The sequence below is a fragment of the Astatotilapia calliptera genome, chromosome 13 (assembly GCF_900246225.1).
Source record: "Astatotilapia calliptera chromosome 13, fAstCal1.2, whole genome shotgun sequence".
Classification (NCBI taxonomy): Eukaryota; Metazoa; Chordata; class Actinopteri; order Cichliformes; family Cichlidae; genus Astatotilapia; species Astatotilapia calliptera.
In genome coordinates, this window is record NC_039314.1 from 15589328 (window position 1) to 15832623 (window position 243296).

General features: G+C 40.5%; 14 protein-coding genes across 36 annotated transcripts; 6 read left to right on the forward strand and 8 right to left on the reverse strand.

The window, feature by feature from the left end:
• Positions 1 to 2336: 2336 nt before the first annotated feature.
• On the forward strand, positions 2337 to 31167 carry pax2a (paired box 2a). Of its 13 annotated transcripts, XM_026190357.1 has the most exons (13): positions 2337 to 2444; positions 3862 to 4027; positions 4682 to 4702; positions 5161 to 5358; positions 8833 to 8918; positions 9093 to 9212; positions 10171 to 10215; positions 16966 to 17141; positions 19057 to 19177; positions 25318 to 25533; positions 26699 to 26800; positions 28103 to 28189; positions 28372 to 31167. In XM_026190357.1, exons 1-13 carry the CDS (start codon positions 2402 to 2404, stop codon positions 28446 to 28448), a joined length of 1458 nt encoding a protein of 485 aa, XP_026046142.1. In that variant the 5' UTR covers positions 2337 to 2401; the 3' UTR covers positions 28449 to 31167. The 13 variants fall into 13 exon arrangements, with proteins under 13 accessions (XP_026046142.1, XP_026046148.1, XP_026046145.1 ...); XM_026190363.1 differs by lacking the exon at positions 25318 to 25533 and having other exon boundaries at positions 3850 to 4027; XM_026190360.1 differs by lacking the exon at positions 10171 to 10215 and having other exon boundaries at positions 3850 to 4027.
• Positions 31168 to 72529: 41362 nt separating this feature from the next.
• On the forward strand, positions 72530 to 77146 carry cuedc2 (CUE domain containing 2). 3 transcript variants are annotated; one of them, XM_026190988.1, is made up of 9 exons: positions 72530 to 72663; positions 73398 to 73483; positions 73570 to 73713; positions 73843 to 73904; positions 74003 to 74133; positions 74248 to 74415; positions 74501 to 74565; positions 74650 to 74710; positions 74793 to 77146. In XM_026190988.1, exons 2-9 carry the CDS (start codon positions 73410 to 73412, stop codon positions 74937 to 74939), a joined length of 852 nt encoding a protein of 283 aa, XP_026046773.1. In that variant the 5' UTR covers positions 72530 to 72663; positions 73398 to 73409; the 3' UTR covers positions 74940 to 77146. The 3 variants fall into 3 exon arrangements, with proteins under 3 accessions (XP_026046773.1, XP_026046774.1, XP_026046772.1); XM_026190989.1 differs by lacking the exon at positions 72530 to 72663 and adding an exon at positions 72715 to 72962; XM_026190987.1 differs by lacking the exon at positions 72530 to 72663 and adding an exon at positions 73001 to 73111.
• A 216-nt stretch (positions 77147 to 77362) lies between these two features.
• On the reverse strand, positions 77363 to 91424 carry hif1an (hypoxia inducible factor 1 subunit alpha inhibitor). The gene is made up of 8 exons (XM_026190094.1): positions 91007 to 91424; positions 86763 to 87013; positions 85661 to 85809; positions 85429 to 85574; positions 82773 to 82879; positions 79857 to 79920; positions 79663 to 79773; positions 77363 to 79350 (listed from the first exon to the last, which is right to left on the reverse strand). Exons 1-8 carry the CDS (start codon positions 91184 to 91186, stop codon positions 79294 to 79296), a joined length of 1065 nt encoding a protein of 354 aa, XP_026045879.1. The 5' UTR covers positions 91187 to 91424; the 3' UTR covers positions 77363 to 79293.
• Positions 91425 to 98674: 7250 nt separating this feature from the next.
• wnt8b (wingless-type MMTV integration site family, member 8b) lies at positions 98675 to 103620 on the reverse strand. The gene is made up of 6 exons (XM_026190038.1): positions 103253 to 103620; positions 102694 to 102727; positions 101706 to 101844; positions 100979 to 101104; positions 100742 to 100884; positions 98675 to 99587 (listed from the first exon to the last, which is right to left on the reverse strand). The coding sequence occupies exons 1-6, from the start codon at positions 103321 to 103323 to the stop codon at positions 99018 to 99020; spliced, it is 1083 nt and encodes a 360-aa protein (XP_026045823.1). The 5' UTR covers positions 103324 to 103620; the 3' UTR covers positions 98675 to 99017.
• Positions 103621 to 106929: 3309 nt separating this feature from the next.
• Positions 106930 to 109000, reverse strand: LOC113035398 (acyl-CoA desaturase). Its single transcript, XM_075410389.1, is given in 3 exon segments — positions 106930 to 107185; positions 107927 to 108164; positions 108599 to 109000. Coding segments are annotated over 3 exon segments (780 nt in total). The 5' UTR covers positions 108885 to 109000.
• A 1170-nt stretch (positions 109001 to 110170) lies between these two features.
• On the reverse strand, positions 110171 to 113148 carry trmt2b (tRNA methyltransferase 2B). The gene is made up of 2 exons (XM_026190035.1): positions 112303 to 113148; positions 110171 to 110898 (listed from the first exon to the last, which is right to left on the reverse strand). Exons 1-2 carry the CDS (start codon positions 113131 to 113133, stop codon positions 110278 to 110280), a joined length of 1452 nt encoding a protein of 483 aa, XP_026045820.1. The 5' UTR covers positions 113134 to 113148; the 3' UTR covers positions 110171 to 110277.
• A 133-nt stretch (positions 113149 to 113281) lies between these two features.
• dnajb12a (DnaJ heat shock protein family (Hsp40) member B12a) lies at positions 113282 to 120254 on the forward strand. The gene is made up of 9 exons (XM_026190036.1): positions 113282 to 113489; positions 113836 to 114013; positions 115701 to 115846; positions 115933 to 116103; positions 117432 to 117511; positions 117634 to 117743; positions 117827 to 117999; positions 118748 to 118890; positions 119650 to 120254. Exons 1-8 carry the CDS (start codon positions 113357 to 113359, stop codon positions 118867 to 118869), a joined length of 1113 nt encoding a protein of 370 aa, XP_026045821.1. The 5' UTR covers positions 113282 to 113356; the 3' UTR covers positions 118870 to 118890; positions 119650 to 120254.
• A 2657-nt stretch (positions 120255 to 122911) lies between these two features.
• LOC113035061 (DNA damage-inducible transcript 4 protein-like) lies at positions 122912 to 124589 on the reverse strand. Its single transcript, XM_026190322.1, has 2 exons — positions 124005 to 124589; positions 122912 to 123760 (listed from the first exon to the last, which is right to left on the reverse strand). Exons 1-2 carry the CDS (start codon positions 124162 to 124164, stop codon positions 123252 to 123254), a joined length of 669 nt encoding a protein of 222 aa, XP_026046107.1. The 5' UTR covers positions 124165 to 124589; the 3' UTR covers positions 122912 to 123251.
• Positions 124590 to 133764: 9175 nt separating this feature from the next.
• spock2 (SPARC (osteonectin), cwcv and kazal like domains proteoglycan 2) lies at positions 133765 to 172855 on the forward strand. Of its 2 annotated transcripts, XM_026190253.1 has the most exons (11): positions 133765 to 134136; positions 151060 to 151068; positions 151601 to 151646; positions 167043 to 167157; positions 167530 to 167635; positions 168634 to 168742; positions 168875 to 169009; positions 169718 to 169936; positions 170382 to 170444; positions 171139 to 171270; positions 171853 to 172855. In XM_026190253.1, the coding sequence occupies exons 1-11, from the start codon at positions 133948 to 133950 to the stop codon at positions 171990 to 171992; spliced, it is 1263 nt and encodes a 420-aa protein (XP_026046038.1). In that variant the 5' UTR covers positions 133765 to 133947; the 3' UTR covers positions 171993 to 172855. The 2 variants fall into 2 exon arrangements, with proteins under 2 accessions (XP_026046038.1, XP_026046039.1); XM_026190254.1 differs by lacking the exon at positions 151060 to 151068.
• A 5242-nt stretch (positions 172856 to 178097) lies between these two features.
• Positions 178098 to 180989, reverse strand: tysnd1 (trypsin like peroxisomal matrix peptidase 1). Of its 4 annotated transcripts, none has more exons than XM_026190070.1 (5): positions 180853 to 180989; positions 179664 to 180736; positions 179011 to 179141; positions 178703 to 178888; positions 178098 to 178527 (listed from the first exon to the last, which is right to left on the reverse strand). In XM_026190070.1, the coding sequence occupies exons 2-5, from the start codon at positions 180731 to 180733 to the stop codon at positions 178325 to 178327; spliced, it is 1590 nt and encodes a 529-aa protein (XP_026045855.1). In that variant the 5' UTR covers positions 180734 to 180736; positions 180853 to 180989; the 3' UTR covers positions 178098 to 178324. The 4 variants fall into 4 exon arrangements, with proteins under 4 accessions (XP_026045855.1, XP_026045854.1, XP_026045852.1 ...); XM_026190069.1 differs by having other exon boundaries at positions 180832 to 180989; XM_026190067.1 differs by having other exon boundaries at positions 180815 to 180989.
• A 1967-nt stretch (positions 180990 to 182956) lies between these two features.
• Positions 182957 to 188205, reverse strand: sar1ab (secretion associated, Ras related GTPase 1Ab). 2 transcript variants are annotated; one of them, XM_026190071.1, is made up of 7 exons: positions 188143 to 188205; positions 187155 to 187225; positions 186053 to 186172; positions 185903 to 185968; positions 185686 to 185789; positions 185453 to 185584; positions 182957 to 183163 (listed from the first exon to the last, which is right to left on the reverse strand). In XM_026190071.1, the coding sequence occupies exons 2-7, from the start codon at positions 187210 to 187212 to the stop codon at positions 183047 to 183049; spliced, it is 597 nt and encodes a 198-aa protein (XP_026045856.1). In that variant the 5' UTR covers positions 187213 to 187225; positions 188143 to 188205; the 3' UTR covers positions 182957 to 183046. The 2 variants fall into 2 exon arrangements, with proteins under 2 accessions (XP_026045856.1, XP_026045857.1); XM_026190072.1 differs by lacking the exons at positions 187155 to 187225; positions 188143 to 188205 and adding an exon at positions 186893 to 187148.
• Positions 188206 to 191731: 3526 nt separating this feature from the next.
• On the reverse strand, positions 191732 to 197304 carry ppa1b (inorganic pyrophosphatase 1b). Its single transcript, XM_026190958.1, has 11 exons — positions 197124 to 197304; positions 196292 to 196356; positions 195867 to 195920; positions 193458 to 193577; positions 193282 to 193368; positions 193035 to 193161; positions 192827 to 192954; positions 192532 to 192617; positions 192341 to 192416; positions 192186 to 192225; positions 191732 to 192107 (listed from the first exon to the last, which is right to left on the reverse strand). Exons 1-11 carry the CDS (start codon positions 197182 to 197184, stop codon positions 192076 to 192078), a joined length of 876 nt encoding a protein of 291 aa, XP_026046743.1. The 5' UTR covers positions 197185 to 197304; the 3' UTR covers positions 191732 to 192075.
• Positions 197305 to 199664: 2360 nt separating this feature from the next.
• On the forward strand, positions 199665 to 203244 carry eif4ebp2 (eukaryotic translation initiation factor 4E binding protein 2). Its single transcript, XM_026190008.1, has 3 exons — positions 199665 to 200006; positions 202179 to 202358; positions 202459 to 203244. Exons 1-3 carry the CDS (start codon positions 199874 to 199876, stop codon positions 202488 to 202490), a joined length of 345 nt encoding a protein of 114 aa, XP_026045793.1. The 5' UTR covers positions 199665 to 199873; the 3' UTR covers positions 202491 to 203244.
• A 1954-nt stretch (positions 203245 to 205198) lies between these two features.
• Positions 205199 to 210352, forward strand: rps24 (ribosomal protein S24). Of its 4 annotated transcripts, XM_026190007.1 has the most exons (8): positions 205199 to 205233; positions 205951 to 206055; positions 206697 to 206762; positions 206855 to 207064; positions 208719 to 208832; positions 209051 to 209053; positions 209684 to 209704; positions 210267 to 210352. In XM_026190007.1, the coding sequence occupies exons 1-7, from the start codon at positions 205210 to 205212 to the stop codon at positions 209687 to 209689; spliced, it is 528 nt and encodes a 175-aa protein (XP_026045792.1). In that variant the 5' UTR covers positions 205199 to 205209; the 3' UTR covers positions 209690 to 209704; positions 210267 to 210352. The 4 variants fall into 4 exon arrangements, with proteins under 4 accessions (XP_026045792.1, XP_026045788.1, XP_026045790.1 ...); XM_026190003.1 differs by lacking the exon at positions 205199 to 205233 and having other exon boundaries at positions 205840 to 206055; XM_026190005.1 differs by lacking the exons at positions 205199 to 205233; positions 209051 to 209053 and having other exon boundaries at positions 205840 to 206055.
• The last annotated feature ends 32944 nt before the right edge of the window (positions 210353 to 243296 follow it).

A 243296-nucleotide genomic window follows, 5' to 3' on the forward strand; every position in this document is an offset into this window, starting at 1 on the left:
TGTAATTTCCGTTGTATAACACAAGCTTGATATTTACATTCCCAATAGCGTGTATTTGTTGATAACGAACCTAAAGGATGTGTAAACAGTTTAACCTCTACCAGCATCATTCAAAAACACTGACAAAAATTATCTGAAATATATTCAAATCAAATGTTCTTATGTTGTTTTCCACGAGCTCAGAGATTCTTTACTGTGTAAATCAGGCAAGGGGAAAAAAGGAAAATCGAAAACAATAATCGTATTAGGTCCTTGGTGGCTGTGGCTTTAAAGGGGGTGAAGTCAGGACTAACAGTTTCTTAATTATCACGCCGTTTGTTTTGCTGTAGTGCTGTGACACGGGGACGTCATCGTGGCACTACAGAGAAGTATGGGGGCAAATAGGGGTGTTGTGGGCGAAATAGCAGCAGCTTTAGGGCAAAAGTGCATCGATGTGTGAAATTACAGCCCATGGTGCTACATATTGTACCAGAAGCTCTCTTCCCAAAAAATGCAGAAACAAAAAAAAAAACGTGGAGGGAAAAAGGTGGAAAAAAGAGGAATAGTTCTCAAACGTGTCCAGAGGGCAGCTGGACTCGCAACTCAAACTGCCGCCATGAAGTCCACAAAACTTCTAAATAACAGCCAAAGATTGCGGTTGTTGTGCTTGCTGTGCCAGTCAAAAACAAACGTACAAAAATTCAGCTGAATGCAAGGTGACTGCTCAGGCACACCATTCACTGGAAAACACAGCTTACAGTTCACTATCATCCAGCCTATTTATAGAAAACAAAGTGACACCATTCTGATGGATAACCTGAAAAATGCATTAACACGTAGAAGTTAATGTTAACCTCACGCTTTCATGTTTTTTCTTCTCCTTTTCTGACGGATTGAGTTCCTCCAAAGAAAAGATTACGAGTGCGTAATTGGCAGTACTCTTACCACACCAACCTTTGACCCGACCAGCCTCAGCAGCGTCAGCCCTCCTTCCTATACCTGTCTGCCTCCATGAGCGTGGTGGGCTGTGTAACCTACTGTATGAGCGCCATCTACAGAGCGGTGCTGCACACAGGCCCAGGAGTAGATGATGATGATGGTGATGATGATGGTGGCCTGCTGACTGACGCTCCCCTGCACACCTCACACACCACTTCTCTGACCACACACACGCACACACACATATATGGGTAAATAAGGTTTGGCAGTTTCTGAATGTGAAAACTTTATTTGTATTTAACCAGCGCCAACATATTTTCAACGTGTATTTAGGAGCAGAAAAAATTAAAGCAAGGAAATGCTTTCATATAGATTTTGGTGCAAAAGTTCACGAAATTCCTTTTTAGCCATTCTCCCAAGCTTACAAAGTTGGTTAAATAAAACGCGGAGGGTTTCGTCTTATCTTTGTTTAATTTACAAGAAAATTGTACCATCTGTAATTATGTAATAATGATTCTTTGAGGTGTCTGCGTGTTTTTTAGGCTCTGCTATAACAAAAATCTTCACTGTGTTTGTGTTGGTAGTCCTCTCACTGAAAGCGTCCGAGCAGCATGGCTTTAAAGTAGCCTGACAGTGCTTTACCTCTTTTCTACCTCCTGCCTTTAATTTCCTTGATTCTTTACCCCAAAGTCTCATCATTTCCCATTTCGTCTCCCTCCCCTTCCTGGCTGTCGGATGCAGGGACCTCCTCATTTGAGCTGCAGGTTTTTACGTGGGCGAATCACAAAGTGTTGGAATCTATTGCCTTTGTCTGACAAGTCATCCATCTCTATGCAAGGGGATCTGTGGGATGGAGGTAGGAGGGGGGGGGGGGGGGGGGAACTGTGGGACTGCAGCTTTTAGAAACAGACACACAAGGAGAGGGGTTTCATTTTCTGCCCAAAGCTTCGTTCAGGCACAGCCCATTCTGGAGGAGAGGGGGACTCGCTGCTCTGTACTTCGCCGTGTCCATGTTGTTGTCATCTCCGCCCCTATCTGATTAAACCACAGAGCCTGCCGGTCCACCACGCCGTCAGAGGAGAGGGATTTTTTTTTCCGGTCGCAGATTCCTGAGCGGAGCAGTGGAGACTCGGTTTTACGCTTCTGTTTTCCTCATGATGTCCCTTAAAAACAAACAGTGACCCGCTTCGAGCCAATGTTTCCGCGACTGGTGCGCTCTGCACACGCGTGGGTCATGCACTGCACCTGACAGCCCCTTCTGCAGACTTTTGAGTTTAGACTTTTTTTTTTTTATTCCAGGAGGAAAACTTAGCATCGCGCCCAAGAAGTTGTTCACTGCTTGTTCACCGCGGACTCTTCCCACACGGACTGTGTTACACCAACATCTAAATCCTTGATTGTTTTTTTCTTTTTGTCATTTAAGCTGCATCACCGAGGCGAAACGGCGACCTCAGTCGATTACCTTTCTTTCCTTTGCTATCCCATGGATATTCACTGCAAAGCAGACCCCTTCTCAGCGATGCACCGTGAGTATGCTGAATTAGTTTAGAAACCAAAAACATGTCTGTCATCCTACTTTACTTTTTAGCGCACAAAAAAAAAAAAAAACGATCCTGTGCACTTGCAATGATTGCGCTCTAATTTAAATAGAAATGAAACAGTTACGATAGCGAAATGTAAGGTGATTGATATTTTTTATTGGGCCTCGCTGTTTTCCCCCCTATTGTCCAATGAAATGTACACGATTCTCACATCTAAAATCTTGCTACCTTTACTTTTTTTTTTTTCCAAATTGATTTTTTTCCCCCACTGGTTGACTTAAAAGGCTAATTGTAAAAATATAGTTTTAGCAGTTTTTGACGTTAATTTTATGATAATATAATGCAGAGTAAATAATAACAGATGGCTGATGAATTAAAATAAAATAATAAAAAACGGAAGATTTCTGACTTATTTTTAAACCCACGTGGGTGAAATCCGCTTTTATTTGTGTGTTTTTACTTTATTATCTTTAAACTTTATTAACCCTGAGGTTGGTTGTGGGAAATATGTAGGTCTGTATTTAAGACACAAGTGGAGAGGGGGGGAGGATTTAAAAAGAAAAGAGTTAATTTAAATACAAAGCTTTTATTACCTGGGAAATCACCTGCCACATTCAGGCTACTTTTAGGGAGGCAGGGAGCACGCTGTGTGCAAATGGATGTAGCCTTAACGTTTCACTTTATTAACAATCTCTCACTTTGATTCGGATGGTAAAGAATTAAAGTGACGACAGAATTTAGAAAGCGTCTGCTTTTTTCTGCTTGTTTTTTCCTCGCGTATTCCCTCCATATGATATGCGTAAAAGAAGACCCGGACTCTGTGTGAATTATTTATCCCCACCTCCTTCGCACAATCCGCGTTTGTAATATGAGTTATCAAAGCTTGTTTTAATTATTTACAATAATTGTGCAAGGAAAATTAAACAGGTTGAAACGTAATATCTGCGACATGTGTTAGGCTGCAGGAGGGGGGGAGATCCTTTTGGAAAATATTGCCTAACCAAGCCAGTGAGCAGGGACAGATGAGATCCTGGAAATGAAAAAGAAAAAGCAGATAGATTTTATTTTTAAATTGTGATATTTTTTTTCTTTTATATTTCACTGTTACATTTGCTGGGCAAAAATCCTCTAAAAATTGAATGTTTTAAAATTAGTTTAAAATTGTGGCAGCTTTAATTCATTTATTATTATTATTATTATTATTATTATTATTGAACAGCATCAGAGTTCGCTAATATTCAGATTTGCGTCACATTGTGTGTGTTTGTGCTACTTTGATTTCATTTACTCTGAAAATTCAACACACACACACAGTAGAGGGCTGATGAGCACACACAGCAGTGTGTTCTGCAGGTATGTAATGTTATGTCCCCTCCTCGTGTTGCTGTTGTATCCCACGCAGGGCACGGCGGTGTGAACCAGCTCGGCGGGGTGTTTGTGAACGGCAGACCCCTTCCCGACGTGGTGAGGCAGCGGATCGTGGAGCTGGCCCACCAGGGCGTCCGGCCCTGCGACATCTCCAGACAGCTACGGGTCAGTCACGGCTGTGTCAGCAAAATCCTCGGCAGGTAAAAGGGGGGATACACTACCAAACAGAGCCCTGTGTGTGTCAAACATCAATCTTCTATAGCTGCTATATGCGCACCCAGCTCTATTTCAGCCTCAGTCATCGGTTATATAGGCAGGTCATTTTTTTCTCTCCCTTTCTTTCTTTCTTTCTTTCTCTCCCTCTCTCTTTTTTCTTGAACGCAGCAGTTCTGTGTCCCAGATTTTCAATCCATCACCTGCAGCCCCACAAGAGAAAAGCATCATAATCATGAAATAAATGTTAAGAGGGGAGTTTACAGCTAAATATTAATGAGAAAAAATATCCCAGAGAAATATGAGGCTGGCTGTCGGTGACGAAGAAATGGTGCTATCACTTCTCTACAAAAAAAAGGAAACAAAGAAAGAAAGAAAGAAAGAAAGAAAGAAAGAAAGAAAGAAAGAAAGAAAGAAACTCGAGTTGGAATAAAAGCGGCAAAATCCAGAAAACTACCACAATCTACCCAAACTTGCCTTTGAGCATCAGATGTTACTGTGAGAAATAAACGCCAAATATATACTTTCCGTTCCTATATTTGTCCATCGGTGTAAAAAAATAAATAAATATGAGCAATTAGGTAATTTTACTTGAGAGCAGAAATGCTGTGAGATAATATTCTGACATATATTTTTTTCAGCTATCAGAAGGCATTTCAGAGGTATTTCATTTCACACACACTGTATGTTTGTCACCAACATTTACCAGTAGGTCATGGTGGCATGTAGTGCATGCTACTGTAAGCTTATGCAGACTGGAAATGAGGTCCAGACTGCGCTCTTACATCTAAACTATCCTTTGTTCTGTCCTTCTCACTGCTCATATTGTTTAATTTTAATTATACTGCTTTTTTTCGTTGAAAATCCGCTTTGTGCGCCTTCCAGCTGACACTTAATTAGGCCCATATAACAGCACACTTGCAGGCCAATTAATAGATTAATGCCGCCATAATGTTCGTAGGTATTTTTTTTTTTCTTTAGCCTATATGTAACTGCAGAAGATCGATGGAGATTGTTTCCACACAAACGATTTTGTTAAAGCCACCTTTCTCACTGATCACACGACTGATTTAAATAAAGGAGGGATCCATTCAGGAACACTCGCTCTGTCCCCATGCAGGTACTATGAAACCGGCAGTATTAAACCCGGGGTTATTGGTGGCTCCAAACCAAAGGTTGCAACTCCAAAAGTGGTGGACAAAATTGCAGAATATAAACGGCAGAATCCAACCATGTTCGCTTGGGAAATAAGGGACCGACTACTGGCTGAGGGCGTCTGCGACAATGACACGGTTCCCAGCGTTTCATCCATCAACAGGTAGGTGGCACGGCTTTATTTTATTTCTTAGAAGGCGCGCTAAACTGCGCCAAAGCGCGCAAACTCTTCCAGGAATAAAGCTGTGAACTTATTTCTTTTTAAACGTCTGCGTGCAAGTGATGGAAAAAAACAGGGGGGAACAGATAAAAAAAAAAACAAAAAAAACAAGAAAGGAACTTTTTGTCGTTTACCAAACTTAAAAAAAATAAAAGTGTAGCTTTTTTATCCCCACATACAAGGCTAAAACGAGCCTGTTAGGGGTGGTCTCATAAGTGCAATTCAATCCCCTGTGCGGCCCTGCGCAACACAGCCAGCACTGCCGCTGAGGCTGGAGCCGCGAAGAATCACATCTGTCTCGATAAAAACCGATCAATACAGCGTAACCAGATCCAGAGGCAGAAGGAAATACCCAACAAAGTCGTTCAATACGCGGACCACAGAGGCGGCAGCACCATCTTTATTGCCAGCCAAATGGAGGAAGAGAGTGACAACAGACCACATAGGCTTTTACAGGACAGTTTGTAAAATTATTATTATTATTATTATTATTGTTATTGTTATTATTATTATTAGTAGTAGTAGTATTCGTATTATTCGTATTATTCGTATTATTCGTATTATTCGTATTATTATGTTGTGGCTGTAGGAGCTGATTTAACTACAGAATTAAATCAACTAATGTAGAAACTGCAAGAAAAAAAAACATTCGTCCAGAAACAGAGGTGATCTGCGGGTATTTGTGGGATAAGGGAGTTTCTGTTCCACGAAAACAGCGAAAGCAGTAGACACCCTACACCTTCACCTTTCCACATGAAGCAGGACAGCAGCAGACAAAGTGTCTTTAGACAGAGGACTCTGGTGAAAAAAACCCCTCTGCATGTGTGCAAAGTGAAAAAGCCCGCAGTGCCTGCCAGTGATGAACTTTGGTTAGGAGGCACTGTTCCAGAGAGCTGGTCATCAGCATTACATTTTAATGAGCTGAAGAGAGTCTCATAACACAAGCAGCTAAATGCAGGAGATGGATGAATCTTTGCTAAATTTAAATTTAAAAAAACAACAACAACAACAGAAAGATAGGGAGAGGGAAATAGCAGAAAATCACATGGCTTTGGAAATTATATCTTCAATAGGTTCTTAGCACTATTGTGTGTTTGCACCTGTTGTTTCTAAAACCACAGCAGTTTGTAATCCATTTTATGTCTAGTTTTTTTTTTTTTTTTTACAAAAATAAAAAAACAATTTTTGATAATCTGCTCAGTTTGAACTTTGTGGAACAGCAGGACAGGGAGGAACATGTCCTTTGAAACCGCATTAATAATTAACTCTTAGACTTTGTTGCACTGCACAAATCTGCATTTTTTTTCTTCATTCCTTAAACATGGCATCACAAATCAAAACATAGCAATCAGTGAGCCTTACTCCACTTTTATTCCCTAAAGTCTTTCTTGGCATTGAAAAGAAGTTAACTGGCACTTTTAGCAAAATCTTCTCTTTGCTCTGTATAATTGTGAAAGTACTGGCTTTTTAAAATATTAGCTTAATTTCTTGCTTGCTGATGTTAAAGGGAGGAATGGGAATGGTGTGGAGGAGGAAGAAAAGAACGAATAGAAGTATTAGAGCCAGTCAAGAGGACTGAAAGGGAGAGCGGACCCCTGGTGGTCTTTGTGGTTAAGGATCTGACCTCTGCTCTGTTGACTAAAGAGGATGTCCTGGCTTTAAACACATTTTTCCTGCATTAATTATTAAAGATTACACAGAGACTGGGTTGCACTTTGTTTTGTTGTCGCAGAGAGAGGAGTTTCCATCCGCTGCACCATGCCCAGTGAACAAAGGCATAGCCGTGAGCGAATTTCAATCATATTGATCCACATTTTAATACTTCTTTGGGGATTACATTTTTTTTTACAACTGTGAAACACCAAAGTCGTTAATTCATCCATCCAAATTGCTTATTCAATATCAACAACATAGACTTGAAACAAAGTCCTTGAATTTATGAGACTCCCTCGAGTCATGAGGTCAGATAACTGTTGTGGTGAGATGTTAGAAATTCAAATATGATATTGATGTGTGTTTTCTGGAGGAGACTACCTGCCTTTGTTGCCCCGCCTGAAGGAGAGAGCACGGAGGACACATGAGATAGTGAGGGGAATGAAAAGAGTCTGATGTACATTTTTGCCCCTGAGGACGTTAACCCCATAGATGCCTGATTCAGAACTGATAGCTTATTGCCGGATGCCACATGTGAGCGCCATTCGCCTCATTTGCAGTCTGTAGAAGTCCGTTTCTGTCACATACCTCTAAAGTGAGAGGGCACACAATACTGCCTGTTATTCAATGATCTCAAGTTGAGCTGTCAATCAGAACATTACCATAGTCACAGTTTAATGTAATGCGATCATGCCCCATAAGAGCTGAGCTTGTGCAAATCCCATTGTGCTCGTCTTCCTAAAAGAAATACAGCAATCATCAGATTTACTGTAAAATAAAATTTGCCTTCATTTGTTTTAATTACAGCCTGCTTTAGTTTTTTATTTATTTATTTACTTATTAAGTGTACAACAGATTAATCGGCACCGGAGGTGACAGCAGTCTCAGCTTCAGCAAATAAGATGCTATTGGTTTCCTTTCACAAATAATGTATGGTTCACAATTTGCATTTGCTGTTCCTCTCTGCCATTCGTTGTCAGTTTTTCTATCTGGGAGTTCCAATCAATAGGGTCTGATCCTCGGTCAGCCCGGGGGATTCCTGCGTGCTACACTCGTCGAGTGAAAAAGGGCAAAAAAAAAGTGAGAAATACAGAAATAAATCGGCTACCAGTAAAGAAAGAAAGAAAGAAAAGTAAGAGATGGAGGTTTGAAAGGCAGCTATTGCAAAGTACAGTAAAGCTGATAGGACACTGGACAGTAAAGAGAGTTGAAATGAGAAAAGAGGATGAGAGTGGGAGTGAAAGATCAGCTTTGAGAGATGGAGAGAGAGAGAGAGAGGAGAGCAAGGAGAAAAGAGGGAGTGGGGAGCAGGAGAGGCAGATTATTAGAGTTGGCCAGGTAGAGCCAGTGAAGCTGATCATTGAGGTGAATTGATGTGATTTCATGCTTTGTTTGCAAGATCATTCAGACCAAAGTGCAATGAAGACTTTCCCGCCACATCACATCTTACTGCTATAGGGACTTTATCATATTTCTAACCTCAGAATCCAGCTAGATTGAATCCAGAGTCTCAGGGGGCAGCCCCCATTCAGTCTTGCACAGGAGACGAGAGATTGCTCCTAAAGCCCCGAGATTGGCTATTGGTGACAGGGGCCTGAATATGAGGATACAAGTGCCCCAAACGATGGAGCACTTGTACATGCACAGATGTAAGTGGACGTGATGTGTCATGTTTAAGTGTCCTGTGGCGGACCGGTACGGTGTAAAATCTCAATTCTCTGAAAGCACTATTGATTGATCCGTGTGTGTTGTTCCCCTTACCAGGATTATCCGCACCAAAGTCCAGCAGCAATTCCACCCATCCCCTGACGGATCTGTTACACCACTCTCCACGCCCGGCCATACCATAGGTGAGCATCAATACGGCTACACAGGCCAATCAAACGAACAAATCGGGGCTGCAGAAAGAATAAGAAACGGAAAAAAAAACTACACATGAACACATATTAACCCACGTTAACCTGAAGAGACACACAAACACACACAGTACTGCATGCGCACTCTAACTCTGCTTTCTCCGTCAGTGCCCAGCACAGCCTCCCCTCCTGTGACCAGTGCCTCCAACAATCCCGTAGGATCCTACTCCATCAACGGCATTCTGGGTATCCCCCGCTCCAATGGTGAGAAGAGGAAACGAGACGATGGTAAGGGAGACATAAGATCCCTTTGTTTGCCATCCTTTTAATTATTTTCATCACTCATCTCCTACTTTTTTCCTGTGTGTGAAGAAGATGGCATTTATGACAGCGCTGCAGCCAAGTGTGTTTTTGTGTGCTGTCTCCAGTGACTTGTTATGCTGTATATAAGGCGGGATGAGAGTTGCGAGAGTGCTGTGATTCAATCAGCTTTTCGATGCCCTACGTTCTACCATACGCCTACAGAGCTGTATCTCAATTTTATACCACGCTCAGATGTATTGTAGATATCCCATACAGCTGTCATACAACTCTAAAGCCCTTCGGAAAAGGCATCAACGCTGCTGCTCCGTGCTTTTATTCCAGTAAAGTAACAAACAGCAGAAAAAGTAGCTCTTTTGAAATTTCCTGCTTTGATCCTGTCAGATAAGTCATGATTTATCATTATGGACTATATTTTTTTTTAAAGATAAGGATTGATTGATTTGATTATGATTTTAATTATATTTTTCCACGATGATTCAAATAATTTTAAGTATATTAAAACATCCCAAAATATTTTTTTACTAGCAGGGGGCAGGCAGCGAATAGATCTATATACACCCAAAGATTAAGTGAAAGCCTATCCAGTCCAAGCCAGAATTTCTCATTCCGAGGTAAAGCTAGAGAGTGGACACACACACACACTGCCTGAGGGCTAATAGATTATCGGTTGTGCAAACAATTGGCTTTTTTAATGCCTATGAATTAACATGTCCCTGGTGGAGGCTTGAACAGGTGTAGGAACAGACCGGTGGAGGCAGGGAAGGGGCTGTGTGTGTTTGTGAGTGTGTGTGTGTTTGTGCATGTGTGTATGTGTACAAGTGTGATTCTGTGCTTTGAGGTGGCTGATGGGATGTTGAAAATGATCTCAAAGAGCACTTATCAAAACAGGCCACTTCCTTCTTTTATGTTTCTGTCTCTTTAGTTCTCTGGAGTGGCAACCACTTGGATGGGAGGAAAATAGGACATTGTAAGTTTAAGTTAGACAACCTTCTCTTTTGCTTTGGTCAAACAGATCACAATACTGTCACGCACTCTATTTGCTCTTCCAGGGTAATGAGCTTATGAGGTGTGGTGTGGCGGGGAAGACTTTTTCACACAGATTATCTCCCTAGTAATGAAAACGAATAAAGCTAAATAGACTAGAAAATCACGTTTTCCATAGATTGTCATAAACACAATGCAGTTTATTGCAAAAAACAAATGCATATTTACTAACGACTCTATTTTTCTCATTTCTATTCAAACTGACTTGTGATATAAAAGTTCCAGTGCAGGTTTTTTTTTTGTATTTGGATATTTAATTAAGTAACTTCATTTAATTATTAACCCCTCATATTTTAGAATTATAGCGTCTTTTTTTATTACCAAAAATAAATAGGCACACCTATACAGCAGAAAATATCCATTTTTTAAAGCTAAAATGTTAACATGCTTCTTTGTCTGTTGTAAAAATATAATTAATTTGGGGGGAAAAGTTAAGCAAGATTAGAAACAAAAGGAGATCAGTGCAGGAAAGTGTTTGATTTTTAAATCTACAAATAACTGACTGGACTTTGCACGTCTGTATACTAGTAATTCCTTTAATGCTTGTGCCTGCGTTGTGATAATCTGACCGTGCTAAATGAAAAACCATTTCACACTTTTTGTGCTGATGGTGGTTGCTGGTGATCCTGCTGTGGTTGAAGTCAGTGGTTGCCCTTTTAGGAAGAAAAAGGTCCCCATTACTGCAGGGCTGTAGAGATAATGTAGTGTGACACGCGTTATGTACACCAGGTCCCCGTAAGACGAGCTTCAGGGACATAGGTGCCATAAGAGCTATTAATCTGTCCTTGTCATGTGTTATTGCAAATTAAAAGTAGCATGTTACACTGGACGGCTTTGAGTGAAGATGGGAGGAGGAGCGACAAGAGGAGCAGGGGAATTTGTCGAAAAAAAGTGGGTTTATGAGGGAAGGAGGGAACAAGGAGGTCCAGGCAGCCTCAATGAGAATTGAGCAAGGATTAATTTTAGGATCTGTGCATGCCTGCGAACACACCTATGCACGGAAATGTGTCTTTTATGTGTTTGTGCGTAACTTCGTGGCTTCCGATGCTCTTCACATAGTGAACATAGTGACATTTAAAAAGAATTTGCAATTCTGCAGAGAAAAGCTATTAATTCACAAATTAACATCTCTCCCTCCCTCCCTTCCTCCCTCCCTCTATCTTGGATGTGCATGCTATCGAAAAGACAAAAGAAATAGCCTTAAGGGGGGAAAAGAGAGAGTCTCAGTCCTATCTGTGGAGAGATTGGTTTGCATGTCTGCAAGCAGCGATACCAATTATGCCAGTGCTGGGAGAATGCGTCTCAATGCGCCCCTCTCCTTTGCCCCACCGCTCCCCCCACTCCCTCCTCCCACCACCACTACTACCACCACCCCACCCCGAATCTATCCATAGCCAGATTTATTTGTGTATCTCATTACAGGAAATGGAATGTTGTTCCTGCCAAATGCATTAATAGTGAAGTGGGGAAATTAGCTTGTTGTACAGCCTGCTCTCACCAAGTCATTTAAACCTATGGTGGAGTTGGAAGCCAAGAAAAGACAGAGAGGATTGGGTGACAACTTCTGTGTGATTGTAAAATGTGTATTACAGCGCTATAAGTCCATGCAGTCGTTTGCAAGGTTTGAGGCCTGCGGTAATTTCTCGCAGACTATTTTGAGCTAATTAATATGTCACATACTTGCATGCTATAACTTGTTCTCTTTGTACATCGAAACATGTTTTTATTAGAGCTGCAGCTTAGTGTTTTCTTAGTCTTAGTATATACTGACAGGTTACTGCTGACCTTGTTGCTTGTTTGCAGTCAGGTTGATGTGACCTAACTATATGTTTTTCTCATCGCTGGCTCTCCAAGTCCTGTGCAGAGTCCGGTGGAGCTCTGGGGAGGACAGGCAGTAGGGAGCCACGGTGATAAATTAGATAGAGAAAGCAAAGGTCATAACTTGTGATTGTAGCGTGGGTGTGGGATAAGTGTAGAAGGAGCTGATGAGTGTGTGAGTGGGGAGGGAAAAAAATACGGCCTAGCAGGTTGCTCATTCATGACATAAAACCATGATCATCGGCAGCAGCCAGAATCATATCAACCTTACTCAATAGCTTGAGCGAAAAAAAATGAATACAGTCACTGTTTTGATTTGTTCACATTTGATATTTGGCCCTTTTGGAGATTGTCCACAATGTATCTTTTAACACACGTGACCCATTTGTGGAGTTTATATCAGTTACTGTATGGATTTAAACCTGGGCCTACACTGGTTGACTAGTCAAGCCACTCCATGACAATGAGTCAATAGAGGATCACTTTAGAAAATAAATGCATCCAGAGCAAGACAGAAAAATGGAATCATGAGCACCATGATGGCCCTGATGGGGTGTGTGTGCGAGAGAGAAAAGCCCAGGTTTGAGAGGGGCCACAGAGCGTAACATAGAGACAAGAGGCTGTTAGGGCCCTGACAGTAGAAGAGGCACAAAAGGGTCCACACTGCATTCCTCCCCCTCCTCCTTCTGTGATCTATCGCTGTCTTTCTCTTCAAGATTTCTTTCCTTCTCTCGTCGTCCCCTTGTTCTTCTTCTTCCTGAGTCTTGTGGTTTAGTAACGTGGCTATGCGAGCTCCAGCTTACAGTTGTAAACAACATACAATGAGAGCCGTCACAAAAAAAAATTTAAAGAGAGGAAATTTACTCAGTGGAGAGGAATCATGTCAGAGAAAAGTCAATTATGGGCAGCAATGCAGAGAATTAATGGAGCGATGCATTACTCAGCTTGAGGAGGGAGAAACGGCACGAGAAAAGTAGGGATACGTTAATTGCATTTCTACAAATACTCACCACACAGGGCGGCTGTGTTAAACGGCAGACTGAAAGCAGAGGAGGACAAAGAAAAATACAAGATGGGCATAAAACAGTGAGAGAGACTCTGTGGCAAATAGCAAAAAGAATTTCACATATTTAGACGTATGAATATTCCTTTGAATTTCTTTTGCAGTTTTTGACAGATTTGTCCAAGTCAAATATTTTCCCCTCAAATCTGACCGATACAGTGTCTTGCTCAAAGAACCACTAACCCTGCATTCAAAGGCTAAATAACTGCCACCAGATCTTATTAATATTCCAGAATATACATTTAAGTGGTTTTATTTATTTATTATAAACTTTCTGTCAAATATAGTAAATAAAACAAATAAAATAAAGTGGAGATCTGCGAAATCCTGTCAATGCAGCCGCGGTGGAAGCAGTGAGAGCAAATATCAAACAAGCATCACTGTGCCTGCTGACAGTCAGTACACTGGTTGGGGTGCTAAATCGAATTAATAAAGCTCTTAAACATGCCACAACATAACAGGATCTTAACAGCCATGGCAGTGTTGCTGCTTCTCTCCCTCTTTCTCCCCCACCCCACCCACCTCTCTCCTTTCCGCTTCAGAGCTTTCATAAATATAGCTAGCTTACAGGGAAGGAGTGTTCACCCTCTGGGTATACCAGTTTGTTTGCGCTCTCTCTCTCTCTCTCTCTCTCTCTCTCTCTCTCTCTCTCTCTCTCTCTCTCTCTCTCTCTCTCTCCCTTCCCAAGCTCAACAGCATTTTTTTTCTCAAAAAAACCCCCCATCAATAAATGATCCACAATTTGCGATAGCATCATTCCACCTATCAACAGAGGCCGAGTAAGTAAAGCAGCCTCTGATCTGAGGGACTGCATGTCATTGATTTACGGAGAGAGCCAGCCAGTGTGTAGGGATTCATTTGCCTTTCAAACAAGCCTCCACCTCTACTTTTCTCTGAGTTATCTTATCATATAAACAGGAGAGATGAAAGAGGGACATTAGTGCCACCACACCATCACAGGACCTTAACATCCCCCAAAACACGACAGATACAGCTGAGGTCTTTTTCACAATAGCTACTGTTACTGGGAAAGTGTGTGTGTGTGTGTGTGTGTGTGTGTGTGTGTGTGTGTGTGTGTGTGTGTGCGTGTGTGTGTGTGTGTGTGTGTGCGTGTGTGTGTGTGTGCGTGTGTGTGCGTGTGTGTGCGTGTGTGTGTGGTACAAAAGGCTGAAAGTGCAAACATATGAGTGGTCTGATGAAAGCCTACAATAACTTTTAGGTTTAAAATCTCTGAATACATAATGATAAAAAAAAGCACATTTTTCAACACAACAAGGTCGAACAGCACCTGTTTAAGCTGATCAAAACAAAACAAAAATTTAATGTGGGAATGTCACCTTAGCAGATTCTTGTTTTTATCTCTGTTTGTCTCCTCACACTTTTGTGTTAAAACAAAGAGACGCAGTCAGACGCTGCTGTGGGAGTGATAAGAGAATACCTGCTGAGACACCCAAAGGGGTTGAAGAAACACTAAGAAAAAGAAACAAACCAGTCAATGAGACAAACACACACACACACACACACACACACATGCGTGCAGTCTGACAGTCGTGCTTCACACTCCACTTGACACACTGACTGTCAAAAGGATGAATCTGATTTAATGCAGCTATCTTATGATATATAGCAGACGTGAATCTCTAATGCCGAATACTGAAAATAAATGATTTGCTGCTTTTAAAAGGCCAAATCAGTCAATTTTTTAACACATAAATTTGAAAGATACTCGCATATTTTCACAATTACAAAACTGACAAAGTCTCTATCATTAGAAATTTTACAAGGTTACTTGTATAAGAAAAGCTTTAACTCTTTCCCCCATAAAGATGACCTCACCTGTACCCTTAATGATGAGTTTCGACAGCTCAGTATTAGAATAGGTACATGCAGATATCACCCTCACTGACCTTAAAAATGACAGAAACTGCTCAGTTCAGAAAAGAGGAATAATCGTTACTCATAGCAAGCATCCATGGAGGAAAGTGTTGACATCCTGCATTTTAGTTGCAAATTATCAGTCTTGTGTTAAGTAAGTTTCCAGAGAACACAAAAAAGTATCTTAAGAGGGGAATTTATGTCCTTTCGCTGCCCGTTCAGAGGGCCTGATTAAGTGTATAAGGTGATGCTGAGTATAAACAGGCTCCACATAGTGAATGACAAGCACTTGCTATTGATCAAGCCTCTTTTCTCAGACCAGCTGATGTGAGGTAATTAATGACTCCATTTTCTTCTGTACCACACACAGCAATTGGGTTTCATACAGCAAAACTACTGTTCCTTCAACGCAACACCCAAGGGAGCTGTTTGAAAAAAAAGAAAAGAAAGAAAAAGCCAGGGCTAAAATATTCTGTTAACTCATGGTAAGAAAACACATGTGGCAGGAGAAAAATCAGATTCCTTCATAAATGTTACACAAAGCAAAAGTCAATATATTTTAGCAGTGAAACACACACACACACACACGCTCTCTCCCATCTACACATAACACACACTCATACCCAATTGCAGTCCTCTATTCCATTCTCTCCATGGATCTATTTCTTGATGCGAATCGGGTTCATCCTCTGGCCTCAGCCATTGAGAAAAGGTCAAGCAGCCGAGCAGAATGGCAATAACGCCCCTGAAATGGTACCATCAGTGGAACATGATTGATCAATTGAATTCCATAGCACAGAAAAATGTGGGATTAAGTAGAGTATTATACGCACAATGAGTTGAGGCATGATGTTCATTCCAAGTTCATTTCGCCTCCCTCCTCTGCTAGCGGATCAGGCAATCAATAGCGGCCTTGCATATCATATATCACCGCTGGCTCGCCCAGGAGAGAACATAATCTGCTGCAAATTTAGAATGACAGATTTGTACGGGAGCTAAAGCCCTCATCCGCTGTTGGTGGCGCAGTATAGGGAGGAAGGGGAGGGTGGTGGGAGGCAGCCAGGAGAGTGGAGGGGAATGCTGGCTGGAGGTTTTAGCTTTAGATCTTTTTTTTTTTTTCATTCAGTGCTCAGGACATGATGAGTGAGCAGAGGGAGAGCTGCAGCCGCGGCAGTGGACTCCCTGGCCGAGTTGATAGGGTCAGAGATCAGAAGAACGAGGGAAGCACAGGCTCATTTGTTTATATAGAGTGTGACCAAGTGAGGAAATGCATATGATTGCCCCCAGACACCCCGTCCTCATTCGGCCCTGAGTCCCATCCCCACTCCATTCTGTTTTCCACAGGACAGGTAATATGTGGGGGATGGAAAGAGAAGGAAGAGAGACAGAGAGAGGGAAGGGTAATATGTTCAGGAAGAAATAGTACAGTTAAATAATGGCTCTCCATTTCCCGCCGGCAGAATGAGAGGCTCTGGATGTAATCGCCAGCCCTACTTTCTCTTCCTGAAGCACACGGTCTGCCTTACAAGTATATATTTGCACTGACGGTAATCCATCAATTACCATGGACCTATCACATGATGACCATGCTGATGGTGGCTGCAAGGAGTGGCAGGGGGGAGGTAGAGGATTGTTTGAGTGAGTGTATGTGTGAGAGAAGGAAAGAGCGAGAGAGTAAGAGAGAGACAGGAAAAAACAGGGGGAGATAAAAGCCAAGCATGATGGTGGGTTTCCCTGAATTGCCTCATGCCATCACTATCACACCCGCTGAGCTCTAATATTTTTTTGTTTGTTTTATTCCTCGTAATGCTAGCCTGCTAGAAGTAAAGTATGAAGTAAAAAGACTGGATCCACATCCTCATACCAGTGTTGCCCCCCTCGTCCCTTCCCTTTTTTTTCACCTCTTCCTTTCTTTAGATGGCTCTGATGGTTCGGGCCCCGGCAGCGACTCTCAGGGCAGTGTGGAAAGTTTAAGAAAGCACCTGCGGGCGGATGCCTTCACCCAGCAGCAGCTGGAGGCCCTCGACCGTGTGTTTGAAAGGCCTTCTTATCCTGATGTCTTCCCCACCTCAGAACACATTAAACCCGAGCAGGTTCGACATACACACACACATTTCTCCCTACACAATAAGATTTACAGCATTTACACTGATTTCTAACAAGCTGTAGTGAACCCGCGAACGCTCTGACACAGGTGACAAAAAGCTCAGTGCAAATTCTTGCTTGAAGCAACCTGCAAACCCACAGCATATAACAGCGGATAACCTTTATTTACATTCATTAGACTGTTAAACAACAAGAGACTATTAATTTTTCCATTGGAGCTTTATGTGGGTGCCCATGCAGCCTTAGCAGTGCCCTAATTGAGTTCATTTTCATCTCTCCGCGATCGTGGGGAATTACAGCGGCGATAAATCAGAGGGACAGCCCCTCAGCTGGCTATACAGCCCCTAATGCAGCTAATTACCAAAGTGATTTCTACGGCAAGATCAATACCAAAACGAATTGGAAATGACTTGCAATCACAAAGAGTGGAGGAGAAGGTATTAAAAAGGCGAGAGGGGGGTAGCGGAGGGGGGAGAAAAACGGCGTCAGAATGGTCCAGAAAAATCAGTTTTAATTTAATGTAATATTAATCAGATGGCTTTCCACTCTTTCTTTTTTCTCCCTGTTTCCAGAACCCCCTCCTTTTCTTAAACTGGTGAAAAGGTGGGATATTAGGCTATTAGGGGCTTGTCTGGTGTCTGCGTCAGGGCATTAAAAAGCCATTTTGAAGAGGCCAGGCTGAATAGGCCTCATCCCTCCCACACTTCTGGCAGCCATGTGGTCAGGTCATTCAGGCCCCTCTGCGCTTGCCACTCGCCCTCCGCCCAGCCCTACCCGGCCCTACCCGCATCCCATCTGCATGACAAAATGACTCTTGTGCTGCTGAGGCCCAGTGGAATAGAGAGGAACATCCAGCCTAGTGCCAGGGAACAGTTGTAAGCACACAATTAGAGTTTATCTGGGATAGAGGCAGACAAGACTGGGGTCACCAGCTTGCCCCTGTGGGACCCCAACCCATTGAGAGAAACAGATGCACACACACACACACACTCTTTCAAATAAACACTCACAGACACTCTCACACACACACTTATCCTTTCAAAGAAAAGTTGTGTCAGGAAGTGTCATCTCATTAACAAACAGGATTCATCACAACTGCTAGCAGAGTCTTAACACGAGATTAAGGTGAATAAATATTTAAGACACTGGATGGTGGTTGAAGTTTTCTTCTGCAGTAAACTGTGAATGTGAATCTGTTAAAATAAAATAAATAAATAAAAAAGAAAGACGGCCAGAGTGGCACAGAGTATTTTATAAGAGTGGAACAGGAATGCAACGAAAGCCTCCAATGTGACGTTTTAAAAAATACAAGTAAAAGTAGAAAAACTCATAAAGTGAAAATTCACAATTTTAACATTTTATTAACCCAGTTTTATGTGTTCATCCTGGAGGCAAAGCACAAAGGGCTGTTTTTGAGGTTGTACTCGCCTTTAAAAAAACACACCACATGTCTCTCCTGTAACAAAGCCCTGAATGTCTCCTCCCTTGACTGGTCACAGGGATGACTGCAGTGGAGCACAAAGAGCCAGCTGACACCCCGTCCTTTCACTCCTCTCCCAATCCCTCTCTCATCCCTCTCTCCCTTTCTGCCTTGCCCTCAGACAAGCTCTAATGCATGCATACATCATCATAGGTCTTGGTAAAGCACAAGGAGCAGGGGCAGGGGTGATGTTCGCAGAATTCACAGGAAATGTACAGCAGCAAACACGAGAGGGGCGTTCATCGTGACATTGTTTTTTATATGTCGTCACCTAAACTAGGAAATCTGATCTAAATCCAAGAGCGATTTTAACCAGATCATGACCTGATCTGGTGGAATGTAAAATTTAATTAAAGCAGTGTGAATTGCTGTCTTCGATTCCCACCTGCTCACACATGGGTTTTTTTTTTTTTCGTCTACAGGCGAATGAGTACACTCTCCCGTCCCTGAACACTGGCCTGGAAGATGTGAAGCCGAGCCTCTCCACCAGTGCCAGCTCTGACCTCGCCTCTAGCGTCTCCCAGAGCTACTCTGTTGTGACAGGTACAATCTGACTCGTGCTACACTGACGCCTAACAGAATACACACAGTGCTGCAACAAAATACACCGGCACCAAGATGGTCGAACTGTGCGTTCTTTATGATGCCAAACTCTTGAAAAAGTTTCCCAGGTTAACCAGTTCTAATTGTTTTTTTTAAATACCACCAAACTGTCATTTTACCATCAGTTTACTGATCACTTTTTTAGGGTTCCTACTTTAAAAAGACATCTCGCTCTTATCTAAACTTCTACATTATCACTGAATCATTAAGATTTTGATTGCCGTTCCCTGATGGCGTGCACATTTTTCCAGCCATATAAAGTTATCACCAATGTCTTTTTTTTTTTTACATAAAGCTCTTTCAAGGCACTTTTTGGGGTGCTCTGTGTATTTCTAAGGGACGGGCTGAGGTAACATATCATCTGAGTCCATTAAATCCCACAGGTCTTTCACGCAACGCTCCTAACTGGCCATTGTGTTAGCCTGGATTGGCCCGCTAACAGATTGACTGGGAGCACTTCTCATAAGAGACAGCTGCTGTTCTCGCCACGACATGACGTTGTCATCAAACGCTATCATAGCCTGTTGATTGACAGCGGCTGGAATAGCACTGTGACTGGCTGGCTGCCTTATGCTGTGGAGAGAGAGAAAGAGAGAGAGAAATATATAGAGAGAAAGGGGCATTTTTTTGCCAAATCGTTTGCACTGAGAGTCAACAGGTAATTGGAGGTGCAATGTGTTAACTATCTTGCAGTGTCTGTATCAAACATCCCCTGTGTTGGACCGAGTCTGTGGTTGCTTTGCTGTCCAGGTTGATGGACATCTGGTTAATTGAAATATTGTGTCATTGTTGCTGTTGAGGGTGTTTCCCAAGGGAGGTTAGGTTTACTGATGGCCACACTGGCTCGAGAATAATTATGAGCCTTTTAATAAAAGGCTCATAATTATGCAGTGGGAATCAGAGTCAAGGAGTGTACTTTGTGTGTCTGTGCATGTGTGCGTGTGTGTGTGTGTGTGAGAGAGAGAGTCTAAGTAAAGAAGAGGAAGTTTGAAAACTACAGCGGCCTTTTCATATGATCCCAATAGTTCAGCCACACACTCAGGCACAGAGCTATGGGAAAAGAAAGAACCCCTTTTTATTCCTGAACATGTGGGAGGTAGCTTTGCCCCAGAAAGTCGGGCCTCAGGAGAAGAAAGGTGTGTTTTTCCCTTTTATGGCGGGCTCCTCCTATGAAAGTGGTCTCGCTCTGGTGAGCACACTCATAGCAGGTGGCCTCCAAGCCACCTGGGGGCCTGGGGGGCCTCCTAAAGCGATACATGCAAGGGTTTCGCCCAGAGTAAAGAGGGAATGAACTAGCAAAACTTTTCTGAAAGTAATATATGACAACATGTTTTGGTACAGCCATTTTAAAGATGTGTTTTGAATATATTGAGCACCAAATTAAACTCAGAAGTAATATCCTGTAAACTTTTATTACCCAATTTTCACAACTATGCAAAGTAATGCATGAGGCATTTGATTGTGTGTAGGTTGTTAGTGCATAATATTATTTTTCCTTCCATTAGCAAACCCTGTAAATAGGAATGTATGCCAAGGCTGAAAAAATGCTAAATTACCTTCCTCACTTAGGCTGGGATCCAATTATCAATAAATTATGCTCTCATACTGGATGGAGCTATGAGATTATATTCATTCTTTAAATGTTTTCTGCTCCCAATTAAAATTCATACAGTTATTGATCTTGTTGATTTTTATGTCCTGAAATTTGCATAATCTATTAAAGATGAATGATTAATGAAGTGCTCAGCTTTGCATTACAGGAGCGCTATAACGAAAGCACGGTCGGCCATCTTTTGCGTCCCGAATGTGTGAAAGAGAAGGTTACCTTGGAGGCAACAAAAATAGGGAGAGATTGATCGCACTTTTTTGCACCACTTACTAAGATGCAACAAATATTACTTTAAAAAAAAATTATTTTACATATATCTATATATCATTTTATATATGTAGATAAAAAATCATAAGAAATTATTCTTAAAAGTCTTTTGGATTGCTTTAAAAATGCATTGAATGTAGCTACTGCTAAAATTACAAAAGATATCACATTTAAATGAATGATTTTATACACACTATATAGAAAAAAGTACTGAGCCACCTAGACGTTGCATCTGTAGGAGCTGCTTGGCCATGAAACTCCTGGAGCACAGTTTTTGTACTGATGTTAATGCCACAGGAGGCTCGGAGATCTGCAGTCACTGAGTCAGCAGATCTTTGGCAGACTTTCACACACTAGTCAGCTCATAACTCATGGACCCCGACCTGTAAGTTCACGTGGTCTATTCTAGCAGTTTGTAGCTAAGTTTCTGTGTTTCTCAATGCTTCCAATTTGCAATAATACCACTTACAGCTAATAATCGGATCCCATTACAGTACCATGCTCAAATTGAGCGAGCTATTTAGGACCCAGTCAACTCTGCATAGCTAGGTGCTTAGTTTTATACAGCTGTAGCTACATTGCATATTCACTATTTTTGAACATGTACTGTATTTCCTTATCACCTTATCCTTATCATGATTCAGCTCTAGTGTTTGGCTCCAATTGTGTACCTGCAGTTTTCTATTGATGCTCAAAGAAAGTCAGAAACTTACATTCAGACACGTGCAGCGGTCTCTGTGCAGGCTGGGCCAACAGAGCCTGTGGGATTGGCAGGTGTAAAGTGGCTCCACTCTGGCTACAACAAATCTAGCAGGTGTGAAACGCTGTTGCTTTTTCAATTTCGTTTTTACTTATTTATCTATATATTTCTCACTTTATGCACAAAAACATATAAAGTGCCGAGTGCCTTCTTTCAGGTTAATTTCTGCTGAAATACAAATCAGAATCTGAAGCTGTTTTTATGAGTTGGCAGTACGAGCTTTTCTCTGCTGGGTGGCAAACAACAAGCAGCCACCTAACTTGCAATGCCTGCTGTGTGGCCTGGTGACAAATGACTCTTCTCAGCTCAGTTAACGCCTGCAGCCCCAAGACTGGAAATTAATGTTTATATCACCCCGTCGCTAGCACGCTAACCTTTGAGCACACATTTGATAATGAATCACTTTAAACCTCTAAATGGGGAATTGAAGCTATTTTTGCCTGCATTTGTTTTTCCACAGTTTCCACCTTTTACAAATGTTCTTCTGTTTTGTTTTTTTTTTTTTTTGGGGGGGGGGGGGGGGGGGGGGGTTGGTGTAAGTAGTTGTAAATTACCAAAGCTTGAATGGAAGAAAGCAAATCCAGAGGCTGAAATGCTGCGATACAAACATGAATGTGTCCCTGTCTGGGTAAAATTTGAATTTTATTGTCTGTCAGCACAGAAAGGAAGTTTTGCGTGCATGAAAAGTTCTCTGTAGATTGAATGTCAGCCTTTCTAAACAAGAGTTCTCCCAGTAAATGGTTTGTGCAGCAAAGTTCCTCGGTGCACGTTTAAAAATGAAATGCTCACTTGAGAGAAGCCTTTTGTAGCTATATCTGGAAGCATCACTCGGAGGATTGCTGTAGGTTCTTAACAGTCCATTTCTATGGTTGATGGGGTCTCGATGTAGTATCAGTGGTGGAGCAGAGACAGCTATTGGAGAACTCTATACCATCTCCGCTCATTCAAAGATGTGTTTGCTGAGGAGAAAAGTCCCCAAGGACCCTGAGTTTATCTTCCATCTCCATCATCAGGGCCTTCGATTTGACAGGCTCCCTTTACCAGGCGCTGCCTTGTCTCCAGGACAATAAGCAACACCATGTCTGATTAGTTTCAGAGTTCAGTGGTCTTGAACGCAGCATTTGTATCGGTTGTTGTTGCGTTGTAACCCCTGTCTGTTTGACAACGGTTGCTCGGGCGCTGAGAACACGGAAGCCTACAGTAGTGTGGAGGAAGTCTCAGATTCAGTGTAAACAGGCTTGACCTTGACTTCATGTTAGACATCCTCATTCGCAAAATTAAAGTCCCAGCATGCATAGAGTAAGAGCGCAAACCATACTTAACTAATGTTAGTCCCTTGATGATTTCACGCTTGAATTAATACAGGATATATCATGAATTCACAGTTAGACTTTTCAGAAATATTGTTTGGCACAACATCACTTTCAGATTCCAAAAGCTGGCAGACAGGACAGGGTTTAGTCTCGGTTTTTGATGCCTTGTGGCACTTAAGTCCTAAATGAAGGTAAATAAAGCCAAATGTACCTGAAATCGATACAGTTTGGTGGATAATTTTGAGTAACCACCCCTTGATTGGTGATCTATTAAAAATTAACTGAAGCCCTAGTCGGTGAGTAGCAGAAATTTACGGTACATCCAGATGTATTAACTCGTCATTAGTGTTGCTTTAGCGTAACGTACTTTGTACCCCAATTATAAACTGTTACCAGTGAAGAAAATAACCTGGCAACGGGGTGTTTCTAATAATAGCGCGCATGAGCAAGGTGCACATAAAAAAGCCCTCTGAATCCACTGCTGCACAGTTGGTTCATTTTTTTAAACCGCAACAGACAATAAAGACAAAGAGAATCAAATTATTTTCTTTTTTAAAAATCTGACTGTCATAAAGCTGTTTTACACTACGGGCTCTCTCTAGTAGAGATTTGCGTTTGGTTCATGGGTTTACACTTGATGTCATTGTGATTTGGAATATGATGCTTTGCTGTGTTTCTGAAACAAGCTAGCTGCTAGCATTGTCCTCTGCAGTATTTTTTTCTTGTAACTGGACTTTTGAGAGCTGTTTGAACTTCAAAGGCTTTAACAGACTACATGTTGGCTATAATTAACTGAAGAGCAGAACTAAGCACAAGGGATTTGCCGTCATTCCTAAATGTAGACCCAGTTTTCCAATATAACTTATGACATACTTGGGCAGTACATGTGACAACATTTTGGTCCATCCAATTAAATGGAAAGCCTACTCATTAGAATACTTCTGTTCATGCCAAAGATTCGGGGCAAACGTTCCTTTTAATGATCTGATCATATGTTAGAAAAGATTGTACATTGTTCACACTGTGTCTTTTCCCCATTGTGTTGTCATTTTTCTAAGAAAAGATTCACTCTAATTGCAGTACTTCTGTCTAAATCCACATTTTTAGCTATCACCAAGACAAAGAAGGAGAATAACGTTAGGAGAGCCTACAATTTTATTTTTCTGCTCCTAGAGAAAAGTAGTGAGCAACATTGCCTGTTTCTCTGGAATTAGGTTCTTATGGTTGACATTGTTGCACTCCCCTTCCATTGAGCAGCCCTTATCTTAATGAGGAATCGCAACACACAGTCCTGTTGTAAAACAACAATGATGGGAGAAGCAGCTAATGAGGCTATCATGGTGTCGGGAAAGAGCCATCTCTCCCTGCAGGCCCCCGAAAAAACACAACAGGCTTGCAGTGGGTACGGGGAGGCCAGAAACAGAGCTCACATTGATTGCACAGGTTCGAGAGGCAGAGACGCTGAAATGAAAGATGCCAAGACTCATCAGCCAAATTAGATCAAAGTGCAGAGTTTTGAACTGTCTACAAGCCGGCTGCTTGGTTATTTGTGGGAGTGATTTTGTTGTGAGAAAGCAGCCGTGAGATTATGTTGTTTGTTTTCCCAAAACCTTGGGGAAATTTTTTACGCATTTGAGCTTGATTGATCAGGCGCGATGTGTTGTTGCAACATTTCACTGGTGTACGTTTCCACTTAGTTGAATGAATTACCGCTAGGTGCATATGAGATTATTATTATAAGCCATGTAAATGAACAAATCAAGTGGTAAAGACTGCTTATCTATTCAGTATTCATATAAAATGTCTGCTTGTGAGTTCTTAAAAGATAGCAAGTTAATGTATTGCTCCTAATTCTTTGGGCTCCCTTTAATTAATACGTTAAATCGGAGAGGGATTTGTAGTCCGCTCTTTCTTTAATTACGAGCGTCTATGTCAGCGACAGATCTAATTTTTTGGCTTTTTGCTGTTACCCGTCTACGCTTGAGTTTGGACATCTACACAGCTATAAATCCATCTCACCATACTTGTGAGTGACTGACATAAACGTATGTACAGATTGTGTGGAGTTGTATGTCTGCATTGTATCAATTTTTTTTCTTTTTCTTTTTCTTTTTTTCCCCCCACCTGCCAGACTCTCACCCGTCATATCCACCTTCCATGTGTGTAAAGCGAGAGCCCCATGAGGCATCCTTTGCCCCCTTCACCCCCTCCTCTGTTGGGGATTCTGCTCTAGCTGACATCTTGCCCCACCAGTCCAGCCTCTCAGTAGATGCATCTACTCCCAGCTACCTTGCCCATGCTCACAGCTCCTGCTACAGCCAGTATGCCAGCCAGCCCTTTATAGCAGGTACAACTTTTCCCACAAGGCCCCGTAGCCGGATAATAATTAAAATGATTTCTTTATTCACTCTGTGCTCACTTTTAGTCTCAGTTCTCAGTTATGTACAAATTAAAGTGGATGCCTCCCCTGTTGCTCTTTTTGGGCCTTGCAGTTGTGTACACAGGAGCAAAGTTGAACATTTGGCTCTCATTAAAAGCAGACGATCTCTACCCTTTCCCTCCGTGCTTTGCTCTGCATTTGACCCCCTGCTCGTCTCTCACTGTCAAAGTAGACTTTCTGGTCCTTACAGACTCATGACAGGGCCAAAGTGTAGGGGGCCACAGGAGGCCAAAACAGGGGGTTTCAAAGGCGCAGATATAGGCTGATACTGAGGCCCGCCTTAAACCCATAGCTGCCAGTCATGTGTGCCCCTTCATCTAGCTGGGTTGCTGTCAGGGTTAATTAAAGGGCTGAATATAAAGCAGAGGCCAGCGTGATGCTGTCATTGGCCTGATGCTCCTAACACTGCTTTTGACACTAGTATGCTATGTTTTGTTGTAGTGTCATGATATTGATATGTGACCCCAGGAGAGATATACATACCGGTATATATAATTGGACAGCAGACATTTTACATATTATTTCTGAACATTTTTGGAAAATCTCTAGTTTTGCTTTTACAAAGTGAGCGTGCCTAAGAAACAGGATGAGTCGATGCATTGTGACAGACAGGGGCATTGCTTGTTATTCTCAGTGGCTATATGCATCACTTCACTTTGGTGATTTTTGTGTTTATGTACAAGACGTTTCCAAAAGCAATATGCTTCGAAGGAAGGTTTTCGTTTCCATCTTTTATCATCAATTTAATGACAAAACTCTTTCATGTTGCTCAATGCAGAAACTTATCTGTAATGTTTACTGGTAGCACTTTTTTTTTTCTTCTTCCAGAACAATTTTAGTTTGCATCAGCTCGGTTATGACATAGCACATGCCTTTTTTTTTTGTGGCTTTTTATTCTTGTGATTAGGCACTCACTACAGGAAAAAACCTCAAATCCAGGAAAGAGCAAGCTGAGTGCTACACACCCTGGACTGGTTTCAGCTTAAACCCACTCTCTCAAGTAGAATATACTTTTAACTCTTCTCCTCGTGACCATCCTTGTGATACAGATCCTCCTTCTGTGTGTCTGCAGGTCGAGATATGGCTAGTACCACCTTACCTGGCTACCCACCTCATGTCCCCCCCACAGGACAAGGCAGCTACCCCACATCCACACTTGCTGGAATGGTTCCCGGTAGGTGATATAGTTAATTCTAACATATTTGCAACACATAGTACCTGTCAGGTTGATACTGTAAAATTTACGGTCACTTAACCCTACAAAAAAAACCCCCAAAAACATCAAACATAAATTCACTGTTGAGACAGCAAGGACACTTTAAATCATTGCTTTTGACTCAAAGGATTGAAGCAAGCTTGTTATAGCTTTGTTAGACTGCGGTTAGCGTGTGGTTAGCGTCTGTGGATGAGGACATTAGATGAACTCGATAGGCGATCACCACAATCAGTGGCCGTGAGATAGGACAGTTCCTCTCAGTTACACTCCAGCTCCCAGCGCTCATTACCCTCGCCGTGTCCACACAGCGCACTCTCACCAGCCCCATCGATAAACACTGCTTTTGCTCCTCTCCTCGCCTCCCCGGACACCCAGGGCTGCAGAGCGTATCTCTTTCCCCTCTACTTAACCTGCAGTTCAGGTTCACAGCAAACAGTTAAGGGTCAAAACACAGAGGCGTGGAGGGCCTGTAAATATTTAAATCACTATCTCTCTCAGGGATGAGCTTAAGTTACACAACCAGCGGTGAAGATGCTGCCAGCATGTGTAGATCTGTGCTCCAAACAACTCAAAACACAATTCCCTTTATTGCGGCGTGACATGTGCCTAACACTGACAAACAATCAAAGCAGCCGTGTAGGATTAGCACGTGATTTTAGCCTATAGATAGAGGTCAAAACACATATCTCAAATCAAATAAAAAAATATGTGTGTTTTATACAACTGGAAAGTGTGTATGGACACAAAAAGTAGAAAAACACAGCAAAACCTTCTTAATCCAGGGGTTGTGGGTTTTTTGTGTTTTTTTTCACCCAGTGGCGAATAACTAAGATTTAGTGACCGGCCCCAAACACCGTTAAAGCAAAGGCCATTCTTCAGCAGCTTCATATAAAACCCAGCCTTTATAGTGCCATAAAAGAAAGAAACCTGTGGGCCTGCAGCATCGCTCTGTGATATCCCCTCACCCTCCCATGCTTCTCACTACAACCTGCAGGGAGAGGACAATGAGAGAGGGTCTGAAGCAAAGTGTGACTGCCTACAAGCAGGACAAAAGTCCAAACTTACATACAGAACAGAGCAGGCAATAAAACAATTAACTCACCTGAAGGGACTCTGGAGAAGCTGTACAGACGTCCAGAGAACTGATGTGTCAGTAATATTGTTGTGGGAAAAAATCTAATGTAACTGTAGTGTAGGCTTTTGAATTTTTCTATTTATTAGCTTCTTATAAATATGTATTTTTACCATTTTGTTCCCTAGGAGGGGATTTTTCTGGAAACCCCTACTCTCATCCACAATACACAACTTACAATGAAGCCTGGCGGTTCAGCAATCCAGCGTTATTAAGTAAGTGTCTGACATCATTAAAAAAACTGTCATGCTGAACATGCTCTAAAATTTAAATCCTATTTAAAACCTAAAAAGTCAGTCTCTGAATATTCAGCGCATCCTCAGAACTTTTACACACGTGTCTTACATCATGTTTGACCTCGTGGTTTCCAACGGTTCGTTCTTCTGTTAACTTTCAGGTTCCCCTTATTATTATAGTGCCGCATCCCGTGGCTCCGCACCTCCCACTGCTGCCACTGCCTACGACCGCCACTAGTTACACCAGAGACCAGCTCAAACTGCAGGGCCAGAGCTTCGGCCTCCATATTGTCCCTGTCTGAGAAACACTGAGGTCAAAGGGAAGCGAGGTGGAATCCTAAATGAAACCCCCGTCAGCAAGTGCGTTGTGAAGGAAGGATGGCCGAGGTCGACGCAGATGCACCCAGCTTCAGCGTCTCACACACACTTTGGGTCAAAAGGGCCCGGGGGCATTCAGAACTCACCTGTCATGCCCTTATTCTCTCACAGGCCTGAGCGTTTCCAGAATGACTTTAAGAGATTATATAAATATATATATTATAACATATAAATTGAAGAAAAACAGTGTGAAGAAAACCATGTGGAAAAAATGTCGTGGGTTTTTAATTTTTGTTTCTTTGCTGTTGTTGTTGTTGTTGTTGTTATTTTATTCATGGATCGTCACATTCCTTTATGTAATGAACTGCAGTATTTTTCTGCTCTGAAGACAGACGTCCAGGGGGAGATGACAGTGGTCCTATAGCGTAACAATGTAGCGAATTAAACCAGTGTTGTGGGCCCCTCTGACCATTAACAAGATCCTGGCTCCATAATGTAGAGCGGGCTTTACTCTGGTGCTTTGATGAACTTTTCTGCTCCCATTTCTCTGATAACACTTAAATTATAAGACGAACACAGCATGCCCTGCAGCGTTTACTGACCCTGGCGACATCGCGCTCCCCGTGGCAAACAATCAGATGTAAAAATGTAAATCATTTTGCAAAGTATTAAAAATGTGGTGACCGTGAACTTAAAATGGTCTTGCCAGAATTTGAAATACTTTAAATTATATTTTCTGTTACATTTTTTTTAATATAAACAACGATTTTTCAGAACGGCTGTCACATTTCCCTCATGTCCATGTACGTGCGCAGTGTCATCCTTTGCTCTCTTTTTTTTGCACTATAACCTCAGCTTTTTTCTCTTTTTTTTGTGGTACATTCACCTACAATTAACCATTTTATAAGCATAAGTTGAAAATATATATGTTGCATTCTTAGAAAACCACAAAGCTAACAAGCTAACAGACCCGTTTGCGTATGAACATCTTTTTTCCAAGTAAAAATGAAGCCATAACTCTTTGGCTACATGAGCAAATCCTTTCAGTTCAACTGTATCTCATTCAGCTACTTAGTCATGCCAATAGATGCCTACACAGTTTAGAAAGCTGCGTGCAGTTGTGCAAACCGACTGCAAATTAGCTTCAACAATTGCCTTACAGACCAGTTTTTTTAAAACATAAATTCATGCCTGTTAATTGAAATTAATTGCCTTTAAAAACACAGACTCACCACCCTCCACGAAGTTAGGTTCCACTCTCCGTAGGGGCTGAAAGGAAATACTGACTCATTTTAAGTTTTGGAAAATATTTTGTGAATGTACTCTTAACTACATTTGCCAAAGACTTAGTTTGATATTTAATATTTTATTTACAGTATATGTATGCATAAATAAAGCAGTATTATCTTTTAAATAAGTCAACACTGAACATGTATGTCATGGCATTTCAGCTGGTGAACATCATGCTGCATTTGTAGTGCGAAAGGAGAACTTCAGTGATCTAATATTCCACTAACTGCAATGAAATGCTGCTTTATAGAAGGATTTGTGAATAATGTGAAGACAATTCTCTGTAAATATATTGTCACTCACACACACACGCGCACACACACACACACACACACACACACACAAACACACCATCGCAGTATCATACTAATGTACTGGTTCCCTTTGTAGATATACAGACTGAAAAAAAACATGCATTACATTTGTGTCTAAATGTAATGTTGTGCTCTGAGGAATGGCACAACAGCTGTTTAACCTATGGCTACATCAATAGCAGGTTCCAGATGCTAACATCACATAGGTTGTCTTTGTCATTTTATTTTATTTTCATGATATTGTCATGATGATGTTTTATGTCACTATGCAATGAGTTCAATGGCTTTCTGTATCATCTTTTGTTGTATAGAATAAGTTATCCCCATTGAGAACAGCATAAAAGCTGCAAAAGTACAACAGACCTCCAGTGTGACATAATTATTCTCTAGTTTTTACGTTTGCTCCGCAAATTCCCTGAAATTAAGATACGATCAAACTGATGTCCTTGGCAACAATCAAAGATATTGTCCTGTTTGCTATTTGTAGATGTCGTGCTCATTATGTTACTCCAAATTACAGTGATCTGTGCCTCGATGTAAAGAAACACGCCCATACTTCTTCCCCTCCACTCTCTCAACTCTGCTGCTGACAGTTTAGCAGAAGGCATCAAAAAAATAACTTTTATTTTATTTAATTCCATACAAGCTAATGCATCTTCTGGTACCAGGGTTAAGTGTCATTGCTGAGGGCACCAGATAACAGAGAAATAGACTGCAGTTCTGCTCTTCAAGAGAAGCTATCCTCTACAAATTGCACTTGGGATTTTAACTATTTCTGTCTACTTGCATCTGAGAGTGAAACACTGGTGCAGAGTGCATGCCACCATCATTCAAGCAAAATCTTTGCTTTATGAAGTGGAGCACCATTGCAGGAATGGGCCCTGTGCCGTTGTAAAGATGATACAGGAGATGTGGCATGGACATAAAAAGGATTTCTGATGAAAATCTATATGGAAAGCCTTGTGGCCTCAATCATTGTTTCAGTTCTGTTCCAATTCTTTTTGTGCACATGAGAAATAAATTCTTTTATATGTCTGTCGTTGACTCGGTGTCCCCTCATTATTAACCCCATAAGAAAATGATTCAGAGTTCAAGGTTCCCGGCGAGCGTTCCTGCTGCTGGTGTATTGACATTTGACTTTATGAACAGTCAGTAATCCACGAGGCGCTCTCTAAGAGGAAATAGACAAAGGTTGCACAACGTAGCACAGTTTGTGCGTGTTGGTGTTTAGATCTCTGAAGAAATCCTTTAAATCGTGACTGCTGTTTAAAATTTGCTATTCCCGTGTTTAAGGGAAGAATTGCCTTTGCTGGAGGAAAGAGAAGTGTTAAACAAAGAAGCAGGACAGTTGGGAAGGCAGGCGAGCAATGACTCCAGTATATTTAATGATGCATTGGTTTCATTCTGCTATACCACACTGGTGCTGCCTCACTTCCACTTTCTACTCTGAAACACACAAGCCCAGCCAGTTGTAATTCAATTTCTTTGCCTCCTCTGCCTATTGTTTATTTCATGGATCCCCTGTGAAGCATCAAAAGCTTCTGTTTCTGTCAGCCCATAACTGTCCTATGTGTTTGTCATTCAGGCCTTGTTAAAAGATAAAATACACACCCACATACACACACGCGCGCGCTAACACTCCCTCTTCTCCCAGCTGAGTATTCCCAGTGGTAAAATTATTCCATTTAGATGGGAACTTTTTTGTCACTACCCTGTCTAAATTGGCATATCTGGCTCTCTCGTAGAAACCAATAAACTGTGAACCCGGATGCATCTGTCAGTCAAGCTCATCTTTACTTTAGAGGGCCAGATGACAACAACAGGAGAAGAGACACACACCAGCAGAATGGAGCCCACTGATTGGCTCTCATCAGTTAGGCATTACGAAAAGCACCTGTCATCCTCAGGGCTTCTCAAACCCACACAGAGAGGCCCTGCCACGGGGGCCAGCGGGCCTCGTGCAAGATTTACTCAAACACTTCACCCTTATTGTCAGCTTGGCTTGGTGATGCCCTATAGCTAGGCCTATTTGGCATGATTCATGCCTGTCACTGATAATATGAACAGCAAAATAAGACACTGGTAGGTGGACACAGTCTGAAGCAACTGCATTACATTTCACATATCGTTAGCTTCATAGCATAAGTGCCTAAGTCATTTGACTAAGTCAAATGACTTAGGCAATTATGCTATGAAGCTAACGATATGTGAAAGTTTATATATTGTCAGATGCAAAATGTGAAAAAGTACCATTCGGACCCACAATATAACAGTGAGATTTTAACATTACAGATTATTCATCGCATCAGATCTAAAAATGGAAATCATACATAAGCTTATAACATGCAAAGTGTGCCCTTATTTGAAAAAATAAGGTCCCATACTCAAAAGTTTCAAACATTCTCATTTAAATAACTGCTCAAATTTCATGTGCTGCAAAAAATTACAATTTTTGAATGTAAAACTGTACATGATCATTTAAAAGCATTTTTACAAAGTATATTTATCTGAAGTATTTTGAAATGTTTGTATTAGCACTAAGATTTTTCCACCAGAGCTAACAAGGTGTTTCCTTTGAAAGCAACAAGCAAACAACTAAGTACAGCACAAAGCCAGGGAAAACTATGTTTAATGTTTTTATCCCTTGGATAAACATCTACAATCTGAGACTCGATGAATTTCGCGGTGTCAAACGAGTGCAGCATTGTTCGGGGAAGAGGAGCGGTGGTGGTCTAGCAGTGACGTCCTGTCATCTGCCTGCATGGGAGCCTGTCATCAGCCTCATCATGTGGCTGTCATAGTTGATGCTAGTGAGGGGAGAGGCCAACCCTGCTGTGTCAATCAACGGGCCCTCATTAGAAGCAACTTTAATTAGTGGCTGCACGGGTGCAGTATTGTTCACAATGCTGCCTTCGTTAACTCTGTTAATCCCAAATGGATTTGTGTTGGGAAGAGGAAGCGCCACAGTGGTCCAGTGTTTTATCGCTGAGTTGCTATGCGGTGGGGGTTAAAAAGATTTCTATGCTGTATTGAATATGCGTACAATAAGTAGATGTAAAAGTGTTTAAGTGTCCCCGAGCAAGTAGATGTGTGATGTGTAGTAATTTGAAAAGTATTAAGAGTTTCATCTCAAGTTACTGTTATATCCACATTTAAACAATTTCTGTACAGTTTCTTAAATAACCTTTGTCTATACTAATAACTGTATACCAATATATCATACACATTCATTGAGTGTGAACGTGCAAATGAGAAACAAATGCTGCTTGAAGAAAATAGTTTGGAGAATGGGCAGAAATGGCAAAAAATAACACCTGAAATTTCTGCCACTGACAGTTTTTGAGGCTAGCTGTTGTGGCTTAATTTTTGTAGTTGAACAGACCCACTCAGGAAGCTTACTTGGTGTCTGTTTTGCTGTTTCAAAACCCTTCTCTTCTGCTCATCCAAACTAAAAGACAATCCCAAAACAGAATCATCAGTGTTTCCAATTTTCTCTTTTTTATGTGCCTTAAAATGCTCTGGGAGCTTGGACACTGGGCTTAAATTTAGCAAAAGTTACACAAAAACATGTAATTGTTCATGTACTTTAGTGTGTCACGGGAGCCAAAGAGTTCAAGCCTGTTCGCTGATGATCGCGATCCTGACAGAACAGTGATTATGAGGTTATTTTCACTGTCAGCGGGTGAGACCATCCAGGCGACAAGAACATGACTTTGTGATGTTTGTAATGAGTGAGCATTGATTGACTCAACGCAGCCTAAAGAGGTCTCCTCCATGTTCAAGCTCAAAGGATGCTGAGGCTCTTTGTGCATCCTCGCACTGTCGCATAGTTCTCAATTAGAATAATGAGGAGCCAAAGAGCTGTCTGGAGAAATGCAATTGCTGCCTTTCTCAACCCAGGCCTCATCTGCCAACTATATGCTATTATACCATTCCCATCCCTGTTAGATCAGTCAGCAGTGCACAGCAATTTCCCTTCAGGAGCTAAATTATCGCTTTGAATGGCCATTGTGCGACACATTGTGTAATTAAGCACTAAATATGCCTTGCTACCTGATTATGTCACTCTCCAAAAGAGCCGAGGAGCTGTGGGGCGAGAGATGGTGGTCTTGTGTTTGTGCGTGCATATCAAGCAATGGGGAGGGATTTGTAGTTGGAGAGGAAGTGTGTAGGGGCGTAACAAAAGGCCGAAATGTATAAAATAGGGTAGCACTGACCTGCGTGCCCCCTTCAAGCTGAGAGAGCGTCTTCTGTCTGACAGAAGCCCAGCCGGATGGGGAGGGGCTGCTGATTTGTTTGAGTCCCAACTGTTTTGGTAAAACAGTTCAACAAGAGCACCAAAGCTTCTGCAGCGCAAGAAGAAGAAGAAGAAGAGACGAGGGGGAGAAAGAGGAGTAGGAGGCCACAAACACCAACCCCCACCACCTCTGACTGGCTCCCCACACCACTTCACAACGCCCCACATGAACTCACTCACACACACACACAGACACACACTCCCCAGCACCTCCACCCACCCCCCAGCCCCCCTCCCCTACCCAACACCCAGTCACTGTCAGGCCAAACACATGATGAATTGCCCTGTCAACAGAATTCATTCAGGGACCAATTAATTCAGCAGAAATGAACTAGAGCCATCAGTCGCTGAAAAACTCAGCGCAAAGAGAGCAAAGTAGCCCCACTTCAGAAAACGAGGAAGCGAGGGAGGGAACGGCGGAGAGAGGGGTGAGGGTGTAGTGGAGACGAGAGGGCACGCAAAAAGAGAGAGGGAGAGAGAAAGGGAGAGAGAGAGCATGGTGGAAGTTAGTCTGACAGAAATTGGTCATTTAATGCTTTAGCGCACTGGAGACAGCCCCTGTCATAGACGAAGGCATGGCAGGGGCTCCCCTGGTATTTTATTTATTAATTATCCTATGCAGCAAGGGGCCTTTAACTGTCTCAGTCCAGCCCCGTCAGCCCGACTCCCTGTCATTTTCTCTCCACAAACAGATCCTTTAACACCGTGCTCCAGGTTAATGGAGACAAAGCCAATATCCAACCAACCTTGCCTTCTCTCCCAAATACAGTATTCATCTGTACCTTATCCAGGTAATTATGTCTCAGGCGAACTCCTGAATATGTCGTTGGGATGCTAATAAACCACTTTAGAGCTGGCGTGCTGAACACGTCTGACCTTTTCAACTCACTGCTTCATGGTGGCTACACCTCCTGAGGAGGGCAGCAATTATTTACACCTTATTGGGAACTGCATGTCATTAGAAGTAAACACAGTCCCAAATAGTTTAATGATGGCGGCATATATTAGTCAGGATATAACTGAGACAAACTTATGCTTATGTCCTCATAATTGACTGCTGATATGTTTTATCCTTTTAACTATGCTCTCGTCTTCTTTTCTCTTCTCGAGGAGGGGGTGTGGATGGCTCCCCCTCCCCGAGCCTGGTTCTACCAGAGCTTTCTTCCTATTAAAAGGGAGTTTTTCCTTCCCACTGTCGCAAAGTGCTTGCTCAGGGTCTTTCAGTTGTTGGGCTTTTACCCAGTAGTGTAGGGTCTTTACCTTACGTTGCAAAGCACCTTGAATCAATTGTTGTTGTAAATTGGATCTTTATAAATAAAACTGGCTTGAATATGTAACATGATTCAGTGTAAAATGTCGTTTTGCCATGTAGAGCTACCTGTAAGGGGAGATTTCCTCACAGATTTCAAATGCTTGTGGTCGTATATGTGTTGTTGTAGTTCAGGAGGTAGAGCAGGCCATTCATTTGTTTGTGTTTGTGAACTCCAAACTTTACCCAGTGCTACACATGCATGCAATGTGTGGCTGCATATGTGAATATAGCACTTCAAGAGGTCATAAAGCATTATCAGCACTATATATAAAAGCTGGTTCATCATTTAAATGCTCCCTCTGTTTTTTCCTTAACACTTTTGACAAATTTCAAAAGAAAGGTACTTGCCAGAAGCTATTTTGCTGCTGGTGACAAATTAGTGCTGTGAAGGGCGATATCAGCACCAGCTAATTAAGGTGTCGTGTGATTTTGGGCTTCAGATCAAGAATCTGCTGATTCATCCCATGGGTGATTATCATGTCCATATGGTCAACGTACAACGAGCTACACTCGGAAACACTATCAGCCCGCTGAAGCAGTAGCTCTGCCAAAAGTTTGATCTTGTCTTTTGTGGCTGTGTTACGTGGTGTTCATCACGGCTCTGAATTATTAAAGGCATCTTTTCTTTAAGCCCAGGATCCTCTAGTGGAAAACGTGGGATGAGGGGCAGCTGGGAGGCTGCCTGCGACTGGCTGCCGCTCTTCTCTGACATCAGGAAGTGAAATTCAACGCTGTTTCCACTGTCGTTCATTGATGGGCTTGTGCACCTTGGATGCCCCCGCGTTAAAGTCACTCTGTTTATCATATAGAAGCATTTGTACACAAACAACAGCAACGTACAACAAACTCATGACCAAAGCAAACCATAAATATTGATAACCGTAATTTAAATTAATATGACAAAAGGATTCAGTTTCTCATAAGACACTGTGGAACAGTAAACTCTTTCTTTCCCTCTCTTTTCCAGTCCTCTCCATTAAGTATTGTACTGTAGTGCTAAGCACAGTGAAAATACACCTAATAGACAACAGTGGCATACAAGCCAAGTGAACCTGACAAATGGAACAGAAAAGCTAACAGAGAAGAAAGAGGTGCTTAGACCAACTGTCACAGGTAAAGTGCTTTCCTGATTTCTGTTTACTCACCATGCGAGTGAGACTTGACCTGTTTTTCCTGCAGCTTGCTGAAGAGATTCTGCTTGTGAGTCAGCTGGTTGTCAGCTCGACTCACAAGAAAAAGAAGAAAACAGTAATTTAAAGTCAAAGTTGAGTGAGGAAAAAGTTGTGAAGTGCAGCTTTTTTGAGAGTATGATAACATGAATCATTAATGTGCGTATTTCTCTGTATTTCAAAACATATTTACGCCCAGAAAACACGTCTGACTTCCATATGTTACCAATACACAACATGTAAAGACTCCCTGTTCTCTGCATATGACGTGTAAGGAAGTAGAAGAGCGGGATGGGAGTAAAACCTACGGAAAGAAATCGCCTATGAACAGAGAGGAGATGTGCTGTAGAATATAATTAATTAAATGAGACTAATTAGGAACATGAGAGCAGGTGCCAAGCTATGAGCTGACAGGGAAGACAGCAAGACAACATGCCAGCACGAAAAAAGCACAGTCACAAACACACAAGTGCAAGTGCACAACCACACACACACACACCCGCACACACACAGACATACGCACAAACACACAGCTGCGGTTATGAGGGTGGATCGTGACAGGCACGGGGACAAAACAACTTTCTGCATTTTGTCATGTGAAACCCCACAGGAATACTCATGACAGGAAGCAGAGACCCAGGCACCATGGGGGTCTCTTGCCTTTGTCTCACACACATTCTCTTTATTATTTTGTTCTGCAGTGGTGGAAGGAAGTTTGCACAAGCCAAAGATTTCTCTCTCCTAATTATTTCAGCACTTACTCAAGACTGCAAGCTGTGTAATTCATGGACTGCTTTTCCTCTCAGACCTCTTCAAATGCTCCTGATTGTGGAGCTGCTTCAGCAGAGGAGATCTGAAGAGAAATTTGATCTGCAAAAAAAGAAATTGAATTTGTTGATGTTTGTTTTCTCTTCTGTATTTAAACCCAGCACTAAGCCAGAGGCAAATACATGCATATCATTTCATTCATCTATTTTCTTAACTGATAATCCACTTAAGGCCCGTGGATGTGCGGCAGGATCACAAACAGGTCACACAAAAACATGTGATTTTTATTATTGTGAATTCAGTTGCAAAAAGAATTGTGATCAAATCAATCAGCTGATTGATGTAATACTTCTGCATCTATTTAGAAGATGTAAAACTATATATATATATATATAGAGAGAGAGAGAGAGAGAGAGAGAGAGAGAGAGAGAGAGAGATAGACAGATAGATAGATAGATAGATAGATAGATAGATAGATAGATAGAGAGAGAGAGAGAGAGAGAGAGAGAGAGAGAGAGAGAGAGAGAGAGAGATAGATTTTACACAAAACACCAAAATTGGGGTTTTTTTCTTTAAAACGCAAAAAGAAGACACTGAAGACTTTCACTGTTATTTGAGATTTCAAAGACTAAACAGTGAAATATAAAACAAAATATCTCCAATATATTGTAACATCACAAAAGAAATAGTATTTGTAGGATTAAAGACCCTCACATTAGTACAAACAAAATAGTACTAATGGCATTATTTTTTAAAGGATATCAACAAGCACCACAAATGTAACCGTTACTTCTTCACACTGCCAAAATCCACCTCAGTGTCTTTCTAATGTCAGGTTCAGGTTCAGGTTTCTTTATTTGTTCCTCTAGGGGGACTTGGTCTGCAGTAGGTGGATAATAAAGAAATAAATAAAATAATCATCATCATTATTTATACTAATATTATATTTTTGTATGAGTGACAGCTATTAGAACAAAGCTGGGTATTTATACCTTGTCGCTCTGTTCTTTGGGGCTAGAAGGAAGAAAATGAAACGGTTCCAAAGGGTGTGAGTCATCGAGTAAAAATGAATCAGCCAACCACTGTAACTGTCTGGAATACAAGGTGGCTGGGTTCAGCTGTGGCTCACCAATCAGCCTCTTAGAGCACTTAATGATTTGATTGAGCGAATTTTTCTTCTTTGCACATAAATATCTAAACCAGGACAAAACAGGCTCAATAAAAACATGTTAAATAAACATCAACGGCATTGGTGCCCTTTATGTACACTGCAAAACACTCCACAGTTACATATTTGACCCAGTAATGCAGGCATATCTGATTTCTTCAAATTGTACTCGGGTACAGCCTGTCTGAGATGCACTGGCTGTACAGAACATTCTCACTACATTAAGACGATTTCATAAGAAACATAAAGAGTGAGTCCTGAAAGTTAACAAGGATACGGTTGTTTTCTTTTCCTTTTGACGTTAGTGTTAATAATAGCACAAAGTCAGTTGCTTTTGCTTGAGTGAGACAAAGTGGGCAACCATTTTAAGGCAAAGAACTTGATGAAACCACTCTGCTGTCAATCGCAGTCAGATACCAAAGATCTATACCTAGCTTTCTTTCTAGAAAACACACAATATAACAGCATTTAGAGGGCTACGTGGTCCTGCAGCGAAGACTCTGCGAAGCAGACAGCTCAATATCTGGCCTTAGTGCAGCTTGTCAATGCAACACCAAACTCAAGACAGAGAGAGATGGGGGTGGGTGCAGGGAAGGCTTTTTTAATTATCTGTGGTTGGGTCCGACTGTGCATCATCATTAGAGAAACTAAATAGCAGTGGTCACTGACTCAGGTAGTGGTAAACGGCACAATTAACAAGCTGAGGAGGGAGAACTGTATTCAATTTGAAAGCCTTCTCTCCTAATCCATCTCCAGTGATCAGCAGTGCTGCTGAGCTACGCCCTTTTACATTCAATTACATTAATCAGGTTATTACCCAGCAAAAAGTCAACATTTTAATCAAGATCTGGCAAAGTAGGGCAGGGCATTATTCCTAAACAGGAAAGTGGCAAAACATAGAAACCGTTTTAAGCACTGGGTGCATGTTTTTGCTATTCGGATTTCAAAAAGGCTCAAATTCTGCTGCAGTTAAAACATTAGACTGAATGAACCTCATCTTTAGGTGGGAATGTTAGCAACAATTAAGATGCTTGTTTTTCTACTCCTCTGGGCAGAAAATACCCTTGGAAATAGCCCCCTGATGGGGTGTGAAATACAGGTGCTGGCTTCACAGGCCAATAAATATCCTGATAATCCCAAATTCCTTTTATCCTTTTTATGGAAGCGCTAGAAAAACATACTGTAACACACTGTGTGGTTGCAAGCATGTTGTCTAATGTATGTAGAATACCAAGGTCAGTAAAAGTGTTATTTCATTCATAGCAGAGGGGAAAAAAACAATTATTATGAATATGTGCTTAGTTCACAACCAGTTTCAAGTTGACTTTGCTGACTGATTGCTGACTGAACACACAAAGTGAATCTAATTTACTAGAACCTCTGGCTAAGCAGTAGTTTCTCACCCATTTTCTCCCACTAACAGGGAAGAAATCAATTCTCTGGCATCTATGACATTCAGGAGATGCTTGTTTTGTTTTTGTGCTTTTTTTCCCCCACACTTCTTTATGCATTTTGGCTTGTTAGGGGTTCTGTGATGGCTGACCCATGGATTGGGTTCTGATTAATGGAGGGAAATTCTTGTTGTCCATCCCATAATGAGAGAAGACAGAGGTGAGAACAGCTCAATAGGAGAGATAACCACTCTTTGATCCAAACGGTCATGCAGAACCTATACTCGCTGCATCGTCAGAAAGTGTGCTGTCAGGCTTCTCGCCTTTAAATCCCTCCTCAAAAACTTTGTAAGTGAAGAAACTGATTGCAGTTAGATTTGTTTCTGTTAAAAATAATCATGTAAATCTAGACCAATTTGCATTTGTCTGTTGTCGCTGATACAGCTTGCAAAGTGATAGCAAACTGTCTGGCCTTTGATCGCATTGTTTCCAGATCACAGCCTGCAGACTATTGCAATATAATAATTGACTTCTTACACTCAGTTACACACAAACAGCAGCCCGGCGATACGGCATCTTCACACATTTTCAAAATATTAAACTGTCTAAGTGCCATTTCTGAATACACACTAACAAGACCCATCTCAACTTAAGATGTCTTGTTAAATTGAGACCTCGTTCCCCAGTGGACTTAAATGTAAAACATATCTCTACCCTTGACAAGCAATGTTAATCCATTTAGTGTAACGAACTAACATGTCCCTAATTAAAATATGCCTTTTAATGATACATACTGACATCCTAGAAAACACTGTCACGCTTCCCTCCTTTAATACAGGAATATGCTAATTGATTCAGTAACACTGGTGTTCAAATCCCAAGGCTACTGCAGCCATCCTGAGGGAGTTCATGTGCTGGGGTTTTGGAACCTCTGTTCACAAAAGAGGCCCTTCAATATGACCATTTTGGCCAGAGTAAAAATATTAGATAGCTTCAGAGGGTGTATTCATTTACACATATTCAGTTTATCATTTGTAAGGCTTCCACCGTCACTCTTCACCTTTTTAGCCCACTGTTTCACCTGTAGTCACCGGAGGGCAGAGAGAAAGAGAGCACCGAGCCTCTACCCCATCCCGCGGCAGCTCATTTAAAACAAATCAGGTTGATTGCAGCACTCACAAGCCCAGGTGATAAAGCAATTAAAACTCTCTAATTCTGCAGTTCCAAAGAGGCCAGTAGGTAATTAACTATATAATGTAATCCTTCAGTTACCTCTTTGTTTTCTCCGCGTTTGATTTTTTTTTTTTCTCTTGTGATGTGTGAGGAGGTTTGATGGGCAGTGACAGACAGGTCCGCGTGGGTGGGGTTTGCAAACCTCTGTGGCAAGGACCTTGGATGCGAGCAGGGTGTTAGATAATAGGCTCTTTCTGGACAGATGAGGTCCATTTAGAGGTTAATTTAAAAATGAGTAGAAGATATACAGAGAAAAAGTGATGGGAAAAATAGAGCAGGCAGTTCTTTAAAACAGCGAAACATAGCACCAAGTCATCTATTTGCTATGTGTTTAATTAAACATGTGATTGTTAGGTAGTCACAGAGCCAGAGGAACCATTTAGCCACATTCTCACAAATGAAAACAAGGAAGCCTGCTCCAGACCAACCACAAGTGAACCCTATCACTTCCCATCCGTGAGGCCACTTCTTAAACATTGAGGCATTGTTCAGATGCATGAACTGCAGCTCCTGCCTCTGAATTTCCATTTCTTTCCCCCCTGTAGAAAGGCTGAATCTGATCTGGACCCATTGGTGTGTGGATAATGAAGGGGTTACCAGGAGCTGGGAGAGGCCCAGTAATTCCCTGCACCAGGGGACTGGGTTTTTGGGTGGGGTTTGGATGAGTACCCCTGCTCTGTGATGCATGCACTTATGTGAGCTTGTGACAGCCTTTACCCAAATCCAAGGCCAGACGTAGGCGCTGCATGTATTATATAGAGATACAGTAGAGAACCCAGTTTCAAAGATTTTACTGCTGCAGACATGCTCTCATTCCATACAAACAGAGGTCATGCTGTGTGAGAAAACATCACAGTTTTTATTATATTTATAGTCTCTACATATAAATGACATCGTGGCAAAATTATTGCATGCATTTAGTCGTAGTGGAGCATTTGGAAATATGAGACAACCACAATAGCTGTAAATAACTGAGTGTCAACATAAACATGAAATTCCAAGTGTGCAAATGCGTTTTTATGTGGCGCTGAGTTCATTATCCTTTTTCAGTCGGTGTGGGAGTAACCCAGCTCAGTCTAAGGTCACAAAAATTAGCATATCATCTGGCAAAATGGTTAGCCAATATGTGGGCGTCTCCCTGAGGGGGGTCACCTTAAACATCAGTGTTAAGGCACCAAGAGACCCCAGCGTACTCCAGGGTTAAGTGTCTCCACTTCATTATGATAAAGATGTGAACAACTAGCCAACCTGCCAATGCTTTCAATAGACGTTGAAAGCCTGACTCATCCTCTCCCAGGACCCGGCATGAGCCTCCATCCATCATCTGAATACTCCAGGGCCGAATCATTGCCGATCATTATAGTAACAGAGATAGTCCTGATGATTGGCCGTGATTATAAGATCACAGGGATCTAAGGGGTGATCCATCATGCCTGGTGGCACACTAACACCTCTGTGTGATGGGGTTCACCTCAGGGGTCACGGCCAGGTCAATCAGAAGAGAGCCCATCCACAGAGAGCCATTCAGATAACGCTCTCAGTTATCTCACAAAGACGGCCAGAGTCCAAGGAAAAAATCATTAGAATTTCCAATCTGATTAATTAATGCTGTTGATTTAGGAATCATTAACACAGAGAGAGAGAGAGAGAGAGAGAGAGAGAGAGAGAGAGAGAGAGAGAGGACACTCTCAAAGGAGGAGAGCAACCGAGGAGTCATTGACCCCTTCCGACTTGTTTCTCAAAACTGGTGCAACACAACACGGTAACCTGAGGCTATGTGTTGTCATCCAAATGAGATAAGTTTATTTTCCCTAGACCAGCATTTGTTCCATCAGCCTGTAGGGTCGGACACCACACCAGGAATCAGTGGGGAGTCTTTCTCAGCACCTGCAGCTCTAGCGAGGTGGCCCGCTAGCAAGGAAAGGCTTTGGCCGCAACCCAAATATCTGCCTACACCTTCTGTGCAAACGCACCAGCCTTAGGAAACCAGGAGGCAGCAATATTGTGGAACAAATGTCCTCTAATCTCAGCCTGCTGGTCTGGGATCCTCAGTGGGGCCTTCTTGTTGTCCCATCATTTGACTTTTTTACTTTAAAAGGTTATATTGGATGGTGGTTATACAGTAAATTACAGTGTAAAAGAGGGCACACCTACACGAGTGTGACAACACTATCTAGTCCAGCGGCTTCAACTGATCAAGCAGTAAGGGTGTGCCAGTGATCCAGCAAACCAGGAGTCTTAATATCCTATAAGGCATGTAGATAAAATTGTATCCATGCAGGATATTTATTTTATTTTATGTAAATAATTCTTTGTGTGAATCTGGAGTTTATGTATTTTCCGATTATCACAATAGTTCAGGAAAGTCACAAACTGTGAGCTTGATTTCCATTCCGTTTTTCTCTGCTTACGGTACGCTCACTGTTCTTGCTAATGTAAAGCAAAACAGGTCAAACCATACACAACAATTTCTGTTCTCCAGAGTTAGTTACTGTACATTTAATACATTCATAAAAACAGACATACAGTCTTCTGGTGGGTTTTGAACGGAGAAGCAGCCTGGCGACGTGTTATAATGACATCTCTGGAGATTGATGTTCTGCTAATTATTGATATCTTTAACATGCTGAGTTCATTCTCTTCTATTGAATAGGCTATGTGATCACTTTAAGCTGTTTTTGTAAATTAGAAAATGAAAATTCTGCCTAAGCTCTGCAGCAAATTCTCAGTAAGTCTTTCTTATTAAGCCTCTGTGTCTGGTGGGGTAGTGCAGCCTGACATATGATGCAATAATAACCCATAGTTTGCACATCCAAAACCCTGCCACTCATCAGTACAAAGGCTAATATATACAGAGGTCTACTGGGCTACATCTATTTATTAATACCTTGGCAAATGTTGTTATTACTCTGTTTATAACACATGGTCAGTTTTTATCACATAAAAGCAACTTTTTTTTAAAGAAGATATTGTGTGATCACATCAAAATGAAGTTGGATTTCTCAATAAATTTAACAGATATTCAGTGCATGCCTGTTTATGAGAAGTGGTCATTTATGGCAGTGATGCCCACTCTAAAAGCAGAGGGTTGTAACAGTGTGCATGTGTTCAGTCAAAAAGTTTTTATATGTAACTTCAGCTGAAATAAGCCACGGTGAGCAATGCTAATTACTTTATCAGCATTGTTTCTGGCAAAGAACTTATTGAGCCATTTGTTGTTTTTTAAGAGCAAACGGAATGAAGGTGAAAGTGCATCTACAAGAGGCATGTAGGCATTTACTAAATGAGTACAATGCAAGGTATTTGTCCGTGTTAATGTACTATCAACACTGATAACACCTTCTCTCCACACCCACAAATTCAGGCTGGTGAATGAAAATGTAAGGCAAGGCAAAACAATAAAGTAACGTTGTAAAAGAAAAACGACACTATTTGCTACAATATATTAAACAATGCTTGAAGTGTCTCCATGGCTGCAGTCTGCTACATTAAAAAACATTAATAAACATATTGCATGCTTTAAAATGCTAACAAAAAGACTAAGATTGCAGACCCTACAGGATCATTTCTCTCTTTACTATTTATTTTGTATTAAAGCAAGAAAAAAAGCTATTTGATTATGCTGGCTTTGGAAATAAATTATCCCGTCGTATTTGTACATTTTCAAACTTAGATTTTGTCAGTCAAAGCTCGTGCGCACAAAGCAAATTCCAGCTCATCCAATCGGGGAACAAGACCTGTATCTTCTTTAGCCTGGCACACGAGAAGTTGCCCTGTGGAGTGTGTTATTGGAAAATAATATTTGAAATTATTTTTCCTGATCACTGGCTTATCTCTTGGAATTTTTCCACCTCCAGTCAAAAGTTCTGCAATTTGAGCAAAACAAACAGAAATGCACTCATCTTCAGTGACTGAAATTTATTTTTACTGTTCCAAAAAATGACTTTCCATTTTTTTGTAATCAGCTCTAATAGATAGCAATTAAACCTTAGAGTGCATGAAAGAAAATAGTATTTTCTTTTCTCTCAGTGTTCACATTGTTCAGTGTTCACTTTCTGTTGCTTTGGGTGAAGAATAAAATGACAAGAGCACATAAAAATACTCAAAGGGCCAAGCAGATCAATCGTTTTTAGCTGATACATAGTACATATACAATGTGTGCGTGTGAGTGCGCGTTTACTTCAAATGAGCAGTTGACTGGGGGTAGAGAGTGTATCTATGGCAACAGTCTGGTCCCCAGCTGTCACGGTGAAGAAGAAGATGGGTGCCATGAACGAGGAGACCACTTAACCTCAGCTGCTCCTCAGCTTAGGGGAGTCAAGATGCTGCTGAAACCCTTACAGAACCTCACTTAATATGTAGACAATAACCCCACCACCATTGGCAGCAGACAAAGGATGACTTCAAACCAGCTAGCGGAAACAAAAAAGAAGCTCTTTTTCATAGTGGAGTTCACTAACACAAGCTCATATACAGCAGATGGAATGTTTAGGGGTACGAGAGAAGGGGGGCAATTGGCAAAAGCTAATTCGATCTGGTTTAACTGGAGAAGTGCTTTAATTGTTAACTGCTAACTTCTGATAGAGGGGTGCCAATTTGCAGCAGATTTTTAACTCTGCTGTAACCATCTGCCAGAGTTACATCAAACTACGCAGACTGAATACAAAACTAAATGAGGAAATAAGCAAGCAGTGTAATGTGCACCGCTGAGGGGGGTCCTTTAATAATGGGAAACACTTTATCAGGTTGCACCCCAGAAATTGTGTTTACATGTTGCTAACTTATTACAGCAAATATATTATGATTGATACATAATTGAGTCCAAACTGGATTCTTGGTCAAGATAACGAGAAACGAATTTGAAACGAACCACAAAACGTTCACACAGAAAACATCTGAGAAGTGTTCGCTGACATCACTGAATGCGCAGATGATTTAGGAAGCCGAGCCTTTTCTAGCATCCACCTCAAACTGCTGCGAATTGTTTGCAGTGCAAAACAAAAGTGCTTCATTCACTCAAAAAAGTGCACATGAGTTAGGTGGCAGGAGATTTCTAGATGGCAAGTAAGTTCCTCTCCACATTCCCATAAACAGTTTACCTCTGTATTGATTTCAACACTGCAGTATCACTAAGGACATACACGCTAAAAGTCATGCATTGTTAAAAAAACAAAACAAAAAAACACTATAACAGTACACACAGTCACAGCATTGGCTTGGTTTGGATATAATACCAATGCAAATACAACCATTTCAGTCTGGCTTATAAATCACTTTATCAAAAAGAAGGGGAAATGTACAATATAGCAAATATGCTGATGATGTTCTTAACAATTATTATTAACAGTTTTTGTTTTGTTTTGTTTTTCCCTGAATAGTGTTTTTTTTTTATTATTTTTCAGTCAGTAACATAACATAAATTAGTGACCCATATTTTTTGTGCTCTATAAACAACACTTCATAAGTGAGAAATGTTAAATTTACCGGGATTTTACTCAGATAAAAGCATTTACCAACAATAAGATATTTGCTCATGTTTTACCCTTAATCAGTAATGGATCAACTCATTTCCTGTAATTTGATACTCTTACCAAAAAAAGCAGTATTAATCATGACAGTAATTAAGGCATGAAACTTTAAAGGGTGTTTTAAGGGCTGTTTTACAAACACTGAATTATACTTCAGGTAAATTTATAAAAACTCAGTAAACAGGAGGAAGCTGTTGCATAAATTATCTCAGACTCCCTTTGTGATACCTGCTGGTGAAAAAGCAAATGATTTCAGGGTCGTCAGCTGACAACGTTGGAGTGACTGAGCTGAGGTTGGAGGGAGGGAGGTGGCAGGGAAGGGTGAGTTTGACAGGGTGTCGACGCGGCTGTGACACGTATTGCCAGTGACAGAGGTGAGGAGTCAGACAGGAAGGTCTGTTGTTATGAAGGGGAAGCGGGGTACATTGTTCAGCCTTCGTTCCCTCCCTGACTGAGCAGCGATGCCCTAAGCAGGCTCTGCTGTCTGACATAAACAACACAAGCTTTTCCCCTTTATCTACCATTGTCTCTTTGTCTGTTCTTTGTCTCTTTGATTAATACCTGTCTTCTTTCTCGTCCTATTCCTGCAGAAATTCTTTCTTCCTCTTCTTTCTCTTTCTCCTTTATGCATTTTCCTCCCTCCGCACCCTTCTAAGCCTATCCCTCTGGCACAGGCATCACTTACTTTGGCTTTCTGTATGTGCATGCATTTGTGTATGTGTGCGTCTTTGCCTCTGGCCTTCCCATGGGAGGTTTCACAGGCTTTAGAGGCCAAATGAGGTGTAAGTCTATTAAAAAGGCAGAGCCGATGTGAAGATACCCAGCACGGCACGTCACTGGAGTGCAGTTAATTTCCACTTGATCAACAGTAGATGTCTTGCTGAGGTGAGTCCACAAGGACTGACAGGTCAGCATCAGTGCGTCTGCGATTTCCCTGTTTCTCGGCGTATCCTCGGGTGACCCTTTAGGCTTACAGCTGTTGCTGAGTTTTATGTTCCAAAAACATCCTGGTCATGTAGCGAGATCTGAGCTCATTCCAAACTCTGTCAAAGTTTCCACATAAATTCAGAGGATGACAGATTGGTACCGCATCCCACTGCAGTTCATTTGCAATGGAGATTCTGTTGATAACTATTCAAAAGAAACAGGACAAAACAAGCATGTTTATAGGCATCACAGACTGTGTTGTTAGCAAGCATGCCTATGTGTGTACATATATATATATATTTATATGTATATAATGCCAGAGAGATTAAATAGGCCTATTTATTCATATGAAGATGACAAATGTACCAAGGCGGAGGAAAACAAAATGCTTGGAGGACACACTATTCATTATAGGAGCGCCTGTGGGTCATTGAGTTTTTATCTGAATCAGGTCCCAGCCCGTATTCCAACTCACACCACCAGGCCAGTTTCATGAAGGTCCACTTAACCCATTTCAAGCATTTAGATGTTGTTTTAAATCTGTTTGCATGTAACAGTAACATATAGGGAGCGCCGACAGCCAGTGAATTTTCTGGAAAACAGCAATAGCGAATACAGTTTTTCAATAAGTATGAATTATAATCAGGAACTGCTGTGAGGTCTAAACAGTGTGTGCACTGGGAGCAGAGTGACACGAGCAGTGCAACTAGAATCTGTCAGGGCTAATTACAGGTGATTCTGAGTGTAGCTTGCACTGCTAAAAAATTTAATTTGCTATTGATTTGATACTTAAATGGTCTACGTCTATTCCTATCATTATAACATAGAAGCAGCACTGCCAATACAAAAAGAAAAGACCACTGACTCTTCTCAGGGTGACTCCAAATGGCTGCGAGTAGGTTTTTGTGCACTCAGCACCAAATTAATTTGTAGCATCTCAGTTTACCAAGTCACACATGCTGAACCTGTGTGAACTGACGGTACAGTTTGAAATTTATTCTCCACATTATGGAAACTGACCTTATTTTTCGGCAAAACAAACACACAACATAGAAATTATTGAAATATGTAGAAAGAGTAGAACTACATGTGTGAAATGCAAGCCCACCATATATACCTGGACTGCAATGCAGATTCCAGTGTAACTGATTAATTAACCATGGAGTGCAAACACACTCGATGTCTGTCATCTCAAATATAAGCTCACAGTGAACTAAAAGCCAAATCTATACTATCATAAAGTGGGAAAATTTCACTTGATTTTAACTGATTGACAAAACAACAAAGGTGCTTGGCCAAGTTGCATCATGGAGCAATGAAAGTATAAGTGTCAAGGAGGAAAATGACATGAAAGCCTTCACGCTGGTATTGATAAAAGTCAGCAGACGCCAATGATCGAGCTGAGCATTACGCTGTAGTCAGCCTGCATCAGGGTGTAGTGGCTGAGGGGGAGTTGAGGTCAGTAGCCCAGCTCTGACCTCTCTGGGCCCATTTCTCTGACAGACATTTGTCACTCTGCAGAGAGCTGTGTGTGGTAATAGATTATTGACCACCTCAGCGGTCCCATCACTCTCAGATCCTTAATACAGCCACCGATTTTGCCAAGCAGAAGTCAGAAGTGAAGACACAAAGCAACAGCATGAGGAGCACGTGTAACCACAAATGAAATGCTTGGTCACATTAAATAGTTTGTTTGAAATTTGCACGGTAAGTACACAGATATCATTCTTTGGATTGCTGGACACAAGCAACGAAGCCGGTGAGATATTTAAAAGTGAATGGCAACACTTTTTGTGCAGAAGTGCATTAACAGATGCATGAGTGTCATGTGCACGAGTCTAAATGGTCTAGAAAGTCGAAACTTGCTCCTTTAAAAGAGGATGCGACATTGGCCTGGCTCTGATGAATGAGGGTAAAAGTAGGTCTTTCCTCCATATTGTGTGTTTTGTGTTTTTGGCACATTCTGCAGTCCTTAATTGTATGATAATTCATCTCGGAGCACTAATTTACCCCCTGCCAGTCGTTTTAAATGTTGGACCATTTTGTGAACCAGCACTCAGAATTAGAAATGAGCCCATGGCTCAAAGAAGTGTGTCTTCCAGCTAAGGAGCATATTTCATCCCATATTTTTCAGAGTTTTTTCAACCTTAGAGCTTTGGGCAGATTCGTGGCCATATGTGGCATTTCTGATTTAGAGACATTGTTTTAATGTTTGATGTTTCATTATTTGCCTCTCTCACACTTCTCTGAAAAGTTTCATGTTAACCACTTTTGTAAAAACGCAGACACAATCTTGTGACTTTTCAGAGTAAGGCTAGCAAGCGTGGGCATAAGTTGTGGCATTTGTAAACAATGGTATATGAAAAGCTGATTTAGCAGGAAGCATTGTGCAGCAAATTAGCACGCACACATAATGATTCAAAGCCAGTGCAGTGTGATGGTTTTGATGTGGCATGTTAGGTCTGCAATATGTCCCTCTCCAGCAATTCATATAATAACTACCTGCTGTTCGGATTCTTGGGCCCTGTCTGTCATGCGATTGGGGGACATTTAGGCTTATTTTGCCATTGCTTATTTAGCCACGGGAGGCCTATTAATTTCAGCAGGCCCTGTCCTCTCCAGGGGCGATCGCTACCCGCAGCACGCACATCCCATTGTTTAGTTCCATTTACATCTGTGGTCAATGAATAATGACAGCTCCAACACAACAAAACACATACTTGCACACAATGTGCAGGGACACAAGTAGACACACAAGCTGAACACAGAGTTCCCAAATGTAGGGTTAATAAAAAGGGAAAATGGAATTTATGGGATTTCTGTGCTTTATCTGCAGAAAATTATGATTAAGGCTGCAGAATGCCAAGCGGTGCTGTAACTTTCCTTTGTGATTCTCCGCCCTGTTAGAAATGCTGCTGGTACGGCTGTTAGTTTGGCAGCCTCCCAACCGTATTTGACCCATTAAATTAGCCACATTGGTTGATATGGTGCCATGCTAATGTTGAGGTTTTCTCTCCATCGGGTGCACAGACTCCTGGCACCCGGTATTTCACACTGGCTGTGCAAAAGAGGCTGTGCCACTGCTACCACACATCATAGAATATTAACCCTTTTCTGTTCCATGGCAAATGCACCAGATGGCACACCACAATAACAGCTGTCAATTTCAAGGCAGTGCCTCTTTGGTGGATTTTTCCCCCCCCCCCTTGCTCTTTGGGATTCTGGGAGAATTTTTTAAGACATAATAAGCGAACTGATGTGCTGTTTCAGATCGTAATGAATCAAATGTTAGAGAGGAGCAAGAAGCGTGTTGCCTCCCTGGGAAACCAAAGAGGTGTTACCAAGTGAGTGCGGCAGCCAGCTGCAGCACACCAAACACTACATATAAACGCACACACACACACAACTTGGGATGGAGCTGAGGAAGAGATTTTGCACATTGAAATGTAAGGCACCAGGTTGAGGTTTCCCCTCTTTGCACCCGAGTGATTGTAACAGTCATGAGATGAGGTCCCTGGTGCCCCCTCAGCTGCCACTCTAGTTAAATTAAAACTGAGGCCACCAAATACATTCCTCATTGTGGGCCTAAAATGCAGGAAAGTTGTATTTGGCCCAAGTGGCGGCTGGGGAATTGTCCCGCTCACCCAGTCCCATTCCCCTTATTTACATGATAAAAGCTGGAGTCAAGAAGAGATGCAAGCCCTGGGCGAAGGCGTTTTTTCCCCATTCGCTTCTTTACCAACATGGCTTCTCCATCAGAGTCCAGTGATGAAATCATAGTGTGGCAATTTGGATTTACCTTAACATACTCCCTGGAAAACAGGGCTGGGAATTGCCTCTGAGCTGGTCACGTATCTCCACCAACATCTTGCCAGCTGAATTTGAAGGAGGGAAAGTGTTTTACATATCTCTTATTGTCCCATCATTTTGTGATTTCCCAAGCAGGGCTTTCCCTGATTCCTCCGATACTCTTACTCTCAAGAGGAGTTAACCTGCTTCAAGATTACAAGAGTATGAAAAAAGGTAATATGGATTTTTAGCTCAGTCTCCTTTTCAGGTCAATCAACTGACTTTCGTCGGCTGGAGTTATGAAAGGCAGACACACACTGTATAACTGTCACAGAGGTCATCTATCTCTCTCACACTGTGCTTTGTAACTCAATTTCCCACCTGGCTTGAGCTGAGGGTGACACACAGAAGTCAATTCCAATAGCAGCTCCCCCGAAGTGTACGTCCAAATCGAGAGCTCTGCAGTTTAACCTAAACGGACTTCATCAATCGCAGAGTTGAGATAAATCAATTTTGAATTGACCGAAGTCCCAGCTCTCATTCAGGGGACACTGCGTTGTCTATACGTGATGGTTGTCTGCACCTGACTCTGCTAAATGAATCTGACTTAATGACATCACGCTGGAGCATATAACCACCGCCGATGCCAGCAGTCCAAGCTTGCATTTCTTCCGCGAGTCTTTTTACGCCACAGGTTTGCAGCCTAAGGGTAAGCAGAGAAAAGTGCAGTCAGCAGGAGGTTAAATCCATACATGTCTCCTGAGATCTCATCACACTGATCAGTATAAGAAGTCATATAATCCTGGTAATGTGTGAGTGCTTGTCGATAGCAACTCTCACCAAGACAAAACTGTTCTAATTAGAAATGAGAGTGTGAGCACACTTTATCTCTGTGTCTGTGACAGGGGGAGAATCAGTGAAAAAAAAGATGATGAAAAGCTTGTTAGGTGAATACAGCAGTGGAACAAACACAGTACTGTGCAAAGGTTTTGAGCCTCCACTTACTTCTTTACATTTTGCTTCAAAGGAGCCAGACGTGTTTGTCATTTTTAAAGTGGTCTTTGGGAATGGTTCTCCAGGCTTTCTGGAGGTCTGTCAGTGTTTTTCTTTAGAAAACTTTGGCTGCTTTTTCACTCATTTTCAGAGGAAGGTTTTTGTGTTTGTTTGTTAAGCCATTTAACACTGACCTATGAATCATTCGAGCTTAAAAGAGGCACATAACTCAAGGAATGAACCAGTGTTGCGTCGACACATAACAGACAACTTAGCAACGAACCAATTTTCAATTATAGCTTTAGGCACTTAGGGAGACACCATCCTTGAGAAAAATGAGGAAAGCTGGACAAGTGGGGGATAGAAGAAGTCAAATGCAGATCAGCAGTATCCGAAAGTCATGTCTTTAAGAAACAGGAAAAAAATCCAGAAAGACCTGACACAGGACCTGAAAGATGATCCATCTACTGTTCACTCAAGTCTCATCAGAATTGGTGTTAGTGGAAGGATGGCTGTCAAGAAACAATTCTTAAGGAAGGAAAACTGGAAGAAAATGCTGAGGTATGCCAAATTACACAGGAACTGGACTGAAAATCAGTGGCAGCAGGGATTAATCCAAATTTGAAATTATTGGTTCAAATCATCTTCAATATGTACAGAAAAGGTCAGGAGAGAGACACAACAGTGAGCATCTACAGCCATCTGTAAAATACGTTGGAGGGGCTGTCGTAGTTTGTGTCCACATCTCAACCAATGGTGTTGGTGATCTTATCAAAACTGATACCTGGATAGTAAAACACACAGCAGAACACTCCCAGAGGGTGGACCTCAACATCACTGAAGCAGTGTGGGATCAACTTAACAGAGAACAGAACAAAAGGGGGCCAACATTTAAAGAAGAAGAGCTTTGAATGTCCTTCAAGAAGCCTGGAGAAGTATTTGACAAGAAAGCTTCCCTAAGAGAGTTCAGGCTATGTTGAAGAATAAAGGTGGTCACACCAAATTTTTAATCTTATTAGAATTGCACAAACTCTGTTTTTGCCTTAAAAATGTATTTACATGCATTTTTCCACATATTTCAATAAATCACTGCACCCAAGTATAAAGAAATGAGGAGTGGCTAAAGACTTTTGCACAGCACTGTACATCAGTGAATTTGCATGAGCGGTTCACCTCTTTGTAATTTTCATAATTAGCTGTATACCTTTCGCATCTACAAACGACTTCTTCATACCCCCCTGCCATTTCTCCCAAATGGTATCCTCCCCCTTAAAGATTCATTGAAGCTGGGATAAAACAAAATGGTTCCCAGGGGGTGGCCCACTGTTTGTTATTCATGTGGGTCTGAAAACAGCAACAGTAAATCCTCTAAGTTGTTGTTAAGCTGGGGATATTACCATATGTGTGCCATTTCCATAGACTGACAGCTCCCTCTGGATCAACTGGGGACTATTGATCTTGCAGCACTCCATTTCAAGTTAATTGTGCTTGAAATGAGGTCCACACTCCCAGGCATACCTTTGTTTGAAAGGTGGATATTCATTTTTATTCAGCAGGATGTTGATATCAAAGACACAGGATATATTCCATATTTTGTTTATGGTTATCCTGCACACGCAGTTTCTCTTGCAGTGATTGGTCAAACAGTCCAATAATAGACTAAGAACACTACGGAAGCTCAGTTTTAGTCCTGTTTTCTCTCCATTGTGATTGGACAGAAATAATGCTCTTCCTGCTCCACTGGGGGGAAAGGGAGGCGATAGAAAAAACAGAACATGATTTTCATTGTGCCGTGGAAGATATGAGGTATAAATGCTCTGTATGTGAAACAGGGGGCACTGTAGGTAAAATTATGCTTTCATATTGACCACTGTTGAGGAAAAAATTGGTTCTTTTGAGCCTTGAGACAGATCCCTGGGTTATTAAGGAGTATTCTCATTGTTTATTTATTTTTGGCTCTATTATATACAATAAGGAAATATTTATCTACCTATATGTGTTGTTTTTTGTGAAAGATTGCAGTTTATATATTTAACTTCCTCTAATAGAGAGCTTTATTGCTCTTATTTATTCCACGTCAGTGGTAAGGTGAACTTGATCACCTCATCTTAAAAATCGCAAATGCACATGAAAAGAAAACAGACCTCCCCATCGACAAGCCAGCGCACAAATAAATGCTTCAGTCGGTATTTCAGCTACTCATTGTGGTAATTACTGAAAGAAAAACCCAAAACCGGGAACTCTGAAAGCTACTTATGCAAGACCTCTCAGGATTTACTTCTCCTGGTTTTGTTTAGTTTTAATTCCTAATCAGAGAGAAATTGTCTACCTTGAAAACGTGTGCAAGACTCACAAGAAGGTGAACTTCCCTGCTGGAAAACACAGACAAGAGCACTGAAAAGTTTCATAGCTTTGTGACCTACTGTACATACAGTCTAATCCCTGTCATGATTAAGTGCAAATCGGATTAGTACATGTGACATATGTGTGTTTTTACAGCTACCTCTGACAGCCCAGCAGAAAGTGAGTGTGAGACGTAGGAATGAAGCAAAGTACAACCTCATTAAGACGAGAGAAAAACCAGCGAGGTAAGCTCTACTGCAGGAAATACTGCCACTCTCAGTGATTTAATCTCTCAGTCTCAACTGCATCATAATCCTGCCTGGAACTCATGAAAGTGCAGGCGGAAAAAAAAGACATCCAGCGAAGACCGCAAACAAGTGTCAGTCTCAATCTGAAAACCATTTTGGAATGTTTTCTATTGCCTGCTCCTGCAAGGCAAAGTGCACTTGGGGATGAGAATGGATGCAAATTCCATCTTCCCCAGTAATCACTCCCATCCCACTCTGATGTCCCTGACTGTTGCCGGAACCATATCTGTTTGCAATATCACAAAACAACAAATAAAAGGTGCATAATGGAGGACATTAGAGGGACCAGTGCATAGAGGCAGGGTTTAATTTGCATGGCAGATTAGCCTTCTAGTCCCTCTGGTGGGGCTTCAGCCTCATGGGCTAACTCCCCCCCTTTCTCCTTTTCTCTGTCTCTTTTATTCCTTTATTAATAGGATCTAGTCTCTTCAAATCCATTAAGTCAGTTATGCAGGACCATATATAATCTGATTTCAAATCCAGCATGGAAATGCTTAACCACTTCCTCCATGCTGGTTTCCTGAATGGAAGGTCTAGTGTGAGGAGCCTGGATACACACATTTCTTTCCACTGAGAAGATGCTTGAAATCAAAAATTAGCATTTAGGACACTGGAAATTTGACCATGTGACTTGTTCAGCCACACAGTGAAGTCACTGCATCTGCTTTCACAAAAGTAAAAAAAAAAAATCCCTGACTCTTGTGTACAACATAAATACATGTTACATCTTCCGTGCTACCTATTTCCAAATCCCAGTGGAAGAGAGAAAGATTGAAAGAGAAAGCAGGAGAGAGAAGGAGAGAAAGCACGGCTGGAGGCTTTTTGGTCTCTGCCCTCTGCGCACTGGCCTGACTGGGGCCAAGTTACGCCTCAGTGCCCCAGCGAGACTCAGCTTTACACAGGCAGACAAATACACACACACACTCACAGCTGGGGTTACCAGTTATTAGACAGCAAGAGGAAAGAGCCAAGTATACACTTTCACCAAATCATGCATTCATAAATACATTTACACACCCTAAACTCTTCTCGCAACAACATGTAACTGAGTGACATGGAGACGAGCGGCTTGACAGCTTGAAAACGGCATGAAAAAGAAAGGCGCAGCGGTTACAAATACAGGCTTGTAATGAGCTGCATGGGCTTTTTCTGTCAAAATATTACTGAATATGTATATTTTTCTCAAGTAAAATTGATTTTCAAAACATCCTATTTGATACTAAACTAAACACCAAATGTTAAATCATTTTCTCATTATCAATCATCATCTGCGAGTGACTGCAGGGGCATCCTCTCTATTGACTTTGAACTTTTGCCTAAGCGCTGCCAAACGCGTGATATCCGTCACTAAAGGTGCATTATGAATCTTGAGACGTCAACCTTGAATTACATCTGTGCACCCACGGCACCCCCACCCCCAGTCCACGTCTTATTAACATAGACAGAAACAGCAGCAGCAACAATGTTTTGCTAACAGTTCATGCATTACTACTCAGGGGAGGGTTAGCACCATGCATCCCTGCATCTCAAACACACACATGTTCCCCTGTGTGATTCAGTGGGGGGAAAAAAATAAATAAATAACACAGCACTGCTGATCAGAGCTGCTCAGCCCACTTGCTCTGTACTCGGGGCCCCTGACAGAAGCAGTGATGTTTGAGATGCAGGGAGCCCTGAGTTTGTCCATCACTGATTAGTAAAAACTCCAGCCCTTCCTGCCCGTCTGCAGCTGATATGCTCGTCCACAGATCCCGACACAAATTCCAAAGAAGCTTTTTTGTTTGCTTGTTTTCACAATAAGACATACGTGGGCACCCGCATGTAAACAAAGAGACACGAACACACGAGCACGACGAGTGTGCGCACACAGACAAATGCTCTGCATGTGCAAGGACTGTTGTTTAATTTGTAAAACACCGCTTAGCAAAGCAGGCAATTAGGGACTCTTCTTCCTGAGCACTTGGCTGTATTCCTTTAACCTTTACACAATGATTTATGTCAAAGGATTTGTCACCTTCGCAGTAGGGCCTTGCGCACAGCTTTTTTAAAAACACACAATGGGGGAAAAGGAAGGGGAAAAAACTTAAAATCCTCCTGTGAGGATTTAGGAACTTATATAACTCCCAATTATCAAAACTTCTTCTTGCAGCCTTTGCAGGCCTCCCCCTCTGTTTGGAAGACACACAAAATATCTACAGTGCCACTGAAGAGTGTATAATGCCTGTGTGCCCACATGACTGGCGAAAACACTCCTGCTCTTTCTGCCCCGCTGAGTCCTGCTGCATAATGGGGGTCTTGAAGGCTCTGGGCTCAGAGCAGGCCTGCCTAACAAAGCCTTGGTGGCTTGCAGCAGACAGGAGAGTGTGTTTGCACACTGGTTGCCAAAAACTAATTTTCAGGAGGTTTTCTGTGGGATGCAGTGGCAGCAGCATGACAGTGTGAGGTTTAGATATCTTGGCGAGCGGGGAGGGCTGGGGTTGAGATATGTAGGTCTTTTGTGGAGGTCCAGAGAGTCGGTTCAAGAAGAGGAAGTTCACAAATTGGTAGTTCAGAATACATTTCTAAAGTAAGCAATTTTTATTTATTTACTTTTTTTTTTTACTTACTTTTTATGTCATTTTAAATTTTTACCCCGCTTTATCAAAAGGCTTTTTTGGAATTAATTTCAGATTAACCACTAAGAAATCCCCTTTCACCAGTCTGTCAGCTAGAGTAGTATTTATTTCAATCGCTCACTCTGTATCCGTCTCTCAGGAGCATTTTTATCCTCTATCCCCACGCCATTCACTTTCCCTTTTCCTCCACAGAAATGTACCTGTTTACCTGTTGGGTGGTCTTGAGCTGGGCTAAACGAAAGCCCCAGTCCCTGCAATCTAAGTGTAGAGTAGCTGCTAATCCGATTTCAGGAAACAGCCAAGCCCCCACCGCCCTACTCTCCTACCCACCTACCCCCACCCCACCCTTCGCCTTTCACCATCCCAGCTTACTACGCCTCCTCAGAGAGGGAAGGAAATAAAAAAGAAACTTGGACAAAAAGTAAAGAAATTGGAGAGAGGAATATTTAAACAGCAGGGGTTTGGTTGTCGGTAAAGTACAAATTCTGTGCTTTAATAATTCAAGACTACACAACCAGCCTTCTTATATCTATCGGGCCCTTTAATAAGGTGTGACACAGAGGACATGTTACCTGCTCACTGGCTGGTCTTTCCTCTGAGTCCACTCTGCCCTCTCTGGGACGCTGGCGAGGCCAAACATAAAGCAGTGTTTCATGGTGCTGGGGCTTATCGGGCCTCTGAAAGTATGTGAGACATGCCAGGAAACAAAAGAGCGTCTCTGTGTCCACTAGCAGGATGAGTATATCCCTTTCACAGGCACACATCTCCCTGGCTTTACTTATTTGACAAGCTTATGGTGGTTTTCAGTGGAAAGGATGGAAAGAGACTGACCAACATGGGATACGGACCACTGCAGCTGGATCAGAGTCGGAGCCAAACTCAGTAGTAGCCTCCCCTTTATTTATACTCATATGTTTTATGTCATGTTTGTGGTGTAAATTTATGTATAAATTCCCTTTTCGCTCATTTTAGTTTTACTTAAATTGCCATATCCTTAAGATTGATGCTAACAAAAAATTACTCAAAGACCCTAAAATGTAAATTTTAGCAGTGTTTCCTATGTAGGTAACTTCCTCACGTCATTAACAATATATGCATTAAAATATAACTAAAAAATGTGAAACACAAGTAAAGTACACATTCTGAAGAAATGAATCAAATTGTCTGTTAAGTTATTAAAGCTTTTCTTTCTGTTAGGTATTTTAAGGTGCAAAGCATTCCTATTGTCCTAAGAACATATTTTACAAGCTAACAACTACACATTCCAGAAATGAAAACCATGTAAAATGCATTGAGCTGTATTGAAATTAAACACAGAGCAAAAATATATCATTTGAACCCTTTTTGTCACTGCTGCCTAAAAATGATAGATTATGTAAATGTTTCTTTTAGCGTGACCCATATATAGTCGACAGCATCGGTGTGAGGAAAGAAGTGGGCCAGAGTGACAGGCTGAAAACAGGCTCTACTCACCCTAAAGGAAAGCATGGCCTCAACTGGCCAAACATGAGCAGTACAACTTACAGCACCTCCCAGCGCTTTCCAGTGTTTTTTACACAAAGTGTACTGGAGCTGTATGAATTAGTAAATGATAGATTGATTTCCAAAAAGATGGACAATAAATGAGGAAAGTAAACACACACACACTTTTAAATACAGTGGTGTTAGGGTAGCATTGTCTATGACACGTGGGGATCGGTGTCACTGTGTCACAGATGATCCCTGGTGTACAATCTGACAGCAGGCACCCTCAGGGCCCTGCTTTACTGCTGAAAATACATCCGTCCATACGGTATCTATCGCAACAAACACATTTGGCGTTCATGTGAGTGGGGTGTTTGCACTTTAGCTGTATGGCTGTGAGTACACTGATGTAGCTGCCTGTGTGTGCATGTTGTATATTTCTGATTCTGCCATTTTATTATATTTGTGCAAAGCTAAAACATTCAAACATTAGCCCTTCAGTCTCATCCTACCCAGCTGCACCTGTCTTGCTCAAATTGTTTTTTCCCCACTCTGTCTCGCCTGCCAGCTACCTGCCATTGTGGCTGGCAGATTATCCCTATTTTACCAAGTTCCTCCTGTGTTTATTTGTCCCATCTTTAATGACGGGTCACTGTGGTCGCAGCCACTAATGACCTTGGTCTAGCACTCCTGCCACAGTAGGATTGCTCCATAAATGGTCAGTAAAGACCGAGTGCCTGAGAGCTAACAGGCCCCACTGTTACAAACAAAGGTAAGTAACAGTGACTGGGCTTTGATTGTAGAGCTTCTGTTCTTCCCAGAACAACTCGATCTTCTGGTTCCTTATGAAGAGAGTGAGGCTTTATTACTAGATTGCAAACATGTGGTATTAAAAATCAACATTTTGGTTTGAATGGGGTGCTATAATGAGAATTTAGCATCAGGTAAAATTAATTCTTATTTTCCAGTATTTGGTATTTCTTTTAGATGTTTCAGATAATTAAATTAATTGTCAGTGGTAGTTGTATTATTGGTATTATTTTTTAACCTAGCAAGGTGGGTCTAGGGTAAGGATGCTAATACTGGTAGGTCCAGACTGAATTTCTCAGAAACTACTGCATGAACTAACATATTTTTATAAGTTCAACAGATGATGGACTTAACGCTTTGATCTGCTGGTTTTCCAAATTGCTACCAGCAGGTTTACAATTGGCCAACAGCAAAATGTCCTCCTTGTAGCTGGATGGATTTTGATGATGGTTACATACGTTGTTCCCTTCAGGATAATTTAACTCTGGGGATCATTGAACACTTTTACCAGCGTTATTACCAGGTCAAACCCCAGTATGTGTACTTGAGTGCAAGAAAATTACTTCTCCTACTTTAAAGTCCTACTTTATATCTTTTGCTAATTAGCAAATGTTAGCTGGTCATTATGCTAAAATAAGGCGAAGATTAGCATGCTAGCTTCTAATGACTTGCATTGGATTTTTAGTCTTCTTAAAACACATCAGGTCATTACTTTGCTTTTCCAGAATTATTGAACATGGGAATGCTGTTGCACATAAGTACATGAAATATTCCAATAAACACAGGCATAAATAATAATAAATCATTCATTTTTAAGCATTCAGGGGACCAAAAAATGGCTATCACTTTTTTTGTTTAACCCCTGTCTTTATCGGGGTAACTGAAAAGTGCTGACACTTTTATAGCAGCTGTGAAGAGAAGCCTCTTGAAGAGGCACCACAGAGCTCGCTCTGCTCCCTAGGTAGACACAGATAGACTGCTGCAGATTAGCTGGTTTTCTTAATGTCTCCTCTCTGGCAAAGTTTCTTTCAGAGTGTTGAGAGGCAAACAGGCCCTGGTGAAAGACTCACTCCCCATTAGTGGAGGTAAATGGCTCTTCTGTGAGCAACCAGTTAAAACAGGGTGGGATAAAGGACCTCTCCACAGAGTCTTCAGTCAGATTAGAGAGGTGACTCTTGTCTCGAGGATGTAAAATGTTTACATGGGCACAAGAGCCACTCTACCGTAGGACTTCAGCAGTTTTTCCTAACACATACAACACCAGGACTTCAGAAAGCGCTTCTTTTTAGTACTGACACAGCTCCCAAATAGGATATTAAAACTCTCCACATATGGCGAAACAGTTATAGTTAGCTGTCATTTATGTGTTTCCTATAGTGATAGCTTTAGCATTAATCAGTTTAATGCCACACAGCTCCCTGACGTCAAAACTAAATCAACTTTTCCTTCACCGTGTTTTAAAATTTACATGCAGTTTGGTGTGAGAGACCAAACTACTGCAATATATTTTCTGTGCTACTTCTTCAGCTCAAACTCTGCCTTACTCCTTGAAAGGCGTGGGGCGGGGAGGGACTGCACCTAATCACAGGCTCATTGCTTCTTTGCCAGCTACCAGCCACTGATTGCATTTCAGCTGAGAAGTAAATACTACATGCTCAGTTACCAGGTGAAATCAAGCAGGCAGATGTGTCTGCAGCCTCAGTAGATACTCGCTGGACCCTGCTTCTGTCTACCTGTGCCACAGAGTTTCTAGCCAAGTCAGCTGCTGCTGATCCATGTTGCTGAGTAGGTGTGTGTTTGTGTTGTGTGTGTGTGTGTGTGTGTGTGTGTGTGTGTGTGTGTGTGTGTGTGTGTGTGTGTGTGTGTGAGTGAGTGAGGGGGGAAATGTACTTAAGCTAACTTAAAGGCTTTTTAAGAGACAAACATGAAGCAAATCCATGAGCCTCAGTGGGTAGAGTGGGTTGTCTACTAAACAGAAGGTCTGTAGTTCAATCCCCATCTTCTCCATATTTATAATATTTCATATTATCCTCAGGCATGATACTCCACCTGAAATTCCCCCCAATGATGCATTTAAAGGCATTTAAGAAAGCATTGTTTGAATATGTGCGTAAATGAGTAGATGTGACAGTCTGAAAACTGCTTTGAGTGCTCATTAAAAAACATTATATAAATACCAGACTACATACTTCTACTGATTAAAATATAGCTCAAAATTCAAAACATACTCAAAGTAATGCATACTAGCTTCAGATTTCTAAGAGCTTACAAAGGAAGAGTGCAGCAGAGCTAGGTTTGCCAGAGAAGGGGTGAGAATACAATAGCCTTCCTTCCAAGGGTCTGTAACCATAGACTCTAATAAAGTCACTGCCTGCAAATAAAGAGCCGCTGCTCTGCTCGTGTTACAACAACAAGGACGGCATTATACACCACGGCTCTGTTTTGAAGTTCGCTACCATATATTAAAGATCAACAAAGGGGCACAATCCACATGGTTTGATACTGACGATCAGTAATTTGCTCGTCTCCTTTCACAACAGATATATCAATATATAACTGCACAGTTTGAAGTAACACGGCTGAGTTTTTTGTCTGATCTGTGTCCTGAAGACTGGTTGTTTGGCTGAGAATAATACTTAATGTATTACATTTTATAGACATAACATGCTGTCAGCTCAATCAAGAACAGACGTTGTATTGATGTTGAGTTTGAGAAAGATGTAAATCAATACCGATACATACTGATCGGCTTCCTAAAAAAAAGACGAACCAATCACTGGCTAGATGGAGATAAAGTTAATAAAAAAAAGTAAGACAGAACAACACACCTGTGTAAATGATCAAAAACATGGCAATGGCAACAAGGTAATGCCGGTGTTTATTATCACTTTTAATATGAAATTACATCCAATAAAACTGAATTAACCTCAAATTATTTGGTAAAAAGTTACAATGAAACAGTGACTGAAACTTGTCTGTACTCTGTCAGCAGTTACATGTAGTAAAAGTTTGACGGGGCTGCTCTTTGCAAATTTCAGGCCTCCCTGTTGCTAAAGGTTGTGACCCGGCTTTTTATTTTTCCCGGGGCTGTTGGGTTAATGAAGTAACAACAAACTGGGCCTGCAGCTAATTTGGAGTGGCACTTCCTGGCCCCTCCTGTCTCCACGAAGACGTATTTCATTTTCTCTTATCTCTGCTTCGGTCATGTGGCTTTCCGCATGGACGCCCTTGTCTCCCCCAGTTGCGCGAATAATGGAAACTTCGTTAATGTCATTAATCTGCAGACCAGGACATGAACCAAACATGGTTAACCTTTCTGGGTTTGCCTCTTCCACGAAGCTGTTGTGACTCGGTGCTCAGTGTGTGGACGGTTACTGCTTAGTGTTAGGTGTAACAACACGAGTTTCTCTTGTCCACATCAATTTCATCCACTACAAAGCCACGTTGGACCAACGTGGGAGTGCTATGCAGCATTGCAAAACATCATGTAAAACACGTAAGGTCTACAGATACTCAGGTTTCACCAGCACTAGGAGGATGGCTGTATCTTTAAGTTTACACTAAATACCTTTTCCAATCATCCTCACTTGACTGGATTGGTGTTTATTGATGACAGCGCTCCCACTTCCAGCATGCCCATTTAAACACTGCTAATGTCAAAAGCTTGTTTAATGACTAATCAGGTGTCTGTGTTTCATGCTTCATTCAAAGCCCTTATTCCCACATTCCACCAGCTCCATGAATGGACACTCAGCCCCGCATGTCATATACTTTCATTCATAAGAAGAAGACAGGAGAAGAGGGGGTGGTTAGAAAAAAAAAAGGACTCTCTCTCTCTGGTAGGATGGGTAACCCAGGGGACATTTTCTTTTGTGTGGCACTCAGCTTATGGGGCCAAATGCCAGCAGGCTTACCTCCACACTGTCTGTCTGTGTGTGTCCCTTTTTCCTTTGCACACAGTAATTAGGAGGATCTTAATGGAGAGGGGGTTTATTAGTGTCTAAGGAAGGCTTTAAACGTCACTTTAATTAAGGGGGATTCGACAGACAGCTTGTGTGGCTATGTCACCCGTTTTATAAAATCCTTGTTTGGGCACAACAGGAAAATAGAAGTGGGTCTTTAAAAAGAAGGGGAAAAGGCTTTCCAGAGGAAGACTGTCTAGACCTGCGGTCAGACAGAGAATAGATAGTCTGACCCTGGCTGAGCATTAAGATGACGATCATTATCTGCTCAGAAATTTCACATCTGTGCATGCAGCGGGGGGACACCCTCCCTCAAGAAAATCAGACAAACAAACTCACCTGCCTCTCTGAAAGTGTTTCATTGAAAAGATAATCTCTCTGCTAAAATTTGGACAGGGTGGGGGGGGGATTAATTTATTCTCAGCATATCCTATGGCCATTCATGCAGGATATAAAATCCTAGATTATTTCCTGCTTGGTTAACCCGCATCCGGCCAGTCCCTCTCACAAAGCCATTCTAATGTTGCCATTAGTTATGCTCCTCTGGTGGCCAAAAGATTGATCCCAGAGACTTGGAAACCAATAAATGTGTACATGAATGGCAGAGAGAGATAACATATTTCCCACAGATAGTAGAGGGGCCGATCAGTGCTGAAACATAATTGGAAAAAATTACTGATGATATAGCTTGGGGAAAATAGCACAACAATGATATGTTAAATTAAATATTTAATATTTAATCCTTCTTCTTTTTATGATATGTTTGATATATCTTTTACAGTTGTCATGTTTTCAGAATATTTTTTAATACAAAACGGCATTATTATATTTTTCTAGTATTGTGTTAACATGCATTAAAAAAGAAGGAAACTACTATCCAAACAAGTTAAATAGAGCATATATTTCCTCATAAAAAATAAAAAATAAAAATCCTGTCACAGACATCATGGTGCTATAAAAGTAGAGTCTTCCACAATGACTGCAGCTGCTGGGAGCCCACAGAGGGGATCTGATAATGGGCCTGAGGGGAAATGACAACGTGCTCAGGGAGCAGGGATTGTCTGGAAGACAGATAAGAAGACGCAGGAACAGGTTATCAGCTAGTTTATGGGGTGTCACTCTACTCAAACATTCACCTGTTCCTCAGGAAAAATCACACAGTCACAAGCACTGCATTAATTCCCACAAGGATCTTATAGCTATGATCCATTTAAATGTAGATATCTTTAAACTGTGTCTCGCGTATAACATTTAGACTGTTCAGACAGAAATGACACAAGATAATATTATTATATACACTGTAAACCAACTGTACATTGCAGTCAGGATTTAGTCAGTGTGTACACCAACACTTTGGAGTATTAATGCCGTACTTCGAAACAAGAAAGAAAAAAAAAACAATGTAACAACGTAGAAGAGGTTCTTAAGGAAACATCCAACCAAAACTGTTTTGTGGAAATCATACAAAGACAGGTTAAATGTGAAAATGTAATGTTTTTTATCATTTCAAAGTGGGTCACAGCTGTCATGATGCACTTTTCCACAAATCCCAAATCAAATTTGGCTCAAGTCTGAGTAAAATCGCTAAAAGACTACAAAAGAGAATATCAGTCGGCGTACATTTGTACAAACAGGGCATTGCTGTAGAATAAAAGTCTTAGGAGTTACCAAGTCATTTCAGTCACATTTGACTTTTGTGGCACCTGCAGTCCCTACAGAAGGCAAACTTCTTGTTGACAATAAACTAAAACAGCATCTTTTTTATTCATCGTCTATGAGCTGTAGTGTACTTGTTTACTAGACTAGCTACTACTCATGACATCAAAATGACTTCTTCATTCACTCATACAAATCTGACAAAGTAAATAAATTGTGTTTTGCACAATGAAATCGTTCGAAACAATATAGCACAATGCCAATTTCTCTTCTCCACTGACTTCTTCCCTATTGTGATAACAATCATCGTGTCATGAATAATTTTTGTTATCATTTTTAAGCCGCTGTCGATAACGCTAAATGCATGGGGGGATGTATGCTTACTGAATTGGTAAATTGCAAAATGTTTCTAAAAACTTTACTTTGCCATATTGCTCCCAGAGAATTATAGTTTAGATTTACATTAAATAACATAGTTACATGACATGCCTCGATGTGCCAGCTGCACTGTGCCACTAAAACATGGAAATGTTGCCTTCCATTAAAAAAGGCACAACCTCCTGTAGATAGCTTAACTACATGGGAATATTCTCCAGATTTTTTATTATTATTCTTTCACCCACATAAATGATCAAAACAAATGACAATCTCTGCGCAAGGAGGAGACGAAGCCCACAAAAGGGAGTCTGACAGCCATTTCCACAACAGATGTTTTTACAGAGGGGTGTCTTCTCTCCGCTGAGCAGTCTCACACATGAGAGACCCCCAAAAGCTTCAGAGAAACGTCCAGAAAACCAACATGTAAATTTGTAACTGCCACGTCTCAGACAAGCAGGCCCACGCCAATTATATTTCTTTAGGAAAAAAACACTGAGAGAGAAAGAAAGAGATGCCGTAAAAGCAAATACAAATGTACATATCAGCAAGGATGGTTTAAGAAAAAAAAAAGAGTGGCGGACAAAATTAAAACTTCAATATCAGAAGAAGACAACAGGCATCGTTATGTGTTATCGTGAAAAGATAAAAGTCCCTATTGATCCAGGTTGTGGGCAAAGGCTGCACTATTGACAGGAAGACTGAATATGTCGGAGGGGCAATATTTCATACATTTGGCCTGTTCACTCCATCACTGTGAGAGGGTGTTTTTCTGGGCTGTATATAATAACACGTGTGCTCTTTATTTCCCTCAGATCAATGGTAATGTGAGGCGGGCCACACAAGATGGATGCCACAGGCAGGTTAACCTATCGACTGCTGAACAGAGACACGCAGACTAAGACAAGAGAGACCAATCCATTTACTGAGATAAACCTAAGCTAGTTGGGATTTGAATCTCTCTGCTTGTTGCTGTAGCTCGACAAAAAAATATATATTCATATCATAATTAAATGTATATTTTTTTATGTTATTTCCAGATACAAATTAAGATTTTTCTAAACATCCTGTTAACCTAGCTCTGATTTCTGTGTTGAAGGTGATGGGGGAAGTAGAAGAGGATGGAAAGAGCCAGTGGGAAGCCTAGTGACCATTTCCTGGAGCCAGGACAGGAGGCAGATGAGAGGGCAGGCTAGGCCACACAGGTGGCCCGGATCTGGACCAGGTCAGCCTCACCCTCGAACAACAAGCCAGCGTATCTTGTGCTTATGCTCCAAGTTCTCTCAAGTCACTAACTGGCAGCTTTTGTTAAGGGGGGGAAAAAGTGTAAAAGGTAACATTTAATTAAATTCATATGCCCGCTTTGATTTCATGAGTGTTGTTAATATGGTGCTTTTGTAAAAAATCTACACGGTCTGGCTTTGAAATCTATGACCTTCAAAACCAAGCAGAGAGAGGAGAAATGGATTTCAAGCATCTGATTTGATTAAACATACCTTAGGTTATGATTGTGAAGAAAGCCTTATATTATAAAAGTTTCAACTAATTAAACCACACTGTGCTTGAATTCACTTCGTAAATGCTCCTTTTGTAATGCTTAGGAACAGATCTGTTAACTGTTTAACAAATTCTGCCTCCGCTGAGTGTGCTGATCCCATCTGCGCTGCACAGGTGACTCAACAGAAAATGTGAAATAATTCTGCACCGTTCTATTGTGGATGCAATGCCACGCACTCACTGAGAAAATACAATAAAATCTAAATATGAAATCACTCTGGCTGAACTGCAAAGCGACTGTTAATAGAAGAATACCGTTCCGACAGACGGCTCCGAGCATTATTGTCTAAAGTTGGGTAAGGGGTAATTAATTTGGCATTAAATCATTCAGTGTTTTGGTGAGTCTGATGAGAACTGTAAAATACCTTCTTTTCTTTTTTTTCTCAGACACTGCCTCAGCCAACCCCCAGCCCCCATTGTCTGTGTGAAAATGGAAATCTGTGCCACCAGTACAATATCCACATTATGTGCCCTGCCTCGACATTGTTGCATGACATGCTTGATTGTACCCTGGCATATAAGAACAGAAATGTATAAACATACCATTAGCACATATTAAATTTATCTCCCACTCACATTATTGTGTAAAAGGTAAGTTTTTAAGTTCATTTTTTAATTTTTTGTATTTTCTGAATAAAATTCACCACTTTAGACATTTTGTACAACGCTTTTGATTGGATTTAAATGCAGAAGAAATGCATTTATTTCCTATTTGTTATGTCTTTGGACATGCTTAAGCGGTCAATTTTAAACTTTTACAATTAAATTTCGAAAAAAGAAAACTACGCAATTATGTTGAATTATCATTCCGCCACACGCATGCACAAAACAATCAAAAGGATACAGTTTTGCCACACCACTTTAACTTAATCAACCTGCTCTTCCATGTCTTTAGGTTAAAACTAAAAGTCTAAAACAATCTTTGTAATTATTTACAGTGTTAGCCATCTGTAAGCATTAATATGACTTGTTTTAAATGCTCCACATGTTTTATAGAAGTAAATGTTTTCTTCTGAACCTTAAAAAGGCCTGCAGCAATAGCAGGAAAAAAAACCTCACTAACCCTCAGCTGTACATTCACATTACTAGTATATTCTATTCCATTTTCGTTCACTCAAGTCCAAATTTAACAATTCTGCTCACAGCACAGGCTGAGGTCAACCCAGTACAAGCAGTCCAAACATGTCTCCCACTCACACTGAATGCACTGTAGCCACTGTATGCACAGAGAAAGTCTTCACTCATAAAACCAAATCAAAGAAACCTAAATTTGTACATCAGCATGGGTTAATGCTTTCAGATAGGACAAAATTATAGGTGACTTTTAACAACTTCCAACCCCAACATCATCCACACAACTGTTATTAATCCAAATTTGCACTCTTAAATTGAACTTTTCTGTCTGTTTTTTTGTTTTTTACATAATTCATTTTTGCATTTAAAAACGTAACATTGGGAGCATCTCGCCATCCCAGGAGGTTGTGGAAAATACACAAAGATATTCTAAAATTCTTTTCTTGCTTTCATTTATTTTTATTTTATTTTTCTCCAACTGAAAGGTCTCATGAGAATGCTATCTTTTCAAAAAATAGAAGAGGTCCTCTTGTCACTAATAACTCAATGCTGCCACCCAGTGTCAGCACATCTGTTGATTTAAAACAGCGGGTCTCAGACTTTCTCTGGCATTTCCCCCTTTTTGGAAGCTAAAAAAAATATCAACAGTAAAAAAAAGGAATCCTTTCTGGGTTTGCAGAAAAATCATAGTCATTTAACTTAGTTCCCAAATTTTTCCACCTGGCCTTTCAAAGGCAAAAGTTAATTTTGTCTTTATCATGGTCTGTGAGGTTGATTTAACTACTGAACTTTGACTAGAAGAAGCTATAAACAGGACCTCCAGATGGCTTTTGAGACTATTATTTTCTGTTTGGACATGTGCAAATGCAGTTAAAACCTTGTTTCGTGCATTAAGGTATAAGCAATGGCTGTTCTAAGTATGAGCATGCGCAATATAATATTACAATATGTTCTTCAAATGTGTGTATTACTACTTGCAGGCTGTTCTCGGTGTTGGGAAAACACAAAGAGGGGAAAAACACCATGCTGTCCTTTAATACAGATACTACATGCTCTCCTCTGATACCTCAGCCCCACCTGTCTAGCCATGAGCTCAGAGTTGAAACAGAGTTCAGCCAAGTCGAGAATTGTTCTTGCTTGTTTTATCAGTGGTGTGTACCATATTTCCCGATGAAATACTACAGCCGGCAAGAGATACTGCCAAGGGAGCAAGGAGACAATTGAATGAGCATTAATGATTTACAGGTACATATCTGCTATAATACCAACACAGGCGGAGGTAACTGAGAGCAGGCTCTAATGACATCATTGATGTTGCCTCAGATAACACCTTGATCATCAACTATGTATGGATCTGGCAAAAGATATAAGATAATGTCAAAGTGAGAGTAGACTGTTTACCACCCTACCATAGGCTGGTAAATAGACCAATATTCAGACACTGAGTCAGGAATTTAAAAAAAGAAATCTACACATGTATCAATAAGACAAATGAACTGTAAATCTTGGGTTCACAGTGGAAGATAAAATGTATTTTCTAAGAGAAAAATATTTGATGACAGCTGGAAAATACTTTGGGGGAAATAATTATTTGATCTCATGCTGAATTTGTAAGTTTTCTTGCTCGCAAGAAAATGAACGGTCTCTAATTTTTATGGTTGCATTTTAATGGAGATGGACAGAATATCAGCCAAAAATCATGAAGAAAACATGTTACACAAACGTTATAAATTGATTTGCATGTCACTGAGTGAAATATACATTTGATCCCCAAGCAAAACATGACTGGAAATCATAATGATATGACATTTCTTCTAGTTGGTCACCAGGTTTACATTCATGTCAGGAGGGATTTGGGGCCACTCCTGTTTACAGAAACTCTCTAAATCCTTTAGTCTTCTTTTACTGCATCTTGGCAGAACCTCTTGGACTGAAGGCTGTTAATCCATGACCCTATTATGCTTCCTTTTTACCCACACCTTTGTTGCCTTGAAAATATTTTTGGGGCCACTGTCATGCTGGAAGATCCATCCACAGCTTAGAGAAGGAGGCTCTCCGCTATGATTTTATGGTACGTGGCTCTGTCTATAGGCCCCTCTGTGCAGTGAAGTAGCATAAGATAAGATAAGATAAGATAACCTTTATTAGTCCCACACGTGGGAAATTTGTTTTGTCACAGCAGGAAGTGGACAGTGCAAAAGTTATGAGGCAAAAATTAGAATACAATAAGAATAAATACAGTACACAACTGTACAGAATAAAATAAAATAAAATACTATATACAGTAGAATAAAATAAAACAAATATACAATAAGATAAAAATAGAATACAAATACAAATACTATATACAACTGAGTAAAAATACAACGATGACAGAAAGGATTATTGCATGTACGCTTAGTAGAAGAAACAGTCCAAATCATAATGTTTCCACCTCTGTGCTTGACTGTGGGGATGATGTTCTTTGGGTCATACTTAGCACTTCTCTTTCTCCAAACAGGGTGGGTAGAATTGATGCCAAAGAGCTCATTTTTGTTTTCTACAGTCATTGTGTGTTACCAATGGTGTTCTCACTGACTGTGGTCCTGACTGTCTGCAGATCATTTACCGACTCATACATATAGTTTTGGACTGATCCACCAACTTTCTCATGATCATCCTCACCTCATAAACCAAAGATCTTGTATGGAGCTTCAGACTGAGGGTCACCAACAGTTGTCACTAGTTCTTGCTGATGGTCTTGTAACTCATTCCAGCTTCTTTTGACAGCTTTTTGGTTTTGCCCATGGTGGCATAGAGGTTGGTGTCTAAGAAGTATCTGTGACTGATTGATTGATTGATTGATTGATTGATTGATTGATTGATTGATTCATTCATTCATTCATTCATTCATTCATTCATTCATTGACTGATTGAATACTTATTTTACCCACTAAGGAAAAAAATGTGACATTTTAAAAAAGGTAACAATGACCTTGAACTGGTAGGTATTAGCACTAATAGCTCTGAGAAAGTCTTACACTGATGTTTTTGCATTTCCGCCATTAGTTATCTACTTACTATCTACCGTCCATCATAAAATGGGTACACTGGATAACCAGGATAACCCACCATGTCACAAAGCTGAAATCATCTCAAACTGGATTTTGCTGTGTTTTATTCGTCAAACTACATTCTTGAACATAGCAATGAGTTCAGTATACTCAAATGGCCTCCAGTGACCAGATTTCAGTGTAACGTAGCAACTTAGGGATGTAGTGGAATAAAAGATTCCCATTATGAATATGTAGCTGACGAATCTGCAAGAATGATGTGATGATATTATTTTAATATAGACCAAAATTTCTTGGGAATATTTTCAGCATCTTGTTGCTGCAGTGAGTGTAGTTCTTTGTTATTTGTAGCAATATTTTGTCACAGTAACTGTGTATTTTAAGAGGGAGCAGGATAGTCCCTTGAATATATATGAATATTTAAAAAACATATGTTAAATAAAATATTATTCTACCATTGGTCTCTTGGTTGTTTTGTTTTTTGTGTGTGTGTTTAAGCTTGACAGTGCAGATTCAAAAGAAACAGTCTGAATTGCATTAGATTTCCTTTTTATTTCAATTAAATATAACCAACATTATTAAGGATTAAACATTTTTAGAGGAAGTGACGTGCTAATGTTTTGAATCGTGCCGTGCAAGTTTGCGGTTGTCACGAATAGAAATCCCTGTACTGACCTGTCTTCCCCGTATATATCTGGGGAAAACCTTTTAGCTTCATGTCTCCATAATTTCTCTCACAGTAAGTTTTCTTCAATACAAACCCGCTCTTATGTAACAGCATTCGTTTAGGCATTCAGCGTTGAGTGTTAGCTTGCTTGTAGTTGTTGTCAGCTAACGAGAAGCCACTTTGCTAGCGCTAGTTCTCCAAGAGCCTGCAGCTATTTCTCTAACGAGATGCCCAGATGAAGGTTAGCCTTGTGGATCAACAGACACTTGTGATGTTGAGAAAATACGAGTGATATGTGTGTGAATAACAACACACAATATCGTATAGCTTATGATAGCTAAGCCGTGATGCTAGTAATTAACCATTAGCGGGTAAGTAACAGCTGCAGTGCTAATGCTGTGCTGCAAAGCACGAGAGAGGTCATTGTATAGTTGTGTGTGTGTGTGTTGTGCTAAAGCGTTGTTAGCTGCATAGATAGGCTGTTGCTTAACTATCTGAATTAATCTGCCTAATTGCAATGGTAAGTCTTTCCTCAAAGTTTGTAATATTATGGTTGCATCGCAGCTAACCACATTTGAGATCTGTCCCGCATAAAAGTCATCGCTGCCTGCTAGAGATGCTGGATCTCAAGCTTTTGTAACAACTGGTTTTGTAACGTGTTTATTTCAGCATGAGCTGACTGTGTACCAAATCTGGTAAATGGTGACAGCTGTTAGGTTATTTAAGGGTCTGCATTTGCCACTGCTCAGTACATAACTGACGTGATCATCCAGCACTTTGACTTTTGTGCGTATTCTACCTCACAGCAGGAGAAAGTAATGGACCTCCACAAAATTATCCACAGTGCACTGCAGGAATTTATTCAGACTTACATTACTGATGCAGATCTCAGGTAAGCAGCCCCCAGCCTCATTTAAGCCTGAAAACTCATTTTCTATGGCTTTTGGAAGTAACTTCCTTTCTTACCGTGCCATGCAGCACACTGGATGATGTCCTGTTGTCTTACATCACTGGGGTCCTGGAGGATCTTGGTTCCCAGCAGAGTGTTGAGGAGAACTTTGATGTGGAGGACTTTGCAGAGATGCTAGAAGCTTACATACCTGGCTTTGCAGAAATTGACAGGTAAACAGACTTTCTCCTTTCTCTGGATGGGTTAAGAAAACCACATAACAACTGTACTATGTGTTTTAATGTTATTTCTATTTTTATTTATTTTTTTAATAACAGTTTTTTTTTCTTTTTATTCTGCAGTGTCAAAGTCTGTGAAATGATGTTCAGTCTGGCTTCAAAACTAGCTACTGCTCGGACCTCAGGTGGCAAACATGTTCATTTTCTCAGCGTTTCTAAAAGTGTGATTCTGATACCTCTACTATTCTACTAAATGTTAATTTATTTGTTCCTTTTTATTTAGCTCGTGAAGAAAATGGTATCCCCAAGGCAAGGACAGAAGAGATCTCATTGAAGCTCACCAGCCTGCCCAGTGAGCCACCAAGAAGAGAAACGCAGTGCCTTAAATCACAGACAGAGGGAGCCACTGCCAAGGTTATCGATTCACCTGACATCAGCACATTGTTTTTTTACATATTTGCATTTGTCTTTTTGTCCTACTGTAGATATTGTTACATCCATTAACAAATATTCACGTGTCTGTGTTAGCCACCAGTGTCTGAGTGGGAGGCCCAGGAGCAGCACTTACTAGAGATGTTTCCCAAGTGTAGTCTGACTGAGGCTCGCAGCGCCCTGTCTATTGCCAAAGGAGACATGGAGGAAGCTGTTCGTCTTATCATAGAAGGGGATGTTCAACTCAGTCCCACACCTCTTAACGTGAGTCTCTGATACACACAGAAACGTTGGTTTTGTGTTCCTCCTACCTTCCTTAGCAGTCTTTGATGGGATCCTCTTGTCTCAGGTAAACCATGGGAAGAGTATTTCCTCACTGGCAGACCAGAAACTTAAAGAGAGCATCCTTGAGAAGTGAGTAAGAGTGCTAGTGTGACTCAGCAGAACTTTCCTCATTTGTTTGTTTCTTGAGTTTATGACTGTGCTTAATCATACCAGGTACATGCTGGTGGACAGGGAGGAAGATAAGAAAACACACCGTCCCGTCGTTCCCAAAGATGTAAGCTTCCCCTTATACTTCTATTTTCTTCACATCAAATCTGTTTCATGCCTCTAAATCCAGGTGCACTCTGTTGTGACAGGCTCCAAAGAAGCTAGTTCGGTACCACGGTAACCAGGTGGTAACCACGAAAGGAGAACGGTATCAGCTCGTGAAGAAGGACGAGACCGAGGACATGAAGAAGACATATGTCAACCTCAAGCCAGCGCGAAAGTACAGATTCCATTGATGACGAGCACAGTTCTGAAAGAGCAGCTAATGACAGTATTGTTTACACTATTTTTAATTTATTAATTTCATTTAGCCTACATTTTGTTTGTTTTTTCCCAATTAAAAGCTGACATCTGCAGTGTTGTCAGAAGCTTCTTTTGGAAAAGGGAAAAAAAAAACGTTACCTTTTCATGCCTTGGTTAAAACGTTGGATTACAGTGTTTCAGTTTTTCAATAAAAAACTGAAACAGATATTTCAGTCAGGATGTTGTGACTTGCGTTCTTGTGTGTGTTTGTAACAGCCTAACCTATCTACGTTTGGCCATCTCAGCAGGTCTGATGTTGCTCTGACAGTATTGAGGTTGTTTGTGTTTAAAAAAAATTAATTTTATTTTTTTTTATGCATTTTTCTTTTTAAGCCGTACTGACATTGTGAATGAACCTATATTGATTTCTGTAACTAAGTTTTAGTGGTGCTGTAAAGTTTCTTCTGGACATTAGAATTATCAGCTGTTTTATGTACATATTGATTCAAAGAGGCCAATTTCATTTAGTTTAAAGTTAGGTCCAGAGTTTGTTGGACAAGGACACTGTTGTTGGAGTTTTGCCTCTGCACTCCACCACGGTGGATTTTAAATAAGATAATCGTGATGATTTAAAACATTAGTCTTAGATGTTTATTGGTAAAGTCAAGTCCTTCCTCCTTGTTCTTGTGTAATCAGTGGTTTACAACTTGTTTTAAACTTGCTGTATTTAAATTGATGAATTAATTGCAGTTTGTGAAAATGGAGGATATGCTGATGAAATTGCTTTTCTTACCCATGTAAATAATTGCCATTGTGACCTTTAGTTTTTTTTTTTTTTTTTCTATGGTCTTTCAGTTGTGGTGTACACACTCAAAACTACAAAAATTGTCTTTGTCCAACAAATTATGCACCTAACTGTGTATTGTAGCCAGTAGGAGTGCTGCAGATATGTTTGTTCAGGCCTTGAATTTTAAATCAGTTTGTTCAGTCCATAAGAGGAAGTCCTGATTGTTTACTTTAACCACTTTCTCACACACGTATTAGGGCAAAAGGATGTTTTAATATGCAAAGTTTTACGGTATTTTGGTTGTTTTGCCACAGAACACTATCGTCCCCTGCATCTCCCTACATTGTTGAATCGCCTCAGGTCTTACTCTCTTTCTCCTGTCTGGCAGCTCCATCTTCATCACCTCCTCTGCACATGTTCAAACCAGCTCAGCTTTGCCTCTTTGTTTCCAGACAGCTAAACCTGAGCTGTCCCTCTGATGTACTCATTTCTAATTCTGTCCATCTTGGTTACTCCCAGTAAAAATCTTGGCGTCTTTAACTCTGCAACCTAGCTGTTTAAGTACTGAATTTAAAACCAGAGGGGAAGAAAACGCATTACAATAACTTGATCTGAAGTCTGACAGAAGTGAGATTTGACAACCTACGGATTCACAGCTCATCCCTAATAAAGGAGGACGTACACTTCACAGGCCTTACCCAGCTGAAAACATGTCCGTATGCTATATAAATTCATTTTTCAAGACATGTTCAAACAACTGCAGCACTCTACTTTCTAACATTACGAAGTTGTGTGTGTGCTTTCTTTCACACCCCTAATGCAGAGTAAAAAATGCTGCTGGATGACTTCATTTTAAAGTTCATTCCAACAGGATTACCTTTATTTTTGATAGAGATGTTTAGATTTTCAAATTCTCCAATCATGTATTTGTGATAATAGATCATGTGCTTTCAGGGTCCGTTTACATATTACCGAAGTGGTTCTCTTGTCACAGCGCCTCTCATCTCGTTTGTGTTCTGTGAGGTTTGCTTCGCATGTGATTGTGGATGTTTTTTTTCCTCTGATTGGATTCTGATTTCTTGTTAGTTGTAGATTAGGATAAATGGGGTTTTCTTTTAGATATATGCTTTGTGTTTCTTTCTGCGTCCATTTGGACCAGCTATAAGCATTTGTTCTAAATGGATGGTATATAGTTTTCCCCTCGGTGTAGTGTAACAGCTGGGTGTTGGAAAGATGTCTTGTTTCTGGTGCTTATCGGCAGCAATGTTATCTTTAAATACTGTATGATGGTGTTACTCTAGAGCATGGAATGGATCCCCTGAAGCTGTTATAGTGACAACCGAAACAGCTTTCCTCGCTCTGAGAAACTGCTGACGCACAATTTATAGTAAATACTAATTTTGTAGACTACCATATGAGTTGTGTCTATTTATTCATGTACATACATAAGGTGCTAAATTTGAATATTTAAGTTTATTATTTAATTTCACAGCTTTCAGTAATCAGTCAACTCTGAAGAAGAAGAAGAAGAAGAACAAACAAACTTTAATCAGAAGAACAAGGAGATGACATTTAAAAAAAAAAAAAAAAAAAAGAAACCACACAGGCATCCATCAATAAAAAAGGGAAAAAAAAAAAAAAAAAACATAACTATCTCTGCAAATAAAATCATTCTCATCTTTAAAGCAGCTTAATGCCAGAGTGACAACAAGCATTTTTACTATAAAATTGGAAAATTAAAAAAAAATAATAATAATCTTGTGACATTTAATACCCTGCCCATTTAAGACAAGGCACGCACAGTAATTAATTACCCTAGCAAAACAGTCTTATTTTTACAGAGTAATTAGTACTCAACATTTGATCACTGCACAATTTGTGAGAAGAACAAATGATGATTACTATCAGGAGTTTAAAGGCTGAACCTTGAGCAGAAAGAAATGAAAAAATATTGACAATATATGTATATTTCCATTTCAAGGGTTCATCTCACTGATTTATTCAGTTACATTATGAAGATACCATCTACTGGTTGGTTTGGCACATACTGCACAGGACACCAGTCAGCCACAACATTAAAGCCACTGATATTTAAGTTAATCAAACTGTTCTGCGAAACCATGCTCCTACTGTAGCATTCGTGTGGATGCTACTTTGACGTGCGCAAGCCACCGTACCCCACTGTGCTCGCTTTTAATACCGTGGCCACACAGCGTGTACCAAATGGTGTCCCTTTTATTTAATGTACATATTAATAACAACTCGAGAGAGCAGCTTAAACTTCTATGACAGCCATCTTTCAAGTCGCTCTCGCGTCAAGATCTTACAAACCTGTTTGTGTGAAAGTAAAAATACATTTTTCTCATCTACAGATTCAAATACAGCATTTTCACCAGGAATTAAATGTTTGTATACATTACAGAATCATTTAATTTCAAAATAGACGTATGTAATATAACATTCTGATTAAGTGTACTGTAGTCCACATCAAGCTTGAAAAGCAAATGCAAACCTAACCACTAGGTGGTGCTTCTTTGTTGCACTGCAATGGTTGATACTGAGCTACATTCCACACATTTTCCTGCTAGTTCACTAAACTAATAGCATTTTAACATGTGAGTTGTTTTAAACCGGTTTTACACCCTTTAACCCAAGACAACATGATGTGTAATTGTTCTAAGAGGTTTCCACAAATTTCATATTTTCTTTCTTAAAAGTTGCAACTAAATCTGCACTGATCAGCTCATTTCAAGTACCCACTTCTCCTGATACTGGTGTGCAGAGTAGCCCATCCCAAAGAAAGGCCTTGAAGTAAAAACTCAAAGAGCAGTTTATAACACACACAAAGGAAAAGAAATCACTGCTAAAAAGAATGTGACATATTCCTTCAGCTGAATATATGACCCCCCCACAAAAAAAAAACAAAAAAACACTTTTTGAATATTACTGTACTGCATTAACATCTGTGCCTATGTCTTTTTTTTTCTTTTCTTTTTTTAAACGAGAAGTCTTGCTGATCGTATCCGAAGCAAGTCTTAGGTAGGCATAGAGGAAACGCAGATAAATATTCCCAAAAACCTCAGCTGTAAAGCTGTCTTTGAATTGCAATAAAGATTATGATTATTACAACATAATGAAATGAAATTTACTAGTCAAGCCAAAACTGTATTACTCCATGTATATGACAAATATCCTGATGTGCACTGTACATATAATACCCCTCTGACTCTTTCATTAGTGGTTAAAATAACAATGCTTCTCTACCAATTTCAGACAATCAACAGCTTGAATTGTAAAACTGAGACAGCTCTGACAGATCGGTATGAATAGACAAAAGAAAACGAGAACATGAATGTTTGATCGATGTTTCTTCTGTTGCTTTTGTATTTTTCCAATGACAATGGCACTCGAAGACTGAAGCACAACGTTTTCATGATGGCCGCTTATTGCCATGCAGTGATGCGTAGCTCCAAAGACAGTGCTTACACACACAGCAGTGTCAGCATCACATGCACACAGTTTCCAAAGCAGTCTAGTCAGCAGTTTTTAAGGGTAGGGGTCTAACTAAGATCCTGCTCGTATCGCCCTTTGATCATTGTTTTCAGCAAAGGTCCGACCTACAGTAAAAGAAAAAGGTTTTTTTGTTTAGGATAAGCTACATCACGTACTCTTACTACACGGTTATGCTCACTGCATTGTCCTGAACTGCATATATATCTTTCCTCTGTACTAAATCAGGTAAGCCATAAATATTCACAGTAACTGGGTTGCTGGAAGGGTCAGCATGCCCCAGTGATTTCATGTAACAGGTGACCTAAATGTGGATCTTATTTGATGTTCTAGAATCAGGCAATGTGACATTCATGTGCAACTTTGTGCAGTCATGTACACTGCCAGTACTTTAGAAACCGCTCTTTTCTTTTTTTTACCTCATGTGGATCTCCGAGTGCTTCTCCCAGCATCTTTTCAATATTCCTCATGATGGCTACTTTCTGATGAGCCCGCAGAGGGTATTCTATCCTCTTAGGTGTGGGGGCACCCTGGAAGTACATGTAATAGCTGAGCAATCATGAACAGACATGTGGTGGCAATATACCACATGTTTTAAAGTAACTGTACATACTTTGTACCAGAAGTTTACAGTGATTGTCACTCCACCATTCAGCAGCGATTCAATGTGATGCCACCTGAAGACAGAAGAAAAATACAATCAACTAAATCCAGTGAACTGAATGTGTTAGAGCAAAATTAACCATCACTTAATCCCAGCATTACAAATGCAAGTAAGAAACTACAAGCAGTCTAAGTGAAAATAAAACAGAATGTCAATGGTGTAGTACCCCAGTATCCCAATTTCTTGTAATGTGTGAAGTACACAAAGTAAGTGATATGTTTTCTTGTCATTGGTTGTCTGTGCATTACTGGTGTTAGCATCAATCAATCAATTTATTTATAAGCACATTTAAAAACAACACAGGTTGACCAAAGTGCTGTACATAGTAAAAAAGTAGATCAAACACACACAAAGAACAGAACAAAACTCCAAAGTTTGGTTGCAGCAATCGCAAAGGCCCGATCTCCTCTGTTTTTTGGCCTGCTTCTAGGGACAACTAGAAGTAATTTATCAGCTGACCTGAGAGTTCTACTAGGAGTATTTTTAGTTAACAGATCAGAGAGGTATGATGGAGCTAATCCATTTAGAGATTTAAAAACAAGCAATAAAATCTTAAAATCAATTCTACAACGTACTGGAAGCCAATGTAAATGAGCCAAGACTGGGGAAATATGGTCATGTTTACGTGTGCCGGTCAGGAGTCGAGCTGCAGCATTTTGAACTAGCTGAAGACGAGAGAGCAGAGCCTGGCTGATACCAAAATAAAGACTGTTACAGTAGCCAAGTAGTCAAGCCTGGATGAAATAAATGCATGTAGTCAGCAAATGACAAAATGTTCTTAGTTTTTGCAAGTGCCCTGAGCTAGAAGAAGCTGGCTTTTACAACAGAATTTATTTGTTTCTCAAATGAAAAGCTGCTATCAAAGAACACTCCGAGATTCTTTGCAAGCACTGCAAATAGTACAATCTCAGTTTTTTGGTCGTTTACATTCAAAAAATTTAATGCAAACCATGATTTAATGTCATCGAGGCAGTCTAGCAACACTTTTAGAGAGTCCGTAGAATTATTTTTAAGAGGAAAGTCAATTTGAAAATCATCTGCATAACAGTGAAATGAGATTCCGTGTTTCCTGAAAATAGAGCCTAATGGGAGCAAGTAAAGGGAAAAAAAAAAAAAAAAAAAAAAAAAAGAGTACTGGGCCCAGGATAGATCCCTCAGGAACCCCACATGTAAGGTAAGTGGATGTGGATGAAGAGCCACCAAACCTGACAGAAAAACTTCTATCAATTAAATAGGATCTGAAGCATTCAAGTGCAGTTCCTTTAATACCCACACAGCTCTCCAGTCTTGATAAGAGAATCCCACGATCTACTGTATCAAATGCCACACTTATATCTAAAAGCACAAAAATGGCAGAGTTACTAGAGTCAGTAATTAATAAAAGATCATTAAGAACTTTTAAAAGCGCAGTTTCAGTGCTATGTAGCGCTTAATGCATAATGGTGGCAAGAAGACCTCTACACTGCCTTCTTAATGACCACGTCCTCCATGATCAAGACCAGTAAGATCATAATTCATGTACAGGAGGGGTTTCAAGCGTACGACACGTGGGCCAGAGGTAACCCACCAAAGGATCCAATCCAGCCCACAGGATGCTTTTGGAAAAGGTGGTATTTTAAAGGAGGAGGCCAAAACTTTTGAGCCTTTAACTGCATTTTCATTAGTTTTAGTCTATACCAAGACATAACCTGTAATAACCTATAATCTGCCATACACCAAGTAGCTCAACAGATAAACACCAACTGCAAGAAAATTTTACTTTTTTTATTGTTAGTATTCATTTTAAAACCATTTACAATAGGATTTGGGGGGTTTTTTTCCAATGATTTTACAAAGTAAATAATGGAACCGTCTTTCATTTCTTTACAGTACAAGCCCTGCTGACCGGTTCATTTGATTTACCACAGCATTATGTTGACAAACAGATATATTGATGAAATTGTACTTTTCTTAAGACACATTTGGCATTAAATACGCAGGTAACCTTCTTCACACTCAAAGTAACAATTTTGAGGTGTATTTCTTTATACGAGATATTGGGCAACATCTTTACTGGTCCACCCCATTTAAGATGAAACTGAGCTTTATGTGACACATGATGTAAAATGATTTTTGACACCCCTGATCTGAAGGAAATCAAGTGCTATGCAACACATACAGCAAGTCATGACATCACTCGTCAACACAGAGACTCATGTCAACAACCTTGCTAAATGGTTTAAACTGAAAAATGTACATCAGGAGCAAGAATTTGGTTAAACTAAGGAGTGCACATGAAGTTTATGATGGAGAAAATGGAAAAATGCTCATTAAAAAAAAGGGACCAAAGGGTTTGTTCACTGTGCACAAATTTCACCAAAATCTGACTAATGCTCAAAGCGGAGTAGTGGATTGTGAATCGTGGACAGATGGACAGACAACTGACTCCTCCCCATGGCACAAGCTCATTTGTCCTTTGGCTACATTAGCTAAAATAGCAAGGCATAATACGATGAGCAGACATGTACTGAGTGACAAAGTGACACAAGACACTACTTTTACACTAAAAAAGGAAAAGATCATGTTTTAAAACCTCTTAAATGACAGAGGCGGAATACAACGCACACTTCCTCCTCACATGGATGTGAAAGTGCGACTCAGAGAACTCCATCACATGACACATTAATGTCACGCTTGCTTTTTCTGGGCTAATTAATGAGGCCAACCTAAACCAAACGACTGATGGATAATCCTGCAACAGCCTGCTAAGTGCTTAAATAAAACAAAGCCATGCCGAGAGCATGAAAACACAACAGCTGACAGGGCTTCCAAGAAATGTTTGCACACATAAGATTGATAGAAAGATCACAGAGATATTATTCTTACCAGTACATTGGGATGTAGAGCACGTCTCCGGGGCCCACGACAGCCTCATAGCCAACAACATTTTTAAAATTTGGAAACTTCTCATAGTCTGGATTATCAAAATCAACCTATAAATGAATAAATAAATTATATAAGAAACAGGAACATATTACTCATCTGTCTTCATGAAATATAAAACACATTTAAAAAGGTGCAGATTAAAGTTATTAAGGTAAATTAATAAAACAAATCTAATGTTATCACATTAATGACGTCATTGGAATCAAACTTGGGTGTATTGCTACATACAGCACACAAAAGTTTGGTTTCACTCATCAAAATGTGAAAAATAATTATATTAGAAAGTTAAAGATGAAATATTCTTTTCAATATATTATGCAATGTTGTATTATTTTTGTATTTCACAGTTTTTACAGTATAAAAAAAGGAAAGGAGCAAAGTGCAAATGAAATAGAACCCTAACCCTTAATGCAATGGAGCTAAGGCTTCTTTATAATCATAACTAATTAAAAAATAAAAATATTACTAAAACCTTATCCAGTTTTCATGTGCCGTCTATGCAACTGCCTGGTGTGACACATTTGAATAATTATGTTACTAAATTCCACTAAATGTGTTGTTAATGTGTTTCAGCTAGCAAGAGATTATTTAAGCCTAGCTGACGCAGTGAGCAGCTTCTCATCTCTAAAACAACTCTGCAGCTAGACACATCCTGTGGTTGTGGCGAAGATAATATTCTGTTACTGAAGGGTCAAGTTACTCTCCTGAATCAAGCACAGAAAATCACTTAACAACTCAACAATCATCTTTGAGTTAGAAATGTGGTTTTAAAAAAAGTTTTATAGAGAAAGCATTATGATCTGGGGTTGCTTCGGTTGGTCAGGTTGAGGTTTAAGAGAATTACAATTTAAAAAGTGAGGTGTATAAACTGAACGACCAGGTTTTTTTAATCAAAGGCTTTTTTTCCTGAGCTTCCAAGATTAATTGGGCTCAAATTGCGAAAGAGTGGTTCAGGGAGCATGAGACATTTTCACACATGGACTGGCCACCCGAGTCGAGACCTTAACCCCACTGAGAATCTCTAGGATGTGCTGGAGAAGACATTAGGCAGTGGGCCAACTCCCCCACTGTCAACACAAGAGCTTGGCAAAACATGAATGCAACTCTGGAAATAAATGCTGTGACATTGCACAGGTTTATAAAAATGATGCCACAATGAACGCATGCTGTCATCAAAGCTAAAATTGGTCCAATGAACTATTAGACTGTGTGCCTTTTTTCTTTTCCAGGCAGCGTATATGGACACAGTGCAGGCATCTGCACGTGAGCATGGCCGAAAGCCTTTTCGCAGGATGGAGCTGGCTTTGGACCGGAGATCAAACATATGAAGCTTTCTGTGTGTTGTGCGTGTCAAACAGGTAAGTATACAATGTTGGGCAAGCGTCACCTTTCAACCCATCATTTCATCTCTAACAGAAAACGCAGAGTGGCACAAACACATACTGGCACTGTGAAAATAAAAATCTGATAGCCTACAGAAGAGAAGGCTATCACAGGATAAGCAAAGGTAACAGTTTCTTCAAATTTGTAATGCAAATAAGGAGTTCAAACAAATGCCGCAGGGCAAGTCTGGAAGAGCAAGAAAACTGCATGTCGGATTGCCACTGATGACCTGCAAAAGACTGAGAACATTTTAACAGTCTCTGGAGTGGTGGTCCACGGTCTTACTGTGCAGCAACACCTCTGCAAGTTTGCAAAGTAACATCTAAGCAAGCCTGACACAATTTGTAAATCCAAACTGATATTGTTGAAATAAAACTGACACCAATAAGCAGCCTGGCTTAATAACATGAACCCCTCCTGAATGGAGCAGCTCAAACACACTTTGGGTTTGTGCTGCAGCTAGTAGTATGGGAACATTTAACCGGGAAGAACGCATTTATGTAAATGCCAACTCCTGGAAGCACATAATGATAGTTTAAAATCCATAACAGCAAGGAACACAAAATACAGGTTGCACCACAGCCCTCAGGCCCTTAAAGTGAACATCAACAATATATTTAAAAACCTCAAAGGAGAAGAGCATATAAGACCCATACAAGAGAATAACACAACTACACATCTTGCAGGATAAATTGGTGAAAACTTGCCAAACAAGAATTGAGACTGAGTAGAAAGAGGAAAGAAAAAAAACATCTGTATGGCTTTGGCAAAGAGGGTGTCATTAAGCAGAGAGTGATCCTTTCCTTTTTTTGTTATTTTAAAACTGCAAAAAATTTAAAAATGTAAAAAATGGAAATAACAGTGTCATCTTGCTGAAAGTTTAAAGAAATTTAGCAACTTTCGGGGTGGCTGTAGCTCAGGAGGTAGAGCATGTCAACTGCTGATTGGAAGGCTGGTGCTTCGATCCCTGGCTCCCCCAGTTTGCATGCCAAATATCCTTGGGCAAGATACTAACCCCGACTTGCTCTCCGATGCATCCATCGGAGTATGAATGTGTATGAATGACAGTTAGAAAGTATAGATAACTGTGTATGGGTGAACCCAGCATGTTGTATAGACTCCAGTAGAGTAGAAAAGCGCTATACAAGAATCAATCTATTCATCTTATTCTTTAATCATTTGACCAAATTTCTGCACCTACAGTACAACTTACTTGGCTCTGTCTGTCACAGGGGTGATGAACAGGGTATGGATAGAGACATTCAAACTGGTCTGGCGGGAAGAGGATGCATCTCTTATGGCCTTTAATCTGTGCAAAGAAATTCTGCTGCTCGTCATAATGCGCTGGCGTCACATTGCCTGCGGTGACAGATTAACAGAAAATGTAACGCAGGGGTGACAAAAATAACTTTGAACTTATTTTCTTTCTGCTGCCAGAGCCTCACCCTCCATGCCAATGAGCAGGAGGTTGGATGTCAGCTGTCCCCAGCTTCTCTTGGCTTGCTGCTTGTTGATCCAGTTCCAGTTGAAACCAAGAAAGTCAACAACGATCTTCTTTCCTACTGTGTCGTTCAGCGTCTGCTGCAGATATACCCTTGAAATGCACGAGAAAAGGGCACATGCAAAATGTATGAGCCTGAGACAAAAGTGGTATAAAATACACTGGCATTATAGTGTACAATGACAACTTGTTTACCAGCTCCTGTTTCAGCTGACTACATCTCCTTTACACCACAAAGAGAAATTTAGCATTTAAGGAAGTGGCTAGTTTAAATCCAAATAGGTAAAAGCCGCTTTGCGTGTCGGCAAGTCAACAGTCAGCTCTCTTTAGTAAATGATCTGTCTGTGTGTGTGCTGCCAGGCCAAGTCAGGTCACAGGAATAAGCTTCTCCCATGGTTCTCTGGTGGAAATGCTTAGTCATGGCCACCGCTTTCCTCTGCTGCATTACGCTGTGAGTGTAAAAACCCTTCCCTGTTAAGTACACCTGCAGCACAAACACATCTTGTCCCTGACATTCAATGAGGCCCTCGTGCACCATATTTCTATACTTAGGGGTGCACTTAAGTGGTCCGCAGGTGCGCATGCGCTGTCAAAATAAAAGACGCGCACCAGATAAGAAGTTGTAACGCGCGTTTGCGTACATAAGATTTTGTGGAGGAGGACAGACATTTGTTTAGAACTCTTAAAGATGTCGAAGAAGCAAGCTCCTTTAAGCAATTACTTTGGTGTTCCTCCACCTCCAAAGAAATATCAGGAGTCCGAACCGCAAAAGAAGCACGTATTCTCGGAAAAGTGGTTGCAGGAGGCGAGCTGGTTTCAAACAAATGATGAAAACACAGAGATGGGGTGCAGAATATGCCATGAAAATCCCACTGTAGTGGACAAAAACAGTACCTTTGTACGCAAACGCGCGTAGCAACTTCTTAGCTGGTGCGTGTCTTTTATTTTGACAGCACATGCGCACCTGCAGACCACTTATGTGTACCCCTGTCGATACGCCTATATAACAAACACACCGCTTCGACTAAAATATCATTTCATCCTACCTTTCATCTCCTCCCCTTTCCTCCGTTTCGTGCATTTGATCCACAAATTCGTTAAACTTCATTTCCATTCGCTGAGACTTCGGGACAAAGTTCTCAAAGTTGCACATTTTTTTCTCATCGTAGTAAAGGAATTTGTGGTTTCCTGAAATGTAAACAGAGAAGTCTCCGTTTCCAATGTTGTCCTTGAGGTATGTGATATCCCATTTGAGAGCTGGGTACACGAGGTTTGTGTCTGTCAAAACCACCGGTTCCTGAAAAAAAATAATAATAAAAAGCATTTCAACACAACAGAAAAATCTAACTTTATTTCACGCAATTGAAAGGTGACATAAGTGACTTTGAACATGGCATTGTTTATGGAGACCGGTCAGAATACTTCAGTCTGATAGGAGGAAAAAGTAACTCATCACCACTCATCACGCCCAATGCATAAGAGCATCTCTGAATACAAAACACATCAAACCTTGAAGATGGGATACAGCAAGAGAAGACCAGACTGGAACATGGACCATGTCCATTTCGCCTTGTATCAACCATTCACGCTCCTGGTGGTGGTGAAACGATGTGGAGGATATTTTCTTGGCACACTTTGGACCCCCTGAGACTAACTGAGCATTATTTAAACACCACAGCCTACCTGAGCATTGTTGCTGACCATGTCCACCCGTTTATGACCTCAGTATAACCTTCTTCTGATGGCTGCTTCCAGCAGGTTAACATGCTATGTCACAAAGCGCAAATTATCTTAAACAGGTTTCTTGAACATAACAATGTTTACTGCATTCAAATGCCCCCCCTATTCACCAGCTCTCGATGCAATAGATGACCATCACCATTATAGTGAAATGGGAGATTTGTATCATGGGCGGGACTCCAAAAATTCTGCACCAACTGCGTGATAAAAGCATGTCAATATGGACAAAAATCTGCCAAATGGTTCCAGCAACTTGCTGAATCTACTACTACTTTTAATTCTTTATGGCAGCGTGGAAAAATCTCACAACTAGACTTCAGTAGATTGCAGATTACAGTCAAGTGATTTCTGTTTTTCTACTCCACCCAATTCAAGCGCCTAATCCTAGCTGCAATGGCCATCATAGGTCAAAAAAACCCAAAACAAAAACAGCTGGCCACTGTTCGTCTGCAATTAGCGCAGGCTGTCAGTCCACTGTTTACCTTATCTGTCAATATGCCAATTTTCCACATCTATTTACTCTGAATGACAACGTCAAATTTTGTGAAAGGAGTCCAATATGAGTTGATGGATCAGTGAAGTTCACAAGCATGTTTTGCATTTTTTCATATTTCAAAGGTCTGACTTCAGTTCAGGAGATGAAACGTGGGGTGAGAAGGAAGAGGATGAGTGGAAAAGAGGGAAAACAGAGACATAATGAAAATATACATGTAAAACTGTTAAATAGTCAAACAACTACTGTATTGAAGACAGACAACTTGGTGGCTTTTGCGAATCTGTGCCCTGTCTGTTTTTTTATGGACTAATTCTAGGCTGTTAAAATGCATCAATCTGTTAGAATATGTAATTATACACTAATAAGTGTAAATCTTTGATTACAGTGTTCTTTTTGCCATTAGAAATCCAACCCAGTACTACCAGGCATACCTAATATAGTGGACAGCGAGTGTACAATGGTAGGATAAAAATGTAAAGTTTTACTTTACATTTCTCACCTTTATGACCAGCACATAACTATGCTGCATAAATTAAGAGGAATGCAAAAAGACTGCTGAAGTGTCTTTCAAGGGCGACTTTTCAAGCTTTTAAGTAAAAATAATAATAATAATAATTAATTAAATTATTAATTACACATAAAAAATAAACATTAACTGTTGCTGCGTGTATCACCATGTTGATTTTGTCGCATTATTGTTCATAAAATCTCCCAAAATATTTGTTTAATAACTGCTCTGAATGCCATTAAAATAAATATATCCCAGCAGCTTGCAGCGGGCTGCACGGGGAGTATATGGCAGCACACTCTGAGCTACGAGGCCTACGTGACTAACTGAACGTACACCGCTGCGCGCGCCCCCGCCGCCCGCGTGTCTCGTACGTTGTGCACTGTACTGGTTCTCGGTTTCACTTTCACCGGACAACTGGGAGAATTTTCGGTGGCAAAGGCTTGAAATGATGCTGTAAATCCTCGACGCCGTCAACTAACTGTAACGTTTTGAAATATAGACACTTTAGTTATGGTCTGTGTTTAAATTAAGATGGCAGGTGGAAGCAAATAAGGGGGGAAACTGCCATTTACTTCAAATACATCTTTTTTTTTTCTTTAGTTTTTACGCCCGCGCTTTATGTGCGTCGTTTTAAAATAGTTAAATATATCTCATTATTTTCCACTCTGCCTTAATACTGCTGGGAAAGAGAGTCGGTAGTTTTAATATGGATGTTTTTGTTAACATTAAACAGCTAATAAGGCGACACAATTGACATGTCACATTTGAAGCCGTGTTTGGTAGCTACAGGGGTCACTCCTAGCACAACCTGTGATCTACATTACACATACCCCTCAATGTGTCTTTTTTTTCACTCATGTATTAATGGTTGAATCAGAATGGCTGCAGCTGTTAAAAGCAGTCTCTCCAATATGACAACACCAAATAAACAAATTCCAGTGTAAAAGATGCCTATGATAATGAATAAACGGGGGCAATTATACTCATTTGATTATCTCTGAGTGCATTTCCCCACCCTAACCTGCCTTTGCTAAATATTCTACACCATCATACATATTACTATTTTTTAACTGTTGCACAATTTGCAAAGTAGAGATCTTGAAGCCCAAATACAGATAACTGCACCAGTTTTGAGGAAGTTGGAAGAGCACAATGTGTAAGAAAAGGTGTGAAAATGTGTAAGAAATTTTCACTTCCCTTGTTCCATATATGGTAATAAAAATGAAGTGTGAAACGTGAGTAAGCTTGACAATATTACTATCCGTGTTCTGTTACTATTCTTAGATAAACATGTCTCAAGAGCTGAAAACTGTCATGGATTAGTGTGCAGAAGAATAATAAAAAGCAGAGCAGGAAGCTGGTTTATTTGGAGAAGTATTAGTAAGATGACACATCTACTTCTGTGCAAACCAATTCTGATTACAAACAGAGAAAGTGTCAGCTCTATTAATGTGCCATTTTGCAATATGCTTTTGTTGGGCACATACACCTACTCCATAAAGTTTTATAACGCATACCATATCTTAAATGAGGAAAGTTAATATGGTTAACAGTACCTTTATAGCTCTATATTCCACATTAAATTCTTGTGAGACAACACTGAAGTGATTAGAGTTTTCTATGGGGAGTGACTTAGGTGTCACTTCTTTTTAAATGCAATGGCCTGCATAGAAGCCATTCACTTCTTTGCAGGCCATGCACCTATACATGATTGGTCAGTGGCCCATCAGTAAACTCCTGTAACGGGTAACTATTGTCTAGAGAGGTCTCTTGGTAAAAGGCTCCAGCTAAATTAAACAAAGAATAAGAGCAATAAAAGACAGTGGACGTATTATGATATTGTTTGCCTGCTCAAGATAGAAATTATTACAGCCTCAACCTTAAGCAGACGAGGCATGCATTTCACTTCCATTTGTTATGGTTGGAATTAACCTACAGCTGTTTCATCAAGAAGTTGGGGAGAGGTGAAAAACCTATATCAGATAAGACACCACAGAAACGCTGATTCTTATAAACACTTCTGTGTGTAGACCACAATGATGATCACCCCAAACAGCTCTGCAAAGTCACAAAGCACAGATACCGGATCTGCTTATATTAATACGTTTGCGTCCAAATGTGGAAGAAAAAGAAAGCATCTTGCTTTGGGTGTAATGTGCTGTCACGAAAACCCATTTACAGTGCCAAATTCTTACATGGCAAGCTGGAACTCTGAGGATTTGAGCTTGAAAATCAAAGTCTCTGTACTAAATTTAAATGCATCATACAGATTTATGTTGACCACACTGAGCTGATGTAGTGTTGTGATAAAACAAGGCTAAATCTGTCCAGGATGTGTCCTTGGACACTAAACAAAACTCTAAGATTGTTCGCGATCTTTCACTGTCACCGCGTTGGTAGATAACCTGAAGACTGATATTTCTTAGATGAAGCTGTTACTAAAATGTTTGTGCTGCAGCGGTACTTTTTTGGTTTCTGTAAAAACACGGGGTGCAATTTTAGCGAATCTTAGAAGTTCCCATAAGCTAACTTAGCAATTTTACCTCATTGTTTATTAGCATTTCTGCTCTCGGGTCCGTGTGAGACAGCCTGGGAATGGGCTTGGTGGGGAAAGAATACTTTCGGAGCTGGGATTCATCCCAACCCCGGCTCTGGACGCCAGAGAAAGCGGCACCACCTTCGCTCGTCGCCGGGTCAGCTTCCACCACGGTCGCCGCTGCCATGGTCGTCGACAAGCGCTGATTAGCCGCCTCAGTCTTCCCCTGAATAAAACAACCATACACCGGTTTTCGCTGCTAACGATATCCCGCTAGGCTACACAGTCAGCAACGGCACTCTCTTACAAGCTTTTCCATTCACAATTATTAATCGGTACAAGAAAATGTGCGCAGTCCCACAGAGAGCACACAGCTCCGCTCCGTGCAACTGTTTGTTGACAGCTAGAAAACAAACGAAACCAACTCATATATACTCTGGTCTGATAATGTGATGCTCAGAATATCGGACAGCGACTCCTAGCGTTGTGGCTGACTAAATGCTACTATTGCATCTATTTCCTTTCACCACAAGGGGGAGCAGTCGCACTTACTTTTTTCACAGTTGTGCAGAAAGTCGATAGCAAAGAGGCAACGAGCCCATCAGTGATAGGTTAAAAGTCACACTTATATCATCTAGTGTGCAGATACAAGCTGGAAGACTTTGTTAACATAATGTTGTTACTTCTGAAAAAATATGTCCTAATTAGAGCTCAGCCTACATGTAATATGAATATTTTATTTAAGTGCTTCACTTTATTCCTCTGTTATGCAAAATTTTATTGCATAAATCCGATATTGCATGGTTTTCAATACAGGAAACGCTAGTGTAATTTTAACAGGACTTTTAATTCACAGTGACAATTAGAATAGTTTAATATAATGGACATCAATTATATTGTTCTATACAATGGCAGGGCAAACGATGGGGCTGAGTTGGCATTGACCCCCATAGTTAAAGTACCATAACCCTCAATCAGTGTAAATATACCTCCACCATCCACTTTATTAAATACACCCTATTAGTACTAGATTGGACCCTTTTTTGCCTTCAGAACTCCCTTAATTTTTCATGCCATGCATTCAGTCAGTTGCTATCATGTCCAATATAGAGACAGAGTTGCTGCAGATCTATAGACTGCACATCCATGGTGCACTCCACTCCACTCCACTGCATCCCAGAGGTGCTCTATTGGATTGAGATCTAATGACTATGGAGGCCTTTTGAGTACAATGAACTCCTTGTTGTGTTTAAGAAACCAGTTTGAGATAATTTGAGATTTAAGGCATAGCACATGATCCTGCTGGTAGCAGCCATCATAAGATGGGTACACACTGCTCATAAGGTGGTGTGGTGTTTGGTCTTTAAATGATGCGCAGAGGAACTACTAAGGAGGAGCCCAAAGTGTACCAAAAAATGTCCCTCACCCCGTTACACCACGGCTGAAAGCCTGAACTGTTCAATGTTGTTTGTGCCAAAGGTTGGCCCTATCTTCCAAATATCGTCATGTTCAAAGTCACTTAAATTGTCTTTCTTTCCCATTTTGATGCATAGTTTGAGTTAGGCAGGTTAGCTAGACCATATCCTACATGTCTAAATGCACTGAGTTGTTGCCAGGTGATTGACTGAGTAGACATTTGCATTAATAAGCAGTTAAAAAGGGTACCTAACAAAATGTCCAGTGAATGTGTAACTATGTAATGTTAAATAATAATATCTGCAAGTTTTAAAAGACAGACTCCCCCCTCACCTACCTCACAGTGGTTTGGTATAGTGGACTGAAACCTGTCTTAATATGACAAGACATCCTGAAAATAATGTAGAGAAACACAAACTCTTACTTTAGGGACAGAATGACATTTATTGGCGTGTTATTTAATGCCACCATAATCATAAAATGATATAAAATAAGATCAATCACACACACATTAAATACATGAAATACAATAAATTAGGACCAGAAAGAAAGGATGGCAGCGGCTTTATTGTGTAGTAGTATGTACATTTGTTTGTGAAATCAAAGATCCCTGGTTCAACTGTGGGAGGAGGCACAGATCCTGCAAAAGCAAATATGTGGCCCTATCTACTGTGGTGACCCCTGTGTGAATAAGGGAGCAACTGACAGTAGCTTCTATATAAAATATGTAAGAAAAAATAACAAAACTGATGAAGTTAGAAGCTCCGTGAAGGGAATTTTACATTAAACAAACGTGTTAAAAAGCTCCACGTGAGGATGAAACTGTAAACCAAAAAGCATGTATTGTACCAAAATACTCTTTTAAATACTTTTGTTGAGTAGTTCCATGTTAAAGTACTTCTACTCCATAAGATGTCAGGGGGAAATATTGCATTTCCCCTTCAGTGCTTTAATTTCTCAGCCATAGTGGTGGGGATACTCTTCAGATTATAATAATAATTAATATTTTTCCTGTAATATTCTGAATTCAAGACTCATACTTTGAATACTAATTTAATTTGATTATGTGTCCCAGTAACACCACACAGTACCCCAGATGAGCCACCTATATAAGTCAAACTTTCTGCTTCAGATAAAGGAAGATGTAGTATTTTGATAGTGTGGCTCTTATTTCAGGAAAAAGACCAACTGCTTACAACAGTACTGGTCTTAACAAAGCACTGCATATTAAAAGTTTCATGAAAGTTAATCAGTGATGATCTGAAACATGAGTCTTTTTTTACTCTAATATTTAGGTACTCACACACTATGCCATGCTCAGCAGGCTGATTAGCCGATGCTGCCTTGTTCTGTTATTTAAATAACAACTGCTTTTAATGCTACACATAATTTTAGTTCAATAATGCAAATGCACTTCCTTTATGTGTTTTCTCCTGATTCAGTATTTATGTTCCCATGCTTAGTGTTGTTTGTTGTGGAGATCAGTGAGCTGAGCGGATCCCTCTGATGCTTTATTTTTCCCGTAGTTACTCACAGCCAGGAGATCAAACAGCCTGGTGAGTCACAAGAAACTTGTTGCTCCATCCTGCTGACCAATACCAGCAAATCTACCACTGCTGTCTTTTCCCCAAACAGCTGACAAAGCAATCACTCTGTGTTACAGTGGATCTCTACTGACGAATAGAAGCTGTTCATATCTATAGCACTTCCAAAAGTTGCAACAAATTTTGGCATTCATTGAGTTTTATAAAGCAGAGTAGAGCGCATAGTGGAAGTAAAACTCATCTGTACTCATCTGTGTTGGCTTTCATGCTGACCCTCTCCCCTCTAGGTGTTGCAGGTCTAAAACCCCTAAGCCATAAATCCTATAAGCTGAGGATTCTCTGAGGCATTATAAGTCATTTTCCCAACTTTAATTGTTTGCAAACAAAAATACTCCACATCAAAAGCTCAAAGTCTTAAAATTAGGTTTTAATACCGACGCTACTGTACAGATTAAAAGAAAAAAAATCTTTTATACATTATGCATCTCGCTGTTTTGGTTCAGAAGTTCAGATTAATTATTTAAACTGTGAAAGTAAGCAGCTGCTTTAAAACAGATCCCACAGTTCCCGTGTGGTGGTGTAACCTGCTTCCCTGTCACCTCAGGCTCATGTGTTACCGCAGATCGAAAATGGCAGGGCCGGCCCGAGAGACGGAAGTTAAGACCGCTCGGTCAGAGGTCGTGTCACCTCTGCGTGGTGGGAAACTGTGTGCCCGGCTCAGCGACGAACACTTTGCGCTGTTTCACACATCCGTGATAATATTTGGTTAATTCAGGTCAGCTCTCTTCAGTTCATCAGGGTGTGTGGTAGCGCATTTGAGGAAAATGCTGGTGTTTGCATCAAACTTTATGTCTGTCTGCCAGCTTTTTTCTTTATTGTAGTCCAAATATATTGAAGGTATTTAATAGTAATAAAAAAATTATAGTAAAGCAACGATTTAGAGTTAGAGTGAGCATTAATGTTCTCTGTCCTTGTGAATCTTCTCAGCTGATCTTATAGTCCAGCCCCTGATTTTAGATCTCATTCAGTGAACAGGAGAATAATTTCACAGATGTGTCAAACTGCTCAACTTTAACCTCCTAAGACCCGAACTCTTTCATGGCACGCACTTTTAGTTTCTCTTTGCTATTTGGGTTGATTGGGACCTGATGAATGTAAAAACAAAGAATTACAGTGGGGCAAAAAAGTATTTAGTCAGCCACCGATTGTGCAAGTTCCCCCACCTAAAATGATGACAGAGGTCAGTAATTTGCACCAGAGGTACACTTCAACTGTGAGAGACAGAATGTGAAAAAAAAATCCATGAATCCACATGGTAGGATTTGTAAAGAATTTATTCGTAAATCAGGGTGGAAAATAAGTATTTGGTCAATAACAAAAATACAACTCAATACTTTGTAACATAACCTTTGTTGGCAATAACAGAGGTCAAACGTTTACTATAGGTCTTTACCAGGTTTGCACACACAGTAGCTGGTATTTTGGCCCATTCCTCCATGCAGATCTTCTCGAGAGCAGTGATGTTTTGGGGCTGTCGCCGAGCAACACGGACTTTCAACTCCCGCCACAGATTTTCTATGGGGTTGAGGTCTGGAGACTGGCTAGGCCACTCCAGGACTTTCAAATGCTTCTTACGGAGCCACTCCTTTGTTGCCCGGGCGGTGTGTTGTGGATCATTGTCATGTTGGAAGACCCAGCCTCGTTTCATCTTCAAAGTTCTCACTGATGGAAGGAGGTTTTGGCTCAAAATCTCACGATACATGGCCCCATTCATTCTGTCCTTAACACGGATCAGTCGTCCTGTCCCCTTGGCAGAAAAACAGCCCCATAGCATGATGTTTCCACCCCCATGCTTCACAGTAGGTATGGTGTTCTTGGGATGCAACTCAGTATTCGTCTTCCTCCAAACACGACGAGTTGAGTTTATACCAAAAAGTTCTACTTTGGTTTCATCTGACCACATGACATTCTCCCAATCCTCTGCTGTATCATCCATGTGCTCTCTGGCAAACTTCAGACGGGCCTGGACATGCACTGGCTTCAGCAGCGGAACACGTCTGGCACTGCGGGATTTGATTCCCTGCCGTTGTAGTGTGTTACTGATGGTGACCTTTGTTACTTTGGTCCCAGCTCTCTGCAGGTCATTCACCAGGTCCCCCCGTGTGGTTCTGGGATCTTTGCTCACCGTTCTCATGATCATTTTGCATTTTGACCCCACGGGATGAGATCTTGCGTGGAGCCTCAGATCGAGGGAGATTATCAGTGGTCTTGTATGTCTTCCATTTTCTGATGATTGCTCCCACAGTTGATTTTTTCACACCAAGCTGCTTGCCTATTGTAGATTCACTCTTCCCAGTCTGGTGCAGGTCTACAATACTTTTCCTGGTGTCCTTCGAAAGCTCTTTGGTCTTGGCCATGGCGGAGTTTGGAGTCTGACTGTTTGAGGCTGTGGACAGGTGTCTTTTATACAGATGATGAGTTCAAACAGGTGCCATTCATACAGGTAACGAGTGAGGGACAGAAAAGCTTCTTACAGAAGACGTTACAGATCTGTGAGAGCCAGAGATTTTCCTTGTTTGAGGTGACCAAATACTTATTTTCCACCCTAATTTACGAATAAATTCTTTACAAATCCTACCATGTGGATTCATGGATTTTTTTTTCACATTCTGTCTCTCACAGTTGAAGTGTACCTCTGGTGCAAATTACTGACCTCTGTCATCATTTTAAGTGGGGGAACTTGCACAATCGGTGGCTGACTAAATACTTTTTTGCCCCACTGTATGTGATTTCTTTTAACCAATTTTTACTTATTTTTGTTTCTGAGAAAAATGAGATCCACATATGAGGACATTTGCTTTAAATTCTGATATAACAGTATAATGTCCTTGTAAGTGGATATCAGGCCCTTGTAGAGCAAAATTTAGTATTTTGGTCTAGACAACCCAAAATGTGATGTCCACATATGTGGACGCCAGGTCCTAGGAGGTTAAAATGTGTTTTTCATGTTCAGCTTTCCCACACGTTAACCAATTGTTGTGCCAGCATGCTTTCCTCACTCTCTGGGGTGCTTTTTCACACGCGGGTGTAAGTGGGCAGCAAACGACTGCTGATGGCGAATTACTGGATGGCAGCATGGAGAGGAAAGCACAAATGAGAATCACTGCATTGTGCACACTGAGTCTAAAGTGGCTTTGTTAGGTTTAATCCAAAACGCTTGTCCTAATTATATTTCTGCATTACCTTTGAATGCAGTGAATGAACATTTTGTGCCTCTGTTGTACTCCCTAACACAACAAATTTGCAGGACTGCAGAGCCGCGGGGCTTTTGTTCATGCGAGGGTTTTGCTGCATGCCAGTCGGAGCGATCTGACCAGCCCACGGGGGTCATCAGAGGAGAGAGGAGTTTTGATTATAATCATTATTTGGTAAATAAGATGTCAACAAGGTGTTTCCTTGACACTTCATTGAGTAAAAGGAGGAAGGTGCAGAAATGAATGCCCCCGTCTCAATAGGGACTCTAATCTCCCCTTTCATGTCTCTTCTTGTCTGAAGGGTTTCAGCTTCGGCTGCCATGTGCTAGTTTGCCTGAACCTGGCACTTCTTACTCGCAGGTGGGGTGAGTATCCTGGCAAGCATGTGTTTATAAAACCCACTTGTTTGGGCACAATACTTGAACTAACTTCTTTTGAGCGAACAGTGTGAATCTGTGCAAAGCCTTTTCCCAAAGTCCTTTAGAAGGCGACAGCCCATTGAGAGTGGAGAAGAAGGGATTACCTTCCTCGACAGTGGTGCATTTCCGAGAGAGCTGATTAGCTCTGCATTCATTGTTAAATCGAGCAAAGGCAGGCCCTAGAGGAGTGAAAGGATCCAAATAGGTGGGCCCAGAAATAAAACAGCCACAGGAAGCCTTGCACAGCTAGCCCAAAGTTTTCCCAACACTTCTTTCCCCCACTCCTAAGGAGGTGCGGCGTGAAAAAGGAGATTAGCATACAAAATTAGAGGCGGGATGATTTTTAAGGGCAACTTGCCTCATGCCCTCCACCCCCATGGTCCTACTCTGTCTGGACAAAGTTAATTAAACTAGTATTAAACAGTGAAGAAACTTCCAAGCGCTCAGGAGTTAGGGGGCTCTTTGAGGATTACCATGATGAGGGAGAGAATGGGAGGTATTTGTTGAGGCGAAATTGAGAAAGGCGTGATGGAAGGAAGAGTATGCTGGAAAATTTTCTATTCTTGTTGGTATCCGAACCCCAGTGGGAGGAATGTGAAGCGTAATGCTGTGTTTACTCCAAACGGCAGGGTATTACTGTCACAAAGAGTGTGTTAAAGAAGGATGAGTACTTTCTCCAGGCTGAATGATAGACAGGGTTGACGGATTTATTATTCTTTTATGGCATTTTAATAGTAAACAAACCACAAAGAAAACTAACAATAAAGCAAAACTAGAAAATGCTTCGCAATAAATTAACAATGTACAGTACAAAGTGCTTCATTTTATGTACAATTAAATACATGAAGAGGTGGAGCAAAGGTCACAACAAGCCAAATGATGGGAGAGAAAATTCAAAACTTGACACTGATGGGTGTTTTATATACAAAGATTACTGACGGGTTCATATATATATATATATATATATATATATATATATATATATATATATATATATATATATATATATATATATATATATATATATATATATATACACACACATAAGTTATTTATACCACAATAGCCACGTCCACCAAGATTGTGTATCTGCATGACAATAAATACATGAAGTTGTGGAGAATTTTGAAAGCAGATAAAAACTCTTCAAATGCCCAGTGACTTTTCAAGATGTTGTAAAAAATATAAAAAATATATCTTAAATACATTTATTCCTAACCATCTATAAATTTGTTAAAACCCTTCTCATCTCCTCTATCTTGTGGCCGTTGTGTTTACTTTTAAAACGCTGTGGACACTGACGACGGTCTGAGATCATCCTTTTATCCAAAACAAACTATCTAAAAAAGAATCTGCCGGGGAGCTGCAAGAAATCATTAAGATCTTCAGTGCTTCTTCCTCAGTCTGAGGTTCTTCCTGCGGCTCCCGGCGCTCTCGCTTCTTCCCCTCTGACCTCCTTTTTTCACACAAAAGTACTTGGTCACTGTCTTTCTGCACTGCTCGCACTTTACCGCACAGCACCAGTGAAATTTACAATTACAGCTCGACACCATCTCAGCCTTACGCTCCTCCACAGCCAGGCCGCACTCCCCACATAGTCTCTTGCAGCTTCGCTTCTCCCATTTGCTCAAGTTCTTGCCTTTCTTTAGGCACTCGCGGCCCTCAGTGCCAGGCAAACCCAGAGTGCGATTTTCCAGGCAGTAATCAGGAGAGTCCTCGAGGTGGACCAGCTCCTTACGGGAGATGGAACTAAAGGTCTCGGCGATGGCCCCCTTGCTGGCCGCGCTGTTCCCCGCTCCTCTCAGAAGGTCTACTTTCAGCGCCCTGTGGTACTTCTCCTTCAAGTAGTTCCCCACCTCTCTGAACTCTGGCAGCTGCAGCCAACAGGTCTGAGTTGTGCAGCTTCCTGACACGCCATGGCACTTGCATGTCCTCTGCATGGTTCCCTTCACAGCCTGGGCACACAGACACAGTTCATGTTATCAAAATAAATAGGAATAGTTCACTGCATTAAAGAAAACTGTGTTTTGCTCTGAGTTTAGTGGAAAAACTGTCAAAACATAAAAACCGTAATTGTGTGTTGGTGCATACATTTCCTGCAAATTCTTGATTGACGTGTGGTCAAATTAACTGATTGTATTCTCAAAGTTTTTCAGATAAAGGCATGAAAGCGGTGAAAAGGAAGAAATGATAGCTTCGAGGTCCATCGCGGAGTTCCTTGTCATCCATTGTGTTTCCTGACTTCAACCAACACAAAACAGCTGTCAATTGAAAAGCGGTGTTTTCTTTCCGTGAAGAGGGGATGAACTTTCTGTTGAAGTGAGGCTGAATCAAAGTTTCACATCGGGTCGCATTGTTCCTCGTAGAATAAATAGAAGTATTTATTTAGCATGTTCATTATCAACATGTTTTCTAGTGTGAGACGACCCAATGGAGAGTCCCATTGAGTGGATAAATGAAAAAGGAGGGGTTTTTCCCTCTCTCTTTCTATCCCCATTTTTTTCTGTTACAATGATGCTCCAGGTGCCATGGGGATCCCAGGGCCCAACAGGGGGGAGCAAAGGCACCGTAAACAAAGACCACTTCAGCTGCACGCCTGTGGTCCCCTCAGACTCCCTCGGGGCCAAACAAAGACCAACATAAATGTGGGATCCTTATTGCAAGAATAAAACTAAACACTTATTTTAAAAAAAGCAGAATAATACAGAATGCTGTGCAATGTCTGGCTCCCCAGGATCTCTAATTAAGCGTGCACCAGTGATCCTGAGATTCTTGAGTTGAGGTTTTGTCATAAGGAGCATTCAGCACTGGTAAATAGGCCCTTCTGGTACACCGAACACGCTGTTATTATTGGAGACGAGTGGCACCTCACTTATAGCGACGTGAAAGGGATGCTTGGGTGGCACACTCAGCGTAATTCTGCGCAGGGAAAAATGATTCAAAAGGTGCTTTACAATCTGCAATCAGTCGGAGGGCCGTGTAAGATTCTTACATTTTAAGCCAGGATGCCACCCAGTTTAAATAATGAGTGGTTAATTAAAGCCATAATATTGCATGATTGTACTGCATCTCATGCAAGATGCTCGTAAATTAAGAGGGCATACTGTACCTTGCGCCCAGCCTCATTGTTATGGAGATTCATGGCTGCCCGTGCATCCTGTCCAGTCTCTAAAGCATCAACAAACTGTTTGGAGATGGCCTCACCAAAGCCAACATTGTCACTGCAGCCACCCCAGAGCCACCCGTGACCACCTATAAAACAAAAAGAATGAAATTACTGGAATCGCTTTAGGAAGCGAAAACTGTCCTTTCACATGTCATGTACGCGTTCGTGTATCTCTCTGACCTCGTTGTCCATTTCTGCTGTCATCACAGCCGCAGTTATCAAAGTCTCCAAGGCTGCAGTTCCGGGTTAGGGTGTACATAACGCCAGCTGAGCTGATGGCGTGGACAAACGCCGTCTCTCGATTTGCTATTATCATCGGAGAAACTTGTTAGCTATGTTGTCTAATACATTCACACAATTATACTCCAGTTGCTTCCTTCCACTAAGTTAAATCAACTACAGAGAGAGTTTAACTTTATGTATTTTGTGTTGTTGCTGTTGTTTTTTTAATGAAAATTATTTTGAAAAAAAATCCCGCCTTCGTGCCAGGAGAGTAAAACCCTCACTGACAGTTATTATAAATATTCTCTAAATTAAACTAATTTTATTTTATATTACCTAACAAATCTGTCTCTTTGTGTTTGTGGATCTCTGTATGTAGAGGCTGTGATTCGGTGGGACATGAGTGCCTTTTTGTTTTGGCTCTTGTCTTACTTGCCTCTGTAACAATCCCAACTCTTTGGACTAAGCAAATATTTGTAAGACACAAAGAAGACAAAAAAACTCAAGCATCAGAAATAAACCTAAAAAAAAAAAAAAAAAAAGCACACAGTTGCATACCACTTTTTAAACATCTTTGAAAATCTGCCATGTTTGCCATGAGTTGGAATCTCAGCCTCGTAGGCGTGTGGGAATATTTGGGATGGCGTTGAGTTGTTCTGTGAGGGGTGGGGGGGTCAGGACTTACCACTGCGCAGGCTGCTGTGCGTGGATAGCTGCAGAGCTCGCTCGGGGCAGTTCCAGCGGTCCCATGCAAACTGGTATTTGCACTCCTCTATGCCACTCTGAGCTCCTGCTGCCACGCTGCTTGAGTAGATCAGGTATGCCTGCGTTATAATACAATGCACATTTTACAGCAACAGCAGTGTGATTTCACAACATGGCATCTGCTGTGATTTCAGTACCAGGATGCATCCTACCTAACAAGCATCATATTATACTTTTAGGAAACATGGTTGAACGAGCTTGATCAAGTACAGGGAAAGTCAGTCGCTGCTATCTGCGGGACTAAAAGATCATGCGGGACTGGATCAAGGATGTGCGACTTTCACATTTGTTAGTGTTAAATCCACTGCTTTCATGTCACTTTCTTATCAGTGCAAAATTTAAGTTACTATGTGGAGTTTAAAATGTGGAAGAAGCTGGTATAAAGTGGTTACTCTTTAACAGACAGATTAAATAGATGATATCTGTCAGTTATGTGACAAAAACACTATGAAGCGGCTCAGTTTGCATGTGGAGGTCTCATCGGCTGCAGTAAAGTCTCAAAGCGCCGTCTGTGCGGGTTTCGCCTGCCGCTCTGCTGCTTGTTCGGACTGTGTGAATGATAATATAACTAATATGTCTCAAGTGGCCTTCAGGGAGATGGAGTACCACCTCTTTCACAGGGGTCTGGATCACTAATGATGACCACCCACTACAGCAGTGCCTGCTCTTGCCTCTTAACACATTCAACCCTCGGCTACACAGAGCCTTTGAATAAGGTCAAGTGTACGGATGGGGGGGTAAAGAAAAAAAATCACAAAAGTCCAAGAATATCACAGATGTAGCACCATTGTTCAACGCAGACAGGTACCAGAATTTGTCCCTAAACTTGAGTTAAGATCTCATAAGAAGTGTCTTTCTCTTTTGTGGAAAAACAGAGAGGAGAGAAGATCAAAAGAAAGTTGGCTTACCTTGGGTCCAGTCATCAAGAAATTATTCACTGACCTGGAAAAGGAGACAGCTTATTCACCCTGGGAAGCTCAGTGTCCTCCACAAATTCCTCTGCTAATTCATCTCTCATTAGTGCACTTTGTAACATGTTAAACTATGACATGTGGGTATTCAAACTTTAGTGAGCCACACTACTGAAAGATTTTTTAAAAGTGGGAACTGATGTGGGAATGTTATTTTATTGACTTAGTCAAGAAAAAAAAATTTCGCTGGTTGATGGATTTTAGTTTGTAAGAAATCTCAGGGAATTTTCAAAACCTGGCTACCCGCAAATCGACCTCATAAACGGCTTATATTTAGCCAACACTAAGTGCTTATTAACCGCCTTCAAACCCAATAAGCCCTTTATAAAAGGTTCCTTATTGAATAATTCTATTAAATAAATTGGGCTTTTATTTTTCGAATGAATAAATGAATAAAAGTTCCCCGCGTGTGTTCAGTTAATCCTTTTCAGTAGGCTATTTGGAGCGGACGTTATAGCCAAGAAAGTGGCTAATATTTCATAATAAACCAACTTACCAGCAGCAGGTGGACCTCATGTGAGTCAGGAGAATGAAAATGTAATAAAAAACCTCCCAGTGCATGAACATCCTGACAGGTGAGGGGAGGGAAGAGACGGCAACTCGTCCAAAGCTGCAGACGGCGTGAAGATGGAGAGGACACTGAACTACCAGCACATGAAACTTCACAAGGGCTTCCAGGATTCAAGGCGGGGGCTCTGAAATGGAGCTGCTCTCGTCCCAACAAGAGATTATCTGCTTAATTAAAGATTTTCCCCCTTCTTACTCTCTTGGCCAATCAGAAGTAATGCACCAAGGAGAGACTGAAATGATCAAAAGGGCACCCTGGGCCTTCAGGGCCGAGCAACGGTAGGTTCCCTGCCTTCCTTTAAAAGCAAAGGCAGATCTGTTTAATCCTTTAGGAAAAGTGTAACAGTGATCCCTTGAATTTCTGCGCAGAGAAAATGTTTATTTAAGCTATCGAAAAGCAGTTGATTTGTCGGGGATTAGCTGGAGGATAGCCGTTTGTCAGTTTGATGGGACAACAGAAAACTTTGGTTCAGTTTAACAAAGGTGTGATTGAATCAGTGTATCTGTCATGGAAACTGTTACTCAACGAAATTTAACAGCACCGAGCGAATGTGTAGTTTCATACAGGTCAAATACTCCCGATTAGTGATTGATTTTTAAAATTGATTTATTTATTTTAATTAATATTTGTTTATTTATAGGAGAGTTAAAGCAAAATTCTGCAAATGAATGATGTTTGGGTGGGGGTTCTTGATAGATGCATTCTCAGAATAATGTGCGATGACGTGCTGCAGGGAGCGGCGATGTTTATTTTGAGTGTTTAGCAGGTTTTCCCTTAAAATTTTCTATTTATTTATTTTACTGATCTTAGTAGGAGTACATTTTTGTTTACTTGCCTGCTATATTTTAACAGCCACATAAAAGGTGGATTGTGACAGAGTGAAGGCCAAGCCACTGATCAGAAATAGGACATTTGCATCGCTAATCCAGACGGCCCTTTCCTGACACTGGATAAAGGGTTATTCCCCAATAACCTCGTCTGACCTTTAGGTCCCTTCCTTTATCTGAGGCAGGACTTTTGCGATCTTCTTGTGTGCAAATTGGGATTTGGGGCGGGGGGGGGGGGGTCATCATGAGGGACTTCTGAGGGATGTTTTTGGATTAAGATTTAAAAAGAACTGACAAGTAAGATGAGATGAAATCAGGAACCACGTTGTTGCCTTAGCTTCTTTTTTTTGTTTTTGTTTCTCCAAAAAAACACTACATTTATTTTTTTTTCTTATAAATGAATTGGTCCTTATTTGGCATTCCCCCCCCCCCTTTTTTTTTTTTTACTCCAAGTCATATTCACCCAATAATAATAATAATAATAATAATAATAATAATAATAATAATAATAATAATAAAAATTTTTATTTATGAGTGCCTTTCAAGTCACCCAAGGACACTTTACAATAGGATAAAACAATCACATTCACACAAGCATTTTTTCTAACGTTTGTATACACCCCACTGGATTGGGGGCAGCTCTGGGTTTAGTATATTTCCCAAAGAAAATTTCTCATGCAGCCTCGAGTATCCAAGGATTGAATCACCAACCATTTGATGGACAAGCCACTCACCCTCCTGAGCCACAGCCACCTCAAACATAGAGTTCCTCATTTTTACATGTGGTCTCCCAACTAACCGGGCCCAATCCTGCTTAGTTTCCCAGATCAGATGAGAATGCTTAGGGTGCTATGACCATGAGCTACGACAAGAAGTTTGTTATTCCTTACCTGAAACAAACACCAAAAATTTAGCACTGCAGATTTCAGTAAACATGATGGAAACTGAGTACATTTTTAGCTTCACACAGCATAAAAGTATAGCGTGAAGAGGCATTGTTTATGTATGTGTCATAATTGTTCAAATGTGTGACAGTGTATGAATATTTAATCCCAGGCACAGAAGAATACTAATCTTGCCACACTTGCAGTGCACAGTTTATTTTTATTTGTAAATTAGATTAAATTCAGAGGTGTCCCACACAAATGCTGCCTTTGTCTCACAGCAAGTTTATCTGCATTTGGTCACCCTGCCACAGTAAAAAAGGACAATGTCAAAGTTTAATGGAGCAGAAACGTAATGCTGCAAGTAATGTTCAGACCATATCTGAATAGCATGTCAAATGTGTAACCTGCAGATGGATATGATCCAAACTCACACAGCTATCAGCAAAGATAAGTGATTTCTATAAGGGTCATTTTCACAGAATCCAATATGTGGCGCTGAAATGTAATACTTAATGTTTTTGAGGGTTTTTAGATTCATTCACACAGTTCATGTTTTTGTCAAGTCATTTTTTATTTTTTTTTATTCTTTAAATAATGTCAAAGTGCATAATCTTCTTGTCTAAAGTAGCATTTTGATTAGTAACATATACTTAGCTGCTTTTGAGTGATTCTTAGTATAGATAGTATAAAAAAAACAAACAGCACTGGTTGTGATTCTTGCTTTTATTTCATTTTTTTTTAATTTACATTATTTATTTATTTTTATTCGGAATGTGAATAGTTTTACAGTGCTCCAAATTTTAAAAAAAAAAAACAAGAAGTCCGTTCTGGTGTGCAAAGAATTTGGTGCCTGCTTAAGGTTCATACATACAAAAAACAACAATAAAAAAAAGTCTGAAAATCAAGAACAAAGTGCCTTTATCAGTGTAGCAAGTCATTCTTAAAAAGAGACAAACTACTGATTTGGTGATGGTGATGATAACTCATCACAGAAAAGCAGTAGGGAGACAGACACTGGTTGAAGCATGTGAAGGATAATTTGATGCTGAGTACACTCGTTTTTCCATTTAAAAATCTTGAAAAATAAATAAATAAAAAGATAATCACACACATTTGTATGTTAAGCTAAGCACCTGTGATTAACATCCTTCCAAATCCCTTACTTGTGAAAACATTTTCTCATTATATATGTACTTTTACAATTACAATAAGTTTGGCACCTTCTAGGTCATTATGATCTTGACTTCGATGTTGTAAAGTCATTCTTTGATCATCTCTCTCTTCTGTAGTCTTTCAGGCCTGTCGCTGTTGCCGAGCTGGTTAGTACATTAGTTCTTACTAACATGCTAGATTTTGATTTGGCCTCTCCTAATTTTTTTTTTTTTCCTCTCAGGTTTAGTTTTGGCTTTTCAGCCTATATCTCTTTGAACCTTAAATTGAGGGTTCAGCTAGTAGATATTAAACTGAAGTTAAACACTTGGAATCAGACTCCATAGCTTTTATCTGCTTAACCTTTAATGAAATAAGAGCAGGCCTTAGCAGGCCTCACCTGACCTTATCAGTCAATTCTCAAATGAATTTAGATTCTCTGAAAATGGGATCCTGTGGACAAAAATGACTGCAATTCCCAAACAGTTAATGCAAAAATAATCTGTTTAACCCATTGAATTCAAGCTGAACGTCTGCACTTCAGTTTTTTTTAAATCTGCTGTTGTGGTATATCAGAATCAGAATCAGAATCAGAATGGGTTTATTGCCAGATGTTGAGGTTTACAACATTAGGAAATTGCTGCGGTGCTTCAGTGCAAACAATAATATAATAATATAGAGGTTAAATTAAGAAATTGTGACACTGTCCATACAGTTAAGGACCTGACTGCAAATAGTAACTTTAATGAGTTGTAAAAGAAAATCTTACGGCACTGAAAGAAACAAACTTGTTTTCCCTTGGGTTGATGTTCTTGTCATAAGGTCTGTTGCCCCACATTTGTGCAACACTATTTACAAGCCAGGTGGCATTTAGGACTGCAACATGTCTGAGGAGCCCAGGGACAAAGCACCCCACAACTAAGGATTCACCCCAGAAGTACCAGGGAACCAGCGTGGGCACGAGGAACCAGAGGACCAGCATAGACACCACGTAATGTCTGAAATAAATCAACAGATAGCATCTCATACATCCATTCTTAGTTGGCTACAATTTGGTTTGCAATGAACATTTTTTTGGACTAGTTTCAAAGACGCACAAACTCTGAATGGTAATTGGACAAATTCTTACATAGCGCTTTTCTACTCTCCCGGAGAACTCAGAGCACTTATACAACATGTCTCATCCATTCATTCAGCACATTCAGCAAGTGCTTTCTATGTAACATCCACATACATACTTGGGTTAGTATCTTTTCCAAGGCAGGCAGACTAGAGCAGATAGGACCTGCTCTACCTCCTGAACTACCAGTGACTCCAAATGGAACAGAAATCAAACATAGCATGAAGAGCACCAACATCATCGTTATTAGGGCAACAACTTCCTCAGTACCTCTGACCAGGTCACTGACCATCATTAGCAGAGGAGGATTTGCCCAGAACAGTGTAAATGTTTAGTAGTGACCAAAAAGTTAACATTACTAAATCAATTCAAGGCCAAACTCACTTTTCAACATTGTTTTGCAGAAATCAAGCTCAGAAACAGTAATAAAGTATGTCTGTGTAGGTTCTCAGTCATCCAAGTCTTGCTACTCTAAGGAGCTTGGAAAGAAATCAACTGGACTACCAATAAAGTATGAGGTGCATTATTGCACTCTGTGGCTTGTTGTTGATTGAATGAGTCTTGCATAACTGTACTTTTTTTATGATCCAAATCAGTGTCTGCATTAAGGTTTGCTCACCGTTTCTGGAACATAACCACTTTATCTGTCGTCAGGTCAGACAGGCTGAGTTTCTGTTTCTTTTCAGCGCAGTCAGGATGTTCTTGGACCAGGAGCCAACCAATGTGGGAGAAGAAAAATCCCCGTGAGGCATTGTGAGGGTCTGCGTCTGTGCATACATATTTGTGGTGGAGGCAATGGTCCCTCACCCATTCATATATGTTCTTCTGCATACACATAGACAGGGAGAAGGCATGAAGTATATCACATCTCAGACTTTGCATTTTATTTTATGTACAAGTGTTCAAAAGAAGCATCACATCCGCAATTATGTTTTGTAACTTAATATTAAGTATTTAGGTACATCAATGTTTTATGACAAAAAAAACAATATTTTCTTACTACATTACAGTATTTAATTTAATATACAGTAAAAACAAAAAGTGCAAATACTTAAAATTTAAAAAGCACTTGATTAACAGATCAGCAAGTGTGAACACCTCTGTAAAAGCAGTAGCCAAATACTTTTCCCGTGTGGAATTACATTGCATGTTTTTAAATGGCCATTCAGTTATTTAAAACGTGTCAGGTTGGCTTCCTTTTTTATGATATTTAGTTTGAAGATATGCAGATAGTGTCTTTTTATCATGTGCCAGAGGTTACTTTTTCATAGCACTTTACCCTGAAATTTATAAAGCTAGAGAGGATCAGCCTCCATTTTTCCCATATGTAATCGTACAACCAAGCATGCCCCTGGATTTCCTGAATACTCACTCCATGCAAGGGTTGAAGGCGATGTGGAGGAAATGAGAATCAGTCCGTAAAGTGCTCCCAGATGTAAGAGGATAAACACTATGATATTTCTCCATCTTAAGACTGTCGGCAGTTTCCATGGTTTCTCTTTATAGGTAAAGTAAATAGCATCATCTACCGTACTTGAGTCTGTCCTCGCATCTCCGCTTTGCTTCTTGTTAGTCATTTTTTATTTTTCGCAAAGAGGACCCTGTAATAGCACCTCGAAAACTAGACAGACAGATGTGATCAGTAAAACGCGCACACAGTCTCCGATCGTGTCTGCAGACACTCTTATTCTTTTGTTTGTCGTTCACCGCTTAGGTTACGCTAGACATTTTAATTAGTAACTTATTATGATGATGAGAGGGGACAGTCCACGTTAGACTAAGGTGATCGAGGTCCCCTTGACTGGATTGTTGCCATCTGCGTGGGGTGGGATAGTGATAGGGGAGGCTGGATGCCTGTTAGCTGTATTTGAAGCCTGCCTGTGAGACTGTGCAATCTCTGCAGGGCAGGTGTGGGTGTACTCCGGGCCTCAAGGGCCGGTCTCCTCCAGGTTTTAGATGTGTCCTTGATCCAACACAGCTGATTTAAATGGCTAAATTACCTCCTCAAAATGTTTTGAGGTTCTCCAGAGGCCTGGTAATGAACTAATTCAGGTGTGTTAACCCAGGGTGATATCTAAAACCTGCAGGACACCGGCCCTTGAGGCCTGGAGCTTTTCACCCCTAATGCAAGGTCTAAGTATCGCCTCATGTTACCACACTGATCATAGTCAAAATGCAATACTAGTAAAAAAAAATGCCAGCGCATATAATTCCCACCTGTAAAACCATACCTGTTTTGGGGGTTATCTCATTGTTGACGTTCTACTGTTATAACAACCCCTTCTGCTACTTATCTGACCAGATCAGACTCCCAGATGTTGAACTGTCTTGATGCTGCTCATGAAATTAAAGGATTGAAAGGTATTACTTTATTTATTTGAGTAAATACCAAAGTCCATGGATTTGTGTGTGTTACTGTTTGTGTGTTACTTTCCATTAGTTAATTAATGGAATTAATTTATAAATTGGGGGGGGGGGGGGGGGGGGGGGGGAGAGAGCTGCAAGACCTCCTCCTATAAGGACTTTGGTAAAGCACAATCTGTCAGAGCAGAGTAATAAACCCCCCAGTGCTGTATTTAGAGGTGTTTTATGTCACTCTAGGTCTGCTTAGTCTGATAATGTGAAATCAACAATGTCGATCACCATTAAAATTAGGATTTTTCCATTTTTTAGTTTTCAGTATTTAACGTGAATATATCTGGGGACTGACTGTTGGATATTCATCTTTCTAATATTTTATAAACCAATAATTACTCCAAAACAATGGCACGTTAGCTGATTAATAATCTAAACAGTAACTTGTTGCACTGGTAGCACAGAGTCCTGAAAGCAAACAATTGAGAACACGTGGGTCAAACATGAGTATAGGATGCGCAACGATTTATTTTATCATCTAAAATACAGTACATCATTATTCCTCTACTTACAAGCTTTCAGGGTTAAGGCCAACCTTTGAACAAAAACTATTTGCTACCTCTCGAAAAGTATCACCACTTCACAATGAGGGGTATGTGGGAACAAGTCAATGGGCACAGCCAGAGTTGGTGAAAATGCTTCTCCTGTGAGTTTCTTCTGTGAGTTAGGATCACAGCAAAGTTCCTTGAAGTTCCTCATAGCTTCTCCGTCTGGTTTACAAGAAACGTAGACCAGCCTGCGGATAGCCGGTTGGTTTCGCAAAGCCCGGACAACCCTGTGGTGGAGGCCGGCTCGAGCAGGATTTACCACGACTGTAAGGCATCTGCCTGCGAAGCTCAGCTGAGATATAAGGCCAGGAAGCACAGCTTCTGCCTTCCCAGAGATAAACTCACAGTTTAACACATTATTGAGAGCTGCGTTGTGTTTAGCGTCTTCCACTGCCTGTTCTATGAGCTCTATACCAATAATTTTGTCCACTCTGGGAGAAATAGTGATTCCCATGGCACCCGTCCCACAGCACACATCTAGAAGAGTGCTGCCGGCTTTTGTTTGCCCTCCATCCTCCTCAGTGTTTGGGACACAAAGGTCTCTCACTGTGGCATAGAGGACTTCAGCAGCTGCCTGGTTCACCTGGAAAAAGGCGTCGGCCGAGATGCGGAACTTGAAGTCCAGTATCTGAGAATCACAAGATGACAGAGGAGCAATGAAAAAAAACAATCATAAGGTAAAAACATATTAAACAGTAGCTACCCACTCTTCTCTATTGCCTACATAAATTCAATGTTTATAAGGATGGTTTTATAAGTAAAGCTAATGTTATTGTTTTATGGCAACTGACAACCAACATGAAGGTGTATTACTGCCACCTGCTTGGCTAGAGTAGTGGTACAAGACTTCAAAATGCAAGCCTGCAAGGGATGCAATGAAAGGGAGCAATGGCTGTACACACAAAAACACACAGTTTTATATTTCATTGCTAAGTTTGAATAATGACTCCTGTCTTTTTTAAAGAGACAGTTCCCCCTGGTGGGCCACGAAGATACTGCAGGTGGGCCACAGTAATAACAGAAACTCAGTTTTAATATACTAAGTTCATTACAAATGTATGAAAATATACTTATTTATATAAAAAGTGAAACAAAACTGGTAATATTAGGTGGTTAAGTTGTGATATTAGTCATTACTCTGACCTAAAGTTACAGCTCTTGAATTGACATTTCTGTCTTCCAGGAGCAGTCGGGTCACACACTGGCCTTAGCACCTTGTGTCTGACTGCGTAACATTAGGAATTTATAGACAACAGTCTGTGTTGTTTATGTTATTTAATAAAGTTTTCAAGGAAATACATCTCTTTCTCTTGTATTAATTTGGGCGAAGATTCAGGGCTTGATGGGCTCCGCTGGATTTTCTGGTGTTTAATGAGACACAGTACTCTTGGCTTTGGGAATGGCCGACTTACATTTTAGTCATACATGTTCCACTGCTTCCGTGATGTATCTTGTGGGGGGTTTTCCCAGTACTTCCACAGCTGTAAATAAGCTGAATTTCCTACATGGCCTATTCTTAACCTCAAAAATATTACTTCTTCCCTTCTGCTTCTCCCTATTGCCTTGCTATGATAACTTTGCTATTACAAATAATGCTCTTACATGCCTCATTTACATGTCCTTAGATACATTACTGTGCAAAAGTCTCGAGCCAACCCTAATTTCTTCATATTTTGCTAGGAAAATATGTGCAGCGACTTACTGAAACATGCACAAACAAGTACTGAATGATGTGCAGCTCTGCATGAGGCAACTGACACCAGCTTTCAGTAATGTTTTTCCAATATTCTCCGATTCTTTTGTGCGGGAATGGATCGTGTTAAGACATTATATAGCCAAGAGAATAAAAGAATAACAGATTTCAAACACTTTATTTAAATTTAAGTGTTTAAATGTGCACATTTACCTATTTTTGTTTCCTATTTTGGCAGTGAATCTGAATTAAAATATACATGAAATTATTCATGAGAGCAAGCACTTGAACAGTGTCTGTGCAGCTGGACAAGGGATTATGAAATCTCTGTGAGGTTACCTCCTCATATATGTGTGGCTGACCATACAGAAGCTGGTAGGGAGATTGCTCATGGGTGCACCGAGTCATGCTGCTCTCCTGGAAGTACAGCGAGTCCAGCTGACAGACCGATCCAGGACCCTGCGTGAAGTAATCCACCAATTCCGCCTTATGGACGGCCACTTCTGCTGGGGTGAGGCTCTGTGGGTGAAAGTACACGATGGCCATGGTGCAGCCCTCTTTATTGGTCCTCACTGTGATCTCTCTCCAGTGACCCCCGGTGTGGAACAGCAGGCAGGGCTCCAGTGAGGACAGGCGGATGAAGTCTTGGTAGCACCTGGCCACCAGTTTGTGCTTCTGTGGCATGTTGAGCAGGTGGTCTCCGCTGACACAGACGATGTTCCCCTTCCTGCCCGTGCCCATGTAAAATCCAACCGTCTTCGGATTGCCATCCACTCCTCTGTTGACTGAAAATGTGGACTTGTTGCGGTAGCCATCTCTCACTGGTGAGGGCAGAACAGGCAGCACAGGAAAGCTGAGTTTATCCCTGACAGGTGAGTCGCCAGAAAGATGCCCAGAGAGCTGGGACAGGATCTTCTCCTGATTCTGTTGCTTGAGCTCAAGCTGCTTATCATAACTCAGCCTCCACAGAGGGGTGACCACATCTGCCAGCCTCTCCTCCCACGACACATCATCAGTACATGAGGGTGGTTTCTTCTCCTTACCTTTCCTCCATCGCTTCTTTGATGGTGGGTTCCCCTGTTCGGTTACAATAGTGCCATTCGCTAGAAACCGCAAAAGGTCACGTTTGACAAATATAACTGACTTGCTGCGTGCAGCTACCAAGGCCATTTTCTACTTTTGAAAAACTTGCTACTATGGCTGAGGGTCCTGCAGGAGGATTAGCGCATTGTAATCTATAAGGTGTACACGGCAAAAGACTTTACCGGGTGTTCATGAAGCACATGCTGGAGGTTCAAAGAAACTCCTCTGACGTCTTATTTACCGGACAGATAAGCTTGCTGTCGACATCCCCCTGCGTCCCAGGGCAAGTAAACATTTCCGCTGTGTCGCGATGGACTCAAACAAGGACGAAGCGGAGCGGTGCATTAAAATAGCCCTAAATGCAGTCAGTAACAACCAGCCGGATAAAGCCAGAAAGTTCCTGGAGAAGGCACAACGCCTGTTTCCGACAGAGCAAGCCAAAAGTACGTCGAATAAATGCCTGTTTGGGAAGTGATTGGGGTTTTTTTAAATCATGGGTGCTAGGCCGTCGCTGTGAAACCGAAGCAGCTAATGCTAGCATTAACGTTACACCAGCTGCTAGCCGACACTGGTATTTGTAGTTTTTCAGCCTAGAGTCGCGTTTCTCTAATACGTTTGGTTTCTTCAACATAGTGGACGATTAGTCGGTATTCGCAGTTTTATCCCTTATAGAGTGGTCTTCGTAGCAGCTGGGATGCTAACAAGTAGCTAACCGTGGTAGGATTAACGACATAGGAAACGTGAACTCAGGTGGCAACCGTCGATAATGTCTCCTCTGTCTTTTCACAGACTTACTGGAGTCTTTAGCGCAGAATGGAAAGCCTCCGGAGGAGAACGGCAGTCATGTGAACGGAGAAGGACCCGCTATGAGACACCGCGGCGGCAGAGAGGAGCCCGAAGTGTCCGCACAAGCGACGGCGGACTCGGGAAAGTCCTACACAGCCGAGCAGCTGGAGGCCGTTAAAAAGTCAGTTCGCGTCTATGTGCTCCCTTTGTTGCAGTGAAAATGCTGGTAGAGCTGGCTGACGTCGATATCACTTGACGTTTATCAAAAAGTCAGTGTGATTATAGTGAATATACGCTACCTGACCAGTTTATTAGGTACACTTGCTGGCAAATGCAAGGATTTCAACAGCCAATGACATGGCAGCAACCTAGTGCATTTAGTTATGTAGACATGTCCAAGACGACCCCTTTAAGTGTAACCTGAGCAGGAGAATAGGGAAGACGTGTGGTTCAAGGGACTTTGAATGTGGAGTGGTTTTAGGTGCCAGGCAGGCTGGTCTCAGTATTTCAGAAACTGCCGATCCACTGAGCTTGAGTGTGATTGAGATTGGCTAGACTTCTTCCAGCAATAACTCAAATAACCTCTCATTAAAATCAAGGTATGCTGAAGAGCATTTCTATAGGCAGAACGCATCGAACCGACACCATTGAGGTGTCACTCCTGTCAGCTAAGAACAGCAAACTGAGGCCAAGATTCACACAGTCTCACCAAAATTGGCCAGAAGAAAATTGGTAAAAATGCAGTTTGGTGTGATGAATCTCAGCATTTGGATGCTAGGGTCAAAATTTGGCATAAACTGCATGGATTTAACCTGCCTTGTATCAACAGTTCAGGCTCTTCATTGTGGGGGATATTTTCATGGGATGCTCTGGCCTCCTTCGAACCAATTGAGCATCCTTTAAATGCCACACCCTGCCTGAGTGTTGTTGCTAACCATGCCCATGCTTTTATGACCTCAGACCACAAAGCTCACATCATCTCAAAGTAGTCTCACAGTGAGTTCACTGTACTCAAATGATCGCCAGCTCTCTATCCGATAGAGCACTTTTGGGATGCGGAGAAATGGGAGAGTCACATCATGGATGTACAGCCAGCAGATCTGCAGCAACTTTGATATTGTCATGTAAATATGGAACAAAATCATGAGGAATGTTTTCCAATACCCATGCCGTAAAAGAATTAAGGCACCTCTGAAGGCAAAAAGACATCCCATTCAGCAAGGTGGCCCTCATAAAGTGTGCAGTGACTGTATTTCACACATCACTCAGTCCAGCAGATTTAGTTGACCAATAGGTCAACAGGTTTAGGTTTAGGATGACAAGATATCATTACTACTGGGATGTGATGACCACATTATCTAATCCATCTATATCACATTGCTCCAGACTTATTATTATTATTTTATCAATGCTGACATGTTTTTTTGCAAAACAGTGACGTCAAACAGACGTCTTCTACACACCCAAGTGATGTGCAAATCTGTTTCCCCCCTCTACAGAAAATTGATCTAGAATCAATAAGAGAAGTGATAAAAGTATCGGACCCATAAGCAATGTCAGTAGTTGCACCGGTGTCAATATCAGTCCCTAAAGATGGCAAAGCAGGTAGAAATGATGGTTCATGTAAAGTTAAAGTAGTTAGATCTGAAGAGAGAGAGAGCTCAAACTGGGGATGTGAATGTTGTAAATATATATATTTTTTTATTATTATTTGCGGAAATTAAAAAAATAAGCATCATAAAATCCACATAGTGTAAGACTCAGTCACATCTCTGTAGCTCTAACTACATATTGTGTTTATAGTGTTTTATTTTATTTATCGTGTGTAGTCTCCTAACAATCTCTGCTGTATCATTTTTTTCCTGCAGGATTAAGAGCTGTAAAGATTACTATCAAATCCTAGGAGTGGAAAAGACTGCCTCTGAGGAGGACCTTAAAAAGGCTTACAGAAAGCTCGCTCTGAAATTTCACCCAGATAAAAATCACGCACCAGGAGCCACAGAAGCATTTAAAGGTAAATTAAAAGTTATTTACGGGAAAGACATGGACACAAAGATTCAGAAAGTGCATAACGGTGGTGATCTTCTGTGTGTCTTGCAGCTATTGGTAATGCATATGCTGTTCTGAGTAACGCTGAGAAACGAAGGCAGTACGACCAGTATGGCGAGGAGAGAACGCACCCGAGCAGACACAGACACCATCATGAGTTTGAAGCAGATATCTCACCCGAGGACCTCTTTAACATGTTCTTTGGTGGAGGCTTTCCAACAAGTAAGTAGAGCTCAAAGGAATAATAACATCCCAGTAAAGATGTTTGGCGTGTTTTGATACACTCTTATCAAAGCAAGCAAGGGATCTTAGAAATTCTGCACAACACGAGAGTCAGCTAGTGGTTATTACATAACCATAATATGTAATCTTCCCTCATATCTGGCAGTTTTACAAAGCAGCTTCCCAGATTACCTTTCTAAATGCAGAAAGATAATCACTCCAGACTGAAAGCCAGCATATTCAGCTGGTTTTAGATGCTTACATGTGTTAGAAATGAGTTGAGTTGAAAGGTTTGAAAAACTCTTGGTAATCATCGAGGATCGTTTCACCTTCACCATTGTCTGTCCTTACCACCAAAGTGTCTGTATGGAGGCAGTGAAGGAGGAACCTGCAAACCAGCTTATTGTGTGAATCTACGCATTTGTTGACCATGCATCATTTTCATCCTCCACAACAAGAAAATGCAGGCTGACACCGGCACAAACGGACCTGGGTACATCTTTATAGCACTGCTGCTTTATCATTTAGCATATGAAGAGTTTGGAGTTTGGGGAGGTTTTTGCCTTCAGAGACCCTCCTGGGAGGTTTTTTTTTTTTTTTTAAACCAGGACAAACGTGTTCATGTTTAGTTCTCCAAAATCCCAACTGCACTGTGCTTGATGTCGATGACGCTGTGTTGAGTGGGCTGTAACAAGGAAGGGGGAGACAGCAGCATTCATGAGGAATGGGAATTGCAAAAAAGCCATCAAAGGCCACAAAGCACAGCATGAAATGCACAAACAGCAGCTCCAGTGGACACTCGGATTCACATCAGCTCTTTGTGTGTTATTACTTCAGCTTGCTTACAGACCAAGAAGAGCACAAGCAAGAGTAGCCCCCAGACCGGTTGTACCACATATTTTTCACACTGCCCTCATCTGTCAACAGACACTTTCTGCAGGTAGCGGGCTTCCGTAACTGCCCGCACACTGCCAACAAGCTACCGCTACTGATTCATCACTTCTCCATAAATGTGGTCGGCTCCTCTGTAATGTTTAGTTATGTGCTAGTTGATTGCTGAAGAGATGCTTTCTCTGACTTTCTCTGTAATTGTTGCTCAAGTTGTGTTGCAGTATAATTAGGAGAGATGATGTCATGAACACCAGACCGGTTTCACCAAATAACATGATTCCTTGGACCAGTTGTTAAAAATAACAGAACATCCTTCTCTGTGGTTGAGCATGAGAATGCCATAAGTGATTAGGCAGAAAGTTTGAGTATGCTTTGGACTGCATTTTACATATCCAAGAGGCGCAGTTTCATAATCATGATGTGTTCAAATTTTGCAGGTAACGTACATGTTTACAGAAATGGAAGAATGCACTTTGCACACCATAATAGGCAAGAAAGACGAGAACAACAGAGAGATGTGAGTACAAGCTTAAACCTTGTAAGACCTTCAATACACTTGATATTTATACCACCTGATTTAGTGTCTGATCTGTGGTTAAAAACTAATCAGTCCATTTTTGTTTTTTCCTCTCTTCACAGGGAGGTCTGGCTCTGTTTGTCCAGCTGATGCCCATCTTAATCCTCATCATTGTTTCAGCTCTCAGTCAGATGATGGTCACCCAGCCTCCATACAGCCTTAGCTACCGCCCGTAAGTGGTGCATTGGTTAATGAGGTTGTGCAAAAGTGTCTGAACATCTGTCACACCCTCAGTTATACATGTTTCTATACCAGGTCAGCAGGACATATCCACAAAAGGCATACATCAAGCCTGAAGGTGCCTTTTTATGTGGGAGAACGTTTCAATGAGGAATATTCTGGAAATATGCTGAAGACTGTGGAGAGAAGTGTAGAAGAAGACTACATCTCCAATCTAAGAAACAACTGTTGGAAGGAGAAGCAGCAGAGTGAGTTTACAGCATTAGCTATGATTATTATTGAGTTTTACATTGCCGGAGTTTAAATATTTGAAGTAATTATTTGATTCAAGATCTGATGCGAAACAAGAAGAAAACTGGAAGATTTTCACATTTTTAGGGTGGAATTATTCTTTTTTTCTTCAAATTTGGCTTTAAAGATTAACTCTTATTGTTTACATTTCATTTTCTTTTCTTCATTGAATATTTTATGTCACCTTGTAGTGCTTGAGCTTGTTTGGTTAACATCCCAAGTTCTTTAAAACAACGTCCAACTGAGCAATTTAACACCAGTATAAAAAATAGATGTAGCCACCATGACGTCACCTGGAGGTCGGAGGATTCCTGTTTTGCAGCCTTGGGTTTGAGCTGTTATTGCTGCCTTGGTGTTTGGAAACCGAGTGCGTCCCGTGTGAAACCAAGGACACTATACGACCCTGTATTATCTTTTTTAACTCCGAATGGGATCATAGTTTACAAAATGAACTTCAGGATTTATTCAGTTAGATTTTAGCCTAGCAATTGAGGTAATCAAGTCGTCAGAAAAGTATTTACTGGGATGACAGAGCAGAACCAGACCAGGAGGAAAGCTCCCCCTGCTGGCTGTTGGGAGTTGGCTTCGCACTTCAAACCAGGAGCCTAAATCCATATTTTATTCTATGTTTAACACTTAAGTTCTGCCTGATTTTGAACCAGTTAATGTGAATTGTACTGACAAATTCTCTTCTTGTACTTTCAGAGGAAGGCTTACTGTATCGTGCTCGTTACTTCGGGGATTCTGAGTTGTACCAGAGAGCACAGAGGATGGGGACTCCCAGCTGTTCCAGACTATCTGAGATTCAAGTCATATTGGATGGCTAGAAAACACTTCTGCACATATGGGTACGTTGCTGTCTGTGGCATACAGTATGAGTACTACAGGATGCCGTATATGGACTGGAAAGAATTCAGAGTTTTTGCATGTTTTATCTGACACATCCCCCATTACTCCAGCCACTCAGAATGCTGTTTTAAATTTATTTTTAATATCTTACAAGAATCAGTCAGTACACCTTGTTTTTGCGTGGCTTGATAATCGAGCTGTGTCAGGGACTGATACCAGATATTCAAGAGCAGGGATTTACATCAATTTACATCGCAGGCCACATACAGCCCACTTTGATTTTAAGTGGGCCGGATGAGTGACACTCTTCTTCCTGTCAGTGTAAAGAAGTTTAACTACCCCTTTATTCCCTAAGATGTCTTAATATAAGGAAAACAAGTGCAATTTAAACAATGTGTCACAGTTTTTCTGCATGGTTTAAAAAAAAGCTCCTGCAGTAAATGAAAGAAATCTGTCTTTGACTGTGATTGTTTAGCCATATTGAGCTAAGGAAACATCCCTATAAATTAACGTTCCACCTTTTAAAGTAGGAACTACAATTCAAAAAGAGTGACCAGGTGTAAAGTAACAGTAGCTGGTTTGGTGAAAACATGCAAAATTATCTGTATAATTTAACCTTTCCACTCATGGTGAATGTTACTGAGTAATAGTGATAATGAATGATATTTTTAAGAAACTTAAATATATATAACATTGAAGTGATTATCCTGTGATATGAATGGCTGTATAACTGTGATTTATTCTCTTGGTTTTCTCAGGTTCGTCAGTACTTGAATCTAATTAGAAGAAATCGGTCGGAGCCCACTCAAATTTGACCACATTTCTGCAGCAAACCAAGAGAATCAAAAAATGCCTTACGTGTAGTGGGCAGCAGACCTCATCAGGGAACCTCTCTGCGCCTCGGTGTAGATTGACTTCCTGTAGAACTGTGAGAAGCTTTGAGTTCACTGCTGACATTGTCTTGCTAGAATCTTTACAGTGGTGAGAGGCGGCCGGGTAGTCGTGCTGAAAAGTAAGAGCATTGTTGTCGGTACGCAAAGCTACTAAGATTAGCTTCCTCTGTCCCAATCGTTTTCTTTTTCTTAAATATTTTGAGAAACCCGATGGCCTTGTCATAGACAGATGTCTGAGCCACTCACAAGGAAAGCGTGTAATTTTTGTAGTTTTACCAATGTAAATATTCATTTTACTTTTAACAGTGCAGGGGTTATTGAAGTCATTTACATTGTTAAGTGGATTTGCTTGTAGCCTGTTGGATCATAATTACTGTAAACTGTTGCACAAATGAAAGTAAACCATATTTATTAAATTAACATGCTAAAATTGTATAAAAGTTTCTTTGAATTAAAATTGTCCAATGATTGACTGGTGCATGCCTTTTGTTTTACATCATACATACACGTACACACACTCGCTTATGTGCTTCAATAGTAAGTCAGTTTTTGTGTCCCAAATTCAAACTTTACACTATGTAAGTCAGGGTATAAAAGCGGGTTTCTGAGTGTGCCTAAATGTAGCGTTCACAGGAAACTGGAATCGCAGTTCAAAACCTTTACATTTTTAATTTTCAGTTATTTCTCCACGTTTACAGTTTTGACGTCCTCGTTGGATTTTCTGTAAACTGCTTAAACTGTGTGCTGCAGTGTATGTAGTAGATATGGGGGTGAGAATGATGACCTATAGCATCACAATATCCCCCGTTTTGGTATTTGCTGTTTCTCTGATGGCATAATGTTATTCTAGGACCATCACTGCAACTGATCAGTCATGCTGTTTGTGTCATATGTTTGTGACTTTGGTGGGAAATCTGGAAAAAATACCACAGAAACACTTAAAAGCTGGATGTAAAAGGCCTTCGGGAGTCAGCAACCGGCCTTCAGCTGGTTGTGGTGGGTGAACAGACGAGTTTCGCTCTGGGAAAGTAGAGATTTGTGTCCTCTGTGTTTTGTGGTTTTGTTTTTGTTTAAAAAAAAAAAAAAAGGAAAAAAAATCAGTGTTAAATTTTATTTTAGACGTCTTGCTTCACTATACTTTAAGGTTTCAGTTGCACTTCGGCTAGCATTTGGAAACAACTGTGGGTTGTTTTTTTTCCATGTTTGCTATTCCTAGGAAAGCTTTTTTGGGAGTTGGATGGCCTGAAGGCAAACTTCTCACATGTGTAGGAAAAGGTGACACATCTGCTTCGTGACGCATTCACTTCATGTGAATCATCACTCTTTGAACCGCCGGTTTACACCTTGTCTAATGTTGGCTTTAGGTTCAGACACACACAAGATAAGTTGGTTCCAATGAGAGTTTTATTATGATGTACAGTGCTGCGTAAAAGTATTGAGCCTCTCATTTCTTCATATTTTTCCAGGGAAACTGATGCAAACACACATGGAAATATGATTTGTGTGTATATATATATATATGTATATATATATGTATATATATATATATAAGCAAAAGCAGTTTGTACATTTCTAACAAGCTTCAAAGTCAATTTTTGGTGTGGCCACTTTTAAACTTAAACACAGCCTGAGCTCTTACCAAACTTTCTTGTCATTTCTTTAAGTAGTTCAAAGCTCTTTGATTGTTGACTGCTTTTTTATTATGTTCTCTGTCAAAATGATCCCAAACTGCTTCAGCAAAGTTGAAGTCCAGTATCTGGGGAGGCCAATCCATGAATGATTGATGGAGTGCTCCATTGTGTGGAATAGTATGCTTTTTCTGTATTGGCGATGTGTTTGGGATCATTGTCATGCTGAAAAATGAAGTGGCTGACTGATTAATAACTAATTGAAGGTCTCTCAGGTCTTTCAGATGCTGTTCATCTGCTGCAGCTTTTTCAGGCCTGTTACTTTTCCAGATTTTTAATTTTTTTAAGGCCACACTTCACACCACGCTGTGCTACGCCAGGAATTTGGCTAATAGCTCTTTGGGAATCATCTTGTTGTTGCAAAAATACAGTTTTATGCCCTTCGAACTATGGTAACTTTTTTTTTGTAGGTTCAACTAAAGGTTTGTCATTCTGTTAAGTGCCTTTCTTATGCTTGAACGATGTCAAAGATTTTTAGTAAACCTGGCGAACTAATGCTTAAAACCTTTTTAAAATGTATAAAGTTGTTGGAAACAACATTTTTAAAACTGATGCGTTCCTCAAGACTTTTGAATATTACTGTTGAACATTCACACATTTCCTATGATAACCGTTATCAGACAGTACTATCTCACTTTTACTGGTGTCTGCCAGTTTCCCCTGTTATCTTTAAGGTTTCTTCTTCAAGATAAGTTGGTTAACTTCATTAACTACACCTGTTGACTACTCCACTCCATGTAGAGCAGGGATGTCAAACAAATTTTACATTATGGGCCACGTACAGCCCACTTTGATCTTAAGTGGGCTGAACCAGTGAAACACCTCTTTCTGTCGGTGTAAAGTTTAACTACACATGTAAGCCATAAGATATTTTAATATAAGGAAACAAGTGACGTTTCAACATTATAGCTCAGTTTTACTACATGATAAAAAAAATTCAATTGCAAGAAATAAATGTGTAAAATTATAGAAAAAGTTCTGTTAGCTCATTGTGCAGACTGTCCTGTGACTACAAATTAAAAAACTGACAGAATACTTCTCCTTTTTTTTGTCTTTTTTAAAAAACTAAACCCACTTTCTGTGATTTATGTACTTAATTATTTTGGTGTATAATGGCCAAGGGGGAGGTAGAGTCTAAAATTGATATCTTCCTTCACATTTCCCATGCCATCCAAAGGGCAGAGTAGAGTCTTTGGTGGGCAGTTCTGGACTCCGGGCCTCATGTTTAACACCCCTGATGTCAAGTCATTAAGTACTGACTACTCTAAGAAAACTGCTGGAAGTATCTGTTTACAGCAGTAACATAACTGAATGGTTGGTGCAAGAGAAATAAAATACAACATACTGCTGCTTTACTGTTTTGTCTCAGCACTGCAGTACATAGCATGTATGAATTTGTGTGGATATGGGACACAGACAGATAAAACTCACACAAAAAGTTAATAAAAAAATAATTTATTCTCTCATGTTAAAAAACAAAACAAAACGAGTGTCCGTTGGTATATTTAAATGTCACATACATAAGGCATTCCCTTATAGGTGTGGCTTCACATTCACAGGAATGAAACTGACCCATGTGCAAACACTAATCTTCACTGCACCCACATGAGTAGCTGCTATGAGACAAAGGTAGTTCAGTATTAACCCCGTCATACATCATCACAGACAGGTCATCATTGTTATGTCTCGAGAGTGCTTTTGTTAAGATTTTGCATTAATTAGCAGCTTCTTTACAGTTTCTTTAGAGTTCAGCTTATCAGAGACAGGAGTGCTCAGCGATCAGCACTCCTCAACCAGCAGTGCGGCTGAACTGTACAGTTTCCTCTTGATAGCCCTGAAACTCGTGCTCAGCTTCAGGGTGTCGTGGTGCTTCGGAGACGATGAGGATGTCTGTGCTGGTTTGCTACTTTTGAAGAGCTTCTGAACTTTTGGCCACAGTCCACTGGACTCCACCCTCAGCACCAGTGTCACATGGAAAGTTGGGACAAGGGATGGATCTACTGCTATTTGATCCACAGTACATGGGGAGTCCTGTTTCCCCATGTCAACGCACAGGTCGATGAGCGCTCCCCTGAGACCACAAGGCTCTATCGCGGCCAAGTGGAGCAGCTCTTGGCTGATATTGTGTAGCAGGCAGTCAGGGAGGATGAGTTTGGAGCAATCCAAGCTGGTGTGCGATGCATCACTGAGACTATGTGCAATGGCAGTCACAACATCTGCAGCCAAGGTCTCCTCCAGAGGATAGAAGAAGGAGCTGATGTCTAACTCTGACAGATCTGTCATAGATCCTGAAACAAAGGAGTAGCTACAAGTTAGTAAGGAATATATAGCAGTGTGGGATTCACCTTTCTTTTTTTTTAAGTTTTCTAATCATTAAACAAAGTGGAAGAAAGACTGACAAGCATATTTTCTTGGTACTTTAAGACTTCGTTCTCTCTTGTTCTCTGTTTCTCTTTCCAAAATGCATTTAAACAATCAGAAATTATACATATATATTCTTGAACAGTGTTAGTTCGATCAAATGACACTCACCAGATTCACTCCTGCAGTACTGATCTTCTGTCACCCTCTGATTGTGTCCCTTCAGCTCTGTCAGCTTGTGAAGCAAACTGCTCCAGGACAGCCGCTGTGAGCCCCTGTCCTCCGATGGAGATGGAGGAAAACTACCGTACAGAGACTGATTGCAAGACATCCTTAAAAACAAAAAAATTAAAGTGCTATTGTATCCTCGAATGGTGGCCCCGTCCCTTGAACCAGACCAGCTGGAAGACCTCTGCAACAATGGAACAAAGCCTTAAATACCCACGAAAAGAACACCCCGCCCATCGTATTTTTCAGCCAATGACGATTCAGCTCACGTCCTCAGCATTCTGCCTTGCCTGGTAACACTGCTGATCCCATTGATGATTAGGCAAAGCCCCTCTGCCGGTATTGCAGCAACAGCCCGACCCCCATCCTGCATACGCGCAGAAGTTCCTGATCTTTCTACTCTTTATTTTTTTACTCCTCTATTTGTTAGTCATTTTAAAGGTAAAGTAAAGATTGCCACACAAATCCCACTAAACGATAAAGAAAGATCCGCCCAACAGAAATTTCACACGAAAGCCCAGAGGAAAAGACGATGACTGTACAGCTGTTGAAAGATCGATTCCTGTGAATGACATGGGGGACACGTCTCGCACGTAGACCTCATTTGTCGTTTCCGTCAAATGGTCAGAAAGAGTGCTGACCATTAACTTTACAGCTTTTGTTTTAAACAGCGCCCCTGGGAATAATTTATAAACGTCTAAAAGTCTCTTCAGCAGGGGCCAAACCTAAACTCAAACTGCCAACTCAAACTAAACTTCAACAGGCAGTTTCTCAGGCATGAAGTAAGCCCAGTCGACATTGCTGGCACAAAAAACAGATTTTTTTAAAGGGGGCGTTGTAGTGATCATAGCCTAGATCTTATTATTTTAATGAGTTTTATTTTCCCCTCTGCACATCCTCATAGTTTCATTCTTCTTTTTCTTTTATGATAATTTTGTTTTAAAGTTAAAGTTGGTTTAAAGTCTTACCATTACCAAAAAAAGCACTGTGTAAAACAGAATGCAATCAAAGTCAAAACTCTTAAAACCATATATTATTCACAATAAAACATAGAAATCTTTTAATAATTTACTATTTTATTAAAATGTTATCTCATTCTGAATTTGATGGCAGCAACAATTGTTTAAAAAAGTTGTGAAAGAAACAGGTGGTGAAATATTTTTAACTAATTAAGTTAATTGGCAAAAAGTCAACAATAGATTGGATATTTAAAAGAGTTTGTCTGAAGTAAAGATGGGCAGAGGTTCACTAATCTGTAAATAAAACATCTGCATTTACAAATTGTGGAACAATTTCAGAACAATATTCCCGAAGGTAAAATTGTAAAGATTTTAAAAATCATCTAAATAAAAAAAACATTATCATCAAAAGATTTTTAAAATCTGGAGGAATCTCTGTGTGCAATCAGTATTGGATGCTATATAGTCTTTGGGCACTCGGGCAGTATTGCATTCAAAACAGACATGATTCTGTCATGGAAGTCATTGCATCAGCTCAGAGACACTTCCAGAAATCAGGTTTTAGCAACATTTGCTCCATCCAGCTGATGTCCTTTCCAGGACCCACACATCCTAGATCTATTACAACAGCATGGCTTTGAAGTAGAAGAGTCCGGGTGCTGAACTGCCTTCAGTTCAATACAACAAAAATACAAGAAGATCCAGGACTGTTGAGCACATGGAATTTATATCAGGCAAGATTGGAAGAACAGTCCTTTCCCAGAAGTTCCTCTCCCCAGTTCCTAGACATTTATGGAGTGCTGTTAAAAGGGGAGGGGGTGATACACAGCCTAAAACATGGCCCTGTCCCACCTGTTTTCACATTTGTTGCTGCCATTTTCTCAGTTTAAGCAGCTGATACGTCCCTGTGCTCTTCTGTGAATAAAATATGGGTGTATGAGATCTGAAAATCATTCTGTTTTTATCTACATTTTACACAGCTTACACATGCTAGTTTTTCCTTTTTAAATGTTAATTTTTTTTCAGTCAGTCAATAAGCTTTAGTGACAGATTGGTGTCACAACTTTATGACCATGTTGTTCACTTAAATGCTTTAATAAATGACTAGAAAGTGTGCTATTCTCAGAGACCCAAAGTTTAAGAAAAATCTTGCACAATTCTGGCTCATGATTTCTAACAGGGAGGCTTTACCATCCCCCACTGCTGCAAATGCCTCCAGACCTGTTTACAATAGCAGGTAATTGCTCTCCAACTTAAAGTCTTAAGCCTCTGTGTCCATTCATGCCTCTTATTTTTATGGGGATTGTAGGTTACTTACATCCCATTCTGGGGACTGACCTTCTCTTTGACTAGGTTTGTTGGAATAAAAACCCAAAGAAACACAGAAAAGTACTAGTATAATTTTGAAAACTACCACTTGCTTTACACTGAAGTTGAAGCTTAGTTGATTAAAACTATGTAAAACCAAAAGTATATCAGATGTAAAATATACACTCAAATTGACTATATGAATGAACATTTCAGGAAATTCTAACAATGCAACACAAAAAAAGTTGATATCTGACTCAGTTTACCTGACTGGTCCTTGTTTAACGGTCTTAAAAACTAAAATAGCTTTACAGCACTCATATGATAAATTGCTATGATTTTACATTTGCAATATCAGAAAGCCCAGATAGCCTAAGTGTTGCAACAAGCAGGAAATAATCCTGTTTGACATTTGTTGATGATGTCATCATTACTACAGCTGCTAATGTGTGAGCCCCCAAGAAACGGTTGCTGTGAGTTAGTTTGTATATATACAGTATATGTGTGTGTGTGTGTATATATATATATATATATATATATATATATATATATATATATATATATATACATACATGTTTATTAACTTTTGTTGTTCATTGTTTAAACGTGGTCCATTGACTTATTTTTCACTCTTCAGTTTTCGGTTCGTGTCTTTTTATGATTATTATTATTATTATTACTACTACTATTATTATAGCCTAATAAGATTCCTATTTGTGCTGAGCAAGATTTGAAAAGTCCATTATTGCAAGTCATATCAAAAACTGACTCACAGTCAGTCACGTAGTCATCCCAGTCTCATAATATGCACGCACCAGAACCACCTGATACTGGTTGTGATGACACATTTGACCTCACTGACTAAGACTAAAACTCTCTTTTTTTTCTCTGCAGCTTTACGTAAGTATAGTTTTGTGAGCGCTAAACTTTTTTTTTTTTAAGTTTACCTTTTATTTAGCACATAAACAGTGCTGTGATAAGACTAAGAACGCTGCAGAGATGGGGCAGAATGTGTTGGCAGAAAGCCTCATTTGGTTAAAAAGAAAACACCACATTTGTGATAACTGAAATGGCACATGCAAGGATACCGATGGTTAGACCCTCGTGCAGTTAAAGTATGATGTATCGCGAGACACAATAAGATCGCTGATCACGTTCCTTTACTAATTCACCTGCACAAGGCAGCTGTAGCAGTTGTTTGAATTTAAACGACAACTTTATTCTCCACATTTCAACTTTATTCTGAAAATGAACAACAACATATATATATATGGTGTTACCCTAATAGTCGTAGTAAAGAAGTAGTAAACAAGGAAAGGTAAAACAGAAAAAATTTCAGTAGCTGACTACACAAAAAAAATAAAAAAGCTGAACTACCTAACAATAAACTAATGCCAAAACTATTTAAGCTACGTTCATTTCATAGTGCAGTTTGTGTGCTTAATCGCACTTAACCTAGTGGTGAAATTCCACAGTCGGCCCCCGATTGATGTAATGCACTGCATAACCAGATAGTGGCGTCACTATACAAGCTTTAAGTTTCACACAACGAAGAAGCTGCAGCCAGTGTGGTGAAAGTGCTTATGTTTGCATGGGAAATGTTTATGCCCGGTTGCATCTATTGTTTGTGCCCGTGAACACACAGCAGGCTGTCTGACGTGTCGTTTTCACGGGCGTTTCAACTGTAGCAAGTGCGTTTTATTCTGCTCCATTAATGTTTCTCCGCACACAGCGCCGGTGCCGTTTTCCTGAGCTTAAGCCTGCAGACTACACTGTTTGGGGGGAAAACATTATTTGTACATTGTCATGGAAGAAAAGTAAAAAGGGAAACAAAGCGTGACAGGCAGTGTGTTTTACAATTCAAACAGGCCTGAGAGGGCTGTTAAGCTGGCCAGCCTCGGGCTAATTCATGTATAATAAATCTATTACCAAGTGGCTTGTTGAGAGTGCTTTTTTTTGTTGTTGTTGTTTTCTGGAAGTACTTCCTTTAATCAGAGGATCATTGGAGCGAACCACAAAGAAAATCCTACCTGTATTTTTTTTCATCCCAGCATACTTGTTTCAGTAACTGGTGCGAAAATAACCCGAGCAATTACGATGCACTTAACCAGAATGTGCTCAGATACCACCTTCTTCTTCACGCTCTTTTGCATACGCTTATGTTAATGAATTCAGTAAGAGGTGAAAGGGTCTCTGGATTGTGTTTGGGAGGCTGTGACTATAGCAACGGCATGCCGTTGTGAGCAGAAGTACTTTATTGCTGTTTATCACTCCTCGTGGCATGAAAAATGAGGTGGTGTCTGTCACTCTGAGGAGACACTTCCAACTGAAGAAGAATAACCTTTCCATCTCAGCCTTCCTCGTGTTTATCTGAAAAGGCTTTTGCAGTGAATGCAGGATCGGCTGTTTGGCTCGGCGAGGCTGCATCACCTGACGCTGGACCTGGGACAGGTTTTGATTTATTGCTGGAAGAAGCAGAAACAGACCCACACTCTCAGGGGAGTGGAAAATGTGATGTTTAGCTTTTTCTCTCTCTCTCTCTTTGTTTGTGAAGATACACTCTTCTTTATTAAAGCATTAAAACTTTACACAACACTCCAGAGGGTGGATCTGCTGGGCCTTTCTGTTCAAAGATGATAGATCTGAAAAAAAAAGAGGAAAAAAAAGAGGCCTAGATAAAATCTAGTAAGGAACATTTTACCACTATCTGCTTTAAATACATTTCCAGAGGTGTAATAAGCCCTGTGTCATTCATTTATTATTGTTGTTGGTCACGGAACATGAGCAACAAAACAAAAAGGTGTTATCGTTTCCTTTCACTGACTGCCAACTTGACATAAAGCACCCAAAGGAGGTGGATTATTTGCATTTTCCAGCTTTGGTTGCTGAGTTTGTGAACGAGTTTCATTATTGATATTGATCGAGTGTAATTTGGCACAGAGGCTGCATTGCTAAGTGATAGGTAGCAGAGCAAAAAAGTCACTGCATGCATGATGACTTAAGACAGAGAAAAGGATCCCGATCATTATTTATAAGTACTCTTAGTGTGACTTGTCCCAGAGTGAAGCTCTCTCTCTCTGTCTCTCATTTTAGAAGCATGTGCATTATTTAGCAATCCTGCCAAACACAGCTTTCCTCGGCTGTTGTGACTGCTCTTTGAATCTTAAAGTATCCTGGATATCGTCCGTATTTACTGGACTAATACCACCTATTAGTCTTGAATGGACGTTACAGTTTAAGGGAAAAGTTCTGCAGTTTGCTTTTTTCCAGCCCAAAGTTAAGTAACATCATTAATATAATGATATCTGTAGGGAGACCTGAACCAATTGACTGACCCCTTAAACAGACTGCTAGAAAGTCATTAGTAATGGCACACATTCATTAAAAAAGTATTAATTAATAAGCTGACAATTAACTTAGGCTCCAAGACTGGCTCATGGATACACACATCTGTTCTGGATGACAGAATCCAAAATGTTTCGTTAATGAACTTCACTTTATCTGTGCGGTCGTCACAATTACATCTCTTCCTCTGAGTCACAAAGCATCAGACCCAGGGAAAACACTCACATGACACAGGAGTGTATTCACAGTGCTTTTATAAGATTGCATTACAGCCTATAGTACTATGACTCAAGGATTTCTCAGCCATTTATTTCCTTTTCTGTCTTCAAAGAACGAGATGAAAATTGTCAGTTCCCGTGTTCCTTCCTTTCACTTTCTGCTTCACTGCTCCGTGACTGTCATATCACATCTGTCTGGGTTCACGGCCAGGCCTTTGCTCGATTCCTGCTGCAGTAGCTTCAGGTTTTCCTCCTAATATGTGACTTACAAGAGAGAAGTTAATCACACTGTAATTTTTCTTCATGCTCTTCATTGCTTTCAGTTTGATTAATGTTGCTGAGATTAAAGCAGGGAGATTGCATGTATTCGTGTCTGGCTACAGTTAGCTTTAGTTGAACGCAGGAAGTACAAACTAAGCAGAGTCCAACCAGCTAGAAAATTTGTTGTTTGCACACATGAATATTTTATTCAGCTTGAGTGTGTAGCATTAAAAATACGCATTTGCATGCTTGCTGTATGCTTCACTATATGTGGATTAAGCTCAGCTGCTTTCACACACTTGCTTGTATCACATCACATAATTTCCATGCACGAGTCCATGTTCAGTTCGAACAACTTCCTGTCTTTACGCCTGCCTTTATTAAGGTCTCAAATACACTTCTTTCAGGATAAAATAAAGATGGCATCAGTTAATCCAGCATTTCATTTACAAGCTGTCATTCACTGCTCCTCTCTAGGGCTGAGACTGCAGCAGGCTATGCAGATATAGTCAAACGCTATAGCCTGGCAAAGTGCAAATGCTGTACTTCCCCAAAAAATGCATCAAAACATTTTATACAACGCAACCGAGACGTATCATAGAACTACAGTCAACATAACCACATCGCATACCTCTTTTTGTGTTGTCATTAATCCAGATAACAATCAACATTGACTCTTTTCTGTGGTTTTTTTTTTCTATTTTAGCCAACTGTGTTTCATTGTTATAATGTAGATACAAGGGAAAAATGCAAGGTTGTCAGTTTGTCAATCAAGATATAACAATGTAATTAACTATTGCTTTAACTTTATTCCATATGAAAATCACATGAAATCAGACAGCACTGTGGTAATTTGTTTCATTTTTATTAAGACTGAGAGGTTTTGATTAAGTTCACATACAATAATGAGTTTTGACAGCATGAACAGTACAGTTTGAATAATTCATAACATTTGTTGTAGGTGTGTTGCACTTAGGTATCCCATTTCTAGGGCCTGGTGTCATGTATGCTGCCCCTTACCGGGACACTTAGCAGAGTCGTGTGAGATTACACCTTAGTTAACACCTTTTTGGATGCCACAGGAGAAAAATTGTTGTCCACTGCATCTTTAAAAGTTACATGAGAACAAAATCTTTTCAAAATTTCAGTCCAGTTTTAAACAGCATCACAGAACTGAGACGGTGCCTATTAGCGTCACAAATGATATTTTAAAAACTGCTGACACTGATGAATGTTCTGTCCTTGTTCTGCTTGACTTAAGTGCAACATTTGATGCAACAGTCCATAAAACGTTTTTGACTGAGAGGCTGCAGCATCAGGTTGGTATATCTGGAACAGCTCTACAGTTTTATTTTTGTTTTGTTTTTTTACTGGTGACCACAGCTCTCCCTATTCTAAAATCTGGAGTCCCCCAGGGGTCTATACTAGGTCCTATCTTGTTTTTAAAAAAATTATATATACATGCTGTCTCTTGGTACCATTATACAGAGAAATGATATTTTGTTCCACTACTATGCTAACAGCTTAGTATTAAATGAATGGTAAAATACACAGACTTATATTTTCTAAAAAATTAAACTCAGAAAAAAAACAGAAAATCCTATCATTGGTCCAGAAACGCTCCATTTACTCATCAAGTCCTTCCTTGGTTATCAGTTCATGTACAATCAGTTGTCAGAAACCTGGGTGTGCTTGAGAAACACATAAGCAAGGTTAACGAGTCCTGCTGCTACAGTGTAGCAAGTGGCGCTGTTACACTGTTTACACTGGCTGCCCTTTACTTTAAGAACTGGTTTTAATATTCAACTTATTATTTTAAAAAACATTCAAAAAAAAAAAAAAAAAAAAAAAACATTCATGGCCTGGCTGCAGTTGCACAGCCTGAGATCCTCCCAGAAACCTGTTTACTTTTCCCATCACGCTCACACTTAAAGAGAAAAGGTGATTGAGCATTTGCTGTTAGGGCTCTTCAGCTGTGAAATGACCTGCCCGAGGAAGTCCAACTCGCTTCCTCAGTGTCTTCATCAGTGTTAATTTATAGCACTTGGTAGCGCTTTTATTATAGATTTTATATCTTTGACATTCTTAGCTTATCTCCATTTCATTCTTTAAACTTTTACATTTTATGTTAAATGTATTATTTCCTATGGAGTCACATTATATTTTATTGTCTCTTGCACTTGAGTCTCGTGTGGTTTTTTATAATTGATATGGAAAATTGTTTTTATAATTTATTCCTAGGGGGCTTTTAAAAAAAATTACGTTTATTGTTTGTTTATTGCGTGTTTTTGAGAAGCACTTTGTAAATGCTGGTTTTATTAAGTGCTGTACAAATAAATTTTATTTTATTATCTTTATGGTTCATTGATTTTTAAGGCTCTGTTTGGGCAGCAGCTGTAATCTATCACTCCTAAATTGTTTTAAATTTTCATACAAGCTGCTGGACCATGAAACCAAATGATAATTTCTAAATACTTGTGTTATTCTTCTGAAAATACTTACATTTACTATTTTATATTAAATAGATGATTAGGTTTTGTCTATATGCAATTGGATTCGAATTTTATATTATATGTCATATTGTACTGTATTTATTATAAAGTCTCAACTTTGTAAACAAATGTACTCTTGAACTGAGTAAGTGCAGGCACTTACTAGATAATTAAATGAATTATGCGGAGCAGATTCATAGCCTTACTTTCAACAACTACAACAAATGCCACAGCCACAGTAATTGATTATGTATTATAAATAATAACGCCATGGTCTCTCTTGGAATAGATATCTTAATCTCAAGCACACTATTTTGGATTAATATATCTGGATGAATAAAGGATAACTAACAAGATAAGCATAAATAAAAAGAAAAATCCAGTCACTTTAGAAAAAAGGGGGGGTGAAGTGAATCGCCTAATAGCTGCTGTTGATACCTGAAAAGTTTGATTCATTTGAAATTAATAAATTGTAAATAAAACAAAAACATCCCTGCCAAGTGATTAATCTCCATGACAACCAAGAGAGAGCCGCATTCATTGATGAAAGTCGTGTGATATGATTGAAGCCTCTGGAAAAGCTCTAAGTGGACCCAGTTGGTATTTTTTTTCCAAACTAACATCGCTAAGTACATTTGCATAGCTCTTTTGTAGATAAAGGGTCGCAAAGGGTTTCCCTGTTGCGGTGAAATTTTAATGAAAAAGACATCTTACCGTGCTGCAGCAGAACTGCTGGCTGAGTGTGTGTCAGAGTGGGCTTTTTACTGACTGAAGGCTTTTTTTTTTTAACATAGACATGAGCTGGAATGATCAGGAAATCCAATCTACGACTATCCCGATGCCAAAATTTCTCAAATAAAAACTAAAACCTGTCTAATCCCAGCCTTTCAGGTGGAAGGTTTTACTTATCTCATCAGAAATAAAGGTGATCTAAATATGTTTCCCCTCACAATCCTAAAAGAATTAACTGAGGAGTCAATAATACATTATTATAGCCTTTATTTACCTGCCCCACAAACCAAAGTGTCCCACCTGAAAAAGCCCAGAGCGGAGAGGAGTCACGTGACATTTGAATTCGTTGCTTGTAAACACCAACAGCACCCAGGAACATGCAAATAAATGTGTGGCGTGTTCACGGAAACACACCCTGAAAATCTCTCTCTCCCTCCCTCTCCCTCTCTCTCTCCTCGAGCAGAAGGCGCATCCTATAGGCTAATCAGGTGGTACTTTCAGTCCAGCCTCGGTATCCTCCTCCTGCTGCCGACAGTCGGTGTGCGCGAGGTGTTTTTGTTTGTCCGCTACCATGGTGGGAAATACGGATATCGTGTGCCTTCTCGTCCCGCTGGTGATGCTGGCGGGGTCAACCCTCCAAACCGAAGTGAAGAGCGTCAAAGAGGCGGAAAAGACGGGGAATTTCATGGAAGACGAGCAGTGGCTGTCCACCATTTCACAGTACAGCCGCAAGATCAAGCACTGGAATCGCTTCAGAGATGTAAGTGTTGATTGGGAGATCCGCTGTAATGCGGTATGAGATGCGCTGATGGGGAAACACGCACTCCACATTTCGGAAGTGTAGCCTAATAGTTATTATCACACACTTTCGAAGCGGGTTAAAGCACAGAAACTTGGTGCTGGCAGTTTTAACACATATAAATGTTTCAAAATGTGAAAAAACATAGAAAATTAAGCACTATAAGATCTATTTTACACAGAAAGGCTTTTATAGTAGAATTAAATGGGAAATACATGTAAGTGACAAAACATGGTATTGTGTATTATATTGAATTCGGGTGATTTTATAAATATTGATTCAGTAAACTTCCACAATAGAGCCCAAGAAAAAAATGCCACATTTGCAAGCACAGTCCATAGTGTATCGACTGCTGTTCTTCCTACTTTTCGCTTATGAGCCCTTTGCTCATTCTAAGCAATTAAGTTTCAGCCCCACTTGCACAGAGGCATAAACCTATTCCATCACACTGACCTGACTACTGGTTGCCCCAGATGTGCTACCAGACGTGTTCCAAGAGATTTCACAAACAAGGGAATTTAGCAATTAGAGCAGAGCCAGTGATTGATTGATGAGCATTTTCACCTACTAAACACACTAAACTGGGCTGCAGGGATTGATTAAAGCTTTCAGAGCACTGTGATATATTGCCGTGTCTGGGGCTGCATAGCCATAGTTTTGCTTTCCTTTGCTTCTCTGTGAAATGATTAGTAATGATCCCAACACGATTTGGGCAATAGTGCAGTTGGATTAGGTTCCATATGACTCCTGTTAATTGGGTTTTAATTGATCCTATGTGGTAACTGCACTGAATGATAGGTATCATTATTGGATCTGAAATGTGAGCGGTTTGCTTCAGCTTGAGCATCTGTTGTGAGAACAATGGCTTATCTGTTCTGGAAGAAAAGATGAGCCTTTCGAAGTAATAACCTTTCCCGAAGAGATTGCGGTGTCATTTCTGATCCTCCTCCTTAAAACACGGGTCGTGGTCCCCGGAGAGGACGTGAACGTGTGTGAAAACTGTCAGCATCCCCTCTCGGGGACGGATTAGTTTGACTGTGATTACTTAAAGAGTGTGTCCTCTGGAACTGTAGTTAGGGAAGTAATGAAATTGTGGGCACGGAAAGATTAAGTCAGAATTATGGTGGGATTATAACTCACTGGTCGTGGCTCCATATTTGATGCAGAATGTTTGTTACAGCAGCGATGTCATTATGAATTCGGCACTTCGTGATTAGCTATGCAGAAACATCACTTTTCACAAACATGACAGGAATTTGACGAGTATCCCAAGATATAAACAGTTTGCTTAACGATAGAGCTTCTAATATAAAGATGTCACTTTCTCTGTGCCCCCTTTTCCCTTAATTTAACATCAAAGCTGCTGTGCAACACAAACGGCCCCTACTTTTACACACTGAATCTCTTTCATGATCATTATTCTCAAAGGTGATTGTCTCAGTGTGTTAGTGCATATGCGTGCATGCATACAGGCATACAGATGTGCTCTTGATTTTGGGAAGTCTTAACGCCCGTGTGCATGGCGGTATCTTTGTTAATGATGATGATGACAGGAGAAAACATCAGAGGAAGTAACCAGTGAACATCCAGAGGGAATCGCCAGTAGAAACTGCTTTGATTTCAGCTTGCTGCTGTAGCAACTGCAGTCTCTGGATGAAGCATGTATCACTGGGAATTTGATGACTCTATCCACTCACAAGTCTTGCTTCAGGGTGTGGGAATAAATGGAAAATTCTTTTATTAGGGTTTCTCAGTAATTAAAACTGTAAACGTCCACAGCTGAAATACAGATTTCGCAACCAAATAGCGCTGGGGGGTTTTTCTTAATAGTTGCCCCATGATGGTCTTTCAGTTAAAAAAAGACAAAAACTGGAGCAGTTCAGTCCCTGGGAATATTTTGGTTAGTGTATAAATGACTGCCAATGACACAGTTATAGGTATTGAGATTACGCAAATTCACTTGCACAGTCCTCTGAGAGCCAAATGCTAAATATTAATCCAACACTGGAAAGCAATAATCAAAGCAGCACGACATGAAAGAGGAGCTCTTCCACTCTTGCTTTGGCATGTACGGAAATGCACACAGATGCACACCAAACCTCCCCCCACAAAAACACACTGAATACATAGGGTGCAGAAAATGCACCGTAAATATTTTATATTTATTCTTTTGCAGGTTTTTAAAAGCAGGATCAGGATAAGAGGCTCTTTCACTTCCAATACAAAAAGGGCTCCCACACTTCAATCTATTTGGCATCCGAGGCAGATAGATTTAACAGATACAGTCAACAAATAATAGAATGGGATACCTTCAATCCTTTAATCTGACAGGTGCACTCAACATTTCATTCCACTAATGCACCAAATCCTGGAAAAAACTATAAGACAAACATGGGAACTGGGAAGACAATCATGGTAACTGGGTGCAGATTTGTTACATTACCTCAAACATGAACAACTTTTGTCATTTTTCAAATTTTTATGAAGAATTGGTCACTTTTTAGCTTAAATGACAATCAATTAAGGGTTACATTGACATTTTTTTACATTTTTATATCAGACAAAGACAACTCGAGTAAATATTAAAGGAAATTTTTAAGGGAAAAAAGCTATCCAAACATAATCCTACCAAAGTAATTGCCCCATCTTGTTACACTATTAATTAACTGGGATTAACCACATATTGAAAGCCGAGTTAAAGTTCACTCACCACACCCAGGCTTGATTACTGTCAGACCTGTTGAATTAAGAAATACCCTAAATAGAACTTGTCGGACAAAGTGAAGCAGACTAAAATCAACATGTACATGCTACAATCTAAAGAATCTCCAGAACAGGTGAGAAACAAGTCACTGACATCAGTCAATGTGGAAATGGTTGCATAGACATTTCTAAGGCTTTGGGACTCCACCGAACACGGTCACAGCCATTATACACAAATGGAGAGAACTTGGAACGGCGGTGAACCTTGCCAGGAGTCGCCGTCCAACCTAAATCACTCCAAGAGTACATCAACCACTTATCCAGAAGGTCACAAAAGAACATCTAAAGAAATGCAGGACTCACTTATCTCAGTTAAGGTCAGAGTTCATGATTCAACAATAAGATAGAGACTGGAGGAGAAAACCACTGCTGATGAAAAAGACTGCAAAGACTCATCTCGCATTTTACAAAAAGCATCTTGATGATACCCAAGACTTTGGGGGAAATATTCTATGAACTGACATGACGAAAGCTGGAACTTTTTTGGAAGGGTTGAGTCCCGTTACATCTGGCATAAAACTAAAACAGCATCTTATAAAAAGAGCATCATACCAACAGTCAAACATGATAGTGGTAATGTGATGGTCTGGGGCTGCTTTGCTGTTTCAGGATGACTGATGGAACAAAGAAATTTGCTTTCTTACACAAAAATCCTGAAGAAGAATGTCGGACCATCAATCTGTCCCCTGAATCTCAAACACATTCGGGTTATGTAACAGGAAAATGATCTAGAACACACCAGTAAGCCCACCTCTGAATGGCTTAAAAAAACAAAAACAAATGAAGGTTATGGAGTGACCGAGTCAAAGTCTGATCTGATCTTTGGCGTGACCTTGAACAAGCCATTTATATTTGAAAATCCTCCAGTATGGCTGAATTAAAACAACACTGCAAAGACGAGTGGGCCAAAATTCCTCCACAGTGATGTGAAAGACTCATTGGCAGCTATCACAAACACATGATTGCAGTTCTTGTTGCCAAGGATGGCACAATCAGTTACTAGGTTTAGCGCACAATTACTTTTTTCACACAGAGCCAAGCAGGTTTGAATAGCTTTTCTCTCTTAATGAATGAAATAATCATCTAAAAAAATCATTTTAACTCAGGTTATCTTTTTCAAAGGCTAAAATTTGTTTGATGATCTAAAACATTTAAATCTGATAAATATCCCCCAAGGAAAGATCAGGAAAGGGCCAAATACTTTTTCACAGCACTATGTATAGACAGTGTACTAAATGATGGGAGTCTGCTGTAATTTTGTGCATTGCAGATCCACTTTTATGTTATTAAAGCAGATCAACAGTAGATTCCATTTTGTTCTCAACTTACCTTGTAAAAAATAATAGTGTCCATGAAATCACACGGGCATGAAATTGTTCTGGTCCTTTATTTCTGTTGAAGTAATATGAACATATATATGTGTCTAGAAATTGATGATAACAAAGAGTCAGCAATTCAACTTCATACCGAAGGATGCTCTACATTGTTAGCCTCAGTCAAACATGGCAGCATGTACTTGTCAGAAATAGCTCAGTGTTTAAAACTGGATTTTTCTGTGTACTGTATATATTTTTGTGCTTTCCCCCTTCCTATCCTGCACTGTCTGTGCCCTAAATCCTTATCTTAAAAACATGCACGTCTCCAGTCAGGCATTTCAGGACCACCCAGTAGCAATCTTGCCTGCACCTGTTATCCATTCACTTCATTTTTAATGAACAGAAACTCGTCGGCCTGCACAAAAACATCAGATCCCTCGTCGATGTCAGTGAATTAAATATGCAGAACGGTGGAAGCACTTGGAGTAGACTCTGACAGTTCTTATTGAGATGTGATGTTGTATTCTTTTGCTCCAAAACACTAGCAGGTTTACCTTTACTACCTGTTCTCACCTGTCTGTTTTTAGTCTCTCATGCCATTTATCTGGCTACAGTGCAGCAGAACTGCGGGCGCACTCTCAGTTGCTTCTTTTATTATTTCACCATGGCATACAGAAATGATTGTGGATAAATCGTCTGTAACGCTGGAGCCAAACTCTCCATTAAAGGCTATCCAGACGAACAGTAAATTATCATCGCTAGCCCGACGCTCAGTCTGTTATTCCCACTGCACATGCTGTCTGATGTTAAAATAGACTGCTACTGATGCATTAATGCTATGAATGATGATAGCGGCTTATCAGAAAACCATTAATCTATCTAGTCATGCTTTGTTCTGGCATGAGTCGGTGCTTATCGCTCACCAGATTCTCCTCGAGGCTGTAAGCATCCAAAGCTCTGAGGCAACGCACACGGAGTGCATCTTGATCGCCTCCAACTGTTTTGGGAGAGAGGGTCTGCTTGTTCAGAGTTTAGATAGAGTACTGGTGCACTGTGGGGTGTCTTGGCTGGTTACCAGAGGCCTAGGTGGGCTGTAATTGAGTAGAAGAAGAAAAAAAAAAGAAATAGCCTTTCATCGTGCCAGGCTACAGCTGCTTCCTACAGTGGTACAATAGCCACAGCTGAAGGGAACAGGTGTCACAAAGACAAATTTGCTAAAGAGTTAAGAGGGTGATTAATTTCAATTTTCTTGGAAGATTCAGTTGTTTACAAAATGGAATAAGTGCATCACAATTCAGAAGTCTTCATACAGGTGTGACTAATGCCTGCTTAACAACACTTGGGTATTTAAAACAGCCATTTTCCTTCCAGTTGCCAGCAATCCCTGCCTGCCTCGATTTCTAAGTGACCTTCTACTGCATTTCCCACACCTAGTTTGGGAGTCTGTTTGCCAAACTTGCTGCAGGAAACACCTAATATCCCAAAAACTACCAATAAAGAGCTCTTTATGGGATACTGCCAGTGTCCTGAAGGTAAACGACAAAGTTAGTAAAGATCCCATTTACTGTTTTTTGGAGTTGTTTGGTTTTTCTCTGAGGTGATTTAAGTTGTGATTTGGTTAGACTTAAAATATCAAGCACGCATGATTATGCATGGTCAGAGGTGATATGTTTTTAGGGGCAGCGTAGGGTGTTCCAAGCCAAATTGTTCCTGGGGGTGAGAAGACAGACAAGAGTGATGATATCATAGAAAATAGAGGTACATGGCTACTCTGCCAGGAAATAGTTACTTGGGGCCAACCCTGCAGCCATGCCTGGCCACAAGGAGGTCTGGGCATCTCTTTTTATACTGTTGCCCCCTTGACCCACACCTGGAGAGAGCAAGATGGATTATCAACTGAAAAACACTCTAAATTAATTCTAATTGCATATCAGTATGACATGTTTATATCAATTCTGGTGCAAAACAACGTTCTATATATAAATTTGTTTCATGAATCTCATTCGAAAAACAACAGTGCAGCAATCTAAGACCCAGTGAGCCTTTTGAGGTTCTTTACAGCAGGTTCAGTAAATCTAACTTTGCCCCCTTTAAAGCTAACAATAACTTTAAGTGCCAGTAGCTGTCTCCACAGTAAATGCAGTTGGTCTTGAGCCAGGCTGATTCACAGCCAGTGTGAGATCAGGCCCTGTGGGTACAGGAGTGTATACCAAGGATTTTGATTAGCGCTGTGGAGAAATTGTTAAAAATGGTTAGAAATAACTGTACGTATCCAGATGTTTTAGCACCTGGGAAATCCTGAGAGGAAAAACTGTTTGTTGTAATCAAACTGAGAAAAACATAAACACACACGCAAATATGTCATGTGCACATATAAATCCAGTGTATGGAGCTATGATTCTTGTTTTGAAAGGAGGTTGGCGAGTCTGGTCCTTCAGATTTAAGTTTTAATTGATAAAGCAGCATTCATAACACTGCTGTCTTTAAAACTAAAAACACATGAGCAAAAGAGCTTTGATGAGTCAAATATACACTCATAAGATTAGTTAATTTCCCACCTTATGACAACTGTATGGGCTGGGTATGTTTTTTTTATATAAGCTGTTTAATTGTATTTAAGCACTAATTTTTTGAATACTGAGAAAGTACTGTGGTTATTTAAGTCACTGAACAGGACCTTTTTTTATATGGATACAAATAATGTGGCTTGCTGTGAGGTTAATTGTATTAAGAGACTGATCGAAAAGTCTGAGGCCAGGTTTTGTTTTTTTACTGAGGGAAAGACAATATAATTTTGGCTAGGAATAATGAGCAGGTATTTGTATCAATATGACAAACCAAGCTGACTAGCTTTAACTGAAAAATTAGCTTTCCACCCTCTTGAGCCCAGTATAGTAATGGAGTTCTGTCAGGACAAGCAAGGCAAGCTGTGCTTGCCCAGTGCAATCTAAAGACTGACAATAATTCAAACATAACAAAGTGAAACAATCCCTCTGCTTTTATCTGAAACTGTGTTTTATCATAAAGCTTACCTCTTTGCATTTATCCTTTACATTACCGTGATCATGTTGCCACAACCGTCTATTGTCACAAGAAGCAGGTTTGACATTGATTCCAATGAAATCGTAGGGTGTCTTTCATGGGCATTTCAGTTTCTCCTTAACAGATGCATGAGCTTGCCAAGTTGAGAGGCCAATAGCTTCTTTCTTGTTGTTTGTGCATGGTCTGTGAAGTCAGAATAAAGCTGCCACTGTCTATGCTTTCACTGCACTGAGATCAGTTACTATATGTACGTTTGTGGAAACAGAGGTAACATTAGTAAGTAAACTACCTTCTGTGGTTATATTGCCAACTATCTTGGCCAACATATGTGATGTAGAGGAGACGGAGTGTAATAATTCTTTTAGCGCATTAGCAAAGAAAGCTTCAATGATGGAGAAAAGAAATCTAATCTAATTTAATAAAACATGCAAGTTAAAGTCAACCATCACTTTTAAATTAGCAACTCTTAGAAGTAACTTGGTAGAATGAGCGTACAAACTAACCAGCTGTTTCGCCAACACACCGCCTTCATTTTTCTGAATATTCTTAATCCCCCTGAAGATATAAACACTTAACCATGTCCCACAGCCCCGAAGCCTTGTATTTCAGCTGTCCTTTTATTTATTATGAATATATTTATTACACTTTTCAAAGTCAAGGCCTGTTTTTCTGACCTGTTTTTCAGAGATATGTAATCCTTGCATGGTAGCTAATAAAGAAATGTGATTTTATAGAATAGGGTGCATTACTAGAAATTAAACAGAAAAGTTTTTAAAAGTAGTTCAATAAAAAAGATTAGTCATCTTCAGCATTAATATTGGCAAATATAACATAATTTGGGAAGGTACTTTTATTTGTTATCATTGTTTTGATCATTTATGTGCAGTTTGACAAGAATAGAGTTTAGATGTGATTTTTATAGTGTTTATTGTTGTTATTATTATAATTATTATTATTATTGGAAAAAGGAATAGTTTAAAAAAATCTCCACCACTTTTCAGCTAATAGTAAATATTTAGTAATATATTAAATATTTATTTAACTAGAAAAGTAATAACATTTTACAGTTTTTGTGCAGAAAGGTGAAGACATCCAGGAAGAGTGCAGCAAATTGCAGGAGACTGTCAGCATAGATTAAACAATAAAAGTCAAGCAGGGCAAACTGGTATGTTTTAATTAGGCCCAGTTTTTTCTTGATAAACAATGAACAAAGCAGTATGGTCATTTCTGGCTCCAAAAAACAATGACAGTGGTTGTGTTGCCAGACATGATGCCTTCAAACTGTAGTCGACAAACTACTGGCTGATGGTGGGCTACGTCCACCTTTAATATAGAGACTATGAGTACTTGACATTTCATAATTTATTCTTTTTGTTCAGATTAAGTTTCCAAGCAGTATTCTTCTTACGTAAGATGACATCAGCTTAACTGAGCAGTGAGTCACCAAGTGGACATTATTTATGTGAGAAATTAAGGACCTATCGCGTCACAACCAAATAAAAATGAACTTGATTTTGACTGATTGGGTCTGTGTTAATTCTGTGCTTTAGGTAGGTCATAACCCTACGTCGCAACATGATGTGTACCTCCCGAGAAATGCAGCAACATATCGCTGTTGAAACAGTCCACATGGGCGTAACTGTTGACAGCGGTTAGATCACAGAGTCCACGTAGATTCACCCCAAAATTCAGGTTAGTCTCTGGTGGAAATTAAGAATTTTGGGGGGGCTTCTGAATATCTTGATCTGTCTGCCTGTCAGTATTTGAAACACCAAAAAGAAGAGCTTGTTTGTCACAAGACCCATTTGTTTCAAGATAACATTTCAGCAAAGGGAACTTCAAGCAGACTTCAAGCTGAACCAAGGAAGCTTTGGTGCTAAAATTCTTATCTCTTACCTACTGATTATGAATATTTATATACTGACATTTCTTAACAGTATCCCAAACAAGGAAAAAGGAATATATGTATGAATTTAAAAAACAAAAAAAGTATTTTAGTCAAAATAGGAATTTGTGAATTTTAGCAGGGTCTAAGACTGAAATTAATAGACCCCCATATCTGCTTTTCACATGAGATGAGCCAGGTTTCAGTCCTGTTGTGTTAACGTGGGTGTGACTCTTGTCCGATTACACTGTTTTAGACTCCCCTGTCTCAGAACATCGGCCAATTCTTATCCCTTTTGAAACCCTTACCTAGGCAGCTTCATTGATTTTCCATTGTCGTATGAGCCTGTTTTTCAGTTGAGATGTGTTTTCTGCAAAGTGTGAAGCTTCTTGCTGTGCGCACCAGATTCTCCTGTGAATTGCACACTGTTTTCTTATTCCCCACAGGGCCCTGAAAGGCACAAGGGCTGATTTTATTTATAGATAGTGAGGACAGGGCTGGCATGAGTGCACAGAGGTTTCGTGGACTAAGTGTGATTTTCATTTTGTTTGTTTTTTCATAACCGGATCTGTGCATGTCTGCATGCCTGTTGTGTCTATGCTTCATGTATTGCCAAACAACATGGATGATTAAAACTGCATGAAAATGTCTTTTTTAATTCAGTGTAGCCTGTCCTTTTAGTTTTGTTGGGGTTTTTTGTACATTTTAATGTGTATTCACTCAAATGGAAAAAACAATTTACCGTTTGTCTAATTAGATGCAGTTTTCAGTCAGGCTTTATATTTGACCTTTTATCCATTCTTTGCTCTCACAGTATTTCTGACGTCATTTGTCCGTGAAGCGTGAAGAGTGACATTAGAGCCTTTCTTGAATGAGAATTATGTATAATGCACAATGACCATATTAGCGAAGTACCTCACTGTTTAGTGCAGATGTGAGTGAATGCTTTTTATCCACCACTTGCAGAGTGAAGGTGATTACTCATTCTGGAAAAAGTAAGGAAGGGGGTCATGTCTGTTTATTCGAGGTAGAATCTGTCCACATCTGCCTATATTTTTTGTGCTTTTCTTCGATATTAGTTGTATATAGACACAAATCTGTGCACCTTTGCGCTACTCAAATGCTCGCACAAGAAAACCCTCAATGTTCTCAAGACGGAAACGACTTGACTCAAACCTCTCCAATCATTCTTTGTCTAGTGTTTTCTATTTGTGTCTTTTGGTTTGATGCCTCCCTCTTGTAAAATACATTTTTAAAATAGCACTAGTTCTGTTGGTGCTTCTCTAAACATCCAGAGACTTGCTCTACAAATGCAGGTTTCAATTTTGCATCTTCAAAACCTTAAAAGCTTAAAAAAAACCCACAGAAAATAATTAGAAAATAAATAAATTAAAATAATAAACCATTTTGATTCACCGCTCTAATCTTTTGTCCTCAACGTGTCCAGTTTCCTTAAATCTTTTAAGGACACGCTGCACACCATGCTGAGATATGCCAGGTTTTCAGCTAACAGGTCAGTGTTAAGCAGCTTAACAAACAAAAAACAACATTCATCTGAAAATGAGCAAGTGCAAGGTCTCAACTGAAAATGAATAAAAAAGCAGCCAATGTCCAAAGATAAACTATGAAAGGCCTTCAAAAAGGCTGGAGAACTATTGCTCCAGACCACTTTTAAAAAAATACAAGAAAGTTTGGCTCATCAGAAGCAAAATGAGAGGTGGATCAATACATTTGCACAGTGCTGTAGATTATTACTTTGCCCTCTTGCCCTCACCCACATTTTGACCATTGATTGAATTCTCAAAAAGTACTAAACTCTGTTTCTTCTTTTACTTACCCGGTCTTTGGAGCACTCTTACATAAGCCTCTCTCTGTCCTGTAAGCGCACAAGCCTCTCAGTATTTGATGCCGTGCCTCTGCTCTGCCTCTGCTTTGCAGTCCTGGCTTGGTGCATGCAGAGATAGGAATCTGCAGGCTTGCTTCTCATGCCCTGTAACCAAACACGCATAAGATCAGGAGAAAGGATATAGAATATGAATAATGTTGAGGGGGTTTTGTTTCATCTCTGGTATGTGATCCGTAAACTAAAGCCGAGAAGCATGTGAACAACAAGCAAGTTTTTATGAGGTAGGAGGGAGTGGTACAGTTCTGTATGTAGCATAATATATTAAATTTATATTGCCTTGAGGTTTTCTTCAGCAACCTCAAGGCAATATAATTGCATTTAGCAGATCTGGAGGGGGTTGTACAGCTGTTACCCGACCAAGTTTATATCAGTGTGCTTCCACAAAAATTTCATTGATAATAAATAAAACATCAGTGCATAAGTCTTATAAAGATTGCACTAGACGCTGCAAGCCTCATTTTCCAGCATTTTAAGGTGAAACTGGGTTGATTTTTTTTGCTTGTCACTTAGCTAATTACTATTTCCACCAGACAGAAATTCTTATTGTACATTATGAGCTTCTTTGTGCCCTCATCCTTCAGTCCCTCTGACTTTGGGCATGAAGCCCATCTGTCTATGAACTCTGAAGGAAGATTATGTTACATTAGTATGACCTTGGTGTAAAGTAAGCTTAAGAGTGAAGATCCTGCAGGTCCAGGTAGCAGTCTGTTCACATCCTCACTAGCCTTGAAGAAAAAGCATCAGCATCGATTTTTTTTTTTCAGCAAGTGCAAAAAATTATTATACTAGTTAGTGCTTACATCTGGCTCTGCATTTAGATTATGTAATTATTTTATATTTTATATCCGTAATTTATATTTTATATTGTGATTTTTATCTGTATCTTGGTTTACTGGAAAGCACTTTGATGTACTTCGGTCTTTAAATGTGCTATATAAATAAATTTGATTTGATTTGATTTGATTTGATACTTAGGCATTACAGATGTATATATATTCATGCACTGGTGGGTCTCTATTGGTCTACCATCGCAAGTGAAGCTGATTTGTTCATCCTGCACTTGGAGCTACCTGCAAAACAACAGTTACTCTTACTGAAACGAAGTAGGGAGGGACTTTGATTCTTGAGTTTAATACATGTGTTGTCAAGGCTAGGGGAATGATAAATGGCTTGTGTCTTTATGGGCAGAATACAATCTGTTTTATTAACACAATAAGCAACAATTACCGCCTATTACATTTGGTTTCACTGAGGTATTATCCTCGTGATAATCAATATACTGCACTCAAACCACGTATTAGTACCAAACCGAGCTATCACAGCAATGTAGTTACATTTCTGGGATGGACCACATCTGGCTACAGCACGCCGTAGATTGAACACGATGCTGTAAATGAAGCATCACCAGTGCAAGGCCAAATATTAAATCAGTCTTATTTTAAAATTGCATGGACAAAGATTATATTTTGTATTTTAAAGTTGACAATTTGTATTTTTTTTCATGAGCTACATTCAGAAGTTTTTTTTTTCCTTAATTAGACATTGTAGAATTAGACATGTACTTACTTGCTACGATTAAACCAGAAACAGTCATCTGCTGTTTTTCAGGAAACAGGGACACAGAAATGAATATTTTGCATCAGCATAAATTATATGTTTGCGAGTGGCTCACATTTACACGTTTGTGTTTAGTATGCAACAGCTCTGAGGCACTTCACCTCCCTCACAAAAGGGTTTTGGCTGCTGTCATGCTTAAATAATTTTGTTATTGTGTGAATTGTGTGGCCCCTGGTCTCTTTTGATGTTGTGGATATGCCAGAGCTCTGTGAGGTTTAGCACGAATGTGATGAATCCACTGAAGGCCGATATTAACAGAAATTGCAGCAAAGGGTCAATAAAGTTCCATCCAGGCTTGTACGCATCTCCTCCAGAGAGTGTTATTACTGTATCCTTTGTTACTGATGAGCCCGTGATGCACTCTGCAGTTACCATGAACATACCCCTCAGGATAACCGTGGCGAGCAGAGTGCATCTGACAGCTGACATTTACCCCAAAACACTTGTCAGTCACACGTGTGGGGGACATACACCCCCACATTCATTTCAAACGCTTTCTTGTTTGTTCTTTTCAATCCAGCAAACAAGCACGACCTCAGTCTGTCAAGAGATCTTTGTGACTCTGTGCAGTTCCTCCCGAGTTGAACCCAATCTTTCGGTGGACAGGCTCACAGGGTTGTGATCCTCCCCCGACAGATATGAGGGATTGTGATCTGTCAATCAGTATTGTAGCCCGGCAGCAGGACGAACACTCTGCCGTGTTTGATGTGGAGGGTAAGCTTTCCCGCTCTGTTTAACAAGAGGAGATCTTTCTGATGTTATCAGTTAGATCACAGAGCTCCTGGATGCACCTGAGTGTTTTCATCTCTCGCTGCCTGCTACCTCTAATCACTTCTGTGTAAAAGCCAGCAGTGTTTTCATCAGAGTACTGGTCTGTGAATCATATTCGAGGTGATGTAATTTCTCCGCTGCGTGCCAAACTTGTCGTCTTGTTCCACGTTTCATGCTCACTTTCAGTTTGCACTCAGGAGAATTTATTTTCCCCGAATACATTTTCTGCTGTCTCTCTTCTATGAAATCATTGATTTCCAGTCCTGTGAGCGCAGCAGGACAGTTTCCTCATCAGTCCTGGCAGAATCACAAATACAGAAAGGCTGCTAAATAATGCAGGAGCTGTAGCATCAATAAGAGAGGCATGGGAGGCATCGGATTAATGCCCAGGTTGTAAACTCTTTGATGTCTACACTCTAAATGTGTGACTCCATCAGACCAGACAAGGTTAAACTGCATAACCAGCAATCGTCCATAAAGCTCATCTGTAGTGTTGAGTTAAGATTTAGACACGAGCCAGGTTACCAAAGGAGGGGGAATAAGCTTGGCACTGCAGCGAGCAGAGGATGAGCAGAGCATCTGAGCTGCACTGGGGTAGATTTTAAATCACAAGTGGAGCCTTTGCTAGTGATGAAAATACTTACCTCTCTGTGTTGCAGTGGTGAGGGTCAAAAAAGACGATCTTGGCTTTCACGACGGCTGCTTTTCTCGCATGTTGTGTTGGGATATATCACCTTCAGGGGAGCGGTTTGGCACGTTCTCCCAGTACAGTAAATGTTTACAGTTATGAGTCAGTCATCACTAAGGAGGGATGGTGGCTGATTGTAAATATCCTAAAATGACTCATATTTATTATTTCAGACATGGCAATATGCTCCAAACACTTGTTTTGCTAACATTAAACTCTTTAACCCTTTAAACCCTAACCCGTCACTGGTGACGGTTAGCATTTTTAGCAAGAGTGGGCAACTCCAGGCCTCGAGGGCCGGTGTCCTGCAGGTTTTGGATCTCACCCTGGGTCAACACACCTGAATCAAATAATTAGTTCATTACCAGGCCTCTGGAGAACTTCAAGACATGTTGAGGAGGTCATATAGCAATTTAAATCAGCTGTGTTAGATCAAGGACACATCTAAAACCTGCTGGAAACCGGCCCTTGAGCCCTGGAGTTTCCTTCCCCTGGTTTAAAGGGTAAATTAGGTCAGGGTTTAAAGGGTTAACCGTGTGCCTGAACTAATCTACAATAACAACAACTTATCATACTGTGTGTGTACACAAAAGTAGAAGCTTTGCAGAATTTTACTGTTATTTTGGCAGTCCTATTGTAATCTGTATAATCTTTTTGCCATAAAGTATTATTCCGTTGTCACACAGGACTAAAGATCCACTGGCGAATGAGCGGCATCCCCTGATCACTGGGGAAAAATATGTATTCCTTGGCTGATTGGCAAGTGGTGGCTGGAGGTTGCTGGCTGTCTCCAGATGAACACAAACAGTGTCCTCCACATACCAACTTCCTCGTGATAACCTGCCAAGTTAAATCCTCTAGGTATCTTGGTATTCATCTAAATTACCCTTTGAGTTGGAATGACCACACTGGTAATTTGAGTTTTCCTTTGCAGCAAAGGCTGTATTTTTTTAATTTTTTACGCAGGCTGAAAGTCTCGGAGTACACACGACAACTCATGAAGTATGAGACGTTGTGGTTATGGCAGCTTATGTGTACGGGCAAAATCTAAGCCGTTGCATCTGGTTCAGTCCATTTCTGAGCAGTCTGTACTCAGACAGACACAGAGGTTTCTGTCAGACATGTTGGATATCCTCCATCCTAAGTAGGAGCTCCTGCAGGCAGATGATGAAGAGCCCCAAAATACAAGCTGAAGTGTTTTAAAAATTAATTTTTCCCCATGTCAATCAAGATGTTAAATAACAATTTTTAAAGGTACAGTTAGTAATTTCTTCAGGTTATTTAGAAAATTGATGCATTCTCATAAACTTAGTATTAATCCATTAAAAATGCATAGGAGCAGGTAGATGCTGGCATGGTGGCCCGCCTAATAGTTCCCCCTTATCACATCTATATGGCTAGAGACTGGCCTCATATGTAGCACACCTTATAAGTTACTTTTAATTTAAGCATCACAAATAGCTCCTTCAAACTATATATGACCATTTAACACCTGCACATCTATATTTTCATCATCTCTTTGTCATTATGTCTCTCTCCTCCCTTATTTCCACCTCTTCCTCATTACCTGAAGCGTCATCTCCTGAACTGAAGTAAGGGCTCTAACATGACTATTCACCTCCAATATTGTCACAGTTACTTATTGTTAACAGGTTAAACATGCAATCTTCCCGTCTCCAGACAACTGGCTTAAAAACAGCAACAGTAGCTGGATATAAGCTAATGTTAGTCTAGCTAATGTTAGGCTTAAGCATCCAAAAAAATCAAACATTCCCTTTGATAAACATTTGTTTTGTTTTGTTTGACATTCGTACATTGTATTAGAGTTTATTCACTCAGCAGCAGAGTCTAACAATATTAGATCCACTTAGAAGAAAGTTTCACTAACACTGGCTAACAGAGGCTAACAGCAGCTAACAGCGTTAAAAACAGCAGACCAGCAGAAAAGCTGTTTCACTGCTGCTGCTAGGTGAGGAGTTGGCAAGTGTTTGCAAACCAGTCAGCATCTTCCGTGCAAACTATGAGGGGCTAAAGCAATGACAGGGGGTTTTCAGTGCAGCTGTCACCCAGAGACACCCAGGGACCACTTCATATTCTTGCATCTTTATCTGTCATTCAATTTCTTTGAGCTATTAGCTTTGCACTACACCACAAAGGGAATGCTGCTGTATGTAGCTAAACCGTGACACGTCAGTCAGTCATGCAATTATTGTAAATCACAAATAAACATGTATATTCTGATGAGTCATGCCAGAAAAGAAATGCAGTTTAATACCATAAAAATGTAGAGGCATTCTGTTTCAGCGATTCAGTGTATAAAATTTACTGTATTTTTAATGCAGTTTGCCACTGTGTATTTATATCAGGACATAAATTGCATCAGGAAAGTACTGACAGGTGTCCCAAACCTGAAGATGAAACAGGTAGAAAACTGAAATGTCATATGTGCCACCAACTACAGGTTGAGACATCTGTCACCTTGTATTCTTACGATACTCATTACCCTTCTTTTCCACCTTTTTCACCTTGTTTAGGTTTGTGGTGAAGCAGTGTTGGGAAAATTTAATATTGTGTGTTTTTATGCACCAGCCATCATTCAGTTACATTTAGTGATAAGGTGAAACCACTTTCCTAATGTTGGTGGGTCTCTCTCCGTCAAATCTAATCTGATCTGATCTTCTAAATTTGTGGTAAATAAACCAAATTAAGCAACAAAAGACTTTGTTACATATATTATTATAAAATCAGGCTCTAAGAGATTTAAAAATGAACTTACAAAGTCTTTTTTGTGTCCTCATGATGTCTTGAATACAGCTTAATACGCTCTGTCCAAAATTGCACTTTTCTTCTTGACTAATATCGACTCTTTTCTCTCCTTTTGCTGTCATTTCACCAGGAGGTAGAGGTCAGTTCTCTTCACTTTTTGTACAGCTCTCTTATAGCCGCCTTTTGTCCAGTGTCTTTTGCATTCATGAGTAATTTCCTTGTCTCTTTGTGTGTCTTTATCTTTGCCTCACCATCCATCTTTTCTCCCTTTTTTGCAAAATCTCTTTCAATTTGCCCATTTTAATTAGAGCGATTAATGTTCTAATTAAACAGGGGTAAAAAGGCAGAGCATTTAAAAGGCAGCTCACCCCTGATACCATATGTCTCGAATATAGGCAGAGTGTGCAGATTTGTTGAGCTCATTTCCATAAAGAATGTACAGCCACAGTCTCTGGTGTGACTCACTTAGCTAATTATCATGCCAGTGTACACATTATAATCAGTGTCCAGTGATAATGTAAACTACATCACTTCTCCACTGTGATGTGGAGTGTAGCAGTGTTCATGCTGTATTTTATAATATCAGCAACACTGTGCGCTCACTGTGAATTACCTGACTCTGTTGTCTTGGCAGCAGATGGTAAAGTAGTGTTTTCTTCCTCTTTCTGCAGGATGACTACGTGCGTACCTGGGATGAAAATCAAGGTTCTAATGACAGTAAGTTTCACAACATCTTGTTCCTTCCTGTGTGTGCTGCTGAGAGATGCTGAACATAAAAGCGTCTTGTTGAATTTTGATAGCTTACAAATGGCTCATAGAAGTTTTAGGACCAAGTTTTGCTTTCATAGATGCCTTAATTCTTGGCAGCATAGATTCACCAAGGTGCTGGAAACCCTCCTCAGAGACCAAGGTTGCCCCATGCTTTAATGTTGTTTATACTAAATTCAGGGCCTATCATCAAAATGTTGCAGCACATGTCAAGACTCATCAGACCAGGCAATGTTTTTGTCCAATTTTGATTAGGCTGCGCGAATCTTAGCCTCAGTTTCCTGTTCGTAGCTGACAGGAGGTGCACCCAGTGTTGTCTTCTGCTGCTTGTAGCCCACCACCTTCAAGGTTTGATGTGTGTTCTACATATACTGGTTGTAATTAGTGGTTATTTAAGTTAGTGTTGCTTTTCTGACAGCTTTTAGCAGTCTAGCCATTCTCCTCTGACCTCTGGGATCAACAAGGCATTTTCACCCAGAGAACCCAGAGAGTTTTCTGTGTGGGGAAATCCCAATGAGCAATTTCTGAAATACTCAGACCAGCCTATCTTGTGCCATGCTACGTTCAAAGTCACCAAAATTGTCTTTCTTTGCTATTCCAATGCTAAGTCTGAACTTTATATGCCTAAATGTCATCTGGTTTATTAGTTATATTAAAGAGCAGTTGAAGAGGTTTACCTAACAAGGTGGCCTGTGAGTGTGCTTGCTTAATTAGAGAAAACAATAAATAACTTATACTCAGTGATCACTTTCTGTGTGATAGTAATATATAAAATGGACCAACATGTATGACTATGCTGTTTTTAAGATTATGAGGAACATAAATATTATAAAAATGCTTATTTGGAGGGAAAGCCCTTTTGATGGTCTTATTGAGAGTTTCCTATAAATGTATTTAGGCTCAAATAAGGTTCTTAAGGCTTTTACAGTTCAAGTAAAAGATGAACTACTTTCATTAAAGCTAAATGTAAAACCACAGATTTGTAACTTGCTACACAATATTACTAAATATATACCGAGTGCTTCCTTGTTGCGTTTGTATCAGTTGTACGGTCTCATGTTTATCTTTAGCAATTAGTCATTTTTTGGCTTTCCATTGTGGAACTCCATTATGTCTGTGTTTCTCTGAAACATGATTCCATGCTCAGGCCTTTTCTGCAGTAAAGCTGCTTTCAGCTCAGTTTACAAAAGCCTCAGCAAGTATTGTGAAGCTCTGAAATACCTAGTTAGACGTAATAGTTCTATAGAAAGAGAAGCTAAAAGTTTCAATTTGATTACTGGCTTATCCGATCATAATTTAACCATGACTGCAAGAAATGCTGCAGTTACTCATACAAATGATTTTACAAATGCATCACCATATATCTTAAGGCAAACTGAATGAACTGAAGGAATGGCAGAACAATATATACACTAATGCACACACCGAGGGCTAATCAGGGGAATCAGACACAGCTGGGGAAACAAGGCACAGAACAAATAAAAACCAAAAACTGGAACAAGGAGACACGGAGACAAGAACTTTAGTGAATGGATAAAAGTGAAGAACCGTGGAAAGGGAACAGTGAGAAAACAAACTGTGCTAACAGAGGATATACCCGGAACATAAGAGCAACCGAACACTAATGAAAAAGTGTGAAACCAGAATGGCCCGAAAACAACATGAAGAACCAGAAGCTCTGAAGAAAGAATGGAAATCAAAACCAAGACAATAACTCCCAACTCCTAAATTTCAAATACTAGTAAAACCCCAGGTAGAAAGCCCTGGTTCATGGCATCTTTGAACAACTTAATATCAGCATTTCGGGTTTGCATCACGTATGCTTTGGCTCTGTAACAGGGAAATTCAATTAAAATTGTCTTCAAATGAAGTGCTTACTTTAAAAACAAACTATGGAAAGGTGTAGTTTGAGTTTCCCAGTATTTTAATTTTCTTTAACGACATTTTACATGTAAACCATCTCAGCTTCAAACCGTCTTTTCACACTGTCTATTTCGCTGACTTACTTCTTTAGACTTATGCATCTTGAGCATAGTAGGTGTTCCTCAATGATCAGTGCTAGGCCCCCTTACTAATATGTCTGTATATGTATAATCTTTAAGGTTTAGTTGAGAAACGTTTTGGCCGTCGAAGCCTAAATTTGCGTACTGACATTCTAAAAAAGTGCAGAGAGGCAGGGTAGATATTGAAAGATCAAAAATTGTAGTTGTCACAATCTGCTGAGTGGCAGGCAGGATGTGGACCCAAATGCAGGACTCATCACACACTCAAAGAGGCAGCTTTAATTGTGCTGTAGCAAAAAATACACTAGAAACAAAAATCAAAAACCAGAGAACTAAAAACTAAGGACAAGGAACTAAGGCAAGGCAAGGCAAATTTATTTGTATAGCACAATTCAACAACAAGGTGATTCAAAGTGCTTTACAGAGACATTAGAAACAAAAACAAATAAAAAGCATGATTTAAAATTAATTAAAACAAGCAAACAAACAAACTAACTAAACACACACATTTCACACCTGTTCGCGCGATCTGAACCCTTATCGTAAGGGGAGCTACCAGTCCTTCTGTGGACGAGCTACTTTCTATTTTAAATTCCCTGAATTTAAAATACTCTCTAGACCCAGTCTAGACCCAGCTGGGGAGCTACCCAGAGCTCTAAACCCACTTAACAAACAAACAAACAAACAAAACAGTATATAAAATCAAAACAGATAAAATCAGAACAGTAGATAAAATCAGTAGTTAATGTAAGTTTTGAAATTTAAGCTTAACAAACAAACAAAACAGTATATAAAACCAAAACAGATAAAATCAGAAATAGATAAGATCAGTAGTTAGTGTAAGTTTTGAAATTTAAGCTTAAAAGTGTGGATTTGGTGCTTTATTCAAATGCAGCTGAGAACAGGTGAGTCTTCAACCTGGATTTAAATAAACTGAGTGTTTCAGCTGATCTGAGGCTTTCTGGGAGTTTGTTCCAGATATAAGGAGCATAAAAGCTGAATGCAGCTTCTCCGTGTCTGGTTCTGACTCTGGGAACTGATAAAAGACCGGATCCAGATGACCTGAGGGATCTGGAAGGTTCATACTGGGTCAGGAGGTCACTGATGTATTTTGGTCCTAAACCATTCAGAGCTTTATAGGCCAGCATCAGAACTTTAAAGTCTATCCTCTGACGGACAGGTAGCCAGTGTAAAGACCTCAGAGCTGGACTGATGTGGTCCACTTTTTTGGTCTTAGTGAGGACTCGAGCAGCAGAGTTCTGAATGAGCTGTAGTTGTCTGACTGATTTTTTAGGTAGACCTGTAAAGATGCTGTTACAGTAATCAAGCCTACTAAAAATGAATGCATGGACTAGTTTTTCCAGGTCCTGTTGAGACATCAGATCTTTTATCCTTGAAATATTCTTGAGGTGATAGTAAGCTGACTTTGTTATTGTCTTAATGTGTTTTTCTAAGTTTTGGTCTGCATCCATCACTACACCCAAATTTCTCGCCTGGTTTGTGGTTTTTAGATGTATAGATTGAAGTTCTCTGGTGACCTGTAATCAGTCTAAGACACTGGGAAACTAGAAACTTTAAACTAGAAGCGAGGATGACGAGGAACATGGAGGAAACACACACACACCACAGAGCACATGGGAGTGGTACGACGCAACAACGGACAGAGGGACAGGAATAGCAAGGGAACAAGACACGGGAGGAGAGAACAGCACAGGACAGGACTATCAAAATAAAACAGGAAGCATGAGACAGGCACGGAGACGTGGACTTGTCAAGGAGACACGACTGACTGGGGAGACACAGGAGATGAACAAACACAGAGATTAAACACAGGCTGGGATAAACACTAAGAGAGGAAGAACTGAGAACTAAAGAAAACCAACAACAATAATCAAAGATTATAATAACAGAACAGAAACACAAATCCTGGATCGCAGACCTAGTACCGTGACAGTAATAAGCACAGAGCTAATCTGCGCTTGTAAATCAAAACTCAACATTTTTTGTAATAAAATAGTCTGCTGGACAAGTAGTCAGCCAACTGGCCTCCTTATGAAAACTCTGCCTTCCGTTATAGTGTCATGGAGTAGATTTAATAATGTGTGCTGAGCTAAAGAAGTTAACTAATGCTATCAAAAGGACAGTAAAGTTGCTTTTAATTAAGGGTGAGAAGATTGATGTGGTTTCTAAATTGACATATCTCTGGCTCAAATGCAAATTTTAAGAAACATGTCAAATTAAAATAGCCACTAAATGTAACTTGGCTCTTTCTCAACAAAATAAAAGCCAAAGCAAACCACTAGAATCTTTGCTCAAGAAAAATGGAAAGAAGCCAATTTAACATCATCACTATAAAATCTTCCCACTCTTGGCTCTTTATTGACCTGTGTTATATTTGTTTGGACTGGTATTCAAATATTCTTGCTTATAATTTGTCTGATACATTTAAGATGCCGACAAAGTGCGTATGTGTGAGTGTGTTTTGTCTGGTTAGTTTCGTCTCACTTGCTGTTGTTGTATCGCTCTGTGGACATTTTAATTGTTGGCCTGCCTGGTCACAGTGGAAGAAAACAAGCCTTAGGCTAACTATTCTGCAATGAATCAGATAGTAACATTGGTAAATAATGTTGTAACAAATAAAATGAAGAAAAAGAAACCGACTAGACAGGATTGCATTTTTTCTGTATGTGTTAAAGGAAAGACGGGCAACTCTGGACTAGTATCATTAAGGTTACAAATGAGGCAGTCCAAAGCAAAACACCCCTTTAATGCTTCTTCTGTAACCCTGACACAACCCGATACTTTATTTGCTCAAAGAGAACATATTCTGTTAATACGTAAATGTCCAGGCCCCAGTGAAACAGGCTATTACCCTGTAAGATTTATTTATGGGATCTTAATGATAACACAAAACGCACACATATTACCCACCAGAATCCAAAGTATATCCAATTATCTCAAAATAAAACTATATTCATGAAACCTCCCAGGCTTTGTATAATACAGTAATGTATGTGCATGTAAAAAACCTTTTCCTGTACTCAAAATGTGTCATAATGCATTCATTATTCAGGCATGAATATAAATCCATGCAAAACGAAGAAATCCCTGCGATGGATGCTTTTGCAGTGAAAGCAAAGCTGCAAGATTGATTGAAACGGAATGTCATTATATGGCTGTGCTGCTGCACGATCCGTGGCCTGTATTTGAACTGTAGCGCTTTCCAGATGGTCACCGGTTCACCATATTAGACAGTGTTGCCTGTGTTTTTGTGGTTTTATTTTTATTCCGGGGTCAGACATGCACTGTCCACAGCTGCACTGATTCCTTGGCGAAGATGCTGAAAGATGTTTGCACTCCGCTTGAGCGGATCTGATGTGACTCCCACAGGAAATGCTAAACATTGGCTCGACTTCCACCCATCATCACTTCGCTCTGCTTCCTCCTTTTTCCTCCATCTACACTCCAGCAGGAGCCGCGAGTGGAGGCAGAACAATTGAGGTCTCCTCCTTAACTCCTGCTGCAACTCCAGCCTTAATTGAGCCGGTGCCAGATGAAGTCATGACATGGAGTTTTGTCCTTAACCACTGTCACTAGATTTGCAGCCTAAATGAAGTCAGCTGAATAGCTGAGTCCATTAGCGGAATTTCCAAGGACTTAATGAAGGACTAATTATTGTTCCCAATGGCTGAGAGGTATAAAAGCATGAGAAGACAGTGAGGCAGAGGTGTGAAGCTAATATGCCTTGATTTAGTGTAAAATGACTGACATCAGCTTTATTCCTGCCAGCTCTAAGGCACTCTGATGATCAGGAAATTGTGGACTGTGGGTGAAGGCAAGTTGGTGTATGAGAGTGTGATAGGATGCTAATAGAAATATCTTATACCCTGTTCATCTGTAAAAAGGAAATATTTTATTCAGAAGGAAGAATGCAAGGACGAGAACATTTACTGAAAATGCACAAAACATTACACACTCACTTTGTTAGTTACAACTTGCACATACTAGGTTGGGACCCCCCCCCCCCCCCCCCCCCTTTGTCTTTAGAACTGTCTTAATGCTTTATGGCATCGATTCAACAAGGTGCTGGAACCATTCCCAGGTTATTGTTCCCCATTGACATGACAGTCTCACACACTTGCTGCAGATTTGTTGGTTGCACATTCGTGATGTGAAAGTGCTCTGTTGGAATAAGACAGGGGTGTCCAACTCCAGTCCTCGAGAGCTACCGTCCTGCAGCTTTTAGATGCATCCCTACTCCAACAGAGTAGCTTCAGAGTAACTTCAACATGTTGTGTGTTCAGAGATGGTCTTCTGCATATCTTAATGCAGTGGTTGCCAAAAATTATACAACTGTGAGATACTGTTTGTCCGTGATTTGAACCGGGGGAACAAATTGTGGCAGGATCAGCCTGATATTATTTGTATCCCACTGTAACTTTACTGTATAAAGAGCTAACATTGCCAACATTTCAGTATAAGAAGTGTTTGTGAACTAAAAATCAAGAATTGTGGGATACTGTTTGTCCATTACTTGGACAGCCCAGAGCATGCTCCCGACGCAGGGGAAACAAATACTTTCGGGGATCCCGACCTGGTACCGCTGTTGTTCAGTTGAAGCCAAAGGCAAGATATGCTTCATCATATTTTATAGTCTTTGGTTTGGAAGAAAGGTGGTTTGGAAGCATATGATCCTTGATCCTGTGCTTTGCGTTTGTGTGGGAGCCCCATCAGAAACCTGCCCATTATGCTAGCAGTGTCCAAGAATTCTGTTTTTTTTTAATCCCCCCCCCCCCCCCCCCCCACACACACACACACACAATGGCTCTCCCCCACTTCGGGAACCACTGCCTTAATGTAGCAAGTGGTTATTCAGCAGTCTGTACTCAGACCAGCCCTTATGGCACCAACAACCATGGCACGTTCAAAGTCGTCAAAATCATCTTTTTTATTCCCATTCTTATGCTTGGTTTGAACTTCAGTGAGCTGGCTTTACCATGTCTCCATGCCTAAATGAATTCAGTTACTGCCATGTGATTGGTTGATTAGAGCAGTTGAGTAGGAATGCCAATCACAGTGGCTGATGAGTGTACATCCAAACTCTAAGGCAGACCTTCCCAAAGTGTGGGGCCTGCCCACTAGGGGGGGCGCAGAGCCATTGCAGGGGGGGGGGGATGAAAAGGGGGGAAGAAAAACAAAACGCTTGGACACTCCTAGCACGGGGCGCCCACAGAAACGCAAAGCAGGAGATGAAGCATTACAGCGAAGAAAAACCCTAAACAAGTACCGAGTGCGCAACAACGTAATGTGAAATTCACAGAGAAACTCGCGGATTCTTCCACTGACCGCTGCGGCACACCTGCACCAGGGCACACCTCCGCCTACCCCACTCCTGCTTTACAGGTGAAAATAGAGCAACAGGACCGCTAGTCTTTGATATTATTTATTTTCTGCTGTGTTTTACTTGCATCTGTTTGAAAGACTGAGTGTAAACAAAAAAATATTAAATATGTTTCCAAACCAACTTCTTTCTAAGCCAAAGACTAGAAAATTTGGAACCACCAGTTCTTCAGTCACTACCTTGCACGACAAGCAAAGATTTCCAGTAGTACACAAGTGTCTACATAAAGCCACGGTAACAGTTGGGTTTTAATTCTCATTTAACTTGTTGCCATGGCAAACATTAAAAAATGAAATGTCATCTTTGAACTTAATCCTGAGTTTTTGAGGCTCTCGTCTTACCTATTTTGCAGTCAAACATACCAGCATACTGTGGATCAACTTCACAAGTGGCATTTGCGTCTTCAGCTTTTATGAAACTTTAAAATGCTTGCCTTAGGTTGTCAGATGAGTAGTATTCCACATCTTTCATTTCACACAGCATAAAACCCTTCATCTATTTCCCTTTCTCTCATTCTGACGCAAGTGTGTTATCTCCCTCCATTGATCTGCCTTCCTTTATGACTGGCCTAATGAAGCAAAAGAGTGAAAAGAGGAGATTTGTCCCTCTGAGACATCACTAAATCAGTGTGATGTCTTTACTCCGAAGCTCTGAGCCTACAGGCCTCATTTCTCAGCCAGGCTGCCCAGACTGCTACACTGCTTTGCAGAGGAAGACAGAGCTTTAGAAATGTCAACAGACAAGAGAGCCAAAGCCGTCAGACTGAGGTGGAAATTTGCATTCAGGAATCGTAGTAGCTGACTCCACTTTAGTCGATGCTGTCCCGAATGAGGGTGGCCAAGAGAGCTCACCGCAGCTTATTAAAGGACAGATAGATAAGACACAAGCCAATTAAGGAATTGTCTTCATTTATTTGACATTACATGCAAAGCACAACTAAGTACGCTGTGAATATCTCTGATGGGAAAGTTTTCATTTGCATTGTCTTTGTTTGACTTGCGGTGTGTTTTTTTGTCCTGGTACTTTAGGAGATAATTGTGTGAAATTTAGTGATGGAAAAGGACCCCAAATTCAGACTCATGAGCAGGTGTCAAGTGAAAAGAACATTTTATTTAAGGCAAACCAAAATCCATCAGTAAACACAGGAACATGGGGACACTCTACAGGAACACTACAGACTGGGATGAATAGTAGCATGAACATGAAACAGGGTGAGACAACAAAGATCTATGGGGAGATAAGGGCTATATAAACACACAAGATAATTAATGAGATGTGGAATAGCAGGGAACACAATAGAAATTTATCTGAGAAACAAGGGAAAGTACTACAAAATGCAGCGTACACAAGGCAGGAGATCCCATAAATTCTGTTCCTCTGGACGTAGCATTTTCAGTTTTCCATCAGTGAAGGATTGGTAGGAGACTTCCAAAATACAATAGGAAGAACTGATGGAGACTATACATGGGGAACACAAGAGAGGCAGGGAAAACTGGAAGAACTCAACAGTAAGTGGAACAAAAACACAAAGCTAAAAGCACAATAACAAACTAAGAAACAAGCTGACTATAACCAGGAATCAACAGAACTCTGAAGTCCAAAACACAAAAGGCTGGGTGAAAGACTCGGAACCGAAACAAATAGTTAATCCCAATCTTAATATCATCAGATGGCTCAGTTGATACCTTTTCTCCACTTTGCTGTTGGCCCTACAAGCCACTTTGCAACCTGACGCAACCGCTGCATCTGCTCTGCCCGCTCTGTCATGTGCTGTGGGTCTTGCAGCTGCTCTAGCAAAACTAATCTATACATTTGTTTGACTAATGTTGGCCTCAGTGAAGTGTATATATTTGTGAGTAGGATCTGCAGTACATGTGTTGCAAAATGAATGAGTATTTGTCATTAATTTCCTTATGTTTTGCTGTTTCCATTGTCTAAAGCTGCACTGCAGTGATCTCTCTTTGTTGCTGTAAAAACAGGTCCAGGAAATCTACAGTTGATTTGTGCAACCCCACAAATGACTAAATTGGCATACTTAAAGACATTAAATTGTGGTGGGCAAACTGTTGTAATGTAAGGTTGCAAGAGTAATCAAGCACACACACCCTAACAATTAAGTGCATGTGTATAGCACTGATGTTTTTATGTATACCTTTAAGTGTACACTGGATTTACATATGCTGATCTAAGATAGAGAGGCCAATAAATGGTAAATGGACATTTTCTGGATATATTAAAGGCAAAGAGCATGGTGAATTTTGCTGAACCCACACTTTACAAGGACTGTTCCTCTAGAGCAGGGATTCAAATATAAGGCACGGGGGCTTAAATCGGCCCAGCAAAGTCTCCACTGGATGGCTTTGAAAAATAAAGGCCGAGATATACCCGCTATAATGGCCGATTAGGAAGCCAATGCAGTATTGTCCTGAAGGATCGGTGCCGCCATTCAGATAACATCGCTGCTAAAGTATGGCTATAGGAGGAGAAGAAGTCACAACTTGTCACGGCGAGTGAGGTGAGCCGTGTGGAGATGATCAGAGATGGGCAGTAACGCGTTACTTGATTACTTTTTTCAAGTAACGAGTAAAGTAAGGGATTACTATTGCAAAAACGGTAATTAGATTACTGTTACTTTCCCATAGGAACGCTGCGTTACTAAAACCGTGATTTTTTTTTTTTGCGTGAACGTCTCATGACAGTGACGTAAGCGAGTGCGACGTTCGTGACAACAGCTGTGTGCAGATCAACAATGGATAATATATCAGTGCGGGAGAGAGTATGAGCGTGCAGCGTTTAAAGCGTGGAAGTACTGACCTTACTTTGAGTTTGATTCCATAAAAAGTGACAAAAACATTAGTGTCTGTTGTGCGTGGGAAGAAAACTTCTTTTTATAGCGAAAAAAAGACCCTAAACAAGCACCGAGTGCGCTACCACGTAATGGGAAATTCACAGAGAAACTCGCGGATTCTTCCACTGACCGCTGCGGCACACCTGCACCAGGGCAAACCTCCGCCTACTGCACTCCTGCTTTACAGGTGAAAATAGAGCAACAGGACCGCTAGTCTTTGATTTTATTTATTTTCTGCTGTGTTTTACTTGCATCTATTTGAAAGACTGAGTGTAAACACAAAAAATATTTTATTTAATATGCTGGAATGTGCAGAAAATAGGTTTAACTAATGTTTAACTAATTTCTTCAAGTCAGAGAATGGTGCATATAATTAAATTTTTGCTTGATGCATAAAGTTAAAAGATTAAAACTGAAAAAACAAGTTTAAAAAAAAAGAGACTTTTCCATTTGATTACATTTTGTATGATGGATTATGCAGAAAAAGTAGAATTGGGCTGAAAGATCTATCGCTTTATCACCTAATTACAGTAATTAGTTACTGATTACTTTTTTCAAGTAACTTGAACAACACTGGAGATGATAAAGGAGGATCCTATCGCAGGCAGTCGAGAAGGTGGTTTATTGAACACAGAGCAAATAGCCTTCTGTCCCGTTTCTCTATCTAAACTGGGAACAACTAAACTACTGAACACAAACCAGGACCTGAACATGAGGGAGGATGGACAGAGGTAAATGACGGTGAAAGCAGGTAGAACACACAGATGAAGCACGGTGAATACACAGACGGACCAGCGACTACAATGGCTGTATCCCAATTCAGGGTCTGCAGCTTTAAAGTACGCAGCCTCAACGATCCTCAAGGGCCGCGTACTTAAAGACCGCTAAGGCCAGAAGTGCGAGGCTTGTGAAATGGGACGGTCTAGCCTCCATTGCGCTGCCCAGGTTGCCTAGCAACCATGATTCTAACAGCTGGAAACGTGTCATACAGCTTTGTTTGACAGAAATGAAGGAGAAAATCTTTTGTTCATTTGTTTGTTTCTACATGAGCTTTGATCATTCTCTGTAAGATTAAGCTCAGCTATTGAACGGCGTATATTTTAAAGTAAAGGCTGTAAAACCAAGTTAGTACAAACGTCACTAATGTCACATAACGTTGCCGACATGTGGCCAACAGTAATGTTTTAATGTTCTTCGTTATTAAACATTTGCACATAAATAAGTGACATAATATTCAGTACTTACTTAAAGTTTACTCTTCGGGCACCCCTCATCTGCCGTTTTTTTCGGCAAAATTATCCACACCCACCGCCGCGCTATGCATTCTGGGATATATTGGGCCACGAAGTCTACACCGCCACGTCCTTAAAATTCAGGGAAATTAAGGACGCATTTGAGGCCGCATTTCGAGCAGCCTTCGAATTGGGACAGCCTTTGTCGCGTCGCGGTGACGTAATCGGCCTTGAAAGGCGGCCTTTAAGGCTGCAGATCCAGAATTGGGATACAGCCAATGACAGGAGACACGACTGAAATACACTCAGAGAAACACAGGGAGATTACACACAGGTGGGGGACACAGCTGGAAGTAATTAACGAGACGAGGAAGGTAAAGGTAAAACTTCCTTGTCTCGTCTCGTTTGTCAAAATCGGCGCACGACACAAGCAATGCATCAAGCATCAAAAAAGCATAAGAAGGGCACATATTTAGGGTTTTTCAATTATAATACGTTTTGTAGCTTTTCCTGCTAATAAAACCTCATCCATGGCCGTTCATGCAGCACCAAAGTAAACAAGTCTTTCCGGCCCACTTATGATCAAAGTGAGCTGTATGTGGCCCACCATATATATGACATCGCTGCTCTAGAAGGTATTAATAAATGTAAGGGATAATGTGTTTAAAACAAGATAAAGACAATGGATAGACCGTTTTGTTTTTGTTGGGAAAATCTTGCCCTTTGCAAAATATCTCCACTGCTATTACCTTGTTTTTACTTTACAACAACCAGCGCTTCTGGCGCTCCCCCTACCAGGGACTCTGCCCAGCTCTTTGCACACAGTGCACACATCATGTACTGTATGCACACTACTCCAACTCTAAACCTCAGAAAACAGAAAAACACCCAATTAAGTTCCCTGGGGAATTTCCCTTTGTCCTTCTCACCATCACCTCTTCCTGAGCATCCTTTTTAGGCCCGCCTGGGGTTCCTTCTATCCAGTAATTTCAAACTATATAAGGCTGCAAAGGAAACAGCCTGTTATTCCAACTCTGGAGGGGGGTCAACCTTGTCTCGTACTTGTAACAAATTATGTTTTTGCTCCTGAGTCTCTTCTGTTTAACATTTTCTAAGGACATTCAGTAAATCTCCACTGTAATCTGAATTGTAGTCCTTTCACTGCTCTTTCTTCCTTATACAGTTTGTGAGTATGTAATGGTTTTTACACATTACACCCTGGATTTGCATATATCATTCCCAGGTAGACAGGACAATAAATTGTAAATGGACACTTCCTGGTGTTATGTCAAAGGCAGACCGCATGAAAATGGGTGAATGTGCTGAGTCCACTCTCTATGAGGACTATTGATAGATGTTGTGAGATCCAACCTGTTTAAAACAAGGTAGAGGCAAAAGAGAGACCCTTTTGTCCTGTTTGCCTTGCACGTGAAACAAATTATGTTTTTGCTCCCGAGGCTCTTCTATTTAACATTTTCTGAGGAAATGTAATAATTTAATTTAATAAATTGTGTTAAATCTCTGTCATTTCACTGCTACTTCTTCCATATAGGTCTGGTGAATGTGTAAAGGGTTTTAGATGGTATAAAGCTGCCACTAATCAGCATTTTTAAATGGAACAGAAATATGATCATCTATTAAATGTATAATTAAAGCCAGTAGCTTATCTTAGCACAAAAGCTGGAATTAACACAGTAGATCTTAACTGTTTATTTTATAAAAAATAAAAATATATGTAATGTAATGTTGCCAAGTTGCCTGCAGTTATAGCATCATATTTAGCAGCAGTAATTTACTCATCTTGATCCAGGCAGGACTATTTTTGCACAAAGTGCAGGCACACCTGAGAACACTCCTACCTAGAAAACAACATAGCACCAATGACATTAGAGACTGGGTGTGTAAATACTAGATAAAAGAGCTGATGATGAGGATGTGGCCTGAGCACTGCTTCCGTTATCCCCAATCTGCAGGGATAAACCTCATGCAAATCTCGATTGGATTAGACTGAAGCACGGGGAGCCTAATTAGGAGAGGTTTACTGTTACAGGCATTAGTTTAAAACCATAGAAGAGGCTTTTTAAAAGTAAAAAGAATTAAAGTAGGTGCACTGGGGAATAGATGGAAAAATAGTGGAATGCGAGGTGGAAAATAATAAGCAAAACAGGTAGGCCAAGAGTGAGGGCGCACAGCAAGGATGTCTGATGTGAGGAGAAGACAAAGGAATGTGAAAAGATGGAAGAAAGGTGGCTTGATAAACATGATTGCACAACAGGGGGTTTGAGACACGGAGAGGGAGAGAGTTCTTAGAAACACCAGATTGAGCTGCAAATCACAGTCAACCCAGAAATGATTCCCAGACCACGGAGAGCCTGTTGCTATGGAAACGTCATCATCGCAGGCACTGCTTTAATCCGTGGAAGCCTGTTAAGTTAACATGAGGCTCAGGCAGCCACCTTATGCTTCTGTACTCACAACACAACGCCGTGCCAGCATTGTAGCCACTCGCTACAGACGAGATTTATTTACAAATGTTTTTGCTATTAGAAAAATCAGGATCATCTTATTTGTATTTATGGTTTTCCTTCTCTCTTTCCTTTGCTTTCTTTGGTTCAATGGATTGCAAAACATATAGCCTTTTGCGTGCGTGGCCCTTTACCTACTACACTTAATCGCCTTCTCCTTCATGTCAGAGAGAGGGTCCCCAAAGGGTGGAATTGGCTGATGCACCGTGATTCTGCTGATGCGCTGGTGTGAATTGGACAGGGCGGGTGGTGAAACATCAAACCTGCGAGGAAAAGAAAGGCGGGTGGCAGCAAAAGAGGACAGAGTCGAGTAAGAAAAGCTGGGAGACGTCTGTGATATTGTGTACTGAGATAGTGTACACAATCAATGCCAACTGGGATAAGGAGCAACCAGAGAATAAGGCTGCACTGCTGACAGTTTAAATGGATGAGGAGTCTGCATCTGGGCATTAATGCCTCCAAGCCTTCTCCCCAGCAGCAGAGCAGTCAGTCAATCAGTTATACAACCAGCTCAGCCGTAGCAGGATTGGGGGGGGGGGGTTGTATTGTTTTGGATTTGCTACTCAAATCAGATCTCTGTCAGTTCGCTTCAATAATCCTGTGATGTAGGCAGAATTAATGTATTCTGCAACCAGAAAGGACAAGAGAGGAGATCCTAAGCCTGCCTGCTAACTGCCATAAAACCGGATACAGTAAGGATTCAAGGCGAACCTCAGTCCTACATATGAAGTCTGTGATAGCAGTGTGAAAATAAACTCTATTCCTGTGTAGCTGTGCTCATGGATAGTGCAGGTGAATATAGGCTGAAGTAGTTAAAGAGAATAGAGGGTGACATCCAGGTCAGGCTCCAGGAGGCCTGCTAGGAAGAGACAGATATGACATATGAGCATGTGTGAGGTGCTGCTAGCAGAGAGTTTGATGGATGTGGCAACCTGAGTTAGACATCCTGGCTTTAGCCCAGATTGCAGGAATTATTTAAGTGTAGTAGAGAATGTAAATATGTAAGTAGATGAAGTCTGCAAGTTATTCAACGCTTTTTAAAAAAATATATATATATATATCAGCTGAGGAGCTAAATTGGATCAAAAGCCAACTAAAGAAGCTCTTGTAATTTTATGTTCAAGAATAAGATTTTTCCTCCCAATAAATAAAAGTGCCTCAGAGTCCATATTTAAAATAGTGCAACACCAGCACAGCTCGAGTCATTTAGACTGACTCTTGGGTTATGCTGAGCAAGTAGGGAGCAGAAAAAAGACAGAAAAGGGGGAACGGAGGGAGGAAAAGTGAAGCAGTGTGAAAGCTAAAGTACATGTCTCATTTTCTTTTTTCTCCCCAGATGTAGACACCACCAAGGACCCTTGTCAAAAGGTTAAGTGCAGCCGACACAAGGTGTGTATCGCCCAGGGCTACCAGAGAGCTGTGTGCGTCAACCGCAAGAAACTTGAACACAGGTGAGTGTGTGTAGCCCATGGGCAAGAATTGACTAATTCCCAAAACAGAAAAATAGTCAAAAAAAAATCTTCTTTACGCACACTAACATGAGTTCAACTCAACCAAGCACGCACTCCATAGTCTGCTGCAAACTGGAGTGTTTATCCCTGTCGGCCACACTCGTAGTATTAAAGCTTGTTTGTGCACCAGTGTAAGTACGACTGCCTGCTGTTTAATGATAAGCTAATGCATTTGGACAACACAGAGGAGGCCTGTTAGCTCGCGCTTGTGTTTTGGTGCTGCTGTGTGTGTACTCTGAATTAACGCAGCAGTTGCTGTCTAAGCTGGACTTATCCAGGCTGACATGGTTGTGTTGTCCCCTTGTCCTGCAGGCTGAAGCAGCCCGCTCTCAGGTCTCCTGATGGAAACTGTCACCCCTGTCCCATCTCCTCCACTGGGCCTGTGTGTGGATCTGATGGACACAACTATGCCTCAAAGGTACACCTCCACCCCCCACTTTAATTAACCTGTTAATGTCTAAACAATTAAATAATTGCCAGAAATTTAACATTTTTTGAAAATGGACTGTTTACTAAACTGCCTGACAAATTAAAAACATTAAATAATAATTAAAAATAGTTTTCATTTGCATCATATTTGCTGTGTCTGGCTTTTATTCGGTTTTTTTGGGAGGGGAAAAATCACACCGATGATGTGGAATACTCCAAAACTGACAAAACCTAACCATATTGTACATATCGAATATGATTAATGAGTGGTTAAATGGTTACAAAGTGAGATTTATGGTTGAATTTTATACATATAGCAAAGCAACAGTACAAAGTTGACTGCACTGAGCACCACTTTAATTTTTCCATGTGGTTTTACGTATATTAGTAGTGCTGTGACTGTGATGTGCACTTGAGCTCCCCTAATGTGGCTCGTTCCCCTCGGTGAACATTATTACATGCTGATTCAACACATAAATTCTGCTACTATATGCTACGTTGCTAAATAGCCTTGACAACTCTTGCAAATTTAGGTCATACGGATGTACACATACTTTTACACACATCTTGAAATCCGTGGTACATGCTGTACGTGCTCTGCGTCGTTTGGTAAGAACCGACACACACCTTTGCACATTCAGAGCTAAGCAGTGTGAGGAGAATCTCAAGGGACACAAAGCTGAGACAAAGAGCCGTGATGTATGGCCTCAGAGGAACCAATTGGTGGCTTGCGGTGACAGAATCCCATGTGTTTATTGATTAATGCTTTGTCTTTTGAATCACTATTTCTGACCTTGTGTGCAAGTAAAGGTTGGGAAGCGCATTCAAGAGCAGGACTCTGATTTTGAATTAAGGCTTACAGTCGGTCACCTCATGAATATTTGATCTGCGTTGCGGCAATAACTCATTTCACTTCACCTTTGTGTCCCCTTGTCGATGTCATCGGTGTGTGTGCGTGTGTGTTTAATGACTGTATGTGTGTTGCAGTGCAAGCTGGAGCAGCAGGCGTGTCTTACGGGGAAGGATCTTACCCTGAAGTGTTCTGGTCTGTGTCCTTGTCCAACTACTGCTCCTACAACCAAGGAGAGTAAACATGGTGAGAGCAACATACATGACATACAACTCGTGTTTTGTTTTGTTTTATTCTCACACATCTACTCAAGCATAACAGCCATCATAACTGCATAAATAGGTGCAACAAATATTTTTCTCTCCTGTACTTACACAGAGGGCTGCACCGGGCAGGATCTGGCTGATCTCGGGGAGCGTCTGAGGGACTGGTTCCAGCTACTGCAGAGTAATGCCAACCAGAACAACAACAGCAAGCCCGGGGCCAAAGCCACTGCAGTCAGCACCACATCAGGTTAGCGCTACTACTTAATAAACTCATTGCATGAAGAGGGCATTTCAATGCTTTAGATGCAGGGTAGCGTACTATAAAATATCTAAGAAAGCCATTAAATCTATTTTTCATGTCTCATTTAAGACAAAGTTTGTTTCTGCTGCTGACAGTCGACACTGTAGCTCTTGGCTGTTTAACACTGGATCTCTAGATTCACAAAAAATAATTGATGCCTCATAAAGAAATAAACTGGATGCCTTCCACGAGCTATTTTCTGGTTCAAGGATTTGTAATCAGTAATCGTATCAGCCAATCACTATAATTAAAATAGTAAAAAGAAGTACAGCAGGAAAATCAAATTGTCCTGTTGGTGCCACTTGCAACCATTTGCCTGAAACTATCTTGGATGGATAGTGTAACATAACGCTGCATCACATACGGGAGGATGTTTATGCCTCAGGGTACAGTCAGGAAGTTCCAAGCATCAACCGGCGTTGTAAAGCCGGGAGAACAATACGTTATAATGCCATTTTCATATGCAAAACTTTTTCTTTTTTTTAACGTTGAAACTGGCAGCACTGGAAGGCATTAGGAGGATGATAAATGCAGTTTTTTTTTCCATTGGAAACAGGAGATGTTTCTGAGCATGCTGGCGTGATTTTTTCCGTTTGTGCAGCTGTCCCCCTGAAAAAAGTCTATGTTTGTTTGTCTGCCTCTGTGTGTTGGCAGTGCTGGACAGGAGCCTGGTGGCCAGCTGTAAGGACTCCATAGGCTGGATGTTCTCCAAGCTGGACACCAATAGCGACCTGTACCTGGATCAGGCCGAGCTGGCTGCCATCAACCTAGACAAGTATGAGGTCTGCATTCGGCCCTTCTTCAACTCCTGCGATTCCTACAGGGACGGCAAGGTCTCCACTGCTGAATGGTGCCTCTGCTTCTGGAGAGAGAGTGAGTGTTCGGGGGATTATGTGAGGTTTGCAGGCTTGTGGGTTCGCACTCACTTGTCTGTATGCTGACATTTTCCCTTCTGGCACATGCAATCAAACTTCAAGGCGCTCGGCTGCCCTCGAGGTGTGGCTGCGTCTGTGTTGTGCGCTGGCCCATCAGTGTTTGTCTTCCTCCTCATCCTTCAGTCCCCCTATGGGCCGAAACGGTCACCGCAAGGCACTAAAAACATTTCTGCTGCTTGTTGACAGCCTGATTCTCCCACCGCTCTCGGAGATTGAGCGTGTCAGCCAAGCAGCTGAGCAGAAACTAGGTCCCAGGATTGTGCAGTTATTTATTTGGGAAGAAAGGGTCCTAAAATACATGGATTATAGTTGCAGCTCTCTAAGATTTTTGTTATTTTCTCTCTTCTGTGACTAATTGTGCCTTTATTTCCACTTCTTTTAAGAACCCCCCTGCCTTGCTGAACTCGAGAGGATCCAAGTATTAGACGGCGGGAAGAGGAAGTTTGGTAGGTGCAGGGGGTTAGTCCCTGATCCCTTCTGTGGATTATAACATGATACGGGCATCTTTGTGTTTGTCTTACGCGTGCATGTTAAGAAGTAAAGAGGAGCAGTGTGGGATTATGTGTGAGTGTGCATGTGTGCACTGCAGATTTTGATTTTGTCTTGCTGACTGGGCTCTGAGTCAAGACTCTCCAAGGACACAGAGCGGTGAGCAGGGGGCAGTCTGCCAGCCTGACGCGCTGACGTTCCCCCGAAAAACTGGATAGACAGTTCAGCCGTCCCTAATTATTATTTTTCATTACATTTACAAATGTATCAAAAAACAATTAAGCAACACAACAGATCCGCCCATCTCTGAAGTTTACAACCAGGCTAATTTTTGCCTCACTGACAAACACAGCTACACTTAGGTGTGATCACAGGCTGCTTTTTATACGTCCTCCCTTATAACATCATGATAGCCAGCCACCCCCACATCACCTCAGTAGGCTGCAGCATGCTGACTTCCTCTGGGTATTCCTCCATGAACATATTGTTTTCATGGAATATAGAATTAGCCTCCACATATGCTGCATGCATTATATTGTCACTTGGGCTCATGTGTGATGAGCCACACTGAGAAATTGTGCGAGATTGAAGGCGAGGCCTCTTTACCTTACTCTGCTCTTATTTATTTATGTGTGTGCGTGTAAATGGCAGGTCGATTCATTCCTAGCTGTGACGAAGACGGCTTCTACAGGAAGCAGCAGTGTGACAGGGGGGAGTGTTGGTGTGTCAACCAAAACGGAGGAGAAGTGGCCGGATCGAGGATTCTTGGCAAGCCAGATTGCGGTGAGTGTCGAAAGGTTTTGCATACCGATAAAAAACAGATTTTTTGAACTTGAAAGCTGAATGCAGTGAGAGTTCAGTGCAGATCGGCGCAATTCTGCACGTGTCCCCGCTGCATGCATTCTGCACAAGGCTTTCTTTATGTTAAAGGGCCGAGGCCCACTGCAGCATAACTCACAGTAGGGACCAAGTGCCACATTCATGTGTCCGGAGTCATTTGCATTCTAAAGCGCCGCTTGTCGCTGTGAGAAAAGTCTTTCAAGATAAATGAGGACTGGTTGGACTGAACCTGTGCCTGATAAGAATAGGTCCCTTGGCAAGGTTTAGAAATAGCTATTAAAATCCAGACAAAGTCAAACACCCCCCCCCCCCCCCCCCCCCCATTTTTTTTTTTGCCATTGCAGTCAGTGTTTTTAAATTGATTTTAGCATTTCTCACTGGCACAGAAAGGACTCCATCAAAACTGAGAGGAAGGCATGCTGAACAGAATATATTGCAATGTGCAAGATGGCCACAGCGGATAATTCGATTTCTCTGCATCCCCCCCCTCCCATGCCCGTGTGATTTCTCTCCGTCTTCCCGCAGATTACGAAATGGCATATTCAGGTGATTTTGGAAGTGGGGTTGGATGGGAAGACGAGGAGGAGAAAGAAGCCGAGGAGACTGCAGAGGAGGCTGAAGAAGAGGAGGTGGGAGAGGTGGATGACGGGGGATATATCTGGTAAACGGGCCAACCAATCTCTAAAGGAGCATCTCGGTGGTCCCAAACTTACACACACACACACTTATACACACAAATCCTGCAAAGAGATGGACGGGATCAAGCGCTCACACTCAGAACAACACTGGATTATAAAAAAAGCAAAGGGGGGGAAAGTGGCACAGGTTGGGAGGGTGAAGATACAGATGCTATGGAAGTAATTCTTGTTACAGGGTGATAAAGAGCAAGGGAGGGGTGGGGGGATCACAGTTAAGAAATTATGGGTCTGGTGTCATGAATTTTGTCCTTCATACTTGTGAATCTTTGTTCTCTTCTGTTGTCTGTCCTTTAAACTATCTTTGAGCACTTTTTAGCTGATGCATAATGGAGACTTTAAGAAGCTGCAGGTGCTTTGCATTAAAAAGAATAAAATAAACAAAGCTTCAGTCGTCCAAATTGGCATCTTTCATCGATTATGTTTGCTGATTAACAACATTTAGATAATCAGATTTGCTTTAAGGCAGAAATCTGGCAAAAAGAAAAAGAAAAGAAAAGAGAGAAAGCCACATTAGAATATTGAAAAGCACCTTTTGACTTTGCCATTTTCATCTCTTATGCTTCAGCTCTTATGTGACAGTAGTGCTCTGTCTCATTCATGACTTAAGAAAAGGTTTCTCATGCGTCACTCTTTAGCTTGTATATATTGTGTGTATCAGAAGGCAGAATGTCACCTATTAGTCCCGTAATCAATGCCTTGAAAGACTAGCAGAACATGCTGCTTAGTTGACAAGTGTACATCGTATCATAGTGTGGATTGGTTATTGTGTTTAATAAAAAAATGGAATAAAATAAACGTATCTATGTGGCTCCAGTGGCCACCGTACAACTGAGTGTGTTCTCTTTTCTTTTCATGTCTAAACTGGAGCCAAAGCATCTTGTTCCCCGGCTGCACAAGGGGAGCCTAGCTCTCTATTTGCTGAAAATAGAATAGAATAGAATACAATTCAACTTTATTGTCATTGCACATGCACAGGTACAGGGCAACGAAATGCAGTTTGCATCCATCCAGAAGTGCAAAATGACATAACATGCATTAGGATTGACCTGAACTCAATAGGAGTGTTAATGTGGGTTACCAGGAGATTGAACTTTGGAGCTTAGCACCACTGGAACCCTTGAAACCAGCCGCATAGCTTGTTTTATTTAGCGTTTTAATATCAACTCATTAACAGAGAATGGAGGGACTTTAAATTCACCGGTAAGAAAATATTGGGCTATCCTATAGACATACATATATACAAAATATCTATAGCACTGTGCAAAAGTCTTGAACCGCTCTTCATTCCTTTAATTTCCAAGGAAGCTGGGAACAGGGAAATAGAGTGTATAAGGCATAAGAGGAGTTTGTACAATTTTAATGAGCTTGAAAGTGAATAATTACTATGACCACCTTTATTCTTCAACACAGCCTAAACTCTCTTGGGCAAACTTTTGTCTTGTCATTTCTTTTAAGTAGTCTTCAGGAATAGTTCACCAGGCTTCTTGAAGGATATTCAAAGCTCTTCTTTGGTTGTTGGCTGCTGTCAAGAAATGTGTGATTGAAAGAGAGGACAAGGTCTTAAGATCCAGCATTTTATGTTTACAGAGATACAAAATGCTATGACAGAGTTTATCTGTATTTGCTTTTGCTAATAGTAAATCATCTTTATTCTTAATGATATAATCAAAATATACATCTAATTAAGATGATGAATGTTTGTTCTAATGTCTGGATTTTGTGTGTGTAGACAGCTGTAACCTTGATAGATTAGTGTCTGTGTGTGTCTACAGGAATGTGAAAAGAAATGTCTCCAGCCCATCATTATACATGATTCTGAATAAGAGAAATGGTATGATAGTACAATTTTATGTATGTTTGTCACACTTAAATGTTTCAGATCAAATCAATTTAAATATTAGACAAAGACGAGGCAAGTAAATGCAGTTTCTAAATGGAAAATCGAACCTACAGGTTTAAAGTTTATATTTAAAAAGTGACAAATAATATAAAGAAGAGGAAATCGGGACAGGGAATCATATTTCATATGCGAGTTTGCTGATAGTTAATCGGGTATAAGTTTAATTGATGTAACAAGTGAGAAAATATAGTAATGATTCTAGTGGCAGGCCGCTCACTGAGAGCTTGTATGGAGATGCCCTTGGAGGCTCTGTGTGTGTGTGTGTGTGTGTGTGTGTGTGTGTGTGTGTGTGTGTGTGTGTGTGTGTGTGAGTGAGTGAGTGAGTGAGTGAGTGAGTGAGTGAGTGAGTGAGTGAGTGAGTGAGTGAGTGAGAGAGAGGAGGAGGGGAGGTGGGGAGTGAGTGCAACACTGAGGAGCCACTCATCTAAAAGAATGTCTGACTTTAACACGTCTGATTCAATAAAAGACATTATACTGAGTGTGTTAACAAGGTACCAGTCTTTGCTTATGCTTAAATGATTCATAGGTTAGCATTAAGTAGCTTGACAAAAAGCATTCTTCTGAAAATATTCAGGTACAAGGACTGGATTGAGGATTGACAATGATGGGGGTGGGAAACAAAAACAGCCAGTGTCCAGAGAAAGAACTTCAGAAAGCCTGGAGAACTATTGACTGAGACCACTAAATACAAATAAAAAAACACTACAAATATATTTTTGAAATGACACGTCAGCTAAGAAAGCCGACTTTCTGATGCATAGCTTTGACATTTGTTCCTTTTTTCCTGGAACATTGAAAAGCAGTACTAAAATCTGTCATTTTCTGCTGTTTGTCTCTAAATCTGCTCTTTGAACAATACAATAAAATAACAAAAATAACATGCTGGTTTAGAAAGTTGATTGTATTCCTGTGCACCTTGTTAGTGTGAAAAAAAAATGGCAAATAAGCACAACATAAGTATAGCTGATGGGCATGATTAATTAGGCAAACGGTTAGTCATAAAACAGAGTTTTGGACAAAGGGAAATTTTGATTGAGACACTAAAAGAACAAGTCAAATTTGATAAATGTAAGGGATCCTTTACAAAAAAAGTCCTACAGCACTCTTACAATAAGTGTTTGTGTTTGTAAAAGAACATCTCATTTTTGGCCAGGATATCAGCGAGTCAGTCTGGCAGACAGAAAGGTGCTTACGTGCATTACTGACGTCAAGAGGATGAAGCTTACTCAGCAAAGTCACCTTGCATGGGTTCATGATTTTGCCAGAATTCTCTGATAAACAAATTTACCTAAGACTGTGTTGGATGAACTGCTTTTATTTTTTGTTTTACTTTTTTTGTTGTTGTTGTTTCATAATACTGACCTACACGTGTGCACCAACACCCATATAACATCGAGTTGAAACTGTTAGATACTACATTACTCAAACAAAATTGCTGGAACACATTGAAAACACATCAGATTTTATCAACTTTTCTTCTAAAGATGCTGTCTGCTAGCCGAAATTGAACCTCCCCCACCCTCATTCAAATCTGGCGTTTGGAACTATTTTGGTTTTCATGTGAAGTATGACCCTGAAGGTAAGCCTGTCATGGACAAAAGTAAAACAGTATGTCGGATGTACCACGCAGTGCTCAATTACATGGGTGGGAACTAGTGCGTTAGCGCAGTTTGCTCGTTAATGTGTTGACGCTGTCCAGCCCCACGCAAGGGGCAATCCGCGGTAGCTCGTTAACGGAGATTTGCCGCGTTGTGGCGTTAATGTCATTTTAACGAGATTAACGCTGACAGCACTAGTGGGAACACAACGAACATGACTGCACATTTACGCCGACATCATCCTAGTGCAAAGACAAGTGGAAGCAGACAAAAACAACAAGCACGCATGCTACAAACTTTACCCGAGTCATTTAGACAGCCGTTAGCACAGGATTCTCCTTATGGGGACCTGATATGTTTAATATGCTGCTGAGAATATAGCCCAGAAGAAGCGTATAGTATAGCTTTTATTTTGGAAAGAGCCATTTCTCTGTAATAAACTCTCTTTTCCAAAGATGAGTGATTCCTCGAGCAGATAGATTTTTTTATTATTATTATTTTGTTGTTTCAGCAACATTACATTTAAAAACTGTACTTTTGAGTTAAAATATATATTTATAATTTTAATAAATGACAAATTAAAAAAGGCATGAACATTTTTTTGTATCAAAAAAATATCAAACCGGACTGTGAATTTTGTGCAGCGTTGCACCCCTACTATACAGGGCTGAAATCAAAGAAATCCTTAAAATCAAATGGAAAAAATGATTAAAATTGATTGGAGCAACTCAAAATGGTAATCAGTAGTTTCTATGGCCCCCACGTGCTTGTATGAATACCTGACATTGTTGGGGCATGCTCCTAATGAGAAGACAGTGTCCTGGGGAATCTCTTCCCAGATGTGGGCCAGGCCATCACTGAGGTCCTGGACAGTCTTGAGTCTCCACAACTTCTCCAGATCCTTTCACATAGTCGCATGTGCTCAGGGTGAACCTGCTTTTAACTAAGAAAAGCACAGGGTGCCAGTGGTGGACCTGCCAATTTTGGTATTCTATGTCAAATGTCAATCGGGCTTAATGGTGCTGGGAAGTGAGCGCAGGGATCCGCTAAATGATGTCAGGCCCTCAGGCCACCCTCAGTCTGTTTCTGATTGTTTGGTCAGAGACATTCACACCAGTGACCTGCTGGAACTCATTTTGTAGCTCTGGTAGTGTTCATCCTTCTTCTACAAAGAAGCAAACACCAGTCCTGCTAATGGGTTCAGGCCCTTCAACAGGGCCTTGACAGGCTCTCTGCCCGTCTCCTGGAATCTCCTCCATGCTCGAGAGACTGTGCTGGGAGACGCAGCAAACCTGGTATCCTGGAAGACTTGAACTACCTGTGTAATGTCTGTAGAATCCAGGTATCACCTCATGCTATTAGAGGCTCTGACCCTGGCTAAATGCAAAACTAGTGAGAAAGATTGTCTCAACGTTGCTTCTCTTCTGCACCTGTTGTTAATTTCATTACCACCCAAGCAGCTGAAACTGATTAACAACCCTCTGCTACTTAACTGACCAGATCAAGATCCCAGAAGTTTAACTGACTTGATGCTATACTCTTAATTAAAAGTGCTCCTTTGAGTTTTTCCACTAGTGTGTAAACTGCTCAGAATATTACTACATCTTCTAAAATAAAAATTCCTCTAGCAAAGTTGGTTACTGGTGCACAGACAGGCTAGCCATATTTGTGATTACAGATAGCAAATTAAAATCTATATATTTGCCTTATTTTAATGAGCAGTGCAGCATGGACGAACACTGCACCTATAATTAGATGCTATTTAAAAAAAAAAACACCATATGCGTCTCTGTGCGAAATGCTCCTTAAGGATTCAGTGTCCTTCTCAGCTCATTTCTACCCCTACTGCACCTCATTCTGCAGTGAAGTGTGGCTTGTAGCTATGAGAAACCAGCAGAAATGAGATACAGACACAAGTCTGCATATCAGCACTTCGAACAGCACAATGCCTTTAGAAAACTCTCTCCTCAGCCTCCTTGGGACACTGCTGAAAACTCCACTATGAACTATTCAGCCTGGGAACAGTGAAATAGAAACCTTTCAGCATGTTAGAGCGTATGCACATCCTCAGGAGTTCAGGCCCAGAAAGCTCGTCTTAGCATTGTAAAAACTGACAGCAACCAATTCTCTGAAATGTCATTTCTCAGTTTCACGTTTCTGTGATAATGGAAATAAGAACCAGTAGCTTCCCAGTGGGTGAACCCTCAAATGTGTTCACTGTGAGTGGGTACGTCTGCCAACAGATGTCTGAATACCTGAAACCGACAGCAGTCCTCTGGCTACCCAAAGGGACCAATCATTTTCAGCAGCCTGTCAGCCTATTATGCTGAATATTCCTCCCCGCCTGGTAAAAAAAACAAACTGTATGCACCAGACGCAGGTGTAAATCCTAACACATGCTCTGAGAAATGTGTCTTTGATGCTGTAACTGTAACATAAATAAGGATCAAAAGTTGGATGATTCACTTTTTTTATCCCAGCAGATTACGTAATCTTTTTTATTTTATTTTATAAATGGATAAATGTATTTTATAACCTTGGGAATCCAGCAGCACACCAAGAAAACACTAATCATTAGCTGAAAAAAAAATTAATTTAATGTAATTATTGTGCAATTAAACAGGTATAAATGTACTTAAAGTACCTGTAAACATTAGTACCCTTATAAAGATTTTCTGGTTAACCACATGACTCTGAGATGACAATTAAGCAGTAATTATTCCTTCAGTTGCAAATGTCTCATCTAATTAATTCTGATTTGTCATCTGTACCACGTGTCAGTGTAGTGCAGGGGTCCTCGGTTACAGTTTGCTCTGAGCACCTTGTAGTCTCCACACCCTCCTGATTTCTTTTTCTGTACTGTCCAGCTCCCTGAATACATTAACATCCTTTGTCTGCTCAAAGTGCTGCAACAATCTCTGGAAAACAGTCACTGGGACGCTGAAGTTCAGATGTGGGTAAGTCACTTTAGTGGCCATGTCTCGCGTGTTGCTGGAAACGATCCCTGCAACACAACAAAGAAACATTTTTTTGTGAATTCAAAGCCACAGCAGTGCTGACTGAACCACTGATATAAGCACAGCTGACTTTTCCCTGCACAGAGACGTTTTCTGTGGTTATCATGTGCCCCCCTCTGTTCAAAAGGGGCACATGGCTTTCTTCCTGCAGGACCTCCTTACCCAGCAGCTCTCCTGAGCATCTCTGCACCACAGCACCCCCGCTGGTTCCCGCTTGTACTGCACATGTGGTCTGGAGCATGACAGGCTGGCAATTCCAGCTAATGGCTTTGGATAGGACGCCGCAGGTCAGGGACGGACCGCAGCTCCGACCCAGCCCACCGTATCCGACGACAACTACAGATTCACCTGAAGTTAGAAAAGGCCATAACGGTTTTTAAGCGTAAAGAAGCAGAAACTCTCTTCTGGAACTGCTTATAAGAAAATAACAATAATTCTACTGTTTCTGCTGCACAAGACTGAAATCAAACCTGGAATGAAACTCTGACACATCCGTGAGACCACAGCTTCTGGGACAGCATCTCTGAGCTGCACCAAAGCGAGGTCATAGGGTGAAGATGCTTTAGTGGAAAAAAGGACATCACCCACTGAATCATGGACTCTGAGAAAAGAAAATCGCCAAAAAAGTGAGGATTATTAGTCTTACACATTCTGTGATCACAAAACATACTTCCAAAATGTGGTGAAGTTGCTAAATAAACAGGAAAAGACCATAATCCCATATGGTGTAGATCCATACAGAAAGCTTTGTCTTTGATGCAGCAAGTCCATGTCAGCTTATAGGACTGTCCATACATTCAGAAGTTTATTACTGCCTATAAATTGCACTCATTTTTTTCCAGGCTGGAATAATAGTACCGAATACATCTTTAATGGCGTTAAAAATCAAGAATTTGATGCACAAGTTTGAATATATTTTTGATTTTCTCTCATCCAAACCAGGTCAATCTGCAGGCAAGTTCCTAGTACTTGTTTATGCTTGTTTTTTTTTTCTACCCAAAACTGTGTTAGGTTTGAAAAGAAGACTAAGATTAGCGGATTAACACATTTTAGTGTTTAATAAGGTTTGAATTAATTTCTGCTTCAATTAGGAGGGGGTTTAAGATAGTAAATGTGCCATCACCTGTCCCTATGGTGGAACTTCAAGCGGACTTTAGACTTCCTGTTGACAACATGCCTGCACGACACAACCAGTCGAGAGCCGACAACAACCCCTGAACCCCAGAACTGCCCGCTGTCCACAAAGCAAACAGTGGGGTATTTAACAGCTTTTGACTCGTGAGCAGCGGTGGACATCTGGATGTCCGACTCTCCTGGATGAAGCCAAACATTTCTGAGGGGATCCTGGACACTCAGGCAGCTGATGAGATTCCTGAAGACCAACTGGGCAGAGCAGACCAGAGTGAGGCCAATCCACTCATTGGCCTTCCAGCCAAATGGAGACACAATCAGCCCGATGAGATGCACGCTGCCTGCACCTTTCACCACAAACAACCCTCCACCTTCTGTGCCTGGCAGGCAGCGGGCGTCTGTGAGGATGACAGCGTTATCTTCTCCAGCAAGGTTACTGATGATGCCTCTGCTGAGGGTGCTGATGAAGAGATCCAAGCAGAGGGAGCCAAAAGGTGAGCCGCAGGCAACAACAGGGCAGCCCTTCTGGAGAGGCGCACTGCTCTGCCAGGGGATGGTGCCTGAATCCTGGCTGCTGTCTAGCACCACACCTACCCTGAGTACAGCAAACCAGCTGAGGAAGTGGAAATCTCTGAGCAGCTCCTCATCCTCATCACAATGGAAACGCCACTGGTCGGCCTCCTGGAAAACTGCCTGGAAAGCGTGTTTAAACTCCACGCAGTTCACCAGCATCAGCAGCTCGGCTGCAGCCTCCCTCTGCCCTGCTGCTGTTTTGCTTCTAGTGGGTGTGATTGTTGCTCTCCGTGCGCTCTGCTTGGTGTCAGTTGGAAAGGTGACGCAGATTTGAAGTTTGGCACTGAAGCTGCGAGGTGGCAAGAAGTCGTGGTCCCAGTAGAGGGGGTCTCCGTCGATGATAAAACGTGAAAACGGGAGTCCGGTGCATATGATGATTCCTGTGCGAGGGTGGACAACAACTCCGCTGCAGCTCACCGGTTTCTTTGCCGAAGACGCCTCTGACACCTTGACAACACAGCAGCGCCTCTCCACGTCCTTTAACTCCATGCTCTAGCAAAGCAAATCAACAAATGTTTTAACGGCGTTTAAAACACTCGAAAAAGCAGCTCATTAAAAATGTGTACATGCCAGGAGTGAGAAGGAACCTTCAGATAAGTCACTGTGACCTTAAGTTTAAACTATTTATGGAAAATATTTCCCACAGTGTCTTCTAACTTCTTCGCCCTGTTCGTAACTTCCTGGTTCTGCTTCGTTCCTGCACCTGATTGGTCTGAAAGCAAACACCTTCTAGCCAATGGTAAACAAGGAAACTAGAGGGCGTTCCTATATCCCGATTAGAAGTTTATTTACGTTTTACGATGTTTTATGTGTGGTTTTTATGTATAATATCTTTGCTGTTATCAGCATATAGGCTGAAGTCAACTGCATTTGATATGGAGTTTTATATAAAATAAATAAAAAACTTTTTTGCCCGTTTATGACTCTGTGTTCTACTGTGTAATCAATACAGTCCTTTTTGGGTCACTTAAAATATCCTTTCTATTCTATCACACTTGGAAAAGACATAAAGACATTTTTAATCGGACTGACCTGATTTGTTTTGTTTTTGTTTGTTTTGTGTGTGTGTGTGTGTGTGTGTGGGGGGGGGGGGGGGGGGGGGGGTCTTTACCTGGAAATCAAAGGTGAAAGGTGAGGCATTATTCTCCTCAGGTACTTTTGCAGCCCAAAAGTTTTCATTTAGGATCATTGGTGATTCTAAGTTGACCGATGTGAATGTGATGGGTCGTCTGTCTGTGTTAGCCCTTAATGCTCTAGAACTGGATTTAATAAAAACAGACAGAATGAAGCTTGGTGAGAGCAGCCATCATCACGGGGCAGACGACCATCAGAGTATGAGTGTGAGAGACACTGAGACATGCTAAAATCTAGTTGCAGAAAGGCATTATACAATAAAATAATGTGAATAATACATAAATTTAAGAAAGTCTTCCACAATATCATAAGGTTCGGATTTTAGATTTTTAACTGTATTTTTATAGGTTTTACAGCTGTCCCCAATAATAAAGACCTCTTTATTACCAAAGTAATAGAAAAACAATTAACTAACAGAAACCTTGAAGTTCCACCACAGGAACCTTCCATAATTATACAGTATTACGTGTCTAGTTCTTTACACTGACAGAAAGGAGCCTTTCACTGGTCCACCCCACTAAAGCTCAATAAGTTTGACATTCCTGTTCAAGGAGGACTAATAAGTGTTGTGAATGTGAATGGATCAATAGATAGATGGATGTTCCTTTGGTGGATGAACCAAAAATGAATTAAAATATCTTAAACAAGGTTTAAAGAGTTACCAAATATATTTATTTTGCTAAAATATTGCACAACACACCCAACAAGAACATGACATCTTTTTTGTATGAGATATATCAAGCATTAAGAATGCGAAGTAACAGACAGGCCAGTTATTTATTGCAAAATATAAATACACTCTTATAAAATATTTTATAATGTTTTAAGATAATTTTATCCAAAAATACTGTATAAGCTTTTTTTGCTAATCACCACCCAAGTACTCTCATAAATCACTGCGTACTGTTAGCAGCAACCAATCACAAAGTACTCAAGTCTTTTCAGTGCAGTCACCTATCGGTGTGTTTGGCTGGCGTAAATATCTAGTATAGGCAAAAAGTCAGTCAGTGCACTTGTGGTAACAATGTTAGTGGCCGTGTTTGTAAACCTAAATGTAAACCTTAAAATAAACATACTATCACAAGAACTGTCAGCATCCTCCGAGGTAGGCTTGCAAGTTGAGTTTAACAATTACAGCAACACATTTTTGCAGCACTTTCTAGGAAGAAAAAAAAAAGTTGTTTTTGAAAACGATCAATTGAAAGAAAAAAAATAAAACAGAATAAATAATGTGCATACGTGCCAACAAAAATGTTTCATCCTCTATCAAAGAAGAGCTGCTCTAAGCACACAGTGTTAACTACACTGACCTTCACTGTAAGCCAACACCAGCAGCCAAAAATACACCCGGGTCTGAAACAAGTTCACAGCCATGGCATGTCCTACACGGCAGAAACAATTCCCTACAGGCTTTAGGTAAAGGTAGAAGAACCACAGCATGGAGCTTTTCTCCACACTCAGTCTGAATAATACAGGCCAATGATTCATAACTTATCTTTGACTTGCTGCGGTACGACTGAGATAAAATACAGAATTCTTCAAACAGATGAATAATGCTGGGCTTTTAAATACAAAACATATTTTGTACTAGCATATTTAATAAAATCTCTCTACTGCAGGTAGTTTTGTGTGGAACAAATCTGGTTAAGGCTATTATAAAAATGTCAATCAATCGATATACTGGGCAAGCCAGCGAAAACCGTCTCCATATCCCTGTCGCTTCAGCACACTGCACATGAACACCTCCATTGGCCTCAAATTCAGCTCCTTCAGCGGCACTTTGCCCTGAAAAGAAACAAAAATACACATCAAAAAGAACAGCTTTAAATCTACAACTCCATCCAGCAACCTTGCCCATGAACACTGAACAAATACAACGCACATCTTAAACTTTAACCGTGCTTTAAGCTCTATTAGAAAAGGTTTTCCCTGACTCGTCAGCAGAGATGGGCAGTAACGCGTTACTTGTAACGCGTTACTGTAATCTGATTACTTTTTTCGAGTAACGAGTAAAGTAAGGGATTACTATTGCAAAATCGGTAATTAGATTACCGTTACTTTCCCGTAGGAACGCTGCGTTACTGCGTTACTAAAACCGTGTTTTTTTGCGAGAATGTCTCACGACAGTGACGTAAGCGAGTGCGCCGTTAGTGACAACAGCTGTGTGCAGATCAACAATGGATCACATATCGAGTGCGGGAGAGAGTATGAGCATGCAGCGTTTAAAGCGTGGAAGTACTGACCTTACTTTGAGTTTGATTCCATAAAAAGTGACAAAAACATTAGCGTCCATCGTGCGTGGGAAGAAAACTTCTTTTTACAGCGAAAAAAACCCCTAAACTTCCAAGGAAGCACCGAGTGTGCAACGAGGTAATGGGAAACTCACAGAGACACTGCCGTATCCTTCCACTGACCGCTGCACACCTGCACCAGGGTAAACCTCCGCCTACTGCAGTCCTGCTTTACAGGTGAAAATAGAGCAACAGGACCGCTGAGTCTTTGACTTTATTTATGTTCTGCTGTGTTTTACTTGCATCTATTTGAAAGAGTGAGTGTAAACACAAAAAATTATTTTATTTTATGTGCTGGAATGTGCAGAAAATAGGTTTAAATGTTAAACTCATTTATTCAAGTCACAGAATGTTGCATATAATTAAATTTTTGCTTGATGCATAAAGTTAAAAGATTAAAAATGATAAAACAAGTTAAAAAAGAGACTTTTCCATTTGATTACATTTTGTATGATGGATTATGTAGAAAAAGTAGAATTGGGCTGAAAGATCTATCGCTTTATCACCTATTCAGGTTGTAAATCGTGTTTTTAAAAAGTAACTAAGTAACTAAGTAACTAAGTAATTAATTACTTTTGAAAATAAGTAATCAGTAAAGTAACGGGATTACTTTTTTGGGGAAGTAATCAGTAATTAGTTACTGATTACTTTTTTCAAGTAACTTGACCAACACTGCTCGTCAGCATGGATCAATAAACCGACGCTTAGGTCTTGAACCAGAAATGATGTCTCAGATTTATACAAAAAATTTAACTGCAGTAAAATATCGTTGTGGGGCAGCGGTTTTCTTAAGTCTTTTCTTCTTAGGGTCGATTTGGGCTTGTTGCACAGACAACTAAAAAGAATGCACATACACTAACCAGCCAATTTGTTAGGTATCCCTGAACTGCTCAGTAATCCAAATATCTATATATTTATAATGTGATCACCACTCAATGCATACACTGAGACTCAGCAGGTCATCACCAGATTTTATATTGTTGGCTGGCTGACTGCTGAGTCCACCCATCTGCGATCTGGCTCCTGAAAAGTAAGTGGGTAGCCACTGTGACCACAGTATACCCAGCTTCTGACGGCAGCTTCCAGCAGGATAACACACCATGTCAAATAGCTCGGTCCTATTTATTGAAGTCTTAAAAGCCTAGTAAGAAGACTGTCTCTAAGTACTGTTGCTATGATTGTTTTAGTCTTTCCAACACAGTAACATGTACAAACAGTAAGAAATTGATATAGGCATTGTGACATCGCCTTTTATTTTCTTTTAAGTGCTGTTTTGAAGCCTTCAGTTAGACATTCTGGCTGCCACATCTTGATTATTATTTTATTATTTTTTTAAACTGGATGTAACAAGCAAAAGTTAGATTTGACTGCGAAACACTAAGCTGCTACTAGAGCGTAGCCAGCTTTATCTTGTATTTTATTCTATTCCAAAAGGGACCATACTTTACAAAAGAACATCATGTTCTATTCAGTAAGTTATGAAATGAGAACACAGACTGTAAAGACACCAGGAAAGTATTTAGTGAGGTCAAAGATCAAGTGAGCAGCACTTTCTAATATATGTCTATACAATCTGACTGCTTTTTCCCCACCAGAGGTGTCGCCTCCTGCTGGCCATTAAAAAGAATGCAGATTTGAAGTACTTTGAACAGGTTTCACTTTTCCAGAGGCTACGTTAACCTTTTAAATACAGTTTATGGTTTAGAAAATATCAACACCATATGACTCTAATGCTCTTGCCAGACGTCACATCATCATTTAATCCCACATTTCTTGTACAAACCTTTCCAGTTGTATGCCCCTGAAGACCAAGTACTGCCCTGAGTGCATCCTCACTGATGGCCTCTGGACGGTCTATCTTATTGCCCAGGATTAGAATGGGGATGTTTGCAATGGTTTCATCTGTTAACATGGCCTACACAAAAGAAGTGTCATATCAGACATATCATACAGATCATTCCTATCAGTGGCAGCTATGGGCAGCTGTCTGTGTTGACATCAGTACAAATAACTCACATCCAGTTCAACTTTTGCTTCTGCTAGTCGCATATGGTCAGCACAATCCACCATGTACACGATACCGTTTATGGCTGGGAAGTAGTTCTTCCAGATCCTTCGTGCTGTAAAGACACATATTTTCAGTATTTTTATGCAACACCTCAACAAATACATCAATAATATTTTAAAAAGCTCAAAAATAAGATTGAGAATCACTTTTTTTTTTTACTCCCACCTTGCGTATGACCTCCAAGGTCAAATGTCGTAAAAGTCATTCCAGCTATTGTCAGCTCCTCGGATGCTGGGGAAGAGAGGTTTGATTTTAGGATAAGCAGTGAAGCAAGACACACATGGCTAATTCCTGATGTGACAAGTAAAAATCTACTTGGGTATAGCGTCGGCATGTGCTGTCCCAGCCTGTCATCCCTGAGCATCTGCAGGAGCGTTGTTTTTCCAGCATTGTCTAGTCCAAGAAAAACCATCTTCCCAGTCTTCTTGTACAACCCTGATAGCAGAAAGAAGTCAAATTGATGGGTTTAAAAGAAGTCTTGGGCAGGAGAACTGGGAGCCAGAATAGAACTGGCTGGTATATGTTTTATAGAAATAGAGCGAATGCCAAAAACAAAGTGAAAATCTGGATATTTGTTAGTATTCAGGCTCGAATTTACTTCAAACTGTCTAGTTACTACCTCCAAGTTACCATTTTGTAAAACAACAATATCGGTGCTTTATATCCTCTCAAGGATATTTGAGGGTGCGTGCGTGGGACCAAACTAGTTTACATAGACTTTAGACTGGACTTGGAGACTTGAGACTTGGTATTTAGCTGCTTCTCTCTGGGTTTCCTGTGGTGGGGGCACAGGAGGACTGGGTCCTTGTTGTTACAGGGTCTTCGTATGATGGTTTCCATTGCCAGCTATATGCAGATACTGGACTCCACTAGGGCTGCCCTTTCTTATCAGGTATGTTAATGATTTTTATGGACTTATTTTTATGGGATATCTAGCCAAGGGGTGGAGGGTTTGGTGGTCTCAGGATCTCATCTGAACATAGAGCCATGACCTCCACCTTACTCTGAAGCGGTTTGCAGATGAGTGTGAAGCAGCTGGGACGACACTCAGCTCGAGACTCGGCAGAAATTGGCTTCCTCCGAAAGGTGTCTCAGAGTAGAGCTGCTACACCGCCATATTGAAAAAGGACATTTGGGGTGGTCCAGAAATCTGACCTGAATGTCTCCCAGGTGCGTCCTAGGTGAGGTGTTCAGGGTATGTTCTATCAGGAAACCCAGGGGCAGACCCAGGTTACGCTAAAGAGATTACATTTCTTGTCTGGCTTCAGGCCACCTTAGAGTCCTTTCTGGAAAAGCAGGCGGAAAAGGCAAGAGAGAGGGAGGTCTCTACTTAGCCTACCACACCCACAATTCAGCCTCAGATAAATGGCAAATATTGGATGATAATGGATGAAAATGTGGAAATTTATTTCAACACCTAATAGTTGCAAGACACTGCTGAAGCCCCTGTAGATCCAATCAAATAGAAAAGACATTTCTGATGGCTTCCTGAAAGACAGAAAGCTGAAGTTAATTATGACACATGAAGGACAGTGATGTACATAAGATACCAGTCATAAAGTCTGTAAATGAAAAAAAAGAACCATTTTTTTAAACTACTGCAAAAAGCTGTCATCTAGCACTAAAGCGCATTGTTAATCATTATTCTTGACCCTGCGTGGATTACTCTGCTGGTATGTGTAAGCTCCGTGTAATCACACAAGTTTTAAAGCTTGAAAGGAAAGGAGCTAAGCAAGGCAACAAACAGCCTTCAGTGATTTTTCAGACGCTGGTTTGATCTGGGAGCTGTCTCGCTCGCTCACAGTGATCGTCCCCTGACTATTTTTGTGAGGGTTGCGACAACGACACTTGATCTTGGTAGTCTCCCCCTGCCTTCGCTCAATGACACACAAACACCTGTCACTGGGTGAACTTAAAGTGAATAGTGAGGCCTGTGGGCTCTGAGAAATTACCCAATTGTTAATGCCTTTATTATACAATGTCTTCACAGGGTCACTTAAATGTCAGCGTGGCACTTAACTGCTTCATCTGTGGATTTACAGCTGTGGCACTGTAGGCACTGTTCACAAACTTTGGTTTGCCGTTTTAGTGATGAAATGACCAAATCAGCACTCCAAAACAAGTAAACACGGCTAAAAGCAGAAATCACCACTAGCTCACTACTCTTTATAAACGCTCGTTCTAGTGAAATCACTACTACTGTCTAGCTTATCACGTGCAGCTCCGCGGTACCGACGTCAGCTTTAATAAACAACGGTAAATTTAATAAACACGAGCGCGCGGAGGGATCCACAGTGTCCAGTCCTCGAACTTTATGATGTCGGCAAATGGTTTCAACAAGCAGTCTTGAATGGAAAAGTTTAAACCCCAACAAAGCCAACTTAATACATCATTTGCAGCGTTACCTTGGTCAGCAGTGTTAGTGAACTGAACTCGTCCGTTGTTGGGTTTTTTTTCCTTCTCAAAGCCTCCAACTTTGACAGTTAACCGGAAGTACGTCACCGGGATGGCTACCAACACACCAAGGTAAGAAGTGCGCATGCTGGGTTTTTTGTTTGTTAGTTTTTTAATAACAATTTAAAAAAAAAATTTTTAAAGTACACTTCAAACGGTCCTGAAAACATTAATTTAAAATGTGTTTTAAGAACTTAGAACTTAATTTGCTTTTTAACACTACTGACTGTAGTTTACTTTTAGTTTGGGGGGGGGGATACTGGTCATGCCACTATCTTTCTACATTTTCGGTGTAACTTTCCGACATACATAGTATCAACGTAATTACATTTTAATAATTATTTCTATTTAAAAAAAAATTAAATTACCCAGACATTATACAGTTTTCATACTAGGAACAGAAAAATAAAGGAGACACAATCGCCTCTTAGTATAACTTTGGGCTACAAAAACTGGGCCTCGGGATCTAAATTTAATATATAGAACCAGCTTATTATTTTATGTCCTCTGTAATGGACATTTGTTTTTGATCAATATCTTTTTACTTATTTGAGCTACCCTACTAAGTCCCGATGTACTAAATAGAGGGCTTTCCATTAATATCTCATGTGTTTGAGTGGCCTCTTTTAACGCTAAAGAGGAAGGAAAATTACAAAAAAGTTCAATGGGAAGATTCATTTTTCCTCGGTTCTCAGAGAATATAGTAGTTAAAGCAAAAAGTGAAGGCGATGAGGGCTGTGATCACTAGGTGGCAGCATTACAACCATGAGAGTTTAGTCTGTTCTGAACTAGTTCTCAAACTTTTTCTTGCCAAATAACACTTTTTAAAATCACTAATATTTTTTTTAAATGAAAGAAATTAAAGTAATCAAAATAAGTCCAGTTCCAAAGTATCAGCAAACGTCATTTCCCTTAAAACTAATATATTGATTCAACTTAGTTTTGTTTTTTGTTTTTTTTTTAAAACTCACTGGGTATTTTGTTCGGTACATGTACAGGGGCTTGCAAAAGTATTCGGCCCAATTGGACTTTTCCACATTTTGTCACATTACAGCCACAAATATGAATCAATTGTATTGGAATTCCACGTGGAAGACCAATACAAAGTGGTGTACACGTGAGAAGTGGAACCAAAATTATACGTGATTCCAAACATTTTTCACAAATAAATAACTGAAAAGTATGGTGTGCGTAATTATTCAGCCCCCTGAGTAAATACTTTGTACAACCACCTTTTGCTGCAATTACAACTGCCAGTCTTTTAGGGTATGTCTCTACCAGCTTTGCACATCCAGTGTTAAATTAACACTAGAGAGTGTCTATATGGGTCCACTCCTCTGAGTGTTAAATACAACACTGTTGAGTGTTAAATTAACACTTTTGACAGTGTTATATGTTTAAAAGTAACCTAGTCAGTTTTGAAGATTAACAAAGACTAACATTGAGCAGTGCTGATTTTCTAACACTGGAATATTTCTAACATTTTGAGTTATTTTCCAGTGTTAGAAAATCAGCACTGCTCAGTGTTAGTCTTTGTTAATCTTCAAAACTGACTAGGTTACTTTTAAACATATAACACTGTCAAAAGTGTTAAATTAACACTTTTGACAGTGTTATATGTTTAAAAGTAACCTAGTCAGTTAGATTAGATGGACAGTGCTTGTGAACAGCAGTTTTCAGACCTTGCCACAGATTCTCGATTGGATTTAGATCTGAACTTTGACTGGGCCAGTCTAACACATGGATGTGTTTTGTTTTAAACCGTTCCATTGTTGCTCTGGCTTTGTGTTTAGGGTCATTGTCCTGCTGGAAGGTGAACCTCCGCCCCAGTCTCAAGTCTTTTGCACACTCCAAGAGGTTTTCTTCCAAGATTGCCCTGTATTTGGCTACATCCATCTTCCCATCAACTCTGACCAGCTTCCTTGTCCCTGCTGAAGAGAAGCACCCCCAGAGCATGATGCTGCCACCACCATATTTGACAGTGGGGATGGTGTTTTTCAATGTAATGTGCAGTGTTAGTTTTCCGCCACACATAGCATTTTGCATTTTGGTCTCATCTGACCAGAGCAGCTTCTTCCACATTTGCTGTGTCCCCCACATGGCTTGTGGCAAACTGCAAACGGCACTTCTTATGGTTTTCTGTTAACAATGGCTTTCTTCTTGCTTCTTCTTTCTTCCCCCACCTGAGCTGTAGATCTCTGCAGCTCGTCCAGAGTCACCATGGGCCTCTTGGCTGCATTTCTGATCAGCGCTCTCCTTGTTTGGCCTGTGAGTTTAGGTGGACGGCCTTGTCTTGGTAGGTTTACAGTTGTGCCATACTCCTTCCATTTCTGACTGATCGCTTGAACAGTGCTCCGTGGGATGTTTAAGGCTCAGGAAATCTTTTTGTAGTCTAAGCCTGCTTTAAATTTCTCAATAACTTTATCTCTGACCTGTCTGGTGTGTTCTTTGGACTTCATGGTGTTGCTGCTCCCAGTATTCTCTTAGACAACCTGAGGCCGTCACAGAGCAGCTGTATTTGTACTAACATTAGATTACACATAGGTGCACTCTACTTAGTCATTAGCACTCATCAGACAATGTCTATGGGCAACTGACTGCACTGAGACCAAAGGGGGCTGAATAATTACGCACACTCCACTTTGCAGTTATTTATTTGTAAAAAATGTTTTGAATCATGTATGATTTTTGTTCCACTTCTCACGTGCACAGCACTTTGTATTGGTCTTTCACGTGGAATTCCAACAAAATTGATTCATGTTTGCGGCTGCAATGTGACAAAATGTGGAAAGTTCAAGGGGGCCGAAGACTTTTGTTTGGGCTTTTACTTTGCTTTCTGCCTCAATTTCTGCTGCAACATTTGGATTTTAGGGTTACAATTTGGCATAAATATGAAAGCATGGATCTGTTCTCCCTGGTGTCAAAGCATCAGGCTTTTGGCTGTGATGTAAAAAAAAAAAAAAAAAAAAAAAAAAAAAAAAAAAAAAAAAAAAAAAAAAGGGTGCAGCTATTTCATGCCAATTGAGCATCATTTAAACACCACAGCCTACCTGAATATTGTAGCTGACCACATCCATCCTTTAATGACCACGGTGTACCCTGTTGGAAGCTGCCATCTTCTGATGCTTCCAACGGGATAACCCACCACATCACGAAGTTCAAATAATCTTAAACACGAAAATGAGTTAACGAGTTAACTCCACCATCAACCGATTTCAATCCAATAGAGCACCTATGTGATGTGGTGGCATGCCCAGTTATTGCATATAAACATAAATAACAATAAAGCCCATGTTCTAAACTAGTCGTTCTCAATCTTTTCTGTTACATCGCTTCAGAAGCCAGATCCCAATTTTATTTTTTTTTAAAAAGAAAAAAGAAAAAGAAAAGCAGTACTCTTAAAAAATAAATAAATGAAAATTTTAAAAAACTGATTGTGTCAGCTCCATCTTTCCATGATCATCAGGTGACTATAACACCCTACAGTTTGAGAACCACTGGTCTAAACTAAATACTAATGACTCCACTCAAACTCACACGTTCACGTTCAGAAGCTTTATTAAAGCAGTTCGGTCTCAGACAGGACACGCGCATCTACTAGGCACAGTGCCTGCACTTTGTTCATTACAGCACATCTGCAAAGAGATTACTTTTTTTTTTTTTTTAAATAAGCGAAAAATCATTGGTCATGACATAAGTGCTCTCTTTCTCTACAGTATCATTACTATTAATCAATAGTATCGCTATTCTTCTCCATCTACAAGGAGATGGGTAAACCCAGACCCCACCACCCATCATCCCATTGGTTCCTAATCCAAGTAGGTCTTCAAATATTCCTGTGAGAGATTAACTTTCCTCCTGGTCCACTTGAAGAAGGTCCTCTTTTACTTCCTCTCATAGTAGAACCATTTATCAACTGCGAATGAAAACAACCGTGTAAATCTCACATCTGAACACTCAACCTCAGAATCATAACAATTATATGAAATGTTACCTGACGAGGGGACAGGGTCTTCTTTTCCACACGGGCATGTCTTTAGAAAGAAAAAAAAAAAAAATAAAAAGAAAGAAAGAAACATCCATCAAAGAGACCCAAATTTGAAATTTCTGATGTTATATTGCAAAATCTGGCAGGGATAGAAGTCTTACCTCACCAACAGCAGCAGTAGCCTCATCTGCAGAGCAGCAGAAAGGGCTGTCGCCAGCTGAGACACATGTGTTTTTGCTGTTTTGTTTGATAATATAGAGATTTATAGTAAGTATGACTACTTATATTCAAGAAATTATTGGCTGCAAGTTTGCATTTCTTCTAAAAGCAGCTGATAAAAGTCAGAGTTTACCAGTTCAGTTCACCAGCGCTAGCCTTTTGGGAAATGAGGGCTTTCCAAAAGTTGTGAGTGCTCTTGATTACTTCAATGGCAAAGTCCTGAAACATAAAACAGCAACTACATATGAGTGTAGGACTTTTAATAGTAATTATAAAGTAATCAAAGCTTTTATAACTGAACATGCAGGAACTAATTTGACAGTTCCTTGAACTGTTTTATAACTGAATGCTGAGTTTGACAAAGAAGGAAATGCTGACAAAGTGTTTAAAAAATGACTGGTTGGCTAAATGAGATGTTAGGTGGAGACCTTGTCTTTGAACTCCTCATTGAAAGCAAACTGGTTTTCTGGTTTCCCATCTGGTACTTTGTACCTCCTGAACCATTCGACTGTGGCCTCCAGGTAGCCAGGTTTCAGGCGCCGGACATCACCGATGTCTAATGATGGACAACATCGTCGTCATAAGTTCATGACGCTAATGCAGAAAAACGAAAACTGAGAAATCTGAGGCACTTACTGTTAAACTCGCTGGCCTCGGGGTCATCAACATTGATTGCAATCACTTTCCAATCTGTTTCACCCTCGTCGATCATGGCCAGGATGCCAAGGACTTTCACTTTGATTACTTCACCACGGGAGCACACCTACACAGGACATTCCAGCTCGTGGTTAATTTTCAGTAACAAAGAAGAAATCACATAATTGGCAGTATTATTCATTTATGAAATGAAACACAATCACAAAATCATCAGCGTGCGCTGCACCTTACTGCCGATCTCACAGACATCTATGGGATCATTGTCACCGCAGCAGCCAGTGTCTCCATCTTTATGTGCCGGATCTTCCCACGTCTAAGACATGAAAGCAGGAAGTTAAATCACTCACTGTTCAAGCAATCTACTAATGTGGATACTTCAGCTCTTTTGAACAAAATACTGACCTGAGGAATGGCTCCGTAGTTCCATATGTAGCCTTTATGTGGGAAAACATTGGCAACATAGCGCAGCTTGCCCTTCTTAACGTCCTGCTTTATTGGATTCAAGAGGTCTTTTGTAGCAATCTGAAAGAAATTTTTTAATGCAGTTAATATTAAGTTCATTCCTGGTAAATGGCATGCACTTGTAACTTAATGTTACATGCACAGCTAGAAACAATAATTCTTCATACAACTATCAAAATTGGGAAACAATGCATTAGCCACAGTAAATACACTGTGGAATAAGCTCAAACCAAATCTTCCAAGATCTGATGCAGAATTCAGAGAGTTCATCACAGTGCAAAAAGTAACTAATGATGACAACACTCAGCATTTAAGATTAAATTTTCCCTAAGACAAGATTCTGGTAAAGATGTTTGCAACCAGAGTTCCTGTGGTGAAAATCTGGAGTAATGAGGGCGACTTTCAAGAGGCTTAGGAGATTCTTCTGCAGGGAACAGAAGAAAGCAGCTGGCAAATAAAGATGTAGGGGAAATATTCTGTAAATGTTGAATGACAGCAAGTTAATGAAATGCTACAGATTAACTGGTGCACAGATAATGTCCGCGGTGGAGCTCATTAGAGATGCGCTCACATCTCTAGCCCAAGGGAAAAACGTTTTAACGGCAGAAATTACAGCGATCGTAACACTCAAACATTTGGCAAGTGGAAAAATATAACAGTGCAGCAACAATGACTTCACACTGTCACAGTGGAGTGAGCGCACAAACATTTACAGCACCGTCACAGACTACATCACAGATACTGTTGCAGTCTCATATTATGAAGCAGCTCATTGAGTTCCTGTTTCTCTTTATTCTTTATCTTTTCTTCATCTTCAAGTTGCTTCCATACGTTTTTCGGCGCTTAACTACTCCCGCAGTTTTTGTGCCATTTTCACCGTTCAAATCTTAAAGAATTCTGCTCTTTCCAGCTATGACTTTTGGTGCTCATAACTTCTATACTTTTTGAGATATTGAATTTTTTTTGCCCATTTCTGCCATATTATCAGTGGCCTCACTGATTTTCCTTGCCGGGTTGACCTGTGTTTTAGCTCAGTGAGATGAGCATCCGTTCTCAGACTGGGAGGCCTGGGTTCAAATCCCGCTTATGGCAACATTTCTTTCAGTTACCAATTCAACTTATTTAACTCTTTTCAACACAAATTTCAGCTTTTTCAGCTGTTTTCAGCAAAAACCTCTTTTCAGCAGAACTTCTGCTGATTCACCTCTTCTGCAAAATTTTCAGCCTTTTCACCTCTTATTAGCACAAATCTCAGCCGTTTTCAGAAGAAAAAAAAAAAAAACTATTTTGAGCAGAAATTCTGCTGATTCATCTCTTTTCAGCGCATCTTTTTGCTTCTTTACCTCTTTTCAGCAGAAATTCTACTGATTCACCTCTTTTCTGCAAAATTTTTAGCCTTTTCACCTCTTATCAGCACAATTCTCAGCAGCTTCTGCTCATTTCAGCAGAATTGTCAGTCTCTCCACCTCTTCTTTGTGAGAATGAGTTTGGCTCAGTGAGATGAGTAGCCGCCTTGAGACCAGAAGGGCCAGGTTCGAATCCTGCTTAGGGCAACGTTTTTTTTTTCTTCAACTTTTTCAGCTTTTTTCAGCAGACACCTTCAGCGTTAAGGCATCCACACAGCATTTTCGCAGGAAATGCAAATTTTTCTAGTTACTGTATTGAAATGACTAGCACAGAAAATTAACAAGTAAACTACAAGTGATGCAGTGAAAAAAAACCTCTTTCCTGATTTCTTTTCTCCTTTTGCATATTTGTCACATCTCCATTTTTCAGATCATCAAATAAATGTGATTATTAGACAACGATAAGCTGAGTAATTATAAAATGCAGTTTTTGAATGATTTCATCTATTAAGGGAACAAAGCTATCCAAACCTACATGGCCCTGTGAGAAAAAGTAATCACCACCTCATAACTGATAGTGCCACCATTGGTAACAAGAACTGCAATCAAATGATTGTGATAACTGGTAATGAGCCCTAAATATCGCTATGGAGCAATCTTCAGTCTCGAGACTTGAGTGACAAAACATTTCTCCCACTGTCCTTGTCAAGGGAGAACTGAAGTTGCCCCTTCTCACAAAGAACAGGAGTCTACTAATAGAAAAATTATATCGGCTGGACTATTACCTGCACTATTCTATTGGTTCCAACAGGTATTGCACAGACTTTGTACTAGACTAAAAAGCACGTAATATCTTATCTGCATTCTCACACACACCGATGTCAGGGCTGCACTCAGTAAGTGAAAACACCTCAAAAGTATATATATTTTTTGTTTGTTTTCCTTCTTGCGTCAATCAACTGCACCTTCAGAAAGAATGCATTTTGCGCAGCACCAGTCTTACCTCCATTTTTGCATTTGTCCATCTTGGCACTTCAACAACCATGTGAAAGATGTTCTGAAAAACAGAGAGAAAGAAATCTATTGAACTGTCTTTAAGTTATTTTAAGTTTGTTTTTTTTCATTCATACTTAAGCGAGACAATTCTAAACTTTTTATCATCCATTCAAGCTCATGCTCAGGTATTGCTTCAATTAACTGCTGCTGGCAGATAAGATAAATAATCTACAGTAATCACAAAAGGTATTGACACAGCACTGAGAACATGGAGTAAAGGCCACTGCCTTGCAAATCGATTATTGGCTCACTACTACAGAAAAAAAAAAGCAGCTGAACATCACTGCCTGTGCTGCAGGGGAAATTTATCTTGAGGGCTGATCTTATAAATGCACGCATATTTACATACGCAACAGGGTAAAGGTGGCTTACCTGGCCTTCGTCAGCATACATAGGTATGTCATGAAATGGTGAGATGTACTTCCCTTCAGCATTTTCTGCAACAAAGATTAAACATTGTATGAATACGGCAGGCAAATACAAACTGCTCAATGACAGCATTCAGCTGAATGAAGTCATTCATATCGTGCTCGGAGGCCCCTGCTTGCAAAGGCTGCACTCTGCCGTGCATACTTAACCGGAGCTTATTTTGCCCCTTACTTCTTTACTGCAGCTGGTATGAACGTGCTTTAATGAAAAACCTGCAGTAATCTAGCCATAAAAACTGTAAACTGTGAGACAACAACAACACTAGATTATGATGTGATGACAGTCAAAGCCCTTGCTGAAATTACTAAATACACTTTGACCCACAATAAATAAGAGCGGGGGTTGTAATAAATCAATGAGGGCGTAGTCCCACCATCTCCAAGGATTTATGATGCCTGCAGGTAATTTAGCATCGTGCGAAAGTTAGCCAAAAGCAACTTCCTTCTCCCATGTACAAACAGGTAGGTCGCCGATCAGGTATAGCCACTTCATGTCAGATCCATCATTATTTCACAGGGCAAAACCTAAAGGACCGGTTAGGCCAGGTTATTGGACTCGAGAGGAGATTTACTATCGGTTTTAAAACATTCTATTAATTCCTTCTGCAAGGATATATGTAAATACACACACTTCACTGATATGACTGAAGGGAACGTGCAAAACAAATGAATAAGTGACACGTGGGAGGTTGCGACTAGCCGGTGGCATTTGAAGAAAGTCCTAAAAGTAGAGAATAAAGACGAAACGTTATTACTTGTGCTTATTTCCTACTTACTGAAAAACAAGCGGTAGCTCAGGGAGTTCGGGTTTCCCCTCTCTTCTACTGAGAAGCTCATGTTGTCGTTTGGCTTTCTGTTTCACGCTGGATTTGAGTGAAGGATGGCGTCGGAAGAGTCTGCGCAGGGCTCTCGCGCTGCGTTGTCAGTCACCGAGGGCACCGCGCATGCGTACTTAGCCAATGATGCCTTTATAGGCGATTGGAAATATTAGCTTCAACAGAAAAAATAATTCTCCCATTGAACTTCATTACTAGTAATAACCACCAAGCTAGAACTTTATTTGTGAACATCAGTGCTAACAATATTATCCATTATCCACGATACATGTGTACTAAAGGTTGAGAGTTTATACAAAAACTAAGAGGAAAAAACATATATAAGACATTATGATTCACAAATTGACATAATATATTCAAATTGTGCAAAAAATAAAGATAAGAAAATGGGGTTCATCTCAAATTCATTTAAAATATTTAAACAGTCCTGCTAACTTAAGGGTTTTCTTCTCATTTGCAAGCTTTAGTTACTTACTTAAGAGTTTAAATGATGTCAGCTGTCTGTTTTCGTGGTTTACGAAAAATGTTCCCTGACAGAACAGTCCTGATAACAGAGTCTAAATCTGGATTCTCAATATATGTATTCCAAATTCCACTTAAATGTGGAATTAATGTGAAATGTGAAAAAAGGCCCATCAACAAACTCAAACAAAGCAGGAACAACACAGGTTGAACAAATATAACAATATGCAAATATATGCACAAAAAATTGAAAAGGAAAGTGCAAGTGATAGCCTCAAATCCAGTAAGCAGACAGCAGGGGATCCCTCGCCATGCATAAATTTACAAACAGGTCGACGTTGAACGAAAACACCTGCGCAGTGTCTGAAGGCATCTCTTCCTCTCTGCTGTCAGGAGATGGAAAAAATGTCTTTAGCTGATTGCCTCCTGCAGGAAGAACTGATGACCTCAGGTTCTAATGATCATATATCTCCTACTTTCACTTCATGCCTCCTCTCCGATAAACCTGCTGGAAGGGGGAAACAGAGAATCCATGTAATGCCATCTACAGGTGACAAACTGGAACAAGATGGCCTCGCCCTGCAGACCCGTGCAAGAAGCATTTTGCCAGTACATTGATTTTGGTCTGGCTCGTCAGATGCATAGTTTGTGAATTTATAGTTTGTTCTCTGTCTGGTCTAGTTTACAGACATCCGGTCTCTGTTGACAAAAATTATAACACAATATAACACAAAATTACACACTCTCAAACATGGAAACTCTTTGCATCACACACACATAGAGAATCACCTTTTCTTTTGAAAAAGAATCATACAAGAATGTGCATAGTTAAGCTAAAGGATTGGGCATGGAGCTCTAAACTGCATGAATAACTACAAACTACTCTTAGCTCCTTCCACTATTTCTTGTCAGTTGTCAATCATGCTTCAGCTTCCTGCACTTGTTGCTGTCCAGTTCATCTTCTGCCCTTTCTTTTTTGGATCCAAGTGCCTTGCCATTATACTTGTTTTGATCTGTAGATAATGCTTTCAGCTAACTGCCAACATAAGTGCTCAGAGGTGACCGTACAATCATATTCATTTGATCAGCTCACCACTGACGCTACACCTTCTGCACTGCTTTGAGCTCCAGGAGGTTAACACAGCAGACCCATTATGACCAGATACAGCTGCCAGCTGCCCTCCATCCAACAAGTGATGCACCCAGAAACACTGCTTTTACTAGCTTTTATTCTCTATTTCTATTCTCGCAGAAACTTTAAGGTATATCTGTGTTTTGTAAAGGTTGATTTAAAATCCCTCTTCCGACTACACTTCAATTCTGAGGCAAGCGGAGTAGATGATCCCAAAGTGATCATCTATGAGAAAGCTTCCAATGGCTCGTTTTGGAGATCATCTCCCTCGCACCCCCCTCTATCACACCAACCCTCTGCATGTCCTCCTTCCCTACATCCATGAATCTTTTCTGAGGACAAGATTCATGGATGTCCTCTTTTCCTCTTGCCTGCCAGCTCCATCATAAACATCCTATTGTCCAATATATTTTTTTTCTCAGTGCTAACATCTCCAAACCATACATCATAGCACGTCTCACTACCATCTTGTAAACCTTCCCTTTCACGTTTGCTGCCATCCTTCTCATAGTTGTCTCTTCAGAAACCTTAAAAATAGAAATTAACGTGGATGTGTACATATTTTATAGCAACACCAAACTCAGTTTTAAGAATTATTATAATTATTTAATAAATTTTTAATTATAACCGCCTCCTATTCTGCTATTAAACCCTTTTTTCATAAAATAAAAGATAATGTTTTCACTTTTAGCAAGGAAAGGGGAAACTCTACATGCATGTACAGCCATGTCCCCCCATTTGTTTTTGTTTTTTTATGTTGCATGACAGAAACACCTACAAGTCCATCCATTTCTTGCCAGCATGCATGATTTCCGAAGAACATACAGGTTTCCCTGTTAACGTATAAAAAAAGGTTTTAACCGATAGTGACGCCTCGCACGGCTGACCTCACATCCGGACGCAGCTTGTCGTGCTTCCTGCCTTGCTGAGGGAGGGGACGGTGCTGACGGCTGGGAGGACGAAAGGAGAGACAAGAAAGCTTTAGGGAAGACATACGAGAGTGGGGAACGGCCCGGGTTTCCACCGTCCGTCGGGAAACAAACACCCCAGTTTTCTGTAGCTGCTGGATTTGTCACCAAATCAGCGCTAAACAAAAATGTCGACCAGTCGTCAGCTTAGCGAGAGCAGGGCCATCCCGACCAAGACGGTGTTGATCAACGACACAACGCAGCTACCTCATGACTATTGTACCACCCCCGGAGGCACTTTATTCTCTACCACTCCTGGAGGTGAGAGGGCAGCTCGCCTGCTTTGTCGTCGATTTGTAGGGAAAGAGGGGAATTTGGAGTGAGGTGGTGCTTGTGGTCTCAGCTAAGCTTCAACTGTGCCTGGCAGTGTTGGCCTAGGCTGCCTTGTCATCCAGATGAAAACAAAAACAAAGCTTAGCCCCGCCCCCGTGCGCTCTAGCTGCTGCCTGATTGGCTCGTTGGCAACGCAGAGATTCCATTAGTGCATCGTTACCTGAAACTGTGTATAAAGGTGTACTTGTTACATTTGCCAGCGGTGGTAAGCAGAAATCTGATGATCGTTAGATTACAGGTAAAGGCGTGTCTCTGTGGAAGCTCGTTTTCACCACTGGGATTTTTTTTTCATGCATAAGTCGAAGTTTTGACTTATTAAGTTACTAACTTCAAAATGAGTTATTAAGTCGATATTTTGACTTATGGATCGCAAGAAATTTAGTTTTTCAGTGGCAGAAACAAGCTTCCATATGTTTTAGCTTCAGTTCATAATACTGGATATGTGATTTCTACAAGGACTCAAGCAGGGTTGCCAAACATAAGGCCCAGGGGCCAGAATTGGCCCAGCAAAGACTCCAATCCAGCCCACTGGATGGCGATGGAAAATGTGAAAGAGGGCATAAATTTTGGACTTTTAAATGTATTTTAATAAGTTTTATACAGGTTTTTTTCTGCACATAAAGATCTCCACTTTGTCAGTGTATACGTACAATTGATTAAGTAACAGATAAACAATGAATTAAATGTTTTGACAATAGGTCTGCAGTAAAACAAGTCCTGTAAATGAACAGAAACTTGGTTTTGTAATTATAGCACAGTATGGGCCTACCAGAACCTTCTGTAAATTTCCACGTTTATTTGTTACAATGTAAGCCCAAAGAGTTGTGCTGACAGATTTATTTCGTTTACTACAGCAACATTTCTTTACCATGCAGAGAAACAGAGAAGTATTGTTGAGAATGAGCATTTGTTTATTTTTCTCATATTTAATGCAGATTAAATGTGTAGTTGAACTGTTTTCAGTTGCTGAAAGGGCAGTTTCACAGGTCCATTTCAGATCAAAATGGGCTGTAATGAGGCCCACAATGTAAAATGAGTTTGACATGCCCGCACTAAAGGATCCTTTCCAATAAGGACAATTTTACACAATTTTCCTGCCTGACTGGCATCACTGATATGCTTTATTCTGCATAGTAATAGTACTTACATAGAGACTTTCTGTTAAAGCATTCATTTCTAGAAGTGGGTGGTTTGATCCTAATATCAATATTATCAATATTGGATACTTTGTTTCTGTATTCTATGTTCAGTATGTAGCTGCTGAATTGTGTTAATTATTTTTGGGGAAACGAACAAAAATATCTCAAAGATGCACTACAAAAATATATCTGGACCTTTTTGTGTAGACTGTAACATTTATTGCATTTATGGACTTTAGCACAGATACAGGCAAAGAGAGGAACATTTACATTATAGGTCTCCAAAAAAAAAACAGTGCGCAGGATTACACAGCACTGTTTTTCTTTCATTATCAGCAAACGGTTTGTACAGGAAATGTCTGTATTAAGCATTACAACCACAAAAGGACAGTCAGTTTACAGTGAAATGAAACTGCTCAACTACACTCTAAATGCACATTTAGTTTTAGGCTAGAATAATGAATAGATGGGGTTTCTTAGGAGCAGGAAGAAAACGCCTGAGAGGAAGAAGTGAAACTAAAATTTGAAGAAGCTCAGCTGATTTGATCAGTCACACAGGTGCTGCTGATGAAATCAACTTGACCTGTGCTGCCGTTATTGTGAACAAGCTGATGTTAATGTTATTAGTTTCACCTGTGTTTGCCTGCTATGGAGAAGAGGAAAAAGGTCAAACTGCATCTTGAGTCAGCCACGAATGCAAATACTGTGATGTCACCATGGCCATCAAGACTGCAGATTTTAGTACGTTTATTCAGAAATTATTAGACAATAGTGTGTACAGGGAAACTCAGAACCTAATGGGGAAATATGTGCAGGAAGTTGGCTTCACTAATGTTATTGCATATAGTTGAATCTGGTCCCTGTGGATGAAGACCAGGCTTTTGCCTTTAAACAAATTAAGCTGCACCCATATTCACCATCTCTTTGAAAGGTAGCAGAAACTTGATGTTTCCCGTTTCAGGAACCCGGATCATCTACGACCGCAAGTTCCTCCTGGATCGGCGCAATTCTCCCATTGCCCAGACTCCACCGGCTCACCTGCCTGTCATCCCTGGCGTGACCAGTCTAAATGTTCTGACTGAGAACCGGAAGAATGAAGCCAACAACCACGTCACCAACCACGATGGGAAGCCTACAACTGGTAAAAGATCCACTGTTCCACATATTGATTAATTAATCTGCCTCTTCTAGACACATCTCAATACCTACTTGTCCTGTTCCCCTTTCTTTGTGCTTTAAAGGTGATGATGCTCAGTTTGAAATGGACATCTAACCGACTGGAACCACACCAGCAAAAGGAAATAACCTGGCAACACGTGTGCCAGTGGCTTGGCTTGTAGAAACCAATGTCGTGAGCCCTCATGGCAGCCATCTTCTTTAGCTCTTTGTCTCACTGCTGGATGTAATGTGTGTAAACCATGGGGATTCAGTCTATCATACAGGTACAGTTTGGCCATTGCTGGAAACTCGGTTTATTTGAATAGATTTCCATGGTTACCAGTTGCAGTACAAATTAACTTCACAACACGGGAGCTTCTCCCAGAATGCCCAAACAAATTAGTCCAATTTCTCGGGAGTCCCCCAGCAGAGACGTAAAACAGGAAATAATCCATGTTAATTGGGAGAGGAAGTGGTTATTTTTTAAATTTTTTCTTTTTTCTTTGCCTCGGAATCAATCGAAACATATGAAATTCCACACAGTCTTTGGTTTTGAAGACCCTTGTTAGCATGATATTTCAGTGATTTTTTTTTTTTTTTTTTTTTTTTAAATTGTTTTGAAACTACTTGAAAAGCCCCACAGTCTATTATTATTATTATTATTATTATTATTATTATTATTATCAGTTGGACTCTTTAGTTTCCAGTGATGGTTTGTAAAGGGATGCTGTGTTTTCAATTAGGTGAAGATTTCATGCTATTCCAAGACTTCACTCTTCATTATCAACACAAGGGTGCACAAGTTTCCAATTTCCAAGATATGTTTTGTTTTTTTGTTTGTTTGGCTTTTATGTTTTGTTTTGTTTTGTTTTTTTGTTTTGTTTGTTTGTTGTTGGTTTTTTTTGTTTGTTTTTTTTTAAATGAATTTTAGCCTGCGATTGAGCGGTTTTTAATCAAAAAATGATTGTACTTCCCACTTATGTAAGGTTTCAACCTGGCAACTGACAAACAAGCTTTTGATTTTAGTTACATTTCAGTGTAACAATATAAAGCCACTCATTTCATCACGACCGTGGCCTCGCTGTGATTTTTATTTTCATGTTTCTCATCTGCCAAAAAAATTATTATTATTATTATTTTTTTTTTTTTTTTTTTTTTTTTTTTTACTACACTTTGATCTTGTGTTGGCAGGTGCTCTGCATTCATAATTTGATAAAATCGAAGGATACTTGGCACCATGTGCTGGGAGCTTTCCAAACCAGATAAAAACATTTAGAAGAACATGGAAACGGTTAATATCCTGCTGATGTTTTTGGTGCGATACAAGATTTTGGAAAACTTGAAATAGTCCAGATGTTTTATATGCATTTTATTTTTTAATACGGTTTCTTAGTACTGAGTGAATTTGTTTGGATATGGGCACTGTCAAGCCTGTTGAATTGCAGCCAGAACAAACTGTTTGCATCAGGCTTGATGGATGCTGTAATCAACAAATCTGTCCCCCAGTGTCCTTAACCCATTTTAGATTACCTTGTTCATCTCATGAGTCACGCCTGCCCATGCCTTACTTTACATGAAATGCAGTAACTAGATACCTGGTCATCAATTTGTACTTTCCAACAGATGTTTATTTTTTCACTGCAACATTGAACAGGTAACATTGTACTTGGCAATTGAGCAAAAGGAATACTTTTTATTTTCTTTGCCATTTTTCTATCCTCAAACAGCTGTGAAGTTTTGAAGTGCAATGGTAAATATGGGATATTGAAGTTGGCAATGTGAGAGTACCGCACACTCATGTTCAAATAATATTTTTTCTTTTTAACACCACAAATCATATTCATACCTGCTAACTGTACTCTGTCCAAGTAGCAGCTCTGAATTCGGTAAATGACTCAACATGAAGTTTGTTTCTCAGTAAGACTGGAACCTCTGATGTCTGTCAGATTATTTTATTTTTTTTCTTCTTTTTGCCGTTATTAATTCTGGCCATGTTTTGTGATAAGTCTTTACGGCATTATAATTTACACGGCAGATTTCTTTCCAGTGACTTCAGTTTCACAAAGAGGGCTTAATATTATGCTTTGAGAGACAAATTTGAAACCAACTTTACTGTAATCTTTTGTTCTGATTTTTAAATGACGTTTATTTTAAATGAGACTCCAATGCCAGTGGACACTGTTGCTGCAAGATCAATAAAATTCTGTAACAAAGGAAAAACAAGATTTTTTGGGGGCTTTATTTTTCTTCTTTGTGTGTGGTTTTGGCAACTTGGAGAGGCAGAATCACACTCGTGCAAACAGGTGTGCTGAAGTTGATCTTTCTTATCTGATCACCCTTGTAAACATTTTCCTATGTCTTTTATTCATTGAGTGTTGTTTAGCCAACCACCTATTACCATCTAACACAATAGTGCATGTAACGTACTTTCTTAAAAAAAAAGAAATGGTGTTTGGTGTGTTGTTGGTGTTTACGTTCATAAGTAAATTGATTGCTCTATTTCAAAAGTGCATAATAAACAAGAGGGAGGATACTGAATTACCACCAACAACACTGCACCACTCACTTTACATGTTTGGAAAACTGCTTAATACTTAATCCTATCTCTGTTACTGCTCTTTCATAATCTCTTCAATAACTACATATGTATGTACATATAGAAACAAATCTGACCTATACTTGGTTTAAAAAGAAAAAAATATTTTTAAACTGTGTTTGGAAATTGAGCGACACACTTAGTCTATTCCCTAATTTTACTCCAAAAACTATATAGTCATCTCCCTATTTTTTTTTTTTTTTTTTTTTTTTTAGGGGGATGGGCATTGTTAAAGTGGATGGATCTTGAAGCTCCAAAAGAGGTGTGTGTTTGGAGTTACCCTGACAAAAACCTGCACTTACAGTGTCCTTTTTTCCAGCGCAGTTTGGAAATGAAATGTTTTCATCAAAAAGCAATTTGGTCCTACCTAAAAGGTTCAGCCCAGTATGTTACAGTATTAAAAAAAAAATATGTTGTTAGCTGTGTTGTGTTTTCTGTCCATCTCTTAAAATTAATGACTATAAAATGAGAATTGATGTCTAGTGAACTGAAGAACTGCCAGAAGTGTTGTTCATTATGTCATTTTACTCTGGAAGTTTGTTTCCTTCACTGAAAACAAGTTTTGTTGGACTGACTTACTCAAACCAATGCGAAAATTACTAAAAACTCCGAGAATCTAAAATGTAAATTAAGTCAAAATTTTTGAGCTAATGATCTAAGCGTTTGAGATAAGAACCTGTTTGTTTTTTTTAAAAATAACCCGATATTTTGTATAGCAACAAGAATTTTGATTTGTAAATGGAAAAAAAGTATTTTTTCCGATGAAAAACAATTTTTTAAGTGGCAGAAACAAACGTCCACAGTTTTTACCTCAAACGCCAAATGTTTTTATGGTGAGGAAAGTTCTGGATTTTTCTTTAAAAGTATCATATAATAGGCTCTATTTCTTTGTAGCGTAATTAAAATGTTTTCACATTTATTAAATATTGTTAGAAACCGAAATAAAATAAAATTTCGCCGATATCATCTTTTCCATCAGGCAGTACGAGTAACATGCTCGCTAAATTTTGTGCAGGCATTAATCCGGTTGCCTGCTGGTCCTTCCCCCTTTTCTACGTCCCTGAGCGAGGCCGGCGTCAAGATGGTGAGTCTTGTGGTGAAAATTGCGAGTAAAATCTGTCGATCATCGAGGCCATCCGTTCACCAACACACATTTCTCTCAGACCAAGTGATCCTTTAGAGCTGCTTTATAATAAAATGTTGATATTGTTGTAGTGTGAAACGATCTTAGAGAAATTTCAGAGATACCGTCAGGATGCTAGTCTGACTGAGGTCGATCCGCATATTGCACACACCAGAGGCTACACTCGTCTTTCCAGTCGTTGTAAATTGTTTTCTGTGCACCACATGGCCACATTAACACGCTTAGATAATACGTTAATTTAGAAAATAAACACAAAGTAGCGCAGCTTACAGTCCTACCTATGGCAGCTAACGTTAGCATAATTACACTAATGGCGGCCCACACGTTAGGCTAGCATGTTTGTTAAAGTACCACAAGAACACTTCAGTAACGGACAGAAATAGGCTTTACAGCAATTAGTTGTTTTATTTCTAAGTTAACACACCGTGTAAACGTTAGGAGAGTCGAGGACTTAACGGTTATGTCAACATAGTGGTATTTAGGTAGGGTGAGACAGGTGAGCCTCTATCTTCACTATTATGAGGCTCTTACAAGTACAGCAGTTTTCTCGTTGCTAATGCATAATTTCTTTTCGTCTTCAGAACGACACTGTAACAGTCAGGACCCGCAAGTTCATGACAAACCGACTGCTTCAGAGGAAGCAAATGGTAAGGGCTCTCATGTTCATAGTTGATCACATCTCGAGCTTAAGCTCTAGTCCTGAAGCAGCACATTTATCGCCTGCCCTTCCTCTCTGTAGGTCGTCGATGTCCTCCATCCCGGCAAGGCCACAGTCCCAAAGACTGAAATCAGGGAGAAGCTCGCCAAGATGTACAAGACCACCCCTGATGTCGTCTTCGTCTTTGGCTTCAGGACTCAGTTTGGTGGCGGCAAGACAACAGGCTTTGCCATGGTGTACGACTCCCTAGATTATGCCAAGAAGAATGAGCCCAAGCACAGACTGGCCAGGGTGAGTTTTGAATAACTTTGCCAAGTCAAGTCAACACAAGTGGCTATACAAAAATCAGAGAGCTGTCTGTTGAAATTGGTATATATGAGCAGGAGATGTATGTTCTCTCAGCCATCTCACAAATTTTGCACGAGTCTGGACCTCCAGTGTAATGTTATGGAATATTATTTTACCCGAGAAGAGGTTTTGATGACATTAGGACGTAGTATTTATTATCTTGAACTAGAGCCAGATTAGTACCAGATTTGATGTTTTTACAGAGTAAAATGTGACAGGGATATTGGCTGATATTCTGCATGTAGATGCATATAAACATGCGGTATGTTGGAGAGATATAGAAAGGGAAAATGATGGGGCTTCTATTGACTTATCAGGATACGCGTTTGTCAAAATAGTTAGCACCTTGCTATGAAGACCCTGCTTGAGTCATGATACCAGAGATTCAGGAAACCAATATCACGAGAAGTGCCTAATTCTCTGTACCCAATATGGCACCGTGGAGAAGGAAAAAGGTTCTCCCATGTATTTAAATCAAGATGTTTGCTGATTTGATTGTAGCAGACCATTTATTGAAACATTTTTAACAGTATGTTAAAACACACTGAACTATTAGGATGGTTGTTGAGTGGCCTCCTAATCGTTGTACAGGTATAATGTTGGCTACATTGCATTAGACTAACCATCCATATACCATGGACCATAGCTGATTTTACAGTGGCAAGCTGTCTCAAATAAAATAGCAACCAGTATTTCAAGGAAGCATCGCAAAGTACTTCCGTACCCCCAACTAGTTGCACTAGTCCCCCTCTTCCACTTAGTTGTTTTGCTGTGCCCTATGTGTGTGTGATGTTTCCTGTCCTTTTCAGCATGTAAGGATAGTCAAGCTTCAGTACACATGCTGCCTAAAAAAGATCTACAGCAGCAAAACACTGTTGCATTTTCAGAATCAGTTCTGAGGACGTCTCCATCGTATGCCATGCAGTGGAGCAGAGAGTATTAAAAACAGTGGGGTCAGAGCCATTGGGTGGACATACAGTTTAATGATGCCTTGAACTACCACTAATTCATTTTTTGCAGTAGCCTGTATTTAAAAGAAGAAAATGTGTTCCTGTTAGTAATAATGATAGTATCTCTGATAAAGAAGTGCTAACGGTGAATTGGTTCAGCCCTCCTGTAAACTAGATACTGAACACAGTTTTACATTTGATTGATTTTAAGTTTTTGGTGGAACTCTAGCAGAGCAGCCCTTGAACATAGAGGAAATGTCCTTTCTTAGTTTGATAACATTGTTATTAAAAAGGATGTGTCTATTGAGTCTTTTTTTTTTTAAAGTTCTTATGCCTGCACTGAGTTTCCTAAACTTTGCCTGTGACATGTGATTGTCATACAGTAGTATTTAAAGAGACAAAAACTAACACTTGAACTAATAAAAATAAGAACAATGAAACAAGAAAATCCACTCTAGAAACGAAATTAAACTAAATTATTAAAAATAAAAAGTGAGAATGAAATAAAATGAAAAACTAACTACGAAATATAAACCGTTAATAGCTCTGACTCTGACGGGTCTTTTTAAAAGCCTCTCACAGTCTCGAGGTTTCCCATGTTCTTTTACAGTCTGTAAAATAAAATGCGTTTGTCTTTGTGTCCTCAGCACGGTCTCTATGAGAAAAAGAAGACCTCCAGGAAACAGCGCAAGGAACGCAAGAACAGAATGAAGAAAGTACGAGGCGTCAAGAAGGCCAGTGTTGGCGCTGCTGGCAAAAAGGTATCGTGAGCACTCGTTGACCAACCTCATAGTTTTCCACGGGGAAATAGTCTTGACCATTATCCAAGCTACTGTGAAATCTCTGTATTTCTTGATTTTCATTACACACCTGTCCTTTTATTCTACCCTGCTAATCTTTGTTTCTCCACAACTCTTCTGCTATTTTAATTTCCTTTGTCATCTTTCCAATCATATCTCATTGTCTTCGGAAACTGTAGAAGGTAAATGCTTTCCAGAAATAGACTTAAATGCAGTGTGCAGATAATCCAGGAGTTACATTCAGTAGCTCAGTAACTCCTGCTTTTGCACCACCCCTGATCCATCTTTTCACTAAAGCTGTAGTGCTTTTGTCTTTGGATGTACACTCATCCAATATGAAAGGATCTGACCCCACCGGTTAATACATAATACTACCCATCCCTTCTCCTAGTACTAACAAGTACTACTGTAAACTAATAGTGTTGTAGTTTTATAAACCTGTTAACATAGCGAGGAAATCGCCCAAACAATAAATCAAAGTAGTGCTTAAATGATTATGTAATCTCTTGAAACCCTGCATACTTCTGTACCCTCTTTGGCATCAGTCACATAGAATAGATCTCTGAATGTCACAGCCCAGCTGGACAGTGTTTTAGCCCAATTCACTGCATCTGGAATAGCTACAGCACAGCTGGCTAGGAAAATATTGACACTGTCCAGCCATGCCTGTGGTGCTGTCTGTTGGCCTTGGTCAAAACTCTCGGGTCCATTCAGAGCTCTTTTCTATTCCACGTTTCAATTTTCAACATGTTAACATCGTTTTTGTGCCATGTTTTGTTCTTGATTTTGCTTCCCATGGATTTCTTTTGCAGAAATGAAGTGTCAGTCTGCAGGTATAGAAGCAGAACAAGCATGGTGTGCTAATGTGTTGCACATCAGACGCTGATAGACCTGAGCTTTGCCGTGCATGTCATCCCTTATTTTCCCTGCAGTTTTCCTTCAGTGTTTTTCACCCCCCGCAATGGTGTTTTTAAACTCCCAGCTTATGTGTTTTCCCACTACTCCAGCCCATTCTACCACTTTATCTGCTACAGTGGGCTTTTCCCACTCTGTCTTAGATTTGAACAGACTGCTTTGATAGTGCATATCTGTAGTTAATAGAAGCAGAGTGTAGCATGTGGGTTTTAGCTTGTTTTGTGTGGGAGGAAGCTCAACTAAAAGCCTGTCGATGTGTGAATTTTACTCTGGACATTATGTTCTTCAAGTAAAATGTCTTACTCAGACTGCATTCAAGTGTGAATTTAAACTGTCCCAACAAAAAATGCAACTTTTTTTTGTGAACATTTGTCTTTATTTGCACTCTTCTAACTTACTGAAACTCCCTGTGAGGTTTTCTTTTGCTGTAGTTTAAATTAAATTTGCTGTGGTATTGATTTTTTTTTTTCTTCCCCACAGTGATCCCAGACAGCCAGGGAGGGTCTCCGTGCTCAAGATGTTCTTGTATATTGTCATCAAATAAAGTTTGGAAAAAATTGGAAAAATGTGTCTTTGTGTTTATTTGTTTTTGAAAGAATTGAATTGAACATATGTTTTTAAACTCTAGACTTTGAAAGAAGCCAGCAGGTGTTTGAGTGTTTCTGTAAAACACTCGAGGAGTGAAAAGTCAGATAGCTGGCAGCCAGCCTTCTGATCTGAATGACCTGCTGTGTTTTTGTAGGCTGCCGAGTAGAAGCTGTTGGAAAAGCTGATATTTGTAGCTTTGACATCTGTGAATTTCATTACTAAGGACTCTGGGCCAGTTTTCCAGTGTGAGTGCAGTAAATATGATGAACACAAGTTACATATTTACATAGTTAATTGACACACGCAGTGTCCATGGTGACATCCAGTGGCTTTGCTGTAACATTACTGTCAAGCAGCCAACAAGTGATTTTTTTTTTGTTTGTTTTGTTTTATTCTTCAATTATTCACTTGTACAACTCATTAAATAATGCAAAGGTTTTATATTTTAATGTAAATAATCTAAATGCAGGGTCAGTAAATCTGATTCAATAGCCATTTTATTAGGTACATCAAGTCAAGTGGCTTCATTGTCATTTCAACCATGTCCAGTGGTACAGTACACAGTGAAGCGAGACAATGTTCCTCCAAGACCATTGCAAAAATCTATATCTGTACATCTTGCTAGTACCAGGTTGGACCTCCTTTATGTCTTGAAATCTGCCCTTACTCTCCATGATGCAGGTTCAACAAGGTGCTGGTAACATTCATTGGAGATATTTCACCACACCCTAAAAGTGTTTTCCTCCTGGAAGTAGTCATCAGAAGATCGGTACACAGCAGCAATAATCAGGTAGACTGTGGTGTTTAAATAACTCATAGTTTGTTCTCAGGGACCTGAAATGTCTGGGCCTATCATCCAAGTGTCACAGCAGAAATAAAGACTCCTCTGCTTTGCTAATATTGTAGAGTCTGTGCAAACTGTAGCTTCAGTTTCCTCCTCTTAGCTGACAGGAGTGGGGACCTGCTGCAGTCTTTGCTGCTGTAGCCAATCTGCTTCCAGCTTCCGTTTGTTGTGTGTTCTGGGACGCTCTTCTGCATACCTTGCTTGTAATAAAAGTTTATTTGGGTTATATTTGCCTTCCTATCAACTCAAACCCGAATGACTTCTTTTGATTGACTGGGCATTTTCATTTTGCTCACTGGAAATTTTCTGTATTTCAGGCTGTCAATTCTCATAAAACATGCAGGTTAACAAGTTATAACTCACTAAAATCACGTCAGGTCGTCTTGATCATGTGTATGTGCACTGAGTCCCTGACATTTGATTGCCTGATTAGATATCTGAAGTAACAAGCGGTTGAGCAGATGTACCTAAGTGGCCAGTGAGCGCACCAGCTTTTGTTTGATTAGAAAGCTTTTGCTGTAATAACACGAGTGGCCACATGGGGGCTCCTTTCATTGAAAATATGAAACTGGTTTGATGTGCTGAAGCTGCTACTAAAAGGGTGGTCACCTGACAAATTAGGTATTTTAACTCTTTTCGATCTAAAACCTTTTTTTATATGAAGGTCAGTGATGACTAAATAATACTAATACACAGGTTAGTCAGTGTTTGGACCTGTTTATAAATAAATACCGTTTGGAACAGAATAGATATCCCTCTTTGCAGTGTGACCTTTTCAGATAATTTGCATCAGAATACCCTGAGAGACTGTAAATGAAGTGATTAAAATGCCAAGGAATACTCTGTCCTCAGGGTTACCCTCACTCCATGCTTCTGCGCCAGTGTCTCGCTTTCTTGTGTGGTTAGAATTTCTTCTTGTAGGAGAAATGATTGCAAGAAGCTAAAGAGGAGAGGAAAACTCCTCGTGGCAGATTGAGTGCACACTTTAAAGTAATGAATAATAGCATACAACAAGGAAAATGCAATCTGACAGGCACTAATGCACTGCTAAAAATGACAACCTCTACCCCCAAAATAGCATTATCCAAAGTGCAGCAACTACTTTGTCCAATCTGATGTAACATGTGCAAGTTAGGGACCACGCTCAAGCTCTGTGTTCCACATAATGTATATAATTCTGTTCAACCTTGCAGTTTGACATATTTCCATGCCTTTGCACTGTTAAATGTAGGTCAGACACTTCTCTACCGGAGTCCTCAGTGTACACACCACCGGGAAAAAAGGGATGGGAGGGGGGGGCAGTACCTTGGAGCCACTTCCATTGACACATTTTGTGTCATGGGCTCTTGTTTCCCAGTAGAAAGCCCTATATATACCGGGCAGCCCCGATGGGCTTTTCCTTTAATCTGTGCCAGTCGGCAAAGATTAAACACTGAGTTTATCGAGATCATTTGGACCGCGACACAACAGAAAGGAGTTCCTGTATGAAGACTCCACTAATTAAGTGTGCAGTGAGCTGGTAAAGTTGAGCATATTTTTCCAGCACGGCATGGTTTTCTTTTTCCTTGCCACGAGCTGGAAAATTGCTTTCAGATTGAGATTATCTCATCTTAAGTGTCTTATCTTGCCCTATAGAGGAAGATAGAGTATGCTACATAGGTGTGGAGCGCGAAGAGTTACTGGGGACAGACGAGAAAAAGACTCTGTGGTGGGAGGTTTGACATAAGTGGAGCTTTCAATCCAGGGACTGGTAACAGATGGTGTTGGGAAATTAAGCTCCACTCGCCGCAGCCCTGTTGGTCCGTCCCAGGAGTCTCTCCCTCGCTTTTGTCTCTCTTTCTTCTCGCGGCTCTTGTTCTCAGTGTCTCTAACTCTTTATTTTCTTGCCTCTGTTTCATATCTTCTCTGCCCCTCCTTTGTTTTAGCATTAAAGTATCTAAATGAGTTTCGTTCTGCACTAATCCAGCTTCTCTTCTAATAACGAGAAGGCAGGGTGACATCAGCAGGTTAATGCAATAAATTGTAATTTACAGAATTAAGCTGTGGACGAATAAGGGTTAGTAATGTGATACGAAATAATGGAAAAAAGGGTAGGCTATATTGATGAGAGAAAAATAAGCAGACTGTTAAGAAGGCGGTGGGTGACATTGAGCTGCGGATTGGTGTGTTTATACAGTACCTGCAGTCTCAGCAGCGAGAGTCTGCCAAGGGCCTCCAGGGACCCTCGAACATGCCACATCAAAGCAGATAAAGGACAACATTCACCTCTGCTTTCCTTCAAGACACGAAGGGGATTTGTAATGAGAGTATTCGTCTACCTGCATGTAGAAAAAGAGGTGGGGATTTTTTTTTGTAGTCGTCTTCAGGATGGATATTTATGAGGAACACATGTTTATGCCCTCACCACAGGTGCCGTTTTAATGGCCTGTCCCTCTCCATGCAGTACAGCGTTATGGTATTATACTAATAAGGAGATGGACAGAATTCCCGATGACTCACTATGTGGTTTTGCCAGCATGTCCGTGCAGTAATCAATAGCAACAATAGCCTACACGTCTCATACAAAGGCCTTATTGTTTTCCATGTTATGATACTGTGTGTGTGCCACTGCTTCAATGTGCAATGTTACTCATCTGAACTGGAAACTATACAGCCTTACTTGTATTTGATGCTCTAATAAAATACATTTTGTTACTGCCAAGCTGGTGTGTGTTTGCTTTGCAGCTATTTGCTTCCAAATGGTATGTTTTCAATAGCTCTGTAAATATATTTTGCAAAAGAGCAACTTGCTGCTGTAAAGTGTGGCCGGGCATTCAAGGATGCGCTGCATCTTAATGAGGTATGTCTCCCTTGTTGGCCTCAGCAGGGGAATCATCACAGCTCATTTTGCAGTCCTGCAGTGTCCTATCAGCTTTGGCAGCCTGCACTAAGTTCACTCCATCTGCCAGTTGCTAGGTGCTGATATATAAAATGATCTGTGCCTTGGTAGCCCCTGAGCACCAGGGATGTGATTTGCTTTTGAGGACAAACTGTGTTTCGTGAATCCTAATTATCCTCTTTGCATCGCCAGCCTGACATGGTTTTGTCATTTATCCTTCTCTGGAAATGGTGGAAGAGGTTAAAAAAAAAAAAAAAAAAAAAAACCTGCAGAGACTGCAGCAAACTGCATCTGCCCAAACAGACAGAGCTCCTCTGATTGTCCCGTATAGTCGCTGAAATGCAACAATGGTATTTTCCATCAATGCTTCCACCCATTCAGAGGAAGGTGGGGGGGGAAAATCATACCTGCTGTCTAATGCTGGCATTCTAACCAGTGTGCACATGTGAAGAAAAAAAAAAAACACTTTTCGGTTTCAATCATGCAAGGTGTATTGAAACCACTCTGTGGTCCTTTTTTCCAGGTTGTTAACATGCCATCTGAGGCTCAGAGGACATCACACCAGAGTAAAAATGTGCCAGCTGACGTGCGTCCCGGCTACCTTCCAATGTCCTCAGGAATTCTGTTCATTTTGGTTGGCACGGAAGGATAGTCTGCAGAGCACTAAGAAAAGGAAGTCGGGGGCCGGGGCATGGGGGGATAACGCGGATGGTTGCAGGAGCGGGAAAGAAAAAAGGATTCGGCAGAAGGGGAGGTAAAGGAGGATGGAGTAATCGGAAAGGGCAGCAGATGTGGGTGACTGTATGATGGAGCGCTGTGTGTGATAAGTCATGATCTCCACATCGGGATCTGTGTGTGTTTATGTGAGCACAGTTATTGAGAAAATATATGCGCATATGTGTGCCCTCGGGCTTAAGAGAACGTGTGATGCAAAAATAATCCAAGTCTGTGCCTTGCAAACATTGCATCACGGTGTTCCAGTTTGCTAATGAAACTGAAATAAACCAAAACGCTGCCTAATGCTGCCTGTATCAAATACGGCAGTTGTAATATTGCTGGCTTCTCATTCACTCTTTGGACAAAAATTAGACATGACGATTGATGAAACTTCTGCATCTGTCTGCTCTGCTGACAGGTGAAAAAAAAGAAGCCAAAAACAAAGAAAATGTGTTAGGATGATGGAAGTAAAATTTTGTTACTGCTTTGAAGGAGCCAGGACAGCTGTTTCCCTTTCTTCCAGCCAATCAAGCCACAGTCACCTCATTATATCTCAAATACTGAAGCTTAAAGACGATGAATTTGGGTTTTTGAAGGAGTTTGCAGGCAGGAATCAGTCGCTGCGACATTCAGGACCACGTAGAAAATCAGGAAATTCTACCAGACAAATGTTGGGTTGATTGTGTATATTATAACAGTAATAATAGCTGTCCCTATAACAATATGTTGCTCACAATGAAGCACAATACCAGAGTCACCCCAGCGCCCAAACCGAACTCTTTATCTGCCTGTGGCGTGCAGCACTATTTCTTGGTTTCCAGTATTTATGCCACCCTGTCCTAATATGGTGCTTGTTACGTATCCGCAGACCTGTATGTCACATGCTCTCTGCACTGTGAAATTATCCCTTTAAATTTCTTGGTCACTAATGTGAGTTACAGTTACTTGTAAAGGCTTGGAAATTACAATTACGTGAATGGAAGATTCAAAATATGAAAAACAAACCCCCAGATGAGTTCTAAAAACTATCCTTATTCTCGGGGCATTAACTGCATGCAGGCAAATTTATAGATTCAATTTATGAGTGCAAAGCTCCCCAGTGCCTGAGTCTGGTCCAGTTTTCTTCAATCAATGAAACAAATTTGTGTTTTAGATGTTGCATCATGCTGTTTCCAAAGTACCAATATGACTGTGGTACACGGTTTTCCAATAGCTGTCAAAAAACAAATTGTCTCAGTCTCAGTGGGTGTGCAGCAGATATAATCCCTATCTGAGAACACGGTCAAATGGTAATAGACTTCATTCCTGGTAAGGATGGGACAAGGTTGTGTTTAGACTGCACACAGCACTTGGCTGTCTGAATGGCTGAGTTATTCTGCCATTTTTCAGCCCGTGCACATTCCTCCACTCATTGGTATTCCTGTTCATATTACCCTCCTCAATCAGCAGCAGAGGAGCTCTGATTAATGGCAACAGTGAGAGCAATCTCCCAGTGATTCATTAAACAGGACTGGCATGAATAAAAAGGAAGATTTGCTCATATTGCCTCTCTGATCCCATAATATGTTCTGTCGCCGGAAAAAATTTATAATTCATGGTGTTGTTAGTGGCTCTCACCATATCCACGCATTAAGTTCATGGAGCTATATGAAATTAGGGGAAAAGGGATATTACTCAGCATCATTATATCAGGTCATTGTTGGACTAATTAATGTTCCCTGTTTAAGTTTGGGGCTCTAGATTTATTCACTGATCTTTTAACACTTGCACAAGTAATTAAAATGTAATAAACCTTATTACTGCTGTTTTACTCATCATCTCATTACTGGTACATTTTGGTGCAGTTCACCGCCCTGATATGTCTGGATCAAGCGGCCACCCCCATGGCTGACAAATGAAGCTGCAATGCTGCCAACAGCCACTTCAGGTGGGCTACGAGCCCAAGTCAGTCCCGTACACTCCCATGAAAAAATACTAGAGGCAGTAGGTGGATGTAGACATGGTGACATCATCATTATCGTGTTTTGAAACTGTAAGTAACGAGCAAAGAGTGTATGACTGTGAAACCCTACGCAAACTGGCTAATGACAAGAAGTTAGATGACAAGACGTTAGATCCCAATAGATCCCAACGATTTAGGATTTTTTCAAGACTGATACTGATACCGATATGTGGTAATTTAAAAACCTGATATTCTAATTTATTGGCCTAAAGTGTTTTGTCTTTCAGAAACATAAAACATAAACACATTTCCCTAACATTTATCATGTGTGATTATTTATTCACACTATGACTGACAGTGCACAGATCAGCGGGTTTTTGTGTTTGTGCCATTCCAAATGTGTGTTGCCAACAGGAAGTTACAGATCGCCCCCTGGTGGGCAAACTATGCAACATCAACACTCATAACATCTTTGAAGGATGTTTCTGGTCTCCTCCTTTTTAATGTAATGCGAAGAGCTAATATCAGCCAATACAATCAGCCAGCTGATACAGCTGTTTGCTCTATTAGCTTCTATTTGAATCTCAGAAAGAACAAAATGCGTAAAATTGACTTTTTGTGCAGTGTGACCTTAAAATTGGTGAAAAATCTCATAAAGTCATCAGAAAAGTGTTTACTGAGGTAACATAGTGAAATAACTGAAGTCCACTTTCCTATAGACTTCTATACAACCAGGAGTCTGTTTTAAACCACTGGAGCTTCCCGCTTGGTCATTAAAAATAAAACTTGCTTAAGGCAAATCTTTGAGTAATTCATGGCCCTGACATATCTGGATCAGGACATGTTGGCTTCACTTTTCAGACCTGGAAGCAAAGTCCATCTTTCAAACTCTCTCTATGGGAAATACCAAATTCAGAGATGAGATTAACATGTTTACAGCTGGATACAAGAATGGTTTTGTTTCCCACATATAATTACTCCCTTCTTAATAAACTTACTGTTGGTGTGTATTTTATTTATTTATTTATTTTTAAAAATCAGCCATTTGTAATTTTGGCTTAAAGTGAGGGACTTTGATTGACTTCTTTAGGTATCTGTAACCCATTGCTGTCTTCTAGGCTTCACTTCGGCTAATTCTGTTCGCTTGACCCTGTTTGTGATGGTTGGTGCTCTCTGGAGACATTTTGGTGCAATTATTTGACAAATAAAGTTTTCTGTGTGATACAGAAACTTTAAGAAGTCTATGCTCCAGGAAAAAGTCTCAGAAATTCTATGGCATCTATCTGTGCAGTACAGTTTATTATACAGAATGCATCTTGCTAACCAAACTTGTTAGCTTTAGCTGACAACTAACATTACCAGCCTAACAGATGTTTCTACACTCTCTGACATTTAAAATAATACACAGTTCTCCAGCCAATGGGTGACATGGCTATGGCCATCTTTGATATACAGTCTGTGGATTGGATAGAATGGATGTCATTCCCTCCTGAGGAACACAAATATCTCTCATCAAACTATACAAGTTATATATTATTCAATGTAGTTTTCTTTGGCAACATTCCTGTATTTACTGAGTCACAATAATTAGATTTTTGCACTTTGGTAAAGAACTACAACATGTGACTAATCATAGCCATAGTTTTAGTGACCCAGTTTATTTAACTTGAATTGCAAAGTTTCCATTTATTAAAAGCATTTTGTGTTGTATAATCAAGAATTCTAAACGAATTTAATGTAAAAGTCTTCCATTCACTGCCACAACATGCACTGGTAAATAGCATAAAGGCAAAAATGAAATTGCATTCTGCACTCATTGGTTAAGCATGCTGGAAAACACTGCGTCCTTTCCAAGATGAAATGAGAACCTGAAAGCGACACCCTCACAGCTGAAATATTCACACTAGACAAAACCCATCTGAGGGAAATCACCTCAGTGTTCCCATCCACAATATTATCACAGATTGATTTCTATCAAACATTATCCCTGCAAATGTGCACGAGCATGGGCCATCAGGCGAGTGTCATTACTGCTGCTCATTTGCGAGGTAAGAGACAATCGGATGTGACAGGGGCAGAATTAGCTTTGTGTTGGCTCTCTGTCACTCTCATCCTAAACTGCTGCTGGGTGGGGGAGTATGATTAAAAGGATATATAATTCCACCCTGCACATTAAAGACCCCGTGCCCCACTTTCCCTCCCACCTACACTGCAGGGCATACAAAGGCCGTGCTCACGCGGCGCATGAGGTTGCAATGGAAGCGCCACATTTCTGCTGCCTTTCTTCTTCGAGGTGATTGCAGATCTGAGTGATAAAACGATGAAAGCATCAAAGCGTGAAGGCAATCATATAGAGATTTCTTGCATTGCTTTTTCATAATAGTACACCTACTTGAAATGGATGTAGCAGTTAGTGGAACTGAGCTGCAGACATGTTTCTTTACACAGGCTCCACAGTGGTGTCTTTCACTGAGTAGCCTGCTGTCTCGTTGAGCAGTGTTAAAAATCAATAGGCTCTGACCTTACCTCTGTTGCAGGCTATGTTGGAAGCCCCAACACACAGATCAGGCCACTATATGTCTTCTGCTGTCTCAGTACAAGCACTTGACAACTAAAGCTACCAGGTGACAGTTGAGTAGCTGAGTTCTTGTGAAAGGTAAAGGTTACCATTGCAGCAATCTCAGTAAATTATTGATGCATTTATATTTACACATACAATAGTGCTTATTACAGTTTTGTTGCAGTCATTCCAAAAGCTGTATTTTAAAGTTTAAATCTGCCCATCCTTGTATTACCAGAGGGCTTGAACATGACAATGAGTTCATTTTACTCAACTTATCTCAGTGCAATAGAGATCTGGGATGTGGTGGAACGGGAGATTCACATCACCGTTGTGCAGCCAACAAATCTGCAGCAGTTTTGAAAGAATCAAGGCAGCACGATGGCAAAAAGGAGGTCCAACCTGGTACTAGCATGTTGTCTCTAATAAAGTGTCGAGTGAATGCATACATACATTCATGATAGTCAGATGGTTTTCTATAGGGGGGTGGGGTGAGTGTGTGTGTGTGTGTGTGTGTGTGTGTGTGTGTGTGTGTGTGTGTGTGTGTGCTTATTACACACACACACACACACACACACACACAAATGCCATAGTTTCAATTAAGATCATGAACACACTAAATATTATATCTGCAAAAACAAAAATCTGCATGTCAATATTATCTTGGTGAGCATGTTTGCATACTGATCTTCCTTGATTTCATTACAATTTCAAAAAGACACAAAAGTTTTGTGCAGATAAGTGAATGCGGCAAATAAATCAGCAGCCTCTCCTTGATTATTATGCATTGTGGTGAATTTATACTGTGCTACATAATTTTCTTGAATAGAATAGAAAGGATGGGCCTGAAGAAAAAGAAACCCTGCTTTCACTAACTGTGTTTTATGTTTGAATAGTTTACCAGCCTAACACCATAAATCCAGATGTTCCTGCACTCTCCGTAAAACCTGGTGCAACTGGGTCAACTTCTAATATTATGACAAAGGTTGCAAGTAAGATTGCAGATTTCTCCCTGTGTCAGTATTTCAAGTTGTGTAGACGGATTAGGCTACGTGTTAAGAAGCACATTAATAATTAAGCAGTACCCAGAATATAAGCTGCCCCCTGTTGTGCAGTCAACTGCACTGGCATGAAAGAGCAGGGTTGGAGGGAAATGGAATGAATAGCAAGAAGTGTTCAGAAAAAATGAATAGCAGGAAGCGAGAACTCCTGTAAAGTTAACAGGGAAGTCACCAGGCTTTTCCTTATAAACTGAATACATTTCTGCATCAGAGATTGCAGCTAATTGAAGTGAATCAACACTAGAGACCATCTCGCAATGGGATCACAGATCACACCCACTCAACCTTTATTTGGTTTTGGCCCAGCATTTTCCGTTTTGGACTCTCAGTTTCTGTTTGATATTCTCTGTTTGACTTGGTTTGTTGTAGTTTTGAATATTACCTTGGCTTAGGTTGTGTTTTCATTCATATTTGGCATTTGTAGTTATCACTGTTAGTTATTCTCATGGTTTTCCTGTCCTCCTATGTGCACTGTGTCTAGTCTGTGTTTCTGTTTCCTGTGTTTAGTCTTCTCTTTGTGTTTCCTGTCTTATTTTGATAGTCTCTTGTCCTGAGTGTGTGGTGTTGGTTTTGCGTTCCTTCTTTCTCGTTAGTTGATTCTGTTCACCTGAGTCTTGTTTTCTCCAGCTGTGTTATCTTTCCCTGTATACATCGTTTATATTTAAGCCCTAGGTTTTCCTTGGTTCTCTGTCGTGGAGTTCTGTTTGTCTGCCTGAGTGTTTTCCCCCCTTGTGTGTTTCCTGTTTTTATCTGCCTTTTGGATTTGCTGCCTCGTGTAAATAAAGGTTTGTTTTTGTTTATTTAAACCTGCCCTGGAGTCTGCATTTTGGGTCCAAATTCTCCATAAACATGACCTCAGTTTAGGTGTCAAGACACTAGCGAGGTGTTGAATCTGACACGGCTGTGAAGGTATCACTGTGGCAAAATCTGTCCACAGTGAGGTTACTATAGTTATTGACTGTGTCACAATAGAGGAGTAACAGGACAGAAATACTGGTGAAGGTTTGCAAATAATTGAATCTAACTTATGAAAGCAGACAGATTACCAATGATTCTGAGTCAGCATGCACCAATTAATACAAATCATCTACGACCCATAGCCTTACAATAGGGCACTGAACTGGTTCCAAACTGGTTGTATTCTGATTATATTCCCATATAAAAGTAAGGCTAGCGCATATGTCCTCCTTGACTCTCTGCTCAAACCAACACGCTTCCCCACCCACCATTTGTACATCCTCATGATCACTGAAATAGTTTTTCAATCCCTCCGCCCTTGACTGCCACCTCACATACATCGCACCCGACCACTGTGGCGCCTCGTGTGGGTGGTGGGCCCACATGAGGGCGGGCCCATGTCACTTCTTTGGGCAGTGCCCAACCAGGACCCATAGGCCGAGCCCTAGCCACCAGACACTCTCCCTTGAGCTCCCTCACCAGACCTGGCTTCAGGGTCGGGCCCTGGTAACTCTATTCCAGGTAGGGCACACTGGCTCCTTGATTTTATTCCTTTCATAGCAGTCTCTTAATCTGGCCCCTTGCCCAGGTCCACTTTGCCTTGGGAGACCCTACCAGGTGGCAACATAGCCCCTGTAAATACTGGGACACACAAACTCCTCCACCACGATAAGGTGGCAATTCACTCCTCCACATCGAAAGGAGCCAGTTGAGGTAGTTTGAGCATCTGATTATTACATAATAATTACAGTTCATAAGACGACTGATAACCTCTGCCCAAAGGCATGTGTAAACACTACGAATCGTCAAAACTGCACACAGACTTACTAGATGAAAGCAACATCCAGCTGCTAACACTTTGACCATATCAGTCTGAGTGTCTTGTACAGTTTCTGCGGTCATGTGATATTATGACTACCACATGCTTGCATGCTCTGGCTCTGTGACATCACGTGAATATTAGGCAGCAGTAATTGTCTCCATAGACCATAATTTGTCTTACATTTCAATACAAGGCTCATTATCATGCATTACAAGGAGGAGCGGTTAAAGTACTTCCCTCTGTGCGTTTGTTGGAGAAGAGGCATAAAATAGAACACCTTTGTTAATCCCTGATGGCCACTGTAACACATGCATAATTTCATGCCTTCTGGTGCAGCTATTTTAAGAGCAACAGATATCCTTGGCGCCGTAGCAGCGATGTTTATGCCCGGGAAAGGCTCGGCCCCTGAATCTCAGACATGATGCAAAGATGTAGCATAAGAAAATCTAATCAAATAAAATGAAACAAAGCTGCACTGCGTTCGTCTGCGGTTTATGGTTACTTCCAGGCCAACGTTATTCAGTGAAGAGTTTATTGCTCTGGGCTTCATGGGATATATATCTCCTTAAGTATTTTAGTGCACTGAAGAAAACTAGTGCGAAATGAGCGAGCATGTGGAATATGAACCCGTGCCATCATGAATATTTACTTAGTACTTCAGAAGACTAAAGGCACTGGGATACTCTTTGACTTTGGTTATATTAACTTGGAATGAATGCGTTATGAGCTGCTTGACTTGCTTTATGCCAAATGTTACATGCTCTGTTGAGCAAATGACTGCAAGATTTTTACTGGCCTCTGTTGAAGCCCAGGCTGCAATATTAAGATTTAACATCAGTGCTGACAAGGGTTGGAGGAAAAATCTGTTTTGTATTCCCACTAGCTGGACTGAAGACCGGCATCATACAAACTAGTGGGGAGAGTAGCACGCTATCAATGGGCTGACTGGCCGACTGGCTTTGGCGTTCAGCTTCAAAGAACCGCCCGCGGGCATCGTTTCTAATATTGTCTCAGAGTCTGTTTTTCACAAAAGTACTGATGCATGAGTGGCCTGAAAAAACAAGGGCGAAACATCAAAAGTGCTTTTGAAGTGTGGGGGTTTTGTCAGACCACAGCTAAATGTTTCCACCTGAATCCTGATTGGTATACCACCGTCCTCCGAACGGTCTTTTTGGGGATTATGCCTCTATCTAGATAAGATTCAGATCAACTGAAATGGTAGATATATGGAGAGACTACCCAGGTTATTTTAAGGAACAGGGTGATTCAGCAGCTTCTCTACACATCCTGACAAGTATATACAATGTGTAAGAGGAGGCAGGAAGCACAGTTGTATAGGGATCAGTATCAAAGTGGAGGATGTATCCAATTGTATCATTACAGCTTGTGCTGCCCTAACACTCCTCCCTTTCTTTCTCGCATACGACCCACATGGACTAGCATTACGTAACCTGGTGGCTGGGTGTTGCAGTGAGAGCAGAGGATGTGTAAACAGCTGCATTGTCAGTGCTGCGCACACTTCATCATCACAGCATAACACAGGACCCCAGGCATCACATCACATGCAGCAGAGGCAGTGTGAGTTTAAGTGGGGTTTGCACGGAAACTCACAGTGACCCACAGTTACTAAAACCTTTCTAGTGGATTTGCTGTCTTTGTCTATATGGTCACATTATCACAGTTTAGTTGGTTTGCCCAGAGATGTATAATCCCCGGCTTTGTGATTGAAATAAGTGTAACAAATCACTGCGTTTATTTTTTGTTGTTTGCTTGCTTGTTTGTTTGTTTTAGCCCAAGTCTTTCTGAGAGAGACAGACAGGAGTGTCAGTGGCGTACTCTGGGAAATGACTGGTCTGTCACGCTCCAGTTGACTTCCATCTTTCATCCCCTCAATCCCCACCATGTTGTTTTCTGACTGTCACTTTGGATTGGCCTCACAGTACAGTAAGCCTCTGCTCATGTCTAATTGGAGAGATGAGAGACGCATCTCGAGCCCCGCGGTGTCTCCAAATGCGGCTACTCAAGCACTTAGACACTCATTAAACTCTCCAGCATGGTCCTTAAGCTCCACCTGACATTTCCGTATCAAGCGTTACGGGTAAGTGTCATCAGCTGACCTAATGAGAGTCATTTGTGGCTCTTCTTTTGAAGATTAGATTAAAATTAAATCATAGGTGTCATAATGAAACATTATCTATAAACTACAGAAATCATGTTGTTTGCAATCAGGCCCAGTCATCATAACTGATCCAATCAAAAGTCATTTGGGCAATATGCAGCATTTTTGCTAATGTAGCCAAACAAATAGCACACTCCTGCACACACACCTGTACTTCATGATTTGGCTCCACTGTACAGGATGTAATAATCTTTCACAACCTTGTGGCAGATTTTTCCTTAATATCGTGATGCTTGTAATGGAGACCAGGGGGTACATTTACCTATATGACTATTAGACGCTAAATGAAAAGGTATTTATTGATTTGAGAGATTTGTTATTGTGTTTTTTTATATTTGGGTGATGTTATGTAAGTGACACCTTTATGGAGGATGACAGGGTCACTGTCCATCCTACCTGTTTCAAAAATACAAGCTTAATCAGAGCTGTTCACTAATAATTATTTGACTTGTAAACCTAAATTCTGTGTATGTTAATATGCATAAATCAGGCATATTATTATCACCACCTGCCTAATATTGGGTTGGTCCCCCTTTTGCTGCCAAAGCAGCCCTGATTGTGTGCTGTGGTGTCTGCTGCCAAGATGTTTGCAACGGGTCCTTTAAGTTGTGTGAGTTGAGAGGTGGGGTCTCCATAGATCAGGGTTATTAGTCCAGCACATCCCACAGATGCTTGAGTGGACTGAGATCTGGGGAATTTGGAGGCCACATCAACACCTCAAAACTCATCGTTGTGCTCCTCAAACCATTCCTAAAGCACTTTTGCTTTGTGGCAGGGCACGTTATCCTGCTGTTAGAGGCCACAGCCATCAAGGATTACTGATTCCATAAAATACAGTACATGGTCTTTGCTTAGGTAAGTGTCAAAGTAACATCCACATGGATGATAGGACCCAACATTTCAAAGCAGAATATTTCCCAATGTGTCAACTGCCTCTGTAGGCTTAGAAGCTCCTCTAACTTCTTTGGGATGCACATTGCAGGTTTTGCACAAAAAAATCAGACTTTTTGAAAACTAAAACATCAGATATGTGGTTCATTAAGAAGAGAGCGTAATGCTCCTTAAATGAATATGCACATTGGAGGTTTAATTAGATACCAGATTTTTGTGGCTGACGCTAGTATACATTTTTAAGAAATAAAAAAAAATTCCAAAATTGACATATCAGTTGAAATCTTATACTAAATTGACTTTCCAGGAACATAGTTCACAAACTAACATGAAGGCACCATCTACTCAGCTGTGTACTCTGTTACATGTGACCCATACACAGTGCTGAAAGTAATGTCAACAGTAGAGTCTCAGCTTCTCTGCCAGATAAAATATGGAACAAAAACCTTTATCTACAGTAGAAAAAACATCCGTTTACATCAGCAGGGCCTTTAATTATGTGTCCCGCTGTCTTCGTATCACTGAACAGGTACAATCTCATGTGGTCATCAATTTAGACTTTTGCAGGTGGAATAATAGTGGTAGGCTGGGATCCTTGGGTAACTGCCATGTTTGAGAAGGTTCAGAGTGATGGGCCCTCCTTATTCACCTGCTGTCATGGTTCACAGAACTTCATGCTTCACCAACCAGCTCACTTGTATTGGCTCTGTTTATCTGCCACTCCAGTATGATGAGGTGTAGAGAAGTGAATAACAAGGCTCTATATATGTCGGTCACCGAATTAAGGGGATTTTTTAGATATACTCTTTGTTACTCTATTTAGAGCCCCTGAGTACTTTTTAACCTTTATGTTATACAGTGGCGTACTCACACATGTGCAAGCAGAGGTGCACACACACAGTACATACACACACGCAGACACCATTCACACAAGAGGAGGCAGTTAAGAGTAGGCTCTGGATACATTTGTCACTCTGGCAGCCAGGCCTCCCATTCTCCGGGTTGGTGGCCTGGTTTCTGCACGGGGGCTGGGCATCTCCCCGCCTGCACTGCCTAGTAACTGTCAGATATAGACTGTGATTTATGCAAATTAGCAGGCAAGGGCTTGTGGGTCAGCAGCGATATGCGGTAAGATCATCAGAGGGACAGAGTACAAAGGCAAGTCAACAACAACGGTAATGCGGCCTATATTACACTGTGTACCACCATCAAATGAAAGAAATTACAGTTAAGGAGCATAAGGATAATAATTTATAAATTAAGAAAGCAATTAAACCTACTAACTTAATCAGAGCAGCTTATTGGTATTTGAAGTCACACATTCCCAACATGATTTAAAAACAAGAAAAGAAATGTATATTTAGATTTTAAACATTGCTAAAATGAACAAAACCAAACCAGAAAGACTCATAATTCAGTATTATGATCAAGTCAGACTTGTTAAAATGTCACAAGTGAGCATAACAATCATAAAAATCATGAAAACATAATATCCAAGCCCCAATAACTGCAGCATAAATACCAAATTGTACAAGCTAAAAACCTATTAACAGCACACACAGACTCCTCTGCGATGCAAAATGGGAGAAATATCTATCAATCACCCCTGTTGCCAACTCCTGGACTCAAATGTCTCCCAAATGGTTTTCTCACAATCAAACACCTGCTCACTTTGTTCCCCGAACACTTCAGATGATTACTTGTGCGCAATCTGGCACTGTCCACCCCTACACCACTTCTGGAAGGAGATCACTAATAAGCAATCTAACATATTGGACTGCTGCACGAAGCTCTCCACATCTTTGTGTTTAGCAGGCAGCACTCTTCCCACCTCAAACAGAGTCAAGAGAGCACTTAAAAACACACAAAGAAGTGCACGAAATAAGACATAAACTGGTTTTATGACATAATTTCCCTCAAAGTAGAAACCTTAACCGTGAAAAATGTCCCCGGTCTCATCCTTCCATCTTCTTTCACATGTTGCCAAAGTAACGCATGTTAATTGTTATTATGTCGTCTTTTTTCCCCTCTCTGTTTTCACGTGGAAGCAGATCGGTGAAGGGAGTACATAAAGTCTGGACTATATGTTTTATAACAGCTCAAGAGAGCACAGGTGCGCTGCACAAAAAGGTGAGGGGCTACCCGTTATCCTCGGCAACCCTCAAAGTCCCCCTCCACTCAAAAATGTGTTTTGAGTAAACGTCCCTACTCTTGGATGTTTGAATTTCAGCGTGCAGATTGTTGCGCTAGAAGGCTGTTTAAAAATTCATCCACTGAAAGTGGAAAGTTTCACATCCTCACCAAAAGGGTTTAGGGCACATTTCTGCGAGCAGAATTTCCAGCATCACAGATCACTTAGAAGTCAATCATGGTCCAGGAAGAGCTAGACGCCTCCATCCATGCACTAATATTGGACTTGAGGTGTGATTGTTGAAAACTGCTCGTTCCCAATAAAGATTTATAAGCAGATTAACGGAGTTGCAAGGTGTAAAAAGTTAAATTAGCAAAGTACTAAGATAAAGTTCAAATTTTAAGTGTAGAAAGTAGCAGTGGGAGATGTTCTTGGCTGACTAAATTTCAGCCAGAGTCCTTTGTTGCATGTTATTTCTCATCTGTCTCACCTCATTTTGTGTCAGCTCCCTGCTGGCTCTAACATCTAATTAAGCCAAAAACACCCGGGGAAATATTTTTAAAAAGTAAATGTTTGTGGATATTTAAAAGGAAAGCACTAGTCTGTGATCCTCTGGTCCAGGTGATCCAGGTGGTTTTGGAAGGGGTAAACATGTGACACTCCCCATCCTTTGATACAAACAGTTGGTCTTTCTATTTTAACGGCCGTAGGCTTGTGGCGCCTGGCACAGTTTAATTAGTGTGAATACATTAGGTCTGTGTGAGAGCTTGCTACCTGGCAGGGGTTAGAGCTGGCCAGGGACTGCAGGAGAGCAGACTGCACCAGCGGTACTCCCAGGCCCTGCTGTAATGACCCTGCCAGGCTGACACAACGCCCCCACCTGGGGGACCACTGCGGTTTTTCCAGTGACAGATGGAGGGCTGCTGAGACAGGGGAACTGGGCTGGATTACTGCAGGCTAACAGAGCGACCATTAGACCGGCTAAGCCAACATGTCTTTGTGTTGGCTCCACCTTTGCCTGGTAAGTAGTATAATAGTATGACTGGACACACTGCCAAAAGAAGTAGATTTGACTCCATGAAAATTTTGCGTCGGGTTATGTTTGGAACTGGTTATATTAGGAGTGTCAGTCTCATTTTAGTTATGAGACCACATTTTTATGCTGAAGTATCAAACTTTTCAAGGTAGTTAAGCAGACCTGACTGGACCCTTTAGTGGTTTATATGTTTGACACATCGGATAACATCTTTTAAAACTTATGCTTAGCCTTATTTATGTGACAACTTTGGTTAATCTCAAATCACCTGATCACTCCTACACTTCTCCCATTTGACGAAATTCAGCTGAAAGGTGGGATATTTGTTTTAAATCATTAGCTTTCCCTACACAACTTTAAACTCTCCTCTGGGTGTTATTGGAGGGCAGTGCAGTAGAGAAAAACAACCTATATTTATATTTATATCAGTCAGCCTCAGCATTAAAACCACTTAGAGGTGAGCTGAGAAACACTGAACATGTAGTTATGCTGCAGTGTTCTGCTGGGAAACCTTAAGTCCTGCCATTTGCAGGGCATGGATGCACCCTGGCACACCAGAAGAGCCTAGAGCCTTGACCTGGCCTCCGAACTCCCCGCATCCCAATCCAGTCAGGTATCTGCAGGCTGTGCAGCAAGGCATACATCCACTAAGGCCCCATTGTCTCACCTGGAGGACCTGAAGGATCTCTTGCCGATGTTCTGGTGCCAGACACCACACTGCACCCTGAGAGGTCAACAAAACACAAACACGGGACTGATGGGTTAGAGCTGTTTTGGCAGTGTAAGGATGATCTGTTGGAGAGCTTGTTTAAATGTCATGTAAAAGCTTAAAACATGTGAGGCAAAGTTGTTTCAGATGTACAAGAATCACAAAACAGGAGTAAAATCTAATCGCAGTAAGGCAGCTTCAGCTATGAGGAAGCTCTGTCAGCTGGATTTCACTAAAGCTGCTATTTCTGCCAGTCTTCTGCAACAAAAAATCTAATAATTATGCACCCATAGCTTCATAATTAATAAAATCAGCATGTTGATCAGCTTATTTTTTCTTATTCAGACCACGGTTCTTTGGCAAAATCTAAATACACTATAAAAAGTGTATTTACATTTTTACATGTTGCTGGGCAATCGTGGCTCAAGAGTTGGGAGTTCGCCTTGTAATCGGAAGGTTGCCGGTTCGAGCCTCGGCTTGGACAGTCTCGGTCGTTGTGTCCTTGGGCAAGACACTTCACCCGTTGCCTACTGGTGGTGGTCAGAGGGCCCGGTGGCGCCAGTGTCCGGCAGCCTCGCCTCTGTCAGTGCGCCCCAGGGTGGCTGTGGCTACAATGTAGCTTGCCATCACCAGTGTGTGAATGTGTGTGTGAATGGGTGGATGACTGGATGTGTAAAGCGCTTTGAGGTCCTTAGGGACTAGTAAAGCGCTATATAAATACAGGCCATTTACCATAAAAAGGGAAGGAAGGGAAATAGGATTTTGAAAATAAGACTTCGGCATTGCAGAGCCAGCTGGCTGGAAGGAGTTATTTAAATGGTATAAATGCAAAATAGCAATATTTCCATATAATAACAAGAAAACCAGTGTTTCACTGGTTCATTAAGATTTAAGATCACCGGCCAAAAAAACAACATTTTGATCACAGCATGCCACTTAATCAGTGTTTTTTTTAACTGGATGCAAGCCATGCAGACCTGAATATACGACAACTCTTTCTTCTGTTCTGATGCTGCTGATCAGAGAACTGCATCTGAAGCTATCAGATCTCAACCACATGGGATCTTTCACTCTTGCCTCTGATGACCAGTGCTGCTCCAGTGTAGAAAAAAAAGAGAAGAAGGAGCTCTTTGGTCTGGTTTGTGTTAGTGATATAATCGTTAATAAATGAAAGCTCTTTCTGTCATACGCCCGTAGGCAAAGACTGGCAGCTGGCTGGGACTTCACTTGCGGCAGGAGAGCAGGGGAATGAACACAAGTTCTCATAAAGACAGAGGATGATGGAGAGATTAGGGGGAGAAATTGAAGGCAGATAGGAGGAGAGGACGGGAATAGACGCCGCCCTTAATGTGCACTGTCCATGCCCTGTCCAGAAATGCTTGAATCTAATGGGGACAAGCATGCGCAGCCTCCTGAAGGTTGTACAAGCAATTACCCCACTTAGGAGGCTTTGACGGGCAAGGTCGTATCGGGAAACAGACACGAGGAGCATTATAACATAATGTTCTGTATTCAGCGTCACACAGATCTTTTTACCGAAGACAATATCAATCTTCTGAGTGTCACTCAGTGCCCTGTTGTGCACAGAGACGCTAAAATCCATCATAATCCTATCTGCGCGTGGAACCAAAAATAACCACAGGTGCTCCAATTATGCACATATATGTCACAGGCACCTTTACTTGTCTTTACCATTCTGATTTCCATACGCTCCCCTCCCTCCTCTCAAAATAAAGAAAAAGTAAAAAGAACAGGGAAGGACAGATTCCCTTCAAACCCTAACCCAACAGAAGGCAGCTCCTCTGAGCTGATAACAAAAGCAGATGTGATGGGAGGACTTTGCCAGAAAAGGTTGATGTAACAGTTTGCTGGGTGTTTCTGGTGTTCATTTCATTCACTCCATGCAAGCTGTGCTCAGTTGTCAGGGGAGCCGTTAGCCTGAGTGTGTGTGTGTGTGAGGAAGAGAGCGAGCATGTGTGGAGGAAGACTATGCACCTGAGCTCCTTGGTGCCTGAGGAAACATGGTTGCCATGGACACGGGTGATTATTATAGGATACAAGGCGAATTTGATCTGCAAGAATCTCGGAAACGACAAAGTTAGCATCACTGAAAAGAAGAAAAATATACATGTATCATATTAAAGCTATTAAACTACCCTTATAGGCAGTGTGCACATGCACCTGTTAAATGTCTCGACTGCATTTTTGCCAATAGATTCCTATATAAACTAAGTCATCCAAGAAGAGTTGGCATCTATAATGCTAAAATCCTGTTAGTCCCATTTCTAGCATTTAATTATCCACCATGGTTTCTTTTTTATGTCTCTAATCTGGGGTAGAAAAAAAGTGTTAAAAAGTACACTACTGTGGCAATAAGATGTTGTTAATTAAAAGTTGGATCAGAGTCACATATGACAGAAGGGAGATTAAAAGCCTCAAATCAAAGTCAAATCATATGTTTACATAGATAAACCCCTTTTTTTGGCATATGGTAGGTTTGTTCTGCAATTAAGCAGAATGCAGTCTTTCTGCGATGCTTTATTTTGTAGTTTAATTCTATTAAATTACACTTAAAGCACCCGACGTGCTCCTCCTCCACAATCAGAGTCGGGTTTAAATGTTCAGAGGAGGTGACAAACTATCCTGCTCGGCGCCGGAGTACAGAGTGTGTTCAGACATGTAGCACCAAGGGACCGATTAAAGCTAATGGTGTCAAAACTGGAGCCTCTTCACTTTCCATATGGCCCATTGACTGCTAGTAAACATCAGCGAGAGGAGGGTTTTCCTGCCAAAAGAGGGTGCTGTGCACATTGTTTGGAGTGTACGCTATACAGTATAGCTCTGAGGTCTGGAGGATGACAATACAGAAAGGGATAATTATATCTAATTAAGCTTGATGTCATCTTCTGCCGCTGCCTCCTACACACTTCAGTAATGACAGGCACAAAAGGTGACTAGTTGGGCTGGAAATGCAGGCTAAAGCACCACCGCTTAAACCTGCATCTAAAATGCCCACGTGTTTTGTTCTATAGCTTTACAGCATTTTATTTTTATTTCCCAGGTTTCAGGATGTCACAGCTTTAAGTATCGCTGCGTCATCTCGGCACTCATCACTATAAACTATCTGTATCCTCTTTGCTCTTTGTTCTTTTACTGCTGCTGTGAACGTCACTCCACTCATCGTCTGCTCTCTAACAGCATTCCTCTTGTTCTCCATTCACCCCCTACTCCTTTCACCTCCTTCTTTTTCACACACATCCTTTTTGTCTTTCTATCCTTGGACCTTCTCTCTGCAGGTAGACACTTTGTCAGCATGGGATGAGATTAGCCCAGTGTGCCAGACCCATGGGGAAAACCTCTGAATATGCAGCCAAAGCCCCTTCTTTCTTTCTTTCTTTCTTTCTTTCTTTCTTTCTTTCTTTCTTTCTTTCTTTCTTTCTTTCTTTCTTTCTTTCTTTCTTTCTTTCTTTCTTTCTTAGTGCTTTATTTGAGTTTTGAATATCCTTTTATTTATTTTCCTAATAAAAAAAAGTCCCTGGCCAGACATGTGCTGCAGTAATTATGGTTTAATATTGTGCATGACCAGAAACAGTACTGTGCAAAAGTCTCAAGCCACCACTGAATTTTTTATATTTTGCCAGACCTCCTTCTAATTTTTTTAATTGTTTTTTGTTCGCATTGAAAGTCTTTCAAAGTTTTTTTTTCTTTCACAAAAAATATATAATTTGTTCCTACTTTTAAGTTTTAGTCTATGAAAAATGCCAAAGATATCACAGTTTGACAGGCATAAAACAGCATTTTTGCATTAACAAGGTGATTCCCAAACAACGATTGGCAGAACACATGCCCCATCTCGGAATGGTGTGCGGTGTGTCCTCAAAAAAGTGGGAAAAAAGATCTGACAGATGTGAAAAAACAAAAGAATATCTACACCAGATTAACAGTATCTCAAAATAATATCATTCATAAAAGGAGAATCTCTGGCAAAGAATTGATACAGAACTGAAAGATGGATCTGAGCTAGTCTGAAAATCAGACACAACGGGTCTTAGGAAGTGATGAATCCAAAATTTCACATTTTTGGTTTGGGGAGAGGTACAACAGTGAGGATCTACAGCCATCTGTATAACATGGTGGAGGCTCTGTGATTGTTTGAGCTCATTCATGTACTGGTACCCCCACTACCCGGATTTAATGTGCGGGGTCATCTTGACAGAAAGGAAAAAAAGGCACCCAATATCCAAAGAAGAGCTTTTAATGTCCTTCAAGAAGCCTGGAGAACTATTCCATACAGACTACAAGAAAGCTTGGCTAAGAGAGTTCAGACAGTGTTAAAGAATAAAGGTGTTCATACCAAATATTGACTTTCAAGTTTGTTAGAGTTTTATAAGCTGTTACAGTTTTTTGCATATGTTTTCACATGATTAATTAAACTACTGGACAACTTTCCCTCTATTTTAGGAAAATGTAAAGAAATGAAGGGTGGCTCAAGACTTTTGCACAGGACTGATTACACCTATTTTTAATTACATGTTTATTTTGGATTCTTTTTCTATTCCTTTCCTACCAATCTTATCCCTACAGTTAATTTTTTAATTATTAAACCTATTTCAGCATCTCCACAGACATTCAAGGCTCAAATCCAAGATGAAGGACAGCAAGCTGTTGCATATACCCTTCAGGGAATTATTCAGTGATGGTAGCTTTTTGTATTTTATTGTTAGTCTCCGCTGTATGCACATTAATCGCCTACTTGTCCTGCTGCCTCCCTGCCCTCGAGACGTCCTTGGCTGGAAAGTATCAGCTCTGTGTGGACGTAATGCTGGTGATACATGGTAAACTCCTGACCCGTCTGCGCTCTGGCCTCTCTGTTAGATGCTATTAGATGGGCCTCTAATTGCTGCTGACATTCATTTACCCACTAACGCTATCACTTTCCCCATTAAAGAACCGACGTCTGTCTTCCAGGTTTTAGCCTGTTACCGCAGAAGAAAGTGTATTTATCTATCCATTACAATCCAGCGTAGGTTAAAGTAACTGTAACAGTTCACATACTGTAATCAAAACAGCTTTTCAATTCCCTTTCCCTGATTGCACAAAAAACACTGCAGCTCTGTCCCCTGTGTGTTGTAAAGCAGGTGCCGTCTTATCAGCAGTCATTCAGAATGACAATATTCACTATACAGCTGTGCCGCAGCTTGATTACGCAGGGACTCTATCGTCCCCGAACACAGACACCTGCATTCTGCTGCACAGCGCATCGATTTATGCTTCTTTGTAATATTGTTGTGTATAGTTATTGGAAGTGCAGCTATCACGGTGGCGCATTGCTGATTCTTCATTATTTCCATCACCGCCCAAACACCTTTTTCTTATTATTTTTGGGAGATAATCAAGTCATAATGGGATACAGAAATATTATAGTTCCATCAACTCCCGTCTAACCTGTGCACTCGCTATTTGAAGGGGATGAAACTGTTCTTAATGTCCGTGGGATATTAGAAAATGAAAATCAGAGGTGCTATCTCTGCAGAGTCAGCCTATGCCTGTGTGTGATTAAAAAAAGAGGATAATCTGCATAGTTTATCTGATGATCTGATAAAGTAGCATGCAAGATGTTAAAAAGAACGGATAAATTAAAAACAGTGCAGTACAATGAACTTGTATAAACATCAATTTATACTTACAGTTGCGATGATTTTTTTTCCCCAAAAATGGTTAATCTTCTGATGCACAACTTTCTACAAACACACTTGTTAACTCGTTTGCATATTCCTTATAGACAATCCATAATCAAGAGTCATGTTTAACCTTCTGAAAAATGCTGCCATACATTTTAAGGTTTAAATATGAAGTTGTTGGGGTTTTTTTTAAAGTATTTTAAATGTTAATAAAATGATTAAATCCAAGTGAAAAATGTTGTTCATGGTGCATAAAATCACAGCTTTTCACGGCACCATTTCCATTTACAGTATATACCAGGACAGAGGGATGCAATCAAGACTCCAAATGAGGCATAATATTATTGCTTATCTAATGGAAGTGTAAATAGTCTATCCAGAGTTTTTCATATGCATTCTCTCCAAAATAAAGCTAATGCATATTTAACTGTGAATACTAAAAGAATATCAACTTAATGGACTGAAGTCATTATTAGTAACTTTATTGGACCTGACATGAAGTTAGCTAACCTTTGCTGTTACTTAAAAAAGTATGAATCTCGTTTTTTTTTGCACAGCCTGACACTCTAAAAGATTGTCTTATTGCTCATACCTGACTACAAAACATAACCAAATTAAAAAACAAAACAAAACATTAATAATTAACCAATAAATCATTTTTAGAAACCAACTAGTAACTTCTAAACTCAATATGCCAAAATGTGCCAAAAGGCCACCAGAAGCTTAGTCCATCCCTGGACCAATGGTGACCTTTGAGTCACCATTGAGGTTTTTCAAGCGACATCATCTGCACATTACTCAAGATTTATCTGGCATGACATGACAAGTTGCTAAAGAACAATGTATATGCTTCGTTAGTAGTACATTAGTAGTAAAACTTGAAACACTGTGCCGAAAACCAGAAATGGGGATGGTTCAGCGCTCCAGACAGCTGAACTTTTTCCAGTCTGTGCCGCATTTTTCAGTTTTCCAACAGCTTGGAGAGCAGCTGGACAGTGTTTGTAGACTTAAAAACACTGTCCATTAAAACTACAGTTGCAGGAGTAGCTACCAAAACGATCACAGGGAGGCTTTTGCCATCCAGCTGGGGAATACTTATTTTACCCTAGCAAAGGTGGTGGCCAGGGAGTCACTGATCGGTCTGTAGAGCTGTGTGACCGGGTCCAAGCGACTGCCATCAAAATCCAGCAACCAGTCACAGCTACACGAATTTTTCCCACACGACTGGTGATTGTCAGATGGTCTCTGGGCCTGTGTGATCTTATTCATCTGACCCTACACTGTCACGTGGTTAATGGTCACATGCAAAACATCAATATGCAATTCCACCTCTTCAACAACTGCACAGAGGATGACTTTAAAAAAAACTTTATCAGGACCTACAGTTTGCATAATTAGACTTGTGGTAGCCTGACTTACACATACATGTGGAAACAAAACGTTGCTAGCTCTTTGCTAGCTCTCATCTCAGCTTACTCGGACCACTAAACAGGACCTTAAGTATTTGCAGTGTTGGTGCTGCCTTTTTGAGCATTTCTGTCGTAACTAGCGAGGCTTTTTGTGTAATCAATTATACCAACTGTCCAAGAAGTCTTGGCGAGTGAATAATCATTTAATTCATTCATTCTACTTTCCACTAATCAGCCGGTATCTGTGTCCATGCCATGCACTTATACAGACTAATGATGCAGCTATGTTTGATTATTATCTAAATATGGTTAGCTCAGTCTGCAAAATAAAAAAAACCCAAATATGCTGAGTGAGGCCACTGTGGCTACATCCACATTTGATCTATTGTCTATGTTCTAAACACTTTAAGAAAAATGCCATTTGAGAAAGTAATAGCTCTGGATATATACAAGCTGCAGTCTAAAGAAAGCCACCATAACAGTACCACTCTGTGTCAAAATTTGATGCAATACTCCACACATGAGAGCCTATGTATCTGCACTTCCCTGAGAGGGCCATTTGAAGAGCAGCAGGTCAATACACATTCATAGAGAGTGCATTTCCCTGAATGCCTCAACAGTCCGTAAAGCTTCAGTGCCACTTTCCGCCATATTGTGCTTGCTGCATTAATCTATCCTACAAAAGTGTCATTCTATGCTTGAAGAGGGGACACTTGCGTACACACACGCGCGCGCACAGTGGAGGCACACATAGACACACATTTTCGCAGGTCCAATGGCAGAAAATCCATAGCCCTTTCTGGGAGGAGGAATTCCATTAGATAATAGATATGGAATCCATCTCGATTCCTCACCTTATCTTCTCCCAGGGTGAGAGATCAATACTAGGGCTTCAGCTCAACTGCCAACAATAACAGGAAATTGATGGGACAGAGTAAGCAGCTCGGCGGTTCAGTAATGGCACTTTCTTGGCCACCTCTGTTGTGCAAATCAGAGGGGGAGTTAATTGGTGAAAGCTTGCTTATAGTAATGAGGAGGAATGGGAGCTGATGCTAGGAGCTCATTAACCAACACACGATAAGGTTGTAGGAAAAGTTATTGTAAATGCACAAAAGCAGGGGAAAAAAACAGTTCGGGGCTACAGTAGAAGCAAAACAGCTGAGACTGACAAAAAGATCCCATGCACGGATATCCAGTTATCTGAACAAATGGGCACGCACGCCATAATGGCATCTAATTTTCCAGAGAGCTACAGAGGTTTCCTGTCAGAATTGCCAGGTGCTGTGTTTACAGAGACCATTGCTTGGCAACACATTCCAAACAGCATTAGGATATGAGGGCATTGAGCCGCGGTGAGTTGAGTGTTGGGTCAGGTGTTATATAGATGCAGACATACTGATACTGTTCGTCGAAGGACCTGGGCGGTTCCTTTCCTAACACAGGGATGAGTCATTTTTTCTGTTTGTGCACAGTAGGTCCCATATGTGGCAACATGTGGGTGGGTGGTGGCTGGGGAGGTTAACAGCTCACTGGTAAATAAGGTCCAGAGTCCGTTCTCGGTGAGATGTTTGCACAGCTAAAACGTCATTTATTGCATCACGTCACACAGGAGTGTCAACAACAGAGTGAGACCGTGAATGACCGCTGTAGGACAGAATGTTTTTTTGTTTTCCACTTGTGCTGCTTGTGCAGGAACATTCGATTGAACACGAACGTCTTGTTCTCTTGTCTTAGTCACAGAGCATAACTGCTTGTCCTGGTTCGTGGTTTCATTGCTTAAACTTGATCAAGTTGAGCAATGCAACAAGTTAACTTGGGACTCTTTGATCACAAACCATAACTCTAACACCTTTTAGGCTCTGCAGCTGCAGGGACTCATTCGCTCACAGTGCACTTACATCTCTGCATCTTTGCATGCATGCACGTATCAACCCTCCCACCCCCCACACCACTGACTAGACACAGCCAGCAGGTGGTGCTGTCTTCTGTAGTATCACTTTGTTTTCTTTGGCTTAAAATGTTTTGGTTTTACCCTTTAGCACCATCCTTTAATAGCAGCCACCTAACTGTATGGACAACATTTAAGAGTAAACGCTCTCACAGTGCTGCTCCCTGTTAACCTCCGTGATTCTGTGCTGCTTTGCAAACAAGCGAAGATGAAGATGAAGTAGATGAAAAGATGAGTCCGTTTCAGATTATTAAGATACACATGATTACAAGTTGGGAGCGGCACACTTCTCTCTCTGATCTCCGTGGTTGTCTTACCAGAGCATTATCTGCAGTAATGGAGTCAGATCTTCATGGACAAATCCCTTTAATGTCATCCACAGCGCCCAGGGGAGACCACCCTCATTGGGAGAAGGGTGGTGGGAGCTAATTTCAACCCACACAATAGACTCATCTCTAAGACTGCCTGGTTAGATCACACCATCTTTTGTGTGCGCGTGTGTATGTGCATGTGTGCGAGCTCGCACATATTAAATAGAAAACTGTACTGTCTGAGCGTTGCCACTCCGGGGAATTAAGGTCATGTTTTCATGCCTCTTGAATACTAATAATTGAAGATTGGAGCTTTCCTCTCCATGGACACATAACAGTCTAATAAGGGTCGTGATCAGTCAGCAATACATCCAAACCTTCTGACAGAGGACACAGTGTTCTCAGCGATAACATCATGCAGTTAGATGTGTTAGGAGAAAAAGATCAGGACATGATCTTATGTTTTGATAGAGTATCGAGCCTTTGTGGTGGAGCCATCCCTGGCTTGCTCTGTGCCTCGCTCTCCCGCACAATGATGTCATCTGTGGGAAGGTATTTCTCTCAGACACAACCTGTCTGCTCCTTTTAGGGGCCACAGTAACTCGAGCTGCCTTGAAAGTCTGGAAGGGAGCACTGGTCACTCGCAGACAAGGGCGTTATTTATTTTTTCTGGAGGAGATTCAATACCTACTCCCGCTGCTTCATGGCTCCGAGATTCATCTGCGGTACAAAGCACTTTCCCTCCAGAGACACACGAGAGGTTGTAAGCTCACTCACAGAGTTTTTTTGGCAAAGCAGATAGTGGTAGGTTCTATAACATGATTAGTCATTGTTAATGGATATAATCACAGAGATCTGGGATGGCTAAGTCTCTTAAGCAGACTACCGGCTGTGTTTCTTCTTTTAAGTGGACATTGTGAGTGTTCTCTTGCAGTGTCACGAATCCCTACTTCTACTTGAGTCTCTTCAGTTCTCTAATATCCATGTATATATGTGTACTACTACTAGACTACTTCTTTTGTTTACAAAATTTAGAGATCTGTGGAAAAAGCCTGTTGCCCCTCATTTCTTTGTATTTTGTGTCCAAGGAGCCTTTTTTTTTTTTTTTGCAGTTTTTTAAAACTGGTCTTGTGCAACAGTTTTGACTTTCTGAAAGTCTTTCAAAGTTTCTTTGTTTTTCACTCATTTTCATTCCAGTCCTCATACCTGACAATTTTCAAAGGAATGCCGTTTTTGTTAAGCCATTTAACACTGGCCTTTTGGTCAACTCAAGTATAAAAGTTTAACTAACAGATGAACCAGTGTTGTGTCTACACATAACAGACAACTTAGCAAACAACCAATTTTAAATTGTACCTTTAGGTGCTTTGTTACTAGCAGGCTGTCGCAAAAACACATATAAGTTTTCATTTATGAATACTGAGGAAGAAAACACAGTTTGACAGGTATAAATGTATTTTTGCAACAACAAGGTGATTCCCAAAGAGCTATTAGCTTAAAACTTGTCATATCTTGCCATGGTGTGCAGTGTGTCCTTAAAAAAGTTGAGGAATCTGGACAAGTGGAGGACAAGAGAAAAAGTGACAGGCCTAAAAACGATCCCACAGGACCCGAGAGATGCATCTGGCCCTTCAGCTGATCATCAGAAATGATCTCAGTGAAAGAATGGTTGTTAAAGAAGGGGAAAAAATAATAGGCTGAATTATGCAGAATCACACAAAAACTGCACTGAAAATCAATTCAACAGGTCTCATGGAGTTATGAATGCAAATTTAAAGTTCTATCGATATGTACGTAGGAACTCAGGAGAGAGTTCAGTCATTGTCTAGAACCATCTGTGAAACGTGCTTCAGGATCTGTCATGGTTTGGGGATGTATTTCAATCAGTGGTGTTGGAGATCTTGTCAAAACAGATGGAATTACGAACACAGAAACGTACCATTAGATTTTGATCGACCATGCAAAACCGTCTGGAAAGAACAACTTTGTTTTTCACCATGACAAATGACCCCAAACAGCCTGCCAATGCAGTAAAAGTATACCTGGATATAAAAACACACGGTGGAACTCTATCAGTCATGGACTGGCCTCCCCAGAGCCCAGACCTCAATATTATTGAAGCAGCGTGGGATCAGCTTCACAGAGAATGGAAGAAAAACCTGCCAACGTCCAAAAAGGAGCTCTGAATATTCATAGAGAGTTAAGAGAGTCGACTTTCAAGCTCGCTAGAATTATAAAAACTTTGTTTTTGCTTGTTTCAATAAATCACTGCATTTGTGTCCCGTTTTCATTGTGAGGGTGTTACATGTGGAAAGCCTGAAGAGACAACATCTGCTTTCAAATGGCTCAATTGTCACACAGGATTTCTTAGAAAGAAGGAAAGGGTGGAGATTCTTTTGTAAACATGTCCCGCAAACATTCAGCTGCAGCACAATAACAACTACTACGTGGTGGTTATTAGTGTCGCATGTTTGGAACAGGCTTTGTTTTTCCATGTGCACTGAGAGGCAGAATCCCCGTTAAACGCCAAAAACACCCTGTTGCCACAACATATGCGGGCACACTCAAGTAGAAACTGCAGTGAGCATGCCATACACTTACAAACAACCCCAGTGTCTTTGGCCATTCAGCTTTTTTCATGAACTCCCTCAAGATCTTAAGATTCTGTGTTTGAGGATGAGTCACCATGACCTGTGAGTTGGGAAGCCATAGCACCACTGAAGAGTATGAGTCAGCACATCAGGAATAAAAGCACATTAAAACAGACGTTACATAAGTATTTATAGCTTTAAATAATACTTAAACTAGGGGTCGCGATACCAAAAAAAGACACGTCAGTAAAAGATGGCACTTCTTACTTTTAACATTTTGATGAGAAAGAGCTGAGAAAGCCTACTCATGAAACTATATTTAAAAAAAACGACAACACCGGACATAATATTTAACATGCAACACTGCAACAAATCCTTGCTTGAAAACATAGCCATGCTAAAGCATTCTGAGTTAGAGTGCAGCAATCGACTGGCTTAAAAGGTTATGCGAATCAATACAAAGTTGTTTTGGGCACCAGCGCTATTATATTAATGTCATCTTGAGAAATAGGCACTAGCTTAGGTGGCTTGTCTGCCAGCCTGTTTTCCTTTTTAACTCTGGTCAAGGTTTCCTTGTAGCAATAAGAGGATTTCTACTGACAGCTGTTTTAAACGGCAGGTAATGGTTGTGCTTTAAATGGGAATTTGACCGTTTTCAACAAGCAAAACCAGGGAGTATTAGCTATGTTTGATTTAGTACAAAAAGAAGTCACCCTTTTTTCCATTCCAGCCTCGCAACAAGCTCCGATGGTGGTGTAACATGCGGAGCAGGCAACCTATGGAACTGAATAAACTGAATTAATAATGTTCGGAGTCCTCATGAGAGCTCCCCTGTGACTAGTGAGGTAGCTAGTTGTGCAGTCAAGGATGACACAGAGGTTGAAATGGTCACACATTTACTCAGCTCTCTCCCTATCCCTCTGGCTCATGTTCTTGCCAAGGTCAGATACAGCATTGCATAATAATAATAAAAAAAAAGAGTCTCTCGCTCTCTCTGTCTCTCTCTCATGCACACATACACACACAGACACATACACACACACACACGCACACGTATGCAAACATGCAAACTATGCAACAATGAGGGGAATAAGAAGCCAACTAAAAATAGTGCTATCACTGCAGCCATCACCCCAAGCATTGCACCACCACTCTTCACATTACATCTCATAACTTAAGACTCCTGCTTTGGATATAGCCAAGAGTTTGCTTCCTGAACTGTATGTAATCTTCAAGTTACACATGCTTTAGTGAGCATAAACAACCACAAAGGAATGTGTGCTTTAGTATTTCAAACAGGCTTTTTTTTTCTTTATTATTTCTATTTTATTTCTGCCAGTGGCTGGAAAACCACCTATGACACCCACAAAATCTCTTTGCTCAATGCTCTGTACCTTTCTTCTGCCTCTTCTCTCCTTTCTTTCCCCTTCTTCTATCATCCCCCTCTTCTCCACCTATTTCCCATGGCCTCGGGGAGCTGTTAGCTATCTGGATGCTGGCGCTCTATTGTGAGCACTCATTGATTGCCTCTCTGCTCCCCACAGCCAGTCGGACTAGTCAGCATGGGGCCCGGGCTGTCTGCCTTACTGCTCAGTCAACATACACCATGAAAAACAGAAGAGAAATGGAGAGTTCAACCGAGACAGAGAAACACACACAAACACGCAGACAGAGCGAGAGTGAGCATTTATAAAAGGCTGTCCAAGCTTCCAGAGTCCAGCAGTCACATCATCTGTTTTCTGTCCTCTCTCCTCCTCTCCCTTTCTCTCTCTCTCGCTCTGCTCCTTGTTCTTCTCACAGCCAGAGACAATCAATGGTGTACTCAACCAGACTTCTCTTGTCTTGTTTTAAAATAGTGCTCTTCTGCCTTTTCTCTGCAGGAGACGATCCATTTACTGCCCCACATCTTCTCTACTTGTCCTGAAAATTAACCCTTGTCTCACCTCCTCTGGATTCAGTCACCCGGTCAATCAATTAAATCATTTTCACACCCAAACATTTATTTTTTTTCCTTTTTTTAAAAACAGGATATTCGGCATGTGGGTTTAACCCATGGTTAATCCATGATTCATACCGGGTTGTGGCAACTAATTCCATTTTAAAATGCAATGATTTGTCAGATATTCTTTAAGCCATGCTTGCAACTGATCCAGGGTTCACTGCAGCTATCACCTCAAGACAGCTCCATGGGCTCCAGGCCCTTGTGACCCTGAATTGGGTGGTTAAGAAAAAAAGTGAAACAAGTTAAAAAAGC

Bases quoted from the DNA above. Each gene is read 5' to 3' on its own strand.
- pax2a (XM_026190357.1), top strand. From the start codon at position 2,402: ATGGATATTCACTGCAAAGCAGACCCCTTCTCAGCGATGCACC. The intron at 9,213-10,170 runs GTAAGGGAGACA...CTGTCTCTTTAG, and splicing joins GAAGAGGAAACGAGACGATG to TTCTCTGGAGTGGCAACCAC. The intron at 17,142-19,056 runs GTTCGACATACA...TTTCGTCTACAG, and splicing joins AACACATTAAACCCGAGCAG to GCGAATGAGTACACTCTCCC.
- cuedc2 (XM_026190987.1), top strand. The intron at 73,905-74,002 runs GTGGCAAACATG...CTTTTTATTTAG, and splicing joins AGCTACTGCTCGGACCTCAG to CTCGTGAAGAAAATGGTATC. The intron at 74,566-74,649 runs GTGAGTAAGAGT...TAATCATACCAG, and splicing joins AAAGAGAGCATCCTTGAGAA to GTACATGCTGGTGGACAGGG.
- hif1an (XM_026190094.1), bottom strand. From the start codon at position 91,186: ATGGCAGCGGCGACCGTGGTGGAAGCTGACCCGGCGACGAGCGAAGGT. The intron at 87,014-91,006 runs GTAAAATTGCTA...ATTTTTTTTCAG, and splicing joins AAATGCTAATAAACAATGAG to GAACCGGTGGTTTTGACAGA. The intron at 85,810-86,762 runs GTAGGATGAAAT...GTGCATTTCAAG, and splicing joins GAAAGGGGAGGAGATGAAAG to GGTATATCTGCAGCAGACGC.
- wnt8b (XM_026190038.1), bottom strand. From the start codon at position 103,323: ATGTTCATGCACTGGGAGGTTTTTTATTACATTTTCATTCTCCTGACT. The intron at 102,728-103,252 runs GTAAGTTGGTTT...CTCCTTTTCCAG, and splicing joins ATGAGGTCCACCTGCTGCTG to GTCAGTGAATAATTTCTTGA. The intron at 100,885-100,978 runs GTCAGAGAGATA...TTTGTTTTATAG, and splicing joins CAGCAGAAATGGACAACGAG to GTGGTCACGGGTGGCTCTGG.
- trmt2b (XM_026190035.1), bottom strand. From the start codon at position 113,133: ATGGCCTTGGTAGCTGCACGCAGCAAGTCAGTTATATTTGTCAAACGT. The intron at 110,899-112,302 runs GTAACCTCACAG...TGTGATTCTCAG, and splicing joins AGCCACACATATATGAGGAG to ATACTGGACTTCAAGTTCCG.
- dnajb12a (XM_026190036.1), top strand. From the start codon at position 113,357: ATGGACTCAAACAAGGACGAAGCGGAGCGGTGCATTAAAATAGCCCTA. The intron at 114,014-115,700 runs GTCAGTTCGCGT...TTTTTCCTGCAG, and splicing joins CAGCTGGAGGCCGTTAAAAA to GATTAAGAGCTGTAAAGATT. The intron at 116,104-117,431 runs GTAAGTAGAGCT...CAAATTTTGCAG, and splicing joins TGGTGGAGGCTTTCCAACAA to GTAACGTACATGTTTACAGA.
- LOC113035061 (XM_026190322.1), bottom strand. From the start codon at position 124,164: ATGTCTTGCAATCAGTCTCTGTACGGTAGTTTTCCTCCATCTCCATCG. The intron at 123,761-124,004 runs GTGAGTGTCATT...CCTTTGTTTCAG, and splicing joins GTACTGCAGGAGTGAATCTG to GATCTATGACAGATCTGTCA.
- spock2 (XM_026190253.1), top strand. From the start codon at position 133,948: ATGGTGGGAAATACGGATATCGTGTGCCTTCTCGTCCCGCTGGTGATG. The intron at 151,647-167,042 runs GTAAGTTTCACA...TTTTCTCCCCAG, and splicing joins AAATCAAGGTTCTAATGACA to ATGTAGACACCACCAAGGAC. The intron at 169,010-169,717 runs GTTAGCGCTACT...GTGTGTTGGCAG, and splicing joins TGCAGTCAGCACCACATCAG to TGCTGGACAGGAGCCTGGTG.
- tysnd1 (XM_026190070.1), bottom strand. From the start codon at position 180,733: ATGGAGTTAAAGGACGTGGAGAGGCGCTGCTGTGTTGTCAAGGTGTCA. The intron at 179,142-179,663 runs GTGATGGCACAT...TTCTTTTCTCAG, and splicing joins AAGTTCCACCATAGGGACAG to AGTCCATGATTCAGTGGGTG. The intron at 178,528-178,702 runs GTAAGGAGGTCC...GTTGTGTTGCAG, and splicing joins ATGCTCAGGAGAGCTGCTGG to GGATCGTTTCCAGCAACACG.
- sar1ab (XM_026190071.1), bottom strand. From the start codon at position 187,212: ATGTCTTTTCTATTTGATTGGATCTACAGGGGCTTCAGCAGTGTCTTG. The intron at 185,969-186,052 runs GTAGATTTTTAC...TCTCTTCCCCAG, and splicing joins CATGCCGACGCTATACCCAA to CATCCGAGGAGCTGACAATA. The intron at 185,790-185,902 runs GTGGGAGTAAAA...GTGTCTTTACAG, and splicing joins CCTTGGAGGTCATACGCAAG to CACGAAGGATCTGGAAGAAC.
- ppa1b (XM_026190958.1), bottom strand. From the start codon at position 197,184: ATGAGCTTCTCAGTAGAAGAGAGGGGAAACCCGAACTCCCTGAGCTAC. The intron at 192,226-192,340 runs GTAAGACTTCTA...TTCTTTCTAAAG, and splicing joins CTACTGCTGCTGTTGGTGAG to ACATGCCCGTGTGGAAAAGA. The intron at 192,108-192,185 runs GTAACATTTCAT...TTTCATTCGCAG, and splicing joins AGACCCTGTCCCCTCGTCAG to TTGATAAATGGTTCTACTAT.
- eif4ebp2 (XM_026190008.1), top strand. From the start codon at position 199,874: ATGTCGACCAGTCGTCAGCTTAGCGAGAGCAGGGCCATCCCGACCAAG. The intron at 200,007-202,178 runs GTGAGAGGGCAG...TTCCCGTTTCAG, and splicing joins ATTCTCTACCACTCCTGGAG to GAACCCGGATCATCTACGAC. The intron at 202,359-202,458 runs GTAAAAGATCCA...TGTGCTTTAAAG, and splicing joins CGATGGGAAGCCTACAACTG to GTGATGATGCTCAGTTTGAA.
- rps24 (XM_026190003.1), top strand. From the start codon at position 205,876: ATGTTTTCACATTTATTAAATATTGTTAGAAACCGAAATAAAATAAAA. The intron at 206,763-206,854 runs GTAAGGGCTCTC...TCCTCTCTGTAG, and splicing joins TGCTTCAGAGGAAGCAAATG to GTCGTCGATGTCCTCCATCC. The intron at 207,065-208,718 runs GTGAGTTTTGAA...TTGTGTCCTCAG, and splicing joins CCAAGCACAGACTGGCCAGG to CACGGTCTCTATGAGAAAAA.